At 37.6% G+C, this 273,884-nt stretch overlaps 38 protein-coding genes, 3 long non-coding RNA genes, 1 other non-coding gene and 1 pseudogene across 64 annotated transcripts; 21 read left to right on the top strand and 22 right to left on the bottom strand.

The window, feature by feature from the left end:
• The first annotated feature begins 451 nt into the window (after positions 1-451).
• LOC126596741 (two-component response regulator ORR21-like) lies at positions 452-4,567 on the top strand. 3 transcript variants are annotated; one of them, XM_050263413.1, is made up of 6 exons: positions 452-989; positions 1,461-1,613; positions 1,693-2,091; positions 2,232-2,308; positions 2,780-3,887; positions 4,123-4,567. In XM_050263413.1, exons 1-6 carry the CDS (start codon positions 773-775, stop codon positions 4,143-4,145), a joined length of 1,977 nt encoding a protein of 658 aa, XP_050119370.1. In that variant the 5' UTR covers positions 452-772; the 3' UTR covers positions 4,146-4,567. The 3 variants fall into 3 exon arrangements, with proteins under 3 accessions (XP_050119370.1, XP_050119369.1, XP_050119368.1); XM_050263412.1 differs by having other exon boundaries at positions 4,120-4,567; XM_050263411.1 differs by lacking the exon at positions 4,123-4,567 and having other exon boundaries at positions 2,780-4,118.
• Positions 4,568-5,747: 1,180 nt separating this feature from the next.
• On the top strand, positions 5,748-9,068 carry LOC126597394 (CRAL-TRIO domain-containing protein YKL091C-like). Of its 2 annotated transcripts, none has more exons than XM_050264191.1 (6): positions 5,748-6,073; positions 6,166-6,418; positions 7,012-7,048; positions 7,887-8,004; positions 8,390-8,500; positions 8,700-9,068. In XM_050264191.1, exons 1-6 carry the CDS (start codon positions 6,002-6,004, stop codon positions 8,835-8,837), a joined length of 729 nt encoding a protein of 242 aa, XP_050120148.1. In that variant the 5' UTR covers positions 5,748-6,001; the 3' UTR covers positions 8,838-9,068. The 2 variants fall into 2 exon arrangements, with proteins under 2 accessions (XP_050120148.1, XP_050120147.1); XM_050264190.1 differs by having other exon boundaries at positions 5,751-6,073; positions 6,163-6,418.
• Positions 9,069-10,651: 1,583 nt separating this feature from the next.
• LOC126597081 (uncharacterized) lies at positions 10,652-13,283 on the top strand. Of its 2 annotated transcripts, none has more exons than XR_007614130.1 (7): positions 10,652-11,410; positions 11,682-11,768; positions 11,862-11,906; positions 12,007-12,102; positions 12,215-12,316; positions 12,626-12,805; positions 12,882-13,283. XR_007614130.1 is itself a non-coding variant. In XM_050263847.1 (7 exons), the coding sequence occupies exons 1-7, from the start codon at positions 10,673-10,675 to the stop codon at positions 12,961-12,963; spliced, it is 1,305 nt and encodes a 434-aa protein (XP_050119804.1). In that variant the 5' UTR covers positions 10,652-10,672; the 3' UTR covers positions 12,964-13,283. The 2 variants fall into 2 exon arrangements, 1 of the variants encoding a protein (XP_050119804.1); XM_050263847.1 differs by having other exon boundaries at positions 12,651-12,805.
• A 134-nt stretch (positions 13,284-13,417) lies between these two features.
• On the top strand, positions 13,418-18,786 carry LOC126597080 (probable RNA-dependent RNA polymerase 1). Of its 5 annotated transcripts, none has more exons than XM_050263845.1 (6): positions 13,418-14,263; positions 14,341-14,430; positions 14,656-15,179; positions 15,502-17,330; positions 17,478-17,628; positions 17,746-18,786. In XM_050263845.1, exons 3-6 carry the CDS (start codon positions 14,676-14,678, stop codon positions 18,607-18,609), a joined length of 3,348 nt encoding a protein of 1,115 aa, XP_050119802.1. In that variant the 5' UTR covers positions 13,418-14,263; positions 14,341-14,430; positions 14,656-14,675; the 3' UTR covers positions 18,610-18,786. The 5 variants fall into 5 exon arrangements, with proteins under 5 accessions (XP_050119802.1, XP_050119803.1, XP_050119801.1 ...); XM_050263846.1 differs by having other exon boundaries at positions 14,653-15,179; XM_050263844.1 differs by lacking the exon at positions 14,341-14,430 and having other exon boundaries at positions 13,418-14,340.
• A 2,774-nt stretch (positions 18,787-21,560) lies between these two features.
• On the top strand, positions 21,561-37,528 carry LOC126596363 (probable RNA-dependent RNA polymerase 1). Of its 3 annotated transcripts, none has more exons than XM_050262927.1 (5): positions 21,561-21,718; positions 23,142-23,691; positions 24,154-26,006; positions 26,410-26,560; positions 36,414-37,528. In XM_050262927.1, exons 2-5 carry the CDS (start codon positions 23,176-23,178, stop codon positions 37,236-37,238), a joined length of 3,345 nt encoding a protein of 1,114 aa, XP_050118884.1. In that variant the 5' UTR covers positions 21,561-21,718; positions 23,142-23,175; the 3' UTR covers positions 37,239-37,528. The 3 variants fall into 3 exon arrangements, with proteins under 3 accessions (XP_050118884.1, XP_050118885.1, XP_050118883.1); XM_050262928.1 differs by having other exon boundaries at positions 21,676-21,824; XM_050262926.1 differs by lacking the exon at positions 21,561-21,718 and adding an exon at positions 21,738-21,913.
• Positions 30,972-32,461, bottom strand: LOC126596364 (uncharacterized). The gene is made up of 3 exons (XR_007613951.1): positions 31,733-32,461; positions 31,552-31,649; positions 30,972-31,376 (listed from the first exon to the last, which is right to left on the bottom strand). It is a non-coding gene; the product is annotated as an uncharacterized LOC126596364 (long non-coding RNA).
• Positions 37,529-39,344: 1,816 nt separating the features above from the next.
• LOC126597196 (loganic acid O-methyltransferase-like) lies at positions 39,345-42,218 on the bottom strand. Its single transcript, XM_050263964.1, has 3 exons — positions 42,060-42,218; positions 40,324-41,019; positions 39,345-39,849 (listed from the first exon to the last, which is right to left on the bottom strand). The coding sequence occupies exons 1-3, from the start codon at positions 42,210-42,212 to the stop codon at positions 39,508-39,510; spliced, it is 1,191 nt and encodes a 396-aa protein (XP_050119921.1). The 5' UTR covers positions 42,213-42,218; the 3' UTR covers positions 39,345-39,507.
• A 1,990-nt stretch (positions 42,219-44,208) lies between these two features.
• LOC126594783 (MACPF domain-containing protein At1g14780) lies at positions 44,209-49,183 on the bottom strand. 2 transcript variants are annotated; one of them, XM_050261039.1, is made up of 7 exons: positions 48,751-49,182; positions 48,377-48,618; positions 46,463-46,664; positions 46,146-46,220; positions 45,816-45,999; positions 45,396-45,630; positions 44,209-45,068 (listed from the first exon to the last, which is right to left on the bottom strand). In XM_050261039.1, exons 1-7 carry the CDS (start codon positions 49,000-49,002, stop codon positions 44,369-44,371), a joined length of 1,890 nt encoding a protein of 629 aa, XP_050116996.1. In that variant the 5' UTR covers positions 49,003-49,182; the 3' UTR covers positions 44,209-44,368. The 2 variants fall into 2 exon arrangements, with proteins under 2 accessions (XP_050116996.1, XP_050116997.1); XM_050261040.1 differs by lacking the exon at positions 46,146-46,220 and having other exon boundaries at positions 48,751-49,183.
• Positions 49,184-54,072: 4,889 nt separating this feature from the next.
• Positions 54,073-55,795, top strand: LOC126595969 (uncharacterized). The gene is made up of 3 exons (XR_007613789.1): positions 54,073-54,211; positions 54,799-54,857; positions 55,724-55,795. It is a non-coding gene; the product is annotated as an uncharacterized LOC126595969 (long non-coding RNA).
• Positions 55,796-62,768: 6,973 nt separating this feature from the next.
• LOC126595158 (uncharacterized) lies at positions 62,769-63,835 on the bottom strand. Its single transcript, XR_007613515.1, has 2 exons — positions 63,725-63,835; positions 62,769-63,244 (listed from the first exon to the last, which is right to left on the bottom strand). It is a non-coding gene; the product is annotated as an uncharacterized LOC126595158 (long non-coding RNA).
• A 3,869-nt stretch (positions 63,836-67,704) lies between these two features.
• LOC126595135 (heat stress transcription factor A-8-like) lies at positions 67,705-70,425 on the top strand. Of its 2 annotated transcripts, XR_007613513.1 has the most exons (3): positions 67,705-68,190; positions 68,928-70,010; positions 70,190-70,425. XR_007613513.1 is itself a non-coding variant. In XM_050261510.1 (2 exons), the coding sequence occupies exons 1-2, from the start codon at positions 67,951-67,953 to the stop codon at positions 69,924-69,926; spliced, it is 1,239 nt and encodes a 412-aa protein (XP_050117467.1). In that variant the 5' UTR covers positions 67,705-67,950; the 3' UTR covers positions 69,927-70,425. The 2 variants fall into 2 exon arrangements, 1 of the variants encoding a protein (XP_050117467.1); XM_050261510.1 differs by having other exon boundaries at positions 68,928-70,425.
• A 118-nt stretch (positions 70,426-70,543) lies between these two features.
• Positions 70,544-73,887, bottom strand: LOC126595136 (vacuolar iron transporter 1-like). The gene is made up of 4 exons (XM_050261511.1): positions 73,603-73,887; positions 73,438-73,523; positions 72,686-72,800; positions 70,544-70,965 (listed from the first exon to the last, which is right to left on the bottom strand). The coding sequence occupies exons 1-4, from the start codon at positions 73,845-73,847 to the stop codon at positions 70,668-70,670; spliced, it is 744 nt and encodes a 247-aa protein (XP_050117468.1). The 5' UTR covers positions 73,848-73,887; the 3' UTR covers positions 70,544-70,667.
• Positions 73,888-79,604: 5,717 nt separating this feature from the next.
• Positions 79,605-82,170, top strand: LOC126596293 (ubiquitin carboxyl-terminal hydrolase 2-like). 3 transcript variants are annotated; one of them, XM_050262830.1, is made up of 6 exons: positions 79,605-79,719; positions 80,122-80,169; positions 80,561-80,607; positions 80,871-80,917; positions 81,045-81,147; positions 81,235-82,170. In XM_050262830.1, exons 2-6 carry the CDS (start codon positions 80,139-80,141, stop codon positions 82,009-82,011), a joined length of 1,005 nt encoding a protein of 334 aa, XP_050118787.1. In that variant the 5' UTR covers positions 79,605-79,719; positions 80,122-80,138; the 3' UTR covers positions 82,012-82,170. The 3 variants fall into 3 exon arrangements, with proteins under 3 accessions (XP_050118787.1, XP_050118788.1, XP_050118789.1); XM_050262831.1 differs by having other exon boundaries at positions 79,614-79,811; XM_050262832.1 differs by lacking the exon at positions 79,605-79,719 and adding an exon at positions 79,818-79,921.
• A 793-nt stretch (positions 82,171-82,963) lies between these two features.
• TRNAK-CUU (transfer RNA lysine (anticodon CUU)) lies at positions 82,964-83,036 on the bottom strand. The gene has a single exon. It is a non-coding gene; the product is annotated as a tRNA-Lys (tRNA).
• A 157-nt stretch (positions 83,037-83,193) lies between these two features.
• On the top strand, positions 83,194-84,461 carry LOC126596294 (uncharacterized). The gene is made up of 3 exons (XM_050262833.1): positions 83,194-83,750; positions 83,829-84,011; positions 84,091-84,461. The coding sequence occupies exons 1-3, from the start codon at positions 83,256-83,258 to the stop codon at positions 84,229-84,231; spliced, it is 819 nt and encodes a 272-aa protein (XP_050118790.1). The 5' UTR covers positions 83,194-83,255; the 3' UTR covers positions 84,232-84,461.
• On the bottom strand, positions 84,374-87,326 carry LOC126596291 (probable leucine-rich repeat receptor-like protein kinase At1g35710). The gene is made up of 2 exons (XM_050262826.1): positions 85,017-87,326; positions 84,374-84,923 (listed from the first exon to the last, which is right to left on the bottom strand). Exons 1-2 carry the CDS (start codon positions 86,974-86,976, stop codon positions 84,508-84,510), a joined length of 2,376 nt encoding a protein of 791 aa, XP_050118783.1. The 5' UTR covers positions 86,977-87,326; the 3' UTR covers positions 84,374-84,507.
• A 133-nt stretch (positions 87,327-87,459) lies between these two features.
• Positions 87,460-91,204, bottom strand: LOC126596292 (vacuolar fusion protein CCZ1 homolog B-like). Of its 2 annotated transcripts, XM_050262828.1 has the most exons (11): positions 91,075-91,204; positions 90,766-90,994; positions 90,593-90,686; positions 90,295-90,478; positions 90,157-90,195; positions 89,945-90,054; positions 89,509-89,604; positions 88,873-89,319; positions 88,616-88,771; positions 87,992-88,221; positions 87,460-87,890 (listed from the first exon to the last, which is right to left on the bottom strand). In XM_050262828.1, the coding sequence occupies exons 2-11, from the start codon at positions 90,954-90,956 to the stop codon at positions 87,860-87,862; spliced, it is 1,578 nt and encodes a 525-aa protein (XP_050118785.1). In that variant the 5' UTR covers positions 90,957-90,994; positions 91,075-91,204; the 3' UTR covers positions 87,460-87,859. The 2 variants fall into 2 exon arrangements, with proteins under 2 accessions (XP_050118785.1, XP_050118786.1); XM_050262829.1 differs by lacking the exon at positions 90,157-90,195.
• Positions 91,205-93,377: 2,173 nt separating this feature from the next.
• On the top strand, positions 93,378-97,055 carry LOC126597649 (cyclin-SDS). Its single transcript, XM_050264462.1, has 7 exons — positions 93,378-94,585; positions 94,737-94,904; positions 95,581-95,747; positions 95,871-95,999; positions 96,130-96,310; positions 96,434-96,478; positions 96,611-97,055. The coding sequence occupies exons 1-7, from the start codon at positions 93,524-93,526 to the stop codon at positions 96,638-96,640; spliced, it is 1,782 nt and encodes a 593-aa protein (XP_050120419.1). The 5' UTR covers positions 93,378-93,523; the 3' UTR covers positions 96,641-97,055.
• Positions 97,056-97,177: 122 nt separating this feature from the next.
• Positions 97,178-99,645, bottom strand: LOC126597650 (binding partner of ACD11 1-like). Its single transcript, XM_050264463.1, has 6 exons — positions 99,437-99,645; positions 99,223-99,309; positions 98,724-98,827; positions 98,386-98,461; positions 98,155-98,244; positions 97,178-97,924 (listed from the first exon to the last, which is right to left on the bottom strand). Exons 1-6 carry the CDS (start codon positions 99,440-99,442, stop codon positions 97,343-97,345), a joined length of 945 nt encoding a protein of 314 aa, XP_050120420.1. The 5' UTR covers positions 99,443-99,645; the 3' UTR covers positions 97,178-97,342.
• Positions 99,646-108,040: 8,395 nt separating this feature from the next.
• LOC126596990 (protein RGF1 INDUCIBLE TRANSCRIPTION FACTOR 1-like) lies at positions 108,041-109,899 on the bottom strand. The gene is made up of 4 exons (XM_050263724.1): positions 109,737-109,899; positions 109,095-109,364; positions 108,681-108,839; positions 108,041-108,571 (listed from the first exon to the last, which is right to left on the bottom strand). Exons 1-4 carry the CDS (start codon positions 109,737-109,739, stop codon positions 108,320-108,322), a joined length of 684 nt encoding a protein of 227 aa, XP_050119681.1. The 5' UTR covers positions 109,740-109,899; the 3' UTR covers positions 108,041-108,319.
• Positions 109,900-111,500: 1,601 nt separating this feature from the next.
• On the bottom strand, positions 111,501-115,801 carry LOC126596989 (protein POLLEN DEFECTIVE IN GUIDANCE 1-like). Its single transcript, XM_050263723.1, has 11 exons — positions 115,022-115,801; positions 114,794-114,945; positions 114,597-114,700; positions 114,290-114,378; positions 114,064-114,137; positions 113,676-113,826; positions 113,422-113,589; positions 112,775-112,872; positions 112,546-112,668; positions 112,355-112,423; positions 111,501-112,103 (listed from the first exon to the last, which is right to left on the bottom strand). The coding sequence occupies exons 1-11, from the start codon at positions 115,626-115,628 to the stop codon at positions 111,897-111,899; spliced, it is 1,842 nt and encodes a 613-aa protein (XP_050119680.1). The 5' UTR covers positions 115,629-115,801; the 3' UTR covers positions 111,501-111,896.
• A 2,909-nt stretch (positions 115,802-118,710) lies between these two features.
• On the top strand, positions 118,711-120,378 carry LOC126597295 (probable clathrin assembly protein At4g32285). The gene has a single exon (XM_050264075.1). It carries the CDS (start codon positions 118,791-118,793, stop codon positions 120,294-120,296), a length of 1,506 nt encoding a protein of 501 aa, XP_050120032.1. The 5' UTR covers positions 118,711-118,790; the 3' UTR covers positions 120,297-120,378.
• Positions 120,379-122,906: 2,528 nt separating this feature from the next.
• On the top strand, positions 122,907-124,925 carry LOC126596066 (uncharacterized; annotated as a pseudogene).
• Positions 124,926-126,966: 2,041 nt separating this feature from the next.
• On the bottom strand, positions 126,967-128,665 carry LOC126596064 (U-box domain-containing protein 21-like). Its single transcript, XM_050262527.1, has one exon. The coding sequence runs from the start codon at positions 128,458-128,460 to the stop codon at positions 127,129-127,131; it is 1,332 nt and encodes a 443-aa protein (XP_050118484.1). The 5' UTR covers positions 128,461-128,665; the 3' UTR covers positions 126,967-127,128.
• A 2,538-nt stretch (positions 128,666-131,203) lies between these two features.
• On the bottom strand, positions 131,204-135,379 carry LOC126596063 (receptor protein kinase TMK1-like). The gene is made up of 2 exons (XM_050262525.1): positions 132,835-135,379; positions 131,204-132,268 (listed from the first exon to the last, which is right to left on the bottom strand). Exons 1-2 carry the CDS (start codon positions 135,116-135,118, stop codon positions 131,730-131,732), a joined length of 2,823 nt encoding a protein of 940 aa, XP_050118482.1. The 5' UTR covers positions 135,119-135,379; the 3' UTR covers positions 131,204-131,729.
• A 3,972-nt stretch (positions 135,380-139,351) lies between these two features.
• LOC126596062 (histidine kinase 4-like) lies at positions 139,352-144,826 on the bottom strand. The gene is made up of 12 exons (XM_050262524.1): positions 144,759-144,826; positions 143,732-144,136; positions 143,331-143,564; positions 143,046-143,215; positions 142,669-142,887; positions 142,395-142,581; positions 142,262-142,313; positions 141,919-142,148; positions 141,650-141,748; positions 140,833-141,527; positions 140,125-140,634; positions 139,352-139,935 (listed from the first exon to the last, which is right to left on the bottom strand). The coding sequence occupies exons 2-12, from the start codon at positions 144,122-144,124 to the stop codon at positions 139,698-139,700; spliced, it is 3,027 nt and encodes a 1,008-aa protein (XP_050118481.1). The 5' UTR covers positions 144,125-144,136; positions 144,759-144,826; the 3' UTR covers positions 139,352-139,697.
• A 9,505-nt stretch (positions 144,827-154,331) lies between these two features.
• Positions 154,332-157,404, top strand: LOC126596065 (zinc finger protein 4-like). 4 transcript variants are annotated; one of them, XM_050262529.1, is made up of 4 exons: positions 154,332-154,644; positions 154,858-154,968; positions 155,157-155,250; positions 156,341-157,404. In XM_050262529.1, exon 4 carries the CDS (start codon positions 156,449-156,451, stop codon positions 157,214-157,216), a length of 768 nt encoding a protein of 255 aa, XP_050118486.1. In that variant the 5' UTR covers positions 154,332-154,644; positions 154,858-154,968; positions 155,157-155,250; positions 156,341-156,448; the 3' UTR covers positions 157,217-157,404. The 4 variants fall into 4 exon arrangements, with proteins under 4 accessions (XP_050118486.1, XP_050118487.1, XP_050118488.1 ...); XM_050262530.1 differs by having other exon boundaries at positions 155,157-155,294; XM_050262528.1 differs by lacking the exon at positions 155,157-155,250 and having other exon boundaries at positions 154,333-154,644.
• A 3,630-nt stretch (positions 157,405-161,034) lies between these two features.
• LOC126596764 (protein OBERON 3-like) lies at positions 161,035-164,892 on the top strand. The gene is made up of 2 exons (XM_050263429.1): positions 161,035-163,313; positions 164,193-164,892. The coding sequence occupies exons 1-2, from the start codon at positions 161,450-161,452 to the stop codon at positions 164,768-164,770; spliced, it is 2,442 nt and encodes an 813-aa protein (XP_050119386.1). The 5' UTR covers positions 161,035-161,449; the 3' UTR covers positions 164,771-164,892.
• Positions 164,893-166,014: 1,122 nt separating this feature from the next.
• LOC126597645 (probable ascorbate-specific transmembrane electron transporter 2) lies at positions 166,015-167,433 on the bottom strand. The gene is made up of 4 exons (XM_050264456.1): positions 167,197-167,433; positions 167,048-167,096; positions 166,668-166,867; positions 166,015-166,544 (listed from the first exon to the last, which is right to left on the bottom strand). Exons 1-4 carry the CDS (start codon positions 167,353-167,355, stop codon positions 166,281-166,283), a joined length of 672 nt encoding a protein of 223 aa, XP_050120413.1. The 5' UTR covers positions 167,356-167,433; the 3' UTR covers positions 166,015-166,280.
• Positions 167,434-167,952: 519 nt separating this feature from the next.
• On the bottom strand, positions 167,953-169,305 carry LOC126596996 (probable transmembrane ascorbate ferrireductase 3). Its single transcript, XM_050263739.1, has 4 exons — positions 169,008-169,305; positions 168,864-168,912; positions 168,554-168,753; positions 167,953-168,441 (listed from the first exon to the last, which is right to left on the bottom strand). Exons 1-4 carry the CDS (start codon positions 169,167-169,169, stop codon positions 168,169-168,171), a joined length of 684 nt encoding a protein of 227 aa, XP_050119696.1. The 5' UTR covers positions 169,170-169,305; the 3' UTR covers positions 167,953-168,168.
• A 10,973-nt stretch (positions 169,306-180,278) lies between these two features.
• On the top strand, positions 180,279-183,071 carry LOC126596590 (probable xyloglucan endotransglucosylase/hydrolase protein 28). The gene is made up of 4 exons (XM_050263221.1): positions 180,279-180,726; positions 180,891-180,991; positions 181,510-181,718; positions 182,215-183,071. The coding sequence occupies exons 1-4, from the start codon at positions 180,534-180,536 to the stop codon at positions 182,720-182,722; spliced, it is 1,011 nt and encodes a 336-aa protein (XP_050119178.1). The 5' UTR covers positions 180,279-180,533; the 3' UTR covers positions 182,723-183,071.
• Positions 183,072-186,877: 3,806 nt separating this feature from the next.
• On the bottom strand, positions 186,878-190,398 carry LOC126594740 (anthranilate synthase beta subunit 1, chloroplastic-like). Its single transcript, XM_050260998.1, has 8 exons — positions 190,214-190,398; positions 189,968-190,125; positions 189,378-189,448; positions 189,196-189,233; positions 188,980-189,090; positions 188,748-188,847; positions 187,976-188,111; positions 186,878-187,200 (listed from the first exon to the last, which is right to left on the bottom strand). Exons 1-8 carry the CDS (start codon positions 190,329-190,331, stop codon positions 187,096-187,098), a joined length of 837 nt encoding a protein of 278 aa, XP_050116955.1. The 5' UTR covers positions 190,332-190,398; the 3' UTR covers positions 186,878-187,095.
• Positions 190,399-192,538: 2,140 nt separating this feature from the next.
• LOC126596095 (RNA demethylase ALKBH10B-like) lies at positions 192,539-198,169 on the top strand. Its single transcript, XM_050262570.1, has 8 exons — positions 192,539-193,786; positions 194,278-194,388; positions 194,574-194,671; positions 194,743-194,860; positions 196,047-196,166; positions 196,299-196,411; positions 196,517-196,671; positions 197,156-198,169. The coding sequence occupies exons 1-8, from the start codon at positions 193,171-193,173 to the stop codon at positions 197,886-197,888; spliced, it is 2,064 nt and encodes a 687-aa protein (XP_050118527.1). The 5' UTR covers positions 192,539-193,170; the 3' UTR covers positions 197,889-198,169.
• A 1,408-nt stretch (positions 198,170-199,577) lies between these two features.
• Positions 199,578-202,272, bottom strand: LOC126596097 (purple acid phosphatase 8-like). Its single transcript, XM_050262571.1, has 6 exons — positions 201,892-202,272; positions 200,767-200,923; positions 200,563-200,670; positions 200,209-200,465; positions 200,019-200,086; positions 199,578-199,927 (listed from the first exon to the last, which is right to left on the bottom strand). The coding sequence occupies exons 1-6, from the start codon at positions 202,222-202,224 to the stop codon at positions 199,693-199,695; spliced, it is 1,158 nt and encodes a 385-aa protein (XP_050118528.1). The 5' UTR covers positions 202,225-202,272; the 3' UTR covers positions 199,578-199,692.
• An 886-nt stretch (positions 202,273-203,158) lies between these two features.
• On the bottom strand, positions 203,159-207,809 carry LOC126596098 (purple acid phosphatase 3-like). The gene is made up of 7 exons (XM_050262572.1): positions 207,499-207,809; positions 204,591-204,747; positions 204,373-204,480; positions 204,116-204,243; positions 203,808-203,936; positions 203,647-203,714; positions 203,159-203,509 (listed from the first exon to the last, which is right to left on the bottom strand). Exons 1-7 carry the CDS (start codon positions 207,706-207,708, stop codon positions 203,296-203,298), a joined length of 1,014 nt encoding a protein of 337 aa, XP_050118529.1. The 5' UTR covers positions 207,709-207,809; the 3' UTR covers positions 203,159-203,295.
• A 13,767-nt stretch (positions 207,810-221,576) lies between these two features.
• On the top strand, positions 221,577-224,809 carry LOC126597112 (type IV inositol polyphosphate 5-phosphatase 9). 3 transcript variants are annotated; one of them, XM_050263884.1, is made up of 9 exons: positions 221,579-221,779; positions 221,936-222,129; positions 222,272-222,370; positions 222,470-222,740; positions 222,972-223,156; positions 223,957-224,065; positions 224,175-224,326; positions 224,436-224,520; positions 224,594-224,617. In XM_050263884.1, exons 1-9 carry the CDS (start codon positions 221,759-221,761, stop codon positions 224,600-224,602), a joined length of 1,125 nt encoding a protein of 374 aa, XP_050119841.1. In that variant the 5' UTR covers positions 221,579-221,758; the 3' UTR covers positions 224,603-224,617. The 3 variants fall into 3 exon arrangements, with proteins under 3 accessions (XP_050119840.1, XP_050119839.1, XP_050119841.1); XM_050263883.1 differs by having other exon boundaries at positions 221,577-221,779; positions 224,187-224,326; positions 224,436-224,809; XM_050263882.1 differs by having other exon boundaries at positions 221,577-221,779; positions 224,436-224,809.
• A 3,020-nt stretch (positions 224,810-227,829) lies between these two features.
• LOC126596911 (cyclin-J18) lies at positions 227,830-229,713 on the top strand. Its single transcript, XM_050263608.1, has 9 exons — positions 227,830-227,946; positions 228,037-228,116; positions 228,204-228,306; positions 228,388-228,486; positions 228,604-228,621; positions 228,720-228,790; positions 228,909-229,035; positions 229,126-229,186; positions 229,342-229,713. The coding sequence occupies exons 1-9, from the start codon at positions 227,872-227,874 to the stop codon at positions 229,425-229,427; spliced, it is 720 nt and encodes a 239-aa protein (XP_050119565.1). The 5' UTR covers positions 227,830-227,871; the 3' UTR covers positions 229,428-229,713.
• Positions 229,714-230,108: 395 nt separating this feature from the next.
• On the top strand, positions 230,109-234,488 carry LOC126596910 (IAA-alanine resistance protein 1-like). Of its 2 annotated transcripts, none has more exons than XM_050263606.1 (11): positions 230,109-230,864; positions 231,248-231,331; positions 231,442-231,491; positions 231,752-231,803; positions 232,142-232,261; positions 232,550-232,833; positions 233,169-233,318; positions 233,418-233,525; positions 233,670-233,771; positions 233,866-233,910; positions 234,015-234,488. In XM_050263606.1, the coding sequence occupies exons 1-11, from the start codon at positions 230,498-230,500 to the stop codon at positions 234,168-234,170; spliced, it is 1,518 nt and encodes a 505-aa protein (XP_050119563.1). In that variant the 5' UTR covers positions 230,109-230,497; the 3' UTR covers positions 234,171-234,488. The 2 variants fall into 2 exon arrangements, with proteins under 2 accessions (XP_050119563.1, XP_050119564.1); XM_050263607.1 differs by having other exon boundaries at positions 230,111-230,846.
• A 141-nt stretch (positions 234,489-234,629) lies between these two features.
• LOC126596912 (uncharacterized) lies at positions 234,630-236,019 on the bottom strand. 2 transcript variants are annotated; one of them, XM_050263609.1, is made up of 3 exons: positions 235,855-236,019; positions 235,486-235,689; positions 234,630-235,118 (listed from the first exon to the last, which is right to left on the bottom strand). In XM_050263609.1, the coding sequence occupies exons 1-3, from the start codon at positions 235,894-235,896 to the stop codon at positions 234,792-234,794; spliced, it is 573 nt and encodes a 190-aa protein (XP_050119566.1). In that variant the 5' UTR covers positions 235,897-236,019; the 3' UTR covers positions 234,630-234,791. The 2 variants fall into 2 exon arrangements, with proteins under 2 accessions (XP_050119566.1, XP_050119568.1); XM_050263611.1 differs by having other exon boundaries at positions 234,630-235,085; positions 235,855-236,012.
• A 1,358-nt stretch (positions 236,020-237,377) lies between these two features.
• LOC126595736 (putative clathrin assembly protein At1g25240) lies at positions 237,378-238,849 on the top strand. Its single transcript, XM_050262041.1, has one exon. The coding sequence runs from the start codon at positions 237,521-237,523 to the stop codon at positions 238,784-238,786; it is 1,266 nt and encodes a 421-aa protein (XP_050117998.1). The 5' UTR covers positions 237,378-237,520; the 3' UTR covers positions 238,787-238,849.
• Positions 238,850-244,687: 5,838 nt separating this feature from the next.
• Positions 244,688-246,801, bottom strand: LOC126596205 (protein BASIC PENTACYSTEINE2-like). The gene is made up of 3 exons (XM_050262718.1): positions 246,787-246,801; positions 246,642-246,698; positions 244,688-245,837 (listed from the first exon to the last, which is right to left on the bottom strand). Exon 3 carries the CDS (start codon positions 245,830-245,832, stop codon positions 244,993-244,995), a length of 840 nt encoding a protein of 279 aa, XP_050118675.1. The 5' UTR covers positions 245,833-245,837; positions 246,642-246,698; positions 246,787-246,801; the 3' UTR covers positions 244,688-244,992.
• Positions 246,802-251,955: 5,154 nt separating this feature from the next.
• LOC126596204 (zinc finger protein SHOOT GRAVITROPISM 5) lies at positions 251,956-254,958 on the top strand. The gene is made up of 3 exons (XM_050262717.1): positions 251,956-252,512; positions 252,604-253,012; positions 253,837-254,958. Exons 1-3 carry the CDS (start codon positions 252,392-252,394, stop codon positions 254,756-254,758), a joined length of 1,452 nt encoding a protein of 483 aa, XP_050118674.1. The 5' UTR covers positions 251,956-252,391; the 3' UTR covers positions 254,759-254,958.
• A 5,489-nt stretch (positions 254,959-260,447) lies between these two features.
• LOC126596203 (serine/threonine-protein kinase BRI1-like 2) lies at positions 260,448-264,026 on the bottom strand. Its single transcript, XM_050262716.1, has one exon. The coding sequence runs from the start codon at positions 264,001-264,003 to the stop codon at positions 260,572-260,574; it is 3,432 nt and encodes a 1,143-aa protein (XP_050118673.1). The 5' UTR covers positions 264,004-264,026; the 3' UTR covers positions 260,448-260,571.
• Between the last annotated feature and the right edge of the window lie 9,858 nt (positions 264,027-273,884).

Below are 273,884 nucleotides of genomic sequence, written 5' to 3'. Positions count from 1 at the left end.
AAGAAGAAGGAAGAAGAAAAGTAAAGAAAGAAAAAAAAAAAACGTGGATGACACGTGGCGTCCAGTCAGTGCGCCACGTCACAGTTAACGGAAAACTTAACAATTTGACTAACGGATGTATGAGACTGTCCCAAAATTTACACTTTAGGTATGAATCTGAGACGAAAAAAACTTGATGTACTAAATGTTGAAAACCACGAAACATAAGGGTAGTAAACAGTCTCTTACCCTTAATTTTAAATAAAAAAATTTACAATAATTTTTTACCACATAATATACGATAAACGAATGTAATTAAAAGTTTTTCAGGATTCACACAAAGAGGATGGAGAGGAAAGGAACCTCATTTCATAAAAGGTAACTTCCCCGATTATCTATCTTTATTAAAATAAAAAAACAATCATTCAAAAAATAAATAAATTGGGTTTCTCTTCCTCGCGTTATCCTCAACCCCTCCCCCCCCCTTTATTTATATAAACCCTACTCTCCCTCTGCTCGTCTCTAGTAGTCAAATTTTCACAATTCAGACGCCAATAGGTCCAATTCTCTCTCAATTTCTCCGATTTCGTTCTGTCTGATTGCTTTCCGAAACCCTAATCCCCAATCCGAAGGTTTCCCCTCGCGGATCTCCCTCCAATTGGCTCCACTTTCACCCTCTGCAAGTGCAACCACTAAAAATGGAAATTTTAGTCCATTGAAAATGGAACATTAGGGTTCGGTCGTCAGTGGGTGTGTGTGTTTTGCGTCTTTGTGGTGACGGTGTGTGGTGGCCATGGCTGCTTTGCAGAGAGTGGCGCAGTCAAGCGTGAGCACTACTGCGAGTAGTTACGGTTCGTGTAAAGTTGGTGGTGGTGTTTTGTCACCGTCTGCCGGCATTGAAATGGCAGTCCCCAATCAGTTTCCGGCGGGCTTGAGGGTTCTAGTGGTGGACGATGACACCACGTGCTTGAGGATTCTTGAGCTGATGTTACTCCGGTGTCTGTACCAGGGTATGCCATTGATCTTCTAGTTTCTCAGTGATTGGTTATGCTTATGTTTATGCTTTATTTGCGTTTAGTTTAGAAAAAACAAGTTATTATCTCAAATATTAAGAATTATTTCAGCATTTTTATCGTTTGTGTAAGATCTGGAAGAAATTATTATTTTTGTTTCAGGTCTTTATTGTATATGGATCAGTTGCAGGACTAATCTATAAGAAATTGAACATATATATATATATATATATATGTCTATATTAACCCGGTAATTTTATTACATATATTAACCCGGTAATTTTATTACATATATTAACCCGGTAATTTTATTATGGAGATTCTAAGCAGCTGGACTAATCAGTTGTTGTAGTCTGTAAATCTCTGTCTCAAATGCAAAATGCGGAATTTGAGAATTGAGACAAAGTAAGCAGTAGGTGCGTAAATAGCCAATAAAACAACAATACCCTTTTGTTTTATTGCTGGCAGTTACCACTTGTTCCGAGGCTACTGTTGCTTTGAATCTTCTACGAGAGAGGAAAGACTGTTTTGATGTCGTACTGAGTGATGTCCATATGCCTGATATGGATGGATTTAAACTCCTGGAACACGTTGGGCTGGAAATGGACCTTCCTGTTATCAGTGAGTATATAAATTTTAATTTCTTCAATGGTAGTCAAATTATGCCTTATGTGTATTAACATGACGGTGTATTATTCAGTGATGTCTGCTGATGGGAGAACAAGTGTTGTTATGAGAGGAATTAGACATGGAGCCTGTGATTTTTTAATTAAGCCTATAAGTGAGGCAGAACTCAAGAATATTTGGCAGCATGTTGTTAGGAAAAAATGGAATGGAAGTAAAGAACTTGAACATTCTGGGAGCTTGGAAGATAATGATCCACATAAACGGGGAAACAATGATTTTGAATACACATCTTCTGTTAACGAAGGAACAGAAGTTTCATTGAAAGGTCATAAGAAGAGGATCAACGCTAAAGAAGATGATGATGGTGATACAGAAAACGATGATTTGTCTACATCGAAGAAACCTCGTGTAGTATGGTCAGTTGAACTCCACCAGCAATTTGTCACTGCTGTGAACCAGCTTGGCCTTGATAGTATGATCGTTAACTTTTAACTTCTTCTTTTGATATACACATATTATTGTAAGGTGTACCCGGTTTACACTCCTTGACATCATAATGTGACTGCTCAATACGGCTTTATGTTACTGACTGAACTTTTTGTAATATTTCAGAGGCTGTACCAAAGAGAATTCTTGAATTGATGAATGTACCTGGTTTAACTCGAGAAAATGTTGCTAGCCATTTGCAGGTATGGTACTTCCCCTCATATTGATCTGATAGCTTAGCTTGCTTTCATCTTGTTGTCGTTGTCACGGACATGAATGAGTCAATGACACATAAAACAGAAGCATTTAAGAATTCAATGCATAAATAATATGTGATTATCAATACTGTAACTACAATTATGCATTACGCTTGATTAGAAGTCGTCAGTTTATTTTAAAAACCTAACTTGAATTATGACAACAGTAATATTTTTGACATGCACATGGGTCTAATACTAAGTTGTGAACTCAGATTTAGAGTATTTTATATTAGCTTTTCTATTTCAGATATCCATTGCAGTATGAGCACATCTTTTTTTTTCAAAAGAAATTTAGAATTGTGTTTTCTTGCATTTACATTCTTGCGATCTTTTTATATGCATACGATATACTTGAGTTCTTCATTTGTTTTCCAAACAGAATTATTTACTTATAAGAACTAAGTGGTTGTGCAGAAATTCAGGTTATATTTGAAGAGATTAAGTGGAGTAGCTCAACAACAAAGTGGGATTGCAAATCCTTTATGTGGGCCCGTGGACTCAAATGGGAAGTTGGGTTCGCTTAGTAGATTTGATTTCCAAGCTTTGGCTGCCTCTGGACAAATTCCTCCGCAAACACTAGCAGCCCTGCAAGCTGAGCTTTTAGGTCAACCTGCAGGGAACCTTGTGCCAGCAATGGATCAGCCTGCACTTCTACATGCATCCCTACAAGCACCCAAGCGTCCCCCTGTTGAACATGGTGTGCCATTCATGCAGCCTTTTGTAAAAAGCCAATCAAACGTTTCCAAACATTTTCCACAATCCGTTATTTCTGCTGAGGATGCATCTCTGGGATTTGGACAATGGAGGTCTAATAGTCGTAGTACAGTGGCACCCAGCAATGATCATGGAGGGTTGAGTACTCAGAACAGTAACTTGTTGATGGGAATTGTGCCGCAGGAGCAAAGACAACATAAAAGAACGCAGCAGCAGTCTGTGCTAACCGAACCTAGCCGTTCATTTAATGTGCAGCCATCTTGCCTTGTGGTCCCCTCTCAATCATCAACTGGTTTCCAGGCTGGAAATAGTCCTGCTTCTGTTAATCAGAGTAGTAGCTTTAACAGGTCTACTGTTGTTGATTACAGTCTGCCTTCAGATCAATCTAATAATTCCTTGAATGTTGGACATATACCGACTGGAAATCCTAAAACTAGTGGCACTCTTGGTGGGTATTCTGGCCCTGGTTCTGTTTGTGCCACGTCTTGCTTAGTTAATGCTGACAATAGCACCAGTTACCAGAACTCAACTGCGACATTTAGTGATTCCAGAGAGTTGCCGGGGTTTTTGCATAATACGGCAAACAGCCAGGGTTTTTATGTTGATAAGTCAGGGGAAATGCTTGATCAGGGACCTCTTAGGAATCTCGGATTTGTTGGTAAAGAGACTTGCATTCCAAGTCGATTTGCAGTGGATGATTTTGAATCGCAAATGAGCAACTTGAACCCTGGAAGGATCCATGTGGAGAGCAGTGGTACCCTAGTCAAGCAGGAGCCAAGTGAGGATTATGTGGATAACGCAAAACTAGGTATCCCAATATTACACCAATATTCTTCAAGTGATTTCATGAGTCCTTTCGCTGATTAGGTAACTATTGTCTTGGTATTATTCTAATTTTATTATGCTCTATATCACCAACATGTGCATAAGGGTGCGTGCGTCTGTGTCTTAGCTATTAGTGGTTCTTTGCTCGTCGATACTAGTATCTGAGAACCACAAGCTTGTAGATATCGTTATGTAATTCTCATTTTTATTTGCAGCAGGCTTTCATTTTCAAGTCTCTTGATTTCCATGACGCGTACAGATTATTTCACATTATCAAAATGTTCAGTAGAGATTGCAGTTGAAGTATGTGTATTATATCCTATGATTAGATCTAATAGATGTGCCTGCACCGGACTCAGATGCTGAGCGGCCTCTTGCATCCGAGACTTGAAAAATTGAGGACAAATGTGTTTTGGGGGCCCGCCCGTGGGGGGGGGGGGGGGTGGTTCTCTTTCATTTAGTGTAGCGTTAATATTGGTCCGGAGGAAAATAAATTGTGTTGAAGACTCCAGCAGCTTGAATGGTTATTTTCTGATACGATGATTGGCATCTTGCCAGACGTAGTTGTGTAGTTAATTGGATCAAGTTATGTTGGAATATGACTCGCAAGTCATGAATTTGTAGTATATATTTACTTATCTATAAATTGCCCAATCTTGTAAATGTAGTTTGGTTCAAACATTTTTAGCTTAGTTTGCATTCTTCACCGGCGCTTGCCGGATGTATAACTCATCCTGCGTCACAGTCACAGGTAACGATTTAGAGCTCGTTTGGATGTGCTTTTAAAATGACTGAAAGCGTTTTTTGTGAAAATATTTTTGGAAACAATTCTTTGTAAAATTGCTAGTAAATCTTGAAAAAGCATTTAAAGTGCTTCCTGGAAGAAGCACATAACTGTAGCTTTTCGTAGAAAGCACTAAAAGTGCTTTTGGAACTCAAAAATATTTTTTTCTAAAAACTATTTCAGTTATTGTAAAAACATATTCAAACGAGTCCTTGATATTTATTGATCACGCAGAAGAATTTTTTATTTATTTTACATGTCAAATCATGCGACGCTGTCACGAAATCTCTCGCGATCAATACACGGTCGAATCCTTGTAAATGAATAATGTGGAGACTCTGGATCATTATAATTATCATGTTCCTCCATATCGTCTCATCTAAAAGAAATAAAAGAATCTGCATTAATCGATGAGATAAAAAAGCATTATGCGAGTACAAAAATGAGCTCTCTCTTTTAATGAGCAACTTTAACAGAAAAATATTGTTTACTTTAATGAAAAATTACGTTTTTACATTAAAAAGTTAATTATGATATTATTCATTTTACTTTTTATTTTGTCCTTATTGTTAAAATTTAAAATTTTCAAGTTCTTTTAATTAGTTTTCCTCTTTTAATAAAAAAGGACTTGCAACAATGGGTTCAACAAAAGTATCCGCCCTCTATCAACCAATCCACAATATCAAACGCTCTTAAAAGGTCGGCACAATATTTATCTGAGATGAAGAATAACACCGTAAAGACGCAGAGACTAGCAAAATACGCCGAGTTACAAAAAGTATGTTCGAATGGTTTGTAAAAAAGGATGTGATATCCACATATCTTTTTTTACTTCTTTCACACATTTTTGGTTTTCGGCCGTCGGATCGGATGAATTAAAAAAAAATCAAATGACAGAAATTAATAAGAGGTGTATGAGAAGTAAAAAGGAGTGTGTGGATACCACATTCCTACAAAAATAACAAATTATACAGTTACTCGTCGATGACTGCGACAGTCAAACCTTTTGGCTGTTGAATTACCAAAAAAGAAGCAAGAAAAAAAAAAACAGACTATTTTGGCTGCATATCAAATTCGAGTGGTTCCTGGGCCAAGTTGTTTCTTCCACACTTTTTGCTGTCTGTTTTGAACCAAATTCATGGCTCAATAGCGACGAACCAGTATTTCGCCCCCCTTCTCCTTTCCTTACTTCTCCCTCCGTTGTCTAGTCCCCTTTTGTCCGAAGGAGAGCAGAGTGTGCGTTTCGTCAACGCAACTCTCTCTCTCTCTCTCTCTTCCAATCCCGGAAACAAAGCAAGTCTCAGAAACCAAAAATGGAGAAAACCCAAGAAATTGCTCTGACCGAGATGAAGAAATCAGTGCAAAAGCTTGGATCTTCCACTGAGGTAAGAGTTGCTTTCGCAGACAGTGCAGAGTATAAGTCATTCCCTTTCGTACTTCTTATTAATCCATGGGTTTTTTTTTTTGTTGGCAGAAGTTTGGAGACCGAACACTCATGAGGTTCTTGGTTGCGAGATCAATGAACCCGGACAAAGCAGCGAAGATGTTTGTTCAGTGGCACAAATGGAGGGCTTCTTTTGTTCCAAATGGGTTCGTTTTGGACGCCGAAGTGAAGGATGAATTGGACGACAGAAAGATCTTCTTGCAGGGTTTGTCCAAGGACGGGTACCCTGTCATGGTGGTGAAAGCAAGCAAGCATTTTCCTTCCAAGGACCAGCTCCAATTCAAGAGTAATTATCTATGTCTAATTTTCAATTATTTCATCAATTTTTGGTATTTTATCGCTCTTTATAGCATCTCCAATGGTTGGGCTAAACGCCAAATATTTTAATCCGGAAAATTTAGCTTTTAACCCGGAAACAGTTTCTGCTCCAATCGTTCTGGTTTAAAATTTTAGTCGGAATTATTAAAGAATGAACTTAAACTATTTTTTTTGTTAAATTGAATTAAAAAAAAAAAATTGTAGACTATCGTAAATTATTTTTATGAACATTTTAGACTAAAAAAATTTAAATTCCAATAAATATTGAAAAATCACGAAATTTCCCACAAAGCAAGCCTTCAACTTTCACTAATCTCAACAATCTTTGGCTAAAAAGCCAAGAAAGAAGGATTTGTTGAGTGGACTTGATCCACTAGCACTTTTTAATTTTTGCTCTTAAACATATATCCACTAGGACTTCACCAACTGGATAGTGGGGACTAATAGGTTTAATCCCACAATGCAGACTGCATAGGTAAATCAGTATTTTAACTCTATTTTTCATGACAAGTAATGTAATTGGTGAATTATAGATTCACTTTAGTTCATCTCTTGTTGCAGAATTTGTGGTTCATCTGCTTGACAAAACAATTGCAAGGTACCTCTCAACTTTTGCTAATATTGAAATATCCATTCAACAATTGCCTGGTCGAAAATTCTAGAGTACATTCAATGTAATATTCTGAATTTAACTGCTGAATGTGCATTCAAGAATCCAAGAGAATTTAGCGGGTGGATTCGAGCTGCTTAAAATGCAATGAATTGAAATGTCAATTCAAATACTCAAAAAGGGTAACCTTTTGATGAGTGCTTGAAATGTCTATTCAGAGCAAGCATACATGTCGTACGCAGGATTATGATTCTTTAGAGCCAGCACATGATAGGGCTTGCCTTAGCTATTATGGTTTATGAAAACACTGGTCACATAAATAGAATAGTGCCCATGCTTCTTTCAGTCTGAGGAATGTCATTAATATACATGTTCTCCCAGTGTCAATGCTGTGAAACTGTTAATAGTAGAATTAGATGTTAGATGAGATGCATATTTTCTGTTGATGTTGTAACCCTCAAATCCAACGATCGATGGAAGACTGTTTAACTTTAATTAATGGATGAGTTACCGCACTTCTTTTCATTTCTCTTAAGGCTGGTTTGGTATTGTTATGCTTTGAAAAAAAAAACTGCTTCTGCTGTGCTGTGAGAACAAGCTTGTTTTTGCTGCTTCACGTTTTTAGTTTTTTTTCACCAAAAACTGTGAAAATAAGCTGTTTTTAAGTGTTTACCAAACACTTTTTTAAGCTCAGCTTTTTTTGATACCTACTTTTTATAAAAGCACCTCAGTACCAAACCAATACTTAAAATTGAATACATTCAACTTTTTTTACATAGAGCTATCAGGATATCTCAATATTTTTCCTTTTGTTTTGCTTGTCTAGCTCTTTCAGGGGAAAGGAAATTGGAAATGAAAAGATGATCGGCATTCTTGATTTGCAACAAATGTCATACAAAAATATTGATGCACGTGGGTTAATCACTGGATTTCAATTTCTACAGGTGATTCTAATATTTCAATTTCAGTCTTTTAAAAGCACTTCCCAAATGAGCCCTAAGATGGCATGGCTGCAAGCTTAGTGTAGTGTACAGTCCTAATAAGTGAACTATACAAGTTCAAGGAATTGTATTCAATCACTTCAAATTTCTTTTGAAGCTGATGTAGCTGTCGTCTTTCCCTTTTCATCTTCCTACCAGCTATTGACCATGCAAAACTAAATGACGACTTCAAACTTCTGGTGTAAATGTGATAGAATCCCTCCATGAAGATTGTGGCGCTATTTTATTTGCAAAACATGTGCTAGAAGAAGCCCCTGGTCATGCGAGAGCATTTCCTTGCTATACATGAATTGTTGCTTAATCGCTTTGTATTCTTTTAAATGTGCAGTCTTACTACCCCGAGCGATTAGCAAAGTGCTTCATCTTAAACATGCCACGGTTTTTTGTAAGTGTCTGGAGGATGGTTTCTCGCTTCCTCGAGAAGGCAACACAAGAAAAGGTATGTTTTATTTCCATTTTTTTATAATATGAATGAGTATTCTATAAAAATATGAAAGTTTGGTACCTCTATGGAATCACGGTGGTGCAACAATCTGTATGAAGTTGGTATATTATGAATTGTTTCGTTGTTTCTGAATGTAGAAGAATGGTAATTTAAAAGCATTTGCCGTTATCTTAGTTTGTGATCGTGACTGCAGGTTGTGATTGTGACCAGTGAGGAAGAAACAAAAAACTTCATCAGGGAAATCGGTGAAGAAACCTTGCCAGAAGAGTATGGAGGACGAGCAAAGCTTGTACCTCTGCAAGATGTTATACTGGCACCAGTGGAGGATTGATTCGACAATTGGGGGCTGCTCTCGCAGTCCGATATTCTAGGCAGACTTTTGTACTGTTAACCCGCTATACGTGCTCTCAAACATGACCGTTAGTAGGCAGTTTCGGCCTGGTTCTCTTTGTCATGAGTAGTAATATGTTGGCATGTATGAGGGCTTCCTTCTCATACTCTTATGTAATGTAAACAAAGAAGAAAGGTTCTCCATCTAAATGATGATAAATTCGGTTCAAAACCCATAAGTTTTTTAGGCCTGTTTTGATTTCGTAAAGGCTTTTGTGAATGAGGACAGGATCTTCTCCGGATTCTTTTGGTGAGGATTTTTGGAGATTCGTGAATCGTGTTCGTTCATCATACATCGTGTGCGGTTAGTTTTTGTCAAGTATTGTTTGTGTTTAATTTTAAATAAAAATATTTAAAATAATTTCTGATCGCATGATGTACGATGAATGAATATGATTGATGAATTCTCGGAATCCTCACAAAGAGGATCCGTGTTCGACTTTATGTGCCTTGTCAAACTTTTGTTTGATTTCTTTTATTTATCTTGTGGCTTTAAACATTGCTTTTCACCCACTCACATGGTTTGGTTTGGTGGTATTTAGGATTGGTTGGTATTTTGAGTGATTAGACACGAAAGTAGTTTATCTCTTCTAATGCTTCATTCACGAATAATTTATCTTCAACTTTTTAAGTTGGATAATATTAATTTATTCAGTCGACAGATCTTGAAATAGTGAGTTGACAAATTCAATCCAATCCTAAACATATAGCGAATCCCTTAACAATCAATTTTGATCGCCTCAACAAATGATCAATAGGCAACGAAGTGGTGAGGTAAATATATATATAGAAGTGAAGACATTTTGTTCATGCTACGCCCATAAGAACATTACATAATACATACACAAGTGTCTTGTAACTCAAGTGATTGACATTGTTTATATTGATAGTGTTTATGTAACATTCTACATCGTTCAGGGGAGTGTATCCTGTAAACCTTATATGTATATTCCCATCTCTACCTAGCACGAGGCCTTTTGGGAGTTCACTGGCTTTGGGTTCCATCGGAACTTCGAAGTTAAGCGAGTTCGCGCGAGAGCAATCCCAGGATGGATGACCCACTGGGAAGTTCTCGTGCGAGTTCATAGAAACAAAACCGTGAAGGCGTGGTCAGGGCCCAAAACGGACAATATTGTGCTATGGCGTAGTTGAGCCCGGGATGTGGTGGGGGCCCGGGCCGTAATGTGATAATTTGGTATCAGAGCCAATCCCTGACCGGAAGTGTGTCAACGAGGATGTAGGGCCCCTAGGGGTGGATGTGCCGACGAGGACGTCGAGCCCTTAAGGGGGGGTGAATTGTAACATCCCACATCTTCCAAGGGAGTGGATCTTGTAAGCCTTATATGTATATTATCATCTCTAACTAGCACGAGGCCTATATGTATATTCTCACGAGGCCATTTGGGAGTTCACTGGTTTCGGATAAACGAGTTCGCGTGAGAGAAGTCTCATGATGGGTGATCCACTGGGAAGTTCTCATGTGAGTTCTTAGAAACAAATTCGTGAGGGCATGGTAAGGCCCAAAACGGATAATATCGTGCTACGGTAGAGTTGAACCCGGAATGTGATAGGCCCAGACTGGAATGCGACAATTTAATCCTGCCCTCCCGACATTACTTGTATATTCATTATCATACACCTTCATCTTCAACTCTCTCTCATATGACTATATATAACAAGATAAATAAAGTAAGAGTAAGACAATTGAAAACACACTTTTTTTAATCTTATACACGCCCATTCTCCGACTGTTTTTGAACGTGTAGAAAGTTAAAAATGAAGTCGTGTGCGCATCCCATTTCCCACGTGCTATTTCAAGTTCAACAGTCACAAAGACCAGAGTACAGTATATATATAACCAGTCTTCGAGCAAAACTCAAAACCCCACTCCGCCGCCGCCGTCCCTCTTTCTCCTCCGGCTCCAACCAAATCTCCAAAATGTCCACTTTCACCCACCAACACAATGGCCTCCTCCTCAAGACGCCCCTCTCCGGCCGGTCTCGGGTCCCCGTGTCCAGGTTCCGACCCGGTCCATTCACAGTCCGAATGTCTCTCCAGGAGACCGGTCCATCACTCGCCGTGGTCGGCGTCACCGGCGCAGTCGGTCAGGAGTTCCTCTCCGTCCTCCAAGACCGCGACTTTCCTTTCCGTTCAATAAAGATGCTCGCCTCCAAGCGCTCCGCGGGTCAGAACTTGAACTTCCTCGGCCAAGACTACGTCGTTGAGGAGCTCACCCACGACAGCTTTGACGGCGTCGATATCGCCCTCTTCAGCGCCGGCGGGTCAATCAGCAAGGAGTTCGGTCCCGTAGCCGTAGAGCGCGGCACCATTGTCGTTGATAACAGCTCTGCTTTCCGGATGCAAAATGGCGTGCCGCTTGTGGTCCCTGAAGTCAATCCGGAGGCTATGGAGGGAATCAAGGTTGGGAAGGGAAAGGGGGCGCTCATTGCTAACCCTAATTGCTCCACCATTATTTGTTTAATGGCTGTCACTCCTCTCCATCGCCATTCCAAGGTTGCAATTTGCTTCCTTTATCTTTTGTGATTCTTGGAAGTTTTTGAAACTTTTTGAAATGGGTTTTTGGTTGTGATGCTATAAAGTCATTGCTTTGAGATTTTGTGCATTTTTTCAGGTTTGTTGAAACCGGATTTTCTTGAGTTTGTAGTTTGGGGTTTCAAAGTTGTTTGCTTTGGAGTTATATTTGGATTTTATATGTGAATTCTTAATTGGGGTTTTGTGAAAGTAATTGAGTTACATTGGATTATAATTTATGAATCGTTTTCAGGTAAAACGAATGGTGGTTAGCACATATCAGGCTGCTAGTGGAGCTGGTGCTGCTGCCATGAGAGAGCTTGAGCTGCAAACTAAGGAGGTTTCTTTTTTACTATATCACTCTCATTGTTTTTTGTTGTATTTTTTTTTTCGGTTTCCAGTTGAAGTAATGTAATTTAATTTCTTTATAAAGGTCCTGGAAGGGAAGCCACCAACCACTAAGATATTTTCGCGACAGGTCTGTCTATTTATTGTGAATTATTCAAGTTTGTTGTGGAAATTAAATTTGTTTTCCATGAATCATCATTAAACCGTACATTTGCGATTGCCTGTTGCAGTATGCGTTTAATTTGTTTTCGCACAACTCGGCAGTTCTTTCGAATGGATATAATGAAGAGGAAATGAAACTAGTCAAGGAGACACGAAAAATATGGGTTAGTTTCTTACTATTTTCATCAGTCAGAGTAATTTAATGGAAAGCAGCTTGTAAGTTTGCAGAGGTTAATAACATCGGTGTATGTATCATTTACTCGTCCATTTCCTCAGAGTGACAATGATGTCAAGGTAACTGCCACATGTATACGAGTTCCTGTCATGCGGGCGCATGCTGAGAGTATAAATCTTCAGTTTGAGAACCAACTTGACGAGGTAATACCACAATGCTTGCTTTAAGTCAGTGGTGAACTCTATTTTTTTCAATACTTGCTTTGGTAGATGCATCGATGATTTTCGCCTTGCAAATCTTCAGTTAAGCATTGCATGACGATTCGTTTGTCTCTCTTGCGATTTTAGGCTAAGTATCCTATTTATAGTTAAATAATGAGACATTCTTGAAGGTGTTAAGATGCCTATCTGAAATTTTATCCCTGTTTGTTAGAGGGACTCAGTTCCTGCTGAATTTTATGACGGTCTTATGAATTTTTATTTATTTACTTATTTTTTTCACGTTCTCTTTAGAGTTCTAAATCCGTTCACTATCCAGGACACAGCAAGGGAAATTCTGAAGAAAGCGCCTGGGCTGGTTGTTATTGATGACCGGACAGCGAATAACTTCCCTACACCGTTGGAGGTGTCAAACAAGGACGATGTTGCAGTAGGCAGAATCCGTCGTGATGTGTCCCAAGAGGGGAACTATGGGTAAGGGTAACGGTGCAAAATTTTATCTTTCAAACTATATATTTCAACAAACCACTAAAGGCATTTCTCTAATCAGGTTGGATATCTTTGTCTGCGGTGATCAAATACGCAAGGGAGCTGCACTTAATGCTGTTCAGATTGCCGAGATGTTGATATAGTTAACTTCAATTTCAAGGGCGACGTTTTTCTATATAAATCTATATGAGAGGTGAGATGAAGTGATTTGAGTTGACTGTTTTAGTCTTCAGATGTAGGCACAAGTTGAAATCGAGCAAATTAAGGCAGTTTCATTGTTTATTTTTGTAGAATAAGATATTAGCAGCCGACCTCATTTAGTGGGATCCGGCTTTGTTATCGTAGAATAAGATATTAGGCTTATCAGTAATTCATTTAAGTGCAATTGTTAGCATAATATCCTTCCTTCTAGAGGGGGAATTTTGTTATAATGATCTTGTATTTTAAGAGAATATTTCACTCTCTTGCCTCTTTTTTTTCTTTTCGGATTAAGCTATTTTCTAAACCTCTATAATTTAGAGGAAGAGAGATTTGAACACGGGTACAAAGGTCAAGCACACTACTCAAGCCAACAGGCCCAACCGACAACCGTGTTCTTTTGCTTTCTTGAGGCACAAGAATTGGTGATGCTCCAAAGTAGGTTATCGACTCCTTTCGGAGCAAGTTCCAACTTTCCAAAAAGTACCCTAAAAAACATTCTAATGCTTTTAGACATCCTCACTCAGTCAAGTATATGCTCTCAACCTTGCTCACCAAGGGCCAAAGTAACCCTTCATGGGAGGTATTTGCCCATTCACACTTGAGATTCTTTAAAGTTATTGGCCAAAACTTCTCCTCGGGGCTGACCTTAGGATTGGTTCAAAACTTCCAGAAGGTTCTTGGCCGTATTGTTCAATTCATCATTAGGAGCTCAATTAAGAGTTAATCACCCTATAACACCAATTTGATTTATGAACTTTTAAGCACAAAACTATAAAATTCAAACTTATAAGAATTCGAATTATGTTACATGCAATGGTAATACAGTTGAAATTTATTGCATATGGTCTAATATCCTAGTGGATATGGTGTTGAGTTTCCACCTATACATTCCAGGTTGGAAACTAATACAATTGAAATTTGCTTATGCTGAGTTGTGAATAAAAGAAATAGAATGATAGAAATCAATTATGTCTATGTTTTTTGGTGCGGCTGCAATCCCTATCGATTTCTTTCATTTTAACAACTAACTATCTCACTCACTCATTAATATCGCAATACTATACAAATGACAAGAATAAAACAATCCATCATGATCTTGCTACGTGTCACCATGTGTAATCTTCAGAATATGAGGATTTGCTGTCGCTGCGAAGCAGGAGATCATGACACTCGTTATTCTATCCATTTGGCGCCTAACAGGAAGACAGAGGAAAGCGTACCCAGGATAACTGGGGTGACAAGGTTTCTTCTTTTATTCTGCTCCAACTGCAACTACAAGTTTGTTACAGTGCATATGATGGACCTATATATATACACAGGTGAGCTTCATTGGCGTTGCTCCTCACAATACAGCTGTGTTAATTTTGTTGGTAATAATCTCAAGTGCTCATACATATTTCAAATTCAAGGTACCACTCTTTTTCTCGTCGATAATTCTATTTAGACATACAAAAACCGAAACTTTTTAATAGGTTGTGTTAGCAACTGAGTCATTTTGTGCGTCTAAATATCATTACTCTGTTCTCATTTGCAGCATTAGCAATTATTTTATTGTATTTCCAAGTATTTTATGCATAGGGATATTGCAAAGAGTTCATAGTTTTTAATTTCAATTTGTACTTGTGAAACAGCAGTTGCCATCAACAGTATCAACATGGTTAAGACTACAATTCAGTTGTATGGATTTTCCTCTGTCGAATCACCGGAAGCAGTGAAGGCGTTTCTGGAGGAATACACTGGAGAAGGAACTGTCTCTGACGTGAAGGTTCGTCCCCCAAATGATGGAAAATCAAGATCATACGCCATAGTTGAGTTCACACATGCAGAATCTGCTGAAATAATAATCCCATTAGCTGATGATCGTCTCTTGTGGTACGGGGACTCTTACCTGAAAGCTAGGAAATGGAAGGTTGATAACTTTGAACACAGCATGGGACTTGTAAAGCTGCATTTCGGATGCCTGGTTTCCGAGGAGCAGTTTTCTGTTCTTTGGACAGCACCGGATGTTCAAGTCAACTTTGGGACAGAATTTAAGAATATCTACTTCTCGTTCTCTTATAATTCTGCTGTATACAAGCTCGAGGTCTCCACGGAAAGTATTAGCCAGATGGAGCTCCATATCGTGCGTGATCAGCTTAGGAATTATCTTCTAATCCAGGTTTGTCGGTCACATTTTCTCAATTTTCCCTCTCTTTGGTACAATGATATAGCTGAAATTTGTGAACCATTACTTTACAATTTGCTATGAAATGTACGATTGTAACTTCTAATTTTAGTTTGTGATCAAAGTTTATAAGTTGATGAATACAAAAGTTTAGTTCACCCTGCATAAAAGATTCATAGTAACTTCTGATCCCACGTCGAATATCATGATACAATCTGTCATCTTTATTATAAATAGCATAATTTACCGTGTAATGTGTGACTCTTAGAGGAAATGACTAACATTTTTTCTCCACCTTTCTTCTTTCTCTTGCTAGTTACTTGGCAGCCCTCGGATTTTTAAGCAAAAATCTGACAATGACTGGGTTCGAGAAGTTGACTTCACTCCGTCGTGCTGCATTGGCCAATCTTCTGCTGTATGTTTGGAACTTCCATATGGTTCCGTGCTTCCAAATCTACGTGATAATTTTCTTCACTACCAAGAAACTGAAGGACGCTTCGCTTTGGAGATAGGCAACCCTTTTTCCTGCAATTCAGATCTTGTTCCTATTGTCAGTCCACCTGAAGGCATTAACTTGCCGTATAAAATCCTGTTCAAGATCAATTCCTTGGTTCAGCACGGACGCGTTCCAGGGCAAGCACTTGATGTCACGTTTTATAAGCTAGTTGATCCTAGCACAATAAGAACTGACTACATAGAGTGTGCCGTGGACAAATTATTTCGCTTGAAAGTGTGCTGCTATGATCCTGTGAGTTGGCTTCGTGAGCAGTACAGAGATTACAAGTCGTGCACGCGGATTCCTGAAACCCCTGCTATCTCTTTAGATGATGGAATGGTGTATGTGCACAGGGTTCAAGTCACACCATCTAAAGTTTATTTTTGTGGTCCGGAGGTAAATCTTTCCAACCGTGTTCTACGAAAATATCCTCAAGATATTGATAATTTCCTTCGTGTTTCTTTCGTGGATGAGGACTTGGGTAAGATACGTTCGGAAGATTTATGTTCGCATCTGCGCACAAGTAACACTTCTGCAGAAGAGGAAAGGAGGACGAGAGTTTATGAAAGGATATTTTCTACTCTAAGAAATGGCATTGTCATTGGTGACAAGAAGTTTGAGTTTCTTGCCTATTCATCAAGTCAGTTACGCGAGCGTTCAGTGTGGATGTTTGCGTCAAGAAGCGAGCTCTGCGCACAAGACATTAGAAATTGGATGGGGGACTTTAGAGGCATCAGAAATGTGGCGAAGTATGGTGCTAGGTTGGGCCAGGCTTTCAGCTCTTCCAGGGAGACTTTTAATGTCGATAGGGATGAAATCGAACTCATTCCTGATGTTAAAATCGAAAGGAGTGGAGTCAAATATTGTTTCTCAGATGGAATTGGGAAGATATCTGCTGAGTTTGCTGAAAGGGTGGCAAGAAAGTGCGGGAGAAGTTCTACTCCATCAGCGTTTCAAATTCGTATAGGTGGCTATAAAGGTATCGTGGCAGTAGATCCGACATTGGAAAAGAACTTGGCACTGAGGGAGAGCATGTGCAAGTACCAATCCAACAACACAGCACTTGATGTTCTCAAATGGAGCAAGTACCAGCCTTGTTTCCTCAATCGTCAACTGATTACCCTTCTGTCCACCCTTGGAGTCCCGGATCATGTCTTTCAGAGGAAGCAAAGACAGGCTTTGAATCAACTGGAAGGCGTTTTAACTGACCCATCAAGAGCAAAAGAAGCACTCAAAACGATATTTCAAGGGGAGGTCACAGACGTTTTGAAGGAAATGCTTTCGTGTGGTTACAAGCCGGATACAGAACCATTTCTGTCATTGACGCTACAAGCATTCTGCGCATCCAAGCTCATGGAACTGCGGACAAAAACAAGGATATTTGTTTCGAGTGGAAGATCAATGATGGGATGTCTGGATGAAACTGGAACGTTGGAATATGGTCAGGTATTTGTGCAATGCTCTCGCCGCGTGATTTCCACTGGCAGCAACACTACTTCGAGCGAAGAGAAGTTTGTTGTGGACAGGAATGTTGCAGTTGCTAGAAACCCATGTTTACACCCGGGAGATGTTCGTGTTCTCACAGCTGTGGACGTGCCGGCATTGCACCACATGGTGGATTGTGTAGTTTTCCCGCAAAAAGGAAAGAGGTATGTCAACTTTCTCAAATCTTGTAGCTGATGAAATTACAAATTCGTTTTGGATTGCATCTGCATATTAGTGTTTCTTTGTTTTACAATAATTTGTTGCCTTGAATTGTGTACGTACTCACTATTATTTTTTTCTCGCTGAATTAGACCGCATCCTGATGAATGCTCAGGAGGAGACTTAGATGGAGATTTTTACTTTGTTAGTTGGGACTCAGATCTAATTCCACCTCGGAAAGTTCGACCGATGAATTATACCCCAGCACCAACTATTGAATTGGATCATGACGTTACAATGGAGGTATTACTGAATTTATTAAGTACAATGTAGCTGCTTATCGTTACTTCAAAACATATTCTACAATCGTGTTTCTTCCTTATTCATTCAACATTTGGTGTTCTATGCTGTTTGTTACAGGAAGTTGCAGAGTCGTTTACAAACTACATAGTGAACGACATGTTGGGGATCATTTCAAATGCACATGCTGTCTTTGCAGACACAGAACCACAGAAGGCCGAGAGTGCACAATGTAAAGAGCTTGCCAAGCTCCATTCCTGTGCTGTCGACTCTCCAAAAACTGGCGTGGTAGTGGAAGTGCCTCGTAGTCTACGTGCCAAAGAATATCCGGATTTCATGGAAAAGGTTGAGAAACCTACGTATGAGTCCAGACGTGTGATTGGTAAGCTTTTCCGACAGGTGAAAAATGTTGAGCTTGGATCACGTTCACATTCAAACTCAATTAAATCCTTCACCGTGGAAGTGGCTACGAAGTTCTATGATCCTGACATGGAGGTAGACGGATTCGAAGCTTACATCGATGATGCCATCAACTGCAAAAGGGAGTATGACTACAAGCTGGGAAGCTTGATGGATTACTACGGCATCAAAACTGAAGCAGACATACTAACGGGGAACATCACCAGTGTGTCGAAATTTTTCGGTAAGAGAAAGGACCTGGAAACAATAAATTACGCTGTGAGGTCACTTAAAAAGGAAGCTAGGACCTGGTTTTATGCGAATCTGTCAGATTCCAGCACCAACGTCGATGATGTATCCGCAACAAAAGCGTCAGCTTGGTACTATGTTACATATCATCCTCGTTACTGGGGTCAGTGCAACAAGGGAATGGAAAGGGATCATTTCCTCAGCTTTCCGTGGTGTGTTTTCGACAAGCTCATCCAGATCAAGAGGGAGAAAACAAGTACGAGGAATTCTTTTCATATGTCCGATCAAAGAGGCGTCATGCTTGACAAATTCCGAAGCACGTGCTTTCCGCTGTGATTATGATTTGTAATTTGTTATGTTTTTTTAAGCTGTTAAAGTTCATGTAAGTACGGCTATCAAGGGTGCTACTTCCCTTGTCATTTGCCTCTGTTTATTTTAGTTACTTTCTGACTGATTGTAAAATTACATTGTTGTTAGCATTTCTAAATTTTAATCTACATTTATTATTCACAATCGTGTAAACGTTGTAAGCTTCCTTTTTGCTGAGTCGAATTCATTCAACTCTCGAAAATTTTCAAGCGCTAAACTCCTGCAGATATTTTTTCGGTTTCCGATTGAAGTAATGTAAGTTTGCAGATGTTAATATGGATCATTTATTCACTGTCCATTACCTCAGAGTAACAATGATGTCAAGTTAACTGCCACATGTATACGAGTTCCTATCATGCGGGCACATGCTGAGAGTATGCATATTCAGTCAAGCGCTGCAAATGCTCCTGCGATGTTAGGTTGTTCTTGCTTCGTTAGTTTGGAACTAAATTTTGATAGCAAATACATAGAAAGGTTCGACTAAGGATGGCCCATTTGGTTCAAAGTGGAATTTGGCCCGTTTGTGTTGTGAGAGAGAATCCGTTTTTTCACCCAAGTCGGGTCACCATCTCTATTTGATTAAACTAGTTTAGAATACCACTTTATGTACAAAATATACATGTTTTGCGCATTATTGTATAACAGTACATCTATAGTTTCAACTAGCATTATTGTATAACAGTATTTTTCGCCACGTGTAAGTAAGATATTTTCATGTTGGATACGGCCATGATACCTAATTATTATTGTTGAAGAACGCATCAATATTGCTCGTCTAGTGGGGAGCTGCACACAGAATTGCTCCTTGGAAGTCCTTGCTGGGGAAGTTCAGCATGTCGTCTTTTTTTGAGGTCACCGATCTATCACTTCACTTTCCGCCAAAAATAAACAGTATCTGTTCACCAAAAAACAAGAAAAAGAAAAAGTATCTGCCACCCCCACCACCACCAACTGTGGTTCCACAAGACTCAATGTTAGTCAAAAATACAGAATTTAAAGGGTGAAAAGAAAAGTAGAGTTGATTCTCAACTAACCAGTAATTTTTATCTACCATTAAAGAGAATAAAAAAGATGTAGTTTCCTAATAGAATACTTCGTTGGTTTCGAGCTAGCTAGGGTTCAGCCATCATGTCCACCATCGCCGAGTCAAAATCCAGGTGCTGCATTTAAATAAGTAATTTGGAGGAGCGAGTGAGCGATAGAGCTTTGTCGATAAATTAATTCAGGCGGGGAGGCTGGTAGACATGCACATTCCTTGGGACAAAGAAACCGAAAGACCTAAAGGTTATGCATTTGCTGAATACGAGTCCGAGGAGATTGCTGAGTACGTTTTTAGGCTCTTCGTTGATCTTGTCACTCTCTAAAATCGGACATTCAAGTTTTCCATCTCAGGCCAACACAAGCAGCCCTCGCATAATAATATCAAGGGATACTTTGGATGTGGTCCTAATCTTAACATTCTTTGATTAAAACCTTAATAATATTCAAAGTTTGATCAAAATCTCTTGACTTTGTACACCTCATTATATTACTATTAATATTTATATTTTTATAGTTTTGACATTAATTATTTGATATTTTATGATATTTATAATCCCTTAAATTTAAAATTTCTCATTATAATACTATTAGAAACGGTTACAATAAAAAAATTCAAACATTTTGATTTAATAAATGGATAAAAACTATGTAAAAATAAGAAATAATAAAAGGCAAAAGAATGTATCCATAGTGTTAAAAAAATTGGTACATTTTACAAAAAAAATAGGTACATATTTCACATATAACAAAGTGGTACATTAATAAAGAAGAATGAGTACATTATAAATAAATTAGGGTACAGATAAAAGATTAAAAAATTATGAGTACAAATGAATTTTTTTAAAATATAGGTGCTAAAAGAAATTAATACATGGGTACAAAATAAAACTAAAAAGAAAATACTACAAATTTTAAAAAAAATGTTGCAGATTAAAAGTGGGTACAAACTAAAAATATAAATATATGATACAAAGTTTAGGCATAAAACATAAATATACCATATGTAATTTTTCTATCATTGATTAAATATACAATGTCACGTGACGGTATACACATGGGTACAAACACAAATAAAACTTTACAAAAATTGGGCACAAAAAGAAACTAATATATGGGTATAAATTAAAAATGAAAAGAAAATTGGTACAAATTAAAAAATATTTACAAATTAAAAATAAGTACAAACTAAAAATAAAAATATATAATAAAAAATTCAGCCATAAAAATATTTAAAAATATTTTATTATTCAAATAATAAAAATATTTTAACAGTAAATGAATATATTTAAAAATAAAAATATTTCCTCACAAACACAACTCAGGTTCTCTCCCCCTGGTAGTCGCGCTAGGTCACGCCGTTGCAATACGAGCACCCTAATTAATAATTAGGAGTTGTTCTTGTTAATTTTTTATCTTTAATATTCTTCAATTTATTCGATTAGATGATCGAAAATTAAAAAAAATTATGAGAAAATAAATACTAGTGTGCGGCTAGCACTACCCAATAGAATATGATTATGTTATAATTCATCCTTGCTGGAGAAGTTCATTTTCTGTCGTCTTCATGGAGTCAATCCACCACTCCAAAACATAGAAAAAAATATAGAAAAAGTACTCACAAGACGACAAGAATCATCACGTTGAGACCGGACCCTTGTGAACTACATTATTCACCCAAAAAGTAAAATTAAACATTAAAAGTGAAATTGATTCTTATTTGATAAGCGTTTTCACTCCACCGTTAGATAAAATCGACGGATATTAACCTTTGGATTTTTCTGAACGGTGGATATTAAGACGCTTGCGTAGTATTACACCTATAAAAAATGCAGAGGATCCTGGTCCTCTAGGTTCCTTCGTGGCAAAGGCCAATGGCATAGGTAACTCCAACGTCAGCTGCACACGTCAGCATCATAATACTTTTAAGGATGTTAGCCAAGGAACAATTATTGTCGCTGATATGGAAGGAGCGAGGAAGTAGTAGTGAGTGAGGACTGACGCTGCTGTGAGATTGACTAGGGATTGACAGCCAACAGTAAGTCTCTCTCTCTCTCTCTCTCTCTCTCCTGCTTCGATCCAACTTCCAGCTTTACTTTTTTGGTAAAGTTAGTATTTTACTCTGATCAGACTTGAGACTTAAGGTATACTTCTCCTCTCTCTTCTGGTTCCGTTGCTTTTCGTTTGGATTTTCTCTGATCGCTTCGTTTCCTTCCTGCATCGTTGGAACAATGTGAGTTAATTGTCTCTGCAGTTTCTGTTTTTTCTCTGTAGTTTTTGTTGGTGTGTGATTGATTAGTTTTGTTTGATCAAGTTTTTATGGAGATGGTATTTTTGCCTGTGTAATTTCCTCTTTGGGTTTCTCCCTCTGATAAATCTGTGTCCTTTACTCTTCCTGCATCATTGGGAGATTCATTGGGGTATTTGTCCAGTTTTTTTTCGTTCTGAATTTTTTATAATTTTGGATGGATTGGGTATTTTTGTGCTTAGTTTTGTTCAGTGAAAAATCTGTGCTTTTGCTCTCAACTGCAATTGCATAACAAAAGGCCTCTCTTTGTTTGGTTGTTTTGCATCTTTTTTGTATAGCAGAATTATCATCTTGTTCTTTCTGATTGTTGATTTGATCCTCTAAAAAATAATCATATACTTGCTAGGTTGTTACATGTTTTGCTTTTGGGTGGCTTTGGGTTATGTTCATATTTGTTCTTACCTTAACTTTTCTTGGATACATCCAGACCTTCTGGTTCTTAGGGATCGTTTGGAACTGCTTTTAAAATAGCTGAGAGCGTTTTTGTTTTTGTGAAAAAATGTTTTTGGGACTAATCTATAATAAAAATGCAAGTGAATCATGAAAAACACTTAAACTTCTCGTAAGAAGCACTTTTTCTCTCAACTGCAATTGCATAAAAAAAAGGCCTCTCTTTTTTGGTTGTTTTGCTTTTTATTTTTTGTAGAGCAGAATTATCATCGTGTTCTTTCTGATTGTTGATCCCCTAAAAATAATCATATACTTGTTAGGTTGTTGCATGTTTTGCATTTGAGTGGCTTTGGTTTATGAGGTTCATAATTGTTCTTAGCTTAATAATTTCAATTTATTTTCTTGGATTCATTGAGACTTTCTGGTTTTCGGTTGGAACTGCTATTGTCTTAAAATAGCTGAAAGCGTTTTGTGAAAAAATATTTTTGGAGCCAACCTTTAGTAAAAATGCGGGTGAATTTTGGAAAAACACTTGAAGTACTGCTTCCTAAAACAAGCACATAACTGGTGGAAGAGCACTTGAAGTGCTTCCTACAAGAAGCACCACTTCTCGTAGGAAGCAGTTTAAGTGCTTTTGGAACCCAAAAACATTTTCCCCAAATGCGCTTTTAGTCATTTAAAAAGCTCTCCCAAACGAGCCCTTAATTTCATAATTTCAATAAAACCATACAAGTACATTTTACTCATATGGATTCTTTGTCAGCGTAAATACAGTGAACATATTCACATGATAAGAGATGAGTAGGACGATAAGGTTGCATGGATTCACTTCCGGTGTGACTGCAGAAGCAGTTGTGCGGTTGCTGGAGAAAGAAACAGGAAAAGGATCTGTCTATGCTGTGAGATTAAGAAAAGCCAAAGATGGGAGAAGATATTATGCTACTGTTCAGTTTGACACCACCAAAAATGCTGATCTTATTCACTACATGGCCAATGCTAGAAACTTGTACTATGGCGCTTCCTATCTGAATTCTTGGAAGCTGGATCAGGATATTGTACCAAAGCCAAGAGTCTCTTTGCATACCTTTGCAAACATAAAGCTGGATTTTGGCTGCAAGATCGCAACAAATAAGCTATTTAGTTTCTGGAATATGAACAATGTTTCAGTGGATTTTGGGATTGGATTGCGGAAACTAGTTTATCGTCTGAAATATGACGCTCTGGAGTATATGATCGAACTTTCCTATGAAAACATCTGGCAGATTGAGTTGCATCGTCCACGCGGTTGTGCTGCTAAGCATCTTCTGATTCAGGTTCCTCACCTATTTTTAATCAGCACTTAAATTCAAATGATTGTCTTCTCCTAATCCTTGTTCTGTTTACGATTGAATAATTTTATATCATCTACATGGTGCATTTGCTTCTAAATATATGTGACCTTTTTCTGCTTTCCCATTGCTAGCAAATTGGTGAGCGTCAAATCACCAGTCTAGAGAATTGAGGGTTGTTCACTTTAAGGGTTAACATGGTAATCCTTGTCTGGATTTGAGCAAAAATCAATTTTCTTCGTTTGATGGAATTTAAAAGTTTGTAGTTTCTACAATTTGAGGTGTTGAGGGAAGTGGATAAAATTCGGTATATTTGAGAATATAGTATGAATGGAATATTTTTATTAACATCGTCAAAGCATGCTACTGCAGTTGGCGAAAAATTAAATGTTCTCTTTTATGAATTAGTAATCTTGAAAAGTTTGATGATTTGTCTCCAATTATCAGATGTACGGAGCACCTCGGATTTCTAAGAAAGTCATACGCTCTTCAGGACAAGCATATGAAGATCTTGGTATGACCTATTTCAAGGACTCTGATGATCAATGGGTCAGGACTACTGATTTCACTCCATCACGTGCTATTGGGCAGTCTTTTGCATTAAGCTTGGAGCTTCCTCATAGTCTCCAACTTCCAGATTTTCGAGAAAACTTTCCTGGGTATGAAGAGATTGAAGGTAACCTTGTCTTGGAGGTTGGTCCCCCTTATTCTTGCAACCCGAGTCTGGGTCCCATGGTTTGCCCTCCTCGAGGTGTCGATGTGTATGTGCCATATGATATCTTGTTTAAAGTACATTCTCTGCTTCAGCTTGGGTATCTTTCAGGGCCAACACTTGATGTTATATTTTATAAGATGGTTGATCCGCGCAGATTTGATCGTGCATGTATAGAGTATGCCCTAGAGAAATTATATAATTTGAAAGAGACCTGCTATAAACCTTCAGAGTGGCTTAATGAGCAGTACAGGAAGTACCTCACGTCAAAGAGACGTCCACAGTCATCTGTCATATCCTTAGATTCTGGGTTGGTATATGTACGCAGGGTCCAAATTACACCATGTCGTGTATTTTCTTCTGGTCCTGAGGTCAATGTCTCAAATCGTGTACTACGCAATTATCCAGATGATATTGATAACTTCATTCGTGTTTCCTTTGTTGACGAGGAGATGGATCGAGTTTATTCTTCAGATTTGCTTCCACGTACTTCTGCTGCCTATGAGGATGGGAAAACCGACATCTACAAGCGGATTATTTTCATTCTCAGAAACGGCATAGTAATTGGTGAAAAGAAATTCGAGTTTCTCGCATTCTCATCAAGTCAATTGCGAGAGAATTCTATGTGGATGTTTGCTTCAAGAAAGGGACTTACTGCAGCTGATATAAGAGAGTGGATGGGGGATTTTCGTCGTATAAAAAATGTAGCAAAATATGCTGCCAGATTAGGTCAATCCTTTGGTTCGTCCACTGAAACTTTAAATGTTGGAAAACATGAAATGGAAGTCATTCCCGATGTAGAAAACAATAAATATGTCTTCTCAGATGGGATTGGGAAAATATCTGCTGATTTTGCTAAGAAAGTGGCCTCAAAATGTGGCTTTAATGGGACTCCATCTGCCTTTCAGATTCGATATGGTGGGTACAAAGGTGTGGTGGCCGTTGATCCAACTTCATCAATGAAATTATCATTGAGGAGGAGCATGTCCAAGTATGAATCAGAAAACACAAAGTTAGACGTTTTAGCATGTAGCAAGATTCAACCTTGTTTTCTGAACCGCCAGTTGATAAGTCTTTTATCCACCCTTGGGGTTCCAGATCCTGCTTTCATGAAAAAACAAAAGGCAGCTGTACAACAATTGAATGCTATATTGACTGACCCACTAAAAGCACAAGAGGCTCTGGATTTGATGTCTGCAGGGGAGACTACCAACTGCTTGAAGGAATTGCTTATATGTGGTTATAAACCTGATGTTGAACCCTTCATTTCAATGATGCTGCAAACATTTCGGGCATCAAAGTTGCTAGAGTTGCGGACGAAAACAAGAATCTTTATTCCAGATGGACGAGCAATGATGGGATGTCTAGATGAAACCAGAACATTGGAATATGGTGAGGTGTTTGTGCAATTCTCTGGTAACAGGCATACTGTAAGTGCATCAAACCAGCGATTCATTATTGTGGGGAAGGTAGCTGTTGCTAAGAACCCTTGTTTGCACCCTGGCGATGTACGTGTTTTAAAGGCTGTGGATGTGCCAGAGTTGTACCATATGGTTGATTGTGTTGTTTTTCCCCAAAAAGGACCAAGGTAAGAATGTGTAATGCATCATGAGTTCGTGAATTTAGTTCAAAATATCCATTCTGTGTCTTTATGTGTTTGCAGTAGATTATATAATGTAAAAATCAAGAACACTGATTTCGATTGAAAAAATCAATATCATCACATCTTCCAGTTAACATGCATATAACCGTTATGTACTTGAGTCCATCGAATGCAATTTCTGCGGGTGATAAACCAGTACGGCTTTGCATTTTATTTTTACAAACATCTGTTTCAAAATTTGGACTTGGTTTCCTCTGTAGTTGCTATTTCTTAGAAATTCTTAAGTTGCATACAAAGTTCTACTTTTCCTTGGTTTTTCTGCATAATTGAGTACAAAAACTTTCTCATAAACATTACTTAATGATTGAAATATTGTTTATATTGTTAGGCCTCATCCAAATGAATGTTCGGGAAGTGATCTTGATGGAGATATCTACTATGTCTGTTGGGACGAAGAACTAATTCCTCGGAAGCAAATCGAACCCATGGATTACACCCCAGCACCAACTATAGAATTGGATCATGATGTCACAATTGAGGTAATACTCTTCAATAAGCAACCTACTAAGCAGCATCGCCCAGGCGGCTACCTGCCTTTGCTAACTTTTCATGTTGAGAATTTACTTGAATTTCAAAATTCAAGTACTAAATACGAAATTCTTGAGTTATCATCATATCATGTTGCTGTACAAAACTTGGAATTTCTTCAATAAGTAATTTGGAGTTCTTTTTTTCACATTGTAATTAAGATACCTGTTTGTACCATACTTGACCAATCCCGAAACTACCGAGCACCGGCCAACGCTATACTGTCAAGGACCCAGAAGAGTTCCCCTCCGACCAGGAGGCCAATCACTACTCGACACGTGTCAAGATTAGAAGCCAATCAGAGCGCAGCACGTGTCGACATCAAGAACCAATCACAACATGACACATGTCAATGTGACAAAGCTACAAGTTTTTCTATAAATAGGGGTCATTCCCCCACAATATTGCCTAATGCCATTTTGTGTTAAATCATTCACAAGAACTCACTAAATTGAGAGCTTGATCCTTTGTACTTGTGTAAGCCCTTCACTACTAATAAGAACTCCTCTACTCCGTGGACGTAGCCAATCTGGGTGAACCACGTACATCCTGTGTTTGCTTCTCTGTCTCTATTCATTTACGTACTTATCCTCACTAGTGACTGAAGCAACCAAGCAACCAAGCGAAGGTCACAAAACCCTGACACTTTCTGTTGTACCAAAGTCTTCGCTGATTTTGTGCATCAACATTTGGCGCCGTCTGTGGGAAACGACACTTATTCCTACTCTCTTCAGCTGTGTCAAGCTGGTTTCTATCATTCGTACACTTTCTTTTGATCAGGCATCCCTCTCCAGCATGGGAAGCGAAGGAAGCCATAGCACACAGAATGACACCCCCCTTGCACATAGTGCGAAACAACGAAAGAAGGAAGGAAAACGAGTTCTTCTTCAAGCTAAAGTCGATGAGTTGGAAGCTCAGAACAACAAGATAGCAATGAGGAATGAGGTCCTCCAGGAGCAATATGAGAAGCTCTTCGAGACACTCCACGAAGCTAGGCAAGCTCAGACACGCGAGCTTGTTGCCCCCGTGGAAGTCAACCATCAACTGGGTGCCCTCCAACATGGAGGGTCACATGCATTCGACATAGATATCCCTGATAGGGAACAGATTACCCCTCGACTTGATAATCAACATGAGGCTTCTCTTAACCCAGTTGCTTCGACCCGAACCATGAGAAGTGGAGGGAGACACCTCTTTGCTGAAGGGGCAGAAGGATCGAAAGCCGTCTTTCGCGATTGTCGGGATTTCCTGAAGCAACGTCGAGAGAATTCCATCCATATAAGCTCAAAGATTAATGACCCAAGGATTTCTGAGAGACTCGGTCCCCTGCCACGGCCCAAGCCGGCCACCAATTTGGGGAAGGGGCAACAAGTTCCAGAGAGACATGAGGGTACAGGGGACTCAGAGGTGTTCCGACAGACATACCCTGGAAGCCAGTACAGCGAGTCTAGGGAAAAATCACATGCCCTTGATCAAACCTTCCTAATTCCAAGAGGAGATGGAGATTTACGAAAGAAAGCTCCAGTGGCACATAATTCCGCTCAGGACCCCCTTGTCCTACAACTTATTGAGGAAGTAAACAAGTTGAAGGCTGAACGTCAGGCTGAAATACCTGACTGGAACCAACCCAGGCCTGGCCCTCTTACAAGGAGGATCCTCAACACCCCCCTTCAAGCAAAGACAAAGCAAAAGCTTGGCTTGCAACTTTATACTGGAAAAGAGGACCCGATTGAGCACCTTAACCTCTTTGAGTCCACCATGGCATACCGGATGCACACCGACGAAGAGCGATGTCTTCTCTTCCCCTCCACCCTCTCTGGCGGAGCTCTAAATTGGTATTGTCGTCTTACACCTGAGACGGTAGACTCATTTGAGGAATTGAGGAAACTATTTGTTTCCCAACACATTTTCCAAACCGATCGCTTGCACTCTGCAGATGACTTGTACACTATCCGCCAGAAGCCAGACGAGTCATTACGTATGTATGTTGGCCGCTTCAGCCATGAATACTCCCGGTGTGCCGAGGCAGACGACAAGACTGCCCTCAAAGCCTTCACGGCAGGCCTACGTGATTGTTTCTTTAAATACATGATCAATGCCAATACTTGGAAGACTTACTCTGAGGTGATGGCGCAGGCTTATAACCATGCCTCCGCCGAGGCAAAGACATATCAGGAGAAACCCCCTACAACCATCCTTTATCAACAAGTGGGAGGTGGAAGCCAGACTCACCTAAATGAGAAGACCTCGACTTTCCAAACAGCAGTGGCACCTCTCCATGCCTTGCATAATGCTTCACCGAATCAACAGACATATCAATTTCAAGGCAAGAGGAAGGATTTCCATCCTCACCACTCTCCTTTCAGTAAAAAGAGTAAGGGACATTATCCGGATAACCAAGGGTATCGCCACAATAGCGCTCGCCCCCAGGCAGTCAATGCAGTGGGTCAAACCCGCGTCAAGGGTATCGCCACAATATCGAGGTTTTAGCCTGCCATACTTAAGGTGTCTTACGCCTGCCGAGGCGGAAATCGTCCTTCGGGAAATACATGAGGGAGTCTGTGGAGATCATGCTGGATCTCGGTCCCTAGCACACAAGACTTTTCGCCAAGGATATTACTGGCCAACACTCCACCAGGATGCCATCAAAGTATCCCGCTCATGTGACAAATGTCAACGATATGCGGCTATTCCTCATTCCCCTCCAGAGCCTCTTACTCCTATGATCAGCCCTTGGCCCTTCGCCCAGTGGGGACTTGATTTGATCGGCCCAATGCCGGCAGGGAAGGGCAAAGTCTGTTACGCAGTCGTTGCAGTGGACTACTTCACAAAGTGGGCCGAAGTAGAACCCTTGGCAACCATTACTGAGGCAAAGATAGAGGACTTCGTGTGGAAGAACATCCTTTGTAGATTCGGCATTCCCAATGCGATAGTCACTGACAATGGGCGACAGTTTGACAACAAGAGGTTCAGGTTGTTCTGCTCTAAGTTCAACATCAACTTATGCTTTGCCTCTCCAGCTCATCCCCAGTCTAATGGACAAGTTGAGGCCATTAACAAAATAATCAAGCGCACTTTGAAAACCAGCTTGGACAAAGCTAAAGGCTGTTGGCCAGAATTTGTACCCCAAGTTCTTTGGTCATATCGCACTTCATATCGGACTTCAACAGGAGAAACTCCATTCTCACTTGCCTTTGGCACAGAGGCGGTTGTCCCTGTTGAGCTCGAGCAAGCAACATTCTGAGTCCAGAACTACATTCAAAGTGAAAATGACAAACAACTCACCCTCAACTTGGATTTAGTCGAGGAACACAGAAACCAAGCTCACTTGAGGAATGTCGCCTACAAGCAGCGCATCTCCAACTATTATGACTCTAGGGTCAAGCCTCGTTCTTTCAAAATAGGAGACTGGGTCTTAAAGAAAAGATTACTCTGCGACAGAGTCCCGAGTGAAGGCACACTTAGTCCAAACTGGGATGGACCGTATGAAGTCATTGGCATCAGTCGCCCTGGCTCTTACACACTTAGAAGCTCCGATGGCAAGACCCTTGGCCATCCATGGAACGCTGATCACTTGAAGTACTACTACAAATAGACTCACGATGTACAAGTGTTGAGCTATAGCCGTTCGGCATCCTATGTAATGAAGGCCATTTGGCAATGAATTCAATAAAGAGGTAATTTAGCCAACTCAGCCCTCACTCTTTTACATTCATAGCAAGCGATGCCGGAACCCTTCTCAATCAGAAAGCAATCCGTCTTCCACAGTCACTACAAAACAAGCAAATGAAGACCGTGTCAAGCGCCAAAAAAAAAAAAAAAAAAAAAAAAAAAAAAAAAAAAAAAAAAAAAAAAAACAGCTTCATCCAAAAAGCTTCACCCGAAAAGCTTCACCTCCAAAGCTTCACCCACAAAGCTTCACCTAAAAAGCTTCACCCAAAAAGCTTCACCCGAAAAGCTTCACCTCCAAAGCTTCACCCACAAAGCTTCACCTAAAAAGCTTCACCCACAAAGCTTCACCCAAAAAAAAAACTTCACCCGAAAAGCTTCACTTAAAAAAGCTTCACCTACAAAGCTTCACCTAAAAAAGCTTCACCTAGAAAGCTCCCTCTACATACTTTCACCATCAAAGCTTCACCATCAAAGCTTCACCTAGAAAGCTTCATCTACAAAGCTTCACCATCAAAGCTTCACCCAGAAAGCTTCATCTACAAAGCTTCAACACCAAAGCTTCACCTACAAAGCTTCAACACAAAACCTTGCTCCAAATCAACAAATTTTGTTCACAAAACCCAAGATGCCCTTGAACTTGTACAAAAACACTTGGGTAAACATAAACATTTTTTGTTTTACACCCACAAGGGCCCAAAATTTTCCTTCTTATTTATTCACTTATATATGTTCCCAAACATATTATAATAGATCCAACAACAAGCCAAAGTCCCAAGTTTCATAATGGACAAAAGTACAAGCAATTCATCAATAATGAAGGTGCTACAAAAATTGGAATCTGCCCCAAAATAGAAATCCAACCCAAGAGACTTTTTCTCTCTCTCCCTCTTCCGCCTCCTTTCATCTATCAAATTTCTGCAACCTCTGCTCTTCTCCAATAGAGCTGAATTTTGGACACCCTATAGTTCTTGAGCATATGAACAACTTTCAAGAAGGAACCATTTCTGTTTGAGCGACGGAAATTAAAGTGTTGAAGCTCCAAACATGACAGTCGGATTCTTGCAGATTTCGAAGCTGCTGTGATGTTTCGAAGATCTGGAAATATTTAACCATTAGTTCATTCTGAATTTTTGATATGTTATGAAAGAGACGATGAGGAACAACTTCAATGAAGAAAGCATGCCGATCTGAACAATAGAAAATGGAGTTTCGAAGCTCACAACAAATCTGACGGGTTGACAGAAAAATAATAACCAGTCATTCATCATACCTGGATTTCTGGAGTTATACTGCTCCGAGGGATCTCAAATTTTGATATGTTGTAGTTCACGAGCTGAGGAACAACTTCAATGAAGAAAGCATACCGATCTGAACAAGAGAAAATGGAGTTTCGAAGCTCACAACAAATCTGACGGGTTGACAGAAAAATAATAACCAGTCATTCATCATACCTGGATTTCTGGAGTTATACTGCTCCGAGGGATCTCAAATTTGGATATGTTGTAGTTCACAAGCTGAGGAACAACTTCGATGAAGAAAGTATGTTGATCTGAACAAGAGAAAATGGAGTTTCGAAGCTCACAACAAGTCTGACGGATTAACAGAACATTGATGAACAGTTACTCATCATACTTGAATTTCTGAAGTTGTACTACTCCGATGGATCTCAAATTTGGATATGTTGTAGTTCACAAGATAAGGAAAAACTTTCATGAAGACGACTTTGCAATCTGAGCTATAGAGAAAGGTGTTATCTTGCATCCACTCAGGCTGATTAGTGGAAACGAAAAGCAATTCCACCAAAGAAAAGATGAAAAAGAGAGAAAAGCTACTAATTGCACTTGATCTTGTCTAGTCAATAGCATGCAGCATCAAGCACACAAAAGTTGGAAATATTTTTAGATAAAGCATATACGAATGTGTGACATCGAAACAAGAATTCGTTACTTTGACAAATTAGTAACACGCGAGACACCTCATTCGGCAACTCTCTTCGCCTGAAGACTTGGGGGACTCCCACCATATGCTACTGCACCTTGATACTCGGCAGTCTCACAACCACTCAGTGACTTGGATTTTTCAAGTCTCCAACCGAGAAGTTTTCCTCACTCGGGAAATTAAGGGAACACTACCTCAAACTACATGCTTCACTCACAAAGCTTCAACAATACAGGTTTCAACAAAAGTAAAAATTCAAAGAACTTTATGAAGAAGGCTTTGGTGTATTTAACACAATATGTTGAAATGAAGCAAAGCTTATTTATTAATATTTTCGATAAGCCACAAATATGTACATATACATGAGTCAAAATAAACAAACAAAAGGGAGCCTTCACAAAGGTTGCTTAGGGGAAGTCTCAGCAGTCGGTAGAGCCCCAGAAAGAGAAAGCACCGGAGGGTGGTTATCCGGAGCCTCAGTACTTGACAAAACCCCAGAAGGAGGAGGCATTGGAGGTTCATCATTTGAAGCTTCATTACCAGGTACAGCCCCAGAGGACGAAGGCAATAAATGCCTTTGGAACAAACCCACAAACCGCTGATGATCAAGTAAAACCTTACCATCAGATTCCTTCATCTGGTCAAGCTTCCTCTTCATGTTTGTAGCATAGTCATGGGCGAGCCGGTGCAACTGCTTATTCTCATGCTTGAGCCCTCTAATCTCCTGTTTGAGACTCATCACTTCAGCAGCCAATGATTCAACTTGGCGGGTTCTAGCAAATAGGCGTTGGGCCATATTAGACACAGAACCTGCACACTGAACACTAAGAGCCAGAGAGTCCTTAACAGCCAACTCATCAGACCGTTTGGAAAGTAGTCTATTATCTTTGGGAGTGAGAAGGTTCCTGGCCACCACTGCAGCGGTCATATCATTCTTCATCACAGAATCCCCAACGGTAAGAGGACCAGTAGGGGATATGAAGGATGGGCGCCATATGTTGTCTGGAGAAGGCGTGGCTGTCTCTTCTCCAAGGTTCAAGTCAAAACGACGGTCGGAGGGTCCAGACATTTTCAAATGTGTTGAAGAAGGAAGAGGTCAGACAAATCAAGATCTTAGAAGTGCAAGAAATGAGCTTCTACTGGTAGAGATTCAAGTGTGCTGTGGAACTTAATGCCAGCCTCTATAAAAATCTGCACTCGACGGAGCTTCAGAAATCGAAGAGGCGTTTGCTTTCTCAAAAGCTGGGCTGCTCAGAGACCACGAGGGCCGATCTCAGAAATCGAAGAGGCGTTTGCTTTCTCAAAAGCTGGGCTGCTCAGAGACCACGAGGGCCGATCTCAGAAATCGAAGAGGCGTTTGCTTTCTCAAAAGCTGGGCTGCTCAGAGACCACGAGGGCCGATCTCAGAAATCGAAGAAGCACCTGCTTTTTCAGCCTCGTCAGCACCTGTCACATGCACACTCAGCTTTGCGGAAATTACGGGCAATCTGTCGAAGATTTCTGGTGAAGTAGAAAGCACGTGAATCTTACTGTTCAATCACCGCTCTCCATATGCACCATAAACTCCTCGGGTACCACATATAACTTTGTCAAAGATCTCTGACAAAGTTTAGGCACGAGAATTTCGAAGTTCCAGCTACCCTACTATTACCCATAAGGGTAAAGGAACAGCACCACTGCTTGACAACTGGAAAGTCCCTATGTGTGTCGACCTCCGGGTTTTGCGGCAAGACAGGTTGGCAAGAACGTCCAACCTTTACTCACATTCGAGAAAAGACTCCCAACATAATTACTTTCTAAAAAACCGGAGTAGCACCGCTTTCCGAATCTCGAGAGTCAGATCCTCGACGGGATTACTTGTTCGAAAACCGAAGAGGCACAACTCTCAGAACTTCGAGAGCCAGATTTCCTTAGATAAAGCTTGTCTGTAATCTTCACACGTAACATCAGCTTTCCAGATACCACATACCACTTTTTCAAAGTGCTCTGACAAAATTAAAACACGTGAAGCTGGCAGCTCCCACTACATTGATGTGACCAAGAAGGGTAAAGGAATAGCATTACTACTTGTTATTGGGAAATCCCTATATACATTGACCTCCCTCCTCAACGGACAGGCAAACCTGCAAAAATGCTCAACCCTTTCTCGCATTCGAAAAGGCACCCTCAACATAACCTCTCGAAATACTCAGCTTTATTTCCCCCCGATAATACCTCAGCAAATAAGCCACACCAAGAACAAGAGTATCTCATATCATCAGGGTCGAAAGCAAGAGTATCCCATATCATGCTTTCTCCCTGTCTTTGTCTTTGTCCTTGTCCACACCTGCAGGACAAGGAGAAAGAAAGCAGTCAGTCGGAACCTGAAATCAAACCTCCAATTTGGAACTGACTGCCTGGAGCCTTTGCCTGGTTGCTTACTTAGCATTGCTCTCGAGTACTCATCCTCAACTGCTGTCAAGGTCACGAATTCCACCGGCAAATACCTCATGACAGTTGATCAGATATTGGCTCTTTACACTGAAGCTGCCAAGCGTGGATGAGTCACTATGAAGGAATGTTCTGAAGGACCATTTAAATGCAAAGGTTGCACACCACTTCTGCCATGCAAAAGATTGAAGCAGAAGGTTCAACGGTGAGCTGAAACAGATCACTACAGCACGACACCTTTCCATACCACATTCATTATTCCGTCAACAGCAAAAGTATCCCATATCATCAAGGTCGAACGTACTCTAGATTTGATGGACTTGTTTTGACCCTCAAATTTTTGAGTCGGCCTTATACTCTGAAGGGCACCAGAAAACCCTCCAGCACAGTTCAAGAATAAGCCTGTGGAAAGTTACTTCTTCAAAAGCAAAAGTATCTCATATCATCTCTTATCCATTTGCTTCTCCTTATCCTGGCAGTTGAATGAGAGACAAGGAGAATGAGAACAATCAACCGGAAGCCGACGTCAAACCTCTGATCCTGGGTTGCTTACTTGGAAGTTTGACTGCTTACCTTGTCTGTCACCTCTTTCGGCAGATCTCCTAGCTCGGCGACTTGGGGGACTCCTACTATAGGGTTTGTATCACACTTGACTAAGCCCGAAACTACAACTAAGCTTCAAGTGAAATTGATACATTACCTTGTGCGTCAACATCAGCTAAGTACACCATTCCCGGATGGAGGAAAGGTACTTCCAGAGAAGGGCAGATGAAGATCAGACCACACTTCGGTACTTAGAAGTTTCGTGATTACTCAAGGGATTGGATCTTGCAAGTCCCCAACCGAGGAGTTTCCCTCACTCGGGAACTTAGGGGAGCACTGTTTGTACCATACTTGACCAATCCCGAAACTACCGAGCACCGGCCAACGCTATACTGTCAAGGACCCAGAAGAGTTCCCCTCCGACCAGGAGGCCAATCACTACTCGACACGTGTCAAGATTAGAAGCCAATCAGAGCGCAGCACGTGTCGACATCAAGAACCAATCACAACATGACACATGTCAATGTGACAAAGCTACAAGTTTTTCTATAAATAGGGGTCATTCCCCCACAATATTGCCTAATGCCATTTTGTGTTAAATCATTCACAAGAACTCACTAAATTGAGAGCTTGATCCTTTGTACTTGTGTAAGCCCTTCACTACTAATAAGAACTCCTCTACTCCGTGGACGTAGCCAATCTGGGTGAACCACGTACATCCTGTGTTTGCTTCTCTGTCTCTATTCATTTACGTACTTATCCTCACTAGTGACTGAAGCAACCAAGCAACCAAGCGAAGGTCACAAAACCCTGACACTTTATGTTGTACCAAAGTCTTCGCTGATTTTGTGCATCAACAATACCAATCCAAATTTTGACTCTCGCTCCTGGTCTCATTCTTTTCTGTTGCTGGTAGATCGTAGTATAGTACTGAACATAATACTTCTTCTAGTGGTGTTTTTCGAGTATTGAATTTGATCGTTTCTCTTGACCCACAAAAGGAAAAAATGTCTTGATGATAGCTTTGATGTTCTTTTGTTTTGTTTGACTTTGATGTTTGCTTGAAAGGGAAACTTAATTTTAATTTATTTTGATGTATTTGCACTTCAGTGATTCTAACGCTTCGATTCACTTTCCTTTTCGTTTGTCTCATGCCATACAGGGCAGTTTTTGTAAGAAACAAAACCCAGTATACTTGATCTTCATTTTCTTTTGGTGCAGGAAGTTGAAGAATATTTTGTGAACTACATGGTCAATGATAGCTTGGGCATAATTGCCAATGCCCACACTGTGTTTGCAGACAAAGATCCCTTAAAAGCAATGAGCGCAGAATGTATAGAGCTTGCAAAGCTATTTTCAATTGCCGTTGACTTTCCAAAAACTGGTGTGCCGGCTGTAATACCTCCACATTTATATGCCAAGGAATATCCAGATTTCATGGAAAAACTTGACAAACCCACCTATCAGTCATCCAATGTAATTGGAGCTCTTTTTCGTGAGGTGAAGGACATTGCGCCTCATGAAAGCTCTATCACATCCTTCACTCGTCAAGTGGCGAAGCAGTCATACGACTCTGACATGGAAGTTGATGGCTTTGAGGATTACATTGAAGATGCTATCTATTACAAGGGCAATTATGATTACAAGTTGGGAAATCTGATGGAGTATTATGGGATCAAGACAGAGGCTGAAATACTTAGTGGGAGTGTTATGAGAATGTCAAAATCTTTCACTAAGAGGCGGGATGCAGAGTCTATAAACGTGGCTGTGAGATCGTTGAGGAAGGAAGCTAGGGCGTGGTTCAATGAGAAGGGAACTGGTTTAGATTCCGGAGCTGATGTTGTATATGCCAAAGCTTCAGCTTGGTACCATGTCACATATCATCCTGATTATTTTGGTACATACAACGAGGGGCTGAATCGTGACCATTTCATCAGCTTTCCATGGTGCGTTTATGACAAGCTCGTCCTCATCAAAAAGGATAACGCAAGTATACGCATGTCATCTCTAGAAAGCCAATTCTGGGATGGGTTGCATTTGAGTTGAGAAAGTTGGAAGTTTTTGATGTTTGTTTCTTGGTGATGGGGTAAGCTCGTAAATTGCTTATGCTGATGGTAAAATTTGAGTGTATTTTGCTTGTTGAATAATATAATAATGGATTGATCTTCGGTTTCTTGTTTCTGACACTCGAAAGTTGGTTTGAAAGCTTGATGTACTTTCCTGGATAGAACGTTTACTGAGATGCAAGTATGTAATAGCATAAGATATATGTAAGGATAAATGCTTGTAATGATTTGAGTTTCAAGTTTCTTGCAATATATGAATTGCTTTGTAAATTGATATTTTATGGAAAGTCTCTTGCAATTTATGCAATGCTTTGTAAATGGATGCATTATGAAGTAATTTATAAAATATCCATTCTCAAAGCATTTCAACGGCAAAATCATAAATTTTGATGTGCCGTCTACTTAAAATAGTAATACATTCTCATACAACATTGAAAATAAGTAGAAAATGTTATTTCAACCTTTTTTCTCATCGAATTTCTATAAATGAGTCTTTAAAGGATGAGATGAAAAATTGCATTATGTCTAAATGTATATTAATCAAATTATGGGAAATTTTTACACAATAGTATATTGCACAAGACATGCAATTTTTTCACTACCCTTGCTACTTTATTTAGGTACAGATATTGAAGGAAACTAAACATATTAAACTCTCAATATTAGACCACATGTAAAAATGGTTCTGCATTTGGGTTCCATCATTAAACTCATCCAAATGAATGTTCAGGAAGTGATCTTGATGGAGATATCTACTTTGTCTATTGGGACCAAGAATTGATTCCTCAGAGACAAATCCAACATAAGGATTATACCCCAGCACCAACTATAGAATTGGATCACGATGTCAGAATGCAGCTATTACTCTTGAAGATCATGTGGTTATGCTCAATTTTAATTTTTTTTTCTTAAGAGCAATTCCACTCCTAAAGATTTTGCGCCAGCACCCAGCGCATTTATCCACTCAAGCGAACAGTAATAGGCCAAAGCATCTCCTCCTCTAAAAAAATGCGTTGGCACAAACGATCTCCACTCCTACAAAATGCGCTGGCATCCAGCCCATTTAAAATATTTTATAAAAAGAATAAATAAATAAAATAGTTTTAATTTCGGATAAGATTTTTAACCAATCTCGTAACGCCACGTGTCATTATCCGAACGTACTATTTTGTGAATAGATTTCCGCTTAGATTTGCAACCAATCCTAATGCGCCATGTGTCACTATTTGTTTACAATAATTTAGCCAAGATTATGATAAGATTTTCAACCAATCTTATTACGCCACGTGTCATTATCCGAACGTACTATTTTGTGAATAGATTTTCGATAAGATTTTCAACCAATCTCGATGCGCCACGTGTCACTTCCTGTTTGCAATAATTTATAGAAAAAAAATTTAAAAATTTTATGTATTTTAAAAAAAAAAATCTGTATTTTTTCATAATTTTTAATGTAGTTAATTAATCTGGACCGTTGAATTTAAAAAATATTCAAATCCAAGAGCCAAGGAGCTGCCACGTGGCCCTTTTTATTTTTATTTTTAGGGAAAAAAAGGTGGACCGTTAATATGTGATTGGACGGTCTATTTTAAAAGTAAAATTTAATTTTTTTTTACTGTTGGAAATCCAACGGTCTAGAAAAACTAGCCGTTGGAAATCTAACAACACTGAGAGGGCCATGTCGCCTACTTCCGGGGGAAGAACAAGTGGGCTGACAGCGGGCCTCGCCGCCTGCACCCATGTCCCCTACTCGCGCCCACTCGCGAGGGAACTGCACGCATTAGCCAAGTAGGCTGGTCTCTGGGTTTGTCAAAAATGGGTTGGTCTGTTACCTGGCTTGGACTGGGTGCCAGGCAAGTTTGTGGGATGGAGTGAATGGACTGACCCCCAGCTTGGTTTTTGGACTGGGTGCTGGCACATTTGCACCCCGATGGAAGTGCTCTAAGGGTTGATTTGATTTTAATGACGATTAAAAAATAGAAAATTCTATAATGACGGTTAGTTTGAAATTCTTGAATTATCATGTTGTTGTACAGAATTTAGTGGAATAAGGGTTTGTTGTAATGATTGTTTCTGTAGACCGACAAAAGAAAAATAAATATAAGTATTTTGACGATAATTGGGATAAGGCTTTATCAAGTACACACTAGCATTTACGTTTGATGATGAATTCCAATCTCTCTCCTTTTGTTCCCTTTTATTTTCTTGAATAAGATGATGAAGCAATAATATTTCAGATTTAGTCAGAATCATTTGCGTTTGAGAACAGCAAGCAACTGACTTTTCTCGTCGCGCCGTGAGTTTACGAGGTCGGAAATGTCTAGAAGTTTATCGGTCACTCTTCCGAACATTTCATCCATGACCTCACTTCCAAAGTGTCTGGCAAACATCCCCTCCACTGCAGCCCTTACATGTTTCACCAAAGTTGGTATGTCAACTGGACGATTTTGCAGCCATGCTGCTGGGTTTGACGACTCCATTCTCTCTATCTTAAAACACCCGTTTTTCTCTACTATCTCCTCCATCTCCTCTAACGAGGCTGCATAATATGGCAAGTTGAAGGAATCCACTTCACTTTCTTCAATTATTCCCTGTGGAAGAAAAGGAAATACAACATTTTCCAACATGAATTTATACAATTGTTCTTTTCTAGTCATCTCTGTTTTAACTGTATATAATTATGTTATTCTTTTTAATTATTATGTACGTGGGTCAACAATTATTTTATTTTCTAAAACACCTCCTTGAGGAAAATATTAGAGAAGGAAAATCTATGGTTCTGCTTCAAATATCAAAAATAAAAACATTTTTTATTAGAGAGCAATAAAGACATTTCAGTTAGTGAATTTTTTCTTTCCTAAAGAATTGTAAAAACTTCTATCAACATATATTTTCAAGTAAAAACACTTGTTGGCGTCTCTTCACTTTTTAGAGCCTCAGCTTGTGAAATTCGACTTTCATTGTTTTTGTCCATTATGTGATATCCTTTAACACACACACCAAAGTTATTTTAATATTTCAATGTAAATTATAGGAGCTTATAAATAATGAGTTATCGATATTACCTCTTTTGCCATATCCATGAGGCTAGACGATATACAATTGTACAACATACCCGCTGGGATTTCAGAATAAGGCATCCCTTTGGGGATTCCAGACAAGATCATTACCATCATTCCTCCAAGCACAAGCTCTGTGGCCCTAACATTCAAAAAGTTCTTTATGTCCTCGGCAAACTGCGCCGCGTAAGCATCAACCACTTCATCCGGGGCACTTGTGTAATGAATCCTGCCCTTGTTCCACGCCGGAGAGTCCTTGTTTTGCAATACTTCAGGCGACTTGGAGATCCAATGAAGACTAGATGAGGTATGTACAAAGTGGATAGACGACTCGGGAAACAAACGGCGATGGAAAGAACCGGGCACGCCGGCTGCAAAGTATTTCCTGTCTTGTGGGAGAGAGGTGAAGAGGGTATTGAAGTCATTCGCCTCTAGGTCGTTAAAGAAGACTTGAAATTCAGGCATTTGATGATCATCAGAGTACTGTTGATCAGCTTTGGGACATGATTGGGATAATTGGGATCGGTGTTTGCGTTGCATAGCTTCTAGTATTTCTTGAATTATCATGAAAGTGTTTGGTCCAGTGGAACATCCCAAGTCTGCTAGACAAATGGTGTTTGAAAAAGATGAGAGTTTTTTCATATCAAGCTTCTCCTCAATTTCCTCAATGATTTTTCCCTTCTCAAGATCAGCAGATTCTTTCTACAAAATTAACGGTACCATTAACCTAATACAAGTGAAATTTTACACTAAATTCATCTAAATTATAAGGAGAATGATTTAAACTTGAGTGCAGAAGAGAAGCAAATTGCTCTATAAACCAACATGCCTAAGCTCGTATCTGAAATAGTACTAATTCTAAAAAATACAAAACCAAAGGATATGAATTCGTTTTGTCCGTCCAGCATTCTAATAAACCAATATGTTAATAGTCAGGGACGGAGTTGGAAATTTCTTTTAGTGGGGGCAACCTAAAAAACAACTAAGATTACCTTATTATAGTATGACTTATACCCAATATGGCAATGAGAATGATTTTCAATGACGATGTATCACAATTGCAATGTTACAAAAATTTCAGTACCATCCATATTATAGTGGAGGTGAATCCAATCTTTATAGGAAAGCAACCAATGTCTAATTGTTAATTTTAAAACACATATTCGGATGTTAATGGAGAACCCGATATGCAAATGGATGGAGCTGATTATATTGTCAAAATTTATGAAAAAAAAGAAAGAAAAAAAAAGAAGAAGTAAAACTCCCAAATACAGAATTGTTCTTTTGCCCTTTATTCCCTGGTATTCTAAGAATTTAAGAAAATATATACATGGGCGCCATACGGTCTCGGCAACGAATGAAAACCAAAACTGAAGCTTGATATAGAAACTATATATCATGCATGTCTGTATAAACTCCCATTCTCCTTGACCGCATGTTTTAAGAAAATTATGGTCATTCACTATTCGACTTTAAAGTGCAACAACAAAATTTAAATGATCACCTACCATTTGAGATCGAACGGTGGTTGATCATAATTTCTTTGAACCATGAGTCTAGGAGAATGAAACTTCGTGTATATATATGTGTATATGTATAGCATGCACATGATCATAATATTAGTTGGTAAAGTTGAGGTCATGCATTACATAGCTAGGGTTTCATGCATACATGATATGCATGATATATATTTACAAACAAACAAAAAAAACTAAATACATATTAAATCATGGGATTTATACCTGGTAGGAGGAGTTCTTGGAGTAGCTGTAAGTGCCATTTCCACCGTTCATAGGCTGCGGACCTGTGACCGGTTTCGCTCTATTTTCATGATCTCCGTTGAGATTCATGGGATCAGCTGAACCCGACAACATCGTTCGATCCCCTTCTGCCATATAATTAGAAGCTTATAGAGGCAAGTAGATTTGATTTCTGAAGAATGAGATTAGTAGGCGTGGGATTATATAGAACAACTCAATAAGGACCAAGGGGAACAAATGCTCATGCAACGTGTTGGTACCACCACTACCTTATATTAATTACAAAGACCTCAATCTGTTATTTCACACTTTTAAATAAACTGGGAAAATAAGTCAAATATATATAGATAAAATTGTTATTGGTACTCTAAAATTTTTATTTGCATTCTAAAGTCCAAACTTTTTATATTTAGAATAACAAATACACTTGAATAATATTTAAAACATTTTTTTTTTGTCAGCATATATCATTTCCTAGTTTAAACAATTACATGTAATCTATATAGGGCAAAGTAAATCTTTCTCAGGGTCAACCATATGAATCTAAATAACGAGCATTTGTAATTCTGTGCAAAACCTTTGTCAAGAATTTGCTTGCTTTTAAATTAATGAATCCTGATTTTCTCCAAACCTTTTTCTTTTTCTATTTTTTGCCGTCCTTTTCATATTCAAAGCGTGCATTTTGGCCATGTAATGAACCGCATATATGACATATATATGTAACCCAGCATATACGTTAACATAAACATAATTATAGCCAAGTTAATTGTATTATCACTTCAAATTTCAAGATTGTTCTTGAAAAAAAAAATTCATGTTTATTATTATTTATTTAAAAAGGATCGATGATAATACTGCAGGTTAAAGGGAAGGCGCTAGCCATACATAGAACATATACATGTATATTTGAAATGTTCAGCTGATCGAGGACCACTTTTAGGGTTTGTTGGGTTTCAGTAATTAGTAAGTATTTTAAACAAATTAAGTGTACGATTAGCATAAATATAAATGTGGCCAGATAGACGATCATCATCCTTAAATATATTGACAATTTGGTGAGAGTGAGATTAAGAGCTAGCTAGCTAGCTAGGGTTATGGACCATGCTATATTTATATATTACAGAAGCTTAACATAAAACGACATGACAACATGACAACTTTCTAAAGCTTGAAGCACTAATCTCAGTTTGCCCTTGCGCCATTCTCCATTTTTTTACAGGCTATTGACAGTAACTCTTCATCTCAACAACACTAAATAGATGGCTACTTCTTTAGATATTTCCTAAATTAATGTTGATAATATTTCCTAACATTACCGATATTATATTTAACTTAACCACTTAGCTTCGATGTGGAATTTTATTCGCCATTATATGTAATGCATGTGTGTTTGAGCAGGTTTGAATATTAGATCATTCGCTTACGAAATGGTGTGTCCCTGGATTTGTTGACTTTAAGGAAGCAGGTTAAATAACTGTAGCCAGCATACCAACAACGTTAATTTAGGGTTTAGATTTCAAGATTATTAACGGTTACCTGAGGTAATATTGTGTTTGTGTTCTTGACTACTTGTTATGGAACTCATATTTTACGGGTGCTCTGCTTAAAAAAAAAAATTTTCATCTGCTAAAGCATATGGTGGTCCTCACCAATCACCATGGATGTAGCACCTAATTAAATTATTAATCGTATTCGATGTTGTCATCTGAAATAAAGCACCAATTAACGGAGTAATATAATTAAGGTTGGAGACAAAAGATTCGCTGTAGCTCTAGCTTTGTAATTGTATGGCAGAATAGATACTGCCTATTATATGGACACGGTCGTAGGCGGTAGGTTGGGTGTCGTAGTGTGGGGGATCATGATTGATATATGTATATGCACTATCTAATTTACTAAGTAAATCTTAGCAACCGTAGTAGGGGCATATAAACCCTTAAGAGTTGGCTATCTTTCTATTTTTTCGGCTTTTGTTTTATACACACGATAGTTTAAAAAGAGATTAATTTGAACTCGATATCCAAGAATGCGGCCAACATAGTGAAAAAATCACACGCAATTGGTTGAATTAGAATTTTAAGATTTAGGAGATAGTTAATTACAAGTGCACTCAAATTATTCTGAAAAAGTATTAAGAAATAAGAGTCCGATAAATTTGAATTATCTACAACCTTGTAAAATAAAACTCTCTCCAAGTATTACTCTACACGCTATACATTTTTAGAGCGACAAACTCAAGAGAGTATAAGCTAGCTAGCTTTTGCGCTATAGTTTACCAAAGAAATAAAAAATTATGCTTCCAAATCCACAACGTTGTACATCAAATCTCGGAGGGTGACTGATGGTGATGGTGAACATAAGTTTAACAAAGAGAACTTGACTTGCAAACTTATCTTCCCCTTCACTAAGTTGAGCCTAGCTCCAGTGACCAACCAATACCCTGGACCGTCTTGTGGGCCCCTACACAGATGCGACATGTCCACGTACTTCACAAACTTTTGTAACTGCAGCGGCACCGGAGGCCCTGTCGGGAACACACTCGAATCCACAATCACTCGATCATCATCGGGCAGTACTCTATCTCTCGACCAATTACTCCCCGAAATCGATGTACTTATGGCACTGAAGAGACCGGACGATGACGACTTTTGGGAATGTTCCGACGGTGGTTCAGTCCAATTTGATTGGACAACGAAATGATCTGAGACTTTGGAGAACAAGAGCCGAAGATGGAGGACATTCTTTGTGTCATGCTTCTTCACAACAAGCTGGACCCCGGACACTATGAAGGACGCATCTTTATTGGAGGACATCCATTTGGGGTCGTATTTTACCGGTACAGTGCACACATGGGAAATCTTTTTCCGGTTTATGGCTTCAAAGTAGCGGTCGTCGGCAATTTCATCCGATCCTCGCCATGTTGGTGTGTCATCTATCTTGTTTTGCAACATGAATGGTGTGTTTGATAGATGTTGGAGGTGGACGGCTAGCCTGAGATCAGGTAACAATAAGGCATTTTTCATCATTATGTACATAGCATGATCTATTAGGGTTTCTCATCGTGATCAACAATTCCAGTTTATCACTTTATTGGATTTTGACACTTATCATCTCTTTCTATCCTATTTTTGAGGATTTGGATCCCATCCGGATTCTATCCGTAAGGATCTCAGGGATTCTCATATTTTATATGTTCATCGTATATTCTACGACTAAAAGTCATTTTGAATTTTTTTTATTTAAAATTAAGTACAAACAGTAAATAACTCAAATTGATTACGTGATAATTAATTGAATTTCATGCAGAAGTACTAGTACCTGTTGGCTTTCCTGCCCTCAAGATACAAGCGCATCCCCGTGACAGGCCTAAATGCAACCCTAACTTGCGCAGAGTTTACATATAGTTTAGGACCCATCCACTTGACGTGGATTGCAGGGGACCGAGTCTTCCTATTGGAGGCTGGGCCTAGAGCCAGCCCATTGAGAACAGGAGCCCAAAGTTTGTGGGTTTGAAAGTCCAGAAAGTACTGCAGATCATCTATTGGAGGCTTGTCTGCAAGTAACACATACAAAATTAAAAGGATAAATTAAGCAATGTTATGAATTGCTCTAATTAACAGAAAAGGGGAATTGAATATGGTGCGGTGTAGCGGGCATAGTGCGTTAACTAACTGGGTTAACTCATGTAATGAAAACTAGTTAAGAACGCAAAAGGCATTACAAATGAATTGAACTTACATCGAAGATAGAGGTTGATGGCATGCGACAGGAAACCCTTGCCTGGCACATCTTTGAGGAGAGAAGTGATCGGAATGAAACTAAACTGAATCGCGTTCGGCATTGATGGAGCTGTGAGAAGCCACTCGTAGTGGCTGCTGGCCAGCAGATCGCCTCCTTTTTTATAGAATATCACACTAATACCCTGCAAAATTCATCTGCCACGTCGTCATGACAAGTACTGCTAATCTTTTAATTGACTGATTAATTTTCCCTAATGCATGCTCCTTTCATTAAAATGAGTAGTATATATCCATATTAGTAGTGCAATATATAGTAGAACCTACATACATCTTTTGATTTTGTGGTTGAGAAGCCATTAATGGCCAACTGAGGATCATGAAAGACACTGATTGTCTGTGGTGCCTGTAATTAAACCGTGTGCAAATATTATTATGGCTCAAATATTATGAGGATTAAAGCTGTATATAGTAAGCGAGTAATATATATATATATATATATATATATATATATATATTTAATTTGTTGGTGATGTGACAAATGTTTACTCAATTATCATGTTATATTTATTCATATAATATGGGTGTTAGGTGCATCACATGTCGTTGACACTACGCGTTAAAAAACTTTTCTATACATTTATATACCTTGTGTTTTTGGTCTTTGGATTTGGAGTGTGATGGGGAGAAACTGCATGCCCCTGTAAATTGCTGATCTCCAAGCTCAGTCAAGTGATTTTTGAGGTCCGATGGCTGCATGTTTGAAGATTTATCTTGCTTTACTAAGACAACATCCTCGCCCCCAACACTCAATCCCACGACGATGTGAGTGCCATATTTCTCAATGAATCTGTCAAATGTGCACACAGTTAATGTCAAATAAGAGCAAAATGGTTGTCTGGTACTTAAAGATAAAAGTTTTAGACAAATTAAATTGAGCCGAACGCTAAGTTGCAGCTCCCCTTGAGGGGAATTGGTAAACTAGATTTTGTGTAGTGAAATGATCTATAAAGAGATGATCGACAAAAGTAAAAGCTTCGGTGAACAACGGCTGGACTATAACGATCGTAAGATTGTGAAATTCTTTGTCCGGTAAGTAACGTCCCAGTACATGTTTACCAGACAGCCAAATATTCCAAAACCAAAGAATTGGTCAGTCCAAATAGGAACGGTCCACAATGTAAAAACAGCTATAATAGAGAACCGCCCAATTATGTGACTTTTACTAATTTTCAAGCCCCATGGGAGACAGTACATGTACACATACACTTTTAGTATAAACTAGGTTTTTCAAATCTCAATGTGGCTGGAAATGTTGACTATATATTTCCTTCTACAAAATATGAGATTGTTTGGAAATGTTTTTAAAATGACAGAAAAATGTTTTGATAAAAATGTTTTTGAAACCAATCCTTAGTAAAAATACAAGTTGATCTTAGAAAAGTACTTGAAGTGTTTCTTGTAAGAAACACATATCTATTACTTATTCCAAAAATCACTTAAAGTGCTTTTGGAAATCAAAATTAGTTTCACCAAAAACGTTTTCAATCATTTTAAAAGTACTTCTAAACGAGCCCTATAAAATTCTTGAACGAAAATTATATATTCTAACCAACTTTACTAAGTCAAATTCTATTAAATATTTTATCCAAAGAAAACAGAAATCAAGCATGCATGCATGTGGATGAATGGCCAAAACCAAGGAAAATCTAGTCAGTAGGTCAGACAGTATTTCAATATCCAATAATGGCATATATATTTCTCGCCGTCAATTTGCTTATTTTTCTTATGTGTGTGTATATATACACAACATATATTTTATTGATTGCCAAACAACATCAAGATCACAAGGCACAAATCATAGGCATCGTAGTTTGCATAATTAGTGGGGAAAACATGGGATTTCTTTATAAAAGCGCGTTAATTAATAACATAGTTGACAATGTTATGGCTAGCTTCTAACAAAAAACGAAAGTAGAAAGAAAGTGGTCCTGTATTTTCATGTATATTCTTTTTTGGTACGAAAATTAAGGCCTAGCTTTTGGGGAAAAAAAAATCTTCATCTAAATAAATTCATAAGATTTGTGAGTAAAAAAACCAAGTATATTTGAATAATTCAAGAATATCTGAACCTTATTTGAAACCAACCATCTTTTTACCTTTATTTTTTCTATTTTATTATCATATACAATAAGATAAAGCTGCAGTTGCTCCGTACAATTTTGTATAATATATGTTTAAGTTAAAATCAGGGATGTAATTAAGTCTGGCATGGTGGGAGAGTTAGGAGGCACCCAAAACCTTCAAAATTCGTTTCCTCTGGTGAAAAATAACTTACAAGTAAAAACCCTAAATTTCATATCATCAATCTTAATTGAATTACTGATGCATGACTACCAGTACTATAGTCTTGTATTCTTTCTCTTCACATGTAACTAGGAGGCCTTATGTTTGATTTTCGTAAATGATTAGTTCGATATCAATTTATTAGATTTATCTTAACTTAAATTATAATTTCATTGTATATTAAAAATAAAAACAATGGTATGCATATATACACACCTTGCAAGGGCAGGAGGATCCCAGGTGGATGGAACGGACTCACGGACTTCGTCGGCGAGAACAAGAGGGTATCTATCAATATGAACATTGAAGAATATGATGTAGTAGCCATCAAGAGCCAAGTGCTTGATGTTTGCTGCATCCTTTGCCCACGAACCGCTGTCGAATCCAAACATAGCGTTGAACAGCCCTGATGGGATTTTCCCCGGCACACTCGACCTTTGGTTGAAAAACTCCGACATCTGCATGAATTATACTCACTAATATAAGTAATTGATTAAATTTACGGTAGAACCTTAACCTTCTTCTTCGTTTATAATTAATTTGATCCTTTATTATTTGTAGAAAAATAAAGGTTGTGTATGCATATATACCTGATTGAAGGTGAGGATATCGGATTGGTAACGAGTACGGTCGCCTTTGTCACATTTAATGTCGACGGAGACGTTCTGAATGGTTCTGAAACCAGGAACTGTGAGTTCTCTTTTATCGGTGTCGTTGAGCACAACCAATCTTTGTTTGCCTCCTTTGCAGTATTTCAGTCGGAAATCTGACGTCAAATCAAATCCTTTGCCTAGGCTGTTTAGTGCCCTCTCCACGATCATGCTGTGATCGTCACCACTCATCTCTGTCTGTCTGTCTGAAACCCAGTTAAGCTTTTCTATATCTGTGATTGTATTGGATGATAACGTTGGTAGGAAAACGGTGAAGAAATAATTTGAGGAGGAGGAGGAGAGACAAGTAGATGAGAATAATGTCAAGACTTGGTATATATTGGGTTCTTATTTGAACTGATTTGTAAATTAGGTAGGTTTGAATAAGGTGTTTATAATTTTTGTATAAATATCAAAGTCGTGCATATTTTGTTCCGATTCTTAAATCCTTATTCAGCGAGTTTGACCGGTTTTATTATCTGTGAGGGTAGGATTTTATTTTTCTTCTAAATTTGATTTGATTTTTCTTATTTTATTTAAACGGTCTCAATTAAGTTATTTCTTGTGTTAATTTTTTATATCGGAAGAGAAAAAAAAAACAGGAAAGTGAGAGAGAATGAGAGAAATGGGGAGGAGATTTGTGGGAAGAGAATCCTACTCTATCTATATAACAAACATATTGAACATTTTTTTGTTTCCAAATTTATTAATAATTATTAATCATAGTATTGCATTTTCAATCGTGACTGTTTGTTTTCTAATTTTTTAACATGTGATAAGTTTATTTATTTGAAATAAAAAAAAAGGTAAATAACGGAAAGAGAAAAGACGAATATGTGTCGGATCAGTTAGCTCCTCTAGTTTGATTCCTGATTTTTTATATACATCATATATTAGTTTACAAAATTAAATAGGGAGGGTCGACATGGTCTGCAAGTATATTATAATTTCTAAAAGTATCATGAGTGTATGAGAGGAAGATGAACATGGGTTACTTCAGCGTCGTGGTGCCTCGAATATTGACTTGAGACTTTTTTTTTTTCATCCATTTTTACCCTAAAAAATTAAGAGCACCCAACGTCCTTATATCGATAATTATATTTCGGCTAACCTAACCTCCTCCATCCCTCGTAACAAACAATGGGTACATAAATATTCACATGTTGTCCATCAACTACACCCTTTGGCTTGATTTTAAGCCCTAACTCACCCTTCGTGAACAAACCTTGCGGAGGAGGGCACACTTTTTTAATCTTCATATGTATTTGTAAACATAAAAGAATTATGAATTGAAAATAATTGTGCTATCAATTTGTTTTCATAAACACAAAGAAGCCAACAACCAGAATATATAATTCTAATTCTCATTTGTGTAATAAAATCAATCATTCAGGAACATAAAATACATAATAAATTACATAAATCAGCCAACACGCTTGCAAATCTAAGTTGAACGTCAACTAGCTCTAGGAAGTAGGAAGGTCGGTACGCAATACGTACATCAAAACCCAACCTTTCTTGCAGTTAGTCGTCCAATATCACAATCAACAATATATAACCATAAATAATTGGTATTTATCGTGTGGTGGAAGAATGTGTTGGTTTCGTATGTCGTGGGTCCTAAAAAGAATTCCAACCAATCGTTGGCAACTAGTTTATTATTACAAGTCGCAAATATCCAAAACAATTTAGGGCTTCTGGTTGACAGAGGAGTAACACATACGTTCGCCAATTTAGGCAATTTATTTCCTCTAAAACGTCTAGCTGTTTCACCTAAATAACCACAAATGACAAGTTTCTAGACTAAGAATTCTTACCAAACAAGGGCACTATGGAATCATGCGATGATAGCTGAACTTTTGTGAGTCTTTCTGCTAAAAAAAAGTAAAATGTTATTGCGAAACTACCAACTAATCGCCTTAAAAAAACTATAGCATTGATACTTCCCTACATACACCACCAGATAAAAACCAAATGCATTTTATTTTTTAAATAAAATACAAGTAATTACAATTATAATTTTCCGATAATTTGCACAAAAATTTCTCCATAATTTTATCTTCGCCTTGATTTCCTTATCTGGGATTTTGTATTTGACTTTTGTTGGACCGTTTACACACTTTTGCCTTTACTGTACAGGATGCTGTTGTCTTATTCTCCAGTGTGAAAACTGGAACAAGCTGACCAATAAAATAAAGGCAAAACTGGGAGAAGGACGTAAAGCCACGACAGTATCTTACTCTCAAGTTATTAACGTGTGGGTTCGCGGAAACTGACCCACTCTAATGAAGTGATGGATAATATGATACGACAATTATAAAAAACCAGGATCCTCACCCGATCCATTGCCTAAGGATCTCGTAATCATGTTCGTTCATCGTATATCGTACGATCAGAAATTATTTAAAATTTAAATATAAATATTACCTAACGAAAACTGATTGCACGATTGCAGAATTCCTAAAGAATAGATTCGACGAGGATCCTGGTTCAATTATAAAGACCATAAAAAGGGATCTGAACACGTCATCAGTAAAATAATTTTTATAAATGTATAGATCTTCTTGTGTTTTAGTTTCATTTAATCTTATATTAATTTTATTCAGCATAGAAGCTTGATAAACTCAAACAATCCCATCGAAATTTCTTTCATTACCTGTGTTATGGATAGACACTAATTCTAACAAGGAAAATGATTCTCTCCGGATCTAATTTGTGGAGATCTTAGGAATCTTCAGATTCTATCCGTTCATCGTATATCATGCGGTTAGTTTTTGTATGTATTATTTGTGTTTAATTTTAAATAAAAAAAATCAAATGATTTATAATTAAGATGTGATGAATAATTAAGATGTGAGGATCCTCCTGATCGGATCCAATTTCCTCTAACAATAATTCTACACTTTTGACCTAAAATATACAAATAAAAATTACACTTGACCTGACTAATACATGTGGTCTTGAAAATTATATGGCGTGGGACTTTGATAAAGTTGGTGTCAATAACTTAATAATGTTAACCAATTTTTCTACTTTTCACTTTGTATGAAATCGTTTTTAAAAGATTTAGTAAATATTATTGGTACGTACAAAAATTGAGTGTTGGAAGTCTATCTTCTTGGCATCAGTCAGTGTTCACAAGGAGGGTGTGAAGTGTGAAGACGACCAAGTGATAGAAACTTTGCGTACTTGGTCAATCATTCCATGACCGTTTTCTATAGATCAAAACATCATCTCCCCTTAGTTCTCAAAAAAAAAAAAAAAAATCATCTCCCCTTATGAATGTAATAACATATAAAGTAGCTAAAATTTTCTCTATCTACTCCAATACCACCTCAACTTTCAATTTAAATTTTCTTAACTTTTAGAATCTACCACCTACGTTAATTTCCATCCATTTTTCCGTTAAAACATGTCACGCTCCGATCATGTGGAAGGATATTTTGTCAATTCACTTCTTAGGGCTCATTGGAATTCATTTGTATGAAGGCATTTTTTTTTTGTTTTTTGCGAGGTTAATGATAGGGATTTTTACCACCTGCAAAAGTAGGGATAAAAACACTTAAAAATACTTGCAAGAGAACAAGATGGTTGTAATATAAAACGGCTCAAGTAAGGTCGTTTCCATAGGGTTTGAATGAATAATATGTATTTATACTAATTCTTAGCTAATTATTTGAAAACAAAGATTGGAAAAGGTTGATTTTGAATTTAAATGTAATAAAAACGAATTTAATAAAAGTAATTTAGGACAAACAACTAGTAACCAATTAAGAATAAATCAAATAAAAAAGAAAAGGTTTTGAGAAATAAATTTGGAAAAGCACTAGGGTTCCGCCGTCTCTCTAACAATCCTACGTAGTTCTTCTAATTTCTTACGAATTACACATGATATTTTAAAGGTTAGGTTTTTCTAAAATATATCCTACTTGGAACCTCCAACATAGAACGTATATCTAACATGCAACCCGTCCATGGTGTCCAGATCGAATGTGAACATGTAAGACTCATTAAGTTTTGTGAAAACCTTTTGAAAAACCATATAACTCTTAAGACGTGTCGTCCATCCTAATTAGCTACACATATTAACCACAAGAAGCCTTAGTCAATTTTAGGGACAACCTTCCGCCAAAATTGCATCAAATTACTTTTCTAAATATCCTAATGGTCGCGAATCACTAAGACAAATAAATAGTTTAAAGCACAATAATTAATAATTCAAAGTATGCATGCATAATATCATAAGAAAATTAAAAAGAGACTACATATTCTTGCTAAAGCTCAAGCATCACCCTAGCAAACGGAAATTAGTTACAAATAATCATAAAACAAAATATTATTAAAAACATGGATAGAAAACACCTTAAAAATAAACTTAAATTGTCAAAAACAATTCTCCAAATAGTGTGTGCGTTCCACCCTAAGGCTAGCCCAAAAAGGCTTATTTATACTACTCTTGTGACAGCTCGTCCCTGATTTTAAGAGTTTTAAAGTTTTAATAAAGGATTTTACAAAAATGCCCTTTGAGGCACGCGCATTATTCGAGGTTAATTGTTGTGTCGTGCCATCTAAGATTTATTTTCTTGACATATCCTCATAGTACTCGTTGCTACGGAAGTGTGGGCGCTGACGGTTCGTTATTTGGAGTTATAACGAAAAAGATTTTAAAGTTTGAAGTTTGAGCATTTTATAAATTTTATTATTAAAATTTGGATGGCCCAGTTTAATGAAGAATTAAATGGATGGCTGAGATGAAAGAAGAAGGTTTGTGTGTGTGTGTGTGTGTGTACGTAAGAAGAAGAAGAAGAAGAATGAGGATTGGGCAGTCGGGAAGAAAGAAGAAAGGAAAAAAAAAATGGGATTGGGCAAAACTGCCCAATCTGAAAGAAGAAGGAGGGGACGAATCAGGAGAAGAGAGATGGAGAGGATGGCCAATCGGAACAGGGGAAAGGAGGAAATGAGAGAGGGCGAGAAGCGGAGGAAGAAGAACAGATATGGGTTTTCAACCCATGACCCGCGCGGCGACTCGCTCCTGCAATGCCATTTTCCGACGGTTTTCCGTCCAAATTTCTGGTCTTCTTCAACCTCCCATCAACCCCAAACACCTGCAAGACATCCTAGCATCCTAATTGACCCAAAAATCAATGAATTTCGTGGTGATTTCGCGATGAACACCCACACGGGTGCCGCGACTTTCTTGTTCAAAATTCGCCCAATCCCGAAGCAATTTCTTTCAATTGCCACCACCCATACACTTCTCTTGAGGCCTAGAACAAAGCCCAAGCATTGGTTGGGACGGCGGAGTTGATTTGAAGACGAATTGGAACTCACCCAATTCTAGGGTCCGCACGGATTTTGGTGAAATTGAAGTGTTTCCAGGCAAACTTGGCCTTGGCCTCAGGTATAAAGTTTACACTACTCATTGAGATCTTCAATTCTGTATTTTTTTGAGAATTTTTGGAAATAGTTAGATTTTCCGGCAAGCCGGGGCGGCGCGTGGCCAATGGCCCGCCAATGTCATTCTTAGCATGTGTTTAAGGTTCTAGGTTCAGTTTTGATAATTGATGGACGTAAATTGAGTAATTGAACCTAAGTTTGTTTCGATTCGTGGTTAGGTGAAAATGTGAATTGACGATTCGACCGTCGGATCGTCACCAAACTTTGATACGTTGTAATACGTAATATTTGAGGATTATAGGAACTTACGGATCGGGAATCCGATTTACGGATCTTTCGGAATTGGAGTTGTAAGTTCATAAAATAGAATGTTAACCGTCACTTGGTTTTGACAATTGACGGAGATCCGACCGTTGGATGGTAATGAAATTTTAGGATGTTGTCCTAGAGGTATATTGTGGACCTCTGGAAGTTATGGATTTGAAATTTGAGTTGTAGATCTTCCGGATCGAACTACGTAGTGACGTGTTTTATATAAGTTATATATTATATCGATATGATTTCTGAGGTTGGATTTGATTATTGTTCTAGGCGCCGATCGTCATGACGCCTTGATGTGTGGTGCTAGGGAGTTGTTGGGCGAACTCCAGGTGAGTGGGCAGTATTTCTGTTTATACCTATATACTATTGATATTTTTCCCATAAATTGAGTTTAAATGAAAGTACGTTTTAAAATGTCATGCATGCATATTATGAATTATATGATTTGGTATATGATGCATATATGTGAAATGGTGCTGTGGACACACAGGTGAGTATCAGGTGAGGTTTATGTTGTTCATGTGATTTATTGATGATGTGAATTGTGTTGAGAGCTCACAACCTGCACTCTCGGTGTTAGTGCTTATGTTATTCACCCTGCATCACACGCTTACCTTGGATCCAAGTAGATGCTAGTCGTACAGACCACTAGAGGTGGTTCCGACATGCCAGTCGTACAGACCATTAGAGGGGTTCCGACTGGTAGGTGACTTTAGATTATGTGCACAGATGATTGATGAAAGAAGCACTAGAGCGTATTATTTCACCATCTTAGTCATATAGACTACTATAGGTAGTTCCGACTTATGTGCAGTGTAGTGCCGTACAGGTCACAGTTAGTGACTCCGGCAGGGCCGTACAGGTCACAGTTGGTGACTCCGGCTGGATGAGATATTGAGTTATAGAATCAGCCGTACAGGACCACTATAGGGTCTACGGTTGATTTATTATTTCACCTGATTTATATTGATGCATTCATATTATATTTTGGCATATGGCATGGCATGGCATATTCTTTATGAAAAGCGTTGAAGGATTGTGATTTGAGCTTTTGATGATATATATATGTTTATATACTTTTTTTCTGGGAAAGTATACATGTTTTACGGCGAGGGGTTAGAAATGTTTTAAATGAAATGTGTTCGAAAAACTTTGTTTTACTGACCCACTCAATTTTTGTTTTGCGCCCCTCCAGGTTCTAGATAGCAGAGCTTTGGTGGCCACGAGGAATCCAACGGTGTTCTTACAGAATTCACAAAAGTAGGACTCACCCTCGGGTGTTTCATCTTAATAATTGTATTTTTAAAGCTTCCAAACTGTGTAAATGGTTACGTCACTCTCACGTGACGGCCAGCATGCCCTCCTTCGGGACAGGGTGTGTCAACTCTAAATAAAATCCTCCTAGTAAAAGGTCTTAGAATAAAACTAGGAAACCTAATAAATTGAAATAAAATAGGAAACATAATCCTAAATTAACTTGGTAAATTCGCCCAAAAATCTGCACAACCACATTTTGGACCCATAACAGCTCCACAACATGCCCAAAATAGCTGGATTTAAAGCTTGGACTATTCTGAGCACTTCTCCAGAAGGCCACGAACCAATATAAGGTCAGCTTGGGCTCCAAAGATGTTGTTTAAGCCCAAAAATGTCATTTTCCAGCAACACGCACTGCTCCTTTAATAAATCGCTAGAAAATAACCGCTACGTAGAAAAATCCCAAAATTTGACACGAATATGCCAAGAAATACACGAGCTCCTCCAATTCGAATCACTCAAAAATTCATCCGTTTGATCACGTTTTTCTCCAAAGGAAGTCGAATGTCCTATGTTGAAAATATAAAACAAAGTATCAAAATTCTACCAAAATAATAACCAAATTATACTGAAAATAGGGTAAAATATAGAATATAATATTGACTCATCAGTTAGAGTTGGGTCAAGAAAAGAAAGGGAGAAGTTGATTTTGGGTTTGATTTTGTCGAGGGTTGTTGAAGAATTGAAGTGAAAATTAATTGCTAACATCTACATTGACATTAAGTGAAGAGGGATGGATGATAATGAGTTCATCTTTGCGTAGAAAATTATGAAAAAAGCTAGTCTTTCATATACAACGAGTTTTTAAGGCTTTTTTGGTAGGTTGCAAGTGAGTGTGTGGTTCATATTAATTAATTTATTTAAATATTAATTTTTCATACGCTTATGGAGGGAATTACTGAACTGGGTTGTACAAACCTCCCAAATTTGGCGTCATATTGATTCGAGTAGTATTATTTTTGGAGTCAATTTGATTCTAGTAAACCCCATAAAGTTAACTGACAAAAATATCCATGCAGGTTACATGTGTTAACCAAAAAATTGAGGAAAGTTACGTAGGTGTTAGATTCCAATCATTAATAGAGTACATGTGGTAAAAAATAAAAATTGAAAGTCCACGTGGTAATATTGCACATGCTTACAAGTCCAGGTGGCATTTACACAAAATCTCCCTAAACAAAATTAAAACAATACTGCTGTTATTGGTACTCTAAAATGTTCGTTCAGCTCCTACATATATATTTTTTTGGCGCTGTCGTAAAAGAAGAGCATATAATGACATTTTTTTTATCAAGGCATATAATGACTTTTTGGGGTACTTTGATCCATGTCAATTTGAGCTATTGTTGGACTTAGTCCAGTTTTCTTATTTTCAACTTTAATTAAATATATTGATGTATGCATCTTTACTCAAATTTTTAATTTGAAGATTTAAATAAGAAATTTTAATCACTTTCATGGAAAATAGGAAAAAGAAAATTTATATGTCATTACATATGATGCATGTTGATAAACGTTTAACATGTGATAGAGGTATCTACTAAAATAAAAAAAATTAATTTACCTATCATCTATAGAATAGTTAAAAGAAATTTCATTTTTCATACATTTATATATCCATACTGTTGTAGGAATAATTTGTTGAACAATTATGGAGGCCAGAGAAAGGAAGGTGCGGCACATAGTGAGAGAATAGAGAGATTTGTAATTGTGAGGTGTGTTATATTCTACCCCATTGTGCCTTTATTTATAGTAGTAGGGAAGGTTAATTCCTTACCCTAATATGATTACAACTCTAATAAGATATTAACTACTAAAGGGAATATTCAAAGATATCCCTAGATACACTATGATTTACACAATCATATTCATAATCTAATAGGACTGCAACACTCTCCCTTGAGTGTGTAAATACTCAAGTAAATGGCGCATCAGGTATTCAACGATGAAGTAAGTACAATTGATGAAGTCGTCAGCACAATGAGCGAATACGAGTCTCAAATCAACGAAAAAATGCATAAAAAGGTAAAACTCATAAAACTTCGCTATGGTAAAACCCAAGCTGAGAGAAAACCCTATAGACTAAGGAGAAAGGTGAGAAGTTGCATTAAGTCAAAACTATACGCCTTCTGGACGTAAGTAGAAGAACTCACAAGGGTATGATCAGCCTAGGATGGGTGTCTCGTCAAAACCTAGTTAGGTAGCAAAAACCAGTGGGAAAAATGCTCATAATCGTAGGAAAAGGAGTACATTAATATCAAGTGAGTATATTTCTGAATACTCCCCCTGAGTTTGACAGAACTTCCAAATGAGAACTACAAGCATTGCAAATGAATAGTTAGGCATACCAATTCCTCGGACAAGCTTCTTAGAAGGTTGACTTCAGTAATGACGTCGTGTAGAGGTCAACAACGTTGTCTGGGATCGGCTTGCATGACTTCAATCTCCTGATACTTTGTTGATGTAGATGTAAACACAATATGTCTTGGCATTGACTTCGTTGATGTATCATGGCTTGGTTGGGTGGATACATGCGGCATAATTTTCATGGATCGTCGTTGGGACTTAACGATGAATGAAAATAACAAGTACTTCAAATATGCTCAACAATAACTCCTAACCATGTCTCACGTGTGGCGTAGTGAAGTGAGGTGAGTTTTGGAACGATTCGAAGATTTCACAACTAAGGTCATATCGTGGACCTCCAAGATATTGCGATATCCCTTAACGATAAAGACATAACCATATAGGGATTTTGCCTTGTACGGGTTTAATAAGTAACCTGCGTCAGCATAACAAATAAGGCAAGCATCATTCTGAGGATCAGAGGGTCGGATCCGCTTGAGAGGCGTTGGGATTTGCCCAAATTCTTAGTACTTTCATGGTACGTCTTTAATACCAATTCAGTGGTTACGTGTAGGCGCAGTGCTGCATCTTTACCAATAAATCAACAACGAATGAGATGTCATGTTTAATACTATGAGCTAAGTACAATGAAGTGCAAAGTTGAACTTAACATGTAATTCTTCGGGAACTTAACATGTAAATCTCCGTATCTATATCCCCATGGAGAAAACACTAACCACATTTCATAATGCTGCTATCAATCACATGATGTTTTGAGAGAAACCTTACACCGTAAAGCGTGCATCATATCGCACTATTTCATTCATCTCATTTCACTTCCTTTCCCACTTGTAACACAACGGAGTTACCTTGGGCAATGTAAGAACGATAGGTCCAAAACACACCTTGGTAAGGAATTTGACCTGGATTGTAATATCGGTTGTCCAATCAGTTCTACGTTGTCATTTAATCAACAGAACACGGTTCGATATCGTCGCTTTTCATTTATGTTGGTAGCTACCATATAAGTGAAAACATCATCGATAGTAATCTCATTTCAATTCCATTAACTCATCCAAACTAGTATACTGGACCAAGAACTTCAAGTCTTAGGAGTAATTTTAATTAATCTCATAAGATGGAAATGATTTGAGACAACGATCAAGTATAGATCCATTGTTGTGCCGTGTCTTCCTCTTATAGAGAAGTGAATCCTACTAACTGAGTGATTTATCGTGCTCTAGGAGCGGCCAAACAGTCCAATGATCAAGTATTGACTATCCGTCGGTGTACGGGACCGTCCAACAGGAGCGGCCAAACCGTCCAACAGGGGCGGCACACATTCCAGGGATGTTGACTCGACGTTCGTTAAGTACGTTTATCCTTGCATGCATGTTCACAATTGGTATATGATCTCATCACTTTAGCTAGATCAGAGGAATGCGTCTGGAGCAACATTCTGAAAGCTAGAATTTATTGCATTTGCTTATCACACTTGTGCGGTACAGGGATTGAGATGAGACATAATGGGCAACGTCCACACAAATTCACGTCGTTCTATAGAAATATTGACGTTCTTATCTCCCCCTAACGGCGGGTTGTCATTAAAGTGACAACCTATAAATGAAGGGTAAAAAGATCGTATGTAAAGGCTCTAAGAGAGCTAGTATGAAGGAGAATCACAATTGACAAAGATTCACACCCTTCTTTGATGACCATATTGGCACATTGCGGCAGCGCAACTTGGCACATGGAATGCATATCAAAATGCGTAAATACGAAAAACGTCAGGTTTATACCCAATAACCAACTCTAACGTCGAATAGGTTCGGTGGCAATGGGCCTTAAGGCAGACCAACATAGCTGCATACAAGATTGCATAACCCTAGGTTGAAACCGAAAATTTGGTACGTTTTCCAAAGTCTGGGCAATCATTTAAAATTGCGCTTTATGATCGTTATGCGAGGCTATTTAGGGTGAACATGGGAATTCAATGTTCAATTATAAACCTAAAAGACGTGCAATACTTTATCGAAAACTGTCGATATAAACTCTCTGGCATCATCTAGTCTCCTAGACTTTAAGGGATAAGTAGGGTGATGAACCTTTAATTGGCCAGGAGGTTTAGCAGCAATGTGTGTGGACAAACATGTGACCAGTATTCCCTTGAATCCATTGTGAAAAATAGTGATTTCTTATATTTGCGAGGAATGATATAGAAAATCAATTTTCCTAATGAGCAGACTTGGCAATGTGTGCTTGTAAGCACAAGATCCTTACTTCGGGTAAGGAGATGCGTTATAGCATCATTGTTCGACCTAAGTATCCCAAATGGTCGTGTAAAAGCAAGTAAACTGCTCAATCACCAGGCTCCAAGCCGGCCACATGTGGTGTGTTCCCGGTTGAGAGACAACCCATTAGGCCCAAATCAAAGCTTCAGACTCATTTTTGGAGGTGGTGCAAAGATATTTCACTCTATTTTCTGCTGTGGTTTCATTCATGGTCATTGTCATCTCGAATATCTTTAAAAAAACTCAACGACATTCTTCCAGAACTAATAGAGTATAAGGTATCTGACATGGTAATTCAGTACCATTCATACAACGAGGAGTGTGCCAATGCTCTTAATCCGGTTGGATAGACCTGAAGTCGTTGCTAGAGATGTGATTTAGGTATAAAGTCAGTGTGCGTAGTATCTCATTCAAGAACTAACTTTCCCACAGTCGTACATAATCACGTGTTTAATTAAATTCAGTCACATTTATACAAGAAGCATGATTCAATTAACTCGTATTCAAGGACAATGTCAATAAGATTATCCATAACTAAAGCAAACACCAAACTTGAATCCAAGAACATGGAAAAATGTTCACAAAGTAAACCAAAGTGACTAAGAGGATTCGGCTAACAAGGTCATTCATGTCAAAATTCTACTCTTCCAACGGTGTTCGGTGGAGCAAAATCAATCTCACATATTGACTACGAGAATGGTACTCCTCAACAACATTGGTAGGGGCACAAATAGGTGCATAACCAATGATCTATTCCATCGAGACAGAAATAGATTCTGCAGGGTTGAGGTTCGGGAACAATATCCCATATTCTTGAAGTTTTAGGTCTTTGGTGCCAAGGATCACGCTTCAGGCATGATGCCACACCTTGGTAGGCCCTAATTCTACCACATGTTGTAAAAAACAAACTCGAAATTGGATTGTGAGAGAGACAAACCTAGAATTGGGTTCGAAAAGCTTCAGCCGAAGCTGGAAGGGTCTATTCGGTAGATCTCTGCTGAAGCAGATAAGTGTTGTTTGGTGCACATCTGCCGAAGCAAGGCACCATCCTTCGATAGGCTTTGACCGAACTGGGTTGAGTCATTCGGTAGACTCCAACCAAACTGAGTCTATACCTTTCTCTCACGTTTATGGTAGTAATCATGATAATTTGGTAAACTTTCTTTGTCTACACTGCTACTTCATGAGCGAGTTAGAAACATGGAAGGACAAGAAAAATATTTTCTAGTCAAAATTCGATATAGTACCTACAAATTAGATTTTGTTAGTTAACACAATTAACTTGTGATGAAGGTAGAAGAAAAAATTAAGATACAAATTAGGAGCATAAAAAGAAGTAATAATATTTAATTTTTAGATTTTGTCCTAAAATTGAGTAAACGATAAATCTGTAAAAAATGATGACATTTATCACAATTTGATAAAAGATAATATAAAAAGCTGATGCGGATGACCAGTGAATATACCTAGCCCAATAAAGTGGGCTAAACCCAAGAACGATTCACAAAATTAGACTTAGATCAAGTTTACTCAACTTTTTAGTAGTATCAACAGTATTTGGCTACAATACTCTCTGTTGGCTAGGCATGGAAATTTAGGAAAAATGAAAATAGAAAAGCAGAACAGAAGAACAAGAACCCCATTAGCCATAGATATAGGTGACGATCCAAGAAAATATGACAGTAACAGAACACGCTTAGCAATCAAACAACAAGCACGACAGATAACGAGGATCATTGACTGCCGGGATTATTATTCCACCATAGAACAAATGTAAAGAACCGCACCATACAAGACAACATAATGTACGAATTCTGCCGAGTTATCAAGAAAAGCACAACGAGAACCAAGCCAATAAAAAATTGTATCCCCCATTAGCCCCGTAAATGTTCGCTTGGGTATGTTCACCGGCATCACCGACTGCGCCACTGGCGGATCCAAAGCCAATGACGCACTGTCATAGGATATAGTGAAAATACATTATAAGTTTAGAATACCGCTGTAATAACATTACCCACTACCAGCGTAAATAACATAACCTCAAATACAAAGACGTGGCATAACGGGCACACCAAAACAAATTTCTAACAAAGGCACAGAAAGGGCCAGGTATTATCAACCGACATCAATCTGCCAAGTGAAACCAAATCAGACAACAAAATTTGGACTTCCAAAACAAAGATTGTAGCCGAGGCAGTGGACATGAATGAGAGATTTCCCTCGTTAAAGACTATTATCAACTGCGGTACAACAAGTTCGGACTTCATGCACAAACAAATTCGCAGATTTACAACAAAAAACTGCGAAAAACAATATCCGATTGCACAGCTTCTCTTAACACCACATAGTTTTTACATGATGAACAAAAGAAGCAAGGAATTAAACAGAAACAATGTTTAATACACTGCTCGGCCTTCGTTGTGGCAGTTACAAACAGAGAAAATGGGACAACGCCCCTATCTTCATCGTTAGTAAACTTACAGAGGTACAGTTGGCTCAGTGACACATGCCAATCCCTTCATCAACCTTACATCTTCGCGGCGTCATCCAGATAATACTTGACTTTGCTGCGTTTTCGGCAGACTGCACGCAAATACTTCTGCTCTGGGAGCGATGGATGGGCCTGATATGGAGCTTGTAATTACCTCAAACATGTCTTCATCAGATCGATCATCCCCTATGCAAGGAACAAAATCTGGTGACATTGCCCTTTCTTGCATGGAGGAAAGTAGACGTTTCGCTACAAGTCCCTTGTTTACACCCTGCATATACAAGAGAATGTCACAGCTAATCGAGATATTGTAATTCCAGTTCAACAATCTGAGTCAACATAAGCATTGCGTATAACAGTAGGTCCCTTTGTTTCAAACTTCGTGTGCTTCACATGAATCCATATAGTAGACGATGCCTCTTATATTTATTTATTTTATTAGATACATGAAGTTGGTCAGGAATTTATCACAGGATGCTTCATAAAACACTGTTTCAAATGTATTCTATCGTGATAGGCATATCAGGAATCAGGATATACCAAAAGGCAAAAGTTCGCAATTCATACGAAGAAAAGTTTTCACACCTATGCAACCAAACCAACTAAATAAGCATGAACAATGTGAGTAAAGAAGCCTCGACTACTCATTAATGCTTGGGGAAACAAACAGAGAATACTTCATCTGTTGCCCCAAAGGGTCATAATCTTTTCCAAAATTTACATTTGTTAAAAGCTTAAAAGTATGTACTACCTATTCCACTGATATTCATATCCACAAGTGAACAGCAAGCCTAGCCCAGCTTCCATGTCCTCCAATCATATGATTAGTGTACAACGCAATTTCAAACGTGATGTTTGAAGAAGTTGGGGTTTCTACCATAAAGTTAATTGACATTATGAGGAGTAGTTTAACTTTTTATAAGCCCTTGCATTGCATGGTTTGGTCCCTCACCGATGTGGGACTTTATCCTCACTTTCTCAAAATGTCAACGTGTCATGCATATATAAGTGAAGGTGTTTTCCATCTAAAATTTAATTTACTCTCCATGCTCCAACACAAGAAATATATTAGCCCACCTCCATATAAAATCATAAACCTGCCCTTAGAGGTGGCAAATCAACCTTGAGTTATTAATTAGTACTGTAAAGACTCATTTAATTTGATATATATCACCGTAATATAAAGCTAAGATTAGTAATGGTGATGATAATGTAAGGTGAAATCGAACTAAATGAGTCTTAATAGATATCTGTTAGCAACCAATAGATTGATTTGACACCTCTACGTCCTAACTGCCCTTGCTCATCACCATTGCCACCTTCAACCCAAGTGGTTTATCCATATACAACCAATTGCTAAAAGTTTGTTGATAATATCATAACTGTGATTCAGTTACATACCTATTTCAATAGGCTGGAATCCAAAATCTTCATTCAATTAAAAGAAAGTGGCAGTAGATCATCACTTATTTTGGTTTTTCTGCAATGAATGTATAACTTCTAACCATGCAATGAATGTATAACTTCTAACCATGCGGACTAAGAAAATTGTATTATAGCAACTTAATTAATTGGACAAGAACATATATATAGTTAATGCATCGAGGCCCCTTTAACCAAAAAAAAAAAAATGGAAAACTAATGAAAAAGGCTTGAAAACTTTGAGTTTTAATGATAAGGACAAAATAAAGGGTAAAATGAATAGTACCAGGATTGACTTTTTAGTGTAAAAATGTGATTTTTCGTTAAAATGAACAATACCAGGTGCTTTTCGTTAAAGTTCCCAAAAAAAAAAGCATCAAACCCTAACTGATTAGCTAGTAAAGGTGCCTTCGTCTATGTTCACATCCTATATAAAAATTAACTAGTGTTCCGGAGTATTTATGCTCTGAATTTTCGTAACGTTAAACTTTTATTTTTGTGTTTTTTGAGAAAAAAAAAATCTAATAATTAAAATTGATAGAATATTCAATAATCCTGAATACTATAAAATCCCCAATCACATATCTTTCTCTCTGAGTACTTGTACTTGTATTTGGTCAAGTATCTCAGTACTTGTATTTGGTCAATGAGTGACGCAACAAAGTAGAAAACTCAAAGGTGTAACAGTATATAGCAGAGTGTTGGGATATCGATGAGTGAGGGAGACAAAAAAGAGATTAAATAATTGATGAAACCTCGATAGATCATTTTCCCTTCTGGGGCATATAAGTACTTGAAAGATTGGAGAGAAAAAAAGATGATTGCAGAGAAAGCTCGATAGATTTCCTTCTGGGCCGGCATAACTACATACTTAAAAGATGATTCCAGAGAAAGCGCAAGTGCCAGAGTCCGTGCGCCTTTCCCAACTTTTATCGTGATTTATGCATGCACGATTGCGTATCCATACAAACAAATAGTTGATTTGATTCGAAAATTACCACGGCAGAATCAGAAAGCACGTACGCGACTACTGTAGTTATTGCTTCTTATATATTCATATATTTGGTTAAAAGTTGACTAAGTTCTAAGGGTTGGCTGGCTAGCTATCTCTTCTGTCTGTTGTGTTTTACACAGAGAGAGAGAGAGAGAGAGAGAGAGATGGAGGGGATTTACAGTGGTGAGCATGAAGAGAATAATGGTGTTGTTAAGGTGCGCAGCACTAGAGAAAAAGGTGAAGGTGATATAGTAGAGGAGGAGGAGGAGGTTCTAAAGAGCAGGATTGCAGGAATCCACTGTATGGGCTGTTGCTGGAGAATCACACCGACTGTTTGAAGGTATATGCATGGAAAAATTATATACATAAATATGTATATCAGTCCTTTTTCAGTTTTGTGATTGTGAGAAAGATATAGCTTCAAAAACAAAAAAAATATCTTCACAATATGATGGTCAAATCAAAGATGTGGAAGTCCTAAAAGGATGAATCACGAGAAGATATACCTGAAAAAATAATAATAAAAATATATCTTCACAATATGATGGTCAAATCAAAGATGTGGAAGTTCCAAAAGGATTGTCCATTTTGCGTGTAATTACTGTGGGCAGATGGGTTAGGCCGGATAGTTATAATTAAGGTATAATTTAGACACACGTGTGGACAAATCAAGTGGTTGCTGGGTTAATGGTTGGACAGCATGCAACACACACACACACACACACTCTCTCTCTCTCTCTCTCTCTCTCTCTCTCTCTCTGGTAGCTCACCAATATCGATGTCAATATTGTCAGGTGGGTTTGGGTGAAATTGGAGATCAAATCGGTGATAAAAGCACTACTACAACGGACAATAACATTGTCAATGCCAAGCAATTCATCAAGGACGCTACCAGCAGCGATCCCGATTCTTCAGACCTTGATCAGTTCATGGTATATATACCATTATTTTCTAGAAAGTGCATCAATTTTGTGTGAGCTATACGAATTATTGATCAAAGTTAGCCTATCTGATATATATATATATATATATATATATATATATATATATATATAATTATTGGCAGGAAGCGTACTGCAACGGTCTAAACAAGCTCAAAGAAGCCATGGCGGATCCCATGAAGGAAATGACATCTTTTATCACTGCTATGTATGCTCAACTTGAGGACCTCAGTGGTTCCAAAAAAAAACCATTACCCACCCGGCCTGCTGGCGGCGATCTGGCTATGTCGTCTGCGTTTCAGCCGAGGAATAAGAACATGTAGAGAGAGAGAGAGGCTAACTACGTTAATTTGAGTGATGATGTTACTCATGTTAACTGATGTTGTGTCTCTATTACTTGATAAGTTAAGAATGTTTCTCCCATGCATGAGATTAAAGAATTTGTTATAGGTAGTGCTATTCACACACCATTTTTTACCTACAACACATGATTGTTAGTTTTTATCCATTAATCTTCTTCAATTTATGCGATCCGACAATTAAAAATTAAAAGAAGTGTGTAGATAGTACCACCATTTGCTATAAGGCGAGGTGTTGAACTGTAAAGGAAAGAGAACATCACTTGATCGGGGCTGGACTCCGCCCATTTTATTTTGGGTTAGAACCCCACAGAAATCCAACCAGGTTAAGCTCGGCCCACCTTTATACTTTCCACATGTTAACATCTTAGTGGTCACGACACATGAGACAGTTTTTTTTTTTTTTTTTTTTTTTTTTACACATAAAGAATGAGGATCTTCTTTGGAATCCTCTTGTGAGAATTCAAATGATGCTTTTAATCGTGTTTGTTTATCGTAAATTATGTGATAAATTTTCACCAACTACTATTTGTATTTAATTTTAAATATTTAAAATAAATTTTAACTGTACAATTTACGATATATAGTAGACCTGTAAACGGATCGGGTTTATTGAGTTTGGGTCTGGTTCAACCCGACCCGTTAAGTTAACGGGTCATCCGAACCCGACCCGTTAAGCTAACGAGTCACCGGTTTCACCCGTTAACAATTATTATTATTTTTTTTTTTGCATAAAGTTTATTTTTTGTCATTAAGACTTTACTAAAATTATTAAAATATCCTCAACTAACGGGTCTAACGGGTTGACTCAAAGTGACCCGTTATTTAATGTGTTGTTAACGGGTTCACCCGTTAATGACCCGACCTGTTAGACATCCATCCAAATACAAATATTAATGAGTTGGATCGGGTCAGGTTAACGGTTGGGTCCAAAATACCAGGCCTAATATATATAGACACGATTATAGAATCCAATAAAAAGGATCCGGAGGCGATCCTCGTACACACATAAAAAGCATCCAACCGCACTACACAAAAACCGGAGAGAAAGTGGAGTTTGTCTTTCAAACTCAAAAAGTCCCAGAGACCATAAACCCCCGTCAACACGGCAACTCAAAGAAGCAAAGATCGAAACTTCGCCGTCAATACATTACTACACTTTCCATCCGATTCCATCCAATTCCACTGAACTCCTCCTGGGTCTTTACGAAAACCCAAATCCCAAATAGAATTCAATTTCAAAATCTTGGTTTTCTTGAACATGGTGAAATCGGCGGAGAAGGGCGGAGGAGATGGGTCGGGGCCGGCGGGGTCGGTGGCTCCTTTTCTCAGAAAATGCTACGAGATGGTGGATGATAAGGACACCGACTCCATAATCTCGTGGAGTGAAACCGGCGACAGCTTTGCTATATTGGACATGGCCCAGTTCTCGATTTCAATGCTGCCCAAGTACTTCAAGCACAGTAACTTTTCTAGCTTCATGAGACAGCTCAATATCTATGTGAGTTCATTGTTTTCTTACCTTTTGATTAACTGGGCAAAGTTATTTTTTTCTCGGTTATGCATTCATGGGGTTTTTCTCTTTGTTTAGTTGTTGTCGTCGTCGTCGTTGTTTTTGTGCCAAATATAAAATTATTGCACATTTGTAAATGATTGTAAACAAGACGAGGTTTAACTTTCAGAAGCCAGTTTTCTTTCCTGCAGATACGATTAAGTTAGCTCTGTTTCGTTTCGATCGTGAACTCATGCTCGATTCGCTTGTCCAATGTTACCTATAAAGTATCTATCTTGCAAGTATTGTTTGTTGGGAGTTTTGCATTTTTTTGGATTTCTTTCAAGTTGAAGGAATTGAAAATTTTCTGTGGTTAAAAATTTAAGTGGCACTCGTAACGATCTGTCTAAGATGTGATCGTTCTGTTTCCCAAGCTTCATCCATTTCCCTTCTTTTTTTCAATCTAATTAAAAGGTTGTGCTTCAATCGCAGTTCCCATATATGCTTTCTTGACTGAATTCGGATATATTTGAAAAAATGGCACCTATTTAGATGGATTGGCTTGTAATATAGCTGTGATAGATTGAAGTGTGAGACATAGTCAGATGGCTTTTCTTGTTTTTCTCTTTAAATGTATGCATTGTACGTGCTCTGTAGACACCTCTGTGTATATCTGCATGACTGTAAATGTTTTGTTACTTGATTTGTCAACCGATATCGAGTATTAATGAATCTTAATATTTCAGGGCTTTAGAAAAATAGATTCAGATGGTTGGGTGTTTGCAAACGAAGGATTTATTCGAGGTCAGAAAATTTTGTTGAAGAATATTGCTAGGAGGAAACATCCACAGGGAACGGATCAGAAACAAGCATCACAGCAAAGTCCGGATGGGCCATCTGAAAACATTAGTGAAAATGGTCTATGGAGGGAAGTTGAGAACATGAAGACTGATAAAGTTGCTCTGAAGCAAGAATTGGCAAAGCTTAGGCAGCACCAGGAAACTTCGCAAAATAACTTGCGCCTCTTGAGGAACCGCCTTTGCGGAATGGAGAAGAATCAGCAGCAGATGCTGTCGTTTCTAGTGACGGCCATGCAAAGTCCTGGTTTTCTGGTTCAGCTTCTTCATCCAAAAGAAAATAATTGGCGAATTGCTGAAGCTGGCGATATGCTAGAACAGTGTGGAGATGATGATAGACCAGTGGTTTCTAGTGGTGCAATAGTGAGGTACCAACCACCGATGATTGATGCCCCAAAGCATGTACTCCCACCAAATTCAGGCTCAGAGAAACAACCGGAATCTGATGCTTATCTAGATGGAATGGAAGATTTTGTTGTGAATGCTGATTTCATGAAAATGCTAATGGATGAAAAGTCGAGCCCTGTTGAAAATCACGACCCATATACCCTACCAGATATATCTGACGATGGTGCATGGGAGCAGCTTCTTTTAGGCGGTCCTTTCTTGGAAAATATTGAAGGCACAATGGAAAATGGTGAAGAGCATGCTGACACTAGAATGGAGGTGGAATCAATAGTATCTGATCCGGACGATTCACACAATTTTGATTATTTGGTCGAGCAAATGAAGAAATCTCAGAACTTTGCATCGGAATCAACAGTTTATGGATCTAATACGAAGAGCTCTCAAAACTTGGAATTTATAACTGAACACATGGGACATTTGGCTTCTGACTCTAACAACATGGAACAAAATCAGGAACGTAGCAGGATAACATCTGTGTAACTTAGGTTTTTTCTATGCTCTAGTGACAGCTTCTCGTGGACACTTTTCAGTCCATCTCTCGTCCACAACTCAGTTTTAACAAATGTGAGTTGGTTCTTATCCTTCACATGTATCATAATGTGTGTCATTGTTCTTTTACAATGTCGTTGGAAATCATCTTTTCATTCATCGAGGCTACCTGGAGTTTTGAAGTAACGTTGTTTGTTGCATGCTGTACGCTAAACTGTATCGACTTATGTCTTCTTGATTTTGCTTATTGACAGATTTTCGTAGGCTGGCACAACTTGGCATGATCACTTCACAGTTTTCCTCTTCTTGTACATTAATTTTGAGTGTTTTTCGTCAAATGTAATAGCTACTTGGTTAGAGTGAGTTGAAGAATTGTCTGCGTCACTGTAGTTTTGCGCTGCTTCCATGTTGTACCTTGTAAATTCATGCGGACACCAAATGCTGTTCCAATTTTTCTCAATACAAATGAACACCACCTATTTCCTAAGTATTTACGACGTTTTTGTGTACTACTCTTATTAGCTTTCGATGAAAAAGTAGAAGTAGGATCGCAGGATGAACTTGTACCGAAAATAATGAGCAACATCAAAATTTCCAAACATGAAGCGTGAAGCGAAGCATACGAATTTAAAACAATCTTAACAAACATGAAGCATGAAGCGAAGCGTACGACCGTAAAACAATCTTAACAAAAGACGGGGTGCTGTATATGATTTTGTAGGACAAATGTGTTCATGGATGGATGGCTTTTGCCAAGCCAAACGCGGTTGCGGATGCTATGGCTCCGATGAACGTAGTCTGGAAGGCGCTCGAGAAGGGTTTGTTATCGGTGAAACGGCCCTTGGCGTACCCAAATATCAGCAATGCCAGCAAGGTTACGACAACTGACGCAACCAGAGCTTCCCTGGCCCTCGGAAAGAAGACGTAAGGAAGCAAGGGTACTGCTCCTCCCAAAACGTAAGCAACGGCAATGGTGAGGGCGCTGTGCAAGGCTCTCCTTGGATCTGGCTTTTCCAATCCCAGTTCAAACCTGAATCATCACTCAAGTTGAGTTAATAATTATACTAGATGAAAGCTATGAAATGGCATGGAGTATTTAGAGCTAACTGAAGACTAGGTGCAAAACCAAACGTAATGGCATTCTACATTACCTACTGCCAAAATTTCATTGGTGATCAATAACCCACCAATTTTCTTACATGCATAAATAATCCGTGCATAACGAATTTGGTATCGATAATGTGAATGTTTATATGGATATCATTGTGTCGGTAATATGTGAATATGTTTTATTGTTAACATGTTTATTGTACTAATGCTATCAAGGATTTATCGATATTATATCGGTAAAGAAGCGCCATGTCCAAAAAAGAACCCGACTATTTTAGGTAAGAGTAAATTGTAGCTATGTTCCATTAACTTTAACTCAATTTGAGCAATGGTTCCTCAACTAAAAATTCATTACCATTGGTCATTCAACTCATCAAAACGTGCAGCTATGGTCCATTAACTAAAAATTCATTACCATTGGTTCTTCAACTTTAATTCAACTGGAGAAATGGTTCATTAACTTTAACCCAATTGTAGTAATGGTCCTTTCAACATAACTCGTTTTGACAAAAATTTTGTCGTAGTTGATGAAAATGATCATAATTACACACTTTGATTGATGGATCCTAATTATATAAATGATTATTCCAACATAACTTATTTTGACAAAATTTTGACGAAATTGATAAAAATGACTATAGCTACACATTTTGATAAGCTGATGGATCAATGGTAATTAATTTTTAGTTGAAGTATCATTGCTCCAATTAATTAAAGTTGAGGGACTATTACTACAACTTACTCCTTAGGTAAAGACTGACTGTTTGCTATCTATGAATTAAAATTCTAATTAGTTAAAAGATCAAAACAACTGATATCCTATTAGAATAGCAGATAATTATCCTGAGAAGTGTGTGATATTCAAAATTTCAACACCAATGAATAAAGGATTTTAAGTGCTTTTTATCTATTCACGGTGTGAATGATAGAATGTGATGGATGACCACATGGATTTTGTCCATATTTCAAAAGAGAAGCCAACTTTTGACTAAGCACTTACACTTAACACAAAATATACCCCCACCCGCCCACTCGTGCAGTTCACAGAATATCCACGTCACGAATTAAGATTCTTTTCATATTTCTATTTCATAGTTAACTGATCCGGAAATTTGAATTATTGAATTTAAATGTAAAGAGATTTTAAGTTCGATTCTCGCCAAATGCGAGTTTGAACCATATTATTACTAGTTCATTATGAGGCTAAACTCACATCCTCTCATTTAATGTAGATAATATCTTTTATTAAAATAAAATAAAAATGTGCAGCCTCTACTAGCTCATCACTTCACACACTTCACACAAAACCAAACCTTTGAACAGTTCAAATCCTTTCTCTTTCTTAGATAATCCAAATTTCTGAATCTATCAACTTTGAACATAGAAATTCGACGAGAATTTCAATTCCCATATCACTTTACCTACTTCACAAAATATTCTTTTCTCTTTTTATGAACAAATCTCCGAAGGAAAAGAAAAATGTCTTCCTATCATTTTAAGTTTTCTCAAGCATATACACTTGACTTATTAGAAGGTGAATTTTTTAAGATCATATTAAAATTTTATGTGCAAAGAAACGAAATATTACTCTATCCAACCGAGCTAACGCATAACTCCATAATTTAAGCAAAGTAACTTACTTCATCATGAAATCGAGCCATGCTTGGGGCTTCTTCCTTAGAGCATTCACGACAGGTGTATACTCTTGTGCCTCTATTCCATACTCCGCCAATATCTCCTCCACTTCTGCCGCCTCTGCAATTACCCCATCATAAACAAAAACAAATTTCACTCTCTATATATACAACAACAACAACAACAACAACAACAACAAGCAATAATAATTTAACTAATTTAAAATCTAAACAATTGGAAAATAGATTTCAACTTAGAGCAAAAACGGAGCACACCGCTCCATTAACTTGACTAAGAGTAGTCATCTATGAAGTACGGATATGGATACGGATACGGAGATACAATACGATAAAATGATATGAAAAATCTCTAAAAAGTAAGATCCGATACGCTATAGATATGGCAATTAAAAATATATAATAATATATAAAAATGAAAATGATATAATTTAGAACATATTTTGATAACACAGGAATCTGATTTCATCTCTGAATTCAAGTTTATTTAATTTGTTGGTGAATGGAAACCTAATTCCCTTGTTATATATACACACACACACACATATATACGTATAGAAGAAGTGTGAGTTGTATTCATATCCAATGAGTACCCGAAAGTATCTGACGAGTATCGTTGCGAAGTATCGAATATGCGATACGCCACCAAAGTGAAGTATCCGTGAGGTAACCATAATATAGGGTAAACTTTTAAACTAACTGATAATTAAATTAAAAGAGGAAAATAATCCATATTAAACCTGCATCAGGATCGTTTACAATTTCTTCTTGTTCTCTCCTCAGCTCCCTCATGTAGTGATCCGATTCACTTTTTGCAGCCAGATATCTGCGCAATAAAATACCAATGCATCAAAATATTACCAAACAAGCTGTGATATCAAGGGATGGCTGAATCGAAAGAGTACCCGCCGAGTCCCATGGAGATAGCACCGGCTGCGACTTCGGCGATGCCAGCAGTGAGGACGATAGATGACGTGGCATTGGCGCCGGACAGTCCCGCAGCGAGAGCAAACGGCACGGTAAGACCGTCAGATACGCCGATGATGATGTCCCGGACGATCTCCCCGGCGGTGAAGTGGTTCTCGGTGTGCTTATTCAGCAGTGCTTGCTTCTCGGGGTCTAAGTTGGTCTTTTGTCCGTCATTAGCCATTGATAAACAAAAATGAAATAGGGTTTTGAAGCCGTTTAGATATCGGAGCGTTAGGTTTACACTAGTACTCTAATGGTTTTGTATTTATAGACCACGAGATCCGGAGAGGATCCCGATCCACAATCACAGTGTACGTCTTGCGTGGGTTTTGCTTCTAAGGTACACACTATTTGGTTGCTCCTTCAAATAAATCAAACAAAATTAATAATTATAATGGAACAATAATGTATAAGATACAAAAAGCGAATGGTTATTATCTCTCTAATATTTACGAGTCTACTAATAACCAAAGATTTTATGATAATTTTTTGTAATTTTTTTCGCAAAATAACCAAATATTTGTTTATAATTTTTTTATATGGAAAAATTAGTATTCTTTCTCCAGTTATTAATGTTCATTGACGGAAACCTTATCAGTTTTTAGATTTTGATCAAAGACCTAGCATTAATGTATTAATGAATTTACAAGTTAGTTACATAAAATTGATTTAGGGTTTTAATGGTCATATAATTAATTTTCCATTCAAAACATTTTCAAAATGAAAAAAATTAAATCAGAATAAGTTTGGATCCATTGATTTTGTATGAAAAGATTTTCAATTTGTTAATCTTATATATATCCGTTCTTAAATATTCTAATTTATTATATATAAAATGTACCATTTTTTAATATAAAATGTAACCATTTTTTATATATAAACTCAATTCAAGTTTTTTCTTATCCATTTTTTAAACTTATATAGGTACATTCTATTTCGTTGATTTCAGAACGTATTCATGTCAAGTTTAATGAAAGAAATTTGATAATATTATTAAGCCTAATATCTATTATTTCTTTTATGCTTTTAAAAAATGTACTCATGTTTTGGTACACTAATTTTTTGGTTAGTTTTGATGAAGTACCCATGTTTATGCATATATGTAAGATCCCACATCACCCAGGGGTGAGGATCATGTAAGCCTTATATATATATTATCATCTCTACATAGCATGAGACCTTTTGGGAGCTCACTGGCTTCAGGTTCCACCGAAACTCTGAAGTTAAGTGAGTTTGCGCGAGAGCAATCCCAAGATGGGTGACCCACTAGCAAGTTCTCGTGTGAGTTCCTAGAAACAAAACCGTGAGGGCATGGTCGGGGCCCAAAGCTGACAATATCGTGCTACGGCGGAGTCGAGATAGGTATGTGGTGGGGGGCCGGGGCGAGATGTGACAATTTGGTATCAGAGCCAATCCCTAGTCGGAAGTATGCCGACGAGGACGTTAGGCCCCTAAGGGGGGTGGATTGTAAGATCCCACATTGCCCAGAGGTGAGGATCCTGGAAGCTTTATATGTATATTCTCATCTCTACCTAGCACGAGGCATTTTGAAAGCTCACTGGCTTTGGGTTCCTCGGAACTTCGAAGTTAAGCGAGTTTGCGCGAGAGCAATCCCAGGATGGGTGACCCATTGGAAAGTTCTCGTCTAAGTACTCAGAAACAAAACCTTGAGAGCGTGGTTGGGGCCCAAATCAGACAATATCGTGCTACGACGGAGTCGAGCCCGAGATGTGGTGGGGGCCCAGGCCGAGATGTGTCAATATATATATATACACACACAACATATATACACACACACACATTGGACAATATAGTTCATCTTTTATTATATATATATATTTTAAGATAATCTTTTTAATCCTATAAATTATGGGTTTATTTAAAATCTCATTACTATAAACAACTACAAATTTTGATTTTTAATTCAAAAATAAAATAATTTACATAAAAATACATTATAACATTAATGTCAAGGACTTCGATAAAAAACTGAAAATCACTAAGGTTTCAGTTAAAGAACATTGGTAGTTAGGGACCGCATCCAAATTCCCCTAATTTTATCTATGTGTTTTTTAATAACCAAAGATTTTTGCTTGTTTGATGGGCAGGTTGGGATAGACTGTGACTAGCTAAAATAGACTTGAGTCCACTCTTTTTTTGCTATGTCAAAATGTGAGATCAACATGAGTGGACATGATGAATTATGAATCCATAATAGAGTGGTTTATCTAACATATCCTTATATATGGTTACAAGTTATGTCTTACATATCACTGCCAATCCAATCACATCCCTAAAGTTCAATCTCATCTAGCTCACCGAATGGTTGTGAAGTTTTGACTGGATTAACAAACGATGATGATGACCAAATTATTAATGAATAAACCTGCCTGCGGGCCTTGCACACAAAAATCCAAGACTTCGTACGCTTGCATGCATAGTAGGGCATGCAGGTGGTATCCCATGCATATGGAGACGGAATTCGGAATATAAATTAGGAAAGAGAAATGCTAAGAAGATTCCATCAAAAGTAGAAATTTCCATAATGTTTTATAATGTTAGTACGTAAATTGACGTTAAATTGTGAGATGTCAGAGAGAGTCTCCTGAACATATAAAAAACAGTCGATTCAATTATATGGGTACAGACAGTTGTAGCCTTTACATTCAGTGGGGAATATTACTTCAGGATCTGTGGCTCTGAAGGTTTATTCAGAAGGTCTGCTTCTATCGAACCACATGAAGGCCTGGGAATCTCAGGTCTTCATCCCTTCTAATGGGAAACTCGAACCACATCGGAAAAAGACCCAACGGAACTGGGAGTATTATACAATTTTAATGTGCAGGTGCAATTTTAAGGTTAGGGTTTCAGAAAAACAAGAAGAAAAATATGAAAGTAAAAAGGAAAAAAATCCTCTCGAAGAAGAGGGAAAGACGAGAAGGAAAAAAGAAATAGCACGAGGGAGAACTTGATTGAAAAATGGCAGCGCGGTAACCCAGTTTCTGCGGAAGAGGATCCTCTCCTGAAGACGTTCAAACTTAATTCAACAATTACAATTATTATAATTTTTAGAGGATCTTTCTGTTTAGAACTGTTAAATTAAATTTGAATAATTCGGATGATCTGATCAGGAGGATCCCCATCCGGAGCTCAGGAGAAGATTCTCTTCCCAGTTTCTGCTCTGGTTCTTTCATTTTCTTTTAATTTTTTTCTTTTTTTTTAATTTCTAGTCGAATAAAAATTAACACTTGTCGATACCAAAATACAGGGAGAGGGTAGGCAGAGAAAATCTCGGCACAATAGGTCTGAACTCCCCCCATAGAATTTAAGAAAAGAGAATAAAATACAGAGTTGTGTTCAATTTTGATTATCTGTCACTTCAAACGTGTGTGCGCAACACATGCCTCGATGACCACATTGACGTGCAATTTGAAATGACTTGGCCATTTTTTACAATAAAAATTTTAAATTCGAACTCGAAAATTTTGATTTTGATGAGAAATGTTAAAAAAAATCTTTCAAAAGTAAAATTTTCATATATTTTAGGTCACTTCATATTTCTTGTATTATATTTTATAATATTAATAAAAAAATTAACGTTAAATTATGAGATAACAGAAAATTCATAATAAATTTTACTTTAAAAAATTTCTCTAACATTTCTCTTCGAATCATTTTAAAAGATCGGAACAAATCGGAAGGCATTTAGCAATTCCAATGACTAAATTTTCCATCCGAATTTTATAACACTGTTCTGCACGTATTTCGATAATTTTTTTTATAGTATTCTGACTTTTTATAATTTTATGATACGTGTTGTTATCAACTTCTGTATTTTAGTATTAGTTTTTAAATACATGTTGTTCATTATATTTTATATTAAGGCGTGTGTCTGCCACAGGCCACTTTCATTGTTTTTAATATTTTATTGATTGATCTGTCACTTCAGAGGCGTGTGTGCACCGCAAGCCACGATGACCGAATTCACAAGCATCTAGCGGTGCAAGTTGAAATAAGTTGCCCATTTTTGTATAGTAAAATTTTTAATTTCGAATCCGAATATTTTAAAAGAATTGGGAACAAATCGGAATGTATTTACCAATTCTGATAACTTTGAATTTTTTAACCAAATTTTTTCAAAGTATTCTTATTTTTGCCGATAAAAAGGAGTAAGTAAGTAAATTACCGCATCCCCAAAAAAGACGAACGAAGTCGTTAACCAATTAATGTTAGTAGTCGCTTGTTCATTCCTCAAAAGAAGTGCTAAAAACACAAAAAGAAAATCGTAACGAGTGAGCAAAAAACAAATACCAATAAAAACCGGACCTAAAATTTCAAACAAGAAGTTCTGCAAGCAAGTAGACTTTTAGGATAGCAAAGCTAGCTCTTCGTATCATTGCTATTGGGCATGTGAACCTGGCTACATAACAACTATTACTATTTTCAAAATACTCTTTAAGTTTTTATAGTTATGTAGTATATTTTATTTCAACTTTTGTATTTTAGTATTAGCTTTAGACATATTCCATTGTCTTTTATATTAAGACGTGTGTCTGCCACAGGGCACTTAAAAATGCTGAAGCTAAAAATACATTAGCCGACTAGGCTTGTGTGAGGCACAAGCCTAATCCATACTCATATGCCAATATTTATGTGAGTTTGATGTGAATGCTAAATTTTTATTATGTAACTTCAAAATTTAAGTGGCATAATAAATAAATTAAGTTCGAGTTGAAACTAGAAATAAAAATCAACTTGCGAAATTAAAAAGTTGCTAATATATTACATTTATAATAAGTAACTGTTATTAGCATTCTAAAAATCTCATTTTATACTATTTACAAGTGTATTTTTCTTTCTAATTATAGAAAATTTGGAGTGTTAAATGAGATTTTTAGAGTGCTAATAACAATTTTCTTATAATAACTAGTATTTGCCTACACAATTGATGTGCATGAACACATTTTTTTTAGAAAAAGAGAGGGGGAGAGGGAGAGGGAGAGGGAGAGAGAGAATGGGGGGGGGAGTGTGAGGTTTTTGTTTTTGGTGTTATTATTTTTAATTTTTTTTTAATATTGGAGGTATTTTAACATCACCTGTAGGTAAGGTTTCAATAAAAAATAGTAAAATTTAGACTTGTGAAATTACGTTATTGGCCATTATTTTTTTTTATGATAGAAGACTAATTTGTCTTTTCATTTTTTTTTATTGACAAAGAAGGTTTGGGTAATTAGTAGAGATAATAATAATAATAAATCTCTGTAAAACTGAACCTACCAGGTTTTCTTACCAAAACCGAACTGTATACCTTCTCTTGACAAATTTATTTTTAGATGTGTTTTATTACTTGTGTTTACATTTGCTTTTTATAAATACTCTGGATATATAGCAAATTAGCAACATCAATTAATAGATAATTAAATATTACACAAAGGACCAATCAATTATCTGGTAAATAACTGAAACAAAACGACATGTAGCAAAATCTGATCATGCATGGATGTTCTTCAGTTCAGTTTAGGTCTCCAGATATTCAGCAATCAATAAGCTCAGGAGAATTCAATCTTTCATCATTAGAACCAAAAAAATAAATTAAAAAATCCAAATACATACCAAAAATACTCAAAAAAATCCACAGCAATGCCAGAAAATCTATCAATAAGAAAAGATAACCCCAAAAAAACTAGGGAGTTTTAACAAAACAATCCCGGTACTGTTCACTTTTAACGAAAAACCACATTTATACATTTCTCTGGTACTATTCACTATACATTTAAAAATAACTTTTTATTAAAAGTGAAGTTTTTTTGGACTTTTTGTTAATTTAAAAAAAAAAACTATAAGTTCGGATTTGGGCCTCGGCCCATATTTTTACTTTTCTGTTCTGGGCCTATTTTCATCATGATGGGCTTTATTAAAGTGAAAAATAGAAAAACGGAAAAAAGAGAGGCGAACAGAGAGGAGGAAGGAACGGGGGACGAGACGCAGACCAACTCGCTAACAAAATCTCTACACGGCGGTGGAGGAGGCAGACGACGTCGTGTCGGTTTCTGGTAACTTCTGTCTTCTTCCCCGTTACTTCACTGGTTTTCTTATTCCAGGGACCTGCTAACGTCGTCGTTTTGAACCGAATAGAGGAATAAAAGTAAAACCCTCTTTGCCTGAATTGGGGCTTCTCGTACTCCGTCGATTGACATTGATTTTATTGCATTGTATTATCGAACCAACATATCATTTCTGTGAAGGAATTAGTAGGTTTGTTGTAAATTGTTTGCTGGGCTGCCACTTTATGTTTCTTTTGTGTTAATTTATGCATCTAAAGTTAAGTAATTTTGTTAATTTTTTGCTACAATTGTGCCCCGAATTTGTTTAAGGCTCATAATTTTATATTTGTTTTTGTTTTTTTCCCCTCTTATGGTGTTCTTAATTACCCTTTTTTCACCCTTTCTTACCAGATTAGTTGTTTTTCATCATGTCTTGGTGCACGATTGAGTCCGACCCAGGTATAGTTACATCTTTCTTGTCCATTTGGTACCATGTATATTAGTGTTTGAGCGATAGTCTTGACGTGGAACTGTAGGGTTCGTTGTTATTTTTGATATATCATTGAACTGAAACACATCACATGCCCTACGAGAATTGGTATATCTAGCAATAAGCATTATGGGGTCCTTAAGTTTGGTTTTGGGAATGTATTTTTGGGACCGTTTGAGTGATGAAGGTTGTGATCTGGCGACGCAGATTGATAGTGTATAGGATTTGGGTAATTTAGTAATGGTTAATACGCAGGACTTCAAATTTCCTAGAAGCGAATTTATAATTTTCGAGAAATTGGAACAGCTGTAGTATACATGAAGTGAACTAGTTTTTTCAAGGTTCTGCTTTGCATTTCAGGGGTGTTCACTGAACTTATTCAGCAGATGCAAGTAAAAGGCATGCAGGTACGCTTTCTTTGACGTCTTTGACGTCTTTTATGTCTATGAATCTATATTTATATTATGTTTGGGATGCACTTATCCTAGTTTATAGTTGACGCCCACTGTTACTGCTCGAGGTTAGGCTATAACTACTTCTTGGAGATGTCTTTGCTCCTTTTGTTGTTAGATTGATTATATCCAACACTTAACCCTTTTCCCCTTCTTGGCTATATCCAACTTTTACTTATCAAAGAAATTGTTTAATTTCCATTGGTATGACCTTGCAGGTTGAGGAACTGTATTCATTGGACCTCGATTCTCTGAACAATCTGAGGTACGTTAGTTTCTGTTTAAGATTTTATCTCCCAGGCAGATATCCTCATTTTTGTTGAAAAAAATGTTTGAGGTTTATATCTATGTTATCAGTGTTTTAGTTACTGTTTTTCCCTTGAAATTTACAGGCCAGTGTATGGTTTGATTTTCCTATTCAAATGGCGTCCAGGGGAAAAGGATGACCGCCTTGTAATTAAGGATCCAAATCCTAATTTGTTTTTCGCAAGCCAGGTTGGTTTTTTAATTGTAAAGGTACTTTTCTTGATTAGTGGTATATTTGTAAGGTCTTCTTATCAGAAGGTTTGTATATCCTCTCAGGTCATCAATAATGCTTGTGCAACACAAGCAATTTTGTCTATCCTCATGAACTGTCCGGATGTTGACATTGGTCCTGAACTGTCAAAACTGAAAGAATTTACAAAGAACTTTCCACCTGAACTGAAAGGATTGGCAATAAACAATAGTGAAGCTATCCGTGCAGCCCATAATAGTTTTGCAAGGCCTGAGCCATTTGTTTCTGATGAGCAGAAGGTAGCTGGAAAAGATGATGACGTCTACCATTTTATAAGCTACTTGCCTGTCGATGGAGTCCTGTATGAGCTTGATGGACTGAAGGAGGGACCCATTAGCCTTGGACAGTGCCCCAGCGGGCAAGGTGACATGGAATGGTTGCAGATGGTACAACCTGTAATCCAGGAACGTATTGAAAGGTATTCCAAAAGCGAGATAAGATTCAATCTCTTGGCCATTATCAAGAACAGGAAAGAGATGTATACTGCTGAACTCAAGGAACTCCAAAAGAAGAGGGAGCGTATTTTGCAGCAGCTCTCTGCCTCGCAGCAGGATAGACCAGCTGACGGTAGCAAGTTTGAAGCGCTGAACAAAGCTCTTTCGGAAATCAATGCTGGAATTGAGGGTGCAACAGAGAAGATCTTGATGGAGGAAGAGAAGTTTAAGAAGTGGAGAACAGATAACATTCGTAGGAAGCACAACTACATTCCGTTTCTGTTTAACTTCCTCAAGATTCTTGCCGAGAAGAAGCAGTTGAAGCCGCTTATCGAGAAGGCGAAGCAGAAGGCAGGCAACACTAGATGAATGAGATACAATGATGTTGTGGTTAACTGTAGTGTGGGCATGTGGAGTTACTTTAAGTGATGTGAGTTGTAATTTAGGGTCAACCTAACCAGATTATACGTGTTTTCGTGAGGTTACTCTCTAAACTTAGAAGTTATTTAGTTGAGACATTCCCTGGAATTGACTTGTTCACGTCTGTTTAGGTCAAGAAACATACATGTCTTAAACACTATGGTTGACATCATAGCTTCTGCGAGACGTCACAGGAGATTTTCGTTGGCATACAGGCGGACATTGATTAAATTGCTCTTAGACTGGCTAGTGAACTACCAATCGCTATGGTTGTATACGCACTTGCGACTGCGGTGAACCGTATCGTATTGGAGAAATGAGAGTGATACGGTACTAGTACCACGTCTGACGTGGTACTAGTACTCAAAACTTGCCATCTGTACAGCTTTTTGACAGCTGGATTTAAAATTCATCATGCTTATATAGGAGAACGAAACAAATGTCACTTAGTATTACGGTATAGTGGTGTACCTCTTCGCTTGTAAGTGAGAGGTCTTAGGTTCAATTCTCGTCAAAGGCGAATTTGAACTACATTATTGATAGTTCATTGTGAGACTAAGCTCACCTCCCCTCCACCTTAACGTAGATAATATCGTTTGTTTGAAAATAAAAAATAAAAAAATAAAAGAGAACGAAAACAAAATTCATCATGCTTATATAGGAGAACGAAACAAATGTCACTTAGTATTACGGTATAGTGGTGTTCCTCTTCGTTTGTACGTGAGAAGTCTTAGGTTCAATTCTCGTCAAAGGCGAATTTGAACTACATTATTGATAGCTCATTGTGAGACTAAGCTCACCTCCCCTCCACCTTAACGTAGATAATATCGTTTGTTTGAAAATAAAAAATAAAAAAAATAAAAGAGAACGAAAACAACTAAAAATAAATAAATCCACAAATCGCCCACCGTGGGGCTCGAACCCACGACCACAAGGTTAAGAGCCTTGCGCTCTACCAACTGAGCTAGACGGGCTTGGATGATTGGTCAACGGTCATTAACATTAATCAGTGTTATACAAGCAAAGCCTTATCCAAATCCTCTCGTTTTGGCGCCATCATCAACCGTCAACGGTTGATTCGTCGGCCTTTATATATAGTTTAGATATTCAGGCGGTTGAGAGAAACAGAGACTTCCTAATTCAATTATTGAAATCAAGATTCAAGAAAATCAAACACATTTTCCAGATAGTGAATGGCTGACTGCACCGGAGGAAGAGAAAACGAAGGCTACTCAGTGGAGGCGACGGCGGCGGTGAGGAATCGGTTGTCCGGGCTCCGCCTTGAAAGCACGTTCAAGTCTTCCTCCGTCGTTGATCCCAAGAATCCCACGAAAACTTTGAAGAGGCGATCCCCCACCCAATCGCCGCCGGTATCCGAACCCAACGCCAAGAAAGAGAAGCTTTCTCTCCCTCCTACTCCTCCTCTTCTCCGCCGCTGCATTTCCGACACTTTCTTTTTCAACCCAACTCCTCCGGCTCCCCAGTCTCCTCCGGAGCCTACCGTCACGGTTACACCGCCGTCACCACCACCACCACCTGCCCCAACAACCAATAAAGTCTCCGCTTCTGCCTCTGACTCGGCCATTAATTCGAAGCCCAAACTCCGCCGCTCCGTCTCCGATCCCACTCCTCGCTCACCGAAAACCGTCTCTGGCAGTGACGAGGATGACGGAACTCCCAATTCTAAGGTTTTCTTGAATTAATTAATTTGCTAATTAATAATTTCATGGTGGTTCTTGGAAATTGATTATTGTGTGTGGTTCCAGAGGCTTTCGAGGATAAAGAACCGGGTAAGAGAGATGAGCCTGTGGTTCCAACAAGTCATGGAAGTCGAAGATCATGATGACGGCGACGAAGAACAACACCATCAAGAACAAGATGAAAATGGAGGCACGTCACCAGCTGATCAGGATGCTAATCAGAACACTAACTCTGTTAGCGCTGCTGAGGTACCTACTGGTGTTCTTAATCTCTTTCGTTCGTAAATCGGATTAATTCTGGTGTTAATTAAGCTGTGGGTTGTTGCAGGATGATTGCGAGAGAAAATTTGAAGAATCAGTGAGGGTGGAGAGGTTGGAAGAGTGCCAAGTCATTCGCTTCAGGTGCGGCTGCGGCGTTCCTTATGACTTCCTCCTTGCCGGAGACAACTGCTACTACAAGCTCATGTAGATTCTTGTGGAGGCAACTGCTTCTACGAAAAGCACTTTTTATTCTCGGCTTTCCCTATTTTTTCTGTTTTTTTTTCTTTCATTCTTCTTCTGTTTTTGTTTTCGCTTTTCTGAAGTAAAAAAATCTGGAACAACATATGATCTGAGATGATGTAAAAACGACGGCATTACTTTGTTTACTAAACTGCAAGTGCAAATAAATAAAGTTTTCGGGTTCTATCTGCGAATGAATGAAGGCTGTTGTTTTTCTACGGATTGCTCACCATGGCGAAGTGAATTACACACGGTTTTCCTGTTTCTTTTCCACCTGATAAATTTCTTGGTTCGTAAGTTCCTGTAGCGAAATCGAATCAAGAGGCTTGGGCAACTGAGGTCTACGAACAAGAAGCTCCTTTGTTACTTGTTCCATCGCTGGACGAGATTTTGGTTTGGTGCGCAAGCATGCCAACGCCAATGTCGTAACCAGAACCACACCAGAAGCTGTTTGTCGATTGCTGGGAGGAGAGAGCCGCGGATCCAATACATCTTCCAATGTTATTTGTAGAAGCGATGGCGACTTTGAGGACTGTGAGGAAGATGCGGAGATCAAGGAAAGAAGTTCTCCTGGATATCTTCCCATGATTATTTCCAGGGTGAGCACTCCAAAACCATAAACATCGCATTTTTCAGTCACGGCAAATGTGTGTGCAAGTTCTGGTTTACGGAAAACAAGCAAGTGTATTAGGATATAAGAGCCGAATCAAAGAATAAGTGAAGTTAAAAAAGCTGAGAAAACTATGAGTTCACCTGGTGCAATGTATCCCGGAGTGCCGGCAAGCACTGTTCGATTACGCGAATGAGGATATAAGAGCCGTGCTGTGCCAAAGTCGGATAAAGAAGCCACCATGTCCGAGTTGAGAAGAATATTGCTGCTACTCACGCTTCGGTGAATGATTGGTAGGGTGCAGTTGTGATGCATGTATGACAACGCATGCGCTACGCCTTCGATGATATGTAACCTCTTGGTCCAATCCAAAACTGCAGCTTCAACATCATTGCCCAGAACACTAAACAAGCTTCCCCTTTCCTTGTATTCATAGACCAAGAACATACAACGCCTGTGCAAACAAAACCCATGAAGCTTCACAATGTTTCGATGTCGAATTTTTGACAGCATTCTTGCTTCATTCTTGAAACTCTTGAAGAGAACTGGTTCCTCAGCTTCCCAATGGTGGAGCTTCTTCAAGGCTACTACTTTTCCACTTGGTAGCTGTGCTCTGTAAACTCTGCCATAAGCTCCGCTCCCAATACAGTATTTCATGTCAAAGTCCTCTGTTGCTTTCGTGATATCCTTGTATGCGATTTTTCCATCAAAGTTCCATATCGAGAATAAATCTCCGTTCTTTGTTACTCCACTGGACTTGTTTTTCCAAAGTAATAAACATCGAGGAAAAACAAAATAACCAAGAATGAGGAAAGCTAAAAGAATTCCGGGAACCAAGATTTTTACAAGTTCCAAGTTCTTGCTGCTGGACCTGGTTAGAGAACAAGAGGGGAGGCCTATCGGATCACCACATAAATCATTGTTGCCACCGACAAATGCATCAGGTGGAAACAGAAGCTGGAGATCAGTTGGGATATGACCCTTCAAGGAATTGTATGACAAATTGAGTTGACGAACTCTGTGCAACAAATTGAAAGAAGGGGGAATGGTACCAGTGAGTTTATTGTGGCTGAGGTCCAAATATTCCAACGAATTCCTCAGGCTCCCAAGCTCAGAAGGTGCTTTTCCTCGTAGTGAGTTATGGCTGAGGTCGATACTAGTCAGTGCAGAGAGGTAACCAATCCGAGCGGGAATACTCCCAGTTAAAAAGTTGCGGCTCAATAACAAGAGTTGTAACTTCGAGCAATTCCCAAGATCAGTTGGGATCGATCCTATTACACTGTTACTGGAAAGGTCTAGAACAAAAAGATTGAAAAGTGATCCGATTTCAGGTATTATGTTACCCGAAATTTGGTTTGACGAAAGAACAAGATACTGTAATTGTGTTAACTGAGAAAGCTCATGAGGTATGACTCCGGATATCTTGTTCATGGACAGGTTTAGTGCCTTGAGCTTGAGTAGATGACTAAGAGACGGAGGAATTGAACCGGTGAGACTGTTAACACTAAAATCCAAATGTTCCAAGTTGTTCAAATCCCCAAGTTCAAAAGGGATGGAACCGTTGATCTGGTTCCATTCGAGGGACAAAGATTTCAAACTAGTTAAACGGCCAATGGTGGCGGGAATTGGAGCAGTGAGCCTGTTTGCTGATAGTTGAAGGGTGACCAAGTTTTTCAAGTTCCAAAGACTTGAAGGGATATAACCAGTAATTTGATTGTAAGAAAGGTCAAGGTGCTTGAGCTTGGAAAGAGTACCTATTTCAGATGGAATGCTGCCCTTGAGTCCGCTTGCACGAAGCCGAAGACGAACAATGTTTGGAAAGCAAGAGAAGTTGAATTTTCCAAAATTGCCATCGTCCCCCAACTGGAAATCAGGTGGCAGCGAAATCTCCGTGATGCTTCCGGCAGTGTTGCAAGTAATGCCGGGCCACTCGCAGAGATGGTTGGTGTAGCCACTCCACCACCCGCTGGCAAGCAGAGCCCGGGCTTCCTGTTCTAGTGACCACGGCTGCTGCGACTGGGATGATACCGTCACCGCTGCTAATGCAACTGCCGTTGCAACCACCAAGGTGGGGATGAAACGAAAAGGAAGAGAGAGATGCATCTTCTTCCACCCTGCAATTGTATGGAAAGTTGAAACAGAAAAGAACAGGTTCGTTTATCATTCAGTTGACTGGTTTGCGTTGACGCGTAGCTAATTACTTGTCCACAATTTAGAGTGCTATTACTTTCAAGTTTCAAATCAACGCGTTGCCTTGTTGACCAAGGACTCTTTTGTTCCCACACATTTTTTTTAACCAGGATTCTCAAAAATGACAGGAGCTGCTTCAGTGCAGTGCCTTGGGTAAAAAGTTTAAGGAAAAACAAGAAAAAAGCACTGAAAATGCAAATGCTGGGTTTTGTTTTGTTTTGTTTTCATCCCTACAATCAATTCTTCATCATAAGGGTCCACTTGTTACTATGTATGTACAAAGCACTTTTGCTCGTAAACGCTTTTGCTACAAACATGTTGAAATTTCAATTGAAAATATAAGCATTGTGTTTCCTTAAAAAACACTTGGAAGTGCTTCTCCCGGAAGCACTTGCATTACTCTTAAATCACTTTTAAATTTTCCTGTTAAACGTAGTCATAAACATTTGTTTCTTTCCAAAAAGCAGTATAGGCCCTTAAGAAGCAGCCCCAACACAGGCACAACTCTTCCCCAGCGTCAAAGGGCACGATCATAGAGACTATGGACTAATAGTAAACCAAGAAACACTTGCAAATACAAATCAGAAAGTACATGACAACGTAATGATAAATGATATCTATTTTCTACTTGCAAGTGTGTTGTGACAGAAATCTACAGTGCTGAGGGCCAACGGTTCGTCGTGAGGTGAACAGAGCCAGGAGGAAATAGCACAATTCTGAGCAACAATCAGGTAGGGCGCACCTCTCATTTCGTCACACTGACTTAGTATACATCTCAAAAAACAAGAAATTTCCCCTAATTCAACGAGAAAGCTCCATTGCAGTACCTGCAAAACTCAAAGAAAATAACTAATCCGTAAATATGCTAGCGCATTGTCATCACGAGTGATCCGTGAAAAAGTGCAGCATTGAAGGAAATATGGGGTACCTGTTGCTGAACTTCTCAACAGCATCAGAGGCATAGAGAAGTGTTTCATTGGCTTTCTCTAGAACCATATAAAGCTCCTTCCCTCTTGTAACCCGAGCAATAACCCAAGCATTGTTTTTCGCTCTGATGCTAACTTCCAATTCTTTCTCGTGACCAGCATTATCCGATTTCGCTCTACTTTTTTCCAAATCAACTTCTTCTCTGACCTTACTTAAGGCAAGTAACGAGTCCTGCCACAGACGAGAAAAATGGACAAATTGGAACCAATAGATAAAAGTCATAAATCAGCATTAATTTCATGAGATCTGGTCTGGTCAGTGATCACTAAGACCATCTTGCAAAAACCAACTGCATTAGGGCCAGTAGAAGAATGCGCTGGGAGATGCAACCTAGTCTAGCCGATGAATATCATGAGCGTGGTACCAGTAACAAAAGCAGAACACTGAAAAAGAATAGAATAATAGCCACCTAAGTTCTCTCCCATAATTTCTTAGCTGCAGGCTGCAGCTAGGGATTTATACAATTTTGATGTAGTAAACAAGGTGAAGATCCTCAACCAAATGGCTCTTTTTAACAGGGACTGCGGAACAAGACAGCAAGACAAACACTGGCAGAATGCTTTACCTTGGTAAGGGTTGTGACTTTTCCCGGTGGAGAAGCCCTGGATACATTTCTGTCTCCATCCACTAGTAAATACCGATATCCACTAACATGATACGCATTCTCACCAGCCCATCCTTTGGATAATTTCTCTTCAACTTTCAACAGCTTTAGGGATACCTGGTAAATGGTAATGACAATGCCAAATGACAAGTTCAAAATTTAGAGAATCTGTTTGATAACATAAGCATTACAGTTAATAGCAGAGCTAGAAAGCTCACGTTTTCAAGAACTTGCTGCTTCACTGCAGAAACACCTTGATCACCATTTAGTACCGAAGAAACAGGAAGGAGAAAAATTAAGGTAAGGCTCTTATGCTGATGGGTACACAGATACATTCTCTCCTCTGTCTGGTGGAGCAAAACTGTTGGAGTGGCAGAAGCTCCGGTACTAGCCTCTGCACCCCAAATATCACTGACAAGAAAACCGTCCTTTCCTTTGGACCACTTATCAGGCTGCAAGGGCCGTACAACACGAGAACTGTTATCTCCAGCAGGAGAGTTGTCAAGTGAGCCATGCAATTGTTCTGGAACAGCACCAGGATTGACCAAACTAGAACTTGAGGATGTAGTTCCCTTCCGTAAATAGGACCAGGAACTTCCTCCAGAGGATAAAGCACGGGGAGTCAACCTTAAAACAGCATATGCAAAGAGGTTTACCGTATCATCCTAACAAAAATAGGAAAACAAAATTCACAGAAGTTAGCATTTCCAAAACAAATGTGCTCACCACTCCTAGCACTCCTGCTATGAAAATTCGAAATAAAATTTATCTCAGTTCTTAAGGTTTCCTTGAACTTGAACACTAGATGGCACATGAAATGAATTACAAACATCAATGTTAGGATCAAACCATACAGGAGAAAGTGTCGTGGACACCAACAGGTCCTGGAACAAGATTAATGAGTGACATGGCATGTTCCCAGCACAAGATTCAAGTACCCTAACAAGTGACTGCAAAGACAAGTGAAATCATTTAAAAAATATACAAAATAAAACTACATGATATTGCAATAACAACGAAAAACTAGATTAGGAGATTCAGGTAGAACTTAGAAGTCCTCATACGTACAAAGATGTAGAGTTTTGAACAATACAAGTAGGCTAAAATGTAGCTAATAGGACTGTTAGTGATGATAGATAGACCTAATGGTAATGAAGCACTGGATTAAAAGTTAAGGTCGAAGAATCTATAGTATAACTGTGCAACTGAGATGAAAATTACTGGCCAGACTGTGAAACAAGGCTTAAATATTCCACAAACATATGATTAAAATATATTCTGAAAAAATACCTGAACTTCTATTGCTGCTTCCCTCCCTACAGTAAGCATCTGTACAGTTCCACGCTCCTTCAAAGAGTCACGGAATGAGGGTAGCAGTAGTTTCTTCCCAACCAGAAAATCTGCCGCAGAGAGTAAAACCACACATGAGACACAGCAACTTCAGCATTACTCAGGAAGAAAAATCCAATCGAGAGAGCATGATACAGCAACTTCAGTATTACCCCAGCAACACTCATCGAATGGAGACCGCTTTTGAAATGCTGGCAATTAGTGACTATACAATGAAATTTTAACCCCAAAGACGATATAAAACTAGACTTCAATGCAACTAGTAGGAACACAACTGTACGATGACTTACCACTGAGATAGTCCATGATGAAATGGTACAAATGAGGTCGAGTTAGTCCTCCACCAGGGTCTTTATCAAGCAACGCTCTTATCGATCCATGAAACATCACGAAAAGAGAATGTACTTCCTTGAGAACCTTTCTCAATGCATCACTTCTCCAAATCGGTTCAAACTCCTTGTTTTTCTCCACTACCTACCACAATGTAGAGCAATGATTCTAATCTAATCTAAACTGCGGGCAGGGGGATTCGAACTTAACTGAAAAATAACTTTAATTATAATTGAAAACGAAGAAACAAGAGCTCACCATGACCATCCAGATATCGGGTTCCGCCTCGTAAAAGACATGGGAATGCCTCTCTGCTTCAATGGCCTCACAAGCAGCCTCCGGAGAGAAGATTCTGCACAAAACACAACCCAATTCTTCTAATTAAAAACCAAAACCACGCAAAAAATGCAATTGCAAAAAAAAGTAGAAACCTTGTAAATGTGATGAGTCCTTCACTGAGCCCGATCACAGAGAATTGGGCGGAGAAGGGCAGATCAGCTGGAAAGAAGAAGAGTATCTTGTCCAACTCCTGCCCTTCGTTCTGACCCCTCCTCAAATCGAATACGCACAATTTCACTCCCTCTGGATTGGTAGCCGTAGTAGTAGCAGACGACAAGCCCATGATTTGTTCTTCCTAATTTAATGGCGCAATCAAACAATCTGCATAACGAATTGAAACCCTAATTTCGTGAGCAGCTGAATTAAAACGACAGGTAAATACGAGATTGGAAGGGGCTTACTTTGCCAAAGGTTGACGACGATATCTACATGTCACAGCGAAGCTTCCTCTAGGTGTTAGGGATTTTGGTACCAAATTATAATTTTATTAGACAGATATCGTTTTATTGGTTTGTCCTAAGTTTGAATGGTAGGTAACTGGGTGGGAGAATTTTCACTAATTACTGTGCACACAACAGAATTTACCATGGCCCCGGGAGTAGCAAAACCGCCTTGCGACGAAAATGACTCGAAATTTGGTTTATAATTAATTTTGTAAAAAGATTTAAAGTTGATTTGAAAACGTGAGTTATAACTCACAGTTTTGTCACAAAACTGAAATTTGTAGTTTTAGAAATAATTGTGCGTGGGAGCTAAGAAAAATGTTGCTAGACCTTGGAACGTGATCAAACCATTTGCTAGGTTCCGAAATTATTTTTATTGCTTTTTAAAGTTAAAAAATAAAAAATAATAATATAAACTAATAGTCGGTCCCCAAATACTTTTTTATGTGCCGAAAATCTTTGGATGGTCCTAAATTAATTTTAGGAAACATGTAGTGCGACGAGAATGACTCAAATTTTAGCTTATAATTAATCTTGTAAAATTTTCCAAATTTGATTTGAAAACGTGGGCTATTATAACTCACAATTTTTATGAAAATCATAAATTTTTAGTTTTAGGAAATATTTTATGTGAAAGCTAAGGAAATTTTTGTAAGACCTTTGAATGTGATCCTACCGTCTAATAAAACCCGAAACTTTTTTTTTTTTTATGAATTTTGAAATTTGAAAAAAAAATAGAAAAAGTAATATAAACTAATAATTGGCCCCTAAACATTTTTTTCATATGCCGAAATTCGTCAGAATGTGCTAAATTAATTTTAGGAAACATGTGGTGTGGGAGAATGACTTGAATTTTGGTTTATGATTAATCTCATTAAATTTCTAAAATTGATTTGAAAAAGTGGGTTATAACTCACAATTTTAAATGAAAAAATTTCAAGTTGTAAGAAATATTTTGCGTGGGAATTTTAAATGAAAAAATTTCAAGCTGTAAGAAATATTTTGCGTGGGAGCTAAGGAAACTTTCGCAAGATCTTTGGATGTGATCCTACCATTTATTAGGTCCGAAAACTATTTTTAGGAAACATGTGGCGCGACGATAATGACTCAAATTGTAGCTTATAATTAATCCTGTAAAAAAATTCAAAATAGAGTTGAAAACGTGGGTTATAACTCACAAATTTTGTGAAAAAATTGAAATTTTAGTTTTAAAAAATATTTTGTATGGGAGCTTAGGAAATTTTTTGCAAGACCTTTAGATGTGATCTTACCATTTATTAGATCCCGGAAATACTTTTCTTGATTTTTAAAGATGAAAAGTAGCAACAATAATATGGACTAATAGTGTGCCCCTAAATATTTTTTTATATGCCGAATATCTTCGAAATGTCCAATTTTAATTTTAAGAAATATGTGACGCGACGAGTATGACTTTAATTTTGGCTTAACTAATCTTGTAAAAATTACCAAAATCGAGTTCAAAACGTGGTAACCCACAGATTTTGTGAAAACAATTGAAATTTCAGTTTTACAAAATATTTTGTGCTGGAGCTAAGGAAAATTTTGCAAGACCTTTGAATGTGATTCTACCATTTATCGAATCTCGAAAGTATTTTTTTATTGATTTTTAAAGTTGAAAAGTAGAAATAATAATATGAACTAATAGTGTTCCCCTAAATATTTTTTTATATGCTGAAAATCTTCAAAATGTCCTAAATTAAATTTAGGAAACATGTGACGTGACGAGAATGACTCAAACTTTGGCTTATAATTAATTTCTACAAAAATTCCTAAAATCGAGTTGAAAACATGGGTTATAACTCACAGATTTTGTGAAAAAAAATTGAAATTAAGTGTTAGGAAATATTTTGAGTGGAAGTTAAGAAAAATTTTGCAAGACATTTGAATATGATTCTACCATTTATTGGGTCCCGAAAGTATTTGTTATTGATTTTTATTATTGGGCCTTTAAACCAAAAGCAATGAACAGAAATCAAACTCTACTGGGCCTTCCACGGAAGAGATGTTAAAGTTAATATTGGGCCTTTGGTTTAATTAACTCTGAAGTGGACGGCCCATATACTACATTAAGCCCAACATTGACGTAAATGGAGCGCGCAATGCAAATACAAAAAGACCAAATAGGACCTCCTCTCATCGCTCAATGTACGGATTCACGGAGTATTGACATGAGTCGTGGGACCACGAAAAAGACCAAAAAGGCCCTATCGCCTCCAACTTCCATAACCGCCTACTCAAAACTGACTTCCTTCCTTTTCTCTCTTCCATCTCCATTTCTCACTTTCACACTGAAACCAACCAAACAGCCCTCACACACACACACACACACACACACACACAATCTCTGCAAATTCACAAACTCTAATTTCAAAACTAATTCGAAAAAATGAAGTGCAAATCAATCCGAGCGATGCAGAACCTCCAAACGGCGCCGTACCTGGAGGCGAAGAAGAAGCTCCGGTCAGTGCTCCCTCGCCGGAGGCGACATCAGATCTCTCCCGTTCTGTACTCGTCTCTGAAGTTCAATGCTGGCAACGAGACCTCCGGTTTCTCTGGTTTCTCCGTGAACTCGAGCTCGTGTTTCTACTTCGGCGGTGAAGTTTCGTGCGAGTCGAGCAGAGTTTCCGTCGGATCTGAGAGCGAGGCGAAGTCGACTTTGAGGAAGAGGCAGTTCGATGAAACTGAAGGCTCCGGAGCTGAGAAGTACCGCGACGCACCTTATCGGAGAACTACGAGATCGTATGGTGGAGGAGGAAAGGCGGTAAAGAAAGACGGCGAACCTGAGGTTTCGGAATCCTCGTGCGTGGAGTCTAATTCTGGAGCTGGTTTTGGAGGCTTCGCTGAGAGAAATTTGAAGCTGAAAAAGGAAATTGGAGGAAATGAAGGCTCTGAAGCCGTTACTAGATCGGAGATTTCCGAATGCGATAATGTTTCGATTGGATTGAAGGAAAACGAAGTCACTTCATTCAATTCTGGCGTCGAATTGTGCTCTGAAGTCAAACTAGCAGAGAAAACGGCCAATGATGGTGGAGCACCGGCATTTGAATTTCCTGCAATTTCGGGAAACTACTTCGCCGAGAATTTCATCGTTTCAAACTCTGAATCGACAATTGATCAGAGGCCGGAGAGCTTTCCAATCGACTCTGACCTCGCCTGTAAGGAGCAACTCTCTTACGACGACGTTTCAGGGTACTCTTCCAGTCAGACGTTCTCGGAGCTCCAATCGGATATTTTCGACGTGAATTCCGATCTCGATATCTCAGAGTACACGCCGTCTATTTTCTTTGATTCTGGAAGCGAATTCTCAGAGCGTTCGGATGAAGATTCAACTCCTTCACTTACTTTCACCTTGCTCCTCCAATACAGAGAAGGATTTTCGAGATCGAGCACTGCTTCAGGTCTCGATGATGCTACCCGCGTTAACGAAGTGTGTAAAGATCAATCGACAGTAAGTTTCCTCAAGTCCAGGCTTACTAGTTCAATTTTCCCTTGCTTTCCTGCACTTTCTCGCCAGCCAAACAGAATTACACATTCTATTTATTTTTTGCAAAGATTTAAATATATTTCATATTTTATTATATTAATAATTATCATTTTAGTTTCTTGAGTTCGAAAATGAGGAGGACGAAGAGAGCTATCAGCTGCTGAGGAAAAGAGAGAGGATGCAAGTGTATTTGCGAGACTACACGGAGGACTACTCTTCCACGACGGAGTGCGGCGATGTTATCCTCCAGCAACGGTGGCAAATGGTCCGTTGGATCATCGAGGTGAGTCGCTTTACCGAAAACCTCGTTTCACAAATTAATCGCCGTTTTTGTTTCCTTTTCCGAACGAAGTTCAATTAATAGCCGTAATTAGTTCTGGTTTATTTCCACAGAATATGCCGTTAGTGTAGTATGTACTATCTACATTCACGATTCCAACACCTAATTTAACATCCAATGATTTCATGCCACGTCATTGATAAATCAAACATGCACTTTATCACAGGTTTTTCTGTTCTCCTATTGGCCAAAGCATGGAATACAACATATTAGCCAATATTCAGGGTGCATAAGATTATACATCTTTGTGAAATATGCTTTTACGTAAATTCCAAACAATTAATTTACAACTGGAATTTTGGACATATTAATTACGTTACTTTCACATTGCACGCACTTACTACGCAGTAGTTGCACGTGCACTTGTAACATTTCACAAAGATGTATAATCTTATGGACAAGACTCTATATGTACGCTTACGATTTTCCGCGCATAAGGGAATTTCACACGTTTTAATGCTTAATCATGATTAATTAGTTGGCATTTAATTTCTAATTAGTAATGGGTGGCTATTTAAGAATTAAAATCGTGATTTAGTAGTTAATTGTCAATTTGTGTTGCTTATAATCTTTCATTATCTGTTGTTAATGTGCTTTTGATTGGTTTTTCAACAAGCAGCGGTCTACTGAAACGGAGCTACAGGCGGAGACGAAGTTTTTAGGAGTAAGCCTTCTTGACAGATTCTTAAGCAAAGGATATTTCAAGAACAAAAGGACCCTTCAGACTGCTGGAATAGCCTGCCTGACGCTGGCTGCAAGAATTGAAGAAAACCAGCCCTACAACTGGTTCAGATTTATACTTTTCATATCTGTCTATTCTGTTTGGTACTTCAAATACATTTGAGACATAACAAAGCAAGATATGTCACGATTTTGTTCTAATCATACCTTTCTGATGGCCATTTTCAGCGTGCGGAAGAAGAAGTTCTACGTAGGAAGCAATTTGTACAGCAGATGTGAAGTGGTGGCAATGGAATGGCTAGTTCAGGAGGTCCTCAGCTTCCAGTGTTTTCTCCCCACCATCTATAACTTCTTATGGTAACTCCCACCCTCCCCCTTTACTCCCAAATGCTACTATATTAGACATGATGCATATACAGTTTCCCTTGCAATATTGATATCTTTATCCCTTGAACTGAATTGCCAGAGTTTAATCCGGATAACGCAGGTTCTACTTGAAAGCTGCTAGAGCTGATGGACAGGTGGAGAAGAGGGCCAAGTACCTGGCAGTGCTGCAGATGCAGGACCACGGCCAACTTCGTTACTGGCCTTCAACTGTTGCAGCTGCTCTTGTCATCCTGGCTTCTTTAGAAGGCAATCGTGATGTGTCCCGCCAACGAGTAATAGAGGTAATTGCCAGAATTTTTCTTTCAAACTACATTAGACTATAATGTAGCACGACGGGGTTCTGTTATCGTGAAGAACACATCCAGTTCTCAGTTACTTATTGACGCGATCTCATGGTTTTGCAGACTCATGTGAGAACAGAAGGTGATGATCTACATGAATGCATAGAGGTATGGATGAATTCTGATATCATGAATTTTGATCGCATTTTCATTTCTCCATTTAAGTTCCTAAGAGTTTCGATTGCAATTTAATATAATCATTGTATATTAACGTAGCTGACAATGTGCTACATTTGACAGAGCCTAGAGTGGTTGTTAAAGTATGTATGAGAGCATCCTACCAGGTAAAGGAACATGCACATCACCATTCTGTTTCTGATTTCCCATTCATCTAAAGACATAGACGGAAGGTAGATCGAGCTGAGCCTTCTAAAGCCTGATCAAGAGGTAAAACGAATCTGATTCTTTTGTCAATCAACACGACACTGTGGTAACTTGTAATCACTCCATAAAAATAACAGAAATTGTACCTTCTAAATGGTTGCGAAGGATCACATGTAAACTGTAAGAACTTCTGCTTGAAAAGCTTGTCATTACTCACCATGAAAATATTCAGGAAAACGAAACTGCTTTTCATGCTTGGGCTCTCAACTTTTTGTTATTGTTTAGAGAAAATGTATTAGGTTTTCTAGCATACATAAATCTAGTGGATGCTCTGCTAAGGATTGAATTATTGATACCTCTAGCTCTAATGCTTGAATATCTGCGTAAAGTTTGAAGGTTTATATAGTCGGGTTGATCGGCATTTCCAAAATACTGGCCTGGTTTTCTTCGATTTCATGACACCAGATGCTTAAACTTTCTGCCTTCCTGAATTCACTTAAAACTCTTACGTGGAACTTTGCAGATTTATCATATCAACGACTACTACATTCCCTACTGAACAAGGTTTTTTTACTTTACAACAGAATCCTTGTATAAAACCATAGATACAGGGAAAACCGAAAAATACTTTATATCTGTACACACCGGTCATTTAACTCCAGCCTTCATGTCATCGGGAGAACTGACCGGAAGAGGAGGCTTGGGACCAGAAGACTTATCGAGATGGGTCTGGGCAAAGTCAGTGATGAGCTCTGTCCTCTGCCTGTCCATGATCTCCTTTTTTTCATCCTCGGCCCTCTCCACCTTCTCGTTGGTCATCATGCCCACATCATCAGCCACCTTTGCAACTGCGCTGAGTGCGTTTGAAACCCAAGAAGCCCCGGTCAACACATAAGGGTTGCTCATGATAGCAGATCCGGCGCTGCTTGCCTTCTGCTCAGCAACAGCAAAGGCGGACTTTGTCTTTTCAGATACCATGAACCTTTGATCCATTTCTTTCACCTTTTCGCTTACAACAGCTGTTCCGGCACTTAGCTTCTCCGTCAGCCCCATCTTCTGGTTAATCGAAACAACTGTGGCAGAGGCATTTGACGTCAACTTATGCCTCTCATCAAACTCTTTCGCCTTGTTAATGGCATCCTTTCCTAAGATGTATCCCTTGGCGAGCATAGCGCTGGCCACATCTTCTGCCTTCTTTACAGCAGAACTAGCAGCAACCGGCTTCTTCTCCTTCAAAGGTGAATACGTTACAGTAAGAAACGCCACTCATTTGAAGCGCGCTCACACAAGAAGTTTTAGGCACATAAGACTATTAAGTAATGATCAAATCTTCATACGGCCTCCAATTTTTATGTTCTACTCTCGAAACAGAACAGGACTGTAAACCAAATTTACGCTCCGCAAGATTAAATGGTTGAAAGATATATAACACATAAATGGATGCAAGCCATAGTATTTACCGGGCTTGATGGGAGCGGAATAGCTTCAGGAGGCAGCTTGTAATCCTTGGCGGGTCTAATGGTGACAGCAAGATCAGCTACGGTGGCTCCCTGAATTAAAAGAAAAACAACACACTTGGTAGTGAAAAATGCCTTCTGCATTAGGCTCGGCTAACATATACGCGAACAAGCAACGCATGACCCCAAGTCAGCTCGATGCGGTTAATAATCTTGAATTAGCAGTGAACGTACCGACAGAAGAACTGCTGTATCTGCCCCTTGCGATTCCTTGAAGGTAACGTAGGCAAGCTGTGTATTTTCCGTTTCCCTGCAAAAATGTAACACCGAAATCTGCAGAATCGCGAATGTCCTATAACTGTAACTGATAAAGGTCATACTCAGTGCACAAGGCTCCCGCTTTACGCAGAATCTGGGAGAGGTGAATGTCGGCTAGCCTTACCCCCATTTATAGAGAGGCTGCTCCCAAGTCTCGAATCCGAGACCTACCGTTCATGGGTGAAAGACACTTGCCATCGCACCAAGTACGACCTCTCCTATAACTGTAACTGATATAAGTAAAAAATGTGTACCGTTGCATTTCAACATATTGAATGTCTCCAGAAAATGAACAGAACTCCTTGATATCCCTGTCAGTAATGGCTTGCGAGATGTTGCTAACTTGAACTGTTTTTATCTGCATATGAAATGCACATTCAATCAGTCCAAAAACAATGCACTACAAGCAATATTCTACGTTGTTTAACGAAGCGATATTTTACTTTAAACCAATCTAATCTGCATGGAGCATGGAGCGGGAATTGAAATCGGCTCCACAAGAGAAACACATCCGTTTTTTGGTTACAATTAGAGCTTGTTTGGAAATTTGTTTTTAAAATGACTAAAAGCGCTTTTGGCGTAAGTGTTTTTAGGTTCCAGAAACACTTGCATTTTTACTGAGGAGGATTGGTTCTAAAAACACTTTCATCAAATGCGTCTTTAGTCATTTTAAAAGAACTTCAAACGAGCTCACGGGTAATAGCCACGGATTTTGTGACGAATGCTAATACAGAAGAAGTAGTATCTTCTCACGTCTGAAGGTTTGGTTGTGGAGATTGGTGTGGGAGCTGTTGACTGGGGAAGTGCTTCAATCCCCTCATTTGCAGGTTCCGCCGGCGTCTGCACAGAAAACTCTCAACGCAATAATTTTAGAGGAAACTGAAAATACAGAAAGCATTAAGGGCAATCTAAAGATTAAAGAAATTAACTCAAAATTGAAGATTTATTAGGGAAAAAAAAAACTCACCGACATTTGGGTAGATTTTGTTTGAGAGCAAATTCAGGACGTCCCTTTGTTGTAGTATTTTCGTTCCTTTTTTCTCTTAATTTATATATATATATATATATATATATATATAAATTTTTGGTTAATTTCTTTTTATGTTAATAGCGGCAAGCTCGGAATCGCTGTTGGTTGTTGATTTTGGGCGGTGAGTTGCCAACTCGTTTTCAGTTGGAGCTCCAATTCGGCGACGCCAACTCCTTTTCTTTTATTCTACGCGTTTAATTTGTGAGAGTTTTAGGATAATTTTTTATTTCAAAATTATTAAATTATGGTTGTATCTAACTTAACTCCGCCTATGTACTTACATTGCCAGTCCCAAGCCCGGATAAAGGAGGAGGGGGAGGGCGTCAGGTAGTCGACAGCCGGCACTCCATGATCACGTCGAATCCTTATGAAAATGAATTCAGAACAAAATTGCGCTAAAGCTAGGGCGTCACCCGTAAGTGGCGCGCTGTGTGGCCCGAGCACAGTGATAAGTGAGCAAGGGTCGCTGTATCTCCATCGGCACCCGGATGCAGTGTTAAATGAGCAAAGGGGCCATAGAAATTTCTTTTCGAACGACTCCACTTAAAGTTGTTTGGGAGCATATGCTCCTATCAACTTTACACGGGACACACAAAAGAAGTACTTTGATCCTATTAGACGGGGGAGGGTGAAGAAGCTAGGACAGAAGGGTAGAGTTCAAGAGAGCAAAATGCGTTTAGGAACGTGGAATATAGGAACCTTAACGGGAAAATCTATGGAAGTAGTGGAAGTTATGGTGAGGAGAAGGATAAATATTATGTGCCTACAAGAAACTAAGTGGGTTGGTAGTAAGGCAAAGGATCTAGAAAACTCAGGGTTTAAACTTTGGTATTCAGGCACAAATAGAACGAGAAACGGTGTTGGCATCATCGTGGACAAGACCTTGACACAAGATGTTGTAGATGTCAAGAGGGTAGGAGATAGAATCATGGCAATCAAGATTGTAATAGGACAAGAACTTATCAACGTGATTAGTGCGTACGCACCTCAAGTAGGGTTGGATACGAGTTCGAAGGAGAAATTTTGGGAAGACCTTGGAGACTTGGTGCAAGGAATTGCTCAGACGGAGAAGTTATTTATAGGAGGAGATTTAAATGGACACGTGGGCAGGGAGACAGGCAACTATGGAGGTTTTCATGGTGGCCATGGTTTTGGGGAGAGAAACGAGGATGGGGAAGCTATCTTGGATTTTGCAATGGCATATGATCTCTTCTTAGCCAACACCTTCTTTAAGAAGAGAGAAGAACATGTGATCACCTACAAGAGTGGGTCGTCAAAAACACAAATAGATTTTCTTCTAATGAGGAAAGGGGATCGTATAACTTGTAAGGATTGCAAAGTTATACCAGGAGAGAGCGTGGCTAATCAACATCGCTTGTTGGTGATGGATGTACATATCAAAAGAGTGAGACAAAAGAACAAGACTTCGAAGTGTCCAAGGACTAGATGGTGGAATCTAAAAGAAGAAAAACAAGCCATTTTCAAAGAGAAAGTAATCACCCAGTGTGTGTGGGATAGAGATGGGGAAGCTAGCCAAATGTGGGATTCCATGGCTAGTTATATCCGAAAAGTAGCAAAAGAGGTATTAGGAGAGTCCAAGGGCTTTGCCCCACACCAAAAGGAATCTTGGTGGTGGAATGAGGAGGTACAAACAAAGGTGAAGGCTAAGAAGGAATGTTGTAAAGCCTTATACAAGGATAGGACTGATGAAAATGGTGAAAGATATAGAAAAGCGAAGCAAGAGGCGAAGAAAGCTGTGAGAGAAGCTAAGTTAGCGGCTTACGACGATATGTATAAACGACTAGATACCAAAGAAGGAGAGTTGGATATCTATAAACTAGCTAGAGCAAGGGAAAAGAAGACAAGGGACCTAAACCAAGTGAGGTGCATCAAGGATGAGGATGGAAAAGTTCTTGCTACAGAGAACGCGGTTAAAGACAGATGGAGAAGTTATTTTCATAATCTTTTCAATGAAGGACATGAAAGGAGTGCTTCTTTAGGGGAGTTGAGTAACTCAGAAGAGTGTATAAACTACTCTTTTTATCGTCGAATCCGGAAGGAAGAAGTGGTTGTAGCTTTGAAGAAGATGAAGCATAGAAAAGCAATAGGCCCAGACGATATACCAATCGAAGTGTGGAAAGTTTTGGGAGAGACAGGTATAACATGGCTCACTGACCTTTTCAATAGGATTTTGAAAACGAAGAAGATGCCAAATGAGTGGCGAACGAGCACTTTGGTGCCTATCTACAAGAATAAGGGCGACGTACAAAATTGCATGAACTATAGGGGTATTAAGCTAATGAGTCATACAATGAAGCTCTGGGAAAGAGTCATTGAGCATAGATTGAGGCAAGAGACACGGGTTTCGGACAACCAATTCGGGTTCATGCCAGGGCGCTCAACCATGGAGGCAATCTATCTCTTACGAAGATTGATGGAAAGATATAGAGATGGGAAAAATGATTTACACATGATCTTTATAGATTTGGAGAAAGCGTATGATAGGGTCCCAAGAGACATTCTTTGGAGGATTTTAGAGAAGAAAGGAGTACGAGTAGCATATATCCAAGCTATAAAGGATATGTATGAAGGAGCAAAGACTGCCGTAAGAACTCATGAAGGACAAACTGAAAGCTTTCCCATAACTGTAGGATTACATCAAGGCTCATCCTTAAGTCCTTATCTTTTTGCGTTGGTAATGGATGAGTTAACAGGACATATTCAAGATGATATTCCTTGGTGTATGCTTTTCGCAGACGATATAGTGTTGATAGATGAAACTCAGGAAGGGGTAAATGCAAAGCTTAACCTTTGGAGAGAAGAGTTGGAATCTAAAGGTCTTCGCCTAAGCTGATCAAAGACAGAATATATGGAGTGCAAGTTCAGTGCAAATGGAGGTCAAAACGAGTTAGGGGTAAGGATCGGAGATCAAGAAATACCAAAGAGCGACCGTTTTCGTTACCTAGGATCTATCTTGCAAAAGAACGGAGAATTAGATGGAGATCTCAACCATAGAATACAAGCTGGATGGATGAAGTGGAAGAGTGCATCCGGCGTGTTGTGTGACCGCCGTATGCCACTGAAGCTCAAGGGAAAATTTTATAGGACGGCAATAAGGCCGGCGATGCTGTATGGCACAGAATGTTGGGCGGTGAAGCATCAACACGTACACAAAATGGGTGTAGCGGAGATGAGGATGCTTCGTTGGATGTGTGGGCACACGAGAAAGGATAAGATTAGGAATGAGGATATCCGGGGTAAAGTAGGAGTAGCCGAAATTGAAGGAAAGATGAGAGAAAATCGGTTATGGTGGTTTGGACATGTGCAAAGAAGGCCTACTGACGCTCCGATTAGAAGATGCGACTATGGGACAGAGGTTCAGGGCCGAAGGGGTAGAGGAAGACCTAGGAAAACTTTGGAAGAGACTCTAAGAAAAGACTTAGAGTACTTGGATCTAACGAAGGACATGACACAGGACCGAGCACAATGGCGTTCTAAGATCCATATAGCCGATCCCACTCAGTGACTTGGATTTTCCAAGTCTCCAACCGAGAAGTTTTCCTCACTCAGGAAATTAAGGGAACACTACCTCAACCTACATGCTCCACTCACAAAGCTTCAACAAAAGAAAATTCAAAGAACTTAGCGAAGAAGGCTTTGGTGTATTTAACACAATACGTTGAAATGAAGGAAAGCTTATTTATTGATATCCCCGATAAGCTACAAATATGTACATATACATAAGTCAAAATAAACAAACAAGAGGGAGCCTTCACAAAGGTTGCTTAGGAGAAGTCTCAGCAGTCGGTAGAGCCCCAGAAAGAGAAGGCACCGGAGGGGGATCATTTGGAGCCTCAGTACTGGACAGAACCCTAGAAGGAGGAGGCATCAGAGGTTGATCATTTGGAGCTTCATTATGCGGTACAGCCCCAGAAGACGAAGGCAATAAATGCCTTTGGAATAAACCCACAAATCTCTGATGATCAAGTAAAACCTGACCATCAGATTCCTTCATCTGGTCAAGCTTCCTCTTCATGTTCGTAGCATAGTCATGTGCGAGCCGGTGCAACTGTTTATTCTCATGCTTGAGCCCTCTAATCTCCTGTTTGAGACTCATCACTTCAGCTGCCAATGATTCAACTTGGCGGGTTCGAGCAAATAGGCGTTGGGCCATATTAGACACAGAACCTGCACACTGAACACTGAGAGCCAGAGAATCCTTAACAGCTAACTCATCAGACCGTTTGGAAAGTAGTCTGTTATCTTTGGGAGTGAGAAGGTTCCTGGCCACCACCGCAGCGGTCATATCATTCTTCATCACGGAATCCCCAACGGTAAGAGGACCAGTAGGGGAGACGAATGATGGACGCCATATGTTGTCAGGAGAAGGCGGGGCTGCCTCTTCAACAAGGTTCAAGTCAAAACGACGGTCGGAGGGGCCAGACATTTTCAAAGGTGTTGAAGAGAGAAGAGGTCGGACAAATCAAGATCTTAGAAGTGCAAGAATGGAGCTTCTACTGGTGGAGATTCAAGTGTGCTTTGGAACTTAATGCCAGCCCCTATAAAAATCTGCACTCGACGGAGCTTTAGAAATCGAAGAGGCGCCTACTCAGAAATCGAAGAGGCGTTTGCTTTCTCAAAAGCAAGGCTGCTCAGATACCACGAGGGTCGATCTCAGAAATCGAAGAGGCGTTTGCTTTCTCAAAAGCTGGGCTGCGCAAAGACCACGAAGGCTGATCTCAGAAATCGAAGAGGCGCTTGCTTTCTCAAAAGCTGGGCTGCTCAGAGACCACGAGGGCCGATCTCAGAAATCGAAGAGGCACCTACTTTTTCAGCCTTGTCAGCACCTGTCACACGCACACTCAGCTTTGCGGAAATTATGGGCATTCGGTCGAAGACTTCTGGTGAAGTAGAAAGCACATGAGTTTTACTGTTCAATCACCTACTTCCCACACGCAACAGTAGCTCATGGGTACCACAGATAACTTTGCCAAAGCTCTCTGCCAAAGTTGAACACGTGAAGCTTGCAGCTCCCACTACATCGCTCTGACCAAGAAGGGTAAAAGAATAGCAAAGAAACAACACTAACAAAGTTTAGACACATAAATTTTGAAGGTCTAGCTACCATATTATTACCCACAAGGGTAAATGAACAGTACCACTGCTGGATAATTGGAAAGTCCCTGTGTGTCAACCTTTGTGCTTCATGGCAAGGTAGACTAGCAAACATGCCAAACCTTTAATCACATTCGAGAAAACACTCCCAACAAGATTGCTTGCTCCAAAATCGAAGAGGCACCGTCCTCCAAATCTCGAGAGCCAGACTCCCAACATGACTACTTTCTCAAAAATCGAAGAGGGTAAAGGAACAGTACCATTGCTGGATAATTGGAAAGTCCCTGTGTGTCAACCTCTGTGCTTCGTGGCAAGGTAGACTAGCAAACATGCCCAACCTTTACTCACATTCGAGAAAACACTCCCAACAAGATTGCTTGCTCCAAAATCGAAGAGGCACCGCCCTCCGAATCTCGAGAGCCAGACTCCCAACATGATTACTTTCTCAAAAATCGAAGAGACACCGCTCTCCGAATCTCGAGAGCCAGACCCCCAGCATGATTGCTTTCTCAAAAATCGAAGAGGCATCGTTCTCCGAATCTCGAGAGCCAGATCCCCGATAGGATTGCTTGTTCGAAAACCGAAGAGGCAACACTTTCCCAACTTCAAGAGCCGGATCTCCTTGGATAAAGCTGTCTGTAATCTTCACACGCAACATCAGCTTTCCAGATACCACAAACCACTTTTTCAAAGTGCTCTGACAGAGTTAAAACATGTGAAGCTGACAGCTCCCACTACCGTGCTATGACCAAGTAGGGTAAAGGAATAGCATTACTACTTGTTGTTAAGGAGACTCCTATATATGTCGACCTCCATCCCCAACGGACAGGCAGACCTGCAAAAATGCTCAACCCTTCCTCATATCTGAGAGGGCACTCCCAACGAAGCCTTTCGAAATATTCAGCTTTCTTTCCCCCCGATAATCCCTCTGCAAACAAGCTATACTAGAGCAAGAATATCTCATATCATCAGGGTTAAAAGCAAGAGTATCCCATATCATGCTTTTTCCCTGTCTTTTCCTTGGACCTTGTTCTTACCTGCAAGACAAGGAGAAAGAGAGCAATCAGTCAGTACTTGGAATCAAGCTTCCAGCCAGGAACTGACTGCCTGGAACCCCTTACCTGATTACTTACCTGACATTGCTCTCGAGTACTCATCTTCAACATCTTATGCTTCCAGGGAAGATACCGCATCTGCCTGAGGAACAGATAGGGCAAGGGAGAAAGATACAAGGAAGCATGTGGAGACAAACGTAACAGCACACGTGCCGATACATCCATTACTCTGTCAAAGCAAAAGTATCCCATATCAGCAGGGTCGAACGTACTCTAGATTTGATGGACTTGTTTTGACCCTCAAATTCTTCAGTCGGCCTTATACTCTGGAGGAAACCAGAAAACCCTCCAGCTCAGTTCAAGAATAAGCCTGTGGAAAGTTACTTCTTCAAAAGCAAAAGTATCCCATATCATCTCTTCTCATTTTCTTCTCTTTATCCTTCATGCTGCCTGCAAGATAGGGAGACTGTGAACAATCAGCCGGAGCTATGATTGCTTACCTTGTCTGTCACCTCTTTCAGCATATCCCCTAGCTCGGCGACTTGGGGGACTCCTACTACATGGTTTGTATCGCGCTTGACTAAGCCTGAAACTACAAGTAAGCTTCAAGTGAAATTGATACATTACCTTGTGCATCTCCACCAGTTAAAGATACCACCCCGGGATGGAGGAAGAGTACTTCCAGAGAAGATGCCCCATCTACCTATGAGACAGATAAGGCACGTCAAGACGATACCACACTCCGATACTTAGAAGTTTCGTGATTACGAGATCATTCTCCCACAATATTTCCTAATGTCTTTTGTACTAAATCATTCACTTGTACTCACTAAAGGAGAGCTTGAACCTATGTACTTGTGTAAACCCTTCACAATTAATGAGAACTCCTATATTCCGTGGACGTAGCCAATCTGGGTGAACCACGTACATCTTGTGTTCGCTTTCCTATCTCTATCCATTTATATACTTATCCATACTAATGACCGGAGCAATCTAGCGAAAATCACAAAAAGCGACCGTTTTCGCTACCTAAGATCTATCGTGCAAGAGAACGGAGAATTAGATGGAGATCTCAACCATAGAATACAAGCTGGATGGATGAAGTGTAAGAGTGCATCCGGCGTGTTGTGTGACCGTCATAGGTCACTGAAGCTCAAGGGAAAATTTTATAGGACGGCAATAAGGCCAGCGATGTTGTATGACACAGAATGTTGGGCGGTGAAGCATCAACACGTACAAAAAATGGGTGTGGCGGAGATGAGGATGCTTCGTGGGATGTGTGGGCACACGAGAAAGGATAAGATTGGGAATGAGGATATCCGAGGTAAAGTAGGAGTAGCCGAAATTGAAGGAAAGATGAGAGAAAATCGGTTCCGGTGATTTGGACATGTGCAAAGAAGGCCTACTGACGCTCCGGTTCGAAGATGTCACTACTGGACAGAGGTTCAGGGCCGAAGGGGTAGAGGAAGACCTAGGAAAACTTTGGAAGAGACTCTAAGAAAAGACTTAGAGTACTTGGATCTAACGGAGGACATGACACAAAACCGAGCGCAATGGCGTTCTAGGATTCATATAGCCGACCCCACTTAGTGGGAAAAGACTTTGTTGTTGTTGTTGTTGTTGTATGGTTGTATCTAACTTCTCGTTAATTTTATTTCGTGTAAAAGTCGTTCCAATCTGACAGAATTTTCCTTGAGTTTAGGGACTTTCTTTTTAATCCTCGACGTCTCCAGTTTAAATTCATATCCTTCCTCTAGTGTGAATCAAAATAATCATGTCGCTTGTACAAACCATTTTCATATCTGATGTTTTCAAAAAAAATCCAAAAGCGCTTTTCAACAAAAGCAAACTTACAAAACTGCTTTTCACATCAGCAAGCCGCATAAACATATACTCATGTGATTGATTCTACTTTTATCCAACAAGGGTGGCAGTTGCCAAGCAAACAAAACATAAGAAACAGTTGGTGATCCATCATCCATGTGCAACATGCATACAATTGCAATACGATAAATATATATATATATATATATATATATATAAATTGCAGCTCCAAAAACCATTTCTATTGCAACTCTTTCTGTCTGCCACAATCCATAACAACATAAACTAAAGATTGTTGCCATAATGCACATGAATCCATCACAAACCTATCAATTTCAAGACGACTTATTTACACCTTCAACAGTGGGATGACATTTTGAACCAATAACACGACGTTACGTGTTTTAAATTTTTTTCACATATCATGTGATTAGTTGATACACTGCTAACTTGGTATTCTCGTTTCATGTAAATTCTCTAGTTTTGGTTGCCATTGCCAACAAGATAGAAAAAAGAAAACAGTAAAGCAAGAACATTCCAATCAACATTTACAAGTTCTAATCTTGTCTTGAGAAATATGAAAAGTATTGTAAATCCCAACAAATCTCTCAAGATATATCACCTCTTTATGCTGTACAAATTCAAAAACTTACATTAGAAAATACCGGCTGTGGTTTTATGGTTTTATTAATGCTTTAGATATAACGAAAAATTTAGAAGAAAAAATAAAAAAGAAGCAGGTAGTCAACAGACGGCACTCCATTTTTCAAGTCGAATCCTTAGGAAAGGAAAAAAGAGCAAAAATATCCTTGATCTTGTTTAGGCATCAGCATAGAGGAGCTCTGCGAGGAATGCCTTTCCTCTTGTGCAAAAGCCTCCTCGGCTTCAATGCTGGACACACCCAAGCATTCATCTCCTCAGATGACTCGGCTAACGAGATAGACGATGATTCCATTTCACTCATATTTGTTTCCGAATTGTAGTTAACTTTTGGCGAAAATTCAGCGTATTCGCGCATTGCAACGGTGATGAATTTGTGACTTTGGTGGTCTTTCGGCTTCACTGAAACTATCGATACCTGAAAATTTGAATAGCAAGCAAATGTTTCGTGATCCCTTACAGGCGATCGGAGTGCGAAATACCAAAATGGAGTCGAAAATTTGGAACTGACAAGCAACAACAATTACCTTGCATGCGATGGAGCAGTAGCGATTTGGCATGTCCTGTAGATATCTCCCACAAGCTTCACAGGAAGCACCGAACTTTGCTTTTGTTGATGGTTTCGCGTCTTTGGATTGAGGACGAGGATTTAGATGCACAGCTTTCTCGCCATTGATTTTATATGTCTGTTAAGAATCAGGCTGTCACTGTTTGAGATGATAAACATTCAACTCAACTGTAACATGCAATTTCATAGGTAACCAAAAACATGCCAAAGCTAGGGTTTATGTTATGAACTTGTCAACAATAAATAACCAAATCTGCGACTGATGTTATGATCGAAAAAGCACGGAGCTTCGAACAACAATGAAAGTACACATGAAAATCACATATTATTGCTAAGAGTTGTATAATTGAAGAAAGAGAGTGGGGAAGCAAACCTGAATTTTGGAGCAGTCAAGATGCTTCTGAATTTCTTGAAGGCGAATGACATCATGATAAACGTATTTGCAGATCTGAAGCTTTTTGTGAAGGCAATGAGATGTCATACAATGCCTGCAGAGGCGGAGGTTGCAGTCTATGCAGAACACATTCTTCTCGTTTTTCCGAAGGTGTTGATGAACACCGCAGGAACCGAAGAATTTGCTAAGCAAAAGGGTGTTAAGCCAATGATCTCTTCTATTTTTATTTATGCAAACCTTGCAGCCTACCTACAAAACAATCCCATCCAATTTCCAGAAATAAAGAACAAACCTTTCAACAAAGCATGTAGCAAACACAAATTCATCAAAACTTCATCACCATTCAAGACTCAAAAATTATTCAATCGAATTCACAAAACACACAACCAAAATTCATAAATTTGATCAAAACTTGATTGATTAGCCTTCGAACTCAAAAACCATTCAATCAAATTTCACAAATTCGCAAAACCCACAACCAAAGATCATAAATTTGATCAATTTACACTAACCCATATGGTGAAATTTATGTATACTGATTGGAATCCAATAACTTGATACAATCAATTTGTAAATAACAATGATCATAGTAAAAGACATTAAAAGAACTCAAATTCTTACCATTTCTTCGATTAGTTATGGACTGAAATTGAATTTTCTGTTACTGCAGGAGTCGACACTCGCAAATTTGAGTAAGAAAAACATGAAAATTTTGCAAAAATTTCAAAAAGGTCCACCTCCACAAGGGTTGCAACCAAGTGAGAGAGGAAGAAAAAATGGGAACTCTTTTTATCAAAGCAGGCAGGCAAAGAGCTGTGTCCAATTTCCCACTTAATTATTGAGAAAATAGAAAATAAAAAATAAAACACTCGGCGGGAAGCTAAATGCTTTATTTCCGTCGGATCAAACTTAAACGGAATCCGATGGTTGTAGTTTGGAGAAATTATTATTAATTATTGCACGTAATTGATTAATAAAATAATTAGGTCAGTGGGATTTTCGTATGGGGGCCATGTTACGCAAAACCCTAGTGATCCCTAAGAAGCTTTACGTCCTTTCCCGCCGAAATAAGCGAGATTTTCGGAGCCGTTTTGTCCCTTTTTATTTTCCATTTGTTTTTTATTATTATTATTAATAATTGTTTGAGCTTTTTGCTGCTTCTCTGACTTGGACTCTAGTCTTATTTGCTACAACTACAATGTATGATAAAATCAGTTAATTAAATTAAAATTTTGAAGTGGGAGGAACTGGAATCACCCAAGTTTTAAATTATTATTTATCTTTTACTAATTTTTTCATGAAGTATTAATTTTGTTTTAATTTTATAAGAATAGTTTTCATTTTTACTTCTCACATATTCCTCTTAATTTTCGGCCGTCAAGTCGAATAAATTGAAGAATATCAATGACAAAAAATTAATAAAAATGTATGGAAGGTAAAAATGAGTGGGTAGATAGCATTGTCCTATTAATAAAGCCAAATACTGCCATGTTTTGTTAACGCAAATGGAAATCGTTACAATTTTTTATTTTGGAAAGAAGCGGGTCTCTAGATAAACCTTTCAATCCGGTTAAAACCCAAATGGAAATTGTTACGAAATTAAATGTATTGAATTATTTTACATTTAAAAAAAATGATAAATACACACTTTTTTTATCTTTCACACATTTATTTTTATCATATGTTTATGTTTAATTTATTTAATCTAATAACAAAAAATGAAGGACTGTAATAGTGGGAAAGCCTCTTTTTTTGGTCAAATATATATTTCTTTCTAGTCAGATGTTTTAAGAGAGTAAGTCAAAAGAACAAAAAATGTTATTGACTTTCGTAGCCTCACTAAACTTTTAAGAGAATTCCAAAATTTACTCCTACATTATAGTATTATACACAAAATTCATATAGATTTTCAGTTTGGCACGGTTATCCGACTCCAATAATTTTTCATCTCTATCATATCGCACTTAACAAAAGAAATATATTTGGACGGATAAAGATGAAAATTTATTAAAATCACGTCAACTGTCCAATCCTCAAATCATAAATATGAAAATTCTTAAATTTATTAAAATTGCATGAACCGTTAAGACTCATATTTAGTAATTTCTATATTCGGCTAAAACTAAATGTTAACAAGGGCCCAAGATTGAAGAAAATTTGGTTCGAGACATTTGAATCACGCCAGCCGTCCGACCTTCATTTTTTAAAATGTAACTCTTGAATTTGGTCCTAGCCAACCTCACTTTTTACACACCCGCTCGAGTCTCCTACGGTACTACCATGTACGGCGTCGGGACATAATAATCTTTCCAAGGGTTGGTTAAGATGTAAGTGTGATGGTAAGGCTCGTCCATAGGTCTTCAAAAATAATGATTACGATTATGATAGGTCAAAAATTCGATATGCTCCATAAAAGTATGCTTGACAGAAGAATTGAAGTGCTCCGAAATAGCGGAGATTATTGTTGGTTTCACGACATCTTCTTACATTAGAGAATTGGAAATCTTGTCGAATTACCTTTGTTATACACAGTCCCGTCCCAAAGCAGCAGGTAAACCTTCGTTTTGTAACAAAATTGGATGGTAATAACCATGCATAACTAGACTACAGAGGCTACGTGATGTTCTAGCCGAACCCCATCTTCGTTTGCAGCCCTCGGAAGGTCTAATGCGCAGAATTCCACAGGAACCCCGATCTTCAACTTGTTCGTTGGGGTTCCTCGAGCGGAATTGACAGAATAATACTGATATGTGAAAAGCAAATGACTTCCCTTCTTTACGATCAATCATAATGAAGATGGTGTTTCCTCCTTTTGCACCTATTGACGTACCAACTGGCATGTTTCTGGAGGCCCATGCCTATCAACACCTTCAGGCTTGTCAGCATCACATACGTCATCGCGAAAAGGACGAGAGTCCAAAATAGTTTCCACGGAAGGGGACTGTAAGGAAGGTGAGCAGCATATACGGGAGTAAGCACTCGGATGACCTACAACAAAGATGACAACACTGTTCAGGATTATCTCATAATCATCGATATTGATAAACATTATTCGCATTCAAAATTGAACATTCCATTTTCAACACAGCTCAAATCTCATATCAGAACCCTAATTCTTGTAGCCGGGCAATAAGCGAACTTTTCTACGCATGAATTTTTTCTTGTCTTTACCATAAAAAGTGGGGATGACTTTAAACTGTGAAAATCAACGTCAAGATAGGTAATAACGAGTGGCTTACCACACAAGCTGGTGCCAGAGGAATGAACGTAAGATTTTTCTTTGAACCCTCTGATTGTATATTTAAAGTCTGACGAGAAGAAAACAGAGGGTCAGCTTTCTATATAACCATCTAAATATACTAACATCCCATAACAACTGACCTACACTCATTTGAAAAAAAGTCACCCGCAACTTTGGAGAAAAGAATACCTGCTTGCATAGGTCTTCAAGAAACTCCGAGTAAGCAATAGGCTTGATGTCATTGAACTTAGCAATGAATGAGTGCTTTACGATATCGATAATCATCTCACAGACGTATACTATGAGAGCGTTCTGCAGTAAACAGATGTCAAAAAACAGTGATCAAAATGTTTGCTGTGCAACAAAACTTTTTCTTTTATAAAGAACAGTTTCTCGTCAAATGTTAAGGTCAACTTACAGAAAGGAAACTTTCGAACCAGGGACCTTCAGCCTCAAGAATGTTTTGAGCTAAAACAAATAAGACGAATGCTGAAATGTGGAATCTCTCTACTGAATCTGGTTGCAAGAAACCAAAAATAAAACAAAATTTCAGATCAAATGAAAAGATTAAGCCCAAGAGAAACTAGATAACAAATATGACATTAAGATTTATGCCTGCATCTTTTTTCTGTAATCATCACACAATATCGGCAACAGACCTATTTGTTCTGTGCGACAAACCATAAGCAACTGAGGTAAAAGCTTCCCAGATTTTGTCTAGTCTATGCAATAGAATAGGTCTGTGACAAATTGACTACATATAACCAAAATGTTGCATTTTTTATACCCACAATATGATCTATATTTTGGTAGTTGAATATGGATACGGTGTAGCAAATGTTAAACAGCCTTACTATACTATCAGTGTATTAGAAGGAATGCATCAAAAAACAGCAATGTCAGAGAAGGTGGTAATTTTATTTTCAGCCAGGCAACTTAAAACGTTTTCAGTGGGTGGGTAAGACTAAAAGTTTGTGTTTTCGTAAACTATTGAAAATGCAAAAATGCAACAGAAAACAGGAATGTCATCCATATAGATCGTAAAATAACAGAAAGACAACTCACCAAAGTATACCAGACTATGAATGTTGTCCTTGCTATATCGCTTAAACACATTGCTTTTTATCTCAGAAAAATTATTGGACACCAGCAAAGCCCACAAGGCATTATTGTGAGCAACTATGCAGGTTGACAAAGTAATCGCCTGAGCTAATAAGATAAATGCATGAATAAGTACATATGGTTAAGGAACTCTGTACGTTATGCAGGAAAAGTGGAGTGAAAAAATCTTTGAAGAAAATGATCTTTCCAAAGGATATTTGTAGCAGCCACAGCTAAAGCTTGGTCGCAAATGAATCTCCAAACCCAGAATCTCATGTTTTCTGGTGGACAACTTGCAAGTCCATCTGCTGAGTTAAATAGAGTTTGCAATACATCTGGGTTAAAACTTTGGCATAGTTTATCAAATATCTGCAAAGTACAAAGAAAGCAACTTAGACACTGCTGACAACAACTATGGTTCTAAGATATACATATATATATATATATATATATATATATATATATATATTACAGTGATATTGTGTTTCGCCTCAGCCTTTTTGCCTTTCAGAAAGATGAACTACATTTATGTTCTGAAGAGGAAATTGAACAACATAAATGCAACAAGTGTCAAAACTAAAATCATATGATCAATAACATAATTACCTCCAACACGTTGTACACCACATATAATTTGATTGTTCCTTGACCACGGATCATGTGGTATATTAAGCTGATATCTGACGGAAGCAAATAAATAGTACAATCAGTACACTACATCCAACTCTTGCTCTAATCAATGGACCCAGTCATCAGGCTATAAAATTATCCACAAACTGGTTGAATAAGACATTACCATATGAAGGAATAACTCCATCATCTTCTTACTCACCTGTTTGCTCCAAGAGAGTGACTCCGCAAGCCATTATAGTAAAACACCCAAAATCACACAGCTCTGCTGCAGATGGCCTCTTAAACTGCCTGCCGCAGGTATGGTTAGGTGACATTGTAAATATCTTCGCAGTCATTACGATTTAACAAAATTCACACAAAAACAAAAGCAGCATGATAACAGAAATTACACTGCACTGGTACAAACTTCAAAGCACCCGAATGACTCAGCCGGTATGAATGAAAGAACCAAACTTCACGAAATTATGAGACAAACCCAGAAGGGGCAAGTGAAGAGAAAATCTAACCTTGACTGTATGGTCCTCCAAATAGTCATCAAAATTCTTGTTGGCATGATAGTCAACAGTGACAGAAACGAATCAAAACACACAAAAAAGCCAACATCTATAAGCTGCAGCAAAAATGGTCACAGTTAAGACACAGTTTTACTTCTATACACATTTTCTCAAGGAACAATAAATCCTAGCTGCAGCTAAAAGATTACCAATTCACATCGCCATGGCAAGCGAAATATCGTGTCGTAAACTCTCTCTCGTTCCTTCTCATTGCCAAGGGTGGTTGTGCTCCGCAACGCATTGCCATTCGACATCTCTTCCATGAAGTATTGCACTGGCGACTTGTCCACTGAAAACAAATCTGAGAGAAGAAGAAAAATTCAAAATTTTAGCCATTGAAAACAAAAACTGCACAAGAGAAGCAAAAGGACCCCCACGATTTGGATCTTCGGCCATGAGCCGCTTCCAATCCAATGACTCAGCGGTCTGCAATTTCGGGATCACGTTCCCACTGAGCTCGCTCCTCTGCTTACTCGCCAAACCCCCCTCCGCCGCACTCTCCTCCTTGGCCTGGCTTTCAATGCGAGACGACGCCGTTTCCATCTCTTCCACAACTCCCCCGCCGCTACCAATGACAGTCCTCTGCCTCAACTCGGCGGTCCCGTGCAAACCCTGGAACTCGGGATCGACGACCTCCGTCGTGACGGGCAACAGCACGGTCTGGACGCTGTAATTGAATTCCAATCCGTTGCCGTGAATATCACCGGTTTCTCTGTTTGTGGTTTCGGAAATGACATCGAAGGAGTTGGAAACAACGCCGTAGATGGCAGTGGGGCTTTCGGGTATGGAGGCGTGGGCGGTGGCGGGTGTCTTCTTCTTCTTCTTGCGTTTTCTCCGGGCGAACTTGGAGTTGGTAGATTGATCGGATTGAACGGGATCTGAGTTGGATCGGTGGAAGATTGCGTGATCATGTTGGTCGTCGAGGGAACTGTTTCTGCTCAGAATCTCGAACGACAGATTTCGACCGTTGGATCTCAACGCCATGAGAGAGTGAGAGAGAGAAGAAGACAGTGTCTGGATTTAGGCATGAGGAATTAGGAAGCGCTGCGCTGCTGTGGGCTCTGCCATGTAAATTCTGCGACCTGCCTGCCCCGCTGGTTCTTGGCTGTTCGTACAATGTGATTGCGTCTGGCGTCTTGTGACACAATATTTACTACATTCGATCATAAATGTTTTATTTTCGGTGAATAAGAATAGTACTAAATCGTATTATTATTCGGCATAAAACATTCTACGCTTAACAAATATTGTTTAATTATTAGGTTATTTTTTTAAATGACAAATGAATTGACAATGATGATAGCTAAATGGTGATAAGAGAGGCATGTGGCGTTTTATCATAATAGCATAAAACAATAATATTTTTACAGTCTAATGTGAGTTTAATCTTCAATGATTCCTTTTTTCTAACGACTACTTGTTACGCTACTATAAAATTTGGTGATAATAGAGTATTTATCCTAAATTAAAAGATCACAAGTTAATTAGTTCATTAAACAAGGGTAGCTTTATGAGAAGATACACATAAAACAATGATGCTTATTATCGCTCTACTAAAAAAATTAGTGATAACATAGTATTTACCCTAAATTAAAAGATCACAAGTTAATTAGTTCATCAAGCAAAGGTAGCTTTACAATTATTTGAAAGTACATGAAGTGACATACATCAAATGGTGACGCAAAAATAGTGGTGCCTCAAATAAAACACGTATTGATATGTAACTTAACTCTTTCACATAACGCCGTGTGTATAATTTAAAACATTTTTGCCTAGTTGGCTTTTTTTTTTTTGCATTTGCCTGGTCGACTTGGGTCCCTATAGTTTAGTTTTGTATTGGGCTTCTGCACAGCCACATATGTTATTGTGGGTAGGTCCTGCACATCCATTACTACTCGCCCTGTTCATGAAAACAACTTTAAAACTGTGGGATATGAGCATCAAATTTTTCTCTTTTTTTTTTTTTTTTTTTTTTTTTTTTTTTTTGTAAAAGTTCAGTCTACCAAGTGGTTCGATTTTTTAAACATATTTTACTGTTTGATGTTTTAACGTTGATTTTCAATATTCGTTTCTCGAAATGTCGAAGAAAAATTGCATCTTTATTCATGATCATTTGTTCTGTTTTTTTTTTTTGTTTACCAACATAAATGGGGGTCAGGCTAGCCGACATTCACCTCTTCCAGACCCTGCGTAAAGCGGGAGTCTTATGCACTGGGTACGACAAACATATTTCTGTCCCCATTAGCCCTAGATGCAATGTCATAACGTTGGATATAAAAAAAAAATTACAGGCTCATTTTTCTTTACCTTCAACTTTTTTTATGCTTAATGGAAGAGAAAATCTCGTGCAATTTCCATGTTACCGTTAGTAAAACCTCGTGTATGCGTGCTCGTACCCTTAGGAGATGGTGGTCATGGAAGTCGAAACTCACATGTCGAATCAACTAGCCCCGAAAATTAATGGCGTTGAAGCACACGACTTATAACCGGTCGTCGGCGTATTGGCACTCAAGACGCATCCCTTTCTTGGACTAGTTGAGACGTGTTTTTCGTTGGGCAGTGCTGAGTTTAGCTAATGTGACAGCGTATGAGTGGTAATCGACAGCAGGCTCTGTGCTTTGGCATCGTACTGTCGGCTCGTACCCCGCTTCAATGATGCATTAAGATTTGTTTTGTGTGCGCGATGGGTTTTTGTTTTGGCTACCTATTGTAAAGGAATGTTGCCTCCAACCCAAAACTTCCCCCCGTTTGCAACAAATTGTCCCCTTTTTTAAAGAGAAAAGTTTTCCCACCTTGCCATTTTTTAAGAAAAGCAACGTAGCTATGAACACTTAGCTGCCACAAGCCATCTCTGTTGTAACTTTTTTGATACCTCTAGTTTCAAATTCCAAAGGTCTAATGGATCGATAGGCTACGCTTTCATGGTTCGTATTCGTACTAAATCAAAAGCGTAGCTTGCATGCAGTCGACCCTCTTGGGCCCAAAATTGTGAAGGACACTTCAGATTGACTGAATAACTGAATTACGGAGAGAATTACGGAGACCTGACTTTGAAAGTCTTGCCCTTGTGCAGAAGCACAAGCATTTTGTCAATTGCCTCAGCTATTGCGTTGCCTTTTTCTCATGGTAAATTTGACAGTATACAGCGAGTTATAGACTATTAAATAGGGGTCGCATTTTCTTACAGACACGACCCATTAATAGACAGGGCCTTTATTGGGTCACCTGTTAAGAACCGTAAAGATACCGAAGTTGACACAACATGACATGTTAATGTAACGGGTATGATACGAAAACGACACGAACATGACAAACACGACCCGTTTGCCAGGCCTGCCATTAAACACCAACTCCATCCAACAAGCTACACAAAGTAGAACCGATTAAGTCCTCAATCCCTTCGAAATTCAAGTAATCTTGAGTCTTGATGGCTAATCCAACGTCTCCTCGTGAACCTCGGCAAATCCGGTCGTTTCCTTCAAAAGAAATACGTATCCAACTTGGAAAACAAAACACAAAATACTCTCTAAATTTTTAAGGAAGAAGATTTGTACATGACCAGTTAAGCCGGCCATCATATCTTACATTGTTTTAGCGCTTCTAGGCCTCACATTTCATCAGATATTTTACATTTGTTTGAAAAACTGTAGACATAAATCGTATCGATGCGAGAATAAACGGGTTAACTATAAACATGCTTCAGATATGATATTTAATCATTAATTAACATTGTTAACTCTGGCTTACTGGTCTAAGACGAACGGAAAAATACAAGTTCCTAACTGTGAATGATGTCTGAGTTCTCTTTCGAAGATTTTTTCGCGGTTAACTAATCGAACGAAGATGAAATTAAGAAACTTATTTTGTTGTTATCTCATTCATTCGCCGCCTGTGGATTGGCATTAGCTAGCAGCTGGCCTCCTTTAAGAAGCTGACTAAACAAGTTTAATTAATTTCCGTATAAACTTCGTAGTTTCAGCGTCGATCGAACCAAAGATAACATCGTCATTGTATACACAGAACCAGGAAAGCAACTTCTGTAACAAACTGCGACTTCATCCCGCTATATTAATATTGCCCTACTTTCTTTCTCTTCCTTGAGTTCAAACACGAAAAACCCTCCTCCTCTGGTTTTCCTCTCTCGATATGCAGCGGCGACTTCGGCAAGTTTTCAGTGCTCTAAGAGAGCACAGCTCCGTGAGCTATGCCAAGATTGCCACGGTTGGAGGGTTTTGCAATGTCGAACTCATCATTATAAAAGCAACGGCTCCTGATGACTTGCCGTTGCCCGAAAGGTACGTTCAGGAGCTCTTGAAAATCTTCTCCATCTCCCCATCTTCGTTGAGAGATTTTTCACTCAGCTTCAATCGCCGCTTTGTCAAGACTCGCTGCTGGCGGGTTGCGCTCAAGTGTCTAATTCTCCTCCACCGCCTACTCCGTTCGGTGCCTGAAGACAGCAACTTCCGTTCTGAGCTCCTTTGGACGCGATCCAACGGTTTGATGTCTCTCAATCAGTGTCATTTCCGCGATGATTCTTCCTCCGCTTCTAAAGATTACACAGCCTTTATTAGATCATACGCTCGCCTCCTCGACGAAGCACTTCATTGCTTTTGGTTGGATAGCAAGCCAGCGTATGACCAGCAAGATCAACAACAATACGAAGAATATCAATATCGCGAACAAGACGAAGAGTACAAAGAAGAAGGAGAAGAAGAAGAGCCGCAACTCGAGAGCTTATCGAATAGAATGATGGAAGTAGGCCGAATGCTTGAAGTGTTGCCGCACCTGCAAACCCTCATTGACCTTGTCATGGACTGCCGTCCCACAGGACCAGCAGCCAAAGCCTTCCTCGTCCAACTCGCTATGAAACACATCATAAGAGAAAGCTTCATGTGCTACACAATCTTCCGCCGTGAAATCGTCACGGTTCTGGACAGTTTGTTACAAATACCATACAGTAGTTGCATCTCGGCTTTCGGCATTTACAAAAAGGCAGCCGTCCAAGCAAACCAACTCTCTGAATTCTACGAGTGGTGTAAAGCCATGGGATTCTACGGAGGGTACGAGTATCCCTTTATTGATCAAATCCCACACATACAAATTCATGCTCTCGAGAAATTCCTCAATGGTATGTGGCAGTTGACGGAGTCCTCATCGACACCAACTTCGCCAACTTCTTCGGCATCAGTGCCGTCATCTTTTGTGGAGTTTTCAAGTTCCACCACTTTGACAGAGGACGATATTGGTGACAGAGTATTTCTGTCACAAAAGGATCATATCCTTGTTAGTACAAAATGGGAGAAGCCGTTGATTCGGTTCGAGAGAGAAAGTTACGACAAGGAGAAGCTGTTAATTCAGTTGGACGAGGAGAAGCCGTTGATTCAGTTCGAAATAGAAGTTTTCGACAAGGAGAAGCCGTTAATTCAGTTTGACGAAGAAAAGCCGTTGATTGATTTCGAAGATGATATCGACAACGAGAGCTGGGAGAGCCTGCTTGAAGCTTCCATTAACAAGTCTCCAGCTGCTCAAACTCAACAAAACATTTCATGGCAGATGCAAATATACAACCCCAATGCTCTAAATCCATTCCATCAGCCAGTCATCAGGCCAAATTACCATGGGGACTATAACGTTTGGTGTGCTCAAATTTAGCTGTATAAAAACCTCACCACGTGAAATATGGAATAAATTAGCCCTTCAACTTTCAAGGCTTCAACTTAGAAAAAGAAAAAGAAATCTGTAGGAATTACGTACATTGAATATTTATTTGATTTTTTTATATTGGCCCTCATTTTTTTGGTGTGATTTAGCACGCTTGTACCTTATAATGGTTTTACTTCCTAATTATAATCCATTGGAAAATTCTTTGGGATGTTCGAATCAAGTATGGACTTCCTGCTTCTAATATATACGGTGGTTGGACACCTTTAGTAGAATACAAAATATTGCAAACCATGCTCAATACTTGTCTATCCTTTTGTCTACGAATACATTTATCTCGAGAGAGAAGAGAAGTGAGGATGTCGAAGATGAATTAGTCTAACGCCCGCACCGATCAGGCAACGATCTTGAATCTTGCACTTGCTCTTTCTTTGAAGCTTCCCGAAGGTGGCAAACAAGATGTAAGCGACCATGCTGATATTCCCAAACGGATTTCACGTTGTCCGCTTATGGTATCCAATGTAATTCCTACCATTTATTCCTAGCTAGTAGGTAAAAGAGAAACATTGAGTCTGAGAAACTCGTAGCTTTTAAATTTTTTACAAAAGTCACTAAAATTCAACTAAATATTACCCTGCTTTCATTGCCGAAACCACTCATTCCCAATGCATTTGAAATGCCATGACCACTCCGTCTTCGTCTTCATTGTCGTCCGATTTTGTTTCTGACAAAAAAGCGTAGAGCTAATTATGGAAAATCAAGTATTCAATCTCAAAGCCCAAATACCTCTCTCAAATGGTGGTTATTGTTCTCTACAGCTCCAAAGAAATTTGCCCACTTTCATAAGGTTTCATACAAACTACAAATAAATAATACTACCACTGCCCAACTATTTCAAATAAATATTTACTTGGCTTATGATTATTGAACACAAGAAAACGAAGAATCTTGTAAATGGGAATTTCAATTTTTATCCATTTCATTAGATGGCCTTTTGTATCAGAACAAGGGTACTGTTTTTATGATTTTGTTAGACAGCATATTGGTAGTGATGATTGGGTTTTGAAGATATTTAACAGACAATCTATTGCAGTGAACTTGGACGAGGCAATATAGCATTGGAGAGTTTTGTCGCGTAGGAGCTGATTGCATAAGAACAAGATTTCATTGTAGAACCATATGGAAACATCGAAAATTCAAGACCGTCATTTACATCTCACTCCATGATTTTCTTCAATTTTGATATGTTATATGTTGGACCCTAGTAAACAAATACGATGAGTTACTAAAATATAAGAACTTCCACCAAAGCTCATCCTAGGGCATGCATGGTGAATTAAACTTGCACATACTTGTCCTAATAGAGAGTTTACTTGGTGAAAACTTAGATCCACCACTACTATGTTAGAATGCAACCCGTTTGATATGTTAAGGACTTCCTAACCAGGAAATGGATTCCTAACCATCCCATTTTTTTTACCCTATGTTTTGTTTTTTAAGGCACCTATTATTATGCTAACATTCAGTTTGCTCCAATATCTCAAAATAAATAAGACGATCCATCTCGATATTCAAGTAAGTGTTCAAACAAATTTTGATAATTTTCAAATGGGCTAAACTGAAAGCTTGCAACCTAGCTAAGCTTATAATCCGGCCGACACTAATAAGTTTTATTGAAGATTGTTGAGGTGCAGAAAATGGCTCGGGAACGAGTTGGAGGGCAGGAATAATAAAGTTGTCATTGTTATGCATGCCCAGGTGTGTTTCATACTAAGTGTGTTTTTGGGAGGTTTTTGGTCCCAATTACATGGATTTGGATCCTCTCTTGATCTTAGGAGGCTGAGACTTGCACGTACTTCTGATCAAAATCCAATGGCCCGTGTGCTTTACTTATGAGGCTCAATCTCCTAAGCTCAGGAGAGGATCCAAGAAAAATTGTGCTTTGATCTAGTCGTTATTGTGTTTTATTCCCAAGAAAGAAAGAAAAACATGACTATACATACATATACAATGTACGACTACATATACGTACGATGTATGACTATATACATACGGTGTACTCTTGAAACAAAAACCCTAATTCTCTCATTTCAACACAAAACACAAAAGCAATGATCAATCATAATATATTTTGAACCAACAACAAAATCTAGACCTTACTTCGGTTTCCCACTGGGAGATTCATCTATGTTTAATAGATAATACTAGGGAGACTAAAATTTTAAACTAAATGATGTCACTAATAGGAAATAACCATGTTAGTCAACACTTAAGTAATAATTCAATCATCAACAATCATATCATTTAATTTAAAAAATTGGTCTCCATTATCCATGTTTTATAAAATAATGGGCCATTTAAGTGTCTAGAAGAGAAATTAAGGAGATATAGCCTAATCTGTAACACCCGCCCCCTAATTATAAAAATATATGTATGTAATTACCCCAAAACATTTTAATTATATCAATTTTGTCCCATTTTATCTACCCAATCTAAAAATGGATCCCTTTCTTTCTAAATCTGCCACGTGGCAGCACCCCAAACAATTTCTCCTTCTTCTCTCTCTGTTCCCCCCCCCCCCCCCGTGAACTCCCTTCTTTCTTCTTCTTTTCTGTTTTTCTTTTCTTTCTTCCTGTCTCTCCCTCTCGGCTCTCTCATCTCTCACTTCTCTCCCTCTTCTCTGCACCGCGCACACATGCACGCACCCATCTCCCCGCGCGAGGAAGCCCATCACCCTTCATCACCGCGTCCTGCTCTCTCTCCCTCTCGTTCCCGCGACCCCAGAGAACCGGAAAAGGAGCTCCGGCGAGATTTTTCAATCTCCGGTTAGGTAAGCCCCTAATTCTCTCTTTTCGTCCTTGATTCTTGCGAGATTGAGGTTTAATTGGAGTTAATTCGTGATTTTTGGAGGTTATAGGACGAAATCGAAGCCGGGTGTAAGCACACCCAACTCCGGCGACCTCGGGGGTTTTTCCAGCCATCTCCGGCCATTCCACGACGAAAGGAAGGTATAGAAATACTCCCCTCGTCTTGCTCTTCGTTTTGGTACCTAGATCGAAGTCTAGGGTTGTGTGTGGAAGTCGGCCGGAGCTGTGAAGCTCCGGTGGTGGTGCTCCGGTGAGGCCAGGCCTCCCAGGCCGGTTCCTGTAGCAAGAGGGCCTTAGGCCCGTGTGGTGGGGAAGCCCAAATCCTAACCCATATCCTTTTAATTATTTTTTTAAATTTAATTGTTATTGTTTTAGGACCCAAAGGCCCTCGGGCCGTTTATGTTTAGGGCCTGTGGCCCATGACCCAACCCAAAAACCTTTTAAGGTTTTTGTTTATTTTATTTTCTGTTTTAGGAATTTAGGGCCCTTTGGGCCATTTTCTGTTAAGGGGCTGAAAGCCCTTTTCCTCAAAACCCTTAAGGCCCTTTTCAGCCCAACCCAATTCAAAGCCCAATTGACTTTGACCTCTGACCAGTTGACTGTTGACTTGGTCAACGGTCAACGGTCAGAGTTGACTTTGATTTTGATCGGTCAACGATCAACGTTGACTTTTTGAGTTGACTTTTTGGGGTTTCGTCCAAGACCTCTCCTAGGCTAAATTCGACGTTCCGAATCCGTTTCCAACGTCCGTTTTCCCAAATTCAATTGCTATTATATAGTTTTATTAATTGTACCCTTTATGTGTTTAGGGGCAATATTTGTGACGTTTCCGTGATTGCTAGTTTGCGTGGCTCTTCGGCGGCTAAGTATTTGTGAGTGGACCCCTTCAAAAGCATGTTTTAACAATAGAAATGCATACATGAAAATCATGATTTAATACTTATGTTTTATGAAATACTTTATGAGATAGTATGCTTACTGAGGCTAGATTGAATTATTACTATTTTTCCTATAACCCATGTTCTTATAGAATATCCCATGGATGACGATATGATATTTAGAACATGTTTAGAACACCTCTTTGTAGTATAGATGATGAATGACTTTATACTACGAAGTTGTTTTTCAGTATATATATGTTCAATGGTTTCGTACTTACCTAGTGGTCTTTTCCGCTACGGGACGTAGGGATAGATTCCGGTCCGTCCCGGGCGACGGTTTGGTGTTGGCATAGGGCCTGGAGTGTGTTTCCTCTGGCTATTTAGCACAGGGACGGGGAGCCGGCATAGGGCCTGTAGTGTATATTCCTCTGACTGTCTGCTCAGAGACGGGGAGCTGGCATGGGGCCTGCAGGTTATCGGACAATTCACTAGTGATTATTATATATGAGTTATGATTTGAGACATTGCACGACATGCTAGGTTTCGGAAAACCTATGTTTAACATTATATATGTGTTTTCATAAAACATGGGGGTTAGTACGTTGATAACTGTTTTATTATATATATATATCAACTTGGTCCACTCATGTTTGTTTTGCGCCCCCTTCAGGACTTAGAATCGAGGCGTACAATCCCGGCATCCAGACACTTCCGCATCGGTATCTTCGAGTCCTCTAGGTGTAGGACCCCGTTCTGTGTTCATTCAATTTGTTTATGTTAATTCTTCTAATATTCTCGAATTAGATGTGTGCTCTGAACACGTTCCTTAAATGCATATTCTTTATTCTTTTATATTTATAAACCTTATCTATTCCTTATTCTCAGCATTTGCATTCAATTAATGGCTTTCGTCACCCTTGGGTGTCGGCCAGCACGTGCCTATCTTGGTATTTGAGGAATATCGGGATCGAGGCGTGTCATAATCCGTCTCTTAAAAAAATAAAAAAATAAAAAAAATTTAAGACGGTCGTTTTGCTCTAGAAAGTCTTCTATTTTGTAGCTATTGTTCAACGGCGTGGTTTGATGAGAATCTAAACTTTATCCGTATTCAAGATTGCAGAAAAAGTTTATAAGAAAACCCAGATAGTCACCCTTTCTCTAATTTTCAATGAAAAGAAAAAATTCCAAGCCTGCAAAATGATAAGTAAGGAAATTAACCTAGATAGTCACCCTTCTCAAATATTTAAAGGTAACCACCAAAAAAATTGAAAGTTGCATACTTAGACTTTAAAAAAAAATTACTAATATTAGGGGATGAGAAAGTTGAAAACTATTACAATAATTTAGATAAAGGGACACAGGGGTAGAAATCCAACACATTATCCACAAGAATATTAGACTACATGCAGTTGCATACTTAGACAGCCAAGTTGCTAGAGTATTGTGCACCCTCTTTTGCCTAAGTCCGTCTTATAATTTAGATTAATTTAATATAAATTTATCGCTTTTGTAAACAACAAAATTAAGAGTACAAAATTGGAAGCAGCTTGATGTGAACAATTAACCAACTGAATTCTATACATACATAATTGCTTTTGGAGAGCAACTTTAGTACGTTCTAAACCAATTTTACGCAACCTTAGGGGTAGAAATCCAACACATTATCCACAAGATTATTAGACTACATGCAGTTGCATACTTAGACAGCCAAGTTGCTAGAGTATTGTGCACCCTCTTTTGCCTAAGTCTGTCTTAAAATTTAGATTAATTTAATGTAAATTTATCGCTTTTGTAAACAACAAAATTAAGGGTACAAAATTGGAAGCAGCTTGATGTGAACAATTAACCAACTGAATACTATACATACATAATTGCTTTTGGAGAGCAACTTTAGTACGTTTTCTAAACCAATTTTACGCAACCTTTAAGATTAGGCAGCCACATTAAAAATGTGCGCATGTGAGACATAGTTTGGTTAAAAGAAGAGATAGGGGTTGTGTTTTGGTTGTTTTTGTCTTTTCCAATTTCTTTTGTTTAGTTTCTAAAGATGAGTCAATTCGGGCTCCTGGGAACTTGCGGACCCATTAACTCTGAGTTGATCTGTAGCTAATATGCGTGTGTGCAATCGTTTTCTATATTTCCAGTCACAAATGACAATCACGATTATTGAATCTACCTTTTATACTCCAAGTATATGTAAAAGCCGGGAACGCGCAGCGCAAACGAACGTGAGTTGCTATACCAAATTCCCTGCTGGCCATCGGAAACCAAGTGGTAAAGCCATGATCCCCTTACTGGTATTTGTAACATTCGAGTTACCATCCACCTTAAAAGTCGAATTTAAGTTTTCCTTCAAGATAATTCTCTGAATTCATTCATCGAGAGATTGGTTCATTAATCAAACTAACTTATATATGTGTATATCTAATGGTTGTATAAATTACTTTTCCTACTTTACCGATCATATGATAGTCACCTTTATTAGAGATGTGGTCAGTAAATATAGTATAAATAACATTATTCTTTATTAAACACTCAAATTAATCAACTCAATAAAACATACACACGTAAAAAAACAAGTACCAATTGAAGAGAAATGTTAAGGGAACTCTCTCAAAAGTGGGACTCTCCATTGGCTCTCTGTCACATTACAATTTAACTTCAATTCTCGTGCCAACATTATAAAACATACGTAATGCTACACTTACAATCTATTTGTCTCATCTCTCTAATAAATGTAAGGCTTGCCAACGTATGTGAATCTCATATCTGTTAGAAAGATGGTACAAGTAGATGATAAGAATAACATGTTTGAAAACATAGAGCAAAAAACATTAGAGGGCAGCGAGTCCATGAAAAATCCTACTTTTGAGAGAGTCCCCTTACCATAACTACATACTCAAGAGGCCAATATAGTGATAAGCACTGAATTTCTGTAAAGCATTTAGTATGTATAGTATTTGTATTTTGTACAACATTGATGAACTGTGAAAATATTGAAAAGGGTCAATCAATAACCGTGGCTTTCTTTCATCCTAATTAACAACTATAAAAGTTCTGAACATTGATGAATAATCAAAAGGGCCTCTTAAGCTGCTTAAAATCCATAGAATCAATACACTCCAACCTCTCCCTATGAATGTTCAACGCCCTTAACAAGTCCGTGGCCTTGTCTTTGGTCCTCTCCGCACAACCAACTTGCAAAAGTAGCAAGAGCTTCTGAAACGCACCCACTTGAAGGGCCTCCACGAGCACACCTCCGTCTTCCCTAGTCTCGTTCTTGCAAAGCTTCCAAAGAATAGACACGGAAAACTCCGTGGCCAAATCCGAAACCCTAAGTATCTTCTTCACCACAACCGGCATGGTCAAGGCATGAAGGTAGGCCTTTTCCCTGCCTTGCTTGCTTCCGCAAAGTCCGTCTAGCACTCCCAACGCCTTCTCGCAAATGCTTCTTTCGGCATCTACAAGAATGTCCGAAAGCAGCGACACCAATCCCATCTCTACAAATCTCTCTTTGATTTGCTCTTTCGAAGGAGAGGAGGATGATGAGTTGACCATTCGATACATGATGACCAAGGACGCTTTTGTAGAAGTAGGGCAAACTGGTTCTTTGATCAGCTTCACTAGCGCCTCCAGAGCTCCTTCGATCTCTGCCAAAGCATCGGTCTTCTGATGATCATGATCAGATGAGACAGCGGTCTCTTTGAGCACCAACGATGCGTTTCGTCTTTGTGACAAATCTCCACTCTCCAAAAACCACACCATGCAACACAACGAAGCAGGCGATCCGAGGTACAAGTTAGCCTCCTTGTCAAGCGGGAAAACCAAAGTCAAAGCAGACAAAATCTCCTCCAAAACGGCAACGTTTTGATGGTGTTGAGAACTTGAAAATGCATTAAACGCACCCGCTAGAACGCTCCCCGTGCCACTAGCCACAATGCAACGCTTGTTACGCTCGCTTTCTTTCGCCAACGCATTGATCTTCGCCACCAAAACTTGGCAATCATCCTTGTTCTGATGATGACTCGATGTCGTAATCTTTGATAAAATCTCGGTCACCTGAACCGAACTGATCGGAATGCGAGGGGTGGGAATGCGCTCGATTCCAAAAGACTTTTTCTCAACGCACCAACCCTGTATCATCTTGCGGATGGTGTGATTAGGAATTGGATCGAAGCTTGTGAGGACTTGGTTTGTTATCGGGCACTTGAAGTTGCCGGCTTCAATCCACGTCTCTATGCTCTGACGGTCGTACGTGATCCCGGTGGACAGCGTGACCGGATCCTTCATCAACTCGAGTGAAATTGGGCACCGGAAGTGGTTTGGTATGGTCAGCTCCATGTCGCCGGCCTCACCCTCCTTGGCAGCACGGCGGCCGGCTCTCAGCCTTCTCCATGACAAGGTCATGACAACTGAATTAATGAACTGTGTCTATCTGAGATATATCAACGTTGGAATGGTATAATAGGTGGATCGACTAGTACTATGATATATATGTATTGTTGTTGGGTTGGAAATTTGTAAGGATGGATGCTTGTTTTTGTGTTTTGTGTTGAATGTGAGAAATGGAGTTGGACCGTTTGGGGTGTGTGTGTGTGTGTGTGTGTATAAGTAGTTGTTGTTTTTTGTATGTTTAAAATATGGACGCGTTTCAAGTTGGAAACTTAGGAAAAGGATTATAAATGAGGGATAATTAATGGGTTTTGAATATTTGACCGTTGAACGTTTGAAATGGTAAGAGACGAACAGGAAGTGGTACACCGTCAAAGGAGGAGGTGTAGGGCAATATTTGGGAAAAAATCAAAGGTTTGACGCCACGCCGGTCAACTGGTCGGTGGATTGACCGACTCGGATTGTATCGTATTTGTTAAACCTTGGACCAGATCAGCATGTGAGATGAATGGGTTTAAAACTTTAAATTAATTCATTAACTAATGAGATTGGTCTTTTCTTAATGTGTTTGATTAGTTTCGCCATTGGGCTAATATATACGCGCATCAAACACGAACTCGGTCTCAAGCTGGTGATTCTTTATCGGAGTGGCGAAAAATTTTCATGGTTATGCATTCTGGTACAGATTCGATCTTTACCGATTTCATTCTCCCGTAACTTGCAATTATGTTTATGCATTATGGTGAATGTTAAACATACAGCGTACTGTTCGAGACTATGGCTATCTGCCATGAGTGTCAACAAAACCCTAGAAAAAAGGAAAGTAATAAACTACTTGTTAGAGAGAGAGAGAGAGAGAAGCTTCGTATTACTGTGATTGTGAGAATCCAAAAACATTTAAAGTGCTTTCTGCAGAAGCACATCGTTTTTAGAGAAAATAGTTTTTAGTTCCAAAAGCATTTAAAGTACTTTTTGCAAAAAACATCAGTTATGTGCTTCTTCTAGGAAGCACTTTAAATGTTTTTCCATGATTTACTTACATCTTTACTAAAGATTGGTTTTAAAAACATTTCATTCATTTTAAAATTACATCTAAACGAGCTCTTATATTATTAAGATGGAAAATAAAAGCCTCATGACTTTCGACACAAAACCAACACTCTAACTCGTGCGTTTCATTTTTTTATTTTATTTTGTCACGCATAATATTTATGACAAATGCACTATTACTGTAACGTTTTCATTTAATGATACAAATTTTTATTTACAAGATGAATCATTCACACACGATATCACGATAGAAACATACTAATTGTGTTTGACAATTTCTTGTAAGACTCCTTAACTAAACACAAAATGACACAAAAGATTTCGACATCAACCAGTTAACGATTTGGGTCTTTACCCGTCGCTCATTAACAAGTTGAGTCATTATTGGATGGCCGTTAAAACCCCAATAAGATGATGTTTATCAGATATAGACATTAGCCATTGCAATTTCTTACATAACTTGTTAACTTGACACTAAACGACCTGCCCCACTCAACGAATCGGGTCATTATTAGATCACAAGTTAAAAACTTGTTAAGAAAGTGAGTTTACATGACACGACCCGTTAAGATAACAATCATGATATAAATCAACATGAGTACAAAAAATATGAACCGTTTATCATACCTAATACCAAGAGAGAGGATCCTCGCGCGGATCCTCTTTGTAAGGATCTCGGGGATCTTCCAATTACAACCGTTCATCATACATCATGCGCCCAGTTTTTGTCAGGTATTGTTTATATTCAACTTTAAATAAAAAAAATTACAATGATTTCTGACCGCCGGATCCTCTTTATGAGGATCCCGGGGATCTTTCAATCACATATGTTAATCGTACATCATGCGGCCAGTTTTTGTCACGTATTGTTTATATTCAACTTTAAATAAAATAAATTTACAATAATTTATGACCCGCACAATGTACAATAACCGAATATGATTTAAGGATCTACGGGATCCTCACAAAAAAAAAATCCGACGAGGATACTCACTCTACCTTGTAAATTATTATCAAGCATAAAATATGTTTTTCAACTAAAATTAAAAAAAAATGGACTAAAACGTCAACGTTGCAGACCTGACAAATACGGCACATAAAGAATTGGAATAAACAGAACGGCGAGTGATTTGGGGATAAAGTCAAGACATGCAGGATGTGGCCCCCTTAAGTCTCTGTTCGAGTTGGAGAATATTATAACTAGAAAAACAAAACAACATTGTAGCTAGCAAACCGCGTAAGATTCTCACTCTTCCGAATCCCTTCTGCTTCTCTCCTCTTCTCTTATATTTTTCTTTTTGTGTTTTTTTTTTTTATAAAAAAAATTAATATAAAATATTAACGTAACTTAATCATAATCGTTTAAAATATGAATCTACTCTAGTCCATGTCGGCAATTAGCCAACCAATCCTATTCTCATTCATTCATGCATGCTAGTATTAGATAAATAGGATAGCATACACGCCCCCATTACACTCGAGCTTCAATCGCTCTCTACGTAAATTAGACTAGTTTACAGGTTTTCTTGGTTCTGAGTTCATAGAGGGACGGGTGGACGATAATTGCACCAAGTAGAGGGAAGGGGTCGGTTGCACGGTCCACAATCCTTATGTGTATTTTGTCTCGCCCAATCCTGTATGACATTGACCAAACCGAAAACAACTTTGGGCAAACTTTTAAACTAGGTTCACAGAGAGGGACAAAATCTTGGATCACATCAAAGGCTTAGGCAGCCATTTTCATTAAGCTCTGAGACTATTTAAACCATCTTAACATAACAAAGTAAACGAAAAATGCATCCCCTGTTCACAACAGGATAATAAGGCCTGGTTTGGTACTGAGGTGATTCTGAAAAAAACTAGTATCAAAAAAAGATGGGAGCTGTTTTTGTGTTTGGTAAACATTCAGCTTCAGCTTTTTTTCCAGAGTTTTGGATGAAAAAAAAACTAAAAACAAGAAGCTGCAAAACCCAGCTTTGAAAAATCGGTTTTTTTTCATATTTATTTTACATAAAAGTTTACCAAACACTATAATACTACTTTTTTTTTTTTCAAAAACACTTTTACAAAAAAGTTTACCAAACACTCTACTGCTTTATTTCAAAACTGCTTATTCTCACAACATAGCAGAAGCAGTTTTTTTTTCAAAGCACAGCAATATCAAACCAGCCCTAAGTACAATAACTACAAGCCATTTGAACATTCAATGTAGCTCTGAACTTCTTTCTCTACCTTTACCTCCCATCCGATGATGTAAACGATTCTGCAAATCCAGATGGCCGAGTAGGTATGCTGGTTTGGGTGTTATCCCCGCTGGGAAACAATGATGAAGAAGACGAAGAATCGTCAAGGTTGCTATTGCCCTCAAAAGCCCGCCACTTCTTCAGTGCTTGTGGTAAGGTCATTTCGAGGTCAATTCCATGCATATCATCAGAATCTTCGAGTTCAGATGGTTTCCATTGCTCAATGAGCGACGAAAGCACATTGACTGCATGACCCATGTCGGGCCTCTGGTAGGGCTCCCTTGCGCTGCAATGCCCAGCAAGCTCAGCGACAGTGCTAATACTAGAAAGAGTTTCCTCATTGAGATCAATGGTTGGATCAATGACCTTCCGGAGTGCATCCTTGTTGACGAGCATTCTACGGAACCATGTAACAAGGTGCAACCTCTCCTCTGCTTGGCTTTCATCAATTGCTTTTCTACCCGTGATCAACTCCATTAATATCACTCCAAAGCTATACACGTCAACCTTGAGTGTCATCCGCCCAGTTGCTGATACATTACAAAATTGTGGTTTTAGTGCCTCGAATTTTTATTAATCGAAAGACTGTAAGCATAAATAAGTACTGCAAACCATATGAATTCAGTCAACATGTTAGAGACAACAAATGCTAGGCACAGACAGAAGCCATTTCACTCCTTTCTATCTTCTTTGCATTCCTTGATTTTGAAAATTATGCATGCCAGAATATCCATGGAAAATCAAAGAATTGGAACATAGGATTTTAGTGCGTAAATGATGCGGTTAATCTAATTCAGTCCTACATGTGTTGACTAGCATATGAAAGTCTCATACTGTCAATGCAACATAATGCAAGTCCCAACTTGATGCCATCATATTTTCACGATAAAGAATATCATGTTCACAGTTTGGTCCCCGTCACTGATTATTCCAGTGGTTTGCACAAAGAACAATCAGTGAGAGATAATCTAATAGTTATCGTAGTTCATTGAACAATGGCATTTACTGGAATATATAATCATATATTATAAAGCAAACATCTTTCGCACTTCTAAAATGGAATTTGAAAAGAAGAGTGCGTATAGAAATATTTTACCTGCATACTCAGGAGCCAAATAGCCAAAAGTTCCGGCTAGTCTCGTCTCAATTGAGGCTTTCCCTTCTGGAGCAAGACGAACCAGTCCAAAGTCTGAAACTTTAGCCCGCATATCATCTCCGAGTAAAATGTTCGAAGGTTTAAGATCCCTGTGAATGAAAGTCTGGTTGGCTAAACCGTGGAGATACTCAACCCCTCTTGCAACATCCAAGGCAATGGTCAGCCTTCTAGTCCATTCAAGTGGCTTCAGACCTTCCTCTATCCAATTGAACAAGTATCTACTAAGAGTCCCTTGAGGCATGTATTCATAAACAAGAAGCCTCTCGTTTCCTTCCAAACAATAGCCAAGAAGTCCAACCAAGTGGCGGTGTCGGACCTTAGTCAGAACTGCAATCTCAGACTTGAACTCATTTAGACCTTTCTCCGCCACCACTCCAGATTCCATCCTCTTCACTGCAATCTTTGTCCCATCATGCAACTCCCCTTTGTACACAGTTCCAAACCCACCTTTTCCTAATACATTATTTTCACTGAAATTATTGGTCACATTTCTCAAAACTTGGATTGAAATGACCATACTTCCCGCCTCAACCACATGAATGTCATTTGGTCCACTACTTGCCGGACTCTTATAGGACTCATTTCCACCGCAATTAACCCCAGGGCTAGCAACCGAGATCTTGACTGCATTTTGATCTCCAGAATGACAAGGATGAATAACCAATGCGTTTGGAGTTGGCACTCTGCCAGAATGCTTTCTCTTAAGTAGACAAAAAGCAACAAACCCAACTACAACCAATCCACCAACACTGCTGATGACAGCCCCAACAACCACCCCAGTCCTAGATTTTTTACCTCCGCCTGAGTGTGAGCCAGGCTGTGAATTAGGAGGCGTTGCTGGCGAAGGGGGACCATCCTTAACAATACGAGGGTTCCCACCTGTTTTCACTTGCACAGTATCATTAAACTTGGGTACTTGACCGTCAAGTTGATTGTTACTAACATCTATCTCTTGAAGGTTGGGCAGTTGTGTAAGTTCCTTTGGTATAGTACCCGTGAGATTATTATTGTCAAGTCTCAATGTTTGCAAGAAGGTAATCAGAGAATAATTTGTAGAGATCGTACCCCTCAGACCCAGGCTCCGAAAGATGACAACGGTGATGTTTCCTCCATGACACACAATTCCCTTCCAGTTATTACAAGGATCATTCCCTTTCCAACTCTCTGCAAAAACAGTAGGATAACCCATGTCTTTGACGACCGAAAGCAATATATTGACACGAGTGTCACAATCAACACCCGGCTTATCACTGCAAAACCTATTTTGCGATGTCATATCCACCTGAACCCCATCGCCAAACTTCGGCATTGGCCCTTGAAGCATATTGTTGGTCAAATTAACAACAGTAAGGGATTTAAGACTCAACAACGACGCCGGAACAACTCCGGTAAGCCTGTTATCCCTCAAACTCAGAGTGGTCAAGGTACCTAATGTCGACAGGTCCGGTATAGGACCAGTGAAAAAATTACCATGTAACCAAACTTCCCGCAGAGAAGTCATGTTCTGTAACACATCAATAGTACCATTAAGCCTATTGGTGCCCTGTTGGCCGTTCAACCAGAGGGACTGAATACTCGAACTCGAAAAACTAGCAGGCAATTCGCCTTCAAGGTAATTGAAAGCCAAATGCAGTTCAGTCAAACCTGGGAAATTGGAACCGGTGAAGATATCGGGGATTCTTCCGGTGATGTTGGTCTCGGTTGCGGAGAATTCTCTCAGCGCGGTGGCGTCTTTAAGAGTGTCCGGAATCTGCCACGCTGCGAAGGGGTTGTGGTCGATGTTGATGCTGTCAAGAGAGGTGAGTCCGGAGAAGAAATCGGAAGGGAAGGACGAGAAGTTGTTGTCGTGGGCGAGGAGGACATGAAGCGGTTGCAGCCCGGAGAGGCTCGGAAAAGGTCCGGTGAGTTGGTTGTTCTGAACCTCGAGTTGCTGCAAATTTGAAAGCTTTTGAATTTCCGGCGGAAGCGTGCCGGTGAGTTTCTGATTACCCAATTGGATTTTGAAAACCTTGCCGTCCTTGGTGCAACTGACTTGTCCCCAGTTGCAGTAATCGGTGCCGGACCACCCGAGACTGTTGGGGCCGATGCTTTTGCTGAGTGCTTCCATGGCCGCTCCGTCGTCGCCGCCGCCGGACTGGGAGTGTACTGATGGTGGGTACAGTGAAACGAACAAAAGTAGCAGAACAGGGAAACAGCCCCAGAAACCCAGATGGGGGTCCTTCATCTTTTCCGGGAAAGTCAGCCAGAAAGTGTACAAAAAATGAAAAAGGCAGAGACTTCAACAGAGAAAGAAACGCAGAACAATGCAGGACTAATGGGCGGAGGAAGAGGGCGGAGAATCTGAGAGTTGGGCGGAAAATAGGAAGAAGAAAAAGGCGAACGTTTTGGGGGGTTTAACTTTAATTGGTGGGGAGTGGGAGTGGAGCAATTTGATTTACGTAGGAATTTCTCTCTCTCTCTCTCTCTCTGTTTTCAATTTAAAAAATTAAAGGGAATAAATGGAAAAGGAAAGAGAAGCATTGGCGTATTGCCTGTTTGGAGTTCTCGTATAGTGGACAATCGATATGAGCTTTGCTGTCTTCCATCTCACTATTTGTTTGGTATTATTCCATCTCAATTTTTTGACTCGGAGAATAACTTATACGACACGAGTACATTATTCTCATCTTATTTTGTGCTAATATACAAAGTTATGTGTTAGTTTTTAAGTTTGTGATATTGTATGATCGACACAAATCAAGTTACGGTGTATTTGTGTTATGTAAACTACGATTTCGTATAGGTATGGTGAGTTGGTTGGGTAGTGTCAATATTCCTTTTCGTCAATGTTCAATTCTGCTTCTTGTGAATTTAAATAGTTTAGGATATTGTGTTGTTCAGAAATACGATCATAATTTGTGATCAGCAAGAGTTATGTTATTTGGACACGCAATGTTTGCATAATCTCTTATACAATTAGGTTCGTAGAACAATAATATGTAAATAATGTGGTCAATTTTGTATTTCTAAAAAATATTATAAATAATATAAATAAATAAAAAAAGGAAAGGAAAATAGAAAACGCGGTTAGGATTATAATCTATTGCCCATTTATGTTTTATATGATTAATGAGGCAAATGTTGGGTGTAAGACTTTTTCTAATTAGAATTAAATCCTAGTGGATTTGTTAATTGACAAATACGCCGTGTGAATGATATCAAAGTAAAATAAGGATGATTTGGATTTTGGAGTAAATAATTATGTGAATTTTTTGGCTTTTTCTATCTGTAATCTGTGTATTTGTGTACCGAGTACCAAGCAACCATTTTATGAGACATCAGCATTAATCGGGGACTGAAATTTCTAATTACCTTAATTAATTTCCTTAATGTTGAACAAGTTTCTTAATAATTATTTTTAAGGGAGATGCCTTAGGTTCGATTCTCACTAAAGGCAAATTTGAATCACATTATTACTAGCCCATTGTGAGGCTAAGTCTACATCTCCCCTTAATGTAGATAATATCGTTTGTTCAAAATATATATATATATTTTTAAGGGAATTTTAACGAAAAACTTTCGGAACTATTCATTTTAACGAAAAACCACATTTTTACATTAAAAAGTCGATCATAGTACTATTCATGTAACACCCAACCCACTTTATTGTTTCTCCTAATCTTTACTCTTGTATTCAATAAATGGCTTTCGTCACCTCAGGTGTCGGCCAGCACGTGCCTATCCTGATATTCGGGGAATATCGGGGTCGGGGCGTGTCAATTCATTTTAGGCTTTATTTTATCTTTATTTTAAAAGTCAAAATCTTCAAAATATTTTTATTAGTTTTCTTTGTTTTTAATTCGTGGAGGGCCAACTCTCTGACGACCCAAAGATTAAAATAAGAAGGTCCATTGGGCCCAAATCTCCCAAAGATCTTTTGCATAGTCTCCATTGGACACTACTGAGTGGATTTTATTTTTAATTTCCCCCTTCAAATTATTTTTACTATTTTTTGCACAAAGATTCTAACTTCCAAATTTCAAGCGCTAGAAGAAAAATAATATAGCAATACGCAGCAAATTCATTTGTTCAATATTATTCGTCCATATTTGATTCATAATCCATCAATTTTGGTAAATCATGTAACATTATAGCTAATTTGTATATTTTTCATGTTGAAAAATGAAAAGTTAAAAAAAAATTCAATAATTTGTAAGGAGTTAGATTACTCTTCTTATTGTCAATTGATTTTAAGATAGAATTTCAAATACTTTGAGGGTGTTACAATTTACAACAGATTTGCTCACGCGTGAAGTGAAGGTCATACATGATTCACGTCATCCAATGTATATTGTTCACCGATTAAGTTTGAATTTCGTTATACATAAAAAGGTGTGTGAGAATGTGATAAAAGATCGCATACCGGAAAAGATTAAAGGATTATATGAAGTGGAGATGAAACTTCATCGTCCTTCAAAATGTGGTAGGAGCGTTTTATCCATACTTTTATTTAAAATTAAAGAAATTCAAAATTCAAAAACCCACTGTCCAACATCCAAATAGAGTCCCAGGGCCTCCACTATATGCCTTCATGCCGTCCTTTTTTTAAGAAAACTAATGAAAATAGATTAAAAACTTTAAGTTTTAACGATAAGGACAAAATAAAGGGTAAAGTGAATAATACTAAGATTGACTTTTTAGTGTAAAAATGTGGTTTTTCGTTAAAATAAACAGTATTTGAAGCTTTTCATTAAAGTTTCCTTTTTTTTTTTAACTATAAAAGATAGAGTGATATTTTCTTAAACATTACAAACAAAAACAACAACGCTAATTGGGTACATTACTCCAGGAAATTATCTAAAGTGAACATACTCAAATAAACAACTTGAGTAAACCTCAACACGACTATCACAAACGCAACGAAAATAAATTTGTCACATAGATGATTGACGCAATAAATTCGTATCTACAACTATAGCTAGTCTATCGCCGAATAAAGAGGCCATACAAAGAAAGATTACATAAAGTCATCATTGAGATACTAGACCACTATCATCGTCGCTCAAGTGCAAAGGCCATATCTAACCATTGTGGGAGAAATTTTTAGTTATGATGGGAACATAAGTGGTATACTACGTGTTTTAATAGGAGTTGTGAAAATTTTTATTTTTTAAATTATTAATTTTTTAGCACACATATCTCATCATTTGCATAATAACACGTGGTGTACCATTTCGTATACCAGTCACACTGAAAAATCTCTCATGGTGTGGACCATGCAAATGTGGGACATTGGTGAAACATAAACTTAGGGACAAGGATTGTCTGCCCTCCCACTTCTAGTGCCCTCATGTGCCATTCTGTTTGTGTGATCACGGTTAAATCACGTCAACATTTTATATTACTATTCATTTTTGTCTTATTATCTTTATAAAAAAATAATATAAAATGCTGACGTGACTTAACCGTAACCACCGAAAATATGAGGGCAAACAATCATTGTCCTAAACTTAGACCAATAGCCTGGTCCGATGCAACTTGTCCACATGTAGCATGGGTCCTACATTTGTTCCCTTTCGCCACTTGGCACCATAAAGAAATTGGTATTCTGGTAAAAGCCAATATTATATATTTATTTAGAGATATGATATCCACACCTCTTTTTATATCTCACACATCCCTTGTTAATTTCTAACCGTTGATCTTCTTCAATTCATCTGATCCGATGACCGAAAACTAAAATGATGTGGGAGAAGTAAAAATAGGTGTGTGGATATCACACCCCTTTATTTATTATAATATAATGCTAATACTTTAATTCCACGAGTGTTTTGAAGTTGAAAACTTCAACTTGGCAAAGGTGTATTTTCTCCCGTCGACAAGTGACAACCGAGCAAGAAAACGACCGCATCTTACATATGATGTGTGTGTACGCCACATAAAATATTTGCGTTGGTTTTTCCAATTGAAAACACTATATATTGAATTGCCAAACTTAGAAAATCACTAAACCCCATTTAACCCAAATTATTGCTCATGCGTGTCTATTCTGGTTGACGTGAACCTAGATCAATCGGCTTGAGTAGTGCGTATCATGCTCTTCCTTATAGGTTAAATATTTACGGCATAGAGATCAGATGTCGACGACATACTAAACATTGACAATTTCAATTAACAATTTGAGATTTTAAAATTTAATTATTTCAGATATTTTCTCTAATTAAATCATTCAAGAAATCTTTGAGAGGGTGTTGGCATAAGCCCAATTGAAATTCTTACAACGCACAAGCCCTCAAGCCCTCAAGTCCAAAATAATGCAACAAAGTCTATATGCCCAATGAGAAATCCTGCAGAAATGCAGTGCCTTCTTAACTCATTTACCATCTAACAATCTACTATGATGCATATCTGAGCGCTAGACGGTGAATATATTAAGTAAATGCATGTGTACAGTTGCCGGTCCCGAAAAACAAAGGCGTTTTTGAAACCTTTTTCCTCATAAGAAAGATTCAAACAAGGCATACAAGATTATAACATTTACACATTTTGCTCCTTCCCTTTTAGGATCATCCTACAATACATACAAAGTGGGATATGGAGGTTTGCAGTACTATACATGTACGTGGATACCGAATCAGAGTTAAAATTTTGGTTAGAAATGATTCCTCGAACCTGCATTCAAGCCATTAAGAATCATCATAGTTCTAGGACCAACTCTCAGCGTTCTCTCTGGGAATATCACAAAAATTGCTTGTAACATCCGACCAACGAAGATGTCTGCAGGTTTTGGGTTTGATAATTCTTGTTACGAGTCTGAGGCTGGTTTAAGTTTTGAAGAACTTGGCCACTGCTTGATAGAGATTCTCTTCCTCGAAGGGCTTTGAGACGTATCCATCCATCCCACACTTTAGGCACTCATCATAGGTGGCATGAATAACGTCCGCTGTCATAGCTAACACAGGCAAATGCCAGTCACCCTTTGTTGTTAGTCCTTCAAATCCTCCATTCATCTCAACATTTGCCTTGCTCTCCATCTGCCGGATTCTGCGAGTTGCCTCAAACCTGCAATCAAAAGTCCCATTTATAAATTACAATTCCAATTTGGTCAAGCACAATGGCTAGCAAATGCGTTTCTCGCTTTCTAAGAAAGAGTTTGAGAGATTTTTGCCAAAAAAAATATAACGAACGGGAAAGCATCAAAACAAGGGCATTTTGAATCTAGAATGTAATAACTGAAACACCGAAACATACCCATCCATTTCAGGCATTTGAATATCCATGAAGCAAGCATCAAAATTGTGCGGTAATTGAAGCAACGCCAATGCAGCTTTGCCACTATCAACACACTCTACATTAGCTCCAAACTTCTTTAGTGCACCTGCAGCAACTCTCCTGTTTACCAAATTGTCATCAACCACCAAAATTTTCTTCCCACAGAGCAGACTTTGGAGAACGTTAGATCCATTCGGCACCACTCTCCCTGGTTGCCTCTTCTTTCCTATGCCCAGGACCTCTTGAAGACACGCAGCCACCATACTAGCCCTCAAAGGTTTCATGATTACAGTATCCGCAAAACCTGCTGCCCTTACATTATCAGATTCAGCTTGACTAAGATTTTTGGTTGCAAGAAGAATCATTTTTGGCAGCTTAAATGCATGACCGTTCTGTTTCCAATCCAATTTCTGCGCATTAAGATCATGTTCTTCACCAGAAATCCATGAATCCTTCTCAACTAGAACTATATCTGGCTGGATACTATTCCTGTCATATATAACGAAGTAGTTCAATTCAGCTAACACATCCTACTTATTTCTAAGTCTACCCTTTTTTAGGTTTTCCAGTCTACCTTTTCATTGGCAGTTAATAAAGATAACATTGAATCGTCATATTGTTTTAGTTTTAGTGCAGTAAATATTGAACCCCTTAAAAACTTTAAAGACATAGCAAGAGTAAACGTACCCGGATGCCACAGAACCATTTCTTCCACATGAAGCAACGGCCATCTTGATGCTGCTCGCAACTTCCACAACGATTCCAAGTCTCTTCAAGTGGTATTTGGTTACAGCAGCTCTCACAAGTTTTCTATCAACTACTATTGCTCGCAATCCTCTCAAACTAGAAGGTAGATCCTCAGGATTAGGTTTTTTCATGTCACTAAATGCATTTTTCTTGCACCTCCTAAAATTAGCGGTGAAAGAAAATGTACTCCCAATGTGTGGTCGACTTACGAATTTTATCTGACCACCCATCAGTTCAACCAGACACTTACTGATGCTCAAGCCAATACCAGTTCCTCCATAATGTCTAGAAGTTGAACTGTCTGCCTGCATGAAGGGCATAAAAACACGTTCCTGTGCACCTAATGGTATACCAATCCCTGTATCCTCCACAGAAACCATCAACGTGACCTTCTCAGAAGCTTCATCAACATCAGCTCTGTATTCTTCATCAGACACCAGATGCTTAAACGTATCCCAACTATTCCAGTCATTAGCTGCTTCACACCCACTTAAAGTTTTAAATTGATGGCCATCGGATGTCAGCACACCTTCATCTGGTCCTCCGTTCAAGTAAGTCTCTGACTTCCCATTTATCATCACCTTTGAGGGCTCAGCTAGATGGACTTTGACAAATATATGTCCTCGTTCAGTGAACTGCCAAATGTATAGCTCAAACGTAAGTTTTCTATGATCACTAACCTGAGCAGGACAAACCGAAGATTTTATTAAATCCTATTACTGCCTGTTGCTAATAAAGAATGAAAACTTCCACTTACTTTAATAGAGTTACCCACTAGATTTGTAATTATCTGTCTGAATCTCCCTGGATCTCCCATAAAAATTTCTGGGACTTTATCGGAAACAAATACTGCCAGCTTCACATCCCAAATATAAATCGGAATTAGGAGATTTGCAGATGTAACATGATATTATTAGTTATGACAGTTCAAATTTCACAATTTAAGAAGTATCACCATCACCACCACACAATTTAAGAACTACAAAAACATTGCAGTAACTGTGAGCTGAAGGCATTGAGGCTTACCTCTATACCCTTATTTCTAGTTTTTTCAGAAAATAAAGATAGGACATCATCTAGTATCGACCGAATGCCAAATGGAACTTCTTCCAGCTCTAACTTGCCAGCGTCTATCTTTGCACGGTCAAGCACCTCATTAATTAATGTTATCAATGCCTTTCCACAAGCTTGAGCAGTTCGAGCATAATCCATCTGGGTCGAACTTAAAGCTGTATCTAAAAGCAAGGCAAGCATTCCTGCAATCATGGAAAAATAAAGATTGTACCTCTTACAAGAGTGCATTTTCGGACTGATATATAATGTTATTCTGAAAATAAAATCTTAAAAACAGGGAGATCTGTTAGCATACCTAGGATTCCATTCATGGGCGTTCTTATTTCATGAGAAACAGTAGCAAGAAACTGGCACAAAAAAAGAAGGCAACATATAAAAAAAACATGCCATTGAGGAATGAGCAATGTTGGGAATGTTGAAAACAGTACCTGGGACTTGGCAACATCAGCAGCTTCTGCTCGAACTTTTAGTTCCTCCATTTCACGGAAATCATCCTCAACTTTAACAATGTGCATTGCTGCTCCATATAAGATATAGCCAACCAAAAAACCAATCACAAAGAACAAGAATGCAGTGTTAACCGCTGTCCATGACATAGGTGCCGTCTGATGATATCTGCTCAAGAAACCAATTATGTGTTTTAGCACAACATAACCACTCAATTATTCCATCTATCATTAGTTATTGAATGGTTGCCCTTACCTACATATCATCTGATGCCTTCGGAATGGATCTCCAAAATCCAGCTTGCTTTCATGCAGAAGAGATGTGTCACCATCTTGATATTGGTGACCATACATGATTAGGGGATCAGAAGTGTTTGTAACATCATACACATAAACCTGAATGGCTTGATTCCCAGCAAGTTGTCCAAGCAAATTCTCCACCAGGGACTCAACATCAAAGGCACCACCAAGGTACCTGCATTTTATACAGAATCAAATGCACCATCCCATAGGTTGCCAACTTCTGTGGCGGATGCACATGGAACCGGCGAAAGTATATGCAGGTAACAATAACAGCATGCAAAAAGCATCTGAAGAGGGTTTTCATAGTTCTATAGTTGTATGCCGACTTACCCAACAGCCGCCTGAATGCGCTGCTCCACAGTTGGGTTTGCAGGGAGCTTCGATTTGTAAACAGGGAAAGTCAATACAACACCAAGATGATGAGAACCCAGCAGCCTAAATGGACTTGTCAGAACAGCTTTTCCAGTAGCTCTGGCCCTCAAAATGTTTTCTCTGTCCTCCTGCATCATGTAGTGGAAGAATTAAAGGTTAAATGAAACGCCTAACGAATGCTCCAATTAATGCCATAGAGTTCAACAAGATAGACAAAGTGAAAGTAAACAATGCTTTTGTTACCTCCCCAGACATCATATCAAGTGACTCAATGTAAGAGACGGTTTCCTGCGAAAAAATTACAGGCGCATACTCATCTCGGATGGGCGATGGTTCCCTCTCCATTGTCTTTATTGTCCAACCATGTAGGTTTTCGAACTTTTCCCTATCCGAATCACGCACTCTTTGTGCATAGGCCACCCCACTTAAAAGAGGCCTCTCGAAGGCGGTTCTGGCAGTGTATTCAGCAAACGTTTCCTGCATTTTCCCCAAAAAACAAAACCCAAATCACAAACTAGCAGTACCACATTCAATCATCATAAAAATTGAGAAACTACTTGTCTTATAGCAACCAAATTGTACAATTAGTCAAAGATATTATAGCAAAAAAAGGGTTTTGATCAAAATTAAAGAACAAAACATACCTGATCAATTGCTGAAGGGTTCTTGTAGTAATGGAAGGTGGAAACAAGGATTGCAAGGGCATGCACATGATTAACACTAACACTGAACTGATCCTGCAGCATTCTTGCCCTCTGATCACACATGCTACCAAGAAGTTCTACCCTTCTCACCTTGTTATCAGCATCCATGTATCTGTAGGTTAACCAGCCCAAGAGAATCATCACACCAACCCAAAGAAGGAAAAGTTTTGGGAACCAAGCCCTGTGAGCCTGCACAAAGGTGTAGCCTTTTTTGGCCCCCATTTGCTCATTCAACCTCACAGCCACCGAGTGGTGGCTCTTCATCTTCATCTTCCCAGCCATCAGCATTAAACCAATTTCTTTGATTTTCCTTCTTGTTTCCTCTTTACCCATCTCATATCTAATCTGAAACAAAGGAACCCACTTTCTTAGAAGTGCTTATTTTTCACACTTTTTTTCCGAAAGCATAAGCAAAATATGAGCAAATATATATCTCCTCCGTGGAGTGTGGACTTTCTTCTCTCCTCTCACTGAAACCCCATTGTACTATTGTAAAAGGTAGAGGGAGAGAGAGAGAGAGAGAGAGAGAGAGAGACCCAGAGCTCGAAAAGAAGAATTATTTCTCAATTCACAGGCACAGCATGGTTCTCAAAAGATGGGGAAATGAAAACAAAGCTCAAATTCCAAAGTAGTCTTTGTATTTCTCTCTCCTCACTCTCTCTCCCCCTAGAAAATGGTCAGTCTCAGGCTGTCAATGCTAAACAAATTTTTTCAAGGAATAAAAAAACACAGAGAGCTCCAATCATGCCATCTCAAAGCGTGAAGCTTAGTTAGAGGCATCCAGACAAAGAAGAAGCACGTTCACTGTTTTGCCTCCATATAATAATAAAAAACACACACAGCTAAGCTCAGCACACAACACAGAAATGCACACCAACGAGAGTTTCAGAGAGAGAAAGATGGAGAGTTGTAGAGAAAGAAACAAAAGAAATAAAGAAATGGGGTTGCTGAAAGAAACGATCTTTACCTCTACAATTATACAAAGATGGTGGTGGATTGATGCAGAGTACAATGAATGTACAAAGATGAGGACCTTTTTTCTTTATTTATGATGGTTTTTTTTATAGGAAAACTAATGAAAAATGTTTGAAAACTTTGAGTTTTAATGATAATGACAAAATAAATGGTAAAGTGAATAGTATCATGATTGACTTTTTAGTGTAAAAATGTGTTTTTTCGTTAAAGTGAACAGTACATGGTGTTTTTGGTTAAAGTTTTCTTTTTTTATTTAATCTAAAAGGTCTCGGTATTTTTTATTTTAACAAAAAAATTATATTTTTATACTAAAAATTAATTTTAATATTATTTATTTAATTCTTTATTTTACTTTTATCGTTAAAGTTAAAATTTTCAAATTACTTTCATTATTATTATTTTTTTTTTCAGTATGAAATAGTAGTTTTGATGACTTTTTATACTGTTTTTTAAAGCAAGCAAACTGAATCGAATTTTTTGGATTTTCAGAGATACGCTCTTGTCTCCCTCTCTCTACCACCCCACTTTATAAACTAATTTCTCTCTCTCTCTCTCTCCCTCTCTCCCCTCTGTCTAGTTCCTTATAATATTGCATTTTGCACTACTCTCTCTCCCTCTCTCTTCCCTACTTTCTCTCTCTCTGTTGATTGCTTTGCTAATTTTTTTTGAAAAGTTTGAATTCAACTGAAAAATTATCAGGGGTCTGATGATCCTGACCCTTTAGAAAGGAGACACCCCAAATGCGTTTTACCTTTTATTTGGTGCTCTCTCAAAGGAAGCATAATTGCCCATTTAAACATCAGAACCAATCTGATATGATGCCTGCCTTTTCTAGTTTTCTTTTAATTTCTTGTGTTACTGTTAAATCGTCCTATAAATATTTGGACATCTTAATTACTACCAGATGTGTTTCTCAAAGAGTGATTTCCGCAGTCTTTTTTATTTATTTACTTGGCCGTAATATTGTTTATTTTTAACATTTTAATTGAATAAATTAAAAAAAAAATCAGATGATGGAAATAAACGGAGATGCTGATCACGAAAGAAATACACAAAAATCATTACCCGAGTTATGTTTTCCCTTTTCAATTAAATCAGTCATAATTTTCTTCAGCTTGGTCAGTTTTGTTTATTCTTTCCAGACGTGTGCGATGTGTTTTGGGATTAATCCAACCAATTGGGCCGATGGGAGGCAGATTCTCTGCCCTTGCCACTTCCTGTGTCTTTGTGCCTTTCTGTCTTGTGTGATCACAGTTAAGCCAAGTTAACATTTTATATATATTTTTTTATAAAGATAATAAGACAAAAATAAATAGTAATATAAAATATTTACGCGACTTAACAGTGATCACACAAATAAAAGAGCACAGGAAGACACGAAAAATGAGAGGACAGATAATCTGCCTCTGAGAGGATGGAAGTCGAAAAATCGCAATCACAAATCTTTGGGAAAATGACATGGCGGCAAGCCCCGGATCTCATTCCCTCTAAATTACATAAAACCCCGAACTTCTAGACTGAATTCCGAAAATACCCCACCGGTTTGAGGCAGATTTGGTTTGGATGGTAAATTTGGCCGGCGGGTACGAGAGAATATGAGCATCCATCCCGTTAGAGCACCTCCAACAATACTCGCTAAATAATTCAAATGTTAATTTAGCTAATTGATTCAATTGTTAATTTAGCTATCCACCACTTTCAAGGTTAATTCATTACGGTCCCCTCACGGAGGATGGCAAATTGGCAACATCCTGTTTTTGTTCACAAAGTTACGATAGCTAGTCATTTAGCTAGAGTGTTGAATTTTGATTTTGCTACATTTTTTTGTTAAATTAGCCAACCAACCTCATTTCGCTAGGTTGTTGGAGATGCTCTAACCGTTTCTAAATTCAACTTGTTTTATATTGTCTAATATATTATAAAATTTTATATTCAAACAAAAAGTATACAATAAAATTTTAAAATAAAAAAAAAAGTGCAAAGTGATTTTTTGGAGTTTTAAAAATAATTTTTCTAAATTTATATTTTTAAATAATATTTTATTTTCTCAAGTCATAGTTTTCTTCAAGATCATAATTTTAAGTTTTGGAAGTAAAAAAAAATTCTAAGTTTTGGAGATGAATGTTTTGTTACTAGACTAAGTTGTTAATTGATACGAGAATTGTTTTTGGAAAATAAAAACACACGTTTCTGATTGAAATAGTACTTTGTCGATGCTGGTTTGTTTAAAAAGGGATATCTTTTGATGGAATAAGGGGAAGATTGCATGGGGACCCTTTTCATATACACTTATATTCTATGTTTGAAATATTTTAAGACGAGAGGTGGTGGCTTGGTTTGTCCTCTAGCAATCGTCAATGGCTATTACTATTAGGTGTGAAACTCGGTTAAATTTGAGACTTCTTATTTACAAATAATGTTAATAACGTGTGAAAAATATAGTTAAGTAAGTTAATAAAGGCTTTAGAGTTGAAAGTAACATTCATAACATGAATATATTGTCGTTGTAACGTCTCATACTTGTAATATAATAATAATTAAAACAAAATTTATAAATTATTAACATAAAACGTCACGATACATGTGCTCGCTTGTACTTTGAGGCCATCACCTATCTATATTTTTCTGCCACTCATAGTGTGTGTATGTCGGCCATGTCATGTGGTCTGGTGGTGAAGGTGAAGCCCATACCCATCACTTTCTATCCCAAACAAAACATTCTAATTTTCCTTCTTTCTTTGTTCAACTAAATAATCATATCGTGTCCCTCCCTCCCCACTCCTGAGTCCTGCCAATGCCATGCATGCCATGCCATCCCCGTCCCTCACCCTCCCAAGGCCAGGCCAGGCCAGTCCAGTCCTGTCCAGGTGCTTCTTCTTCTTTATGGTGGACTCTGAGTGCTCCTTTTTCTTGGCTTTCCTCTCTCTCTAGGCTCTATCCATCTACCTCGCCTGATTCTCGATCTAGGTAGATAATCGACCTGATAAAAGCATCTCATTTCCATTTGCATTTGTATCCCAATGGGACTCGAGTCCCATGCCATGCCTTGCATGCTGCAGCTAGCACTAACAAGTACTGGTACCGTACGCAGTAGTGGAGTACTACTTCTGCCTTCTGCCTTCTGCATGTCTTGTTGTACGTGGTGCCCTGAATTTGGTTTCACTGAGCCATTTGATGCTTTCATTTCAGGTCCCCAGCTAGCTAGCCACAAGCCTACCAGATGCATTATGTTTCGTATAAAAAGTTAAAAGAGTATGAGATTTGGGTGTTTTAACCGTTAGATCTTGATCTTTGTATTTTTCAACCAAGTGAAAATCCATGTGTTCATATTGCCCATGATTTGCTAGGATGACCAAGAAAGTTAAGAAAAAAGGAATTGTATATGCAAGTAAACTAGTTAAACTTACTTCTAAATCATTTTTCGCTAATAAAATTTAATTTTGTGAATTGTAGGTAGCCTTGAGCGTCTGAATGATTTTGCTGATTGTGAAACGATGATACATATGTTAGTTATATGTCAACAATCTGTGATTTAATTATATATATGCTAATAAACAATAAATGCGAATATATAAATTATTGAACATAGTATGAACAACGAAATAAATTTAAACAGAAAAATTGAAGATCGAGGCTTGCGTACTGTAATGTCCTTGAAACAGAAAATTTCGTCCCTACTCAGTGCTTGTAGTTCTACGGACGTCTGTTTCACCAGGATTCAACGATCAGGTTAGAATTTCAGCACTGGAAAACTTAACTTCTGGCGAATTTCTATGTGGTTCTCTCAAAAATGATGTTTGTGATTGTAAAAGAAGAATATTGATTTTCTGTGTCCTAAATGCTATGCAAATGGATGTATATATAATAGAAGGATGCCTGTTAGATGGGTGCTTTGGTCTGTGTTCTTTTTTGAACTCTTCAGACTTCATCTGAAAGGATGAGTCTGTTGGTAAAAAATAAATAATTAATTAAATTAAAAAATAATTAATTAAATCTAAAAATAATTAATTAAATAATTTAATTATTAGAGCTTGAGCCCAAGAGCCCATATTAATTATATATATTTTTTAATTATAATTAATTACCAATTAATTAGTGCACCCTAAAGCTCAACCCCATGATCCCAATTTTATTCTCCAGACCTATTACTCCAATCACTTTTTATAAAGGACAAAACCGTATAAAGTGATAAAATCTTTTGGAAATGACCAATGTGGGACAAAAAAATTTCTACTCAAACTACTCAAATTTACAACAACATATTTATAGGGACTTCGATATTGATTTAGTATAACAATATTCGCTTGATTTCCCTAGCTAATTTTTCAATTTAAATAGAAATGATTTCTAAATGTTAATACTGATGGGCGCTGCACAAAATCTGGCAAAGATTTAGTGCTTCAAAGGTTCATTGCATTTGCGACTCCTGCACACCAATATATTTAAATCCTTAAACCCTGGATTTGCATGTGCAATGATACTAGTACTACTACTGCAACTGTGTGTTTATTATGCATGCATCTAACTCCAGATAAACTCAGTTTTGTCCAAGTAAATTAGCTTTTTATTTTTTTATTTTTGTAGAAGATGTCACAGTTGTTAGCTTGTTATATAATTGAAATGCAAATTGTTCCCACATTTCTTAACAGTTTTGTAGCTAGTGATATATAGATATTCCCCATATGCAATTCAATCACTTTATCGATCTCGGACGTTATCATTTTTTTTTATTACAAAAAGCTTAGGGGAGGGGAGGCTACTCAATTTTTAGACGAGCATACCCTAAGTTTCTTTGAGGACTTATAGAGGGGGGTTTAACCTCTTTTTGTGTGTTTACAAATCACTCACCAAGAGAGATTATCAGCAACGGAACTTGAACCTAGATCTTGGTCTATCAAAGAGAACAATTATTACCAACTCAACCAACCATTATTGGCGTTTTATACCTAGTACAATAAGGTGTTCTATTTAAAAAATGTGTCAAAAGATGAGAAATTTTATTAAATTTGAATGAAAATGTTTACCTCAAATGCTAAAGTGTTAAATAACTATTCCGGCTCAAAATGATAATTAATTGTGGTATACTGTTAATTAATTTTATCTTATTGTTTATGATCTTAGAATAATAACGAGATAAGAGATTCTAGATGAAAAGATTAGGAATATTAACGTAGCAAATCTCATAGTCAACTGCCAAAGCAAGATAAAAATGATTAGTATTGAGACAAGAAGATACCCCATTACTTAGTGGGGCAAAAGCATATAGCTGGTCAAAGCAAGAAAATCAAAGTCATTAAGTAACCAAATTAATTAATTGGCATTCTTGTGAGATTGTAAGAATATGTCCAAGAAACTAGCTGAGATACATGATGAGAAATATTTGTGTATCCGAAATACATGATGGTATAACTGTACAACATGTGTTATATTATAAGTGAACGATAAGATTGATTATGTCATATTTGAAGATATATTTCTTTCGTAATTAAGATCAAGTGATAATTAGTGGTAGGGCTAAATAGAAACTTCTTGGCCTGTACAAGGGCATGCAAAATGCCTTGAAATGAGCATTTATATTTATTTTTTTAAATTTTTTTTAATTATGGGATGTAAATTTATTCGCACCGGAATATGTAAATAAGGCTTTAAATTTACGTTCTTTTTCACATCTTTGCCATGTTGGTTGGGCTTGAAATTAGTGTTGGATTGTTAAATTAGTGATTAATTAGATGACATAGCTGAACTTGTATATTTTAGAGTCACGATTTGCAATATTCGGCCTGTAAGTCAGTGGGTTGCGTGCAGTATTTGACCAGAAACAGTATTGTAGACTGCAGTGCAAGTCATGGCCACAAGATAAGAACTTGCACGAAGGAGGTTCACCACATTTCTGAAAATACAGGAGAAGCGTTAATTAGACTCTCTCGAAATAAGACTTTTCATATACTTTTTCTCATCTCATATTTTTAATTTAATATTTTATAATGCTAAAGTAAAAATTAATGTTAAACTGTAAGATGGTAGAAAATTTATAGAAAATCCAATTTTTAAAAGAATCTCTTTAGTATTTCTTAACACACTCTTTGTGGATCATTACTGTAACTCTTGGTGGTTTCGTTTACATGGATGTGATATCTGTCTACATCCCTTTTTACTTCTAATGTTTTTTTTTTAATTTTTAATTGTCCGATAAAATGAATTGAAGAATATTAAATAATATAAATTAACAAAAAATGTATGAAAAATAAATAAGATTGTGTGGATAGCACACCCATTCCACTGAAATGGACGGAGGTGAATGCGTCAGCCGTGGCTTTTAAGTTTGTCATCTCTGCCATTTTCCTGCTTTGCTTCGTATGCATGTGGATGTGGGGATGGCAGGTGACGGGTGGCTTGACCTTGACCAGGCGATTTGTAATTAGTGCATTTGGAGATTTCAGAATTGCAGTGTTCTGTTGTGTACTTTGCTCCATCACTACTCACTGGTACCCGAAAGTTTGAATGATAAAACTCATGACTAAATATTCCACTCACCGTATGAGTAAAATATGAGGAAAATTAATAAAAAAACCTTCAAAATTTTGATTATCGAGTCGAATGAATTGAAAAATATCAAATAATATAAATTAACAAAGAATATATAAGAAATAAATAAAATTGTGTGGATAGCACATCCCTTGCACTGAAATGGACGGAGGTGAATGCGTCAGCCGTGGCTTTTAAGTTTGTCATCTCTGCCATTTTCCTGCTTTGCTTCATATGCATGTGGATGTGGGGATGGCAGGCGACGGGTGACCTTGACCAGGCGATTTGCAATTAGTGCATTTTGAGATTTCAGAATTGCAGTGTTCTGTTGTGTACTTTGCTCCGTCACTACTCACTAGTACCCAAAAGTTTGAATGATAAAACTCATGACTAGATATTCCACTCACCGTATGAGTAAAACTTGAAGAAAATTAATGAAAAAGATTTAAAAATTTTGAGTTTTAATGGTAAAGTAAATAGTCTTGTGATTGACTTTTTAGTGTAAAAATATGATTTTTCGTTAAAATGAACAGTACCGAAAGCTTTTCGTTAAAGTTCTCTAAAACTTGAGGTAGGAACACATAAAACTTGGGATAGGAACAACATACACGGGCCTCATAGACAAAAGTTTGAATGTATCGTGCTCTCACTCGCTTCACGCTGGTCTAAAGAGTTATCAGGTCGAAAATATTTGCTACGCCACTTGTACAGCATTTTTAGTAAAAATATAATATTTTTCTGTATTTTGATCTCACTTAGCTCACGTTGATCATTCCTAACATAAGTGCCACATTAGTAGGATACCCTGATGAAGTTTGTCGACCATTACATGTAGCTCGTCAATGGCATGTTAGTCTTCATGTTTGTTGAAGCATGCAATTGCACATAAAAAGTTGATAGAATAAAATTACTTATATTTGAATGGTTCTACCACTAATTGCACGTAAAAATTTTATGATAAAATTTACATTTTTTTCAGACCATGTAAGTGGTTAAATTAGCATAGTATTGAGCCGCTAGCCCAACATTGTAATCTTGAAGATAGTCTTATCCAACCAAACATTTTTTTTTTTGCAAACCCATAATGTACATGAGACTTAGTTTCTGTCACCTGAATTTTGAGCCCAGGGATAAAGTTCTTTTTGTAAAAGCCCAAAGTGCTTTTTTTTTCCTAGGCCAGAGTTTTGAGTGACGTTTTGTTTTGCCAAAAACCCATGTGTTAAATTGTTAATCATAGAATATAAAAGTATAAAACAAACAGGAAGCAGATATTAGAATAATGGGTAAGAGCTCGAAGCATATTAAAAAAATAATACAAATCGAAATCACACACTAAACAAACAGTAACATGCTTTAATCTCACAATTATTATATTTAAATTATGGTGCTCAGTGCTCTTTCTAGTTTCTACCCCCAGCTTGAGGAGGAGATATTTTGTGTGAACAGGACCGCTACACTCAGTGTCATGATACAAGTATTTTTTTTTTATCAAAATAATACAAGTAATTGAATAAAAAAACTTTAACCACTTGTATTACACACTTGTTATATAAGAATGTATTTTGGAATATTAAAAAATTTCTCTAAAGGAAGTGGAGATTTCTACTTTTCTTATCGTGGATTACATGTGTCAGCGCCACGTTCTAGTGGTCGGCCATTTCTTTATTATTTGGTACTTTTAAAATTAGGTTTTGGAGTTGGTGAAAGGGATGGTCACCAGGTCCTAAAGAGATTTTTCAATGTGATCGAAACACGGAATGATACATAATATATAATTATGAAATAATGAGCAGTGATGAAAATTTGATTAATTTAAGGGAATATTAACGAAAGTTGCTGGTACTGTTCATTTTAACGAAAAACCACATTTTTACACTAAAAAGTCAATTATGGTACTATTCAAAGTTTTCAAACCATTTTCATTAGTTTTCCTTTAATTTAAAGCTTACTACCCTGACTAGAGAAATTTTTTTATTGTGATTAGAACATAAGTGATACATCATGTGTTTTTATATAAATGATGAGAAATTTTATTTTTAAAATTATTAATTTTTTAACACGCATATCTTATTATTTATATAATGATACATGATATATCACTCTGTATTACGATTAAACTGAAAAATCTATCCCTTGACAAGGGGAATGTCGTTATCGAATTACAAGAAAGACATCGCCTTTTTTTTTATCATTTTTGCGATCTAGTTCGGTCATTTCACAAATCAAGATGAGATCTTGCAAGAAATTTGTGGACCCACATTTAAGGTTAGCACATGTATTTATAAAAGGATAAATAAAAAAATTAAATAAAATAACATGCAAATGGGATAAAAATAAGAAATATCCATGTATGGGGCTATGATATGAACTTATAACCATGTGCCTTCTTTGTTTGGGATAAAAATAAGAAATGTTAAGAAGACTTTTTTAAAGAGAAATTCTTTATGAATTTTTCGTCATTTTATATTTTTTACCTAAAATTTTATAACGTTAATAGAAAAATTATGCAAAAACATGAAGCATCGAATAATAAGTTTATAGAAAATCTCACCTCCTTAGTATTTCCCTTGATTTAAAAGTGAAAGAAAAGAAAGAGCAAAGAGACTCTGGTCTTTGCAAGTATCTTTTATACTTGAAGTACCCCTTTGCTCTCTCTATCTCTATGTTTGCTTCTCTCTCTCTCCCTCCTCTCTGTCTTTCTCTCTCATCTAATCTCATTGGTTAAGGAAGAGCATCTCAAAATTCAACAAAAATAAGAGTGATTAATAATATATTATCTGAATTATCACACACTAAATTGTCTGACTTGACACCATCATCGTCCCCATCTCTCTCTCTCTCTCTCTCCCTCCGACCACAGTAACCACAGCCCTTCTTTTCCCAACAGTAACCACAGTTGGTGATGATTTTAGAAATTCGTTAATCGTGCATTGTACAATTTGTTTTGCCTAGTATTGTTTAGGCTTATTTTTAATTTTAAAATAATTTATAATCATACGATATACACGATAAATGGACACAATTCGCGAATTCCTGAAATCTTGGAAAAAAATCCGGCACTCCTTCTTTTCCTTAACCGTACAACTTTTCTTTGCATCTGTCTTTCTCTTCCTTCCCTCATCTTATCCTCATTTATTTCTCCTTTAATTTCTTTTGCCCACTACTTTTCTGGTAAAAGTCAAAATATACACAATAAAAAAACCCAGATGCCAGTTTTTAGTCATTTCTTTGTGGTGGTGCTGGTGGTACTTTGCTTGCACTTTCCCAAGTGACTTGAACGCACAGGCAGCACCCATGTCCCTAATCCATAGCTGATAGCTAGCCTGCCTGCCTGCACCTTCAATACTATACAGGTTTCAACTCTCTCTCTCTCTCTCTCTAGATTTGATTTTGATAGCAGCTTTTGTGTGCTTTTGAATGCTGTCACTGTAGTCCTAGGTTGCTTGCTGCTCATAATTTAATCCGATTTCTTTTTATTGGTTTTCGACTGTTTAATCACTGCAATTCAACATACTACGTGCTATCTTTTCTAAATTTCTAGTTTTGTTGGTATTTTTCTTCACAAGATTTTAAACTAGTCTGATCTACGAGCGCGATTCGAACTTGGTGTAAGGGGAAGCACACCGGCCTAACCCCACGTCTCCAATTTCACGTTGGTATTCAATTGTACATACCGGGTGAGTTCTGGTTGATTTTGTGCTTCTCATATATTTTTTGTATGTATCATTCCAGTCCATGCTTTCTGGTTTTCTTTGTAGTGAGATTTTCCTGGTGGCTTTTCTTTCTTCCCCAAAATAAAGAAAGGATTATGTTTTTTTCTGAAGTTGGACCTTTTGGTTTGGATGCATATATTATTACATTACAGGAAACTTAACCGGTTGTGGTAGATTACCAAAAGTGAAAGGTGAAAGGTGAAAAGCAAGCTCCAGTATGATAACAAAATTCACATATGCCGACTGGTATTGTCATGTTGAAGAATTATGTATTATTGACAACATATAAAGTATGGATTTCTCCCCGATCGGGGCTTTTGATGTTAAATTGCACTTGGTATTCTGCAGTTTTAAGAGTACTGGTATGCGAAAACTACCTTAAAATTTGTAATGTATGTCCACGCATGTTATACTCCAATGATGTGATTATCTCTTATAATCACACGGAACAACAGCGATTGCGTTGTTAGTTTGTTCATGCTTAGTGTTTTAAGGTAACTTGTTGAAGTATATATGAGCATATCGATTTCCTAATTTGTTGACTTTCGTCTTCCGTTCTTAGTGATGCTCCTGGAGGTTTAGGATTTCATCATGTTCTCCAATTACTGTAACCTCTCGTCTTCAATACTTGGTGGATGGTTGTTTCGTCTTTCCATTTAAATGCCACTTAGAGATAACTAATAGCCGTTGGTTTACTGATTCCTCACTATAGCTTCGGAGTACTTAGAGATAACTGATGATTCCCCCGCCTTGTAGAGGACGGATATCCTCTTTCGACCAAAGAGACACAAAGGCACCCCAGAGCACAATATGTTCTTGGACACCTTGTGCGTTTGAATCCCAATGCCTTCCAAGCTCCGTTCAGTTTCCAAAACCACGTATCAGCTTCCAAGTCATAATGTATTACTTTTAGAGAATGTTCATACGTTCAGAGCTTGCAAAACCCCATATTCTATAGGAACTAGGAAGTTGTGTACTGTGTTGGATAAAATTGTTTTATGAGTTTCGGTTATGTAGTATGCAAATGGAACATTGTCGATCATATTTTTTATGCGAAATTGTTCAACTATCTAATTTCCTAGTTGCAGATAGCATGGAATGTGTTTTGTATGTTAAAATGTTATCAAGACTGATAATTAAGTTGATGATCGATTAATTGGTCTTTATTAGATGACATGAAATGTTTTCTTTTGTGTTTTGACATGCATCCTGCTCGAGTACTCAATTTCCACCATCATTGATCCTCCTTTTCAAATTCTGTTGCTATGAAATGGAGGAGAAGAAAGAATCCCACCTTGTCATGGAAGATGACTCATTTTGGCATTCATGATTGCAGGTGAAGGGCAAGCTAACAACGACACTCTAAGAAAGTTTATTGAACTCTTCGTGTGATTACGCACATATAGAAGAAACGAAGTCCTTGACTTCATTGTCCTGCCGAAACATGTTAACACAAAACTTGAACTTGGAATTTGAAAATGATTCAGAAGTCACGAGCCAAGTAACTTATTCGAGCATACCTCTGCAAGAAGAATCTCCTGACCCCTCTAAGGACAGCACAACCACTTCTTCGTGCCTCACAAATCAGAAGCATCAACAACAAGATCCCCGGCCTGTTTCCCTTCACTTGACACTCCAGTTTAGCTCAGGCGATACTGAATTGAAGGGCACGGGGGAGACTAGCAGTGAAGCAGCTGCACCCCCTACTTCAGAAGGAACAATCCCAAGGGTATTCTCATGCAACTACTGTAAGCGTAAGTTCTATAGCTCACAGGCACTCGGTGGCCATCAGAATGCTCATAAGAGGGAGAGGACAATGGCCAAGCGTGCTATGCGTATGGGAATGTTTCCCGATAGGTATACTAGCTTGGCATCTCTCCCCTTACATCGTTCTGCGCCTTCAGCGTTCCGGTCTCTTGGTATCCAAGCTCATTCTGCAGTGCACCAAAACACTATGATAACATCAGATCATCAGAGGTTCCTTGTCCCCGACACAAGAGGCGTAGCAAGGTTTCGTCAGGGCTATTTTGGAGTGCCGATGTTTATGGACGAGGATGATGTGGGCATGTTTTGGCCCGGGAGTTTCCGACAGGTGGGTGAGGAAGCTGGAGGTCATCAATTAGCCCAAAATCCAAATATGAATACAGGAACAAGCATGGAACCAAGAAATAGTACAAGTTCGTCTTCACCCGATCTTTCTTTAAAGCTTTGAGATTTTTGTTACTTCTGTTTAATTAGATATGTTTCCTATTAATTAAGCAGCATGATCGAATAGTGTTAATATTAACTTTGTACAGTGAGATATGCCATTTATAACGGCTGCAGATATTTCTAAATTGTTTTAAGGCTGTATTTGTTTCTTAACTTCATAATTAAGGATGTTGTTCTTCTTTTTGTTCACTTCAATTATTATAAGAGGGATCAATGACCCTCAGGTGCATAGGTAAATGCTCTTGACAATTTGAGCTATAAGTCTATGCACAATATAATTTGACAAGAAATTAAGTTTTCGTTGAATTGTTCCCAATGGTGGAGATAAGGTGGGGTCATCGGGTTCAAATGACCCCAAGAGCTACGCTTTTTAATCTTAATTTCAACGTTCAATCTTTGCAATATTCCATTTTTTTAACAAATGATATTACATGCACTATAAGGTTCAGGAGTGAGCTAAATCTCACAATAAGATATTAATAAGGTGGTTCAAATTTATCTTTGACGAAAATTGAACATAAGATTTTTTACTTACAAATAAAGAAAAATATCACTACAGCATAATACTAAGTGACTGATCCAATATTAAATTTTGGATATAAGGTGTGAAGTGAATGTTAATGTCAAATGATTCTTGTTTTTGGACAAAATAAAAACAGACTACGAAAGGGTTTAGGAAGCCGCAGCCGCACACGTCAATACCGTGTTGACTCCCTCCCTCCCTCCCTCCCTCCCTCATGCATGCAACTTGGCCAAACAAACAATATAACGTATCCTTCCTTCCAGTACTCTTTCACTCACTTTTATTTAGGGTCAAACCATTTACTTTCTTTCAGATTGCACAATATGGACATTTGCTTTTCAAAAAAATTTAGGGTGATTCGGAGTATAAGATATTATGTGTATTTTGATCATTCGTTTTTGTATTTTTATATAAAAAGTTAACAGTTAAAATATCTAGAATATCTCATATTTCAAAATAGCATGGAAAATTATGTTATTTTTGGAACGACAAAATATGAAAATTCTGTAGTTAATTAATTACGAGAATTAATGTTTAAATATTATATATATATATATATATAGAGAGAGAGAGAGAGAGAGAGAGAGAGAGAGAGAGGATATTAAGAATGGCAAAAACGAAACAATGCCTCGAATACATGTCAAGATAAAAATAGTTAGCTACTTAAGCTACAAGTTCCTCCTCAAGTTTAATATTTATTTTCTTTAAAAAAACAAAGTTATAATCATTTCATTCAAAGTTAATGGCTAGACATGAGATAATGGGATTGCTGGACGCGTTTTACCTGTTCGACGTCGTTTTCGTGTCTAGGTTAAAAGCAACCCACTTTACATAGTTTACACCGCTAATTACCAAAATAACCAAACCGCTACTTGCTGTAAGATTCCCATGGCCTATATGATTAATTAATTAATTAAGATATCATGACTCTCTTTGCGAACAATGAATGAGTACTAAGGTGATGTATTCACGTCCTACAATTAACAGTTAATTAATCATGTCTTGCCCGTCCTTAATATTTATTAATCACTTTTCTGCGTGGCAATCGTAATCATCAAGTAATTGTTAAAGCGCACACTTGATTTTTTGAATCCCTCCCACCTTCTCCCTAGGAACTTACGTCAACAAACTCATGCAAAAAATAAGAAAAAACATCTGATTAATCATTTATCATTGAACAATGTGTCTGGTGAATAATACGGTTCGAATATAATCCTACAAAAACAGTATATGTTGCTGTCAAAAGTAAAAGAACAGTGTTTCCACACAAAAAAAAAAGGTAAAAGAACAGTAGATGACCAAATCCATTATATATGTTGGATTAGCAAGAGGAGAATGGTCGACTGCGTCAACGGATCGACCTAGTCTAACTTTGTTGCCTCTTGGACACGGCATGCACATGATGTTGGTAGACCGCAATAAACTGTCAACTGCATAACAGCAACTGCAGAAACAGCAACGTTTAAAAGGAACAAAACGTCAATTTTTCTTGCACATATTCAATTCAAATAAACTAAAACTTTTCATCATTTTCATAACTCTAAACCTGAAAAAAAAAAAATATATATATATATATGGATAATGAGCACTTCAGTATTAGATTGCACGAGTTGGGATCCAATCCGGATCTCACAGTCCGGAGCTTAAGATCAAGAAATTCGGACTGTTTAAAAGAGAGGGATTCGGGCCCTTATTTTATGTGAGGTGGACTAACGAAATTGGTTAATGGCAACCGTAAAATTTAATTTGAGTGGTCCAAATTTCTTGATCATTAGACTCAGGACAATGATCCGAAGAGATTCTTAACTCCTTCGACACTAGAGTACTAGACTGTTTGGGTTTCTCATGCCAGCTTGCTAGTAGCTACTAAACAAATTGAAAACTTTTTATCGGTGAAGTTTCTGCTAATTCAACTCGTATTTTTGGTATTAAACTACGATACACTAGTATGTATACTGGTTATTCTTTTTAAAGACGATATGATATTTACGAAAGTGATCCCGATTAATATATCACATTCATTACAACAATATTGTCCTTGATTGCCAACATGTATCGACGCTACTAAAAAAATTAAAAAAATCACAATATACACCATTTCTTATGCACGGATGTTAAATGTATGTGTCTATATTCAGTGCCCACGAAAGCGATGCAACTGTGCCAAAAATATACCTCCAAATGAAAGGCTAATTGGTTTTCATACACAAAGATGATTCTGTTAATAGATAGTTTAGATAACACTTTAAACAGAAAACTTCAACGCATGTCACTTAGTTTAGAATCAAGGGTCATATGAAATGGAAGTTTTTAAGGATAATACTTTGTTCCTTCATATAAAAAAAAAGGATTATGTGCTTTGGTTAATATTCTTTGAATTCGAGAAGTTCACCAATATACCAAAATCATGTTGTTGACTACCTTCAGGATATGCTTATAAAATTTCATGCGATTGTGTGAAACATTTTATAATTCCATCTCCCAGTCAAAAGAATAATTCTGGCAATATTTTTTAGCAAAGTTGTTTTCCGATTTGACGGAAGCCATATTCTTGATTAGTGACAAGAATATGTGGCTCTCCAACCGAGTTGAGATTAATTAACACACAATGAAGCACTTAATTTCTGTTAATCTCAACCATGACAGCTAAACTTGATTTCATTTGACCAAAAATATCTTAGCTCAGGATTCAGATAGCAATTAAGCTACATTATTCATGTCCCCTAATTTTCAGAAAGTCCATGACATTTTCCTTATTTCACACTTTCCCTTCGATGAAAAATGGCAATTGAGGTAAGTTGATCTTGTCAGTGTACTTTGTAACAACATTTATATAATGGAGGGTATATAACTCATCGTTTACGAGAGACATAACTTTATAAACGAAAAAAAATATTATTAAACTGTGATATTATCTTAAAAGTAAAATTTATTAACAATGTCCTTAATGCATTATAACATTTATGTGACAAGAGTTTCAAGTACACATGAAAATTTCTTGAACTTGTGACCCTTTACCAGGAAGGAAAGGATAAAACTTTCAAAGTGTATAGTATTCAAGGAGTACTCCATGTATCATAATATAAGAATAAAAATACTGAAAAATAAATTATCTCTACTTATATTATGATATATAGAGTACCGTTTGAATATCCGACACTAGAAAATGCTAGCTAAACCTTGACTCATAATTGAAAGCAATTAAGCACCTTTTTAAGGATGGTGAACTTTAATTATGCTCTAATTAAATGTTAATTCATATGTTTCTCCATAAATACAAAAAGTCGTCCCCTTCCTGCAGCACCACCCCTAGACTCCAGTCAAGGTCTTTACCAAGAAAAAGATGACTCAAAGCATTGCATAGAGTAATTCCACCAAATTCAGATGGCCAGTTCGGTAATTTCAGATCAAAGCCAGAAGAATCGCCGTTTTCTGGTGTAAACGCTTGAAAAATCCAGCCGCTGGGGCTCCTCCCGTTGCAGATTTACAGATACTGAGATTTCAGTAATGGTGGGCTGAAGGAATCAGTTGACAAACACACCCTCAGATTCTTTACTAATTTCCAAACAGCCCCTGTAGACCTTTTCCTCTCTGTTTCTCTTTCACTTCCTCTCGTCTTCACAGACACTCTTTCCTCCCTATATCTCTCTCTTACCTGGTAAGTCCTCTCTCTCTCTCCCTCTCTCTGTGAATAAGGCCGTATTTGGTGACATGGATCGAGCGAATGGGAATCTTGCCGCCGACGAGGCGTCTCAGAGCAAGGTCACTCGCCATATTTCCAAGCAAAATAAACACAACCCAGAAGAGAAAATGGGATTCTCCGAAAAGGGGTTCGGATTTCTCAGAGAATCAGACATGGGTTCTGATGGGTTCCAATCAAAACCCTCAAAGACTGGAAATTTAAGTTCCCAGGAGCTGACTCTCAGCTACCTCTGCGACAATTCCAAACTGGGTTTTCTCGAGAAGGAGTTCGCCGGCGCAAATTTGCTGACTTCGTTGGAGAAAGAGAGTTTCAAAGGTAAAGAAGCCATGGTTTCGGAGAATTCTAACAAATGGGTAGAGAGAGATTTCCTTAATTTGAACGAAACCAGGTTGAATTGCTCGAAGCGAGAGCTTGCGGAGGAGGCGGAGAGAGAAAGCAGGGACGACAAAAAGCCAAAGCTCGAGACTTTGAATCTCTCTCTAGCCTTGCCGGAGGTATCTCTCTCTCTCACCGCCTCAAACGCCTTGCAGAATGGCGATCCTCCGGCGATGCTGCGGCCGAGTAGAAGCATACAGTCGTTGGCGCCGTCTGCTAACAACACACAGACAACTTGCTCCAATGATTTCACAGCAGCTTCATTGTCGTACTCTTACTCCCACCCATTTTCCCACAACCCCAGTTGCTCGCTTACCCGAAATTCGACGGATTTCGATTATTCTGTTGGGAAAGATGATCAAATTTATAACTGTGGGGAGGGGACTAATGGGTCTGTTCATAGCAGGTTTAAGCCGATTGGAGATGGAGTTGGTTTGTCGAATCACGGCGGCGGGATTTTGTCAATGATGCAGAGTAATCGTAAGGATTCTTGTAATAATAACAGTGTTTATAGGACAACTAGCTCTGATAACCTTTCCTTTTTTCCATCTGAATTGCCTGCTAAGCCGACAATCGATACCCTTTCTGGGGATTCTAGAGGGAGAGGTTCTGAAAGTTTGAGAGGATTGGAGAGTATGGATGTTGGTGGGAGAGCCAGGAAACTTTCTAGACCGGAGAGAATTCTTCACGAAGTTGTTTCGGAATCTGTTACTGTCATGGCTCAGACAGTTCAAGAGCTTCGTGAGGAAATGCTCTTATCAACTAAGGAATACTTGAAGAATCTGATATCCACGCCGGAGAAGAAGGAAGAATTGGTGAGCCTTCAAAACCGGCTTCAGAGAAGGTCTGATCTTACAAAGGAGAATCTCTCTAAATGTCAGAAGGATCAATTGGAGATGTTGGTTGCTGTGAAAATGGGACTCGGGAACTTTGTATCTGGGAAAAACCGCCTTCCAGCAACCGAGCTGGTGGAGATTTTCTCGTTTATGAGGTGTAAGAATGTGAATTGCAAGAGCTTATTGCCTGTTGATGATTGTGACTGCAAAATTTGCTCTGCAAATAAGGGGTTTTGTAGTTCCTGCATGTGTCCTGTGTGTTTGAATTTCGACTGTGCCAATAATACTTGTGGTTGGGTTGGCTGTGATGTTTGTTCGCATTGGTGTCACGCTGCTTGTGGTATTCAGAGGAACCTCATTAAACCAGGTCCTAGCTTGAAAGGTCCCTCTGGGACAACTGAGATGCAATTTCATTGCATTGGATGCGGCCATGCTTCGGAAATGTTTGGTTTTGTCAAGGATGTGTTTCTGTGCTGTGCAAAAGACTGGGGACTAGAGACCCTTATCAAGGAGCTTGACTGTGTTAAGAAGATTTTTAGGAGAAGCGACGATTTTAAAGGCCGGGAACTGCATATTAAGGCTGAGGAGATCATCTCCAAGCTTGGAAGCCAATTGATGTCTCCTTCAGACGCCTGCAGTTTCATTATTCAGTTCTTTAACTGTAAGTCACCCTCTTCGGTTTTCTATTTCAACTTGTATGTGATTCTGTTACTTTCAAATTGTTTGTCTTCTGCTAGTCCCGTTGGGGAGTATGAACTGCTTATGCATAAGTGTGGCTTATTCCTTGCATGTTAAGAATGACTTATAACTATTGTGACAAAAAGCATACTAAATAGATGTAAACAAAAATTCGACGAATTGCCATTTGGTCAGCTACTGTTTATGGGACAAATGTTGGGCATTAATGTGGGCAATGTATTGATGTACCAAAGTGAAATGTTAAGGTAGATGATAAAGAGTGTCTTGGAGAAAACGTAACTAGCAATCCTTGTATTAGAAACACCACACAACCTTTTATTTCTTCACATGTTGAATATAAAACCATAGAGATGATAATTCTATATAATCTTCAGCTCGCCGTATACTACTGTAGCATAATGTTACTTTATCAAATTAGAAAACAATCACTGAAGGTCTATTGTATGAGTCCAATCAAGGAACTTGATTGGGTACTCTATGCACGTATTGGAGGCTAGCGTAATATGAACTATGTCAAATAGAATACTCTGAGTTGATTACTTGAGCCTTGTCTGAGTTGATTACTTGAGCCTTGTGACTGGCTGTCTGCATAGCTACAATGAGGATCATATGCCTGTGGCTGTTAAAAACCATTTTAATCTCTACAGCTTACTTTTTTGTTGTGTTGGCCTATTTTCTTCTTTCCTTCTGGTTTCACTTTTGATTTGGATCTCCTCGATGCAGCTTGAGTTGAACTGTTTGCTTATATACTCATTCTAAATGTTTCTTCCTCGACTTGGATATATGTGTTATTCAGTATCTGTTCATGCCTAAATCTGGATTTGCTTTTCCTTTTAAATAGATACAGATGGAGTGTCAGAATATCCTGCTTCTACCATATCCACAAAAGAGTTGGCTGCTTCTCAAGCCTGCCTGAGAAAAGATTCGACCCCTTTTTCACAATCTGTTTCTGTACCTCCGAAATATGCTGTTTACAACACTAGTTCTAGTATGCAATGTGATTCGCTGTCTAATGATACCCGTCAGAACCCCCTCAAATCGTCCCATATAAGCAATGAGGATGAGTTCCGGTTTGGAACATTACCAAAAATAGACGGGTTTGAGAGCTTGGAAAGCGTAGTGAGGATAAAGGAAGCGGAAGCTAGAATGTTCCAGAGCAAGGCTGATGAAGCGCGGAGAGAGGCAGAAGGGTACCATCAGATGATACGGACAAAGACAGAGAAGCTGGAGGAAGAGTACGCCGGAAAGTTTTCCAAATTGTGTCTGAAAGAGACGGAGGAAAAGCGAAGGAAGAAACTGGAGGAGCTGAAAATTTTGGAAAGTTCACATTGCGATTACTACAACATGAAAACTAGAATGCAAGCTGAGATTGCTGGCTTGTTGGAGAGAATGGAAGCAACAAAGCAGCAACGGGTCTAGTTTCTGTTCTTTTATTTAATTCTTTTTTGACAATGGTGCTGACTGTGTTAAGTATATTGATTAGTGTTATTCAGTTTTGGATTCTGCTTGTTATTTTAATCAAAGTGAAAGATTGTCTCGCATTGTGGAATTCGAACCTTATTCTTCAATTGATTATATAGCTAGTGCTGGCATCATTCCATCTGCATATGCTCTGCCTCGAGAGATTTTCCAGTGTGCTAGGAACGCAGTTTGGTACATCAAGTGTCATATTACAAGCTGGTTTATGACATGGAGTGTACAGGCTGTGTTTCCTGCACACTAAAAAAATTCTCCTGGATAACAGTGGTTGAGCATAGCAACGCTGCACAAGGCCTCCCTCTACCTCCCTCTTTGCCATAGCAACGAGAGATTCTTGTGTCCGTCTGGAGGAAGATTGTCTTTCGCATGCTCATACACACAATTAAGCAAGACCTTCTGCATTGTAGTCCATTACAAAATTCCACGTGTGGCCGTACAAATGAGGCTGTCCTCTGGTGAACATAAGAATTTCTCCGTAACGACAGTATATATATATATATATACACACACATGAGCGCTCAACGGTGGCACATTACATAGCACCTATGTGTGCACAACCTTATATAAACAATGCAAGGACGTATCTTCTAGTGCGAGGCATTGTACAAAGCCTTTATTTTCTAATGCAAAGATTTGCTCCGTCTTATTCAAAAACACCTAAATCACAACTTTTTTTTTTACACAAAACATCATATTTCGCATCACAACCGCCTATTTTTTTACACAAAACTTCCCACTTTGTATCAAAACCGGTCACCAAATCACTCAGTTTCAGCCGCTTGATCAAATCACACGGTGAGAAAAAAAAGTCTGTATGCAAACTCCGCTTGCACCAAGAAAAACTGCATTGGTGCCACCACTTCCACCATTGTTAAAACTAATAATGTTGTGGGTTCAAAAACACCATCATTACTTAGTGATTTCAGGTTTTGCTTTTATATTGGAAGCAGATTCAAACACAGATCTCGAATATAAAAGCAAATATTGGTAATCACTTAAATTAAAAGCATCTTACTTTGTGATTGTAGATTTGCAAAATACAACATATACACATGTCGAAAAGAATGAGAAACTTATGCTAAAAGTAAAACGGTACTGATCTACTTACGATGTAAAGTAAGATGAGAATAATCTTTCTTGAATGTGCATTGCTTTATTAATTTAAGTATACAAATAGGCTAGCCATATGGCTCAACAAATTTTTATGAATGTGGTAATGAACTAATATTTAAGGGCTCATTTAGAAGTACTTTTAAAATAACTGAAAGCGCTTTCCATTATTTTAAAAACATTTCCAATGAGCCCTAACACTACTACTCATTGTTATTTTCCACTTCTTAGCTTAAATATAACGTTGTATAAAAAAAAACACAACAAAACTAATTCGTCTCAAAACAACATATTGACAAGAGAGAATACTCAGGTAAAGATGAATAATTGGTATGATCAATTAGTAAGGCCCAGGGAGGAGGACGGTGAGGCTGACGGTGGCTGCAAAGAGAAAGAGCAAAAGGCCAATGAAGTTGACTATAAGTACTTGTTCATTCATTTTTATTACGCCCAAGAAAAAGAACCTCTCCAGCAACCCTGTCTCAGCCGTGCACACTGCTAGAAGAAATATCACCATCCCGAAAAATGTGTGCCATGGCATAAAATTTCCCCTCGACGACTTGTCGCCACCCGGAAACACATACAGCACGAAGCCAAACAAGTACTGGAAAACAAGCATTAATATAAGTGTATGATCATTTAGTTAATAAGAGGCGCTTCTCCGCAAAAGTGACATGACGCCATAAGGTGTTGACGTATTTTAAGTATCGTAAGGTGTCAGTATTACCTGAAGACCAAATAACGAGATGGTGATTATGCCGAGCCAGGAATGTAAGGTAAGAAAATGTTGAACTCCGGATTCGTGATCAAACTTGATGGCACAGTAAAACCCAAAAATTATAGCCACCAGAGCTAGAAGATGCAATATCAGGTGCGCCCCTTTTTGCGTGTTCCTTTCCCCTTGGACTGTCTTGTATGCCATGATTGCTGCACCAATAAATTGCTAACCCATCAGATCAGTCCTTAATATTCTAGGGATATTTAGCAATGTTTTTTTTATATAAACGATAGTCTACTTTAAACTAATATGAACTGTGAAGAGGGCACATTTGTTCTAGCAAGGTTATAGACACATTTTTTTGACCTAGTGAGCTCCAATATGATTACCTTCTCCACCGATCAATATAAACCCAACCACCATTAGAAACGTATGAACCTGTGAAAGATGAGAGGAAGAATATGATGAGATGAAGGATATGATCATATAAATTTCACTTATGATATGTATGCAAGATTTAAAAATTTACGTAACGTACATTTATAATTTTCTCTTTGATGAGGGTTTCGAGAGCGAAGCCACCGCGGAACTTTAGGATCCAAACAAGAACCAGGATTGTTATGGCTATAGCTAGCAAATGCCCAAATATTGTAGCTGGGATTGCTGATATTTGGTAGCTACGACTCTTAGTTGCCATTGTTGTAACGTGTGAGTGTAATCCTCTCAAGAGCTACAAGCTTTACTAGGACTGTATTTAAATCATAAGAGAAACGGTGTCGACGAGAAAAGCATGGAAGTTTGGATGAAATCAATGTAAAGATTTAGAGTTTTATTTGCCCAAACTAAACAATGTTTGGAATATGGAAGGATCGATGCCGCCAAGCAATATTTGGAATATGGAAAACCGTCTAGCCGGCTGATCTTTTTAGGTGGCCAGGCCAAAAGCTTCGAATATGTTTGTTTTGCATTCTGTTTCTGTGTGTCACGTACGGCTAAATTAACTCGTCGTCAATCACATTTACAAAGCACCCCAATCAAGCATATACATTTTCTAAGTATATAGTCTCTAAGTCGAATAAACTTTTATAAAAATTATCTTTAGAATATGATTAAGAAAATGAACGATTCTGATCATGATGTTTGTACGATAAAATAATGTCGCATCATCATTGAAGATGCGAACTATTAGGGGGTGATGCTATAAGTAAATTGTGTTAGAAAAGATTCCAAATATTAGGGACTGATACAATTTACAAACTTATACCGATTAAGGAATCAACACATTATCTGATCATTAATAGAAAAATAATTGAATTCATATCATAATGAATATATTGGTCTTACACATGAACCCTCGAATACATAAATTCGCTCAAATTAATCACACCAAAAGAAAAAAGGATTATACATATGAAATAATTAACATTATATATAACACCAACCCAATGTGTTCAACTGAATAAACCAGCTGAAAAAAAAAAGGATTGGACTTAAATTAAGAAACTATATATCACACATAACGGGCAAGAGCGACAGAGAGATCGACGAAGATGCCAAACAGGAGGATTGCTAGTCCAGTGAAATTGATCAAGTGTGATTCCCTGCGACCCAGCACATTCGAAATTCTAAGGAATGTGAATTTCTCCATCAGACCAGTTTGGGCAGCACAGATCGACAAGTACAGCAGTGCCCTACCCATACTCATATGCCATGGAACTATTCTGAGCCTCGACGACTCTGACATACCTCTTGAAAACAAGAACGTAGCAGCTCCAAACAGCCACTGCATGCCACATCAAACCATGCATACATGCTTAATTAAGTAATTAAGGAACAATATATTTACTTTAATTAACTAATTAATGAAGTTATCGTTATTACTTATACGTACGTACCTGCAAACCGTACAAGATAAAGGTGGTCAAGCCAATCCATGAATGGAGTGAATACATGTGATCTATGTCCCTCATGTCATGGTATCTAAAAGTAGCGCATATCCCAAATATCCCGGAACTTAGAGCTACCAGATGTAAGAGGGCGTGAACATACTTCTGCACCTTGTGTCGCGACATTACGGTCTTGTATGCCATCATCGCTGGTGTATCAAATAGATGCAATAATATTTCGTTCAGATATTAGTACTTAAGCATAAGTACGCGTATAATGTATAAGAAATTAAACCCTAGTACCCTAATATGTACGTACCTTCACCAGCAAAAAAAATAAACCCGAAGAACATAAGAAACGGATGAACCTGCCAAATTAAGGAAATGACTTTAACTTTAACTTGAGCCAATATTAAGCAAGCAAATAGTAATGGCTGGATTGTGATGGTTAATGATCACTTACGTTGAAAACTCGATCTGAATTATCAGAATCATAGTCGATGCCACCACGGTAATGCAGGAGCCAAACAAGCAAGAGTACGAGTCCTAAGATGCCAAACAAGTGTGCACCTACTGTCAACCTAGAGGCTGATCGTTCGTATCTATAGTTTATAGTAGTATGCATTGCAATTAAGTAATCAGAGGACAGATGACGGCGAAGTTAATTAATCTAGGGAATTAATGATGAGGGTTGATGGGTCTCCTTCGTTCCTATAATTTTGATGTGCGAGTGTTATGCTAAAGAGGTTGTCATTAAAAATGCATGCATTGTTCTTGGGATTGCTTGTTGTGTTGGTTTTGGGAATCTCTCCTGGGGAAACTTTGAACTTTATTAAAGCATCAGAAGGACAAAATAAAACCAGCTCTCATTTTTCTACTAAGGTATTTATTTTGCCCAATTATTATAAGAAAAAGGAAAAACCAAAGCACCACAAGTTCGCGTAGATGATTGATCCAAGTATATATCCGCTCTCTTAATTTTACACCTTGTAGAGGCTGTTTGCTCCCTAAATCCGTCATGGTCCTTGCGGGCATGCTGGGGATTTGCTCACATACGAGATTGGTGGGGTGCGGGCGTGCCACTACTAGATGCCGCTAGTAGACGGGATTTGAATGATTGAGGTTGCGCCTTTTGACTTCAAATCAAGAGATTGTGCCATTTGAGTGGGAGTTGCTCAAATTAAGGTTCTTTGTTTGCCTTAAAAATAAGGACTTTACTTATATGGAGAGATAGAACAATATGTAAATGACAAGGTTACTTGGAAATATAAATGACAGAGGAAAGTGACTAATATTGCAGATTGCTTGTAATTTATATGACTGGAAATGAGTACATAAAAGCTACAAATCAGATCGATACTACAAGTGATTAGCAGAGCTAATAAACAAGAAAAGCAAAGGATGCTTGGCTAAAAATAAATGTCTACAAGGAAGCTGATGAGCTAATTTGAGTAGAGTTTTGATTGGTTGTTTTGAGTGTGTATAATCATTCTCCATCTGTTTCTTTATATAGAGGTCTGGAAGAAACCCCCTACTGAGGTTTTTGTACTTGCCCGAAAGAAGCTTGGGCAGCTTGTATTTCACTTGCCAACTTGCATGGAGAAATAATATTAAAAGGGGAACTTGCATTTCCACCACATGCTTTCATCACATGTTTTCCCACTTGTAATAAACTAACATTAAAAAGAAGCAAGTTGGCTTCTTTCACATGTTCCTTGCCCGAAAGCTTGCTGATGCCTTTCCATTTACTTGCAATACATGCATGTATCTTGATTAAACAAAGGCTAGACAAACCTCCACCACCCAAACAAATAGGAGAAACAATATTATAGTGTAAAACCTATCCCACTTGCACCAAATATCTCTCCAGATTAGTCTTCTTGCTCATTAATCCTTTAAATACCATATTTTACCCAAATTGCCCAAATAAATAAAAATGGGTATATTTTGAGTGCAAACAGAGGCGTCCTAGCTATCTAGCTGTTTGAGGAATTCTTTTTTTCCAAAGAGAAAAATGTGGTTGCGGAATAAACTGAAAAGGTAAAGGTTAGCCTTTTTCAAACAAATAAATCCATGCGAGGTTATTCCAACCTTTCTTATGTTACTCACAAACTATTTTTTCAGTGAATGAAGAATATGACAATTTAACAGCCAATAACCCTATGTTAGCTCCGTCATTGCTTGAGAGCTCCATCTTAGTAACGATGTTGGTGGCACAAGAACCCCCTGAGGTTTGATCTATCTACGGAAGAAAAAGTCAGACCTCAAAGGTTTGGTTTTTACAATTGGGTTAGCCTGATCCATATTTCTGAACTGGATTAGGACTTACAGACCAACCTTGAAGTCATTACTGTCCGTCAGATAGAATACAGGACCGGCCTGCAATAGGCTATGAGGACCCTAAACTCTCATATGCTACTTTCAAATAATTGTATACTCTTAAACAAACACAAACTTACAAACTTGAATTGGTTATATGACGTTGACTAGTTATATGCAAAAGACCAATCCCTTTCTTAAGAATTGGCCGCATAATAAAAAGTCTAGAGACATTTCCCACAAATTCCTCCCTTGGACCCTGCTACGAAAGGCAACAAAGAGTACCACTGGTAGTGATTATGTTCATGAGCTTGCATGCACTTGGAATTTCATGTTTAGGACCACACTTCAAAGTGATTACTTTTTCAATCCCAAGTTGCTACATACTTGCTAGCCATAGTAGGGGATTTTATACATGGACCAGCTCAAACAATGAATCAAAATTTTTAGTTAATGACACAGCAACTAAGAATCTTGAATCATGACATGAGCCGGTCCATTTTAGAATTTACGACCATAGCAATACCAATCCAATACATGTAGACTCTACTTTTACAAATTATTCCTACCCTCATAGCTATGATGAACCAAAGACTAGTTGTATAGCTAGGGTTATGGAGGAAGGATGATGAATTTGAGGAATGGGAAAAAGACAATGGATTTGCTATCATTGATGCAAGCATTTCCTGCCATTAAAATGTTTTTGATTGTTCCTAATCATGACTGCATACTCAAGACCATCATTTTTAATTATCTATTTGTGGGATTAACATTCATAATATACAGATAAATAATCATCACGGAGTCCTAGTGGTTGTCAGATAAGCTTCTTTAATTTCCGAGTTAGGTTTCTCAGCATAACTACTTGATGGAGACTGATACTTAGATTTTTCAATGTAATCGGAATACGAGGCGGTACTATATATGTCTTTTTATAAGTGGAGGAAAATTTTTTTTTTTCTTCAAGTGTCCCTCTAATTGTATAAAGACATGTAATATACCGTCATGCATTACAAGCACATTGAAAATCTCTCGCTTCCTTCCAGTTCCATCACGCTTTCAACACTTTCTTCATTTGAACTTTTATTCTTTAAAATTTTATCCGCATTATTTTAATCTTCTTGGATTATGCTTGCTTACTGGAAAATTTAGTTTTTTAACCAATATATTAGTTTATTAATTATACTATCGAGTCCAGGAAGGTATAGGGAGCTGATAGACAAACTTGTGTTGCACGTAAATGTTTGATACCATATAATATCGATTCTTAACTAGTAATTACGCTATTTTCAAAGAATTTAGTTTTGTGTGAAGCATTTGGATGTAGCAAGTAAAAGGATCAAGCTGTATCCAATTTATCAATTGTCTCGATGGGCTATGATATTATTACTACTTTCATGCAGCAAGAGCAAAGGAGACTCAACGACAAAAAAAAAGTATCAAATTAAAACTTAAAGGATGAGGATATCGGAAATCATTAGAGAAAAAGGGTCAAAGTTTATTGATTGATAATATGGGAGATAACAAACCCTAGTACCCTAAAGGAGGTTTGTATGGTGTCTTTTAGTCCTCAACTTTGTAAGAGTTCAAATAAGAAATGAATTAAACAAATAACAAAATCTCGAAAATATCCTAAAAACTTAGAATCCTATTACACGTTTTAATTGATAGAATTCGGTTGAAAAAGCTCATGTCACAGCAAAGCATTATGTTTGACTCGTGATAACCTTCTCTTCGAAATGGTGAGTCGCGGGCTCAAATCAGACCAAAGTTCAAAGTTTTCCAAGCATTGTCAAATTTATGTCTTTTAAGTTGATTTTCGATTTATTTTGCCTGATGAACGACAACATATATGTAGACATTTTGGGAACATGCGAAAATTTTAGATGCATGTATGTTGTAGACATTTTGGGATCATGCGAAAAATTTAGATGCATGACAATAACACGAAGGGATATGGATCGAGTTAACATGAGCGGCATGTATTTCTTGTGAATGTCTTTCGTTAATATGCATACATCGACTAGTTGGCAGGCACATATTTGGCCCGCATATATCTATCTATCAGATGTGCACTAATTAAAAACCATGCCAAAGTTGAGTGGTGGATGATATTGATTTCGTTTATAAATATTCGTTCTTACAGTTGTCCAAGAAAAAGACTTCCTAATGAAGATATATTAAATTATAACTCATAGTTTAGACAAATTCCTATATATGATATATCAACTAAAATTCTAGCTGTGATGTGTGTGTGTGTGTATTCATTTTTTTTACATTTTAGTGGAAATACGGAAAAATTAGAGAAGATATGAAAATGGGTTAGAGCTCGTTTGGATGTATTTTTAAAATAATTGAAATCGTTTTTGGAGAAAATATTTTTAGAACCAAAATTTTCTCCAATTTGTCAATTCGTCAATTCGTCAATGGTGCTTATTGAAAAAGCAATTAAAGTACTTCATAGAAGAAGCACATAACTGATGCTTATTACAGAAAGCAATTTAAGTGCTTTTGGAACCCAAATTTTTTTTCTCTAAAAGTGCTTTCGGTCATTTTAAAAGTATATCCAAACGAGCTCTTAGACTTCACTCTATACTGAAGAAACTCTTAAGTTTCGATTAAAATTGACAGATTTCATCGATACTTCTGATATATTAACATTCCCTAAAGTTTCAATTTAAATTTTCACGTCTTTAAGCAAATTTCCATCATTTTTATTGAAGACACTGATATCGTTATTGATACACTGATATCATTATCGATTAATGTTGACCTAGTCTAGAAAAAAAGTTAAAATTAACTACCATATGCTAGGGTTTAGGCCGTGACCATGTAGCTAGCTGGCTATTTATATAAAGATGGATCGACATGATTAAGCAACGAAACAAAGTGGTTGGGATATTTGATTAATCTTGCTAAGAGATATATATTAGGGTTCCATCGATGAGAAATGAGCTTGAAAGACGAAAGCAACTGTACATTGCGTCCTCAATCAAAACGCCTTTATTTATTATGTTAACCACCAACAAACAAACATAAAGAAAATAAATTAGTGGTGGTGACTCCAACTTTGAAAAACTTAGTTCAGATGCTCAATCATAGGATAGGTGTCAGTTACGCATGAATGAAAATATATACATGCAAATATGAAATGATTAACGAGGAAAGTGGCAAATGTGTTAAAAGAGAAGATTTTACGGTGTGCTTAGAACACGTCCCAATATATAAAATGTTATAATATAACTGATTAGATACTTAAAAAAAATTATAACTATTTATATTATGATACTTTGTGTATCAGACTGTGTCCTTGACACACTACAAAATTTCCTCATTTGATGGGGGCTAGCTTTAACTGCAAAATCGTGAGATGAGACCAATCACCAACGCTCCCCCTCTATCTCCAAACCATATTTTTCAACTCTACGGCACTCGTGCTTTAATTTGCGTGTGCCCACTACGTTTGTTACAACAAATTAAGGATCCTTTTAGTAATTATTTTAGTTTTCAGTTGTTAATTTTTATTTTTTAAACGAAAATTAAATTTAACTAAACAAATTTTGAGATTTAAAAAACTGAAAACTTAAAGGAAAACTGTGAGTATAAATTGATTTATAAATTCAAACATCAATAATTTGACAAAACTTTGAACATCAAATGGAAGGAAAAAATTGTCAAATCAAACAACACCATTTGAGCGGTTGATGATATATTTATTCATCACGACAAATAATAGTCATGATTTACATCTTTTTCTTGTAATGTAAGCAATGACGCATTGGAAATTAGCCTCTTGAGTCCTGACGTGTCGACACTCGTAATAGAGAGAGAGAAAGAGATGGGTAAAGGAGTGAGGGATCGGAGCTCGGTTGATTGCATTAAGAATTCAATTTGTGGAGCTACTTAATATTACGATCTAGTGATATTTTTTCTTATTTGTAAATGAGAGGTCTTAAGTTAAATTCTCATCAATTGACGAATTTAAATCATATTATTGCCATCCTATTATGAAGCTAAGTCTGTCATTTTCTCTTAATGTAGATAACATCGTTTATTAAGAAAAATATGGATTCGTAGGTTTAATATGTCGGGAATAAATGATATAAAACGGGCATACAGACATATATATTTGACCACAAATACTTCTGTATATACAAATTTATAGGATGCGATGCAGTAGTTGTTGGAGGAGGAGGTGCGCACCGGAGTGTTCATAATTATTATTTTTTGGCTTTATGCTGCGTTCGGTGGAATCTAAAATGATTTTGTATACATACACGGCCATTTATGTAATGATTATTTTCCCTAAATTATCTGTTTTATTTCTTCCATGCACCATGGTTTCACAGTGGAAGCCTTCAATTTTAAAGCTTATTCTGGACAGCTAACGGCTATAAAAACAGACCCATAAATTATTTTTCTGTTGTATCCTTTCTATTTGTTCCGTCAGAATTTATATATCTCTGTCTGGTATAATTTTAAGAAAATTTTGAATTTTTTATATTGTTTTTCGTATAAAAAAACGTGAAGAATAAGTGCATGTAACATGTTATATATTACAAAATATTATATGTACATAAGTTTTCATCATCTATAACACTCAAAAGTAATACCTTTAATTGAAACATTGATACATATCTCATCACGGATCATAATTGTAAATAATCTGAATATGATTGGGCTATTATTCTTTGTTAAAGATTGTATCTTATGATCTGAAATGATAAGATCTATAAAAAAATATTAGTCACATAATATTGTTAAAGATTGTATCTTATGTTTTGAAATGCGATAGAGAATATATAGTACATGTTAGGGTTTGCCACATAAGGAAAAGGACAACCAAAAATCGGCGCGGGAAGAAGGAACAAAAGAACCACCTCCCACCACCCACCATCCACCGCTCAACGCCCACCACTGGAAGAAGGAACAAAAGAACCACACCCACCAGAAGCCAAAAGCAGAGGAGGTCAGGTCCTCCTCCTCCTCCTCCTCCTCCTCGATGGCTGACGTGGAAATATCTATGCGAATAAAAGTCGCGGTTTTCCTGACCGCGTACACGTGGTTGAGAGCTATTGATCGGACCCCACCCCACCATTAAAAATCTTAAATATAAAAGAGTGCGAGAGAAGAAACGAAAGAAAAAGCTCGATTTCTTAGACCGCAGGCAAACATCCCCCCAGGAACCCAAGAAGCAATTATATTTAGGTGTATTTGTTTTGGTCGGTATTATTTATCCATTATTTTTAGGTGTCGTATTTGCATTGATTTTTTTTTTAAATTAACTCATTTAAAAAGAGAAATCTCGATTGCAACCACTTTCAATACAATCGAAGAAAAAAACATTTTTAGCAAAAATGGATAAAGTATTAAAAATATTATGAATGAAGTCCTTGAAAAACATGAATCCAAGATATAAAAGAAAATAATCGTGTAAAGTAATCTGATGCCTTCTATAATAATTTTCAGCATTCTGGTGCTAAAGTTAGTACACTTAAAAGAGCTGGGAATCAATATAACTTTGCAAAGTCGTATTTATTTGACTCAAATCTCTTTCTAATGCATAAAATAAAATTAAACTTGAGAGTTGATAATATGGTGACTTGCACAATTCCAATACTCACTTTTGAGAGATAGGATCCTTGCCGGATTCTCTTTGTAAGGATTTCGGAGATCCTTTAATCGTATATCATGCGGTTATAAATCATTTTAAATTATATTATTTAAAATTGAACACAAACAGTACCTAACGAAAAATGATATCACGATGTACAATGAATGAACATAATTAAAAAAAATTCGGAATCCTCACAAAAAGATCCGTTGAAGAGACGAAGATCCTATCTCCACTTTTGGCGTCAAATATTACTTTTACGTTCTTTTCTTTTTTGCTGGAAATAGCCTTAAAACGTGTTGTGCTCTATGTCCCATGTTCTCCAATAAGAAATCCTAACCGTTGATTGAATAGTCATCGACTGCCAAGAAATCCACAAAAAGTCACATGTTGCATAACTTGCATGGTGATTGGCAAAAACATATTTCACAACTCCGAGACAAACATCAACCGTCGATCTGATGAACTTGGGTAGTGGACGGCTATAGATCTTGCAAACATGTGCATGCATGGCAAACACCATTGCCATAGGCAGCATCATCATCCTCCATGCAACATCGGGATGATCTCAACTCTCATAATATGCTAGATCCCCATATGTTATTTCCCATGCGGGGCAAATGCCACGGCGCCACGTGGTATAATGCCACGCAAACGGCGTATGTTAGCACAGTCTAGTTTGGTGGCAATTATACCGTTGTTGTTTTTTTATTTTTTTTATTTTTTATTTTTAGTATAATGATATATTTTATATTAGAAGAAGGGAGGAGTTTGGCTAAACCATACAATAGACAACTTAATTTTATATCGAATTCACTATTCATGAGATTCAAACCTAAGATGTTTCACTTACAAATAAGGATGAATACTACTAGACCGTAGTACTGAATGACTACCGTTGTAGTAATTATCATAAGAATTTTACCCAATTTCGGTTATATGCAAATTCACTTCAAATCGAATTCACGTAATTATTGTATTGATTAATATACTACTCTATTAATTCTGTAAATTAACCCAAATTAGCAACTAACATAATGTTGTTATCTGTTCCGCGTGAAATGTGGGGCCTAATCAGGGGACGTGACGCCGTTTTCAACGGACACGGACGTTAAGGAAGCTTATGATTAGGGGGGGTCACGGACTCACGGCCCAGGGGACTGTGCTTTAGTTTCCTTTGACGGGATTGACCCCGTGATTAACGGCGTTAGGAGCGGGTTCCTTAAGGAGGCCCATGAATTACGGTCCAAATCCATTTCTTCACAACTCGGCTTCTTTTTTGTGGATTCTGGGTGGGTCCCCTCAACGGCTACTTGGGATTTGAGGTCTGAGTGAGACAAGGTGTCACGTCAGCAGTGCAGCACCGTTTGCCAAGTGGAATTTACTAAAGTTGGAAGAAAAAAAAACCAATTTTCTTGATAAATTGAGTGAGTAATTTGCATATTCGCCCGCTCAGCCGGTGTCCGGTGATTTGGACCACGTGTCAATTCCTCTACGCGCCGAAATTAGACGCTTCCCCCAGATTGGATTGAATTGCCTACATGCTCGACTTAAATTACCAGATTGGTATCACAGCCCGCTTCTTGTGTTTAGTGTTTAAAATATCAATATCGATATTTTCATTGACGGATATATTGTATATAAATATATGTTGCTTATGATCGAATTATGAGATTTAAAATGAAACTTTAAGAATTATTAAACATTGGTATGAATGAAATATAAAAGTTTTTTCGATATTTAACAAGTGTGTTAGAAATATCGACATTTGATAATATATATCGATTTTAGCCTAGACTTGATAGTTTCTCCGATATAAGGTGAAGTTTAGACTTCACCTCCCATTTCCCTATCGTTCTCTAATTTTTTGAATACTTTTCTGGAAATATTGACCGTATCAAATAAATTTTAAAGGACAATATTTAGCTACTCAAAAATGAGTAGTCAAGTATCGTTCAATCTTAAATACTGGTTGTGTGGCAAATCTGTAAATACGTAGCGTAATATGGGGGTAGTTTAGGAAAGCAAGCTGCACACATAAACATGAAAAGGGACGGCGCCTTGGGCGGTTGCCTGATTGAGCTGCTTTTCCTTTTTTAATTAAGTTTTTAAAAAGGATAAAAAGAGTTTAAAGGTAAACTTCTTTTTGCCCCAAAAGTCTTAATAATAATTTGTTTTACCCGTAATGATTCATGCTTTCTCAATTCTGTCTATTTTTATTTTATATTTTTACTTTTAATGCAATTATTATTTGAGCACTTTATACCTCTTTGAAGAATGTAGACTTCTTCAAAGATTAACATTCAAGCTATGGGTACTCTATTTCAAAGTCTTGAAGGAGGGATAAAGTGTTCGAAATCACTGTATAAGGAATAATGGAATTAAGAATTAGTTAATGCGTGTTACTGACGACTTAAGCATATATCTAAATTGTGATGGCAGTTTAAAATTCAAAGCACGTTAAGATGTTATATAACTGAAAGGTATAATTATGTATATCAATGCCATAGTAGTATGGACAACAGAAAGAAAGTGAAGATGAGAAAGAACAAAGAACTCATTTTCAACGGTCCACCAAGTTCTTAGATATTTTTAATGAAAAAGTAGGAGGCACTTCTCGTTGAATAGAACAATAGAATTCGTCCTAGATGAGTTCTTGGTTCTTCTCAATGCAATAGTAAACCGCATGCTTAGCATGTCTTATTGTGAAGCATGACGACAAGTCATGTGTTCAGTCCAAACATATATTGATCACATTGTTGACAAACTCTCTAATACAGGAGTTCTATGTAATACTGTTTGGAATGTATTTATGAGAGCATTAGATCCATTCTTTGCCAAACTAGTAAACGCGTAATTATAATTTCATTTAAAACATTCACCAACCCCTACAGCATACAACATCCAAACTATGTTATAAATTCTTATGATATATTCCATATAATTTGAAGAATCATTATAATATTGATACGGTTTATTAAGTAGTTCATTCATACGTATGTTGCTTATGTGGTGTTTGATTGGTAACAAGACGGATCATCCATTTCATTCGTTGTATTACCAGTTAGTCGTTTGTATAACGATATTTTGTTTTGCTTGGTTATAGAATGACTAAAGTTTGACTAAAATATATATGACAAACACTGTATCTATTTGAGCCGAATACCTAGTCGGAACCTCTAATTTTGTGATTGCATATCTTAATGACAAAAAATACGCAACTATCCATTCATTTATTTAAAAAAAAAAGAAAAAAAATAAGAACTCATAATTTGTATTGTACACAATGCAAATTTGATTACTCAATCTAAATTGAACAATTTCGAAAAAAATTCCCTTCATTAAGGATAATTATATTGCCCCTTAATTAAAGAGATTGCATTACAACAAATTTTGAAAAATTAATACGACAAATCGCTTAAAATTTTATTTTATATAATAAATTTTAAAAAGTATATAAATTCATGACATTTTCAGATTTTTTTTAGAATTTTTTTAAAAGAAATTACTATATAAATATAAGGAAACTTTAATGAAAAACTTATGGTATTGTTCACTTTAACAAAAAATCATATTTTTACACTAAAAAGTCAATTATGATAATATTAACTTTACCCTTTATTTTATCTTTATCGTTAGAACTCAAAAATTTTAAATTATTTTCATTAATTTTCTTTAAATATAAAGGTAATAAAATATTTGGTGAAATAAAAAAGAAAGAAACGAAAAGAAGGGCGTGGAGCGATGTGCATATGAACGGAAAACAGCTCAATAGCTTCCACTGACACTCGGCAATAAAATGACTTTCCCTTGGCCTTGTCTTCCTTCATTCCCCCATTAGCCTTTTCGGCTCTCTCTCTCTCTCTCTCCCCCCATTGCTGTTGAGAGATAGAGATATTCTTACAAGCTTCTCTCTTTCTCTCTCTACCTCTCTCTCTGCTCTTGCTCTCTTCTAGTTCTTCACCTTCTTATATATACACTCTGAATTCTGAAAACAAATAAAAAAAACTCAAAACAAAGAAAGAAAGAAAAACCATTTATTTTTTAGGTGAAAAGATGGGGTTTTTTCATCTGGGATTGTTTCTGTGTGCCTGCCAAGTGCTTGTTCTTGGAGTTGTTGCTTCTGCACCCTCTGGAAATTTACCAATCATACCCTTCGATGAAGGGTACACCAAGCTTTTTGGGGATGACAATTTGATGATCCTTAGAGATGGGAAATCCGTCCATCTCTCACTAGACGAACGGACAGGTCTGTAATCTGTTTCCCTTTTGGGTTTCTGTCTCGAGACTCATGTGAAAGTGTTTTGATTTTTTGGTTTCTGGGTTTTTGAGGTGGCGACGTTTCGTGAGTTTTTTTTTTTACCTTGAAGTTGTTGTCTTTGTTTGGTTTTTGGTGGCTATGTCTGTTTGCAGGGTCTGGATTTGTTTCTCAGGACCTCTACCAGCATGGGTTTTTCAGTGCTTCCATTAAGCTGCCTGCTGATTACACCGCTGGAGTTGTTGTTGCGTTTTATGTGAGTTAATCCTGTTTTTCTATCTGATTAAGGTTTTTAATTTTGTTTCCCTCTTTGTTTGTTGTTTGATTGTATCTTACGTTGTACAAAATAATATGACCCAGATTTTTACTTCTCAATTTAACAGTTCAGTAAAGATTCAAGCTTTATGGTTAGCTGATTAATCTGAACAGTTTTTGTTTCAAATTTGGTGGTGTGGAGCCCAGAAAATGTTGTGGATCTAATTCTACCAATATCCAATTAAAAACTTGTTTTCTCAACCTTCTGAGATAACCCAGATAGGCTGCATTACTTTTTACATTTTAAATGTCCATTTTGTGACCTGAAGTTCACACCCAGATGAGTATTTTCTTTCATTTATTGTGTTCAAGATTTCGGTCCTATAAACGAACAATTTTCGATATCAATCGGATGACTAAATATTCGACACTGATGTATGCTGGTGTTTTCCTTTTTATTTTCTCATTAAGCTGTTAAACGAATAGGAATACAGGTTCTAATCTGTTTAATGTTAACAGATGTCAAATGGTGACATGTTTCCGAAGCACCATGATGAAATTGATTTCGAGTTCTTGGGGAATATACGGGGCAAAGAATGGAGGGTTCAGACCAATATTTACGGCAACGGAAGCACCAACACCGGCAGGGAAGAGAGATACAATCTCTGGTTTGATCCGTCCGACGATTACCATCAGTACAGCATTCTCTGGACTGACTCTCAGATCATGTGAGCATCAATCAAAACTCTCCACTCTATATTTGGATTAGTATATGCTAAATCTATGTGTTAGCATATCAACTTTTTGTGAGGCATATTTTTCCAAATTGTCACCAATAATGTCATGTTCTTTGAAGTCTGGAGTTTTACTGTTTTGGGGTGGGGGGTTTGATGTGATGCCTCTGTGTAGGGAAAATGCAGAGGCGGGGTTTCTCCTTTTAGGAAAATACGGCACATAACTTGTTCTTTTCGTTGTTTTAATACCGCCTCTTGTTTCGTCAAAACCAGCTGTGGTTGGTTTGTGAGAAAAGTAGGAAAGAAAAGGATGGAATTTTTTGGTGCACGTTTTCATTTTAGGGAAACTGGATGAAAATATAATTTTTGTAATTCAAGCAAAAATTTGTTCGTAGCGATTTCTCGCCTTTTATTGTTCACCTCATTTTTTATGAGTTCTGTAATTCAGATTTTGATCGGCGTATTTGTTTCCACTGTCAATTACTTGCAGCTTTTATGTTGACAATGTTCCCATTAGAGAGTTCAAGAAAACAGAATCGATGGGTGGTGACTTCCCTGCTAAGCCAATGTCATTGTATGCCACAATATGGGATGGATCTGATTGGGCTACCAATGGTGGCAAATACCGAGTGAATTACAAGTACTCTCCCTATTTGGCTGAGTTCTCCGACCTTGTTCTACACGGCTGTGCGGTCGATCCAATCGAACAATTATCAAAGAAGTGCGAAAACACCCAAAATTCAGAATCAGTCCCTACTGGTGTCACCCGCCTCCAAAGAACAAAGATGGAGGGTTTAAGGAAGAAGCACATGACATACTCCTACTGCTACGACAGAATCCGATACAAGTCTCCTCCATCAGAGTGTGTGATCAGTCCCCAAGAAGCTGAAAGACTGCGTGTGTTTGACCCCGTCACATTCGGGAAAGGGAGGCGCCGCCATGGAAAGCATCACCACCGGAGCAGAGGAAGCCAGACAGAAGAGGCAACTTCTGTTTGATGAGGGCTGCAAGCAACGTATGGATTCTGATATGAATGAGCACTACGGTCACTCCATTGGCATTTGGTCGATATATATCCGCGCTGGGTCAGTTCTTCGGTGTATAGTGAGAGCTGAGAAGCATAGATTTATTGAGGGTGGATAGAGTTTTACAGGGTGTTTTGGTGGGGGGGTGGTTTGTGTATAGTTTGTACAACTTTTAGAATGCTTCCTTCCCAGGTTTCCATTCATGCTTTTCTTTTGGCTTTACGAATTGAGATTTTCTCTGTACTTTTGACACCCTCATGGGTTCAATAAATATTTGAGCATATGGAAGTTTCTGTAATATGTAGTAGGCATGGTTTTTCTATTTGTTGTGTACATTTCTACGGTAAACCGGTGTATGGGATGCGCCAGAGTTTATGTGGCTAGATTGTGGCAGTTACAATTCAGCCGTCCACTGCACCGGTGCATTGCTGGTAGGATTTTCATTTTTTTTTTTTAAATTAATTTAATTTTTAACTTTTTATTAATGTCAAAAAATTTGGGCCACTGTCGTTTTATCTTCAAAAGTCATCGCTGCTGAGTAAACGGATGGATGGTAGTCTGTCAATGGTGAATTGGAATCCAAGGTCAGTAGGATGTGACAAGAGCTGTAAAATGGGTTCAGCATGTTGTTCTTTACCTTCACAGTGCTGCAGGTAGGTTGGATTTTTCAAGGCTTCAAAGCTGGGTCCGTGACTTGGAAGGGGGTGAGGTAAAAGTAAAACCAAGTAAACACGAGGAAACAAAACCTGCTAGCCTACACATGGTGGCCCTGGCAAAAATTGACCCCAAAAAAACTGACTTTATAGAGAAAAATAGGACGAGTGTCTGACCTCGTCATTTGCAAGTTAATTTCACAAGAAAATGTAGAATCACTTATGTTTTGATCTCATCCGACTCCACATGTTACTTATTCAATGACATACCCCGATCTGAAATATCTACCTGGATTCCGAATCGAGCTGTGCTAGCCGACATCAAGAGGGTAACAGAACCATAAGTGTAGTGATTTGGAAAATGTTAATAAATTAAAACCTAAAAATGCCTAAATAAAAGAGTGTGCTTATGGGCGATAATGAATCTATTTCACACGTGATGTCAAAACATAAGTAAAGTAGGATGAGAATTATATCCTCGGAGATAACCACCTACGTACTCGTCGGGTCACGTACTCCGAAGATCTGTGTGTAGTAACTTTGGGTCAAGCCCAAACAATAAATAAATAAACTAACGCTAAACGGCCTAATTGTCCACTTGCTTAACGAAGTTAGCAATCTCGTCTCAAGAGGCATTTTCGTCAATTCACTTTTTTAAAATTAATAAAATCATAAAATTAAAGACGGGTTGTCACATTCAGTGCTAAAACTACCTTAGTCAGACAACGCTATTGAACGTTTTCCGTCATTAATAAACCACTTTTGTTCTTTCTTTTTTAATTTTTTTTCTTGAGGTGAAAAATAATTTGAATTTCTAATGGAATTTGTTTTCCTGGAAATCCTTTGGACCACTAGAGATGATAAATGAGCTGTAGAAAATTGGTTTGGCATGAGGCTCATTGGGTAAGTGGTAACTAAGTTACTAACCCTTGCTGACATAAAAACTGAGGTTTTGCAGCTTTGCGGTCCTCTTATCCGCTTGATTTCTGTTGGTCTCCAACGGAAGGGAAGATGAAAAGGGTAAAAAAACATGATGGCATGCTTAAACAGAGTGAACAAGTGCCAAACAAACGGTTACAAATATATAATTAAATAGTACAACTATTAAATAGACGTCCGTTTTGTTTTTTACAAATAAGCAAGTACTGATGTGTCATCGATATTGTTGATCACTGTTGCAAACAAAACATATCTACATGGTATATGTATTTTGTTGATTATTGGTACTGGTGAATCACACGATGGTGGTCAAAGGGAAGCTAAAATGTCTCTGCGAGTTTTCTCTGTCCCAAGATGATGAATTGTCATTGCGAAGCCACCGGCTGATTTTTTTTTTTTTTTTTTAAATAGTTCAATTGAACAGACTTATCGCAGACAGAAGAAATTACAGTAGGAATAAGCTTCATGCAAATTCAGTTTCCTTTTTGCGATGGTAAATTCCGACCTGTAATCCTCTTTTATGTCCCTTAATTATTTATTAATTTCTTCACAACAAGTTACTACTTTAACATCTGCAGAAAAATATAAGTTAGATTAATAAAATGGTCAAGATTCTTGTGTAACAAAAACAAAAACATTCAGAACCGACCACTATGGGTGAGTTTGGTGCATGTTTTTGCCAAACTAAATAAATATTAAGGTCGTAATTAGAAAACAAATACGAGGTTAGAACCTTATTGTCGCGAATCGCTTTGACATCTGCAGAACGATAAAATCCATCTGACAGCTAATCCTGTCTGCAGCATTATTCATATATATATATATATGGCTATATCTTCAACCAAAAGCAGTAAAGTTACACTTTTATATTGGTGATTACTAGCTGTTCTTAGATTTGGTAGGTCAAAATGTCTTAATGCAGATTTTTTAACCATACTAGGCGAGGTAATAAAAAGATTAGGCGAGCGTAACTGCACACCACGTAATGCAAGTACCCTCCATTTGCAAAGCTAGTCCTTGATTTTTTTATTTTTTATTTTTATCAAACATGAACTTCATTGATAGAAGAAAATATTACAAATGTTAAACGAGAGAAACATAAAAATAAGCTGCAATTAGACCAAAAAGACGAAGAAGTCCAAGCAATATACATGATGACGAAATCAGACCAGTCCGTTGATAGAAAGCTAGCCCTTGATAGAAAACTCCTCAACCTTCCAAACACCTCTGCTAGCCCAAAATGTATTAGATGAAAGGAAAAAAGGTAAATTGAGAGGGACAGGAAATCAAAACCTTGCAAAACGAATACAAGAAATAACATAACGATATTTAAGAAAACACAACATAATTACTAACAAATTATGTATAAGAATTAGGTTGTGACAAACTTGGATGTAGCCAAATAGGCTAATGCAGTGTGCCTCGTTTCTACACCCAAGTTCATTCAAGTCTCCCTCTTAGCAGTTTAAATTAGATATGAAAATCGCTTGAATCAAAAAACAAAAGAATTAGGTTGTGATGGTGCTAGGGTTGGTTTTCCAATAAATGGGATTAGGCTGGCTTTAAGTTTTTGAATTTTAAAACAACTTTCGACAATTACAAGGAATGAGAATCCTCTCAGGATTCTCTGTGTGAGGATCCTCTTTGTGAGGATCCCTAGAATCCTCAAATTGTGTCTGTTCATCGAACATCGTACGTAAGTTTTCGTCAGGTACTGTTCATATTTAATTTTAAATAAAAGTATTTAAAATAATTTATGACCGCACGATGTACGATGAACGGACATGATTTGAGGATCCTCAAGATCCTCACAAAGAGAATCTGGAGATGATCCTCATTCAATTACAAGAAGCAGATTGCTGTTTTTACAACTTTTTGGACTTTTATTGCATGTCCTTGGCATAAACCATTCTGCTTGCTTTTGGGTTGTTGCCTTTGCCATTTTACATAATGTTACGGCCTGTTTGGTTACCAGATTATAATCAAAATGGATAAATCTTCGGCTTAATGAGATCCTAGGACCCGTTTGGTTCACAGATTAAACTAAACACTATTAATTAGGCTTGACAATTTCTTGCACAACAAGTTAACTCATATAAAATGACACAAAAATAACAAGTTTTGAGGCAACTCATTAACAAATAAGGTCATTATCGGATCACCTATTAAATACATGTTAACAAATTGGGTAGTTACTAGGTCAACCGTTAAAAACCCATTAAGATAACGGATATAACACGTAAATGACACAAACACACCCGTTTTCAACGTTTAGACATTAGAAACAATTTCTTAACCCATTAATCCAACATTAACACAAACCGTTAACGAATCGGATCGTTATCGGATCACCATTTAAAAAAAGGAGTTTTAACGAAAAGCCCACGGTACTGTTTACTTTAACGAAAAACCACATTTTTACACTAAAAAGTCAAACTTGATACTATTCACTTTACCCTTTATTTTGTCCTTATCATTAAAACTCACAGTTTTCAAGCCTTTTTCATTAGTTTGTCTTTTAAAAAAACCGTGAAGATAACATGTTCAACATAATCCATTAAGATATATGAGCAAGATCCAAGTTCAAGAAACTCAGAATTATACTAATGCACTTGACTAATAATACATTTGGTTTTCAATTTTTGTTGTCTATTATTTGGAAGCGAGTAGATGCGATGAGTTTGACGATAATGATATTTATATTTATCACCATGTCACATAACATTGTGCAGAATCTGCAGATCAGTCAAGCCTCTAATTCTCAGATTCAGACTCTTTTTTCTCTATCGACTTGATAAAGTTACGCACAATTGTCTTCCCTTCGGAAGTTATGATACTTTCAGGATGGAACTGAACCCCCTGCAAATTTCACATACATTTGGTTAGAAAGAAGGCATAGAAGTCAGATTCAACAATTTAAGATCTAATGAGATTAAAATTAGTTTGTTTGAGGCGAAACAACTGCAATCCAACGCTACATCGTTGCAGTTTTTCTGTTTCGTGGATGTATCGCATGGCAATGCATGTCAAGGAAACAAAGACCATCAGCTAACTGAATCGACGCAACTTCATCAACTTTTATGTTACATGATTAACAATTTTATATCATGGAACAACTGAACAAAGAATATTTCTTCCAGCTTGGTATTTTTAGCGTGCGATAACTTCTGTGTCTATGCTACTTCAAACATTCCGCGACCCTTTTTCATATATTATATTTAACCCCATGACTGGTCTACTAATTGGCCAAATCATCTATTGCCCACAAAAAAATAGCAAACATAATCTCCACAGGGCTCCTCTCCAACAGTACCTACTACCTATCTACTCCCTGCCTCAAGTTCAATAAGTGCCAAAATTACTTTTAAAGCTACGAATTTTCAACGCAAAGCATTGTCATTAAATCTCTCCGTAACCTAATAAAGGAATCCTAGGATCAGAAATGAACCGCATGGAAACTGCCTGTCAAAATCTTATGACTCTTCTTCTTTATATGGTACACAACTTGTGCAGGAAAGTGCATTTTCTGTATGCAAAGCAACTTATGATTTATATTACCTAGGCAGCACAACATTCTCCCACTCCATAATAGTTTTGAAAAAAATAAAAAAAGTCCAAGGAAACCGTTTCTTACTTGAAGATGCCTGTATTTCTTGTGACGAGCAGCCATTATCAGTCCATCCTCTGTCCATGCTGTAATCTCAAGTTCTTCACCAGGAAAACTGTCCTTATCGATTACAAGACTGTGATATCTGCCAGCAGTGAAAGGGCTGAAAAGACAAAAAGAAAGTTTAGTTGTTATTTGAGATCCCATTAATGCACAGGATGGTTGAAAGTTTAAAAGGTAACCTAAGCAAGGTTTTCTCATACTAGTTTATCATTTCATTACGTTGCAAACAACAGGAGAAACCTCAAACACTGAATGAAACATTTCCTTTAGCAACTAATCCAACCCCCAATATGCTACTGTTAACCACACGCCAGCCCCGAGATGTTACTTTCCAATAATATCTGGGAAAAGTAGTACGATTTATACTAAGGTTTACATATATAATGAAGAAATTTTAAATACAACTTAGAATTTGCTACTAAGCTTACACAACATTGCCGTTCTAGAAATGATTGATAATAAAATGCATTTGATCAACATTAAAGCCTGCTTAGACAAAAGCCACAAGGAACTATAGTTAACAAACAATCAAGAAAGGTACAAATAGCAGTTTACAACAAGGTATTGCAATCATTCATAACGTTAAAAAAGAAAACAAATGTAAAATGTGAATAATGTTTGGAAACGGTTTAAATAATAAATAGGATTTTTAAAATTTGCTGACAGCTAGGGTAAAATTTAAACTAGGAAGACAAAAACAGAAATAGGGATCACAAAAGGACAGAGAAATTCATACTTTGACAATCCCGAAAACAAGCTATCTTCCTCCTTCTCGTTATAATATACAGGAGAGCTCTTCCCATGCATGACGCCAAAAGGAGAACGAACAATTTTCCCTGCAACACCATGTGGATTATGATAAAGCCCCGCAATAAATAAGGGTATAATGAAAAGATACAATATAATAGTCAACTGCTAAACCAAATATAAAGATTTAAAAAGACTTTATCATATGTAAGAATATTTACCTCCAAAAGCCTCCCCGATGCACTGCAAACCCATACATACACCAAATAAGGGTACAACGGGCCCTAACTCCAAAACAGTTTGCAATGATATTCCAGAATCTTGGGGAGCGCCTACAATAAGGAAATACTACGTGTCAAGATTTACAAATCGGTACCTGCTTCCTTTCCCAAACCACTACCTATAGATGAAACATCACCAAAAGGTCCAGAACTAACCTGGCCCTGGAGAGATTAACACTCCTCTGGGATTTTTCCTGTAAGAATGGAAACAAGAACCAGTTCGTTAAGTCAGATTCATTGCAAAGAATATATGTTTTTATCATAATTGCTTCGCCACCCAATACATTGCTCTTGTGGATCAGAAAACAATGATTAATAGGTTAAGTACAGATGCTTACCTTTTCAGTTCATCAACACTTAGTTCATCGTTCCGATACACTTCAAAGAGACATCCTAACTCTCCCATATACTTCGCATCAAAAGAAAGGTATTAGTACAATGTCTTCTTGATTTGCAAGAACCATCAATAAATAAAAGGACAGATAGACTCGTGTCGAACTGTTTCAGGAACTCCCACCTGACCCTGGAAGAGGGCTTCTAAAAAATCCAGAGAACTTAAAGCACATGAATTCAAGTCAAACGCATGTTTCGGGGAGCATTCCATGAATGGTCATACAAAATCTCGTTGCACTCTACTAAAAAGAGAAAATCAAGGTGTCTCATTTTCATATCTTCTCTCTAGTGCAGCAGTCACAAAGCTAAAAGAGTAACAATGCATGGTTTTTGTAACAGTTATATTGAAGTTTTGGCTCTAGAAGCTCAAACCTCCTCTGTTCGAAAAGGGCAGTCTCCATGAATACAGAAGAGAAAACAAACATTCTGTGCAAACTAACTAGCAAAGTGGAAGAAAAAAAAAGGGGGAAATTTAAATTCATCGTTGTTCATGAAAAGAAGAAACTTCGATGAGAAAATTAATCAAATTGGTAACCTGGCAGAGATTGTAGGTAAAGCTATCATAATTGTCAATGACAATGATGGGATTGTTGGTCCTCTTTTCGGCAACAGGGGGCTTCGAATTCGTTTCAGCGACGGCCACTGAAGCTTTTGCGGCGAACCCATTTGCCAATTTCACACCAAATCGCAGTCCTGCACCCAAAAATCACATCTTTGTGTCAATTTGAGATAGCTGACATGAGAGTGAGAGAGAAAGCGGGTGTGTGTTTGAGAGAGGTACGTGAGAGGGAGGTGGAGGGCACGGCAACGGAGGCAGGACGAGGGTTTTGCAGGGTTTTTGAAGAGAAAGCGGGTTTTGACTGTATGATTGAGGACTGAGAGGTCACTGTGGCCGCCATTGATAGAGAGAGGGAGAGAGAGAGGGGGGGAGAGAGAGATGCCTCGCCGGTAATTTTTTAGCCCTTTTATATTTAGACAAAAGTAATAGGGATCTGCCGGTCTGATTTCCAAAATATTTTTACCATATTTTTAGCGTATGATAAGGAAAATGGGATTTTCTTGATTAATGATATTGCTTTCTTTGATTTTATTTTTCCTTTACTTTATAATTTTTTCATTTTTTTTATAAAAAAAATATTATTTACATTAAAGAAGAGAGGTAAATTTAGCCTCATAATGAGTTATCAATATGTGGTTCAAATTTATTTTTAATGATAATCGAATCTAAGACCTCTCGTGAAGAGGAATACCACTATACAGTAATTTTTCATCGTTATTTTTTTTTATCAAACGATACTATCTACCTTAAGGAAGAGGAATAGGCTATAATGGGCTAGCAATAATGTGATTTAAATTCGTCTTTGGCGAGAATCGAACCTATTCAAATTCGTCTTTGACGAGAATCGAACATACCTCTCACTTATAAGTGAAGAGAAATATCACTAGACCGTAGTACTAATTGACAATTTTTTGTTATTATTATGTTTCTGATTTTTTATTTTTGCCTTCCATAATGATACCCATAATGTTGCGTTTTTTAATTTCCTAGTTTACTATAACAAGATTCGAGTCCAATATTCATATAACTATACTACAATTTTGAATTTAGTTATTTTTCTTTCGACAATGATTATAATTGCAATTTTATTCGATTCAACTTCTGTTGATACAAAGATGAGTTGTCAAAACTTAAAGGAGTTTGAATGGAGTGATGATCAAATAAAACATGAATAATCTTTTAAAAAGATGAGCCAGTTAGCCATTGCAAACAACTGGATTTATCATCTCCCTTTAACCCTTTAAGCAAGATGGAGCAAAAATAAGAAAATACCTTGTACCCCATAAGACAACCCACACCAATATACTTATTAAAATAGCATAATTAACTGATCAGTGTCACAAATTTAAACGATCACGTACATATACAATGCAAAATAGAGTGATGTTATTCACACATTTTTTTATCTCTCACACACCCTTGTTAATTTTTGTCTATTTATTTTCTTCAATTCATTCTATCATATGATCGGAAATTGAAAGAGTGTAGCAAATAAAATTGATGTGTGAAAGTATCACCTAACGAAATATATTCCCATGTATGACATATTTGTTGCGTATATCATGCATGTAGTGTACAATAAAATGAAAACGACATTGTTGATCATGATGCAAACGAAAAAGAACTCTAGCCGGTCGTACCAACAACCATAAAGTTAAAAGCTATGTACTACAGGATTGTGGATGATAACAACTTGAAAACATCGATATGTCACATGTGTTGTCGATTTTGCTACTTTCAAAATTGTAACACTAGTAATTTGAGTTGGTCATTAAAAAAAGTACATAGAAAGATAATAACCCTATGAGTTGTAGAACCAATGTAACAACATGACGAGGAAAAGACTGCACCACCTAATGATTTTGCAATTGTTAACAAAGAAGCACTGTTACAGTCATCTCTAACAAATGTTGAGTTTACTTCTCATGGTTATTTGTCATGTATAACAACCAAAAGAAAAACAAAAACCAACATTAATTTTGAGCAATGGCCGTTGCTTAAAGATCTAAATTTGCTCCGTAAGTTATAGCCATCACGAAAACTCACATCGACAAAGTAAGAGAGAAACCACAATCATAAAAACTTTTCTTGCCACAATGAAAGAGCGACCACAACCAGAAGAAAAAAAAACACATAAGAAAATAAAAAAAGAGGCCGAGAGAGATTGCCGCTGCCCTCAAGGCCAACGGCAAAGAGAGGCTTGTAGTTCAAACTAGTATGTATAAAAAAAATTAAAAATTAAACGAGTGATTAGATAAGCAACACAGAATACCAGAATTGCAGGTACCAAAAATAGGAACTTCAAAAATTAGTTTAAGAACAAATAGTTGATACAAAAGTGACGAAACTGAAATCTGTGGGGACTGAATTGACCTAAAAAAAGAGAGAAAATTTGGACTCTGTGGGTTTGTAAGCAGGTGATTAATCAAGCTACAAGATTAATTAACCATAATCCCCACTCCAAGTTTCATAAAACCCTAGCACAATGACCAAACTACCCTTACATTCGAGAACACGCTCTCTCCTCTTCTCTTGGTCCCTTCCACGCTGACGAGAGGGAGGGAGGGTTTTTCTCAGCCACCATTTAAGACCAAATGCGTGCTCAATAAGCCATTCGTCACCTTCCCCCTCAGGTCCTCACTTCACACGCCAACAGACTAACATTTTTCGCCAAACCCTAGATCTTCTTCTTCTTCCAAGTTCCAACCCCACTTCCCCAATCTGTACGCCAATGAGAGACTCACTCGTCAGCCCCCAATTGAATATACACGCATAGACGACCACACCCCTTTTGATTCTGCTTTCAATTCCCACAAAACCCATTTCCCAGATCTGACTAGTGCATCACCAAGCTCCGTTTTTTCACCTCAATTCGCTTGAACCCGGCTGTTTCGTTGGATCGGTGCGTTATTTGAACTATTTAAGGGGAACCCATCTCAGGTTTTGCATTGTTCTTGAGAAATTTTCAGGGTTTAGTATTCTAAATGTGGTAAAATTTAAGAAAGTTGTGGTCTTTAAGCTGATTCCTGCTAGATTAAGGGTTTAATTTGGTGGGATCTGCTTGAATTTTGTGGGATTTGGGATAGAGCCGTAGGTTTGATTTATTGGATCTGGAAGGTACTGAGGCATGCTTTGAGAGTGATAGTATCATAATAGCGAGTTTGGTGAAGTGGGTTCTGATGACAATGCCGTCGGGGAATGTGGTTTTATCTGACAAAATGCAGTTTCCTAGTGGTGGTGGCGCCGCGGCCGTTGGAGGCGGCGAGATCCCCCAGCTCCCCCGTCAGTGGTTCCCGGATGAGCGTGATGGGTTCATCTCGTGGTTGCGCGGAGAATTCGCGGCAGCTAATGCGATTATAGACTCCCTTTGCCACCATTTACGTGTAGTTGGTGAGCCAGGCGAGTACGACGGCGTTATCAGCTGTATTCAGCAGAGGAGGTGCAATTGGAATCCTGTGCTTCATATGCAGCAGTACTTTTCGGTTGCGGAGGTGATATATGCACTGCAACATGTTGCCTGGAGGAGGCAGCAGAGGCAATATGATCATGTAAAAGTGGGGGCCAAGGAGTATAAGAGATCCGGTTCGGGGTTTAACAAGGGCCAACATAGGGCCGAGCATTTCAAGGAAGGACATAATTTTAGTACAGAGGTTCATAGTTATGATGGGAATTCTTCGGGGCTTCTTGCTTCGGAGAAAGTTGAGCGGGGAAGCGAGGTAGCTGAGGAACTCAAGCCCGGTGGAGAGGTTGGGAAGTTGGATGGTAACGGTTTAGCAGCTGCTGGAGAGAAAACAGGTAACTTTTGGGATTAAGATTGGTGATTTCATGCTCATTTGAACAAATATAATAAATACTGGTTTGATGGTAATCAAATCCAAACTTTAAAGCTGAATGAAAAGGTCCAATCTTTTGAAGAGAATCAAGCATGTCTTGAATATGTTAGGGATTTTTTTAAGTTGGTGTTCACAAAAGGTTAAGAAATTATCTTTTAGTAATTTTGAAATTCATAGATTGTGACCTGAAAAGGAATGTGTTTCACCAGGTGACCTGAAAACTAGGAAATCACTAAAGCGTAAATGTGCTGTATGAAAAGTTGTAAAAAAGTAGTAGCCCGTCTCTGAACTATATGCATTGCATACTCATGCAGAATTCATTTTAATATGCCTGTGTACTATCTGCACTATACAGATTCGGATAATTTTCAGTTGTTAAAACTAAGAAAGATGCTTGGAAGTAATACCTATCGTAATACTTAGTTATGATTGCTGTTACAAATGCTCTTACAGAACCTCAAGAAGATAGTAGATTAAGGAGTTCGGAGAATTCACAACTGACCATATATGGCAATTCAGAACCTGAAGTTGCGGTAGGAGATGGATGCACCTCAAGCTCCAAGGGTAACGCAATTTGTAGTTTATCTTTCTTTCATTACTTTGGGGGTTTTAGTCTTTGCGTGTTTGTGGGGGGTGTGTGTTACGTACATCAACTCTGTCTATCATGACATGGATTCAAAATGTGGTTGTATTTGATTCTATTTCTTCTACTGTTGTGTTTAAACTTGGGATTCTTTGATCTTTTCCAGAGAATGAATCACATTCTATCCAAATTCAGAATGCGAAGCAGAACCTTTCCATTGTTCCTAAAACTTTTGTTGGCAACGAGTTATTAGATGGAAAGACGGTAGTTACCTCATTTGATACTGTCTTTTTAACTTGAAGTATGTTATGGATTTTCTAACGTTTATTTTTCAGGTTAACGTGGTCGATGGACTGAAATTGTATGAAGGATTGCTTGGTGACACAGAAGTCTCCAAACTTGTTTCTTTGGCTAATGATTTAAGGGTTGCAGGGAAAAGAGGACAATTTCAAGGCGAGTTTAATAATCCTTTGTGTTTAGAAATAAGCAGAAGATATGAAAAACTTGTGGTTGATTCCAGTACTAAACATAAATCCGCCATGTGGTTGTCATGAAATTTGATATTTAAACACTGTTTGAGCTGATCAAATCATCACCATCATCCTTACCCATGTGCTAAGCGTATTTAATCTGCCACATATATTCTTGCCCTTTTTATTATGCTGTTAATATAAATTCAAAATATTTAATCTATTTGTCCCATGTTAGTTTTGGTCAACATCCTTGTCATGTAGCTTCCAATTAAACTAGTCTCTAGTGGTTTTTGTATTATATTTTCAAACTACCTAAACCTTTGTTTTTGAACACTTTGCTTTAAGAAGTGATCTTTAAAAAAAATTGTGTCATTGTTTAGCTCAAAGCAAAGGGTTCAATAAGCGATTGAATAAATAATTGCCTGAACTTATATTGTTTTTTAATTCTTTGTTGAGTATTTCTCTTTCCCTTGTAAACATTTTTTGTTCCCTTTTCTTTTTATGGGGGAGGGTTTGGGTGGCTTAGTTTTACCATTTTGATTGTTGTTTTGTTATCCAAGTTTTATCTGGTGGATATGGGGATTAATGTCTACATTATATTTTTCATGGAAGTAGCTCACATAGTTTAATACTTATTCCTTTATTATGATCATTGTTCTTATATTTTCCTTAGATCCTTGCTATCCTAACCTGCAAGATTATTGGTTGTTTTACCCCTGAAACCTATTGAGGAAAGTTTTCACAATGCTAGTACAAGTAAGTGTTAGCGATGCCATTATCACTTGTGTTTGGTATTACCGTTTGTACGCTATGGTCTATGTTATCTGTGTGGACACTATGCCAGGGAAATACTTTTGTGTTAATTACTAATCAAATTTTGGTAAATTTTGTGTTCATTAACTCTTAGTAGAGTATTATTTTAAGCAAACTAGAAAGAACACCCAGACAACTTTAAGTTTTAAAGAAAAACACTTCAAGAGCACAATTGGAGAAAACGCTCTTATCTATCAACTTATCATGCTCTAACTGATTGTAGTTGTGAAATTCCTTTGGTGTTACAAAGTAAGTTGGGTTTTTCTCTGAAGCATTGAGTTCAAAGTGTTTTGCAGTAAAGTGTGATGTTCTATCAGACAATAATATATAATCTCTTTGGTTATGCAAAGCAGGTCAGACATATGTGGTCTCAAAGAGGCCCATGAGGGGACATGGAAGAGAAATGATTCAATTGGGCCTACCTGTTATTGATGCTCCATCTGAAGATGAAATTTCGTCAGGAACCTCCAAAGGCATGTTGGAATTCACAATGGTCTTTTGATAGAAATTTTGGAATTTTGTTTTATTATTTTTTTTTGCCAATATAAGGAAATGACTACTCACATTTTATTCAAATGCCATTTGTTGATTTCCTATATCTGTAGATCGGAGAATAGAAGCTATCCCTTCCTTGCTGCAGGATGTTATTGATCGCATAGCTGGGATGCAAGTTACGACTGTGAAGCCAGACTCTTGTATCATTGATTTCTATAATGAGGTTGATATTGGTTTACTGTTTTTTTCTTTCTTGTTCTAGGTTTCTATAATTGTACAATTTTCTAAGAATCATAATTTTATGAAATTTGGTGACGATTATTTGTAGGGAGATCATTCACACCCTCACACGTGGCCACCTTGGTTTGGAAGGCCTATTTGCGTCTTGTTCCTGACAGAATGTGACATGACTTTTGGGAGAGTACTAGTATCAGACCATCCTGGGGATTATAGAGGCCCACTCAAGCTCTCTCTTACACCTGGGTAGCCTTTCTGACTGCTCTCATTTGATAATATTTATCTTCTTCAGTGTGACTTTTATTTGGTTTGCTGCTGCTTCTCTGTCATATACTCTATTGTTGTATTTCTAAATAAAGTATGGTAGGCTGAGAAGTATTGTTTTAAACGTATTGGAATCAAGTTAAGGTTAGTTAGCAGTGAAATATTGAATTCTGAGGGCCTAGTAACAGTTGAAGCTTTTCCAGAAGTTGGCTGTAGCCTGTATCACATCCATTAGAGATCATTACATTATTTATACTAATAGAACACAATTTTTCTTGTTGCTTTTGCATGCCGGAAGAATATGAGTTGCATAATTCAGGATCATGACGTAGTTTTCTCACATCCATATGAAATTATCTTATCCTTTCTCTTTACCTGCACTTGAAATCAGGTCATCGTTTCACTTAAAGCCTGCTTACTTTCGTTTGAGATTCCTGACATAAGGTCTTTGATCATCACACTGCAGATCCCTCCTTTTGCTGCAAGGGAAATCCACAGACTTTGCTAAACATGCAATACCTTCTATACGGAAGCAACGCGTACTTGTTACTTTCACAAAGTCTCAACCAAAGAAAAATACAATGAGCGATGGTCAACGTTTTCCTGCACCTACTCCAGCTCAGTCATCCTACTGGGGTCAACCATCAGGTAGGTCTCCAAGCCACATTCGGCATCCTGCTGGTCCCAAGCACTATGCAGCAGTTCCGACAACTGGTGTGTTGCCAGCCCCACCAATTCGGTCCCAACTTCCACCTCCAAATGGCATCCAGCCATTGTTTGTGCCACCTCCGGTAGGACCACCAGCAATACCTTTTGCCGGAGCAGTTTCCATCCCACCTGTTTCAGCTGGATGGGCAGCAGCTCCCAGGCATCCTCCACCTCGCATCCCTCCTCCTGGCACTGGTGTTTTCCTCCCTCCCCCAGGTTCGGGTAACTCATCAGCTCCTCAACAGCTGCCTACTACTGCAACTCAAATGAGCCCTTCTGTTGAGATTCCTCCCCAGACAGAGAGAGAGAGCGGGTCTGCAAAATCCAACCATAGCACAACTCCTCCAAAAGGAAAATCGGATGGGAAAGCTCAGAGCCATGAGTGCAATGGAAGTCTGGATGGAACTGGCAGTGGAAGAGCAGCCGTTAAGGAAGAAGAAGATCAGCACTCCGACAGCATGACAACAAGCGATCAAGCCGGAGCAGTTTAGGAGGGGGTGGGGGAGAGAGAGAGGTTCTTAAGGAGAAACAGAGTAGAGGCTGCAAACTGCAATGAGAGTTGGAAACAAATGTAAAGAGCGGCGAGAGTGAAGATCTAAAGTCATAGTAGCAAGAGGAACAGGCGGAAGAAGTTATCGATTCTCTTTGGGAGGATGGATTGAGATCCCTTGTCCTCTTTTTGTTTTTTGGTTAATCTTATTCCATCAACTCTTACATTAGTCTGTGCAAAGCAAAGCACATTATGAATCCATCTTTTGCTCTTCTTCTTTAATATCTTTCCTCAAATTTTGATGCTTCTCTCTCCATCTGATGTCATTGCTCCACATTTCCGGTCGTGTCATGCAATGCAGCGGTTCGAAATAATTCACATCACAATTTCCTTGTGCCTTTGTCATTAAGTTGATAGTATTTCGTTACCTTTACGGTGGTGTTTTATTGTCAATTTAGTGTTGGCCAACACATTCCAACCCTTAGCTGGAAGGCTAATCGGGTCGGGGTGTGTCAGTTTCGCATCAGAGGCAGTTTGTTTACAGAAATTACTGCTACAAACATTGTAGCCGCTTAAACTTCTGACTCTGGTTGCAACTGGCTTCCTCTTTAACCCATGCGTTTCGGGAACCCGAAACCCTACGTTTAATTATTCAGTTAATTTTCGCAGAAGATGACGCACCTGTAATACATCTAATCGGTTTCAAGAGTATATTAGTCTTTTCAGGTAATTCTTTTCTTAATTATTATTTTTAATCGGAGGGAAAATCTAAACTAATCTAAACTGGTTCCGTAGGATTCGAGTGGTAAATTGTAACAAGGGTAAAAGTTAGGTGGCAGTTAAAAACTATTTCCCAATCACTTGTTCGTCTGAGTCAATTTGTTGCGTCGACTGTTTTACACCCAGCACCGGAGAGCCGAAAATGAGTGAGCCAGAAGCAGCAGAAGAAGGCAGTCGCCGCCGCCTCATCCTCCACGAATTCCTTTCCCTCCAAGAATGCAAGGAGCTGGCTCACCCATTTGGGCTGGCTACAGACCCAATGTTTTCTCGACCACTGTCGCGCACCTCATCGCCACCAAAATTAATCAGAACATATTTGTCAGGATGTTGTGACATACACAGCTGACAGCCACAACATCCTTTTTTCCTTGGTGGGTCTGATTTGCTGTCTGATATCATTTGGCAGATAACTGATGGCGAAAGACTCACGCTGGCATTATGGTTCAATCGTGATGCTAGTTATGACGAGGATAATTAACTTATATCTTTCACTCACAGAGTCTGCTGCATGATCATGTTCATAAATTATGACTACCTTTGCCAGCAACTAGTAATATGTACTGGTTTTCACCCGACCAAACTTCCTCTGATCACCAGTTGGGTTTTCCTTTTGATATATGCCAGGCAAGACTGCATGTTCTTGGATATGAGCTACTTTTCCGTCAAGACAAGAGCCACTGTTACAACATTGCCGAGTTAACGATGGAGCCACCGCGATTAGCAAGGGGAGATGAGTTGTTTGACCACGAGTTTCATCAACATACTGCATGCACTTCGGGTATTCATACCAATGCTGACTGTCATTTTCTTTTGGTATAAGGCGTAGCCAAGTTGGCCAAGGCAGTGTGCCTCCCTCTTTGCCCCAACATTTGAATTCTCCACACCGTAATTTAGACTAGATTAAGCTAGATTACTAGAGAATTTATACTGCAATTATTGAAATTTTTGTGTAACAGATATGTTCACGACGCCTTATACACGAGTAAGTTTTATTTTCCAATAACTAAACTGGCAGAGTTACTATTTTAAGAGTAGGTGAATGTTCTGTGAGTGGCTGAGTCGATCTCTTTGGAAAGGCTCCATTTGTGTAAGACATTGCCAGAGACATCATAGTATGCAACATCAGCACTGGCCTTGGACATGTGAAACGACATGAAACCTTGTCCGTCGTAATACAACTTCAACTCCTCTGGACTCCACGACTTTATATCACCTCTCCATGCCTTGGACCCACCTCCACTTGTAAAGAACTGAATTTGACTGCATAATTAACAACCAGTTAAACCAAATTAATTTGTGCTTACGTATGTAATACCAAGTTAATATCAAGTTTTTGTGTGTACAAATTTACCTATCAGAATCACTGATGTGCTCCAAGCAATGGTCATGTCCGTTTACGTAAAAATCGATATTATTTGACTGGAGAAAAGTGGGAGTGAAAATAAAAAGTTAGAATCAAACAAGCGATATTAAAAAGAAGAAGTCAAATGTAAGACCTCAAGAGTAAGGGTCAATGCATTGTTTAGGAACATCTAGGTTACCTTAAGGATTGGGAGAAGTTGGGTTACAAGTTCTTCGGTGACACCATGATGTCCTGCGCTTTTAATAGTATGGTGACCGACCACAATTTTCCATTTTGCTGTGGAATTTTTTAGTGCTGAATCCACATCCTTCAAGAGATTTGAAAGGTATTCCGCCCGAGGAGTCACACCTCTCCAATCATAAGTATGCTCCTTTGGATTTGTAAAGTAATCATCCACAAATGGGGTTGTGTCCACAAAGAAAAAATCTACGATTTCTGGAGTACCGACAAATAGCAAAACATATTAGTTGCACATAATAAAATCGGTAAAAGGCTTATTAGTGACTAATTAATGAGTGCGAATAAATACTACCTGCATCTAAAATGAATGATCTTAAGCAAAACCATCTACTGTCAATTGCTCTGAGAACGGGACTCAATTGTGCTTCGACATCACCCCGATAGTCATGGTTGCCCAACACTGCATGAAACAAATTAACCACTTAATATACCATTAAGGATACTTAATTGCTTAGAATTATTACGTGTGGTATAATTAACTGAGTAAGTAATTTACCATTGTACCATTGCTTCTTTAAGCTGGGAGCAGTATAAATATTGGAAAACGATTCGTTAAATGATGGATCGTCGACGCCTGTCAAACCATCTTCGTAGAAATTATCACCAGTGGAGATGACAAAGTCTATGTTTGATTTCTCTCCAATTAACCCCATCTACAATCCGCAAGTAATTTCGACATAAAGTCAGTAATAATTAATTAGGGATTAAAGTTAATAAAATCTGCTTAAGTTAAACCACATGCATTGCCGAATGAACATCTCTAATAGTCAAAACAACCAGTCAAGATCTTTCTTGAGCTGAAAGTCACAGGTACGTACCAAATAAGTAAGGATACTGTGAGTGATGGGATGGTTGCCAAATTGAAAGAAAACTGCTAGACTGGAGACAGAAAACGACCCTTTGGAATAGGACAAGGATTGTCTGCCCTCCACTTCTGATGCCTTTCCTGTACTTCCTGTTTGTGTGGTCACAGTTAATTCACGTCAATATTTTAATTACTATTTATTTTTGTCTTATAATATCTATAAAAAAACAATATAAAATGTTGACGTAACTTAATCGTGACCACACAAATCAGTAGGGCACGAAAAGGGCACCGGAAGTGGATGACAGACAATCCTTCTCCTTTGGAATATGCATGGAGTATCAAATTCTGGCCTTAGCTTGTACTAGAGGATATGCTTGGAAATATACCCTCCCAAACAAGGCTTATGTAAAGAGTGATACTGATATGGTATATATGCCTGGAATTGTACCTTCAAATTCAAAGAACTTGACTGCACACCAATTTGTGGTACCTTTTCATTTATTTTCATCCACAATATATATTTTAAGTGTCGGTAAGGCCCAAATACCGTTTATATTCTTCCTTTATTTGCGTAAATTTTCAGTTTAATTCATGAAATTTCAGTATCGCTTAATTTTGTCAAAAGATGGTGAAATTTTTTGAAAGAAACGTAGTAATATAATTAGGCATGTAAATGAGGTAAGTGTATCAGCTTAAATCAATGAAATTAACGACATCATATACATGCAAAAGCATGCAAACATTTAAATGTAAAATACACAGAGATGATAACAATGAAAAATTTAAATGAAATGATACATATGTAGAACGTACCTGGAGAGCAACTTGAGATTGGTTGTATTGTCCCCGTCTTCCCCAATCTCCGACAACCAGGAAGCTGAGAGAGCCATCTGGTTTTGGTGCCTGCTTAAAACGTTGAAGCTCAGCTGCGCAAGCAACCAAACAAAGTGACAGGAGGCATCCCTTGAAGTGAAAGGAGGAAAACATGGCTTTATGATTATTAGAAGTATTAGACAAAGAAGCCACGAGAGTTTGAGTTTTCCGCAGAAAACTCTGAGAGAATTGAGTCAAGTGGCTTTGATGAAGAGCTATATATATACGACTTGAAGTTCCCAATAGTATCAGCTTTTCTAAAAGAACCCTCATTTATTCCTTTTTATTTAATTTTTCTAGAAAAATCGCATCAGATCTTGTAGAATTTATCTTATAATTTCTTTTTGAGTGATACTCGTGAACCCAAATATTTATACTAATGTACCAATAATGTGTAAAACCAACATACAATGAGATCAACTGATTAATTGACGTAATATGTGTGCATCACTTGTCACATTAGATAATATGTCAATGTAGTACGAAATGCAATATTCATAACATTTTTCTTTGTTTTTTATAATCTCAAAGCTCGGACTTTGGTAGAGAGATAGCTGTTAAAAAAATGCCTATACAAAAAAATATGTGCATTTATCATTATAAAATGATAAATGCAATATTCTTAACTCTCTTTTCGAACCCCCCCTTGTCTCAATCTCTCTCCACGTCCTTCTAACTCACCTAATCTTCCACAAAGAAAAAAGTTTATCAAAAACCCTATAAATGAACAGCTTATACTTAACGTCCGTATACACTTTGGTACACCATCATTAACATCAAATCTTCCTTTTATTAGTTTTCAACCATTCGCTTCAATTACTCATATTTTCATTTATGTTCGAATTGTTTTTATTTTTAGAAAATTCGACGGTAAGTAGGGAATTTTATTGACATCGAAAAAAAATAGTATATCTAGTCCAAGAAGACATAAACTTAACTTGTTATAATACAAAACAAAAAAAAAGATTAAAAAAAGATATGAAAAAGAAAAGGAAGATAAATTACAAATTAAAGGAGAGTGAACTTTTCCCCCAAGTTTGAATCGCATTCCCATATCCCATAATTCAAACATCTGCTAGGTTTTCATGGACTAGGCCGGAATTTACTTCGTCCTTCAAAATGATGGGCTACTTTCCGAAAAGGAACAAGCGATCAGTTTTCTTCCTATTAATAGTTTAATTATGTTTAAGCAGATCAGCTAGCAAGATTAAGCAAAATAATTTCCATTAATCACATAGGCACTTATAAAATATTGCCTCTTGTTACTTGCATTACAATATATATATATATATAGCAGACTAAGAACCTTAAACAGATTGCATATACTTCTGCATGTCCACCTCTCTACATGAAAGAGTAGTGCTGCTTTGATGTCCCCCATTTGTGCAAGACATTGCCAAAAACATCATAGAATGCAATATCCAATTCGGTTTGAGTGATTTGCACTGACATGAAACCCTGCCCATCGTAGTACAACTTCATTTCGCTTGGGCTGTACGGGTTAACTACACCCCTCCATGCCTTTGAACCACCACCACTTGTTAGAAATTGAAGTGGGCTGCACAGAAATGCTTCAGATTAGATCCCATGTACAAAAGTAGTTATATACTAATAGAACAATAATTTTATTTAGACACATAAAATCGATTCATTTGTTAAATTCATGTGTATTAAAGAGTTACAAAATGCTAGTACCTGTTGGGACTGCTTATGTGTTCTAAGCAATGGTCGTGGCCATTGACGTAAAGATCGACATTGTTTTCCTGAAAATTTATAGACATTTGAGCAAAAAGAGAAACAAGGGAAAAAGGCGAGCGTTTTGGTTTTCCTTTCTAGTTTTAGCATGAGTAAAGTACCAGAAGAATTGGGAGAAGCTGTGTTACAAGCTCCTTAGTTTCACCATGATATCCAGCGGTTCTAATCGTGTGGTGACCAACCACAATCTTCCACTTTGCAGTAGAATCTTTTAATGCTGAATCCACATCCTTTCACAGAGAAAAAATTCAAATTATTAATTACAGATATCATCTCTAATGTATAGAGACAACTGCAGGCATAGAGCTAATTTTTTGGGTTTTGGGTTTCTAAAAATTCTTTGGAGATATTTTAAAGTTAATTTATTTAGTCGTAAGTCTTAATTATGTTTGACGAGAAAACAAATTACCTTGAGAAGATTTGATAGGTAATAATTTCGGGGTAATATGCCACTCCAGTCATAGACAGAGCCCTCCGGATCAGTGAAGTATTTATCAACAAAGGGAGTTGTATCCACAAAGAAGATTTCCACAATTTCTGCCAAAATAGGCAAATAACTTTGAGATAAATAACAAAAAAAAAAAATTCCTTATTAAAAAACTAAATCTCCTGTTTAGATTATAATTAATTATTGATAATAGTTATGTAGTATGGCCTTAGCCTTACCGGCATCAACTATGAAGGATCTCAAGCAAAGCCATTTGCTATCCAATTCCCTAAGGACAGGACTCAACTGTGCCTCAACATCACCTCTATAATCATGGTTACCCAGAACTGCAATACAATAATTAAACAAAGACAAACATGAATTAATTTTTTTAATTTAAAGAAAATTCCTTATTGTTTTATAAGTGAATATATAATTAAGGTTTGGGAATACATACCACTGTACCACTGCTTTTGCAAGCTTGGTGCTGTGTAGATTTTGCTAAATGAGTCTTCAAATTGTGGATCATCGATGCCCGTCAATCCATTTTCGTAAAAATTATCGCCGGTGGATATTACAAAGTCAATATCCAACTTCTCTCCGATTATTCCCATCTAGAAATTAAGTGCATGAAAGTAGGTTGGCAAAGTTAAATCATTCTTGACATACACTTCTTTTTAGGGGTGTGCAATCCACACACCATTTTTTACTTTTCACACACTCCTTGTTAATTTCTGTCTGTTGATCTTCTTCAATTCATCCGATCCGACGGCCGAAAACCAAAAAGATGTGGGAGAGTAAAAATGAGTGTGTGGATATCACATCCTTTCTTTTTATATCTATCTTCTAAATCAAATAAAGAAAAAAAATTAATAGAATATATAGAAAAGCAAAAAAATAAAAGAAACTCATGAACGCATTATTTATTGGCGATAAGTAGGACAATATATATATATAATTGTTATTGGCACTCCAAAATTCTTATTTTGCACTCCAAACTTTCGATATTTAGAAAGAAAAATACACTCATGAACGCATTATTTTTTGAATATTTATCGGCAAAAAGGGGGCCATTTTCCTTTTGTGCATGTAATGCAAGCAAAACATTGGGATGAGAATAATACAGGACCAAAAGAGTTATGGCAAATATTTCCGCAATGGGTTGTCCATGCTAGCAAAAGTGGAATGGGGTTTTATGCTACAATAATATAAATACATTTAAGTATATGCTAAAAATGGAAGCACCCAATGTATTGGTGTGTTCAATCCAATCCAATATCTTTCATACTTTTTTATTTGTAAGAGTTTGATTGGGTCTTAAAGTAGACAAATCATGCTGTTCGGGCCTGATTTGGTATTGTTATGCTTTGAAAAAAAAACTGTTTCTGTTGTGTTGTGAGAATAAACAGCAGAGTGATTAGTAAATTTTTTTGTAAAAGTGCTATTGGAAAAAAATAAAAAACAGCATTATAGTGTTTAGTAAACTTTTATATAAAACAGTTGTGACTGTGTGAAATAACAAAAAATGGTATTAGATGTGCCATTAATTTAATTTTCTTAACAAATAAAGGTAAATTACTAAATATACTTTATTTTAAAAAGAAAATTATTTATAAACTTTATCTTAAACATATAATCTAACGTTTAACAATAAATCATAATCCAACGTTTAACAAGAAATCATAATCCAACATTCAACATATAATCCAACATTGCTTCACGTTTTCAGCTTTTTCACCCAAAACTGTGAAAATAAGTTGTTTTTAAATGTTTAACAAACACCTTTTTTAGCTCAACTTTTTTTTATACCCATTTTTTATAAAAGAACATCAGTACCAAACCAGTACTCAGTCTCAGAATATTGGATATCCTTCTCGTTGCCACTGAAGTAGTGATAATATTCTTCACCAGATCAAACCAATATATATTTATAGCTTTAAATATAATTCGTATAAGTTAGAAAGATAATCCATGTAAGTGAAATATAGCCATAGTTTTCATTACAAATTACAAAAACTGCCATTGAAAGAAAATGAAGTTCGGTAGACAACATCCCAAGGATTCAGCTGCCGTTTTAATATTTTTGTTTGAATCATTGCTTTCTCACGTTTTGTTTTATCTCTCTTCAGTTGTGTTTTTAGCATGCTACTGCCCTACCTTTGTAGAACTATCAACACAAGGCCATATGTTTGATAAAGTAATGCTAAGGAGATCAACTATTTAAATCAAATCATCAATAATCATATCATATAGTTTATAAAATCTGATTTACATTCCTAGCATTACCCTATCAAATATATAGTCTCAAGTTCATAGTTCAAATAGGTATGAAAAATTCGCTCAGAGTTTTTCTAAACCCTAATCTGACTCATCACCTTAAAAAGAAAAAGTTTGATTGGAAAGCTAGTCAAATGGTTAAATTTGAAAATATACAATTTTGAATTGTAATACGTTATAAGAATTGGGCTAAAATCAACTTTTCCATATAATTAATTAATTGAACATCAATTCAAAATTTTGGATATAATTGAAGAGTCTAAATAATTTCATTTACTAAGACAAGGTATTTCATTTCTCATTTAAAAATGTACAACGTTACATATTATGCTAGAAAGGAGTAGACCAGTTGTTTTTTTTTTAATATAAAAAAAAAGAAAAAGAAATAGAGCATCCAACTCAAAACCAATTAATTGTTATCCGTAAAGATGCATATATATATATATATATATATATATATATATATATATATATATATATAGTGTAAGAATATGAGTTTAAGCAGGCCCTTTAAGGAAAATGATCCCTATTTTTCAAAAAAAATGGAGACACTCTCTTGACCGTTATATTTGGTTTTAATGAAATTCTGTGATTGAGATTAAATCACAGGCCACATAATCTCAACCTCATAATTTCATTAAAGTCAGATCTAACAGTCAAGAAAGTATCCCTTTTTTTTTTTGAAAAATAGAGATCCCTTCCCTTAAAGGCTTCATGAGTTTAAGAACATTACTATACACATCTCACTAGAATTAGAGCGCACCTAACTTATCTAAGTCACCTTTACACTTCATTCATGACAATTGGTGAAGAGGGTTTAACATTACGTAATAATTTGGAAAAGCTTAAATTTTCCGATATCGGATATATATTGAGATTGAGAAATTTTGTTGGAAACAAGCAACTATTTAAGCTACCAGTCTACGACACTCATTGAACTTCTGACACCTGTATACACTTTCCCTACACTAATTATTGTTTACATGATAGATACTAGAAACAGGTCAAATATTAAGATTAAGAAAACACAATAATCAAGCTGTATGTACATCGACGTAGAAATCAAGTATTATAAGGAAGTAATGTACCTGATTAGCAACTTGAGATTGGTTGTAGGCTCCTCTTCTTCCCCAATCCCCCAGAACCAAAAAGCTGATAGACCCATCCGCTTTCGCTGCGTGCGGGAATCGTGGTAGCTCCGCTGCAGAAGATGTAAATGATGACAGGGTGCATAGAATTATTAGACCAGAGAACAGAATACTTGACCTCATCACGCTCATGTTTTCCATATCTAGCATCTAGGTGGGAACAAAAGTAAGAGTAGAGGAATGGTGAGCAAAGCAAAGCAAGGCAAGCTATCTATTTATATGGTTGACGAGTTGGGTTAACGTTGCATACTAATTAATTAACAGATAAACAGATATATTAAACAGAAAGTTATCGATGACGATGCGTGTGGTTTAAGCAGTACTGCACAATAGGGTGGCTTAACATGAATAATAGATAAAAAGGGAATATAGAACCAAAAAGAGTAATGGACAGCATGAGGTTCGCGAGGCCACACATGACTTGTACGATTTATTATACACAAATGGAAAAGAAACCTCCACTTACGTACATCGCACTAAGGGATCCACTGGTGAAGGCGTGACATTCACCCACATCACATAATTATGGTTTATTTTTAGCTATACGCTTTATGAAATTTGATTTTAATTCTATTTTACTTTCTAAAATTTAAAAGTTGTTACTTTATTTCTTGAAGCTCAAAATTCGCTTCACGTTATCTTCTTTATGTTATTTCTATTATAAAAAAATGGACAAATATGTCAATGTGGATTAAAAAGTACATTTCTAGAATAAGTATTTTTTTTTAGCTAGATTTCATGAAACTCAATTTCGATCACACTTTGTCTCTTGAAACTCAAAAGTCATCATTTTACTCCCTAAAACATAATAGTCGCTCCACTTTGGCTTGTTTCTGTGTATTCCGTTAAGTAACTCTCCGCTCCCCCCCCCTCTCTCTCTCTTTAATCATTGTCTGTACATTCATCCCTTCTTCCTCCATCTCTATCTACCTTATCATTAGTTCCATTAATTTCTTGATTTGTTATATTCTTAATCGGAAAAATAGCATAAATAATCCCTGGGTATTTTTTTAGAACAATTCCTGGACATAGAGTAAAGGTGTCAAACGGGCCATGATGAGGTATTTGGATTTCGTTTAGGAAGAGGGAGATGGGGAGAGACGGAAGATCATGAAGAGATGGGGGTGTGGCATCGTCATAGTCGGAAATAACATAAACAAGGTAATGTGGAGCGAATTTTGGGTTTCAAGGAGTAAAGTGACGACTTTTGAGTTTCAGGGGGCAAAGTGTGATTAAAATCGAGTTTCAGGTAGCTTAGCTACAAATAAGCCTAAACTTAACGGTTTTTTAACGAAATACACACAACTAAGCTAAAGTGGAGCGAATATTGAGTTTTGGAGAGTACAGTAGCAACTTTTGAGTTTCAATGAGTAAAGTGGCGACTTTTGAATTTCAAGGGGCAAAGAGTATCAAAACTGAGTTCTAAAGAGCGTAACTAAAAATAAGGTTATAATTATTTGCCACTATATATGGGCAACTGGCTAATGCAGTTTCAAACATACTGTAAATTAAGCAGGCTACTAATTTGGTCATAACATATAAATTATAATCCATAGTTCAGTTATCTATGATGAATACAATCTAGACTAAACCAAGTTCTAAATTCAAATTAGTCTACTCAAAGCTAGTTGTTAAATTTTTAAGTTATATTATCTTTTGGGAGTTCGAACGCCATCTTTTGGAGGGATTCCTCAACGCATTCCTGCACGACATGTGGGAGAATGGGTGACTATAGCTTTAGTTGGATTTTTAAGTTTTATTAAGTCAGATTCTTTTTTGGAGGGTCATCGCCTTCACCAAAAAAATAATTAGACAAAAACACCTACAATTAAAGTGAATATAACTGAATTACTCCAATAAGTGTTTTGTAAACAAATAAAAGAAAGGATAAAAAAGAATTAACAAAGCTTTGGATAATCGACCCCGGAATGTTAGGCCATCTCTAACCGAGGGCTGGCCAGATGGCTCGTTTTAGCCCTCTGGCCCTCCAAGATTCTCCAAGATATTAATATTTTAATGAACAGTACATGGCCATATTTGCCTCCGTCTCCAACTGAGGGCCAAAGGGCCAGAGGGCTCGTTTTAGCCCTGTCACAAAAAACCGTCTCCAACCGAGGGCCAAAGGGCCATAGGGCCAAACATAATTTATTATTTAAAAACTACAACTAAAATGTTGTTTATGTGACATCCCACATCGTCCAGGGGAGTGATCCTTAAATGTATATTCACATCCCTACCTAGCACGAGGCCTTTTGGGAGCTCACTGGCTTCGGGTTCCATTGGAACTCCGAAGTTAAGCGAGTAGCGCACGATAGCACTCCCATGATGGGTGACCCACTGGGAAGTTCTCGTGTGAGTTCCCAGAAACAAAACCGTGAGGGCGTAGTCGGGGCCCAAAGCGGACAATATCGTGCTACGGTGGTGGAATGGGCCCGGGAAGTGGTCCGCCCCGGGCCGGGATGTGACAATTTGGTATCAGAGCCTAACCTTGACCGTGGTGTGCCGACGAGGACGTCGGGCCCCTAAGGGGGGTGGATTGTGACATCCCACATCGTCCAGGGGAGTGATCCTTAAATGTATATTCCCATCCCTACCTAGCACGAGGCTTTTTGGGAGCTCACTGGCTTCGGGTTCCATTGGAACTCTGAAGTTAAGCGAGTAGCGCACGAGAGCACTCCCATGATGGGTGACCCACTGGGAAGTTCTCGTGTGAGTTCCCAGAAACAAAATCGTGAGGGCGTAGTCGGGTCCCAAAGCGGACAATATCGTGCTACGGTGGTGGAATGGGCCCGGGAAGTGGTCCGCCCCGGGGCGGGATGTGACAGTTTAAGTTTCATGTTGTATAATTTTAATGTTGGTTAATGTTATTTAATGTTGTTTCATATTGTTTAATGTTGTTTCATGTTACTTAATTTAATTTAATGTTGTATAATGGCTTAGGAAGTTATAGGAAAAAAATAGAATTTAAAAAAAAATATGAAACAAATTTTGTCAAATAGAAGTTATAAGAAAAAAAATGGAATTTAAAAAACAATATGAAATAAATTTTGTGAAATAGAAGTTATAGGTAAAAAAAAAATAGAATTTAAAAAAAAAATTGAACCAATTTTTGTAAAATAGAATTGAAACAAAATTTGATTCATATGAAAAGGCAAAAAAAAGGGAAAAAAAAAGAAGTTTAAATTCATAAAAAAAAAAAAAAGTTAATACAACGGCTACTAGCCGTTATATTAAAAAAAATTCAAACTATTAGTGTCGGTTATAACCGACAGTATTAAAAAATTCTTCTTTAATGCTGTCGGTTATAACCGACAGCAATAGGAAAACATTAAAAAAAAAATAGCCAGCCCAGGGCTGACTGGCTGGCCGAAAGCAGCCAGCCCTCCAGCCCTCTCTGACCTCGTGGGGCCCTCCCAGATTCCAGAGCCCTCTGGCCTAGCCCTCGGTTGGAGACGATTTTAGGGCTATTTTCGGCCCTCTGGACCCTTCGGTTAGAGATAGCCTTACTGCCCCGAGTTCAACCAACGCGTCCTCCTCATACGGTTTGTATTTCCTTTTATATGATTACTTAGCTTTCTTGTAGATCAAGGAATCTCTTCCTTTTGTAGCTCTAGGGCTATCTTATGGTGTTTAAATTAAGGGTCAGTTACTAGTATGGAATTATATATTAGAAATGTCCCAGAAAGTTTCAAGGAAACGTGATATACTCATATACATGCAGAGAAGTTTATAAGATGCATATGAGGCGTATGCATGCAAAATGAATGATGTAGATGTCCACACTATATATATGGAACATGAATTTTTATTTTCTGAACTGCATCCACAACCACAAATCCGCCTTTAATCTGACAAAATTAACAAAATGTATGTTCTAGTGTATGCACTGCAACAACTGAAAGCAAAAACAAACCGGAGAACGAAAAATCTTGTATCCCTAACACCAAATGATGTACAATGTCAATCACAACAATATGTAATTCTATTGTTTGAATAAAAAAAATAATAATGTTGGCACGAGAAGAAGTAGGTTCACGCCGTGAATTTAGGTCTCATTGATCTTTGCCTGAAAGTGATTAGAAAGCCTAGTCTGTTTACGTATTTTGTGAATAATTTGAGATTGAAAACAGCTATATGTGGATATGGGTGTCAACTTGTGGAAAAATCCCCACCAAACGATATCTCTTCACTTTTCTTATCTTTGCAACCTAATTTATATCAGCCAAAAGGCATTTAATATATAAAGTGGCACATCCCAGCCTAGCTAGTTCTTACCGTCTCAGAGGGGACCTACATGACATGTTCCCATATCTAATTATTCTTGTATAAGTTTTGTGGATGTATGGGGAAATTTTGGATTATTAGATGAAAATGAAGGCCATGATATTGATATATGATGAATGAATCAACTTATTATTAGGTCATTTGTGATCATACGGTTTCTGAATACGTGTTACAGGTTTAATTTCTTGATTAAACATAGAGGAATCAAAACCAATAGAAATTGCTCGATCGATGAAGCTGCAGTATTTGCATGTGCAGGGGATCCTCATCATATATCATTCCACTGCATGCATGTGCATGCCTATCCAAATTAATCTGAGAACAGCGACATGTTCCATATCCAATGGTCCCCGACAGATCCTGCGACCATATCCACTTACCAAAAGAACGATCGATCCAATGATCATTCTATCTTTTATTTATTTTTTATTATGAAGAATTTATGAACACAAGCATCGAATCCACATTATGACTTTATGAATATTATGAGGATATATGTGCTGTTTTCTGGTTATCTAATTGAATTAAGGACAACTTGGAAATCATGTGGAATATCAGAAGAATAAAAATTGGAATTCTGCAGAGAATCAATCGTGTACACATGCGGCCAAAAAATTAATAATGACATGTACATGTATAAGAGTATCGCCAACTTGTAAATTAATTGTTTTACAAACTGAGCTAGTTATCTCGTAATTTCCTTCGCAGATTGGTAAGAATCTGTAATTTGAGGAAGGAAATGGTAGATAATCGTCTAGGTTCAAATTTGGGAACGTTACACATGATGACTTTGCCCATACAAGCGATGGATATGAGAAGAGACAATTGTAATTTGCTTGAGAATTTTTTTTTTTTATAACATAATTAATTGCTCAGAATATATATTCTTTTGTATGAAAACCTTCTCATCAGTTCCCAATTTCTTCCCTCCGGCCTTATTCAGCGCTTCCGCATCCTTCTGTACCATCCCTTCCGGACCTTCGTACCGCAGTACCTTAAGGCCCCGTTTGTTAGGCATCCTTAGTGGGGACTGGCTTAGCTGGGATAGCAATCCTATGTTTGGCGTAAGACAGGACTAGCATAAATGATGCTAAGTCCGACTCGTGCTGACTAAAAAGATAACTTAATAAATGGTCAAACAATATTTTTTAGAATTAATTAGGTGTTTAGATATCGAAATAACTACAAAATACTAATTTAATAATAAATAAAATGAACATTTTTATTGTTCAGTGCTGCACCAAACGCTTCATAATTCTTATTTAACTTAGTCAAAACCAAATCAATCCAACTTAGTCCCTAAAACTAATTTTCGATATAATCCGGTGCAACAAACGCACCATAATATATACTACCAGCAACTGTATCGTGACTATCAAAAATTTCTTTTCGATGGCAGCGCGCTGCATTACGTTCCTCTGTGCTAGAATGTTGATTACTGCTGCCGTGTCGCATCCAAATCCTTTAAACAAAATTAAATGAAACACCATTAATTAAAAAACTGATCATGTTTCTAGCTATGTTGAAATGACACTTGATCGAAAGCCAACTATGGTTAGCCCAGTGGTGAGGTTGGGCGTAGAATGATGGGCCGGGTATGACGTAGGAGTAGATTAGATCCACAGTTCGAAACCCTCCCATTTAACAAAAAAAGAAAATGAAGCTCGATCAATCCAGCACATAAACCGGTTCAATAATAAGGATTGATTAGCTATCATCAATTTAGCAATCAAAACAAGTACTATGCACAAATTAATTTCAAGAATACTTACGTGCGCATAAATATGCATGCATGCATAGACAAGAGAAGGGGGAAAAACGAAGGGTTGAAAAAAAATAAGGGAATTGTGATCACACCTTTGAAGGCACGGTATGGAGAGCATCATCACGGGTCGCAGGTGGCATCGGTGGTATAATCACAGATGCCGTTCTTCCTTTTCTTTTCTCTCTTTATTCTGTTTCTGATCGTAACATATATATATATATATATATATATATATATATATATATATATATATATATATATATATATTAAGGGTTAAGCTAATCGAATGCAAAAGAAGAGAGATCAGTTGAGCATTAAAGATACGTACACAGCTCACGATCACCACCTCCCCCTTAGTTCGTAGTTTTTCAGCTTAATTTATACAACTCCTTTTTTGTAGGTTATTAAGTTGAATCAGAAAGAAACTCGTCCAAGTTTTGAGCAAAAAGAAAAAAGGGAAACTTGTCCATCTGTAATTCATACAACCACCCTAAACCTTTCTCTTCGAGTCCACTTACTGAATGCACTCATTGACTTTTTCCTTTTATATATACCATTAGATCATATATTCATTTTTTTGTCTCCCTCTCCCTTCGATTTGGACTTGATACGGGAAGTTTTGAAGTGATTTTGAAAAATTAAAAGTATTTTAGATCACCAATTGAGTTTCTGACAATATATAACTTTTAGATTTTAAGTTATTTTTCAAGAAGTATTTCATTTTTATTAAAAAGTGCTTACAATAGATGCATTTCTGCTAAAATTGCTTGTGAGGAGAAGTATATTTTTAAAGGAAAACTAATGAAAAAGGTTTAAAAACTTTGAGTTTTAACGATTAGGACAAAATAAAGGGTAAAGTGAATAGTACCATGATTGACTTTTTAATGTAAAAATATGATTTTTTGTTAAAGTAAACAGTACCGGGAACTTTTTGTTAAAGTTCCTCATTTTTAACATTATTCCCCTTAAAAAAAATCAAACGGGCCTGATGTGTATACATTGTAGTGTGAATTAGCCCACTCATTGACCCCATTGTGGCCTTATATCAAAGAACCGAGAAAAGCAACCTCGTCACGTAAGGGCCAAGACAGAAAATTGAGTGATTGACCAACAAAAAAAAAAGAAGACATAAATCCATTATTTTGTGGGCTGAACAAGAACTAATATATAGTTTGTGTCCGAATACGAATAATATGCTTAGGAATGGCATATCCACCATTAGGCCCAAGTCAAATTTGAAAAAAAAAAGTTTTCAAAGCGACTTGTAGTTGTTGTTTCTTTTTCTTCGTCTGAAAAGAAACTGAGAAAAGATGAATAGATATTCATAAAGAAAAGAGAACAAGGTCAAATCTACAGTAATTAATACTTAAAAGATAACCTTAAGTCTTCGTTTGTGTTAATAATTTGGAGTTCTAGTTGGGTGTGTGTCAACAGTACAAGTGTCACATATGTCATGATATCTCATATATTCCACAAAGAATCACAAATCACTGTAGTCCCTGTTATGATTCACGAACAATTTAATTTTCTGGGCACAAATATTTATATTCCTTCCTTTAGGTTGATGTACCGTGTGAGAAGGAAAGTAAACAAACATGAACCAATCAGCGTTGAGTATCATTGAAATAAACAACGTATCTTTATATAGTAAAAAGATTAGAATACAGCTAAAATAAAAAGAAAACGTGTATGCATGAAAAACTTGATATCCAATTTCGTGGACGTCTTTTTTTGTTAGCTATGAATAAATTTACCGCAATTAATTATTGGTCAAAATCAAGTAAACATAGTCAATCAAGTAACGTTGAAAGTGAGGTTAAGTTGACTTTAAGTCGAACAAATTAACGTTCAAGGTTAGCTATCCGACACCACGTTATCACTTAAAGACTCTGTTTAGCAAGAAAGTACTTAGCATCGACCAATAATCTTACAGTCTGCGGCATTTTTTTTAGCTTTCATTTGATTTGCAAGGTTTCCTCCCCCCGGGGCAAGTTGCAGGCTCATGTTTGTTAAATTAATTGCATCTTGATCTTGATTAATCTTGATATAATATATATATGCCGTACATCTATTCTCTACCCAATTATTATTAATATATTATTCATCCCATTAACTATCTCAATTATGTGATTCATTCAAATGCGCAAAGTATTGGATAGACGGCAAATTCAGAGCCAACCAACTGTTTGATATGTGCATATTCGATTCCTCTATAAGGTTCATAAGATAACATGTTTTAGGCTACTTTATATTTCAAAAAATCCCTTAGGCCTATCAGCATCAGGGCCTAGGTTAGCCAATTAACGTTTTATTTTTCCGACAATCTAATGCATTACCGTATATAATATATAATAGCTGCATCGTTTACTACTGTTCGATGGAATCAAATTTTTATCAAAATAAAAATAAAAATACATCATTTTTTCATGTTAAATTATTCTACATAAGTATAATGGTTAAACTTGCCTACTAATTTACCTATACAAATAACGGTACTATATTGTAATATTTTCATATTTTTGAGTAATTTACCTGTTATATTCTCATACTTTTGGTAATTTATCTATAACATATAACACACTCCGACCCGGAATTTTCATCTGGACTCCGAATCGAGCTATGCTGGCGGCCAACACCAGGAAGGTGACGAAGCCATAAAATGTAGTGATGTGGAAATGTGAATAAATTTAAACCTATAAGTGCCTAAATATAAGAGTGCTCATGTGAGCAAGATTGAACCCAATTCACACGTGATGCAGAGCATAAGTAAAGTACAGTAGAGGTAGGATAAGAATTATACCATCAAAGGTAATCACCTATACCAAGATTTGCCAAGAATTCTCATCGACACATAAGCTCTACCACTAACTCTGGAGGGGCGAAAAAACAAAGGTGAGTGAGCCTAAAAATAAAGCTTTGTAAAAACCTTTTTGAAAACATAATAACCCCTCGCCGTAAAACAAGTATAGTTTCCAAATATATATTACGTATAGTATGAAAATACTTACCGAAGCCAGCACTATCTCAAGAATGCAAAGTGTCCAACATTTCGTAAATAAACACATAACGTCAAGTAATCATATAATTCCGCATAACAAACATATCATATTGGGTGCTCATCGACATATGCTGACACACGAGTTCATGCAAAGATATTCTGACATGAATTGGACTAGGTGTAATAATGATTTACGCTCTAGTACTACAATCACATGAAAACTGGCGCTATGCGCATCACATACAAGTCCTAATTGCCTATAGCAATCTAGGACATGATTGACACCTACAATGGATCCCAAGTGAGCGTACGGTGTGATGTGAACATACACGTGAAGCCTGGCCCTAGCCCGGGCGAGTACAAACACCAGTGTAGCACTCGATGAGTAGATAACGTAAATATGATCATACTACAAAAATTTTGTAATCCACAGTTGTAAATAATAATATTTGTGACGGTAAATATATTTATGACATCAAATCAAAATATGCATCCCGTGAATGTGCATCCCATAGAATTTATTAAAATTTCATAAATTAGGTCAATACGCTAATTCTTAAAAACGTTAGTCTAAACTAGGCGTAATGTGGAAAATTCTTTATGATATATATATATAAACTAAATAAATATGTAATATTAAAAAGCAAAGACCCACTCACAAATCATGTTGTCGAGTCAAACTCGAGTTGTGAGCATCGAAGATCCTTGCAATGCGTTTCACCTAGAAATGAAACCATTTACATAAATATATAACGTACTAACGTGTAAACGCGTTTTTGGTACAAAGTATGGCTAGTAAAGAATCTATTTTAAAACGAACAAATTTTAGAAAACGGACAACGAATTCAAGTTCGGCACGTCAAGAAACCTAAGGAAGGATCTCAAATTCCTAACGCGCCACCACAAGGTGGCTACATGGGCAGCCACGTGCACCCACACGCCTTCATCGTGATTTCCAGATCTTTGCAGGTTTTTAAGAGCTCATTTCGAGCTTAATTCTCAACCAAATTCGATGATTCAAAAGTCATATTGAAGCTAGAAATGTAGAGAACAAGTCCATACCAAAATGGGGCCGAGTTAATGTCGATGTTGGCTGAAAAAATGGCCTAAAGATGGCCTGACAACCACGGTTCTATGGTTTTCCAAAAAACTAGGAAATCCTTCCTCGAGAGGTTTATGCACCATTAAGACACGCGTAACAACCTAGTAATCATTCAGAACATCAACAAGGAGAGGATTAAAAGTATATCAAGTCCTACCTTACCTAGGATGATGGAAAAATACTCAGAGAGCTTCGAGTTCGACTTTTAGGGTTTGGATGCCCAAACAGGGCGTTTGTACATGGTACTGCTTTCGTGGTGGGTTGGAAACAAAGACGACGGTGGTTGTGAAACTGGGCATTGGCGATCGCCATGGTTACTTATGTACAGTGAGCACAAAGTGAGTAAGAGAGGTAAAGAGTCCATAGGAGATGTGAAGGAGTATGATCCCCTTGAATTTGAGTTTTGGAAATGATGATAGGTAGTGGCCTTAAGGTGGTGGTTTAGTGAAGCTCACCGGATGTGTGGTGGTGATGGCGGGTCTCTGTGTTTGCAGAGAGAGAAAGAGAGTGAAAAGATAGAGAGTTAGATGAGAGAGAATGGAGAGAGTTTGAAATAAGGGAGAGATAAAGGGCGCTCCAGAAATAGGGAGACATGGGAGTGAAGGAGGAGTACGGGGTGTGGGCCCCACATGATACATAGCCCAAGGCTACAAAAGGACAAACCATAAAATTATCTCCCGAGATGTTAAAATTATCAAATCACCCTTCACGTTTGTAAGTCCGTAAAATCTCCATTGTAACTCCAAATTCAATTCCGCTTGTGCCTACATGTTCGTACCTTCGAGTACTTCAAGAATATGGTAAAATAATAGTTCATACAAGTCACATAATGATGGTCAACGAACATCAACAATCTCACCACTAGAGGCGTTTTCGTCCATTCACTCTTTTAGAATTTAATAAAATCTACAAATTAAGGACAAGTTGTCACAACATAACAGTCGGTACATTAATGTACAATAACACCCAAGTGTAATTGGCTTTTGTGTATCTACAAATTATCCTGACGTGGAATGAAAATATTTACCTACTCCTTATTATGTATGTAAGTGGGGATATTGTTTTTCCAATATTCAAATAGGTAAACTAAAATACAAATCAATTTACCTATATTTTGATTTCTCTAACTTAGATACCTTTTCCATACAACATTATTACAATATATTTCATGGAAAAATATGAATGAAATACAAAGTAATATAAAATATTACATATTTACCTATATTTATCAAAGAAAATAATAGATAAAAAAGTTTATAATAGATAAATAGAGGTTGAAGACCAACAGTAATGGATAAGAAAAATTGGGTAGTCTTCCTTTTTATGCTCTGATGAATAGCATTAATACCATTTTTTTTTCCCCAAAATCATTAATTAGCCTTTTAAATTTGCATAGTTTGAAAAATAATTCATGATATTAATACACATAATATCCATATAATGAATTGTAGATACCAAATAAGTAATTAGGGATATTTTAGACATCTAAAAATGAAAAACGTGGAAAGTCAAACAGAATTAGTGAATTTGCTTATACGTAACCTGGTAAATAAGTTTTATTCAGACAAAAAAAATATGTGGGATTTTGTGTAAAGAAACTTGAGGTTCAAGGGCTAACTAATTTTTGATGGTTTGGTTTTCAAGGAAAAGATTGGAAAACCCTAAGACGCAATGATATGTAATTGTTACGTGCTTGTAATTTGCTGATTTCAAGCTGATGAGATGAAGCTAAGCCTGCATCACTTAATATTAACTAGGATGGGGCCGAACGGACGTGACTAGCTTGTTGTGCCCCAATTTGCCCAAATATCTCACCAAATATATATGCCCTAAATAACAACTATGAGCACATATGCTAATAATTAATATGTATCATTAGGAGATCATGTTAATTAATACAAAATCGTGGAGGTACAAGAACACAAACACAAAAACAGCGTAAAATATTGTGTTTTTTTCAATATGACAAAAAGATGACATTTTTATTGGAAACATTGGGCACGCCATCCATCCAAATAAGAAAATTGGATTGGTGGTTTGCTTCTTGTGGCTGTCATTAGTGCCTATCAAATCCCAAAAATACGTATGGTGTGTAAATTATGAACCCATTGATATTGGTTGATTATGATAGTTTAACGAGTATATATAATTAGTGGTGTTAAACTATACAATTTTTTTATTTGATTGGAGTTGTTAAAATTGCTGTTTTTGCCGGATGATTTAAAATTGGAATCTTGTGAACAAGTTGCATTGTGATTGGAAAGTATAGTATACACTTCAATGTTAGGTTAAGATACTGGTCGATGGTCACGTACCATTAATTTTAAATCCATTTAATTTGTTTATACACCAACTTGTGAATTTCTGCCGGCGGCTCTGGAAAAACTCGAACTACAATTCTACAAACGACTTGCATATTGCATGCTCTGAGGCCATCCCTGATATGATATTCCAGCCAGCTGAATACATCAGACCATACCTTTAATTAAATCAGCTTTTTGGAAACATGTTTGTGTTATCAATGAGAGAGTCAACAGTACTGAGTGCCCCTATTTTTGGATGTGTCTTCTCAGTGTCTATATGTGAAATATATATACATAGATATATATAATTTTTTTTTCTAGTTTGATACAAATATAAAGTATGTATCTGACATCTTGCAAATTAAATTATATATATCTTCAAAAATTATAATTCAATCCAATTAGTTTTTACCCGCAGCAAACAAAACAAAAGCTGCCTTGCTCCCCAAGGCTACTAAATAGCAGCCAAACTGTTAACAAAACAAAGGACTAGAAAAGAAGAAAAACTAATTACAAACTGTGATTCCAATTTTATTGACTACAATAAAGAATAAGACCACAATATGGTCAAGACGACTATATAACGAAAGGACTGCATCTTATAACGATTTAACTTTTATATTAAGTTACAAGGTGTATTTATAAAGACTTCATTCTGAAACTAATAAGAAAGCAATCTAACCCTAATAGAAAATAGAAAAAGAGACATACTCCTTATATCTCTAGAAAACTGAAAACAAATTAAAACAATATTTGTAAAAAGAAAAAAAAAACCAATATCACCCTAATATCAAACCAATATCACACAAAATGGCATCTACTAAATTAAAAATTATATTAAATAAAAAGAAAATAACTAAACCGCGCTATACCTTTGGTGCGTTGCGGGTTTGTGATTGGGAATTGAACAGACGGGCCGAAGGAGAAAGAGCCGGAGCAGATCGAGGCTGAAGGAGGGGGCCGCGAGGGAAACAACGCAGTATTTGTGGAGATTTGGGGTTTACGTGTTTGAATTGAGGGGGCGATGACTGCAAGGCCGTTTTAACCAGATGATCGGGATGAGAAACCAATATAGAGCCTAGAGAGTGATGACTGCAAGGTAACTTCAGAGTTGGAGTAGGAGGTGGCATCGACGACGTAAGGACATTTTGATCACCAGTAAGCGGTTGACACGTTACAAAAAAAAATTAGGTTTTTTTTTTATACTGATGCTCATCTGTTTTCCATAATGGTTGAAGATGGAGCACGCCCACTTGCATGCACCCCTTGCTTAAACAATTCTGCAAAAGCATATCATATCCTTCAAGTTATGCCGTAAGGAAACAGAAAAAATTCATGCCTGCAGAGACCCGTGTTTTCTCCTTACTCTCTCTCTCTCTCCCTCTCTCTCAACGAATATATATATATATATATATATATATATATTTTTTTTTTTTTGAGAACTCTCAACGAATATATATATATATATATATATATATATATATATATATATATATATATATATATATACAAGCAATGCAGCCACTTCTTTTTAACGGTTGCTGCATTTTCTATCCTTGAAACCATCCACGTCGCTTTAGTTAAGAGCAACTCCTCCAAATCACCCCAACTTGCAGTGGTCTTGCGGCATGCATGATTATCTCTCTGCATTTCTTTAATTTTTATCTGTTTTGGCATCGTCTATCCGACCTTTCTCCTTCCCTCTCTAGCATCAAATACTTCAACTCTTCCCCTCTTTCTCTCTGTCCATGGCTAGAAAGCCAGGAGAAGTGAGCACCTTCGTCTCTACCTTTTAGGCATCCCGTTGATATTTTTCCTCCTCCATATCTATATATATACATGTATGTACACACACACACACACACACACATATACATGCATAAAATGCTTATAACAATATTAATATTTATGTTTCCCTTGATCAGGTGATGTGGCCTAGATTAGTGGCAAACAAGATTCTGAGAAAGCAATTGGGAAGCAACAACTTTGTAGCAGATTTTCCAAGCAACGAGGTCTCGGAGGAATTAATACTGGAAACACCAAGTGTTGATCAACCGTCTTCAAACCTTACCTCTACCGTCGTCAATCATCACAAGGACACTAACACACACAAGTACAAGTATGTATTTATATACCAACTCGATCCCGAAATTGTTTTCCCTGGTCCACCATGATTAGTACTCCAATTAATACGTATCTTTTTTTCATAAAATGTATTTTTATACATCTCATACGTATGGTTTTGTTTTCTCTTCATCTAGGGTTTTTGTTAGTACATGGAATGTTGGCGGGGTGGAACCACAAGAAGATATGAATATGGAGGATTGGATTGACACATCCTCTGACATCTATGTTCTTGGGTACGTACATAATTCCATACTAAATTAGAAAAGAAAAGAAAAAAAAAACTAAAAGTTGTAATTACTCACGATTCATATGTTAATTTTCATGTTGTTCAGGTTTCAAGAAATCGTTCCTCTGAAAGCCTCCAATGTTCTAGGATCTGAAAATAGTAAGATCTGCATGAAATGGAATTCCTTGATCAGAGAAGCTTTAAACAAGAAAAGACACAACAATAATAATAAACCACCAGACTTCCACTGTATTGTAAGTAAGCAAATGGTGGGGATACTAATATCAGTTTGGATTCGAAGTGATCTTCGTCCATTTATTCGGAATCCAAGTGTCTCCTGTGTTGGCTGTGGGATCATGGGATGCCTAGGAAATAAGGTACGTGGACTTAATATTATTACATACTATGCTTTGAAAAAAATTACAATACACAGAGACAACTGCTGAATTTAATTTAAAGACTCTTAAGTCGCAGAATATTGATATTTTGTAATATTGTAGCCTCATGATCGATATTCCAGAGCCTGAGGTTATACATGATCTAAATAATAATAATGATCAAAGGTACATTACTTTTTTATCTTAATTAAAATTATGGTATGCATGCAGGGTTCGGTTTCTGTTAGATTTCGATTACATGAAACAAGCTTCTGCTTCGTGTGCACTCATCTAGCTTCAGGGGGTAGAGAAGGAGATGAGAAACTGAGGAATTCTAACATATCCGATATATTTTCCAGAACAAGTTTTCCCAGAGGCCCTTTGCTTGATTTGCCACGAAGGATCTTAGATCATGAGTATGTTAACTAAACTTTGAAACCGCCCAAACCAGTTCGTTATTGCATTAGTTTATTATACATAATATATAATTAATCTCATTAATCAATCAATCTATTTTTCACTATATATGTACGTAGCATGAAAATAACACAATTGGACAAGTACAATATATATATATATATATATATATATATAAGGCTTATCACCATTATTGTTTATTTTTCTTCTTTTAATTGTCGTGACAAATAACTAATTAATAGAGCCGACAAACCTGTAGTGTTGTTGATCTTTATTACTACTTGTCTTTTTCTATATAATATTATTTACAATTAAGTAATTGTTAACCAAATTTTATATGGCCATGTTGGACTAATTATGTTAACCACATGAAAAGCTTGACTTCTCTATACCAGTAAACAGTAAATGGTCTATTAGTCATATGATCATGTCATTCAAACTATGCGTTTTTTAAAACATTGACTTCATATATGTATATATGAGAGTCAAGGAACTCTCTTAAAAGTGAGATTCTTTATGAATTTTCTAACACTTCACATCTTAACGTTAATTACCGTGTCGACATTATAAAACATTGTGCAAAAAAACATGAGGTGACTGAAAGTCCATGAAGAATCTCACTTTTGAGAGTCTCCTAATTATCATTTCTCATATATATATATATTATATATAGTCAAAAGTTAATATCATATAAAGCCTAGCTAATTAATTACAGATATACATAATATGTTTTGAAGTACTACTGTAAATTAGATACATCAACACCGGTGACTAATTGCTTGGTTCAAAAATATTGCAGTCGAGTAATTTTCCTCGGAGACTTGAATTATAGAATTTCCCTTCCGGAAGCAACAACGCGTTCGTTAGTGGATATAAGAGCATGGAATATCTTACTAAAACATGATCAGGTAGACCACTTAATCGTTAGCACTGTACACTTTATATAAATATTTATTTTTAAAAAAATAATTTAATTTCTTTCCCTCAAAATTTGACATCAATTTTCATTTGGATTAGCTGATGATGCAGCTCAAAGAGGGACAAGTACTCGAAGGTTGGAATGAAGGAGCTGTTGAATTTGCTCCCACTTACAAATATTGTCCAAATTCTGATGTATATTATGGATGTCCTCCTGGAAAGAAAGGTGAAAAGAGGCGTGCTCCTGCCTGGTAAGTTTCGCTTAACAATTACATGTAACATGCAATATGTATACCGACACGTGGTGTTATCATAACACGTAATATGAAATTAATTGTCTTTAATTATTGGTTTTTTTAGGTGTGATCGGATAATTTGGCGTGGAGAAGGGTTGAAGCAACATGTATACAATAGAGGTGAATCAAAATTGTCAGATCACAGACCTGTGAATGCAATATTTACAGCCGAAGTTGGGGTTTTAAGAACATTGAGAGGATATCATAGTTTTTTTGTATCAGACAGGTTAGACGGAGTATCAAGCAAGTTTCAAGTATCCTCCACCCATAATTTTGTATGGAAAGGGAGATCAACAAGCTGGAAACTTTGATCATAAAAATATTAGTTTACTTAAGAAGCTTGTAATAATTATAATAAATATATAGTTGTGCTTACATAACTCGGCTCATGAATGTACAGTAAAAGTTGGTGTGAAGAAGCACCCCTTCTATTTGGATCGAATATTATGAAATTGAAGGTTTTTGTTTTGGTCCAATCATAATACATAATACAAATTTAATTACATATATATATTATGCTCCCAACCGGCGACCAGGGTCTTGTGTGCTAACCATCATGCACCCACATATATCTAGGGATGAAATTTTTTGCCAAATTACTATATCAACCGAATTACCAATAGTACTATACCAAAGTTGTGCCAAAAAATTTGTACCATTGGTAATGATATAGTATTTGTACCGTACCATACATTTTTGGTACGATAATGGTATTCAAAACCATTACCAGTGGTATACCGTACCGTACCACTACTATTAATATTATATCATTTATTTATTCATTTATATATATACTTAGGTATTTTTATCATTATATATGCACTTTATATTTTTTTCCTAGTCATGTATCCAATCATCTCACCCTCTAACCTCTATGTTCCCAATAAAAAAACCCAAGCCTTCTTGCGTTGCGACTCTTCATCTTTTCATTCATCTAGGCATCGGCTTCATTTATGTTGCTCCCTTTCCGGCAACTCTCTCTCTCTTCGCAGTCCATCTCATCTTCTCCTTCATCAAATTGGGATGTCTTTCTCCTTGGTTTCGTCTATCAAGTTAATTTTTGTACAATTTTAAAGAATGTAGAGATGGAATTTAGGAATCTTTGTACTATTTTTTTAGGGATGTTGGGTTCTTTCAGCAATTCTTCCATCTGTTTACTTCTTGTTTCTTAAATGAATCTCTATAAAATTCTCATAATTAAATAAGAAAGTTTTAGAAACCTAAAGAGAGTGACCAAAACACGTTTGGGCCTTGAATTTGGTTGAAAAAAAAATCAAATTTTGGCCCAAAAGAATGGCCCAAAACAAAGTGGTAATTACCATTACCATTACCATGCCAACCAAACTATTTGGCATGCTGAAATTTGGTATACCGAAAGTTTGGCATGGTAATGGTAATAGATTTTGTCATACCAAAAGTTTGATATGGTAATTGGTACATGGGTTTTGGTATGGTAATCGTACCAATACCACCCCCACATATATCTTGTGGCAGATATTTTAATCGAACTTACTAATGATTAGTGCAGCTTAAGAATTGAGCAATTTTTTCGTTGTATTTGAAACATAGTCATGTAAATGTAACGTTGTTCTAAAATTGAGACATATAAAGTTATTGTCCACTCTCGTTATAACATGTGAATAATACATCGCATAAATTGTGTTTCAGATACCTATAAAAATGTGTCTGACAAATTAAATGAAGAGAAATGCTAAGGAGACTCTTAAAAGTGGGACTCTCCATGGACTTTCTGCTACCAAAGACGGAGCTATGAAGGGATTAAGATCGATGGTCCCAAGCCCATCATGACATTTTTCTCACGCATAAATGTTTAGTGTTTTGCTTATGATTTTCAATGTTTTTCCGTAGGTTTAGAGCCCTGATAAGATGTTTTTACTTTAATTTTTTCATCGGGTTTGATTTTAGGTTGGTAGCTCCTATGGAGTTCAGACAATCTGTTGTTTGTGAGCTTTGAGTTGAACTTTGGTCTGGAGATTAATGGAGGGAGAGAGGAAGAAAGTTAGAGAGGCTTCAGGTTTAGGTTTAAGGAAGAGGATATATGATGAGAACGATATTATATCAGACCCAAATGACGATAGTCGGTTGCTCACCATACATCAAAGTAATTTTTGTAAGATTAAGAGAGCGTTTCAGATTGCGACTTTTGAGCCCCTTGTAAGCTAAAATCCTGACTCATTCGTTGTGTCCGTGACCTCATATTTTTTGCACAATATTTTATAATGTTAGCACATAAATTGTTGTTAAATTATGAGGTGGCAAAAAGTTTCACTTTGAGAGAATCGCTTAACATTTCTCTAAAATGAATGCACTAAACAATGATCATTTATCGGGAAATTCAATTTTATTATTGAAAAAGATAAAATGAAAGGAGTGAAGGAAATGGAAACACATGATGACATATATGATTGGGAAGTTTGGAAATATGTCTTGTAGTGGGAACAGCATATCTTTGAGCATGGCTAAGTGGAAGATCCATCATCCATCTGATCTTCATTTTTAATAAACAAGAATATATACCAGATACCAAAGATATGATCGATAAGAAAAACTACAACTTGTTCAAAGAAAATACTATTACAGGTTGCTTGTCCTTGTGGCCTACACCCACTCCTCACGCGAGAATCAATTTGGAACACAAATAAAGCAGTTCATTTGAAGGAGATAAATTTGAAACAAATAATGCTGTTCATTTGAAGGAGATAAATTTGAAAAGAAAAGCCATACATGGACTAGCAAGTTGTATTTAATTGTCATGGATCATGTTTCCCTAATCACGACCATTATTCATTCGTTTTTCTTTTAGATTAAAAAAAAGTTTAGTAGGAGATTAGCTATTCTCACCACCAACGTTAGAGCATACCCACAATATCAAAGTAAAGAAAACAAATTAAAACAATGATATAACAATGGTTTTCTTTGGTACCTGAAGGGGTCAAAGTATATCTACCACACCAAATAGAGTTTGTAGATCTAAATATGGGTGATTTTCGAATAGATTGGATCAGAAACAACATTTTTAATTTTCATTCTAAAATTTTATAATCGAATTCGGAATTTTCAGAAAACTAAAACTGTTTTGCAAAACGTTAACGATAAACCCTTACTTTCAGAATCGGAATTATTCCAAGCTGCACCCCTATACACAAACTAAGACGCACACTCATATTTGTCAACCATTCACTGCACCATACTCCTCATCACCTCCCATTCCGACGTAAGATCATTACCAAAACTAATTGGGATAACTTGACAAAAAAAAAAAAAAAAAAAAAAAGGGATAACATGGAGGGCCGAAGCCCAGCAAGAGAACAAGACAAACGCGGGCCTTGAGACCCAACCGAAACGGGGCGGAATTAGTGTGTGAGGCCCAAATAATCGTATGTCCGAAACGCCGTCGTTAGCTTCCGGAAGTAAGCAAAAATGTCCATTTTCAAAAACGCGCGCCCTAAAACTAGAGACTCCAAAGGCGGCGTAGAGAGATGCAGAGTGAGTTCGCTGCGGCGGCGCTGCCTCTGCGAGCGCGCCTCCTTCACTTGCTCATCGAATCTGCTCAAGTACGCCGGTTTCGAATTATTTATCGCTCTGAATTTAATCGATTTTATTCTCAATTTCCTCAAATTTTCACACCGGAATGCAAAATTTAGCAACTCCAAGTCGCTCCGATAGTGAAATACACCGCATTGTCCCTCTTCGCTCATCGATTTTACCCTCGATGTTTGTCCCGGTAAGTAATTCCATCTAAAATTTTTCAATTTCTGTTTTTTCTTCAATTAAAATTAGGGCTTCACTTGATTTGGATGTACATTTGAAGGTTGGAGGAACGGGCAAATGATGTAGCAAACTGGCTTTTGTATCCCTTGAGAGAAAGCAATTTGCAGCTGTTTGCGCTTGTTTCGCTGTGGATTTCAACGAAAGTAGGTTTTCGATCTTTTTTCTCTGCAAATTTTCTTGGACTTTTCATCCTAATCTATGTCCATTTGATGCTTTATCGATAGATACACACTTCTCCGCATTTGTCTGTGAAGATATTCAAGTCTTTGGGGGACAGCATCATCAAGGAGCAACACTACACCGTTCGAGATTACTTGGAAGCGGTAAGTCATAAATATGTAGTGCTATTTTTGCCAAGGGCTTCGCGAAGCACGTATTCCACATAAAAATTTGATCTTTTTCTTATCGGGTGCGTTACATTTTGGTTGATCATGTCACAGGAGGTGGTTTTAATGCAGGTACACTCTAAAGCTCTGGATTTTCTCCTCTCTTCTTTCTTTTTGTTTGCTTTGTATTGTGCTAGTCGGCTGAGAGTTGTCTATGTTCTTCATCAAAGGAAGTGAATTTTGAGATTGGCATGAACAATATTGCTTTTGTACACTTTGAAGAGCTTCTGCTCCAATTCAAGTAAGTTTTCGTTACCTTCATTGTACTGTTAGTGTTAGCTTCTTCCTTTCATGATCTGCTTGTTTTCGAGGATTACTAGCCTCATTTCGATACATCTTTCCTGGGGTTTTGAGTTCAGGGGAGTGGCAAAAGTTGGGGAACTTGTGAACTTTGAAGCAGGCATGGACATCATGGATCTTCTTTACGAAAAGGAGGAGACATCGATGCTCTACACCAATCCTCGCTCTCTCGCTGCATCGGTCTTGGCATGTTTAACAAAACCGAATCTTAGTACTAGTAAATGTTGCTAACTTTGGTTTGTTGTTCTCTAATTTTGTTTTCATGTTGTTTTGCAGGTTGCTTCATATATCATCACAGTACCTAAACAGATGTTGGAATTTCCTGTTCTTCCTTGGGGTAAGATTTCTAGTTTCCTTACTCTTTTCTCTCGTGATGTGCTTTGTGGAGGTTTTGTTTATTCACCATTTCGCGTTTTTACACCGCTATTGCAGCATCTCAGTTAATTGAAAGAAAGCACTGGTACTAATTGAGTTTATTCCTTTTAATTGCAGTTAAGTTTGTAACAGGATGCGATGAAGAGTTTATTCTTGATACTGTCACAGGCATTCTTAAGCACGTTTTCGACGCTTCTCGCTAGATAGGACTTCTGAACAGAGCAACTAATATGGTGTGTTACGTTAAGTACGATTTCATTGAAATCTTTCTTCGTTTCTATGTGCAAACAAGATGCAAAACCACTTGGATGCAATTCTTGTGCTGGTAAATCTTTGAATTTACATCTGGTTGACAAACTTGAAGATTTCTTGTGTTGGAATCCAATACCAAATTTACCAGTAGGAGTATTTAAGGGATGCGAACACTTCTAGTAAGTAGTCTCAAACAATTTCCGACTGATTTATATAATTTGGGTATTCCGTTACGATGATATTTGTGCTAATAAAATAAAAATATGTGAGGTTTTTTTTATTCAAATATTTTTATTTTTATTGACGTGACGGTGTAACCGTGTTAGGTTGGTGTCCCCGCAATGCTAACAGGATCCTCTCTCGATCCTTTTAGTGACAGAGATGATCCGTGAATCGTGTCGTTCATCATGCATCGTGCAGTCAGTTTTTGTCAAGTAATATTTGTGTTTAATTTTAAATAAAAATATTTAAAATAATTTCTTATTGTACAATGTACAATAAATAAACACGATTCACAAATTTTCGGAATCCCCAATACCAAACAGACAAAAAAACTCAAATGTGATACGACACAAAGTTGTGGATTTGTTGGATGATATGATGACACAAAGTAGTGGACTTGTTGAGCGGCCAATCCAATCCAGAAGGGCGAGTCTCTCGACTGTGGACTTGCGGGAGTGGCAAAGAGTGTGGAGTGAGAGAATAGCGACCGGGCTGTCAGAGTTCTTTTTGGGGATTCCGAGAACAAAATAAAAGGATAAAGAAAAAAAAAGGGCCCGAAAAGGGGGAGGGAGAGAGAGTGTAGGGGATGGATGCGGTGACATTCGGCATAATAATCGGCATAATCGTCCTCTTTTTTGTTGCTGTTGTTGTCGTGACCATCGAAGGCACTTGCAAGCGCCGTCCTTCTTAAGCCCTCCCTCCCGACAAAACAGACTTCTACTTCTCCACCAACACCGACCTTAAATTCGATAATTACAATAAAACCCCACCTTAACACACGACTGGGGTTTCTCAGAAAATGGCGCTTTGTAAGAAAGGTTTCGTCTTGGTTGCTGTTGCTTTGGTTGTTGGGCACTGTTCGGATCTGAGTTTTGTTTCTGGGTTCTCTGCATCTGCCGTTCACGAGCCTCACACTCACCACCACGGCTGTAGCCATGCGCACCACCACGACCACGGCCACGGTCACAGCAGCGGCCACAGCCACAGCCACGGCCACGGCCACCAAGAGGAGAGATTGTTGGCGACATCGAAGCTTCCCGAGGAATTGGCGGAGGAGGAGGACATGAAGTTGTACGGATTTGAATTTCATCAGCACGTTCATGGTCACGATCACGAGCATTTTGGTGCTCCGCAGCTCTCGGTTCTTGGTATTTCTTCGAAATTGTGTATGATGTGTGAGGCACTTAATTGGTTTAATTTTCGTTATACTGCTTGATTGCTTCGAATGTGGATTGAACGAATTGAAATTTTTGAAGAGGCCAATTGGTGGGTACAAAAGCTGGGAAATTTTCATTTTGGTATTGATATAAATGGCGAAAAGTATAATGCTTGTCTGGTTTGTAATCTGATTTCACGGTCGAAAGTGCGAAATCTGTGTTGCTGAATTAGCCATGACACAAGATTCTGTCTTTTTGAAAAAACCTTTGTTTTATTTTGCTCCACATCCGATTGTGTGTTTCTTTTCGCTGCACCTAAAGTTTGTGTCATACAAAATAAGCTGATCTCGATTGTGTGAGTCTGTAACCGCATTCTTATTTATCTTTTATAGGTCTCTGGATTCATTCCTTGGGGTGCTCGCTTTTGGTGAGCATGGCCTCCCTCATTTGCCTGATTATATTGCCAGTGATATTTGGTAAGTGATTCAATTGTTACTTACATTGTCTTTTTATTGACGCTGCCGATGACTTTTGCTTCAAGAAGCCTTTGCCGATGACCAGGACTGAAGTTACTGCTTTATTGCAGTGCAGGGGAAGCCATCCAAGGCAGTTGTTGATTCGTTGGCTTTATTTGGGGTCAGATTCTGCAGACCTGTTTATCTAGTTTTAAAATCTAATCCAATTGTATACGGTTTGCATCTCTTTAGTACCAATTTGATATGTATACTCTTAAGTTTTCTTGTATCCGTGTTAAGATCGTCATCGATTCAAATACCCAATTTAGGCTTTAGGAATTGTGCCTCTATAAGTTTACAGAACTTTGACCGTTGGAGTAGATTGTTGGAGCAAGTGGATGGGAATGGGAATTTGACAATCAATTTGTACTTCATTTGCAGGCTGGAGCAATGTTGGGGGATGCTTTTCTTCATCAATTACCACATGCTTTTGGTATGACAATAATCTGGAACTAGTTTATGAAGCCTGTGTTGATTTGCATCTTTTAGTTCATCCTTACACTGTACAAATCTATACCATATAATGTTCTTACACCTGATATAATCTGACGTTTCAAGTATTTAATTATTTCTTAAGTTCTTATATCTTAATTTGCGAAGAGCATATAACAATCCATCTTTAAAAAAGTAGCTTTTAAATTATGACAATGTGTAAGTGAACTCTCAATTTCCTTAATTAAAAATGTATAATTTCTTAATAAATGATAATGTGTAAGATGCATGCCTTTTAGATTTATCAGCAGTTGATCCAGAATCTTATATTAATTGCAGGAGGAGGGCACTCCGACTCGCATGACCACCATGAAGGCCATTCCCATTCCCATTCCCATTTGCATGAGCATTCACATTCGCATTCTTTGGACGATCTTTCAGTAGGATTATCCATCCTGGGTTAGTTCTAATCTGTGTTCTGCATGCTGTCTTAACCATGCTTCGTGTCTGCATGAATTTGTGTTTGTGTGGGTGTCCGAGGGCAGGTGCATGTGATGTACGTTTCTGTGTGCATGAATGTTTCTACGTGCACATCACTTCTTCCATACGACTCCGTAGGGCTGTAACCCCTTCTTTCGTTTCCTAGTGTTATTGGTTTCCTTGAGCTTCTTATTGTACCCGATTATTGTAAGGTCCTTCCTGATTGGTTTTAGTTGAATTTTAAAAGTACCGTATTGGTTGTTGCAGCGGGAATTGTATTATTTCTTCTGGTAGAAAAGACAGTGAGGTATGTTGAGGAAAACTCTGGAGGAACTAATGCATGGAGTCATGGTCATCATCATCATCATCATCATCATAAGAACAGCAAGAAATTGAAGGATGATAATGATTCTCATGATGACTTGCAGTCAGAATCTTCTAATGGAAAAGATGGAAGGAAACTGAAGAAGTCATCTGACGGAGAAGTGACAGCTGATGGTTTAAATGATTCTTTGATTGAAAATACTCAACAGGACTCTCATATTCGTAAGGCAAGCAGTTTAGTTGGCTTCTTGGTTTTTCAGAGAGTTTGTGTTCATCTTTGTTTAAAGTCGGCACAGACTTGACATCTACTGGCTTATATAGTTATATGCATCTTGCATGAATCTTACCATTATCTGATTTTTTGTGGTCAATCTAATTTTGTTAATCTTGGGAGCAGCCTCTCCATAAATGGGGGTAAGGCTAGCCGACATTCACCTCTCCCAGACCCTGCGTAAAGCGGGAGCCTTGTGCACTGGGTACGACCTTTATTTTAATCTAATTTTGTTAATCAACTTTTAATACTGGACTGCAATTTAAGTATGGCCATATTTCCATTGTGCAGAGAAACACTAGGACTGGTGGGAGCGATGATAAACAACATGTACATGCTGCAAATGATTCCACTCCTGAGGCCAAGTCCGCAAAAGGGGAAACTACTCGATCACCCTCAAATCTTGTGTTCGGCTATCTCAATCTCTTCTCGGATGGTGTTGTATGTGACTTCTTGCTTGCTCTCAAGCTTGTATATCTTTAAACAAAATGTGGTTCATGATAGATATTATTTACTGAAATATTTGTATTGCCACTGCAGCACAATTTTACGGATGGGATGGCTTTAGGAAGTGCATTCCTGCTTCATGGATCTGTTGGTGGGTGGTCTAGAACTCTGTTCTTGCTTGCACATGAGATTCCTCAAGAGGTTTGAGTTCTCTCTGTTGTTCGTTAATATGTAATGAGGTAGTCTAGATAGGCGGGCTGGCTAAACAGTCACATCCAATCTGAGTCTTGTTGTCTTGGTTCTTGGAGGTATATAACTTTATAGCTTGTTTTACCTTTGTTTCAGGTCGGTGATTTTGGTATTCTTGTAAGGTCTGGTTTCAGCGTATCTAAAGCTCTGTTCTTCAACTTTCTCTCAGCACTTGTGGCACTACTTGGAACCGCAGTGGTAAAGTATTGTCAATACTTTGTTGTAGGGTTATTCCATTTTGGTTAGTATCTTCGATAATTGAAATGAGAGTAATCCATTGCTATTGATGCAGGCTCTTATTTTGGGACAGAATGCAGGACAGTCATCTTTGATTGAGGTGACAATAATACAGCCCGGGAATGTTCTGGTTAAATATTCGGCTCATAAATGGCTTTCATGATCCAAGTAATTATCTTTATACTTTGTTGAATCTATTTTCAGGGTTTTACAGCTGGTGGATTTATATACATTGCTGTTGCTGGAGTGCTTGCTGAAATGAACAACAATGGCGGCTCATCGTTGAAAAGCACGGCTTTACAGCTAACTGCGTTGATACTTGGCATAGGAGTTGCCCTATGTATATCACTTTTTGAATGAAACTTTGTTTAGAAACCGGAGCGGGACTATCCAAATGTGCTGCACAGGCATCTGGGTTTTACAGCTGATAATTGTGCGGTGAATGTGGAAAAGGGACGGGAAGACAGAGAAGATGAAGGTGGTTAACCTTGCCGCGGTATCATTCTGGAAACTCTCGAGGGTGATACCATAGTGGACAACTCTCCATGGAAGACGGTGAACTTGCTCTTTTTTACTCCCCTGTTTAGGAGATTACAGTTTCTTCATGTCTTTTTCCTTTCAGATACCTATATATGTATAGGACGTGATTTTTGTAATGAAAGAGAAAAAGTTATCATATGCTATGCCCCTTCCTTTAAAATAGGAAACTGATTTCCGCAATCTCTTTTCTCCTCCTGCACACCTGTTTTGTTTGGTCCTCGGATTGAATAAAACCAAAGAAAATCAAGGGAGAAAGTTAAAAGAGTCTCGGTGAGCAAGTGTGCGGAAATCACTTTCCCTAAAATAAGTGAGAAAAACTAGACGATTGTACAATGAAATCATAAAAAGTCCAAGCTCGGGCTAACTATAAGCTACAACATATGTGATATCAAGAGGATCTTCTCATCACTGAATAAAAACGAAAACTGGGTTTAATTTCGTTCAAGAGTCGAACTTGTCGAACTGCTGGAGCATTTGAAAGACGGTAATGCTCTGAGTTGGGAGAGAAGGAAGAGGTGGCATCCTTCTCAGAGGTGATATCATATGGTCGCCGCGGGTGAGAGTGTGGTGGTGCCTCTTACGCACTGCTCGAACAGGAGGCGGCGTTGCCACTGCCGCTACCGTCTGATTCATTAATCCTTGATTGCTATAAGCTGCTCCAGGCGCAGACGATGCTTCTGTCCTCTTACGCATGCTATTGCTCTCTGAAAGCCTTTTTTCCTTCCTCCCTCCTCCCTGTAAATGCATTTTACGTGAGACAAAATCAATCTGCATATATAACACTGCCAGAGGTTAAATATACGCCTCAAGTTTTTACTACTAATTGTATTGAAATTCCTTTCAGTCCATGTATTCGAGCAACAAAATAACATCAAGATCCACACAAAACAAAACAAAACAAAAAAAAAACAAATATATATATATATATATAAAGACAATGACCGGAGGAAGAAACGTTTTAGCTTAGAACGTCTCTCGCTTACAAGTGAAAAGAAATGTTAATAGATCGTAATGCTAGTGACTGAGATAAGAAAGTATTCATTACGAAATTTTACAGATAAAAGCAAAAAAGGCATATATAAGGGGAAAATGTCATGTAAGAAGGAATGAAATATCTATCAGATTACTTGCTCACATTAATGACAGAAGAGTCGGGCATCGGGCATTTGACAGGGCGATCCTCATCAGGTGGCTCAAGAGGATGTTCCACCGGCCAAAACTCGAAGTCGACTTCAACCTGCATATGATGGTCATGATTATGAACATCCATGCACCTGCTGCTTCTGTGTTGATTCTCCCTCGTTTCATATAAAAGTGGAGCTTCGCCTTCCTTTCCGTCCTGATTAAACATTCATGTCAATGAGTACTACTCAAGGAAAGGATAGAAAAGGGAAGTGATTTCTGCACACTAAACAAGTCAGGGCAGGAGGAGAAAATGAGTGCGGATCGAAACCATTACCCATGGAAAAGTGTATGTGTGTGGCGAGAGAAAGAGAGGACTTACAAAATCATCCTCACATGAAAATCCCATAGAGATGTAGTTCATAGTAGTGTTGTTGCTTGCATGCCAGAAGCTGAGAAAATTTTAGAGAGAGAGAGAGAGGAAAATATAGGAAAGAGAAAGCTGAGGGGCATGAAAAGGAGGAGTAAAAGAGAGAGAGGTGGCGGTATGGGATGATTTTGCACAGTGGAATGAAGATTCCCACCATTTTCGTCTTTTTGGATTTACTGAGCTTACTTTAGTTGAACCCTTTTTTCTTTTCTTTATTGGGTTTGGGACCTGCCCTTAATTGCAGCTCCCTTTCTCTTTTTTTCTCCCTTTCACTTTGTTGCTTTTAGGGACATTTTTTACTGTAGTAACTCTATGCAGCTTGCTTGATTAAAAATATAACCCTACTTTCTGCTTTTCATTGGTTTGCAGAACTTAAGCAGCTAGCCAGCAAATGCATGAGAGAGAGAGAGAGAGAGAGAGAGAGATGTGGCTATAGAATAGTAGGAGGAATGAAAAGCTAAGAATGCAGGCTCATACTCACACAAACACATTCACACAGACCCAAATTTTAAGACACTTTATTTTTGTAGGTGCTTAATTTGTTCATTCAACGCAAATTGCAATACATAATACTTTATGCAGTACCCTCCACAAAAGCAATCAGCATTATGCTTTGTAGTTTTCTAAAGTTACCAAAAAATTACTATTTGTTCTCCACAAGACATAGCGTATCTACAACCTGATCATTAGAAGATTTTGTTGTCTCATCTAGTAGTCTTAATCATATATCATATATAGTTTGTCAAAATGTGCTTAAAAGTTGTTATTATTGCTTTGACGACTTGTTACAGCATGCGTTATATTGCTTACAGTTCTTGAAAGAAATTTAATTTTTCAATTTCTTTAGATCTTACAATTTGTCGATTTCAACAAGTATTATTGAATTTTTATGAAGAAGCAACTCATAAAAAACATTTAGACAAACAAAACTGATTATATTAGAAACCACCTCTCTATACTTGTGGGTCTCACATATAACTACAATCATTGTCTTAAACTCTATGAGAGATGTGGTCAATTTGGTATGTCTAAGCAACATTATCGTTTATAAGTGAGTTTGTTTAGCATGGACGCAATATAGACCAACATCTGTGACCGTTAAATCTTTAATTATTGAAGACTTGACTCCCGTTATTGAACGGCCATTCTAAAAAATTTCGGTGTTTGAGTATATGAACACGACTCTCATAGGAATTTTAATGGATCCTCTCTGGCATATTGGTGTATATAGTATATCTCCTAAAAATAGAAACGAGTTAATTAACGTGTGACAAGCACAACAAACCTTTGGAATAAGTCCAACAAAAGCAAATACATCTAGATGTATCTTTCTTATTCTGGTGAAAAAAATAACAGCCAGCCAATGCTGCTCTTCTGTTCGTTGAGATTCCATCACTCGTTTTATTTGGAAAATCACTCAAAAAATATTTTATTCCCATTTTATACACCTCCCAAATATAGCCACAGGCTGTCTGTCCAATTGGAAAAACAAACAAAAACAATGTAATTAGAGAGCTAAAATAAGGGAAAGGAGGGTTTGCATGAGAAAGTGCTGGTGACAAATTAGAATTAGAGAGAGAGAGAGAGAGAGAGAGAGAGAGAGAGAGAGAGGAGGGAAATGAAACTGTGGAAAAAGGCTGCCGGGCTAATCAAAGACCGGAACAGCATCTGGGTGGCCACCATCTCACGGCGGACGTCGTTCCGCAACCCCGATTTGGAGGCCATCATCATCAAAGCCACCAGCCACGACGAGGCCACAGTCGATTACAAGAATTTCCACAGGGTGTACCAATGGGTCCGCACCTCTCCGCTCTACCTCAAGCCCCTCCTTTACGCGCTCTCCACACGCATGGAGAAAACTCACTCTTGGGTCGTCGCTCTCAAAGGCCTAATGCTCATGCACGGCATTTTCTGCTGCAAAATCCTCTCCGTCCAAAAGATCGGCCGGCTGCCGTTCGACCTTTCTAACTTCTGCGACAAACATTCTAAGCCCAGCAAGACATGGGCGTACGACGCGTTTGTCCGCGCTTATTTTACGTACTTGGATCAGAGATCCTCATTTTTTAGCACGTTGGTGAAGAAGAACAACAGCAAGTCCGACCAGGAGGAGCCGCCGCTGCTGGAGGAGCTCGGGCGATTGCAAAAGTGGCAGTCGTTGCTCGACATGCTTCTCGAGATCAAGCCGGAAGCGATTAGTCCGCATCGCACTAATAATCACACATACAATAACAACAAGGTTTATCTTATTTCCGAAGCAATGATTTGTTTGCTGACGGAGATCTTCGACGTGTACAGCAGAGTCTGCAAAGGGATTGCCGGCGCGCTGTTGAGGATTTACGATGCCCCAGGCAAGCAGGAGGCGCAGATGGCGCTCGGGGTGGTTCAGAAGGCGGGGGTTCAAGGGGAGGAGCTCTCACTGTACCTCGAATACTGCATGGATATGGGGATCCTCAGCACGGCGGATTGTCCTAAAGTCGAACAGATCCCGGAAGAGGATATCAGAGACCTCGAACGGATAATCAACCAAGCGTCCAAAAGGAAGGAAAGCTTCATGGAATGCGACCGGATGGCGGCGGCGCAGATGGAGGAGGACAAAGCGATCGTGGCCATGCAGAAACCGGCGAAGAAATCCAAGACGATAATTACGGACAAATGGGAGGTGTTTGAAGAGGATTTGATCAGCTGGGTGAGCGCAGATACATCTGGATTCTCCGATGTGAGCGGATACAGCTACAATACTACGAGCAGTAGTGCTATCGGTGTCGGGGGACAAGGACAATATAGAAACCCTTTTGCGCCGTCGTCGAAAAATAGAATACCATATCATCATCCTGTACCTACTGCATATAACCACCAAGTTCTTCCAGATTTGATTAGTTTCTGACGATAATTATTGTTGTTGATGTTGTTGTTGGAATAAAAAAAATGTTGGACAGCGTTTGATTAATTCCCTTGCTCCCCAGCGCAGCTTAATTCATCATCATATTCTCCCAATTTTTGTGGATCTTATATTCTTCCCCCTTGGGCCTTACTGATATTCATTGTAGATTAATTTTTTGGGCCTGATTCTTCGTCATTCTTTTTTTGTTTTACTTGTTAATCATCATATTAATTTGATCAATTACTATTACGTATGTGCAGGTATGCCATCTGTGAATTGTTAGCTGGAATAATAGTTTTCGGACCTAATAAATGATAGGATCACATCCAAATCTCTTGTAACATTTTCCTTAACTTCCACGCAAAATATTTCCTAAAACTAAAAATTTCAATTTTTTTCACAAAAACTGTGGGTCACGTTTTCCATTCGATTTTGAGAATTTATACAAGATTCATTATAAGGAAAAATTCGAGTCATTCTCGTCGCATCACATGTTTCCTAAATTAATTTAGACCATTTCGAAGATTTCCGTGTCATAAAATTATATTTGGGATGTCACATCCCAGACCAATTTCGTCGTAGCACGATATTGTCCGCTTGGGGCCTCGACCACGCCCTCACGGTTTTGTTTCTGGGAACTCACGAGAGAACGTCCCAGTGGGTCACCCATCATGGGAATGCTCTCGTCCAAACTCGCTTAACTTCGGAGTTCCGATTCCGATGGAACTCGAAGCCAGTGAGTCCTCAAAAAGCCTCGTGCTATATGGAGGTGGGCATGTACATATAAGGCTCATCACTCCCTCTTCATTAGTCAATGTGGGATGTTACAACTTACAATCCACCCCCCTTAGGGGCACGACGTCCTCGTCGGTACACTCGCACCACACGGTAAAGTGGCTCTGATACAATTTTGTCACATACCAGACCGGCTCCGCTGTTGCATGATATTGTCCGCTTTGGGCCCCCACCACGCCCTCAGGGTTTTGTTTCTGGGAACCCACGCGAGATCTAGTAAGTCACTCATCCTATGAATGCTCTCGTTCGAACTCGCTTAACTTCGGAGTTCCGATGGAACTCGAAGCCAATGAGGCCCCAAAAGACCTTATGCTATATGGAGGTGAGCATGTACATATAAAGCACATCACCCCCTCTCTGTTGGTCAATGTAGGATGTTACATGGGAGACCCCCTATTAGTTTATATTATTTTAAAAAATTTCAACTTTAAAACAATAAAATATAATTTTAGGACCTAATTAATGTTAGGATCACATCCACATGTCTTCCAAAGTTTTCCTTCACACCCATGCAAAATATTTCCTAAAACTAAAAATTTGAAATTTTACACAAAAAGTGTGAGTTACCCACGTTTCTAGTTGATTTTGAGAATTTTAACAAGATTTATGATAAGCCAAAATTTGAGTAATTCTAATAGCACCATATGTTTTTCAAAATTAACTAGGACATTTAGAAGATTTTCAAATCTCTTTTGGGCCTTGCTTTTAGTTCATATTACTTTTTAAAATTTTCAATGTTAAAATTTTCAATGTTCAAATCTCTTTTGGGTACTAGACGGAATATCTTGCAAATAAAAATTAACTTTGTGCAGTAGACTAGTCAACTAGTTACAAGTTAGTCAGTGGTATAAAGTGCAGTTGTAAGAACAAAACATAACGGACCAATACGTTCAACTAATCAGATTCTGCCCAGATTAGTTTCAGAACAATAATTCCTAAGCTTGAACACATTTACATATCTGTTCATTATGCAAACAGCAATAACAAAGCAATTATGAATTCAAATATGCTGGATTGACTAATCAAGCTCACCAGTCAACTAAGTACAGATTCATCGGTTAATCAAACGCAAATCTACGAATCAAACTTAGTTCACTACGAGTTATCTTAGTCAACAACAAATCAATTCGTTGCTCATAATATGCAGTGTAAACTTGGTCCCTAACACATATCAAATATGCTACATCCCACATCGACCAACAGAGAGGGGGTGATGTGTCTTATATGTACATACCCACCTCCTATAGCATGAGGCATTTTGGGAACTCACTGGTTTTAGATTCCATTGGAACTTCGAAGTTAAGCGAATTAGGGCGAGAGCATTCCCAGGATGGGTAACCTCCTGGGAAGTTCTTGTGTGAGTTCCTAGAAACAAAATCGTGAGGGTTTGGTCGAGGCCCAAAGCGGAATCGTGCTACGGCGGAGCCGGTCTAGGATGTGATAGAATGGTATCAGAGCCATTCTACCGTTCGGTGCGAGTGTGCCAACGAGGACGTCGAGCCCCTATAGGGGTGGATTGTTACATCTCACATCGACCAACGGAGAGAGGGTGATGTGCCTTATATGTACATGTCCACCTCCTATAGCACAAGGCCTTTTGGGAACTCACTGGCTTCGGATTCCATCGGAACTCCGAAGTTAAGCGAGTTCGGACAAGAGCATTCCCAGGAGGGTGACCCCTTGTGAAGTTATCGTGTGAGTTCCTAGAAACAAAACCATGAGGGTGTGGTCGGGGCCCAAAGCGGACAATATAGTGATACAGCGGAGCCGGTCTGGGATGTGACAAAATAACAATTCATATGATGCATGAAACATATGCAAGTAAATAAAATATGTGGACAAGTTTAAGAGACAAAGAACGCAAGAAGTTTTTGGCCGGAAAAACCCATCTCTAGGTTAAAAAACCGGGGACTCTCTGCTGAGTCCAATCCACTAATGAAATCAAGATTCATACAAAGCAACCACACAAACTCAATTCCTAGATTTATATCTATGGAGCAACTTATACCTTTGTGCAACCTTGCCTTTCACGAGATAGATTTCTTTGGTCTTCACAAAGTGGCAGCTCCTCTTAAACTCTTCACCTTATGACATTGAAATCCAATCAACTTATGCAAATGATATCACGATGAAGTTGATGCAAATCTGGATTCAATTGTCTAGTCATTTTCACCAGTCAAACACTTGAAAGATGAAACTGATGCGAATCCAAAAAGATATCAGTTTAAAGATTTGAAACTTGAAAAACTTGACCACCAAATTAAAACAAAACCATAAAGACAATGCTACCCTAATATGCAGTGATTGGGTGTTTGATGCATGAACATAGTTAAATGGCTAAGGTTTCAATAAAGAACACAAGAGGTAGCTCAAAGTTAAAATCAACTCTTACCTGAAAATGTAAAAATCCTAGCCAAAGCAGATGAGCATATAAAACGAATTTAAGCAAGCAATTTCAAAGATAGGTTTAGAAATATTCAATGAAGAAAATTACCCATAAAATATGCTTGATGCTCTAGGAGGTCTGAGATGGAGATGAAAATAAAGCTCTAAAAAACTTTTCCAATCTCAACCCTAAAAACCAATTGAACCCTAGCTTGATGTTTATATAAAGGGTTTGATGTTCAAACAGAAAGGGGACCAGAAAACCCACGTGTCATGTGCAAAAGCAATTTGGACAAATCTAGGGCTGAAAAACCATTTTCGGGAAAAAGCTGTCAAATGGCCCATGTGGGTTGTCTTAAAGTGTGTGCTCAGCTCGCGTAAAAGTAGCAAGAAGTTTTGACGAACCACTAGATAGAATGTACTGGAAATAAGGGCATGAGATGCATATGAATGAACAAACATTTGATGTACGAAGTTTTACTCTTGAAGTGATATTTCCAGCAACAAGATCCCAAAGCAATTAACCCTAAATCTAATTAGAGCATGTGTGGTACAATTTACAACATTTGACCAAAGAAGCCAAACAATAAAACTAGACTTCACAAAAGGTCTTATAACATTTTCCTTATTAACTCCCATGCAAAAAATTTCCTCATACTAAAAATTTCAATTATTTTTTCACAGCGAGTTACGTTTTCCATTCAATTTTGAAAATTTATACAAGATTCATTATAATCCAAAATTCGATTCATTCTCGTTGCATCACATGTTTCCTAAAATTAATTTAGACCATTCCGAAGATTTTTCATTTCATAAAAGTATATTTGGGAGACCCCCTATTAGTTTATAGTATTTAAAAAAAATCAAATTTAAAAATCAATAAAAAATAATTTCAGGACCTAATTAATGGTAGAATCACATCCACATGTCTTGCAACGTTTTCCTTCACTTTACACAAAATTTGAGAATTTTTACAAGATTTATTATAAGCCAAAATTTGAGTCATTCTAATCGCACCACATGTTTTCCAAAATTAATATAGGACATTCCGAAGATTTTCAACACCTACAAATCTCTTTAGGGGCACCGCTATTAGTTCATAATATTATCTATTTGTCAATGTTAAATATCAATAAAAAATAGGTCCTTGGCCTAATAAATGATATGATCACATCCAAGGGTCTTGTAATATTTTACTTTTTTTTTAGTACAACAATATATTTTACATTAAGGGAAGGGGGAGTTCGACTAAGCCACACAATGAGCAACCTAATTTGGTATTGAATTCGTCATTCGTGAGATTCAAACCAAAAACTTTTCACTGCAAAATATTTTTTTAAAACTAAAAGTTTCAATGTGTTTCACAAAAACTATATGAATTATAACCAACGTTTTCCAATCGATTTTGAGAATTTATACAAGATTCATTATAAGCCAAAATTCGAGTTATTCTCGTCACAGCACATATTTCCTAAAATTAATTTAGCATTCCCAAGATTTTCGACACATAAAATTATATTTGGGAAACCCCCTATTGGTTTATATTTTTTTTTTTATTTTTCAACTTTAAAAATCAATAAAAAAATAATTTTGGGACCTATAAATTGTAAGATCACATCCAAAAGTCTTGGAACATTTTCCGTTACACCCCCCCCGGGCAAATTATTCCTAAAACTGAAAATTTCAATTTTTTCACAAAAATTGTGAGTTATAACCCACGTTTTTCAATTGATTTTGAGAATTTTAACAAGATTTATAATAAGCCAAAATTCAAGTTATTTTAATCGCACCACATGTTTCCTAATTTAATTTAAGACATTTTGATGATTTTCGACACCTACAAATCTCTTGAGGGGCCCACTATTAGTTCCATTTTTTTTTATATTTTTCAAATTTGAAAATCAATAAAAATAATTTCGGGATTGAATACATAGTAAGATCACATCCACAGGTCTTGCTACATGTTTTCTGAACTCTCATGCGAAAATTTTCTGAAACTAAAAATTTCAATTTTTCCACATAAACTTAGTTATAGCCAACATTTTCCAATGGATGAGAATTTATACAAGATTCATTACATGCCAAAATTCGAGTCATTCTCGTCCCACCACATGTTTCCTAAGATTGATTTTAAGACACTCCGGACATTTTCGACGCAAATTAATTTAGAACATTCCGAAGATTTTCGACACCTAGCCTCTATCAATTCTCTAATGATTATTCCTCCCGTATTAGACTCTAAATCCGTTTCCTAAGCAACTGTCACTTCTCCAATGACTATTTCTCTCGCACAAAACTATATCAAACATTTTCCTCTCGAAGCGAAAACATACAGGACGTACAACACTTGAAAACACAAATACTGCAACTATGTATACTCCTAAATCCCCTTGCTAAATCTAGTCATTTCTCTAATGACTATTTCCTTCATACAAAACCTGTATCAAGCATGTTCCTCTCCGAGCGAAAACACACAGGATGTACGAGTACAACACTTGAAAACACAAATACTGCAGCTTCTCAAACAAGGCAAACCCAAGATTATAAACAAAAAAACGGAACAAGCATGACTTTCACAGCATAATACATATATGCATCGAAAGGTGCCACGATCGTTCTATAGCCATAACTATAAGTAGCATGCTACACGATATAGAACTCGGTCGTTATAAGCCAGAGAAGCAATGCACATTGAACATACTACTTTTGACTACAACAGAGGAATACGAAAAACGAGCATTAGATTAAACAGAGATTGAATGCTATCCAACAACAATTCAATAAATAACAACTCATCCACATAATCCTGGTGGCCAGAAAAGTCAGCCCTTAAACAGAAGCCGAAATGAAAAAAAAAATTAACAAAAAGAACAATTCCAGATTTTAAAAACAAGTATCATCCGTCCTGACTGAAAATTGAATGACTACAAATTATCTGAAAGATCCCTGCAAAAGGCCACATAAATATATACAGGTGAAACAGACCAAATGCAATGGAAGTCCCACTAACGGTTACCAACACAGTAACTCTACCTGAGAGTGACGAACTTGTTGGTACCATGTTTTGCCCAATGAAACCTTAGATCAATTGGGTTAGCAAAATTATAACCTTCAGCTGCAAGCTTCTCCAACACCTTCTTGAAAGCACCCTGACTCATTTTTCTTCCAGCTATTCTTGCCCCGCGTCGCTTAGTACTCATTGGCAGAGGATACATAGATACATTTGTGGTGCAACAAGCAGATTGCCAACCACCACACCCCCACCTATAACACTGTTGTGGAGCTCCAGTGCATGAGCAGATGGGAATTGGAATTCCAGAGATATCCATATTAATCCCGTTAATCACAACATCCAAACTCTTCTTTGCTGGCTTCACACGAGGAACTGAAGGATTGGTACTATCCTTTGCCTTCCTGGGCTTTTTCACTTTTGGGGCTTTTGGTGCACCCCCACCCTGTCTTTTCTTGGATGTGCCAACTTCCTTAGGGACAACTGGCTCTTCGATCCTACCCACCCTCTCATCCCTTGATGGTTCTGGTGGCTGTAAGATCTGCAAGGAATGGGCCCCTGAAGTTTCTGGAAGAACAGCCCCATAGTTAGGATTGGCAGGCATCATATTGAGAAACTTATCTCTCTGGTTTACCCAACTCTCCCTCATATAGTTCATTGGAAGCTGAGCATCTGATACAACACAATCCCGAGGGTGATAGGCTCCGTTGGCGCTAACCATGACTGTAGGGTCACGCCCAGGGACAAATGGTTTAGTGTCGCGCTCTGCCATGCTTGACATGAGCTGCAAGCTAAGATGACCCTTAAAAGATGGCTCATAGTAGCCCCAATTGCGCATGTTCAATGCATCATCATCCATGAGAGCTACAGAATCAGCAGACAAACAAACATCGTTTAGGCCCTCTAATGAAAGTCCTTGAACAACAATAAATATTACCATCGGATTGCCCTCCGAGGCCATAGAAATCGAAAACAAAAGGATAGCAATAAAAACAAAACAGATACAAAGAGAGAAACAAAGCATAGCTCAAGATAATCACAAATGAGGGCCTATGAGGCAAAATTGTAAACCATATCATCCGCAAAATATTGGATCTTCACATTAAATCAAAGATCAAGCAATTGTTTGACAGCTGAGAACAAGAAGGAAATTACAAATTTACAAATCTTATCGATCCTTCCTAATCCCCATACTCTCAGATCTAAAAGATCAAAAATTTAAGATGCAAACATGCAATTGGTAATGAGTATGCACATATTCTCATCCAATGGGTTAGTTCTAAAGATTTGAAACATCCTTCCAATTCCGAATCAATAAACATGCGAATCCCAGGATAAAAAATTCCGTGCATTTCCTACAGTTTCTCAGCAACCAAACAGAACCCAAGTAAACAGACCAACACCCAGATCTGAATTTCCATCCAAAATCAAATACAACAAATTAGGGTCTCGTAATCTGAGAAATTAGGATCTGAGATTTGGGGTATAATAAGGAGAAAAAAATAACAAATTCATAAAAAAGTTTGAAGCTTTTAAATATACAAATATGCATAAGAATGTAAATGGCAGGATAATAGTACAAGGACCCATATATTCAAATTTTAGATAGAGAAAGAGAGACAGTGAGAGAGGAGAGAGAAGAGAGGAGAGAGGAGAGAGAAAACTTACTTAGGTGGGTGTAAACGGCTCTTTAGGGTTTTGCCTTCTGGAGAGAGAGAGAGAGAGAGAGGAGAGAGGAGAGAGGAACCTGAGAGAGAGAGAGAAACTTATGCGATAGAGAGAGAGAGGAAAGAGGAAAGAGGAAAGAGGAGAGGAGAGAGGAGAGAGGGGAGAGAGAGACAGAAAGAAAACCTACAAATGGGGTATCCATCAAGCTTATAGCTGTCACTTTAAAATAAGGAAAACTACAAGCCTCATGAATAAATAAATAAATTAAATTTGATATATCTTATACTTTTTTATTTTCGGTCAAAAATATGATGTATCATTGTATCTTATGTTGAATTGCATAGCCCCAATTCTTATCCTCTCTTTACTTATTTTCGCTTTGTTTTTAAACAAATATTTTATCAAGAAAATTAATGAAAAGATTTTGAAAACTTTAAGTTTTAACGATAATGACAAAAAAAAAAAAAGTAAAATGAATAGTATAAGGATTGTCTTTTTAGTGTAAAAATATAGTTTTTCGTTAAAGTAAACAGTACCAAAAGCTTTTCGTTAAAATTCCATTTTTTATTGAGTTTAGGAGGTGGACTTGTAACTAAACGGGGAAATTAAAGCAATTAATTGTATGAAGGGTTTGAGTTGTGCCCTAAATTTACAGGCCTACTTGATAAGTTAACTAATATGTTGAATCTAGCAATTTTTTTTGAAAGTTTTCAAAGATATATTTTTATAAAAATAAAACTTTTATTTTGGTATATCCACAGCTTTGGAATGTTGACACACATATGGAAAAAGTTTGGTGGAAACTAATTACCTACTATAGTGATAGATTTATTTAAAATAAGAGAAGTCGTGAATTAGAAAAATACTTGGTTTGTCTAATATCGAGCTACCAAGTATAAGATTGTTTGAAAATAAAAGGATAAGATTATTGATTAATGTTAGAGATACTTTTTTTTTTTCGATGTGTTAGCAACTTAGCAATGACATCAGAAAAAAAAGACTGATACCAATTTACAGCATACACATTATTAGTAAGTAAACGAACTCAAATGTGTTAACTAATCAAGTCATTTCTTTTCATATATTGTATGAAAAAAATTAATTAGATTTTGAACCAAATACGTATGTAATATTTTGTACACAACAACACTGCTATAAACAATTTAGATAATATTGGGCCTAAAAAATAGGCAAAAATGAAGCCCAAAACCACACAAGACCAAACTCAAAACATAATTGGGCCTTAGCAGCCCGGAAGAGTGAAGACCATTAAGCTGAAGACGACGAGGGAGGGGCCCAGACTGTAGCGAAAGCTCTTAAAAACATGACAGCAACTCACAAGTCACAACACCTTGATAACATCTTTGTTACTGTAGGACTAACTGGCATGCCTTGTCAAATGTTGCCTACCTAGGCATCTCTCTTGCTATTAATTATTTCAGGTACTAAGAATATAAGTCACGTAATGTATCGTTACTTGCTAAAATAATTGTAGGCAATAATTTAACTGAAATAATATCACTTGATTGAGTTTTAAGTACACCAAAAAATTACTACGTTAACAAATTAATTAATGAATTATAATTGAACAAGAAGGGTAGTTAGGAAAAAACTTTTGCGTTCATCCCGATCCCTAGTTAATATATAACAATCACATGCATAAAGCCCAGGTGTGCATTGAAATTGGCGGAGCATAAAGTCATACACCAATGGTGAAACAATTTGCATTGTCGAAAGCGAGATATTTTTTAGTGTGATCGGTACACGAGGTGGTACATCACGTATCACTAAACAAATGGTGGAATACGTGTCACTAAACACGTGATGTACCACTTGTGTTCCTGTCACAACTAAAAATTTATCGTCGAATAATTTATTGCAAATGTTGCCGCGACAGAATTGGCAACCCTAATTTCGAAAATATATCATGCAGATGAGCTGAATCCGGTGATTAAAGTTCTCGAGTAGTGCTTAGAAGATATATCAATCATGCTTCCCCTAACCATCAGGACGGTTTGCTCATGAACAATCCGAAGGCAAAGGCTGCGTGGTACAAGATTTCGAAGTTTCGGTTAATGCAGGACATTTTCTACTTGTACAAGTACGTCCTCAAGGGCCAAAAGATAAGTAATGCAGGGATCTTTTCGGCGATTCCAATGGCTGCACGGATCATTCTCGATTCCAAGTACCTTGTGAAGGATTACTGCAGCGAGGTGGTGCCCTTGAAAGGCATGGAGGGAAAATCAAACATCTACTGCACAGTAATGCTAAGAAACAATTCCGAAGTAGACGACGATAACCATAAGAATGTTATAAACAACAATGCAATAATATTGCAACCGTACGAGTGTGTGACCTTGAAAAACAGTGCTACAATTGATGATTTGAAGCAAGAAGTGGAGAGGAATTTCAACGAGATCTACTGGGGTGGATTCAGTTGCACACCTGAACGATGCGAAGGGGACAGGTTTGGCATTTGGTATGGTATGCTTTGTGTTCGAATTCCGGACAGTTAACAAGTTCCTCATATATTTCTGTGCAACCGATGTGAACGAGAAATCATACTTTTGCCTTCTCCGTAGTGTCATCTTCTTCGTGGTGATGTAATTTTATTGGGCGGTTTCACCTGTTTAGGTGTGAAGACGGACGAGTTAATGCCGTTCTGAATTCTTATTAATTAGTTAAGCTTTTTGTTTAGTTTTGGGCCTTGGGCCCTAGCCAGACAAGAGAGTTCGGTCTTGATGACAAACGTATGGGCTCTATTCTTACTGAATTATTCTTGAATTAGTAAACTCAAGTGTGATTGTTCGATGCAAACGGTGGATTGCATGGGTGAATAAGATCTTTTGTTCATTTCATTGTGTTACGAGTTTAAACTCTTTTTTTTCTGCTGATGTAGAATAGAGTAGTAAAAAAAGTGTGATTGTTCAACTAATTAAGCCTTAATTATTGAGTTTGGTTTATATATCGAAATCGCTAAGTTAGACTTTAGGGCTAAATTAGGAGCATATTATAAAGCAGAAGCAACGGTTTTAATTAAAAAAATATATATATATTATAAAGTAGAAACTTGTTGAAAATGATCCGCGGACCAAATTTATGCTTGTGGTTGGTAGTTGGCGTGTTGCATACTCGCCTAAAAAGGGAAACATTCCCTTCATTTACAAGGATCATTTTCTTTGAAACGGCAACAACTTTTCATTGACTTATATCACTTAACAAAAATTTAGATAAAAGTATAGGAGAGCTCTACACCACCAATTTTTTTAGCTTTTTTTGTTTTGAAAATGGATTAGCTAATGGTTTTACCACGACAGTTTACATTTTTGGAAAGACTCACATAAGCATTATAATCTCTCTTTAACTATCATCATATAATTCACTAACGTTAACGTTAAGAAGAAGAAAAAAACAGTTACAGAAAATTAGCAGAGGGAGATGGAGGTGTATTATATACTCTCTGTAACCTTGTGCAACAAAACACGCAGGTTAATGCAAGAAATAAAAGATGAAGGTTCTTGGAAGGTGGAGAAAACAAACAAATATGTCATTTCAATTCAATGCGGTTTATGTGGCTTGAATGGGAAGAAATGATGTATATGTAGATGGGCATATCAATGATAGCTTAGCACTGTGCCTGTGGTTTCGAACTTCATACTCATGAATGGTAATGTTCACCATCTTTTTTTATTACCGTTAAATAAGTTTAAATTTTGAGATTGATGTAGTAAATAGACACAAATCTCTAAACTTGAACTCATCCAAGAATAATAAGTAGAGTAGAAAACATTAGCATCATTTGAAGATGATGAGCAAAAATGCACTCTCAAACCTATCCCTTTTGAAATGAATACTATTTTTAATTTGTTGTTTTCTCCGTTTCTGTTTTCAGTGCAGCAGTAAAGAATGGAATCGATGCCAACTTTGGTTCAGTTCTTCGAATACCAACAAAAGTAAACCAGACAAAATCCCTCAGGCCCTCGGCCTCGTGGTATGCCGTGCTGAGTACAATTTAGCATACGATTATTTGCCCCTACCCATCATAAAATTATTGAACAAAACCAACACATCTCCGTACTATTGCTAATATAATCTCAGATATTTGTAATATTTGATCGTACATTGCTTTTCAATTCGGAGTTTTCGAGCACTTCCCAACGAAGAACTAGGAAAATGTTTAGTCGATGTGACGGGATAAAGATTGGACATGACAAAATATGCCGGAGTGTTGTCCAATATAATAATTTAGTCCCAATATTTATACGTTCACCAAATAGTAAATAGAGCAAAAGTCCAATTCAATTGAAATAGTTCAATTCATGGTGACACAATAAACAAGAAAATTTCAAATCTATTACAAGGAGATATGGCAGTGGTACTCGATCTCCATATGTTAATCAAATTAAAATGAATTAAATCTTAAGAATCTAAGATCTAAGTTGAGTTTATGATAATTAATTATTTAGTTAATCGGACTTTAGGGCTAAGTCAACAAAAAGTTTTAAAGCTTTGTTTTGCTGCGTGGGAAACGGATTAGTTTAAGAAAAGTTGATAAGATTTGGAATCACAAACACTTGGGAGGGATGATTGCTTTTTTTTTTGATGCAGCAATGCATGCCAGCATGTGATGAGAATCCTTCTCCCCATACTTTCCAACCCAACAAGTAAATAAAGCATCTTCTCCTTTTGCTAATTATTCGTTCTTAAAACCCCATCCTTCACTGGTGAAAACTTTAATTTGACATGTGTTTTCTGAGCATTTTTCAAAAAGTGAATAATGAATACATGAAAGAAATATTGTTAATCATGCTAATCCATTACAATTTACATATATAATTATTTACATAAGATGGAAAATCCGAAATTAAATAGAACTTAGAGAAATGATTACGGCAGTTGGCAGCCCTCTTGAAAATGACTAATCCCTAATCGTGCCACTACTTTCTACCTTTCCAAAAGCTGCTTCAAGAAACATGTTAATCCGGATTAGCTTGGGCATCATGATTCGTTAAACCAGACCATGTGAACAGTTAATTAGTAACTTCTTATTTCTTTTTCTTTTTTATCCCAGACTTTACCTCTTGTTTGTTTTTTATTTTTTTTCTGTAGTGGGAGAGAGAGAGAGGGTCACGTGAGGGGAGGATGAGAGCTCACGTGGAAGAGGGTAAACTGGGAGGGTATGCATTACCTCATGCAAAATTACAGTGTGACGAGTAATGACTGTTTGTTTTCTTACGGGAAGGATGTTTTTTTGTTTCTGTCTAATTCTGTGATGTGTGTGGGGGCTCTCAGTTTTAAGCTGCACTGAATTGTGTGATTGGGTCACCTTCACCCTCACCCAGCCAGCCAGCCCCAACCTCCTCTCTCTCTCTTTTTTTCTCTATATCTCTTTCCTTCTTGTACAGAAAAAAGAAAGAAAGAAGAGGCGAGCTTTTATAAACAGGACAGACTTGCCACAACCTTACCTGCTCAAGGTGAAGGGTCAATGGAAGAAAAGCTAGCCTAGCTAAAAAGCCTTTAAAAGCTGCTTAAAGCTTTAGGAAAAGTGGATTGCAGAAAGCAAGAGCTTTTCCTCTTCCTCTCTCTTTCTCTCTCATATGTGACCTTGAGAGAGATGAAAGAAAGTAAAGCTGAAACCTACTGAGTCCAGCTTCACCTGCAGACATGTGTGTATGTAGGGATTGATTGATTCTTAGTCATCTTCTTCTCTTACTTAAACTCTTCCATCACATCCTCACAAAAATCCACCCATGTTCCGTAACACCAACAACAACAACACCGCGGCCTCTTCTTCCGCTCCTCCGTCTTCTTCCTCCCATGAAAATGGCGGAGCCACCCACAAACGAAAAAGAAGACCTGCAGGCACACCAGGTAAAAATAAAATCATTCAGTTAATTAATCAAACCCTTTTCTTTAAAATTCTTAATTATTAATGGTTTAATTAATTTTGGTTATATTATAGATCCGGATGCAGAAGTGGTGTCTCTGTCCCCCAAGACCCTACTCGAATCGGACCGGTACGTGTGCGAGATCTGCAACCAGGGATTTCAGAGAGACCAGAATCTGCAGATGCACAGGAGGCGCCACAAGGTGCCGTGGAAGCTGCTGAAGCGAGAGATAGCGGAAGATCAGGTGATCAAGAAGCGGGTGTTCGTGTGCCCGGAGCCCAGCTGCCTCCACCACGACCCCTGCCACGCCCTCGGCGATCTCGTCGGAATCAAAAAACACTTTAGAAGAAAACATAGCAACCACAAGCAGTGGGTCTGCGGCAAGTGCTCCAAAGGCTACGCCGTTCAGTCCGATTACAAAGCACATCTCAAAACCTGCGGCACCAGAGGACATTCCTGTGACTGCGGCCGGGTATTTTCAAGGTAAATTAAATTAAATTAAAATATTAGAAATTTGTTATCTACTGAGAACTAATATCGCCAAATCTTCTATTTTAATTATTTCTGAAAAAAGAAGAAGATATATTTGTTGATAAAAATAACTAGCTACTAGGCCAAAATTATTATCTGAAATCTGAAGACAGGTTTTTTTAAAATCCCAAATCATTTATTGCAAAGGACATAGCTATAAGCTGCTATCGTCTCTCCTCTTTCATAGGTTCATCCAAACCCTAAAAGCACTGCCAAAAAAAGCAGCTGTTACAGATAAGAACAAACTTGAAATCTACAAGCAACCTCTACGTTTTTCTCTCTTCAAACATTGATGAATTTTATTGTTCTCTTCTCTTTGAAATTCAAATGGTTTACGGTATCAGTTTCCTGCAGTGGCAAATGACCTCATCCTATCTTTCATGGCCGCTGAAGCTCCCCAGTTTCCAAAAACTGCAGTTTCCGGTTTATAAGTTTTCAAAAATGTAATTACTTATATATAATTTACCTATTTTTTGACACACTAAACCCGTCGTCATTATATTTTAATTAATTAATTAATTAAATATATAGGGCTACCCCATTTGATTTGTTTTGCTTACCTAGCTATATATATTAACTGATGATATATTCTAATTAATTAATTGTTTATTGGTAACCCTACATATGTCATATACGAACGGCTTATCCGCTTATGGCTAATTTTTGTTGTTGTTGTTAATTGTTAAAGACACCCAGAAAAAACCATGTTTTTAAACATGATAGCAATAAAGTTTTAGTTTGAATCATTCTAAATTCTATGTCGTGATCGATTTCAGAGTGGAAAGTTTCATAGAGCACCAAGACACTTGCACAGTCCGACACGTCGTCCGGCCGGAGTTACAGGCAGCGTTACAGCCGGCGGCCTGCTCGTCGCGAACCGCATCGAGTACCAGCCCCTCCAGTGACACCAATTTCAGCATTAGTAACAATGTGGCAGCTCCAGTAGTATTGGCTGGACTCCCGGTGCGACCAAACCCAACTCACCATCACGATCAGCGTGACGGTATGAATCCTTATATTTCTTGCAACCGCCAGCAGCAGCAGCAGCAACAACAACGAGTGCATAAAAATATGTTGGAACTTCAGCTCCTTCCGTCGTCAAAAGCGCATACTTCTTCCCCGCCAAATTTAGACAAACGTCACGCAACTAATCTGAAGCTCTCGATTGGATCCCCGTCAAGTGATCAGCTTGACAACGAAAAGAATGAATCAGGCAAGTATAATTCATCACATATAATAAGAACAAGCAGCTCTCCAGGTGATGAGAATGAATCGGCTCTTGGAGGAGTTGGGCCCGCATCGGATGTGGCCAGGTTGAAAGAGTTTGCGAGTGAGGAGCTGAAGTTGGCCGTGGCTGAAAAGTCTTACGCCGAAGACGCCCGGCGAGAAGCCAAACGGCAGATAGAGATGGCGGAGATCGAGTTCGCGAACGCCAAGAGGATCAGGCAGCAAGCGCAGGCTGAGGTGGAGAAGGCTCAGTTGCTCAAAGAGCAGGCAACTAAGAGAATCAGCTCCGCCATTTTGCAAATCACTTGTCAAGCTTGCAAGCAACGTTTTCACATTGCCTCTGCTGCTTCTGCCGCCGCAGGAGGAGGAGCGCTGGGAGGAGTGGGACCCTCTGATGAGACATCCCTAGCTATGAGTTACATGTCCTCCGCCACAACCGAAGGAGAAGGAGATCATGATCACACCACATAATAATTATCAGTAATGACGTAATATTTTGTATTTGCTTTGTTTTTCTTGTTTTCGTTCACATGCAACGCTTATTTGAAGGTCTCTCACAGAACTTCACTTTATTTCTAACCATTGTTTGGGATATTGGTTGGAAGTGTTGTCATTGGGTCCTTGTATTTAATATTTCAACAATTATATTATACCTTCATTTGTTACAAAAAGGATTAAAAAAAAAAAAAAGAGAGTAAAAATATGACTTTGTGGATTTGCTTTACTTTCAAATAAATGGTGATAAATACATACGTACATGTATACTTTAGTTTCAAGAAGAAAAAAGACTTTACATACTCAATTCATTCAACATTACGAAACAGATCGAACTCAAATGTAATATGTCAAGATGTAGCACACTTATTTATTCTACTTGTTTAAGCATAAGTCCATTGTAATTTGTTGAAATATAGTGCTTGCACTACTCTGGTTGGTATTTGTTGTTACCTTGCGATACTTAGAAGCTCACCCGTAACTAATCTGAATCTAACGAGTTTACAAGTTTAGCTAGGTCTTCTTAGAAGCTCACCCTTAACTTGTTATTATTGGACTAAGCATGCATGATTAGCTAAAAAGAGGTGTGTGAAAAATCATTTCTTGGTGAACTATATTTCTTATCAATAAGATTATTTAGATCATACGCTTTTGTACAAGTGATTTATTCTATTTTCCCTATTATTGAGAGAATGTGGCAGCAAATATGTAAACAAAATCATCTTTTGATGGTAGTTTTAAATTAGGCTAATTGGTCAAAGTAATATGACCCTCCTTTGCACCCAAATTAATTCAAATCTTTTATCTATTACTCACAAGTTAAGGATAATACTGCTTATTCTTAGTAGATTAGCGCATGTAGAATACACTATCACTTAAAAGAGAGAGGAACGAATCCATGCACAGAACCCAAAGCGAACTATTCTTCCGCCTTTTACTTAAAAAAAAGAGAGAGGAATTATGTTTTGGGACCATTTTGGTAAATGAAAGGAAAGCACCTTTCAGAGAAGCTGACCTACGTACATACACTTGAAACCAAATTGAATTTAATGAGAGAAAAAAGTAGAGAGGAGAGAAAGATGGGTGGTCGTTTTCACTGCATTTGTAATCCTTTTAAATGCTACAAGAAAATTATAAGACCACCATGTTTTTCAGTGCCACTGCTGGAATGGTTAGGCTCAGTTACTCGTCCCTGTCAACTTAAACAATACAGAACACACACGACCTCACTCGCTCGCTCGGTCACTCAATCACTTGGACTCCCACATACATACTACTTTATCAGGGATTCAAACAAGGAGGGGTCGTCCTGCAGCAGATCACTCAGTGCCTTTTCATTAATTTCTGAAACAAATAAAACACGATTTAATGCTGAAGAAAATTTCAAAAGAGGTTCCCATTTCATCACCATTTCTAACTTTCTTAGCTTTTGAGCTTTTCTTTGTCTTTGTCGTTGTCTTTCTTTCGTTCTTTTTTCTTTCTTTCTCTCTCTATCTTTGTAGAGGGAGAGAGAGAGAGTGAGGACCACGTTCACCTCTTTCCCACCTTTTAATGGTTGGCTTTCCTTTTTGTCTAGTGGATTGGCTACGTAGCATGGCAGATTGACAAAGTTGAGGTTATATCATAAAATTAATTTGTAATGTAATGATTTTATCCTTACATTCTCACGCATTTTTTTATGTGTGATGAATTTTTAAGTATATCATGTTGACAACACATGATGTGAAGCACATACGTATAGCTATTGCTTTGCACGTATGCTAACTCAATCTCTTATAAACTCTTGTATAATTTAATTCCGGAAAAATTAGTATTCGGTCCCTAGTTCTTACTGTTCATTGATTAAGACCTTATTAGTTCTCAAATTTTGATTCAAGTCTCTATCATTAATGTGATAATGAATTTACATGTTTATTATATAATTTTTAATATAAAAATTAGTAATTAATTTAGGGTTTAATACTCACACCTCTATTAAACTTCTAATTAATTTTCAATTCAAACATTTCTAAAATAATAAAAAATTAAATTAAATTAAGTTTGTACCTATTAGTTTTTTTTATATATATAAAAAGATTCTCAATTTTTTAATCTTAAATGTACCCATTCATATAATTTTTCAATTTTTTAAATCTTAAATGTACCCATTCTCAAATATATCAATTTGTTATATGTAAAATGTACCCTTTTTTTAATATAAAATCCATTCAAATTTTTTAATCCATGTTTAAACTTATATGGGTACATTCTTTTTCGTTGATTTGAGAATGTATCCATGTTTTGGTACAATACCTTTTTTTGTTAATTTTGGTTAATGTACCCATACATATATGTACACACACACAATATAATAGAGAGTATAATTTATATTTTATTATTTTTAATCCCATAAATTATGGGTTTTATTTAAAATCTCATTAATATAAACAATTACAAATTTCAATTTTTAATTTTTAATTTAAAAATATAGTAACTTACATTATTATATTAATGTCAGGGACCTCAATCAAAAACTAAAAACTAACAAGGTTTCAATTAAAGAATATTGATAGTTAGGGACCGCATCCAAAGTGTCCCTTTAATTCCTAATCGATAAAGAACTTTACCCTCGTATTCTCACGTACATTCCTCAGTAGGGTTTCTTTTTAAAATACCCCTTGCGTGTTACGAACACTCTTTTTACTTTAAACTTACTTTTTTCCTTTCCCGGTTCATCCTTTTTCGTGTTGCACAGAGTGAAAACGTGGATATCTATATTCAGTCGAGATATTGGAACCCCAGTACCAACAGTTTCTTCTCTCTACTTATAAATATTCAGTGTCGACATATATTTAGTTATTAAAGGTGATTTACAGACTTCATTTTAAGTTGTTTAATTAAATATAAAAGTAATGCTAGATAAATTAAATATGTAGACTAAATTTTATAAACTAAATGACATAGAAGTTTATGATTGGAAAATTACTTAAGTGTTAATTAACGTGTTTATTTCTTATTGGTAATACATCATTTAGTTTCTAAATTTAGTTTACAAATTTAGTTTACCTATCATTACTCTAAATATAATGACAAAAAAAATATAAATGGAGACAAAAGCTTTTTCCAACATCAACCGCAAGGAACTTTCCATTTCACCTCACAGCAAGTCAGACATTAAAAAAGGAAAAGAAGAAAAGGGCATTGCCATAGGAAAAGAAGAGGTAGCGGGGGAGATAAAGTGAAGTCACTGTTCGTTTGCCCACCCAAAACATATAATGTAATGTAGAACGAATAAGTCATATATGTATATTCTCTAGCATATATTTGCATAGACGAAGCTTACACACTGTGTGTGTAAATATATATATATTTTTTTAAATATAGAGGAAAGAGAGAGAAGTTGGAGAGAAACGTGAGAGAGGGAAAAAGAGAACGTTGGAGTGGGAGGGTTTTTTTGTTTTAATTCTTGGGCAAAAGACTGTTTACTACCCTCAAGTTTCATGGTTTTCAACATTTGGTACATCAATTTGTTTTTGTCTCAGAGTCATACCTAAAGTGTAAATTTTGGGACAGTCTCATACATCCATTAGTCAAACTGTTAGTTCTCCAGTTAAGCGATGACGTGGCGCCTATGTGGACAATGACTGGGCGCCACGTGTCATTAAAAATATTTAAAAAATTAATTAAATAATTAAAATTAAAAAAAAAATTAACAATCCATTTTCCCCCTCTCCGCCGTGCCCCCAACCCAAAGGAAGAAGAAGGAGAAAAAAAAAAAAAAAAAAAAAAGCCGTTTGCAACCCAGAAAAAGAAGAAGGAGGAAGAGAGGAAGAAGAGAGTTTCAGGAGAGAAAGGGGAGAGTTTCAGGAGAGAAAGGGGAGAGTTTCGGCCAAGGGGAGGAGGAGAGAGAAATGAGGTGGCGAATGAGGGAGGAGGAAAGGAGAGAAAGGAGGGAGGGGAGAAGGAGGGGAACGGCCGGGTCTCTCCTTGACCCGCGACCCGACCTGCATCATTCTTTGTTTTCCGACAAATTTTCACCCATTTTTCCGGCAAATTGCACTACCTAACCATCTAGAATCAACTTCATGACCTTCCCTCTACCTATTACATCCCAAATTTGGAGAGATTTGGTGGTGAAAATGGAAGAAACCGTGAGGGGTGCGGTGAAGGTGGTGTGACGGCGATCCGCCATTTTTGAAGTAAATTTCGTCAACCACCACCACCATTAGACTCCGCCCAAACAGTTGTTGAGGCGTTGGAACAAGTGGGTCGTGGGGGGGGGGACGAATTCATCTTTGCCGATTCAGGTTTTTTTTTTTCTTCTTCTTCTTCCCCTTCTTCTTCTTCTTCCTCCTCCTTCTTCCTCATTCTTCTTCTTCCTTTTCTTCTTCTTCTTCTGGGTTGGCATACGGTTTTTCTTTTTTCTTTTTTTTTTTCTTCTCCTCCTTTTTCTTCTGGTGTTGCAGATTCTGTTTTTTTTTTTTTTTTTTTTCTTCTTTTTCTCCTTCTTCTTCTTCTTCTTCTTCCTCTTTTGGGTTGGCAGACAATTTTTTTTTCATTTTTTTTTTCTCCTTCTTCTTCCTCTGGGTTGGGGACGCAGGGGGAGAAGGGGAAAATGGCTGGTTTGTTTGTTTGTTTTTTTTTAATTTTTAAAATTTAAAATTTAAAAATTTAATTAATTTTTTAAATATTTTTAATGACACGTGGCACCCAGTCATTGTTCACGTGTGCGCCACGTCATCACTTAACGAGAGACTTAATAGTTTGACTAACGGATGTATGAAACTGTCCCAAAATTTACAATTTAGGTATGACTCTGAGACGAAAAAAAATTGATGTACTAAATGTTGAAAACCACGGAATATAAGGGTAGTAAACAGTCTTTTGCCCTTAATTCTTTTAACTTAGAGGCGTGTTTTGATGTCATGTGGGTGAGAAAAGAAAAACAAAACATCAATTTTTTTATGAAATTACTTTAATGCCCATGATTTTATTTTTGATATTTTCTTTCGATTATGTATGGAAATGTGTAATAGTCTTTTCATTGACTTTTGGTTGATAAAAGTGTTATGTTAAAAGGTAGTATTTTTTCAATTATGCATTGAATGGTATAATAACATTTTCCTTAACTTTTGATTGACAATGAGTATTTTAGTAATAGGTAGTATAGATATAGAAAATAATCTCCAACATGGAATGCGATATCGACCTGGGTAATTAGATGAAAAAGCAATACGCCTGCTTTATAAAGTTTCGTGTCAATAATGATCAATTCATTCATTAAATAGTACGGAAAATGAATGACTGAGATTAAAAGTAACAGATCTAAATTATTATAAACATCAAATCTAATGGCTTAAGCATCCGCGGTACTGAGTTGTAGTATTGAATCCAGGCACCTACAATTTTTGTTGTTTTATTTTTTTATTTTACAAACCTAAGTTGCAAGTGGGCCGGATTCCACATCAATTTAGACCCAACCCAAGTTTCTAAAATGTCAAATGGAGCCTAACCAAAGCCCATGTTTTGGAATGAGCGACTTGCCCCAAACACAATATTTGAGTTTGGTAAAAAGCTGACCGAATCTCTGGGTCAAAAACTCATATCCAACGTTTGCCTACCAAACAAGCAAGTCCGATTGTCCGACAGTGTCCAAGGTTTGCCAAATGCCACCCACAACTCAAGCTGTTTACGACCTTTTATCGATTTTGATCAACAAATTCTTACAAACGTTATAATATTCTTACAACGATTAACGATGATGATATTGATCGATAAACATACAGGAAACATGGGCTTGTTTCAAAATTTCAAGCGCTGTTACTACTTCCACATGCTGATCCAGATATCAGCTCTCTCAGCATGGCCACCACCTGCAACATGTTAGGCCTCTTTGATGGGAAGTCGTCAACACATTGAAGTGTCACCTCTAAATACCTCACCATCTCTTTCACTTCTTCTGCTTCTGCTTCATCAGTTCCTTTAGTTACCGAAAGTAACTCTTGGTCTATCACTTCCATCTGTTTCCCTTCTCTCACCTTCATCTTCGCCCATCCGACCAAGTTAGTGTCCCCGAAATCATCCTTGTCTGTTGGGCGTTTTCCGGTCACAAGCTCCAAGAGAACAACCCCAAATGAGTAGACGTCACCCTTGGCAGTGCAGCGGAAACTCTGGTAGTATTCTGGTGGAACATAACCAGGAGTGCCTGCAAGAGTGCTTACACTCAAGTGTGTGTCAAGAGCGCTTATGAGCCTTGCCATTCCGAAATCAGAAACTCTTGCTTCCAATTCACTGTCCAACAATACATTGCTTGACTTCATGTCTCTGTGTATGATGTGAGGGATGCAATTGTGGTGGAGGAAACACAGTCCTTTCGCTGCACCTCTTGCAATCTTTTTTCTTTCCTCCCATGTTAGCATCCGCCTGTCACGCGTCTTTGTTCTTCCATGGAGCATTTCTTCGAGGCTTCCGTACTCCATGAATTCATATACTAGCAGCCTCTCTTCACCAATTTTACAATAACCCAATAAAGGCACGAGATTCCTATGCTTGATCTTCCCCAGAGTTTCCATCTCGGCCATGAATTCACGGTCACCTTGGCAGCTCAGCCGTATAAGTTTCTTGATTGCAACACTTGATCCATCTTTCAGCGTTGCCTTGAACACTTCCCCAAAACCTCCACACCCTATAAGACTATCTGCCGAGAAGCCATTGGTTGCCTCAATGAGTTGGGAGAACTTGAGCTTCCTCAACTGTCTTTGGAAAGTGGCAACATTAATGCTCAAGGGTTCTTTCTCTTTGTCAATCTTCCATGCCGCATGGGATGCTTGCAAGCGATTAAGCATCTTCACCTCCTTCGCTTCCTTTCGCCTTGTCCGCATTGCAACTGCCCACACAACCAGAACACAGACAGAAGCAAGAGAAATCAGAACCCCCACAACAATGCTGTTAGCCCATGAAGCAACTGATGGCCTTCGGCTTCGTTTGCCTTCATCCTGATCGCTTGGAGTGGTGTCTGGTTGGTCATTGCTGCTCTGGCAATCAGGCAATGGGACTCCACAGAGTCCAGGGTTGTTAGCATACTGGGTAGCAGGAAGCGTACTCAGCTGACCCCTCGAGGGAATTTCGCCAGTTAATTCATTGTTGGACAAATCAATTTGCACCAAGAAAGATAGGTTCTCCAATGAATCAGGGATGTGACCCTGCAGTCTGTTGTGTGATGCATCAAACACCCCTAAATCTTTGAGCTGGCCAAGTGATGCAGGAATCTCACCTGATAACTGGTTGTGGGATAACTCAAGAACTTGCAATGCAATCATGTCCCCCATTTCTTCCGGGATTTTCCCGCGAAGCTGATTGTAAGATAGATCAAGATACTCCAGTGTTTGGTATTTTGTAAAGAGACTCAGGACAGGGCCAGAGTACAATCTGGCGAAATCACAAGTCCTCAATGTTGGGTCCTGTTGAAGCCTTTCAGGTCGGATTCCCGCAAACTCTAATAAGCCTCCCACTCCTTTACAAGAGTTCCCCACATTCCGTACAAACACCAAAGTATTGCCGGAGAGAATTCCACTCAGTGCTTTGGCCCCGATCTGCCTCCCAAGTCGAGGTGGGATCTCTCCGGTGAGTTTGTTGCTGTTCAAATCCAACCAAACCAAACTGCTGCAATTTCCAAGCTCTCCTGGTATCTTGCCACTCAAGCTATTGTTCCCAAGTTGTAGAACCGCCAGTCGTGTCAAAAGGCCAAATTCCCTTGGGACTTCACCACTGAGTTTATTGCTTGTGAGTGATATCCATTCAAGATTGCTGCAGCTGAACAATTCAACTGGGATTTCACCACTCAGATTGTTATTGTTGAGAATAATATCCTTGAGATTCTTGCACTTTCCCAAGTCTGGTGGGATTTTCCCCTCTAAGCCATTATACCATGCTATTAGCTGCTGCAAATTCTCCAGCTTCCCAAGCTCAGCTGGAATTGAGCCGTTGAGATAGTTCAAACTAAAATCGATCGTCTTCAGCTGAGAACATTGTGATAGTTGAGCAGGAATTTCGCCTACAATGAGGTTGTCCGGCATTCTCAGCTCCTCAAGTGAGGAGGCCCCGGGACATATATCTGGTGGGATGACGCCAGATATTTTATTAGAGCTCAAGTCTATAACCTGTAGGCTCCTGCAAGCTGATATGGAGCCCGGAAGTGATCCAGTGATGATGTTATTCCTCAGCACCAAGCTCTGTAAGGAGGTGAGGTTCTGAAAGATAGAATCTGGCAGGGGGCCTGTTAAGTTGTTGTTGGAGAGATCGAGAGCCTCCAGCAAAGAACACGAGGAGAAAGAGGCTGGAATTGGGCCAGTAATGTTGTTAAACGAAAGCTTGAGTTCGGCAAGCGAACCGCATGCATTTCCTAATTCAGGAGGTATCCAACCGGTTATCTGATTGTGAGAAAGATCCAATCTCTGTAGACTGCGGAGTTGCCCGAACGATCTTGGGATTTGGCCTGTCACGTTGTTGGTCGATAAACTCATAGTTTTGAGACTGGTGCAGTTTGCCAAGGACATAGGAATGGAACCCGTTATACGGTTTCCTGACAAATCAAGCTGCAACAAAGAAGGGCAAGAATATTTCTCAATTATCAGACCAGAAATTGACCCGGTTAGATTGTTGTAAGAGATGTCGAGAGTTTGAAGTTTGTCGGAATGCAACAAGAGATCTTTGGGTGGAGGGCCGGTTAAGTTGTTAAAAGCAAGATTCACAGAGACAAGATTTGGACATTTTGAGGAAACACCCTCAGGAAGAACACCGAAAAGTGCGTTGAACGATAAATCGAGTTGTTTCAAAGCATATGGGAGTTGAAGCAAAGAGGTAGCGTTTACACTGAATTTATTGGAAGGCAGATTTAAGACAGAAAGCATGTCTAGAGAGGCCAAGGGTTCAAAAGAGATTGTACCAACAAGAGAACAACTGGTAAGATCGAGCTGAGTTGCCCGGTTCATGGAGCATGTAACTCCATACCAGCTGCATGGACTGGTGCCGAGCTTCCAACCGGACAACACACCATTCGGGTCCTTGTCAATCATCTTTTTGAAGTTGAGAAGAGAAACTGCGTCGGTTTTGATCGATGGAGTGACTTGTTGGTCAGCTGTGGAAACAGGAACAAGGTGAAGTCCTACCAATACAAGTACTGCAGAAAGATGAAGAAAAAACTGAGCTGGATTGAAGTTCTCCATTGATGAAACAAGTTTCATTTCTCCGGAAGATAATTGAGAGAGAGAGAGAGAGAGGAGTGCGAAAGATGTGTAGAGTGAGAGGGGTGTGAGTGAGTGAGTATGATGGGAAAATGTTGGTGGGAAAGGAAAGGAGGGAGCTTTAGGAAAAGGAATTGCTTTATTCTGTGTTTAATAAAATGGAAAGAACGGAAAGTGGAAAGGAATAAGAAAAGAAGGGAGTTGGATTGAGGTTTGTGGTGGGTTTATACTTATACGGTTCTTGGGTAGCATCAACTGTAGCGAGAGAGAGAGAGAGAGATTGAGGAGAATGCATCAACTGTAGAGAGAGAGATTGAGGAGAATGTAGTGAGAGATTGATTTGACTTTTGGTCAGAGACTCAGAAGGGGTAGGATCCACATTCTACAGACAAGTTCTATCTAAGATCGGCGATATATATTAAAAAAATAGTATATATATATATAGAAAATAAATAATATTGGTCTGTGTATATGAATCAAGAGCCACTTTCTGTCAGTGAGCGTGAGAATGTTCCCTAGTAGGAATGTGAAATGAGCTACATATGTAAATTGTAATACACACACACACACACTGTCCCTATGGGGATTCCACAATCATGCTGATGCTGTTGCATGTATTTCATCCACTTGATGGCCAGTGTAGTGTGGTTTTATAGTATTTCCAAAGGGAGATGAGATTGTTAAGAGAGATATCGATACATGGTTGTATATACTCTAGAGTAGTGTGGGACCAAAGGCTGAAATGTGAAGGAGAAGGAATGATTTAGATAAAAATGTAGAGAGGAGGGAAGGGAGTGAGGAGAAACAGAGAGAGGCCCACGCACAGATACAGGAGGCAACATCATCACTGCCGTCTGTGGGTTAATGGCATTGGGCATGGGAGGTTATGATGCCTCCAATTTTTGCTTTTCCTTTATCGTATTCGAAATACTATTCATCCTCTCCAACCCGGATTGGATTGGCTTAAAGTTCTTAAACCATTTAATCTCAGAATTTAAAGTAATGACCTTTATGGCTGGTTTTTCGGACCATTTTTGTGCTTTGTTTAACTTTGACAGTTGATGGAATGATTCCTCTTCTCTTGGGTTCTGATGGGTTCTGATATGTAAAGTCAGCCACTATCCTACTGCTTGCCTATATTATGATGATCTTTCAAGCCATCCATCATATTGGCCTCAAACAAACTAAATAATTGACAACATTGTCTATCGTTATAAGGAAACTAATGAAAATGGTTTAATAATTTTGAGTTTTAACGATAAGGATAAATAAAGGGTAAAATGAATAGTATCAATATTGACTTTTTAGTGTAAAAATATAGTTTTTCATTAAAGTGAACAGTACCGAGAACTTTTCGTTAAAGTTCACATCGTTATATCACAAATGTTCGCTAGATCAGTTGATCAGGACAATGTATATTCTTTTGCACTTAAGTTCGAATTTCTTTATTTGTTGATTAAAGTAATTTGAAATATCATCTTGTTTAAAATAAAATAAAAAAGTAAAGATTATTAGTTGTTAGTGCGTGTCTCGCGACTAACCAAGAGTAATCGATGAGTGGTAAATTTAACAAGTGAAGGTCAATTTTGCATGATGATCTTTAGTATGAACGGCAAAATGAAACAGGAAAAAAAAATGTGAAATTATATTTTAACTGGTTGGATAGTATTGCTAAGCACTTCACATCAATCATTTGATTAATGATGGTATCTCAACATTATTGTGGTGAGGTAGGAGACCGCAACCGATGATCCCTCGATGCCCATACTTTATAAAAGAAGAGCAACGCTGAGATCATGACATCTGCACAACTAAATAATTGTCAGCTGCTGAAGCAATTGAATTTTATGATCATTTAGGTAACTAATGGAAGCATAATTCTAAAAGAAAAATGAAGTTTTAACAAAACATTCATGGTATTGTTCACTTTTAACGAAAAATCATATTTATACATTTTCTTAGTATTATTCACTATACTTTTAAAAATGGTTTTTCAATAAAAATGAAATTTTTTTAAACTTTTCATTAGTTTTCCTAAAAAAAAAAATAAAAAAAAAAGTAAAGAAATGCCTTTGCCTCACTCAGAAAATGGTCTTATCCTAGCGTGGGATAGATGAGCACATAAAATCAAGCAGATTGGTGCCTCCTAACATTTTTCTACCCAATTCCTTAAAGGCATAGAGCCAATGAGAGAACCGGGAAGCATCGAAATCCACTCACTTCAAAATATACGAAATCCACTCACTTCAAAATATACAGAAACAACTAATGATATTGGAGGATTGCATTTTGACCATAATAAAGGTCTTAGAATCTGTAATTATTGAATTTATAATTAGTGCCCCAATTTGCCCTTTTTATATAAAACTTTTGTTCGTTTTCAACATTAATCGATTTTGCTCCTTTCCCGCTCGGTATAAATAAGGAAATGATTTTCACTCATTATTTTTCTTCTTCTAAACACCACTGTATTATTTATTATTATAATTTATTTGATCTGATCGTAAAAAATAAATAGAAATCGATGTGTGATGAGAGAAAAAATAATGCGAAAAATCACTTCCGTTGTTGTTCTCAGTGTGCTCTGAGCAACGAGGGCAATTAGGCAAGTGGAAAGGCCGTCATAAACTGTAGAACAACTTCTGGATCAGAGCCTGAAGAGAAAAAATCTTCACAGCTTGGTCAACTTTGAGGAGGAAAACCCTTCCCTTTAAACCTTTTTACAGTTGTAGTGGATAGAGCCTGACCACTTTTGAGACAAAAACGAATCTATATTCTGTTTAACAGTAACTTGTTATATGTTCAAATCATTAATTTTTGTCAGCTCGATGCCTTATTGTAATTCTTAGTTCCTTTTATTGTGATTAACTCATTTTCAATATACAATTAATCGTATACTTCTATCAACTATAAAATAAAACAAAACCAAAATGTACACTCGATAAATCATACTAGTTTAAGCCTCTCAAGTTTAGGCAATATTTGACGGTCCATGAAATGATAAATTCCCCATCCCATCAAAAGCCATGAAACTTAAAAACACCTTTTACCCCAACAAAGACTTGCACGCCAAAGGAATCGTCTTCATCATTTGCATAGGATTTCCTCTCCTTTTTTTTTCAATTTTTTTTTTCTAATCCTAATATTTTCTTGGCAAATATTCACATAAAGAAAGAGGAAATTGAAATTGAAATTGAAATTGGAGCGACAAAATTGAAGGGATGTGGTAGTTCTTGGGGTCACCACCAATCATTTGGATGATGTAAAAATACAATTAGTCGGAAGTGATATCTGAGTCAGGGACCCTTTGGTGTGCCATCAACAGATTGGTCTTACCCTTATTTCTACATTTGTACAAACCCTTTCGCATCAAAAGTCACACCCCAATACTACTTCGCTCATATTTTCAGTATAGTTCTTGATTTTCACACCTTCATTTTCATTTTAAAACGCTATTCGATAAATGAAACAGTTTAATTTTTAGGACATTTTTTGAAGATTAATTTGCAAAAAAAAAAAAAAATCTAAAATATATGTAGTTTTATCATTCCACCAAACAATTTCGGTTTTATGGCAAAAGTCTATTGTTTAATGAGAAACATAGTTCGTTTATTTATTGGATAAGTGTTAGAAGACTAATGCTACCAGTTTAGTTAACTTTTGTAGAAATAATCTTAAAGAATGAGAAGAAGAGCAAAAAATAGTCGAAAATAAAAAAGTTGCTAGCATTCCTTTATCGAAAATCCATTCCCTTTCAAAATTCACCTAAATACAATCCTTGTAAATTTATAACTTGTGATTATTTTAATAGGGAGTTCTAGGTAATTAAAAATGAGGTTTTTGGTTGAAAACAGATGAAATATGTAACTAGTGGGATTTGATCAGCATGAAGATCTTGGTAGGGCATTTTGTAATCATATGTTATGGACAAGCTTACCTGTTGAAATCCTAAATAATAAGTCCATTCAAAACGGACAAATCATATCGATAGATTCCAAAGCATGTCGATAAATAATTAAAGGTGTATTTGTGGTTTAATTCGAACTATATTAGAGTTTAAACTGTATGCCTGCAGCCTCACGAATGCTACAGGAGAGAAATCATTGTGCACGAGATAATTAACAGTAATTCTCTCTGAGATTATAACAGTATCAGGGGTAAATTAATCCAGTAGGAAATAATGGTAATGGATCTTCACATTGGGCTTAAATTTGGTGTGCTACAAACTGCGATCGGACTTGATTTTATGGAAGCAAACCCAATATTACGGACTAAAAAAAAAAAAACTAATAATTTGAAAAACCAATAGTTAGAAATTATATTTGATTATTTTTTTTAACAAACAATATTATCTATACTAAAAAAAGACTCCTCACTTACTAGTGAAGAAGAATATCATTAGACCGTAGTACTAAGTGACTTGATTGTTTTTAATTGGATAGCTATTTTCTCACAACGTTGTGAATAATAATAATTTTTTTTTATACAAACGATGTTCTAAACTAATTTATTTAACCTATGTGGTGGAGAATTTGAAGTTAGGTATCATATGGGAAGCAATAGGGGTGCAACTTGGGCAGTTAGAAAGTCATCATTAATCGTTTTTGTATTTTTAACCATTAAATTTTATTTTTTATATTTTTGTGCAAACATCTAACGGTTAGAAAGCCCTAATTAAGTATTTGATACTCTGGAGCACAACAGAAAATTCCTTTGTTTAATTCTATTTATGGGGTTTTGGAGATAAAAAAAAGAGAGAGATAGTGGCCAGTGCCATGCAGAATGCAGATATATAATGTGATTGGTAAAAACCAAACGAAAAGGACATCACATCACGCACCTATGTATGGTTACAAGTTAAAAGCATAGATTCACATGCATACGTATGGTGCCCATTTCAATAGTTTGTATCCATTTATGCATGCAGGAATCTAGGGTTGGAGTACCTTGATCTGTATCTGATTCATTTTCCGGTAAGTTTGAAGCCGGGAAGTGAATATCCCTTTAACCAAGAGGAAGAGGACCTTCTACCCATGGATTTTAAGTCAATATGGGAAGTCATGGAGGAATGTCAGAAGCTTGGCCTCACAAAGTTCATAGGAGTCAGCAACTTCTCAAGCAAGAAGCTCGAAATCTTGCTTTCCACAGCTGAAATTCCCCCTGTGGTTAACCAAGTAATTACCAAAAACTCCTATGTATGATTGTTGAGGCAAGATTAGTAACGATTAAATCAATGATTAATCAGGTTAATTTCAATTAATAATTAGGTGGAAATGAACCCGGTGTGGCGGCAGAAGAAGCTAACGGAGTTTTGCGAGAGCAAGGGTATAGTTATCACAGCTACTCTCCATTGGGGGGAACTGGAGCACCTTGGGGGACAATGAGAACCAAAGGAAAAACCCTAGCCCTGGTACGTACCTTAAAAAGCCTAGCTACAAACGTACTTAGCTATTTGATCTAACCGCACATTGTATTTTTATTTTATTTTTGATAAAATAGAAATTCTATGTTTAACTAGATACGATATGAATCAGGAAATATTAATTGAAGGCTTGTAAGTTTCCGATGCTGTGTCTGCCTGCATGTATGAAGGTTTGTCTGAGGTGGGCATACGAGAAAGGGTGAGCGTGGTGGTGAAGAGCTTTAACAACGAGAGGATGAAGAAAACATTGACATATTTGAGTGTCGGGGTTTGGACAAGAGATGACCTACGGAATCCCTTAATTTCTCTCCTTCAGCTGCCTCTTCAGCCCCTCTTCCAGATTTCCCTCCTCCATTACATAGTGGCCTGTTTGTTTGCTGACAAATGCCCGTCTACTGATGTCACCCTTTCTGCCTTCTCGCGATCTCAGCCCTTTATCTGCTTGTAATCTATTCTCTTCTTTCGACACCTGGGCCTACAGGGCCTAATTCTCCGGTAATTGCGTCATGAGCATGATCTAAAATATCGATGATATCGGAAATATCAGTAGTTTTAAAACACAGAAACTTCGATGGAAATATCATAATATTATCGATATTGATAAAAATTGAATAAAAACCACGAAAATTGTAAGAAAAACTTAGAAATTTTTATTGAAACTTTCTAGGATGTTTATTTAGTCAATTATCTATTATTCACAAAAAATTGGAAGGAAATGCATTACATAATAGATTTAACTGATTTAAGTTGATTATATAGCGAGCTGGCAAACATTGTGACTGTAAAAAATATGTAGTAATTAATTAAGGAAGTTTAAACACACCATAATCATTTATATATAATGAATTAGTACAATATTTTACACTTTATACATTGCATGGTAAGATACATGTGTGACTTAGTACCACATAGAGTTTCTATCAAAGTCTAAAATATCGATGATATTGAAAATATCAATAGTCTAAAAATAAGAAAATTTCAATAAAAATATCAAGATAATATCGACAATTTAGATTATGATCAGGAGGTAATGGTCGATAAATCTTTGAGGCGGTGGGGAAGCTCGGTCTCGGACAGTCGGACAGTCGGACCGAGGCCTCTCGGCAACACGTGTCGAGCGCTGGTCTTCTTCTAGGCTTGTGGCCGAATGTGCTTGGGCTTCTCACCTGTCTCAGGCCCATCTATTGAGCAAGTGTTACGTTTTTATAATGGGCTTTGGGAGAAAAGAGGCAACACCACTCACAAAAGTAGAAATGTTTTTATTTTACTTTTTGAAAATGGCATTCAGACGGTGATCTCTATTTGAATATATGAAAGACACCACCATATCATTTTCATTTAGTAAACAAGTTATTTGCAAGTTTTTATAGTCAAAACCGGAGTTGTAAAAACTTTTCCCACGCGAATTTGATGTATAATTAACAATAATCTTCTAGATTGTGTTTATGTAAACAGAAGAAGCATGGTTTATATTTGCAATAAATTATAGGGCACAAAATAATATTACCTTACATTTGAAGGAAAATGACATTTGGAATGTGATCTCTGTTTGAATATATGAAAGATATCACCACATCATTCCATTTGGTGACGCGTTGTTTACAAGTTTTTATAGTCAAGAACGAAGTTGGAATTTTTTTTTCCCACGCTAGTTTGATGTATAATTAACAATATTTTTGTTGATTATTTTTATGAAAACAGAAGAAGCATTATTTATATTTGCACTAAATTATTGGGCCAAATGTGAACATGTACATATATACGATGCACCTTTGTGACAGCAAAATACCCCACAATATAGGAAGGCTAAATCGTCAAAATAGTCTCTGAGATTTGCATAACTCATCACTTTGGTCCCTGAGATTCCAAATCGATAAAGTGGTCCCTGAGATTGTCCACTATCCATCATTTTGGTCATTTCGTTAAATACTCCGTTAAATGTCCCGGAGCTCTTAGCCGGAAGTTTGGGCAATTTTCAAAGCTTCGTAACTCAATCGTTTCTTAACCAAATTCGACCCATAATATATCAAAATGAAGATAGGAAAGTATAGAATAATATTATACCTATTTCGAAGCTCAATGGTTTCCGGAGATGGCCTGAAAATAGTCACAAAGTTGACTGGTCCGAGTGAAAACTGGAAAACTCACCGGAAACTGGGTAAACTTTAAAAGTTCATAACCTCTTCAATACGCAACGAAATCAAGTGATTCAAAAACAAAAATCATACTTCTTGACGAGACGAAGAGAATGGTACATTTTTTGATGGCTAACTCGCCGTAGTTTGGCCGGAAAATGGCTCTAAAGTGGCTGTCTTGATCTCGAGTTAGCCACTTTTGAGTCGTTTTCCAGCCAAACCATGGAGATCTACAGTAAAAAAGGTACCATTCTCTTTGTCTCGTCGATAAGTATGATTTTTGTTTTTGAATCACTTGATTTCGTTGAGTATTGAAGAAGTTATGAATGTTTAAAGTTTACCTAGTTTCCGGCGAGTTTTCCAGTTTTCGCTCAGACCAGTCAACTTTGAGGCTATTTTCCGGCCATCTCCGGCAACCATTGGGCTTTGAAATAGGTATAATCTTATTCTACACTTTACTATCTTCATTTTGATATATATGGGTCGAATTTGGTTAAGAAACGATTGAGTTACGAAGCTTTGAAAATTGCCCAAACTTCAGCCCAAGAGCTCCGGGACACTTAATGGAGTTTTTAACGGAATGACCAAAATGATGAATGGTGGACAATTTTAGGGACCACTTTTATCGATTTGGAATCTCAGGGACCAAAGTGATGAGTTATGCAAATCTTAGGAACCATTTTGGCGATTTACCCATATAGGAATAAGGGTTCCAAATCCAAAGTTAGATTTCTACTTGCACACCTGAAAAAACACCATGTATGGTTGATGAATTTCTCCCTAGTTACGTTTATTATTGACTCTTGAACCTTAACGAACGAAGGAAAGGCTTATTATTCGACGACCTTACAATATGAGATGAAAAATCAGAAGAGAAATGCTAATGAGACTTTGTGATTCTCTATGGATTCTCTGTCATCTCATATATAGTTTATCATCAATTTTTGTGACAAGGTTATAAAATATAGTGCAAAAAAAATGAGGTAGAGAGTCCAATTTTGAAAGAAAAGTATGTGAGAAATAATTGTGTAAATAACTCTACCCTTAATTAATCAAGTGTTTATGAAGGGTCCTTCCCATGAATTATTGACGTAATTATCCAATTCTAAAACGTCAAAGGGGATTAAAAGGTAGGAATGCAGTTTGACGACCAGGCTTTTATATGTAGTTTGCTTCGTTTAATTAGACACCTTATTCTGGATATGTGTTTTTTCCTCCAACTTTTTCTCTTTATACTTGAAATTTTATCTGACAAATTAATACCGCTTTGGTAAAAAAAAAAAAAAAGGTAAGGAAAAGAATTGAGAAATTTTAGTTTTCGTTTCATATAATCAGCAGCTAATCCAGCCTGAATCAACATTAGTTTGTCTTTATTCCACGGTTGCATGTTACACGTTCTTCAACTGAAATGTTTTGTTTTACGTATTCAAGTTTTTGCTAGAAATCGTAGGTCGCCGTCTCAAATTTCAACTTCTAAGACATTATTTATGGACTTGTCATAGCAAACATTTGTTGACATTTTGCGTGCTTGGCATGCGATGGGAATGTAATGGAATTAGGATGCCATGACATGCATTGCCGCAAGGGCAGAGCCATGATTTTTTTTCTTGCGTGGGTTAGCTCAAATTAGTACCATAAAATCATATATTTATTTTTCTCTTATATAGAATTATATAATAATCAATATAATAGAAGAACAATATAATATAAACAATTATCACAATCATAACCCTAACCGACAACTTCAAGGACCTTATAAATAATTAACCTACTAAATAAATCAAGAATAAGTAATTAAAAAGATTAAGAAGGTACCAATGGTTACATTAATTGGACAATTGGAACGAAAAGAAAGGCATTGCAGAGATAGAGATTTAATTGTGAACTAAAAGAAAATTCTTTTTCTTTTCTTGAGTAAGAAGTACAGATGCTAAACCGCATAGGGTAAGTGATTTTTTTTCTTTAACGAATAGGATAGAGCGAGGGAGGGAGATAGGACTAATTTATTACTTTTGGCATGAAAAGTATTATTTATTACCTATCCTTTACTAAATATACATAAAATAATAACCATTATTGGAATTAAGTGGGCTATATAGGCTACATGCATTAACATAAGTCATTAAAACATGAGTTAAAAAAGGATAATGTTATTCACACACTCTTATTGATTTTTTTCCCATTGATCTTCATTAATTCATTCGATCCGAAAGCCGAAAACTGAGAGGGATGTGTGAGAAATAAAAATGGATGTGTAGATAGCACTACACTTACAGAAAACCTCCCTGGGCTACAACCCACCTTAGCCTTGTGGGTGGCTCCGC

This window comes from Malus sylvestris, chromosome 13, assembly GCF_916048215.2.
Source record: "Malus sylvestris chromosome 13, drMalSylv7.2, whole genome shotgun sequence".
Taxonomy (NCBI): domain Eukaryota; kingdom Viridiplantae; phylum Streptophyta; class Magnoliopsida; order Rosales; family Rosaceae; genus Malus; species Malus sylvestris.
This window is presented reverse-complemented; position numbering and strand designations above follow the sequence as displayed.

Excerpts from the sequence above, each read along its gene's own strand:
- LOC126596989 (XM_050263723.1), bottom strand. The coding sequence starts at position 115,628 with ATGGCGTTGAGATCCAACGGTCGAAATCTGTCGTTCGAGATTCTGAGC. Across the intron at positions 114,379-114,596 it reads TGGAGGACCATACAGTCAAG|GCAGTTTAAGAGGCCATCTG; the intron begins GTTAGATTTTCT and ends TACCTGCGGCAG. Across the intron at positions 113,827-114,063 it reads TGGTGTACAACGTGTTGGAG|ATATTTGATAAACTATGCCA; the intron begins GTAATTATGTTA and ends TGTACTTTGCAG.
- LOC126596065 (XM_050262531.1), top strand. The coding sequence starts at position 156,449 with ATGTTAACACAAAACTTGAACTTGGAATTTGAAAATGATTCAGAAGTC.
- LOC126597080 (XM_050263841.1), top strand. The coding sequence starts at position 14,088 with ATGACAAGAATAAAACAATCCATCATGATCTTGCTACGTGTCACCATG. Across the intron at positions 14,431-14,655 it reads ATACATATTTCAAATTCAAG|TTGCCATCAACAGTATCAAC; the intron begins GTACCACTCTTT and ends GTGAAACAGCAG. Across the intron at positions 17,331-17,477 it reads TTCCCGCAAAAAGGAAAGAG|ACCGCATCCTGATGAATGCT; the intron begins GTATGTCAACTT and ends TCGCTGAATTAG.
- LOC126595136 (XM_050261511.1), bottom strand. The coding sequence starts at position 73,847 with ATGGCTAATGACGGACAAAAGACCAACTTAGACCCCGAGAAGCAAGCA. Across the intron at positions 72,801-73,437 it reads TGTAAACGATCCTGATGCAG|AGGCGGCAGAAGTGGAGGAG; the intron begins GTTTAATATGGA and ends GGGTAATTGCAG. Across the intron at positions 70,966-72,685 it reads TGGCTCGATTTCATGATGAA|GTTTGAACTGGGATTGGAAA; the intron begins GTAAGTTACTTT and ends GTGATGATTCAG.
- LOC126597650 (XM_050264463.1), bottom strand. Across the intron at positions 98,828-99,222 it reads CCACAACCAAACCTTCAGAC|ATAAAAACAGTTCAAGTTAG; the intron begins GTGAGAAGATAC and ends TTTCATATGCAG. Across the intron at positions 97,925-98,154 it reads TTCCGCTCCCATCAAGCCCG|GAGAAGAAGCCGGTTGCTGC; the intron begins GTAAATACTATG and ends TCACCTTTGAAG.
- LOC126596741 (XM_050263411.1), top strand. The coding sequence starts at position 773 with ATGGCTGCTTTGCAGAGAGTGGCGCAGTCAAGCGTGAGCACTACTGCG. Across the intron at positions 990-1,460 it reads ACTCCGGTGTCTGTACCAGG|TTACCACTTGTTCCGAGGCT; the intron begins GTATGCCATTGA and ends TATTGCTGGCAG. Across the intron at positions 1,614-1,692 it reads AATGGACCTTCCTGTTATCA|TGATGTCTGCTGATGGGAGA; the intron begins GTGAGTATATAA and ends TGTATTATTCAG.
- LOC126596764 (XM_050263429.1), top strand. The coding sequence starts at position 161,450 with ATGGATCGAGCGAATGGGAATCTTGCCGCCGACGAGGCGTCTCAGAGC. Across the intron at positions 163,314-164,192 it reads CATTATTCAGTTCTTTAACT|ATACAGATGGAGTGTCAGAA; the intron begins GTAAGTCACCCT and ends CCTTTTAAATAG.
- LOC126596293 (XM_050262830.1), top strand. The coding sequence starts at position 80,139 with ATGTCTTGGTGCACGATTGAGTCCGACCCAG. Across the intron at positions 80,170-80,560 it reads CACGATTGAGTCCGACCCAG|GGGTGTTCACTGAACTTATT; the intron begins GTATAGTTACAT and ends TTTGCATTTCAG. Across the intron at positions 80,608-80,870 it reads TGCAAGTAAAAGGCATGCAG|GTTGAGGAACTGTATTCATT; the intron begins GTACGCTTTCTT and ends ATGACCTTGCAG.
- LOC126596063 (XM_050262525.1), bottom strand. The coding sequence starts at position 135,118 with ATGAAGGACCCCCATCTGGGTTTCTGGGGCTGTTTCCCTGTTCTGCTA. Across the intron at positions 132,269-132,834 it reads TTTGGCTCCTGAGTATGCAG|CAACTGGGCGGATGACACTC; the intron begins GTAAAATATTTC and ends GTAATGTATCAG.
- LOC126596095 (XM_050262570.1), top strand. The coding sequence starts at position 193,171 with ATGACAATGCCGTCGGGGAATGTGGTTTTATCTGACAAAATGCAGTTT. Across the intron at positions 193,787-194,277 it reads AGCTGCTGGAGAGAAAACAG|AACCTCAAGAAGATAGTAGA; the intron begins GTAACTTTTGGG and ends ATGCTCTTACAG. Across the intron at positions 196,412-196,516 it reads TCATTGATTTCTATAATGAG|GGAGATCATTCACACCCTCA; the intron begins GTTGATATTGGT and ends GATTATTTGTAG.
- LOC126596911 (XM_050263608.1), top strand. The coding sequence starts at position 227,872 with ATGCAGAGTGAGTTCGCTGCGGCGGCGCTGCCTCTGCGAGCGCGCCTC. Across the intron at positions 228,117-228,203 it reads TACCCTCGATGTTTGTCCCG|GTTGGAGGAACGGGCAAATG; the intron begins GTAAGTAATTCC and ends GTACATTTGAAG. Across the intron at positions 228,307-228,387 it reads CGCTGTGGATTTCAACGAAA|ATACACACTTCTCCGCATTT; the intron begins GTAGGTTTTCGA and ends CTTTATCGATAG.
- LOC126596291 (XM_050262826.1), bottom strand. The coding sequence starts at position 86,976 with ATGCATCTCTCTCTTCCTTTTCGTTTCATCCCCACCTTGGTGGTTGCA. Across the intron at positions 84,924-85,016 it reads TCCGGGATACATTGCACCAG|AACTTGCACACACATTTGCC; the intron begins GTGAACTCATAG and ends TCCGTAAACCAG.
- LOC126596294 (XM_050262833.1), top strand. The coding sequence starts at position 83,256 with ATGGCTGACTGCACCGGAGGAAGAGAAAACGAAGGCTACTCAGTGGAG. Across the intron at positions 83,751-83,828 it reads ACGGAACTCCCAATTCTAAG|AGGCTTTCGAGGATAAAGAA; the intron begins GTTTTCTTGAAT and ends GTGTGGTTCCAG. Across the intron at positions 84,012-84,090 it reads ACTCTGTTAGCGCTGCTGAG|GATGATTGCGAGAGAAAATT; the intron begins GTACCTACTGGT and ends GGGTTGTTGCAG.
- LOC126597295 (XM_050264075.1), top strand. The coding sequence starts at position 118,791 with ATGCAGCGGCGACTTCGGCAAGTTTTCAGTGCTCTAAGAGAGCACAGC.
- LOC126596204 (XM_050262717.1), top strand. The coding sequence starts at position 252,392 with ATGTTCCGTAACACCAACAACAACAACACCGCGGCCTCTTCTTCCGCT. Across the intron at positions 252,513-252,603 it reads AAGACCTGCAGGCACACCAG|ATCCGGATGCAGAAGTGGTG; the intron begins GTAAAAATAAAA and ends GTTATATTATAG. Across the intron at positions 253,013-253,836 it reads TGCGGCCGGGTATTTTCAAG|AGTGGAAAGTTTCATAGAGC; the intron begins GTAAATTAAATT and ends GATCGATTTCAG.
- LOC126596062 (XM_050262524.1), bottom strand. The coding sequence starts at position 144,124 with ATGGGTAAAGAGGAAACAAGAAGGAAAATCAAAGAAATTGGTTTAATG. Across the intron at positions 142,314-142,394 it reads CTGATGTTGCCAAGTCCCAG|TTTCTTGCTACTGTTTCTCA; the intron begins GTACTGTTTTCA and ends TTTTTGTGCCAG. Across the intron at positions 139,936-140,124 it reads CAAATGCCTGAAATGGATGG|GTTTGAGGCAACTCGCAGAA; the intron begins GTATGTTTCGGT and ends TTTTGATTGCAG.
- LOC126596910 (XM_050263606.1), top strand. The coding sequence starts at position 230,498 with ATGGCGCTTTGTAAGAAAGGTTTCGTCTTGGTTGCTGTTGCTTTGGTT. Across the intron at positions 230,865-231,247 it reads TGGTATTTCTTCGAAATTGT|GTCTCTGGATTCATTCCTTG; the intron begins GTATGATGTGTG and ends TATCTTTTATAG. Across the intron at positions 233,526-233,669 it reads CACATGAGATTCCTCAAGAG|GTCGGTGATTTTGGTATTCT; the intron begins GTTTGAGTTCTC and ends CCTTTGTTTCAG.
- LOC126594783 (XM_050261039.1), bottom strand. The coding sequence starts at position 49,002 with ATGAGTGGTGACGATCACAGCATGATCGTGGAGAGGGCACTAAACAGC. Across the intron at positions 48,619-48,750 it reads ATATCCTCACCTTCAATCAG|ATGTCGGAGTTTTTCAACCA; the intron begins GTATATATGCAT and ends TAATTCATGCAG. Across the intron at positions 45,069-45,395 it reads GAGGGCAGGAAAGCCAACAG|GCTAGCCGTCCACCTCCAAC; the intron begins GTACTAGTACTT and ends ACCTGATCTCAG.
- LOC126596996 (XM_050263739.1), bottom strand. The coding sequence starts at position 169,169 with ATGCATACTACTATAAACTATAGATACGAACGATCAGCCTCTAGGTTG. Across the intron at positions 168,913-169,007 it reads ATTCAGATCGAGTTTTCAAC|GTTCATCCGTTTCTTATGTT; the intron begins GTAAGTGATCAT and ends TTAATTTGGCAG. Across the intron at positions 168,754-168,863 it reads TATTTTTTTTGCTGGTGAAG|CGATGATGGCATACAAGACC; the intron begins GTACGTACATAT and ends TTGATACACCAG.
- LOC126596292 (XM_050262828.1), bottom strand. The coding sequence starts at position 90,956 with ATGGGCTTGTCGTCTGCTACTACTACGGCTACCAATCCAGAGGGAGTG. Across the intron at positions 90,479-90,592 it reads CCGATATCTGGATGGTCATG|GTAGTGGAGAAAAACAAGGA; the intron begins GTGAGCTCTTGT and ends ACATTGTGGTAG. Across the intron at positions 88,222-88,615 it reads AAGTCACAACCCTTACCAAG|GACTCGTTACTTGCCTTAAG; the intron begins GTAAAGCATTCT and ends CGTCTGTGGCAG.
- LOC126596590 (XM_050263221.1), top strand. The coding sequence starts at position 180,534 with ATGGGGTTTTTTCATCTGGGATTGTTTCTGTGTGCCTGCCAAGTGCTT. Across the intron at positions 180,727-180,890 it reads CTCACTAGACGAACGGACAG|GGTCTGGATTTGTTTCTCAG; the intron begins GTCTGTAATCTG and ends GTCTGTTTGCAG. Across the intron at positions 181,719-182,214 it reads TGGACTGACTCTCAGATCAT|CTTTTATGTTGACAATGTTC; the intron begins GTGAGCATCAAT and ends AATTACTTGCAG.
- LOC126597081 (XM_050263847.1), top strand. The coding sequence starts at position 10,673 with ATGAAGTCGTGTGCGCATCCCATTTCCCACGTGCTATTTCAAGTTCAA. Across the intron at positions 11,411-11,681 it reads CTCTCCATCGCCATTCCAAG|GTAAAACGAATGGTGGTTAG; the intron begins GTTGCAATTTGC and ends AATCGTTTTCAG. Across the intron at positions 11,769-11,861 it reads TTGAGCTGCAAACTAAGGAG|GTCCTGGAAGGGAAGCCACC; the intron begins GTTTCTTTTTTA and ends TTCTTTATAAAG.
- LOC126596097 (XM_050262571.1), bottom strand. The coding sequence starts at position 202,224 with ATGAGGGTTCTTTTAGAAAAGCTGATACTATTGGGAACTTCAAGTCGT. Across the intron at positions 200,671-200,766 it reads AAAGAAGCAATGGTACAATG|TGTTGGGCAACCATGACTAT; the intron begins GTAAATTACTTA and ends TGTTTCATGCAG. Across the intron at positions 200,087-200,208 it reads AACTTCTCCCAATCCTTAAG|TCAAATAATATCGATTTTTA; the intron begins GTAACCTAGATG and ends ACTTTTCTCCAG.
- LOC126597394 (XM_050264190.1), top strand. The coding sequence starts at position 6,002 with ATGGAGAAAACCCAAGAAATTGCTCTGACCGAGATGAAGAAATCAGTG. Across the intron at positions 7,049-7,886 it reads CTTGACAAAACAATTGCAAG|CTCTTTCAGGGGAAAGGAAA; the intron begins GTACCTCTCAAC and ends TTGCTTGTCTAG. Across the intron at positions 8,005-8,389 it reads CTGGATTTCAATTTCTACAG|TCTTACTACCCCGAGCGATT; the intron begins GTGATTCTAATA and ends TTAAATGTGCAG.
- LOC126596990 (XM_050263724.1), bottom strand. Across the intron at positions 108,840-109,094 it reads TTGACTGCTCCAAAATTCAG|ACATATAAAATCAATGGCGA; the intron begins GTTTGCTTCCCC and ends GATTCTTAACAG. Across the intron at positions 108,572-108,680 it reads ACTGCTCCATCGCATGCAAG|GTATCGATAGTTTCAGTGAA; the intron begins GTAATTGTTGTT and ends TCAAATTTTCAG.
- LOC126595135 (XM_050261510.1), top strand. The coding sequence starts at position 67,951 with ATGGTGAAATCGGCGGAGAAGGGCGGAGGAGATGGGTCGGGGCCGGCG. Across the intron at positions 68,191-68,927 it reads TGAGACAGCTCAATATCTAT|GGCTTTAGAAAAATAGATTC; the intron begins GTGAGTTCATTG and ends TTAATATTTCAG.
- LOC126596203 (XM_050262716.1), bottom strand. The coding sequence starts at position 264,003 with ATGAAACTTGTTTCATCAATGGAGAACTTCAATCCAGCTCAGTTTTTT.
- LOC126597649 (XM_050264462.1), top strand. The coding sequence starts at position 93,524 with ATGAAGTGCAAATCAATCCGAGCGATGCAGAACCTCCAAACGGCGCCG. Across the intron at positions 94,586-94,736 it reads TGTGTAAAGATCAATCGACA|TTTCTTGAGTTCGAAAATGA; the intron begins GTAAGTTTCCTC and ends TTATCATTTTAG. Across the intron at positions 94,905-95,580 it reads TGGTCCGTTGGATCATCGAG|CGGTCTACTGAAACGGAGCT; the intron begins GTGAGTCGCTTT and ends TTCAACAAGCAG.
- LOC126597112 (XM_050263882.1), top strand. The coding sequence starts at position 221,759 with ATGGCTAGAAAGCCAGGAGAA. Across the intron at positions 222,130-222,271 it reads ACTAACACACACAAGTACAA|GGTTTTTGTTAGTACATGGA; the intron begins GTATGTATTTAT and ends CTCTTCATCTAG. Across the intron at positions 223,157-223,956 it reads CGAAGGATCTTAGATCATGA|TCGAGTAATTTTCCTCGGAG; the intron begins GTATGTTAACTA and ends AAAATATTGCAG.
- LOC126596098 (XM_050262572.1), bottom strand. The coding sequence starts at position 207,708 with ATGCTAGATATGGAAAACATGAGCGTGATGAGGTCAAGTATTCTGTTC. Across the intron at positions 204,244-204,372 it reads ATCCTTCATAGTTGATGCCG|AAATTGTGGAAATCTTCTTT; the intron begins GTAAGGCTAAGG and ends CTATTTTGGCAG. Across the intron at positions 203,715-203,807 it reads AGCTTCTCCCAATTCTTCTG|GAAAACAATGTCGATCTTTA; the intron begins GTACTTTACTCA and ends ATAAATTTTCAG.
- LOC126594740 (XM_050260998.1), bottom strand. The coding sequence starts at position 190,331 with ATGGCGGCCACAGTGACCTCTCAGTCCTCAATCATACAGTCAAAACCC. Across the intron at positions 189,091-189,195 it reads GTTAATCTCTCCAGGGCCAG|GCGCTCCCCAAGATTCTGGA; the intron begins GTTAGTTCTGGA and ends TCCTTATTGTAG. Across the intron at positions 188,112-188,747 it reads TTGTTTTCGGGATTGTCAAA|CCCTTTCACTGCTGGCAGAT; the intron begins GTATGAATTTCT and ends TTGTCTTTTCAG.
- LOC126596363 (XM_050262927.1), top strand. The coding sequence starts at position 23,176 with ATGAGTAGGACGATAAGGTTGCATGGATTCACTTCCGGTGTGACTGCA. Across the intron at positions 23,692-24,153 it reads CTAAGCATCTTCTGATTCAG|ATGTACGGAGCACCTCGGAT; the intron begins GTTCCTCACCTA and ends TCCAATTATCAG. Across the intron at positions 26,561-36,413 it reads ATCATGATGTCACAATTGAG|GAAGTTGAAGAATATTTTGT; the intron begins GTAATACTCTTC and ends CTTTTGGTGCAG.
- LOC126596912 (XM_050263609.1), bottom strand. The coding sequence starts at position 235,896 with ATGAACTACATCTCTATGGGATTTTCATGTGAGGATGATTTT. Across the intron at positions 235,690-235,854 it reads TTTCATGTGAGGATGATTTT|GACGGAAAGGAAGGCGAAGC; the intron begins GTAAGTCCTCTC and ends ATGTTTAATCAG. Across the intron at positions 235,119-235,485 it reads CCGACTCTTCTGTCATTAAT|ATTGATTTTGTCTCACGTAA; the intron begins GTGAGCAAGTAA and ends TTATATATGCAG.
- LOC126597645 (XM_050264456.1), bottom strand. The coding sequence starts at position 167,355 with ATGGCAACTAAGAGTCGTAGCTACCAAATATCAGCAATCCCAGCTACA. Across the intron at positions 167,097-167,196 it reads TCAAAGAGAAAATTATAAAT|GTTCATACGTTTCTAATGGT; the intron begins GTACGTTACGTA and ends CATCTTTCACAG. Across the intron at positions 166,545-166,667 it reads TCTCGTTATTTGGTCTTCAG|TACTTGTTTGGCTTCGTGCT; the intron begins GTAATACTGACA and ends CTTGTTTTCCAG.
- LOC126596205 (XM_050262718.1), bottom strand. The coding sequence starts at position 245,832 with ATGGATGATGATGCATTGAACATGCGCAATTGGGGCTACTATGAGCCA.
- LOC126597196 (XM_050263964.1), bottom strand. The coding sequence starts at position 42,212 with ATGGCAGAAGGGGATCGAACGATGTTGTCGGGTTCAGCTGATCCCATG. Across the intron at positions 41,020-42,059 it reads CCAAGAACTCCTCCTACCAG|AAAGAATCTGCTGATCTTGA; the intron begins GTATAAATCCCA and ends TTAATTTTGTAG. Across the intron at positions 39,850-40,323 it reads TCATGGATATGGCAAAAGAG|GGAATAATTGAAGAAAGTGA; the intron begins GTAATATCGATA and ends TTTCTTCCACAG.
- LOC126596064 (XM_050262527.1), bottom strand. The coding sequence starts at position 128,460 with ATGACCTTGTCATGGAGAAGGCTGAGAGCCGGCCGCCGTGCTGCCAAG.
- LOC126595736 (XM_050262041.1), top strand. The coding sequence starts at position 237,521 with ATGAAACTGTGGAAAAAGGCTGCCGGGCTAATCAAAGACCGGAACAGC.